The 243,793-nt window shown below is 42.9% G+C and overlaps 11 protein-coding genes across 34 annotated transcripts in view; 8 read left to right on the forward strand and 3 right to left on the reverse strand.

Moving 5' to 3' along the window:
* The window catches only part of LOC127607552 (keratin, type II cytoskeletal 8-like), a 24,279-nt gene extending 16,933 nt beyond the window's left edge, over window positions 1-7,346 (forward strand). Inside the window, exons 2-9 of the mRNA XM_052075978.1 lie at window positions 4,714-4,922; window positions 4,999-5,059; window positions 5,150-5,245; window positions 5,555-5,719; window positions 5,802-5,927; window positions 6,023-6,243; window positions 6,342-6,388; window positions 6,481-7,346. Of these exons, the coding sequence (XP_051931938.1) occupies window positions 4,714-4,922; window positions 4,999-5,059; window positions 5,150-5,245; window positions 5,555-5,719; window positions 5,802-5,927; window positions 6,023-6,243; window positions 6,342-6,388; window positions 6,481-6,632 (1,077 nt within the window). The 3' untranslated portion in view covers window positions 6,633-7,346. The remainder of the gene's footprint in view (window positions 1-4,713; window positions 4,923-4,998; window positions 5,060-5,149; window positions 5,246-5,554; window positions 5,720-5,801; window positions 5,928-6,022; window positions 6,244-6,341; window positions 6,389-6,480) is intronic.
* Window positions 3,754-14,943, forward strand: LOC127607553 (keratin, type II cytoskeletal 8-like). 2 transcript variants are annotated; one of them, XM_052075980.1, is made up of 9 exons: window positions 3,754-4,161; window positions 12,968-13,176; window positions 13,266-13,326; window positions 13,418-13,513; window positions 13,631-13,795; window positions 13,878-14,003; window positions 14,099-14,319; window positions 14,413-14,465; window positions 14,546-14,943. In XM_052075980.1, the coding sequence occupies exons 1-9, from the start codon at window positions 3,763-3,765 to the stop codon at window positions 14,722-14,724; spliced, it is 1,509 nt and encodes a 502-aa protein (XP_051931940.1). In that variant the 5' UTR covers window positions 3,754-3,762; the 3' UTR covers window positions 14,725-14,943. The 2 variants fall into 2 exon arrangements, with proteins under 2 accessions (XP_051931940.1, XP_051931941.1); XM_052075981.1 differs by lacking the exon at window positions 3,754-4,161 and adding an exon at window positions 12,084-12,539.
* Window positions 14,944-23,507: 8,564 nt separating this feature from the next.
* On the forward strand, window positions 23,508-35,038 carry LOC127607559 (V-set and transmembrane domain-containing protein 2-like protein). Its single transcript, XM_052075990.1, has 4 exons — window positions 23,508-23,937; window positions 31,992-32,158; window positions 33,596-33,640; window positions 34,285-35,038. The coding sequence occupies exons 1-4, from the start codon at window positions 23,832-23,834 to the stop codon at window positions 34,528-34,530; spliced, it is 564 nt and encodes a 187-aa protein (XP_051931950.1). The 5' UTR covers window positions 23,508-23,831; the 3' UTR covers window positions 34,531-35,038.
* A 333-nt stretch (window positions 35,039-35,371) lies between these two features.
* tgm2b (transglutaminase 2b) lies at window positions 35,372-45,861 on the reverse strand. Its single transcript, XM_052075971.1, has 13 exons — window positions 45,712-45,861; window positions 43,031-43,210; window positions 41,917-42,135; window positions 41,597-41,715; window positions 41,094-41,222; window positions 40,847-41,024; window positions 40,577-40,709; window positions 39,783-39,889; window positions 39,443-39,682; window positions 39,082-39,360; window positions 38,695-38,855; window positions 38,485-38,621; window positions 35,372-36,048 (listed from the first exon to the last, which is right to left on the reverse strand). Exons 1-13 carry the CDS (start codon window positions 45,719-45,721, stop codon window positions 35,898-35,900), a joined length of 2,043 nt encoding a protein of 680 aa, XP_051931931.1. The 5' UTR covers window positions 45,722-45,861; the 3' UTR covers window positions 35,372-35,897.
* Window positions 45,862-48,348: 2,487 nt separating this feature from the next.
* quo (quattro) lies at window positions 48,349-72,402 on the reverse strand. 4 transcript variants are annotated; one of them, XM_052075942.1, is made up of 25 exons: window positions 71,987-72,402; window positions 63,329-63,526; window positions 61,657-63,157; window positions 60,380-60,577; window positions 60,108-60,228; window positions 59,075-59,168; window positions 58,500-58,586; window positions 58,292-58,408; window positions 57,836-57,934; window positions 57,591-57,739; window positions 57,227-57,365; window positions 57,027-57,143; window positions 56,301-56,498; window positions 56,158-56,199; window positions 55,274-56,061; window positions 54,948-55,197; window positions 54,048-54,137; window positions 53,002-53,226; window positions 51,738-51,908; window positions 51,113-51,290; window positions 50,150-50,266; window positions 49,591-49,845; window positions 49,121-49,344; window positions 48,965-49,010; window positions 48,349-48,863 (listed from the first exon to the last, which is right to left on the reverse strand). In XM_052075942.1, exons 1-24 carry the CDS (start codon window positions 71,987-71,989, stop codon window positions 48,978-48,980), a joined length of 5,394 nt encoding a protein of 1,797 aa, XP_051931902.1. In that variant the 5' UTR covers window positions 71,990-72,402; the 3' UTR covers window positions 48,349-48,863; window positions 48,965-48,977. The 4 variants fall into 4 exon arrangements, with proteins under 4 accessions (XP_051931902.1, XP_051931903.1, XP_051931901.1 ...); XM_052075943.1 differs by having other exon boundaries at window positions 49,702-49,845; window positions 55,274-56,199; window positions 71,987-72,401; XM_052075941.1 differs by having other exon boundaries at window positions 55,274-56,199; window positions 71,987-72,401.
* Window positions 72,403-85,073: 12,671 nt separating this feature from the next.
* On the forward strand, window positions 85,074-155,089 carry dlgap4b (discs, large (Drosophila) homolog-associated protein 4b). Of its 10 annotated transcripts, none has more exons than XM_052075953.1 (15): window positions 85,074-85,365; window positions 104,967-105,020; window positions 123,596-123,644; window positions 132,336-133,580; window positions 133,749-133,963; window positions 136,423-136,524; window positions 137,408-137,558; window positions 138,114-138,366; window positions 138,610-138,762; window positions 145,286-145,707; window positions 146,670-146,758; window positions 147,987-148,477; window positions 149,566-149,657; window positions 150,693-150,863; window positions 152,399-155,089. In XM_052075953.1, the coding sequence occupies exons 4-15, from the start codon at window positions 132,390-132,392 to the stop codon at window positions 152,639-152,641; spliced, it is 3,573 nt and encodes a 1,190-aa protein (XP_051931913.1). In that variant the 5' UTR covers window positions 85,074-85,365; window positions 104,967-105,020; window positions 123,596-123,644; window positions 132,336-132,389; the 3' UTR covers window positions 152,642-155,089. The 10 variants fall into 10 exon arrangements, with proteins under 10 accessions (XP_051931913.1, XP_051931921.1, XP_051931920.1 ...); XM_052075961.1 differs by having other exon boundaries at window positions 150,693-150,900; window positions 152,399-152,578; XM_052075954.1 differs by lacking the exon at window positions 85,074-85,365 and adding an exon at window positions 99,875-100,423.
* On the forward strand, window positions 121,792-192,308 carry LOC127607554 (transmembrane protein adipocyte-associated 1 homolog). 4 transcript variants are annotated; one of them, XM_052075985.1, is made up of 11 exons: window positions 182,762-182,787; window positions 187,131-187,307; window positions 187,385-187,517; window positions 187,683-187,769; window positions 188,550-188,622; window positions 188,764-188,843; window positions 189,100-189,210; window positions 189,321-189,381; window positions 190,034-190,136; window positions 190,767-190,847; window positions 190,940-192,308. In XM_052075985.1, the coding sequence occupies exons 2-11, from the start codon at window positions 187,141-187,143 to the stop codon at window positions 191,208-191,210; spliced, it is 1,167 nt and encodes a 388-aa protein (XP_051931945.1). In that variant the 5' UTR covers window positions 182,762-182,787; window positions 187,131-187,140; the 3' UTR covers window positions 191,211-192,308. The 4 variants fall into 4 exon arrangements, with proteins under 4 accessions (XP_051931942.1, XP_051931945.1, XP_051931943.1 ...); XM_052075984.1 differs by lacking the exon at window positions 182,762-182,787 and adding an exon at window positions 186,292-186,496; XM_052075982.1 differs by lacking the exons at window positions 187,131-187,307; window positions 187,385-187,517; window positions 187,683-187,769; ... (5 more) ...; window positions 190,767-190,847; window positions 190,940-192,308 and adding exons at window positions 121,792-121,795; window positions 183,860-186,502.
* Window positions 156,387-163,513, forward strand: LOC127607551 (uncharacterized). The gene is made up of 3 exons (XM_052075976.1): window positions 156,387-156,767; window positions 158,432-158,673; window positions 160,224-163,513. Exons 1-3 carry the CDS (start codon window positions 156,749-156,751, stop codon window positions 161,622-161,624), a joined length of 1,662 nt encoding a protein of 553 aa, XP_051931936.1. The 5' UTR covers window positions 156,387-156,748; the 3' UTR covers window positions 161,625-163,513.
* Window positions 164,122-169,955, reverse strand: LOC127607560 (myosin regulatory light polypeptide 9). The gene is made up of 4 exons (XM_052075992.1): window positions 169,797-169,955; window positions 165,663-165,865; window positions 165,420-165,581; window positions 164,122-165,146 (listed from the first exon to the last, which is right to left on the reverse strand). Exons 2-4 carry the CDS (start codon window positions 165,844-165,846, stop codon window positions 164,971-164,973), a joined length of 522 nt encoding a protein of 173 aa, XP_051931952.1. The 5' UTR covers window positions 165,847-165,865; window positions 169,797-169,955; the 3' UTR covers window positions 164,122-164,970.
* LOC127607546 (phosphatidate phosphatase LPIN2-like) lies at window positions 171,576-182,620 on the forward strand. 4 transcript variants are annotated; one of them, XM_052075966.1, is made up of 22 exons: window positions 171,576-171,697; window positions 174,403-174,603; window positions 174,699-174,794; window positions 175,016-175,281; window positions 175,829-175,927; window positions 176,000-176,108; window positions 176,192-176,495; window positions 176,604-176,867; window positions 176,971-177,064; window positions 177,914-177,997; window positions 178,260-178,441; window positions 178,530-178,623; window positions 178,710-178,779; window positions 179,290-179,382; window positions 179,476-179,534; window positions 179,843-179,993; window positions 180,195-180,343; window positions 180,474-180,560; window positions 180,641-180,793; window positions 180,955-181,069; window positions 181,348-181,451; window positions 181,529-182,620. In XM_052075966.1, the coding sequence occupies exons 1-22, from the start codon at window positions 171,590-171,592 to the stop codon at window positions 181,671-181,673; spliced, it is 3,027 nt and encodes a 1,008-aa protein (XP_051931926.1). In that variant the 5' UTR covers window positions 171,576-171,589; the 3' UTR covers window positions 181,674-182,620. The 4 variants fall into 4 exon arrangements, with proteins under 4 accessions (XP_051931926.1, XP_051931927.1, XP_051931923.1 ...); XM_052075967.1 differs by having other exon boundaries at window positions 176,628-176,867; XM_052075963.1 differs by having other exon boundaries at window positions 176,192-176,867.
* A 623-nt stretch (window positions 192,309-192,931) lies between the features above and the next one.
* On the forward strand, window positions 192,932-243,420 carry LOC127607461 (MICOS complex subunit mic25-b-like). 5 transcript variants are annotated; one of them, XR_007964081.1, is made up of 11 exons: window positions 192,933-193,178; window positions 194,166-194,259; window positions 194,380-194,434; window positions 194,514-194,670; window positions 203,001-203,021; window positions 204,969-205,052; window positions 211,971-212,041; window positions 218,502-218,637; window positions 239,763-239,821; window positions 242,779-243,167; window positions 243,356-243,420. XR_007964081.1 is itself a non-coding variant. In XM_052075805.1 (10 exons), the coding sequence occupies exons 1-10, from the start codon at window positions 193,095-193,097 to the stop codon at window positions 243,119-243,121; spliced, it is 771 nt and encodes a 256-aa protein (XP_051931765.1). In that variant the 5' UTR covers window positions 192,933-193,094; the 3' UTR covers window positions 243,122-243,136. The 5 variants fall into 5 exon arrangements, 4 of the variants coding, with proteins under 4 accessions (XP_051931763.1, XP_051931765.1, XP_051931764.1 ...); XM_052075805.1 differs by lacking the exon at window positions 243,356-243,420 and having other exon boundaries at window positions 243,112-243,136; XM_052075803.1 differs by lacking the exons at window positions 242,779-243,167; window positions 243,356-243,420 and having other exon boundaries at window positions 192,932-193,178; window positions 239,763-242,449.
* The last annotated feature ends 373 nt before the right edge of the window (window positions 243,421-243,793 follow it).

The following is a 243,793-nucleotide window of genomic DNA, read 5'->3' on the forward strand; positions in this document are numbered from 1 at the left end:
ACGATGGTGGCCGCTCGTGTTTGCTCCACACACCAAATTCCACATGGTTGGGGATAAAGTTATTCATCTTTTCAATTACAATGTACTACTTTTCAATTGTGTTCAGGAATGGTCTGCAACGCCTTTGATATTCAAAAGTGCCATCCGAGTAGCCTCGCACGAGCTAAAAACATGTCTGTTTATCAGCTGTGTTTTGACCCCGTGTAGCAACCGATTTTCTGATTTACAGAAGGCGTTCGCCGCTCTATCATCCTGGTTTCAATTTGCCTTCGGTGCACAATTTCAAACGGCTGTGCAGAGTAAATTTGTGCATACCGGTACATTTTCTCCAACTAGTTGGTGGACAACTGACATTTGAGCTTTGAGGTAACGTTCCACACCATGGTCAAAACGAAAGACAGGTTCAGTTTGGGAAGAATGAGAAAGGAGGAAGACCTCAACGGCACCAAATGTGTAAAGTGAGGAAATAAAGGTGGTAGGTTTTGAGACTGGAACAATTGGGTGTGGTAACATCGAGTGCTAAGTCATGCAGCCAGTGCATCTTAAGTGTCCCCTTGAGGAAGATCGTTTTTGTTTTCCGCGGAACCAGAAAGTTCCAAGAGACAAGACACAATATACCATAAGCCCGAAATACAGTAAATGGGCAACTCCCTGGCACAATTCATTTGCGACTTGCAGCGACACGTTTTTGTGACAATCACTTGCCTGAAGGCTTTTAGTTTAACAGCCATCACAACAGCATGTTTGCCCTCTCTTTTGTATTCTCTCTACCCGGTGATAACACTCTGAGCAGGAAACAGTTCGCACGTCAATTCAAACGCTGCAAGTTCTCTCGGGCGACTTATTGAATTGAATATTATCCGCCTTTTCGTTCGAAGTTGTGAGTTGTGCGCCGTTTCTGGTTGTGTGGGTTATCCCCGGGTTCTTCGGTTTCCTCCCATAGTTCTGAAATATCGATTAAAATCCACTGAACTGTCATTAGGTGTGCATGCGGCTGGTTGTCCTTGTGTTAGTCCTGTGACTGACCGGTGATCTGTAAAGGGTCGTTTAGGAAGAAGGGTAGATTTGTCCTTTGTCCATCCAATCTGATGTGGATTGTATTTTCTCTCGCCCATTCAGTACACTAGCTAGAACCGAACCAAACTGACTAAAAGACATGAGCTCACAGACATATCATGTAAAGTTGACTGTTTAACACTCGTAGTCCACCGCTTGCGATAAATGTAAAATTATGTCTTTGAATCAAAGGCAAAGGCATTCGGAAAAACACGAGAGAGCTGAAACGTATGGCGGGGGGGGTTCTAAAATGGCCTAAATTTCATGATGTCACCGGCTGATAATTCTCAGGCATTGCAGCAATAATAAAAAAGGTTTTGATTCCGTAATATTCACAATTTACATATTTTGCACCATAGAGACCCATTATAATTCATATTTTTGAATACATCGTAAACCTAATGTGTGAACATGCATTTCACGCGATTTTTACGTCAATTGCTTTGTTTTCGCTTGGACAGACGTTTGCATGCCACATTGTTGGGTTGAGGTCATTCCAATTGTGCAACTTTTAGGTGGCACCAGACTATCGCAAATGAGTTTGCCTTTTTGCAGGAGGCTTCAAACCAATGCATTTTACATGAACACGTCCGGTCGGGATTGTTAGTAGGGCTTGGTTGGGACCTCTGGACACATTTTTTTTTTCCTTTTGCAAAAAATAAAGAATAAAAAATCCCAAAATACTAATAAAAACTATATATGTATGGATAGCACAGATGCCTCTGAACATTTTGAGTGTTTGAAAAAAAATGTTTGTATAACACAAAATACATCATTACAAAAATTGTAAAATGCGTAACTTTGTTTTTTTTTCATTTGAAGGACCCAAGAGTTAATCTATGTTGGGTCTCTGGAGTGCCTGCCCACCAGCACTCCAGCACTAACACCAACAACAGTTTTACTGCACCGCCCCACCTTTACGAAAACATTGGATAATTAACATCATTACAGATCATGGAGAGTTTCTCAGACAATGCTAGGCTGAAATTCCAGAGCAAAGCACCATCATGTTCAAGTCAAAAGACGAGCAGAGGAGTAGTATTTGAACAGATTCTCGTTAGCTAACAGCTAACCGTTACGAGCATAAACCTCTGATAATAATGTTGCAAATACGGTCCGTTAACTCATCTGTCACACTTTCACTTTTTCTGATTTTTTTTTTGTGGTGTGACTAATGCGGGTCCCAGTGACACATTTGGGCGACGGAATGAATTGCCCCTCCCCTGTTGTTTAAGAACTTGGCCTCCTTTGTTTGCATTGGCAATTTTCTGGCGCAATTGTGACGTGCTAGCTCGCAATGACTACATCCCGCAAATGCATCTCTCTCATTGTAATCTTCCTGCCTCCTCTCATGGCATTGGGCTGGCGTGTTTGCCAGCATGCGGACAGGGGCTTCGAGTTGGCGTAGCTTCTTTAGAGTACTTTGGTGTCGCGGCGTGGAAAACCACCGCGCATATATTTCCGTAGCTCAAAACGGGAAACTGTGTAGGCATAAACAAAGAAGTATCAATTTTTCCAGGTCTTTGCATGGTGTTTGATTGACACTTGAGCGGTGCATGGTTTCAACACATTGATACGGTGTGCCTATTAATAGAGCAGAGAATGGTTTGAATTTTTATGATTTTGAGGCCAGGACGATTTTTGTGAACATTCAAATTTGGCAGTCTTATCAACACTGGTCATTGTGATGTGCCAGATTTAGATGGCATATTTATTTTCACAATACAGTGACTTGTAAAACGGTTGGGGGACAACACGTGTTCTTCAAGGGCAGCTCGGAACTGTTGATCGATCATCAGACAGTCCAAAAGTGATTAGGATCAGTGTAATTGGCGGGAATTGATCATCTCGTGTCACCTTTTTAAAACGATAATTGATATTGATGCTTGCAATGAGACGTCAGGGACCATTTAAACTGTAATTGTTTGTCTGAGTTATTCAGAGTTGAAAACAGGGCCTGGATCGAGTGCAAACATTCCTGGTATGAGAGTATTCTGATTCTTAGCACAGCCCTAATATGGAAAGCACAAAAGAGATGAACACGTCTATTTGTGAAAAATAAAGTTGATCTGAATTCTGATCAGTGATTGAGTTCCACGTGCTTGATTAGGCCCATTGTTGTTCACCTTGATTCTGAATGATGACCGAGAACAATCCATTATATTTTCTGTGCAGACACTTTTGTGCACATGGCAAAAATTGCATACTTTTGCCATATCCTCTTGTTCAATGCTAACAATGCACGACGTTTAAAGACAAAAATGAAACGTGCACATCTCGGCGCTGGCCCAAGTAAGATTGACGTTGAGGCCTGACGTGAATGTTATATACACTCTCGGAATTAATGTAAAGTTTTTGTTTCCTTACATAACAACCTTCTCCCTTTGCTAACCTCTGACTCGCTTCTCTCTCAGCCTTTCCCAGGTAGGGTGTGTCACAGTTTATCTTCTGACAATCCCTCTCTACCTGTTTTACAGGATTAGCCACTCCTGTCGTTCAGAGCCAGAGGCATGTAGGTTGGGAGGGACAGCAGTTGGCCAGTAAAAGTGAGAGGACAGGTTGGAATGACGAGGATCCTCCCCATCCGCTCAGCTCAGCCATAAAAGCAAGCCGTCCCTTCGATCAGACACTCAGAGGGACTTGACTCTCCTTTGAAGCCTGCACTTCTCCAGTTCTCAGACCAGCCTTGACAACCCCAATACCAACATGATGCTTACCAGGAAGTCCTACTCAATTGCAGGCAGCAGCAGCGGCTCCTCCAGGAGGTCCTTTGCAGGGCCCCAGTCTGGGAGCTACACCGTCAAGAGAACCGGCTACAGTCTTGGTTCCTCCGCTGGTGGTTATGGTGGTGGTGTTGGCCTTTATGGTGGTTCTGTTGGTGGAGGCCTGGGTTATGGCGGTTCCTTTAGCTCTGGCTCAATGCAAGGCGGCGGTGGCTATTATGGAGCCGGAGTTATCCCCAACCAAATCACCGCAGTCACAGTCAACCAGAGTCTGCTGACCCCCATGAATCTGGATATTGACCCCAGCATCCAGGCTGTTCGCACCCAGGAAAAGGAGCAGATCAAGACCCTCAACAACCGCTTCGCTTCCTTCATTGACAAGGTTGGTTCCCTTGACCTGTTTGAGATGATTCTATCAAGTATCAGTTCCCATAGATAAAGCAACTGTACCTATATCTGCAGAACACAACCAAGCAAATGCTGACATGTATTTAAGTGACTAAGCAACAAAGGCCTGCCGCTTATCTGTTTGACGTCATATCCATCAATGAGTAACAGCTTGTAGGATCGGAGACATTTTTAAAATAATCCAAGCCTGATCGTTTGATTTCTGATTCCCAGATATTCCCTTTCCTGGGTTACTGCGAGCATCCAAAAACATCAATGTAAAGCAGAATCAACTTTTGCTTATCTTTGATGATTATGATTGATTATTATTATGATAGAAAGACAGTCGTGTCATAAATGTCAGGCACCACCCTGTTCTGCTGCTTGATCTCACTGATTAGATTGAAAAGAAGAAATTCTTGTCCAGCGATAGTAGCATGCAAAAAGTATTACATTTATCTATGCCAGATTAAAGTCCAGGCAAGTAATTAAAAAAAGAATACAACAAACCATTTGAACAATTTTCGGTGGTGCTGTATCTTTCCAGGTACGCTTCCTGGAGCAGCAGAACAAGATGCTGGAGACCAAATGGAACCTCCTGCAAGAACAGACCACAACCCGCTCCAACATCGATGCCATGTTTGAGGCCTACATTGCGAACTTGCGCAGGCAACTCGATGGGCTGGGCAACGAGAAAGTCAAGCTGGAAGCAGAACTGAAGAACATGCAGCTTCAGGTGGAGGACTTCAAGAGAAAGTGAGTGATTCATCAATCATCGATATTTTATTGAGCAAATGAAGCGCATTGAATGATTTATTCCCTGTGTCCCAAGGTATGAAGATGAAATCAACAAACGCACAGCTGCAGAGAATGAGTTTGTGGTCTTGAAAAAGGTAGGAATTGCATTAATTGATGGACATCGAGTTGGTTTCTGTAAATCACTGTGAATATCTTCTAATGGTTAAAAAAAAAAAAATCTCCAGGACGTTGACGCTGCCTACATGAACAAGGTGGAGCTGGAGGCCAAATGCGATGCTCTTCAGGATGAGATCAACTTCCTCAGAGCCATCTATGAGGCTGTATGTACAATTGATATGTATATCCATCCATTTTCTAATGAGCTTATTCACGAGGGTCGCGGGCATTGAGGCCTATCCCAGCTGTCTTTGGGCATGAGGCCAGGTACTCCCTATACTGGGTGCCAGCCAATCGCAGGGCACACATAGTCGAACAACCATCCACGCTCACACTCATACCTGGGGACAATTTCTAGTGTTCCATTAACCCGCCATGCATTTTTTTTCTTGCCCTTAATATCATTCTGTTTTTGCCATTCTTTCAACCTGGCCCAACACTTGATACCTTTGCAACAATCTGTGGTTCTGCAGGAGCTCCGGGAGCTGCAGTCCCAGATCAAGGACACCTCTGTCATTGTGGAGATGGATAACAGCCGTAACTTGGATATGGATTCCATTGTGGCCGAAGTGCGCGCTCAGTATGAGGACATTGCCAACCGCAGCAAGGCTGATGCAGAGGCCTGGTACAAGCAGAAGGTAAGAGCAATGACCACAATCAAATCCGGCCCTTTTCCCTATACACTACAAACAATATATGATGTTGTATTTTGCACAACAGTATGAGGAGATGCAGAGCTCCGCTGGACAGTACGGTGATGATCTTCGCACAACCAAGGCTGAGATTGCTGAGCTGAACCGCATGATTGCCCGTCTTCAGAATGAGATTGAGGCGGTCAAGGCACAGGTACGGGGTATTTCCCAGAGCGGTTTCAGGTGACTTTTTCATGACGACAACGCAAAATAACTTTTCTTTCTCCATTTGCGATAACCTTCCCGCAGAGGGCCAGCCTCGAGGCTCAGATTGCGGAGGCTGAGGAGCGTGGAGAGTTGGCGGTGAAGGATGCCAAGCTCCGCATCAAGGATCTGGAGGAAGCCCTCCAGAGAGCAAAGCAGGACATGGCCCGCCAGGTGCGTGAATACCAGGAGCTGATGAACGTCAAGATGGCCCTGGACATTGAAATCGCCACCTACAGGAAACTGCTGGAAGGAGAGGAGACCAGGTAGGGTCAACATTCGGTCCTGTTCAATGTCATCTCACTGCTTTGTCAATCGTCTGAATGATGCATTCAATGCTTTATTTAAAATGTGCAACCTTTAGACTGCTCTCTGGACCCACTAGCGCAACCATCCATGTGCAACAAACCGGTAAGTTATCAGTCTTCTATGGTCATCAGCTGTACTTGCACTTCAGAATCCTAACATTGTCGCATTGGCATCTCTACAATGATCCTGTCCAGGCTATTCCAGCGCTCTTAGCGGTTCTGGAATGGGCAGCATGGGATATAGCAGCGGGTCTGGTAACTATGGCGGCAGCACTAGTGGAGGTTATGGTGGTTCTACCATCACCAAGTCCACACTGTCCACAAGCAGCTCCAGAAGATACAATTAAGAAGGAGAGCAGTCCCTCTTCCCCTTCTGAAAATCTTAAATTGACCAAAAACATCTGCTTACCCTTTCACAATGCACATAGAACAACGGTGCAGGCATGATATTCCAAAAGAAAATGCGATTTTGCCAAATTATGTCAGTTTAAAAAAAAAACAGCTACCAGTGGTGTTCCAAGAATCACTGCGTCCATTTATGAATTATACATATGCGGCATTCATCATCATTTAAGAGTTTCTGAAAGTAAACGTGGCTCAAAACATGGGGCCGGTCAGTTGCAATGCAAAACGTTTCATATTTGTGCACTGACTTCCAAGAAATTGGAGAAGAGAAGCAAAAGAGGTACGGGATGTTGGAACTATGCAAGAGAATTATTTGACATTTCTGCATACAATCTGGAAGAACAGATGCTCTGAAAGAGACAAGTAGACTGCTCCTGTTCTCAGCAAAAGTCTCCAATTTTTTTATAATTTGAGTGCCAACACCAGTGAAGAGAACGGGAGATGATCCATAAGTACGGCGTTTACATGTTTACAAATAAGAGACAAGATTTGTTAAAAAGTTAGCACCTAGATCTTTTTTTGGGGCCTCTGTCAGATTATTTTTTTTCTTAGTTTAACACTTCCGTGCCTTGATGCTTCAGTAATGTTGAAACCGGATTTATTTTGGAAAGAGCCTCCTAGCAACATCACATCGCCAATAAATCTGAGTACCAGAATCCTGTCTGTCTCGTTTTTACATGAGAAATATATTGATGAGTCATATTTACAGTTGCAAAAATTTTTTTTTAATCTTAATGATCTCCTGTATTACAACAGCTTGAAATAGTCACAGGACTTTTTTTCCGGGACGGCATTCAGAACAAGCTCGAAATCGCAAGTTACCACAAACAAGTTCCACCCAAACGATTATTTGGTAGGGCGTGTCTTAACACGCTTAGAGGAGACGGAGCTATTTTCTCCATGTCCTATTAAAGGGTTTTTAAACTTCACCTGAGGCTGAGTGTTGGCAGGTATGATTTATGGAATAAAAAACAGGTTGACTTAAAATAACTCCTGTCGAGGCTCATGCCAAATACAACAAATAGTATCTGTAACTTCCTTTTGCTTTGTGTAAGATGATGACACATGACAAATGAGAAAATCTTTCCTCTTGGTTAAACACACTACCTTACATGCCCGAGTATTTTTTTTTATTTTTCATGAATCAATAATAATAAATCAAGCCTGAAAACAAACCAAACATAAAAACTTAAGAGGTAAAAATAAGTTAGAGCACTATAAACATCTGCTCACCACCATTTGGGACTGTAAAAATTGGTCGGTGCTTTCCGTGCATGAAAGAAAACCAAACTATTGCATTAAATTGATAAAAGTCAGTCTTGTGATATAAATGAAGGCGCATTTATCTCGCAGTGGATCAACACACGAATACACAGCGATGCCGTAACAGGGCAGCTAAACCAGGCAATTGCCTCTGACGTCGAGATAAAAGGGGCCCCGGAGAACGACTTGCATTGAGCTACGTCAATGACAAAGCACTGCTTCACACTGCAACGACAACACCGATGACTGCGCCAGCCAATGATATCCAGTTTAGCATTTCGACATAGCGCAAGGAGGAAACTGAAGACAAACAAAAGTCAATCCTCAACACAAGAAAACATGATGACAGAGGTAATGAATGAAGAGTGTGCGGTTTGTAGGTCCCAATCACTTTAAGGGAACTGCTGCATGAGAAAGCATCGTAGGCGGCGACAATAAGGAAAACCTGCCTGCTGGATTGTAGCTAGGACTTATCGCTCTGCCAACACCAAAATAATGGCAGCGGTATCATCGTAATGAACAATAACCGCGTGATCGGAAAGGCGTGGCCACCCTCGCAGACAATATGAAATATGGCTCCATTCAGAAGATCAACTGAAACTTCGGCATCGAAAGGGATGACGTTGACCAATTTTCACCGTTTCAAGACTGTCCTGCACTGGAAGCATATGCCAATGAGGAACTAATACACGGCCAGTGGGATCCCTCATTCTTTTTCCACACAGCACTTGTGCAGCAGCATTCAAGACAAGCCGGAGAACTTGTTTCTCTGCATTGATCGGTGGCAAGGAATTTAAGACTTTTGCATGGTTATGCAACTGACAGAAGGCTGTTCTTGATGTTGTGGTTTGGTACGGCTAGCCTAGGGTTCTCCGAACCGGGCACTATGGATGATAATAAAACTCATGTAGTGCAAAGACTCGGTCGTCGAATTCGTAGTTGCGGTGTGTGTCAAGGGCGGTTGCGCGACAGGGGTGTGGCAAGGCCATCCATTTTGCACCCCCACTCTGATATTTGAATGCATTCCTCGTGGTAAGGCACACCCACGGCAAAGTTACACTGGCAGGGAGATTCTTAAGATGAGCTTTTTAGGCGTTAGGTTAGAGTTAGTCAGTGAAAGGGCACCTGAAGCTCCCCTTGAATAGGCCTCATGACATTGATTAAATACTGTAAATGCTGCATGCAATTTTAGACATCTAACTTGGTCAAATGAGACAATATTGCATGCCGATGGTAGGCCAATGACAGAATGACTGAATTTAGAATTTGAATGAATTAATTTCAGTCATGCTTTCACATTTAAGTCAACATGGGCGCGGCAGAATTAAAAATTCATTTTTTTAGAATCTCTTACCAAAGTGGCCTTTGTTTGGAGCTTTCTGACCTCTCTGCCTCTTGCCTAGGGCGCGGCGCTTCGGATCGACGCTAGAAATACTCTGATCATTAAAAACGAATGATGACGATGACCACGTGATGCCCCGTAAAACACTGTGGCAGGCATTTTTTGCACTATGTGATCCGACCGAAGACAGATGGAGGCACTAGATAACAGATTAGACAAATAGTGTACTGGTCCGGGTTGCAACAAGTGACTGGCATTTCTCAAATCCGGCTGCTCTACTAAGATTAAATCAACGTGCGAGGAGATTTTTATTCCTCCCATGTGGACTGATGTGACTATGATCGAATCTTGATCAACAGCCACGAGAAAAACACATGGCTGACTTGAGTCAAGTCGGATCAACCCCCAGTGACATGGAATGAAATTTCATAGCAGTATCATGAGCCTAAATCGTGCATTACTCCTCCAACGCAACCATCCATTCGCAGCAGTCATCCGTCGGTGGTAAGTTTTCAATCTTCTGCCGTCATATGTAATGTTTACATTTTAAAATCACAAATTGATACAAATATTGTTTCTTCTGCTCCAGGAATCCATACAGCTCCGGCTCAAGCTAGTGGCAACAGCTTGGGCGGTGTGGACAGATGACCAGATCAAACAAGAACTTGACTGTCCCATCACTTTGACATCTGACGTGCAAACCCTGAAGGAATATTGATTAAAAAAGCCATTTTACTGACTTGCAACATTCTCATCTTTATTATCGGACTTGTCGTCTCTATCGAGTTAGCTAACTGCAAAGAAGAAACTAGACGCCATGTCACAAGTGGGTGACTGTTATTCTCAACGCAATTGTACAGATCACGTGTGCATATGGATTTCTCAGCACTCAGCGTCACTGACTCGGTGTCTCTCTTGACTCAAAAATGTAATTCTCTTTGGTGCGGTGATTGTTTAATGTTGTATTTGAGAATTCCATCCGCTTTGGTGATCTTAACTCAAAAGGAAGCCCAAAGTGATATCATGCATCACAATTTGGAAACGGTGATATTTTATTGTCATCAATTATTCATTCATTCATTCATCTTCCGAGCCGCTTGATCCTCACTAGGGTCGCGGGGGGGTGCTGGAGCCTATGCCAGCTGTCTTCGGGCAGTAGGCGGGGGACACCCTGAATCGGTTGCCAGCCAATCGCAGGGCACTCAGAAACGAACAACCATTCGCACTCACACCTAGGGACAATTTAGAGTGTTCAATCAGCCTGCCACGCATGTTTTTTGGAATGTGGGAGGAAACCGGAGCACCCGGAGAAAACCCACGCAGGCCCGGGGAGAACACGCAAACTCCACACAGGGAGGCCGGAGCTGGAATCGAACCCGGTACCTCTGCACTGTGAAGCCGACGTGCTAACCACTGGGCTACCGGGCCGCCCTGTCATCAATTACTTTTTCCAATATCAATCGATAAACGGTATTTTGGTGGAAAAAGTTGGCCAACCAACAGTGGACGCTTCAAAGTTTTAAATCAATGCTGGGGAATTCTGGCAGCACTGAGTGGAAGCGGGGATGGATGCATGTCACACATCTAACTTGGCAAACTGAGCTAGCGTACAGAATTTCACATAGCGATGGCAGGCTGACAGCATAAAACATTGGCGCGCATGTTTCTGAAAAGTCACCTCCTTTGCTCCAACACACAGCACAAACAGTAAGCATCCATTACGGCAACATGTGATGACAAAAGCAATACGTTACCTTGCTGAATGTTGAAGCAGCAAGAAATTTCACAGCCCTCTGTCACAGGTTTTCAAATTCAAATTGTTTCTTGCTGTGTGAACCCGACTATGCACCGAACCAAGTTTGCATTTTCTAGTTCTAAATCAGTACATAGACACCGACTTGCTTCCCTTTATACTGTAAACTGTGCAGCTCATCATCTGGATTTAGTGGAGTCCATAGCTGCCTTAGGTCCCTTTGTAGAATTTGTCAAACGGCACCACTAGTTACAGGCTCACAATTCATTTTTCTCAGATCATACTAAAGCTGAGATGCATTCTGTCAGCTATTTCGTTTTGTTTATTTATTCATGTGGGTGCGCTGACTTCGGCATGTGGTACTTAAACAAACACGATGCGAGTAGGTTTTTATTTCACCCAGGCTAGTAAATCCCAAGATCTGCGCTCACTCAACGAGCCCATCCACCAGACCGCTCCTTGAAAGTGGTCAGGCTTGTCTGCCTGGCTTTCCTCCGGAGTGGCTCGGCCTCTTTGACCCTTGCTGAGCGCGATGCAATGCATCAAAATGAGAAATTTGCACTCATCAATGGAAATGGCTGATATCCCATGAAATAAGACATTCATTGCATTCTGACGTAAATGAAATGTAAATAACTCTGCATGACTTGACCAGATTTGACAAAGTGTGCACACCTCCACATCGCAACAAACGATTGATAACATCTTGGATGCACCTGGTCGAATACGATTGTTATGACCTGAAGGAGGAGTTTTTGCTTTTGCATCGAGACTGAAGTTCCACGTATCGGAAGGCGATAAGCAGCCAACACTTTCTAGGAGGAAGTAGTGTCTGTTTTTATTGAAGAAGCACATTTTACGTGTTCTCGGGACTGGAAAGTCCTGTTGTTCAGAGAGAGAGACACGCAAGGTGGGAGGGAGTCAGCTTGGCCAGTAAAAGTGAGAAGACAGGTTGTAATGGGGAGGGTCCTCACTCCGCCCCCATCAGCTCAGCTTGGCCATAAAAGCAGGCGGACCTTTCAGTCCCACACTCAGAGGGACCAGACTCTCCGTTGAAGCCTGCACATCTTCAGTTCTCTGCTTCCACTTGACCACCTCACCAACTACAAGATGATCCCCAGGAAGTCCTACTCCGTCTCAGGCTCCAGCAGCATGTCCAGGAGATCTTTTGCAGGGCCCCAGGCCGGCTTCAGAACGAGCTACACTCTCGGCTCTTCGGCTGGCGGTTTTGGTGCCGGCAGTTTTGGTGCAGGCAGTTTTGGTGCAGGCGGTTATGGTGCTGTTTCTTCGATGAGCTCCAGCTCCATGGCTGGTGGTAATTTTGGGAGTGGAGCTGGCTTAGTGGCTCCCCATATCACCGCAGTCACAGTCAACCAGAGTCTGCTGACCCCCCTGAGTCTGGATATTGACCCAACCATCCAGGCCGTCCGCACCCAGGAAAAAGATCAGATCAAGACACTCAACAATCGCTTTGCCTCCTTTATCGACAAGGTTGGAAAATTTCATTTCTGAAATACAGTTTTGACTGCAGCCTTCATCGTTGTGGGCTAACAATTATTGTGATCGACTTGGGAACAACAACCACACATAGCACAAATCTGAATGTTTTTTCTTGTACTGTTGTTGGGCCCTTCTGGTTGACGAATGTGACATACATATTCCTTCGACTTCACCGTTCAAAATCCTGAGCAGTGTTCACAAACGGACTGACTGAGTTAAATATTGCCGCAGTTGGGTGTGGCTATTCACACTGGGAGGCTGAATTTGCAGCCATGGTGGTAAAACGAGAAGGATCATGCTTAACCAACCACAAATATATGAATTTTTAAACATTGTTTATTCAAAAGAGCAAGTTAGTTAACAATTTAACTCGATGAACTTTCAATAAAAATACTAACTTCTGTGCTGTATCTTTACAGGTACGTTTCCTGGAGCAGCAGAACAAGATGCTGGAGACCAAGTGGAACCTCCTGCAAGACCAGACCACAACCCGCTCCAACATCGACGCCATGTTTGAAGCTTACATTGCAAACTTGCGCAGGCAACTCGATGGGCTGGGCAACGAGAAAGTCAAGCTGGAGTCAGAACTGAAGAACATGCAGCTCCAGGTGGAGGACTTCAAAACAAAGTGAGTGTTGACAGGATTCGTACCTTTTCAAACACAGTTTAGAAATAATACTGAGATGATGTGGTGTTGAATTTCTTGTGTTCCAATAGGTATGAAAATGAAATCAACAAGCGCACAGCTGCAGAGAATGAATTTGTGCTCTTGAAAAAGGTTAAAAAAAAATAAAAGATGGCATCTACATTTAAAATGCATTCATGGCATTTGACTGTTTTCTGAACTCAATTTGAAATTGTTTTTCCAGGATGTTGACGGCGCTTACATGAATAAGGTGGAGCTGGAGGCCAAAGCCGACGCTCTTCAAGATGAAATCAACTTCCTCAGAGCCGTCTATGAAGCTGTGTGTGGAAATATTTTCTACATATCTATTTTTTTTAAGCTGCTCTTACCACATGCTGTTTTTGCCATTGTTTCAACCCGACCAACGAGTCTTTTGCAACAATCTGTGGTTTTGCAGGAGCTCCGGGAGCTGCAGTCCCAGATCAAGGACACCTCTGTCATTGTGGAGATGGACAACAGCCGTAACTTGGATATGGATTCCATTGTGGCCGAAGTGCGCGCTCAGTATGAGGACATTGCCAACCGCAGCAAGGCTGATGCAGAGGCCTGGTACAAACAGAAGGTAAGAGCAATGACCACAATCAAATCCGGCCCTTTTCCCTATACACTACAAACAATATATGATGTTGTATTTTGCACAACAGTATGAGGAGATGCAGAGCTCCGCTGGACAGTACGGTGATGACCTTCGCACAACCAAGGCTGAGATTGCTGAGCTGAACCGCATGATTGCCCGTCTTCAGAATGAGATTGAGGCGGTCAAGGCACAGGTACGGGGTATTTCCCAGAGCGGCTTCAGGTGACTTTTTCATGACGACAACGCAAAATAACTTTTCTTTCTCCATTTGCGATAACCTTCCCGCAGAGGGCCAGCCTCGAGGCTCAGATTGCGGAGGCTGAGGAGCGTGGAGAGTTGGCGGTGAAGGATGCCAAGCTCCGCATCAAGGATCTGGAGGAAGCCCTCCAGAGAGCCAAGCAGGACATGGCCCGCCAGGTGCGTGAATACCAGGAGCTGATGAACGTCAAGATGGCCCTGGACATTGAAATCGCCACCTACAGGAAACTGCTGGAAGGAGAGGAGAACAGGTAGGGTCAACATTCTGTTCAATGTCATCTCACTGCTGTGTCAATCATCTGAATGATGCATTCAATGCTTTATTTAAAATGTGCAACCTCTAGACTGCTCTCTGGACCCACTAGCGCAACCATCCATGTGCAGCAGACTTCAGGCGGTAAGTTTTTCCTTGTCTAGAGTTCTTGCACTTAAAATTAAAAAAAAAAAACACATACCAACACATTTCTTCTGTTTCAGGATTCTCGGGCTCCAGCTCGGCTGGTGGATTTGGTTTCGGAGGCAGCAGCATGTCTGGTGGTTTCGGTGGCAGCAGCATGACAAGTGGTTACGGCGGCAGCAGCATGTCTGGTGGTACTTACGGTGGTACTGTCACAAAATCCAGTGTGTCCACGACCAGCTCCAGAAGATACATTTAAGAAAGGGAGCAGTTCCCCTTGCCTCCAGTGTGCTATCCAACATCGATGAACAGGCTAAATGGTCCATTTTCTTACATCGTCACCAGATGTGCCTCAGAATGTATTTGTACCATGTCATTCATCATTACTGAAGAGTTCCTAAAACAATTTGGATAGGCCCTTGTAGAAATACCAGATGAGTGATGACTTCCGAAATAGTAATAAATACATCTGAACACACTCCTTTTTGCTTTTCCTTTGTTTAAATAATTGCTAGAAATTTCTAATTTCTCTGCAATCGTGTTTGTTATGCATTCTTGCTTGCTGCTGCTGCAAAAAAAAAAAAATCCTCTTCTCCTCAAATGCGGTCTACGACATTTGCGCCAGGGTAGTGTCTTGCAGGATAGTGTCTTTGATGGATGGTTGATGCAAACGGAGGCAGAGTGTCTTTGCCCAGTGGTCTGACACTGAACCATTCTGCGATTAGGCACTAATCGATGTTCAAGCTAATGATAAACTTTGTAAACTAACTTCATGTTAATAGAAGTGATTGTGGATAACTGGAGAGCAGCTTTGCAGTCTTGATAAGACCTAATCTCACCTTTGTCTCGATGTCCTTGGTGCCCTTTCAATAGTCACGCGTGGTTAATGTTGATACTTGAAGGCTATTTCAAAAATCGTTGGGTCATGGGGCTCCTGATGCCTGCCTTGGATGAAATACCATCGCTGAGTCATTCGTCCAACTTCCACAAATAGCGAAATGCTAAAATGGCAAAATAATGGCCTCGTATTCACCACCAAACCCCCTGCAAGCTTTATTTTGCATCTTGATGTGACACAATCGACCTCAAGAGCATGTTGAACGTTTCAAGCACTCCCATTACAAAAACAAAACAAATGGCTTGCCAATGACAATTAGTGTCGTTGACATTTACAATGTGAAGCTCATCTGTAATAATTGATTCTTCTTCATTGTAACGACCCATGTTACACTGACTCTTGTTTCCAAACACATCTTTGTACTCTTTGGGCGCAACCTGTACATCACTAATATCCGAAACGCAGTTAGGTATTGTTTAATGAACATTTTCAGTATTGTGGTAATGGTGTCGAACCGTATTGTATTACGTTAAGGTATTGAGTGAATGTCATGGTTCCAATTATTCATTTGAGTGTTCAGTCAAGTATTCACCCACAATAGGTAATAGATTTAAATTGCAAGTTTGGGGGGAAAAAAAAACATCATTCAAGTTTTTGGCCGCAGCTTTCACAAACAATTCTGAAATTAAAATGAATTAGCCAGTCATGGTCAAATTGAAGTACATACCAGAGAGCGCGAGAATCCAATCAGAATTTCGGTCAGCTCTGTTGGTGGACTTGCTGCAATGGAAGGAATGGCCGAACAACGCCAATACTCAAGTACCTGATGAAATGAGTGTCTCACGGTGATGGAGGATGTCTTCTGTTATGAGGTTAAGGGCTTGATGATCACAACATAGTGCTGCTTCAGCAGGCCTGGTTTAAATGAGACGAATGAGTCGTGATCCTATCAGGTAATAAATAACTTCCAATGGAAGAATGGATAATTGTTCGGGGTTTGCCCTCGTCACTGCAGAGCGAGCTCCTCGTGTTTGCCACATGCAAGAACTCTCCCGGGCGCGGTTTTGGATTTAGGAGGCAGATTTGTGTCGTTTGTGGTCTGCTGAATTTTCTATTGCGGTAACAAATTACTTGTTGAGCTTCTCCGAACAAAGGGCAGTGAGAGGTTGACAAATTCAGGGTGTATGGAGTCTGTTGCTGCAGGTGGCGAGCAAGTTAAGATGAGCGCGGCTTTTGTACTGCGTGGATGTTTTCGAAATTGGGATTTTTTTTCCCCCTCCTCATCACATAGGATTACAATCTCTGTAAATGCAGTTTACAGTTTGCAGCAACAATCCATGCAGTTTCACTTAAGACGTAAATCAAGGCAGGTTTTTAAGCACCTATTATTTTGTCTTGCTCAGCAGTGAAGGGAATGTTTCAAATAGCTAAAGGGTCACTTGTTATTATGTGCCTTTGCCTCTCCTGATACTTCTTAAAATAAGCACTCCTGTCAGAGTCTCTTGTCGCTGTTCTGACACGCAACAAAAGGAAACCAGTTTGTCTTGTTTGCAAAAGTTTGGCCTGTGTCCCTTATGCACTACTTTAGCAGGTGACACGAGTAACATATAAAGTAACTATGCATCTATTTTCTTTAGAGTTATTATATCTATAGACAGATCGAAGTGGTTACAAAGGAAACCATGTCATGTTGTTCCGGGTTACGTGAGACATGTTGGATGCCGGCTCATGTCTGTTCAAACCGAGTTGTTTTAATGGGAGGGTCAAAATGATCAATCTTGAAAGAAAACGTCAACGGTGCTGTTACAGGAAGTTCAAAGATTTGCTACAGCACCTCCTTTTAAGAACATGTGGGTTTTATCAATCTGTATTGAAACTGCTGGAGGGGAAAATGGTAGCGTGTCACAGGGAGTGAGGCAGTGTGTGTGGATGAGGCAGCAAAGAGTCGCTGACAGGTCGATGAGTTAAGGGTATGCATCAGTTGGAAAGGTGATCCAGCCTCGAGAGCACTCACTGGTTTTTGACACAAACTCGCCCAGCAGTATGTGGGACGTGATAAGGGGTGGCTCACTGCGTCAAACAAATACAGCCCTAAAAAAAAAAAGAAGCTAAACACCAAAGAAACAGTCATTTCACTTTTCTCCACTGTGCTTTGTGAGCAAGTCGTCGTGTATCTCGTAAACTGGTTTGACAAAAGGAACGTCAAGTGAAATGTTAATTCAATGTTTGGTGAACAAACCAGCAATGTTGGAAGTGAGGATCGTAATCACGGTCAGGTGAGAGGACCGACAGGAAATATTTGATGGCTTCTTTTGTATGTTGTGGATTGCTGTTTGTATTTCGCCCAAATCATTCACTTAATTTTCAGCGTCACAGCATGTTGTTCGGGGTTGTTAATTAGTGTTATAGCACCCCCTGCTGTTCAGCGGGTGCTATAACACTATAGCACTGTAACTATAACACTATAACATGGCCGTCCGAGCTGAGCCAAACCTTTTTTTTTGACAGCCACAGTATTTAAAAATTAAAGATTTTTAACGTGACCTCTGAGTTTCCCCAATTCAAGTGTACGTTATAATATTTCTGTTCACACTATTTGGGTGGCAATTTTTATTTGTTCTGTCTGTAAAGTAAGTTTATCAACTGAGATCCATGCTGAAGTTAATGTCAGACATTTTGGCGATGTGTCCTGCAGTGTAGTGTCACGTCCGAAATAATAGGCTTGATATTTATTTTGTAAACCGTTTTATTATTATGGTGATACAATCATCAAATTTAATTACATTGTCCATTTCCGCTGCTTAAGCAAAACAAACAAACAAAAAGTATTATGATGACATTTTTTTTTAACCCTATTGGGACAAACGAAATGTACCACCATCATTCTCACACCTTTTCCCAAGTTGATCAGGACGTTCGCTCTTTACTGTGGCGAGAGTTACAGTTCTAAAGTCAGTGATGGGCTTATTTGTAGACAGTCACAACCCCCATCAGTGACACTGTTTAACACCTGAAGCTGGACAGGAGATGGCGAGGATGGAGAAGTCAAGAGAAAGCCCAAGTGGTCTTGTTGTCACAAAGGTCACGGACATCAAAATCAATCAATCAATCAATCAATCAAAATTGTATCTTACAACATCATTTACTGTACTGGGGATGAAAGCTGAAAGATGAAAACTCTTCAAGGATGTGCGATGAGTGCTGCGCCACTTAAAATGATTGAATTGAATTGAATATAACTTTATTGTCAAATGTGCTGTACGTATGTGCAACAAACACCACAGATGAAAGTGAGCTCAGGTGGTGGAAATGATGCTTTGTTCAAGGGCACCTTGGCAGTATGAAATTGTAAAATGGAAGGTATTAACTTTCCTTAAAGCCCTGAAGAAGCTTTCATGGCTTTTTTTTAATCTCACAAGTGTAGATTAGAGCACGTTTTAGCTGACTGCATGTAATACATTTTTAGCTCTTCTGGGTGAACAGCAGGTGACGTCAATGTTAAGAAGAAGGTTGGTACCGCTCGGTCTGCTTTGACGTTTGATATCAAAACTAGGGTTCATTACTCTTGCAATTAATAGATAGTCTTTAATGCAAAAGATATATTGTTTTAAAATATCACCATTGCCATTGAAATACTGATGTACCCTGAAAACCTATCTACACTGTCTGTTGAATTCACACATTTTATTTCGTCAAGTCGTTGCACATAATAAAATCATCTGCATCCAGATACATTTTTTTGGTAGGTATATGTCTACATAAAAGGCAATAACCAAATACTGCGACGAAACCACTTTTAAAACATCACAGCTTTGTTGACAAAATGCCATTTGTGCTCATGTTGACATGTCAGTGAGTTGCACTGAAGGTTGAGATTGTGTTGTTATTGGCCACATGGGCATCGCAACGTCACAGCTTGGACAAGTTGGCTGCCATGCAGCTTATTCAGGCTTCAAAAGCTTCCCTCATCCCGGAATTTATCCCTTGATGAGCCCCATCAAGGGGGTTTCAACTCGCCTCATTACCTCTCAATTCTAGCATTTCTTTAACCTTCACAAAGCCGCGCGGACGTTTTTTGTGTTTCTCTCACACAGGCCTCTCAGCCTGGACAGCTGTAGGGAGGTTTGTTGTCATGCCGTATTTTGCATCCGGCAGGAATGTTTTAAATGTGGAAGCAAAGTTCCAAGGTTCTGAGCTGCCCATTTCATATCCAGTTTAGCTTTAAATATGAGGCTTAATTTAAATGTTATATTCCCACACAAGCTCTCATGTAAAAACAAATAAAACAACTTTGTTCATCTTTTCTTGGATATGTCCATGCACTTATTCTCTCCATCATTTATCCTTTCAAGGCGTCAATCCCAATCCCAGATATGAACGGACAGCAGACTTAAATTTGCACTTGTTGTACAGGTGTGGACCACGGTGTTTTGCATTTTGCTCTAAGGTTTTAAGTTTTTAAGTAATTTGTTTCTTTTTAACCTTCTTTGAAGTGGATGGAGCGTACCGCCAGTGATTCATTGAGCCATTAGACCAGAGGCCACTACTGGAAGAAGCACGTGTTTTAATCAGGGCACTTTAAAGTCTTCACTTAACAATTTGGGGACCGTAGGAGGAACTGTAAGAGAGACTTGAGGACTATTAAAATCCTGAACCTTAGTGCGACTACCCAGTATTGCAAACCAGCCAGTCACTGTGCTCCTCACACATACACATTAATACATTCATTCATTCATCTTCCGAGCCGCCTGATCCTCACTAGGGTTGCGGGGGGTGCTGGAGCCTATCCCAGCTGTCTTCGGGCAGTAGGCAGGGGACACCCTGAATCGGTTGCCAGCCAATCGCAGGGCACACAGAAACAAACAACCATTCGCACTCACACTCACACCTAGGGTCAATTTAGAGTGTTCAATCAGCCTGCCACGCATGTTTTTTTTGGAATGTGGGAGGAAACCGGAGCACCCGGAGAAAACCCACGCAGGCCCGGGAGAACATGCAAACTCCACACAGGGAGGCCGGAGCTGGAATCGAACCCGGTACCTCTGCACTGTGAAGCCGACGTGCTAACCACTGGACTACCGGGCCGCCACACACACATTAATACAGTATATATCTAAATACATATTGACTATGATAATGTATACCTCTGCAGTATTTCTGCAAAGCATGAGAGGATCTTACAGCCCAATGACGAAAGGCTCATCTTGTCCATGCAATGGATTAGCTCCAGTGACAGGTCATTAAATACCTGGAAGGCAGGCTAATCACAATGTCAACAGAACTGCATGCCTCGGGAAATTATCGCCTCATTTTTAACGTTCAAAGCTCATCTGTACTAATAGTCTTGTCACCGTGTTGGCATTTTTATAGCCACCTACAGCCCATTGCAAATGCAAACACTCTGACAATATAGCCATAATTCAGGACTAGGAAGATCCTCACACTAAAGTGGTGTGAATTCGGCACACAATGACAGGAAATGCAAACCTTTCAAGTTGAAATGTGTTTACTTTTGCATGTAAGAGTTATAGGGCTGTGACTTGTAGCATCATTACCTCCAGCAATTGGGGCATGTTTTAAACAGCGCTCGTTTGTCTTACTGGGTGGGGGGGCTGGAGCCTCATTAGTAAGTTAGTTTGGACGGTGTGTAAAACGTAAATCAAAATGGGATCCAATGATTTGCACATCCTAAATTTCAGAACTAGGGGGCAGATGTGCTCAGGCTTCGTCCCGCGTGCTGACATCTGGCACGAGTACAATTTCATTCTTCAAATCTGTTACTGCTTGGATTTTGCACTTCATCGACCTGTGTGATTGGGAGAAGCTAGCTTTTTACTTCATTTGGATTCTTATGATTTCAATCAACGCTGCCATCTGGGATCCAAGAAGACACTGCAGTTATTTTATTTTATTTTATTTTTTTTAAACAAACCCAGAGTTCATAGTTGACAGTGTGGTGCACTTTCAAACAGCCATCGCTGCATACAAAGTGCTGTACATTGAGCAATTTAACATGCACAATAAACAGTAAGACAAATCGGTAATAAAGGCGGTAGAAAGCACCAAACAGTAAAACCAAAAACAAATATAAGTCATGCTGAGTCGAATGCCACAGAATACAAGTGAGTTTTGAGGAATGTGTGAAGCATCCAACCCATGAAGCTGACCACTTAACATAGAGGCATTAAATGCACATTAGCCCAAAGCTTATCATAATTAATCACCTCTATTCCTTCCATGATTTTGCGATTTTAACATCTGGGCACACCGCAGCAGAGCACTTGTTCATATTTGCCAGAGGGGAGCTGAATGCAATAAATAAAAACTTGTTAAAAGCCAAATAAAAAGGAAGGTCTTAACCGTACTCTTTCAAACATCCAAGGGTCAATCTCTGTCAATGGGAGGCAAATGAATTTAAAGCACCTAAGTCTGCAGTAGCCTACCGATGAAAATTAGGAGAAGATTAAAAATCAGTGGACTGCAATCTGTGCCCACTGTGCGGAAATGCCAAAGGCTGAGGAGAGTGAGAACCTAGCAAGATAATTAAATCTCCTCCTGTGCAAAAAGCTCGCTGTAATAAGCTTGGCATATTCACGCCTTGCTTGACAGCAAGAATACAAACTCCTTGTCTGGCTCCCCATTCACCGACCACCCCGTGGTATATGAGTTCACAAAGCAACTGGTGGCTGAGTCGTTTCATTTAAGAGGAAATCGTCAGGTCAAAATGTGCATTCACTTTTAAATTTATAAATCACCCCCATTTGTTTTGTGTTCCAACAGCATCTCTGCAAGAGATGCACATGACTCAAGCGCTACTTGAGAAATTTGAATCCGGCACCGTTTCATCAAATATAATGCACAAAGCATTCATCAGCACACAAGCTACTCTATCTCTATTCATTGCATGTTTCTGTCAAGCTACATTAGCCTTGGGAGAAAATCAGCCTGTGGAGAGATGCTCAACGTAGCGCAGCTGCCGTAGGCCGGCAGGCTCCTCGACATGCTCGCTTCTCACCAGCTGCCAGTTACAATTGTGGCAGGAATGAACAGTGAAGATTTACTGGAGCGCAAAACCATATCCAGTGAACCAGGAAATGATGCCGCGATTTTTTTGGCCATCAAATAATTCTTCCTAAATGGTCAGCGAGATGACAGTGACAGAGGAGAGCGGCTGGCCAACCATCTGTCTCACCGCAAAGTAATGAATTCTGCGGGGTGTGAAAACACTTTGTTCCACTTGAGAATGAGCATCGTGTCCAGAATTGCTCTTGGGTGGGTGAATGACATTTCATCTGGTGAAAACAATTGATGCCTTTAACGGTTTGCAGTCCGGTGCATTTTTATGGCGCAATTGAGGGACGGTTTATTTTATTCGCCATTGTTAAATTTGTTCAACAGGACTGGACAACCCTGCAGTATTTTAGTTAAGGTACACAATAATGAATAAAGTGTTTGTCTCTAAATAAGCACAAGGTGACAAATAGAAACAGTTCGGCTTTAGCCTTTAGCCATGATGTTCTCATGTTATGTCCAACCGGCAAGGTCACATTTGCTACTATTTCAGTATTCATTTTCTCCTTGAGCTCATCTGGTACCAGCAACAGAGCAGAAAGAGAGAGAGAGAGAGAGAGAGAGAGAGAGAGAGAGAGAGAGAGAGAGAGAGAGAGAGAGAGAGAGAGAGAGAGAGAGAGAGAGAACACTTGATGGAGCATTTAGCTTTTTCCTCCACATACTTCTGGGATGAAAGGGTTTTTTATGTTGGCTCCAATTTAGTTTGTGAATATGAGGCTACAGCCCATGGAAAGCGCAATCTTGATACTTTGAATGTCTCACATGAACCTCAAGCAAACCATTTTCTGGTGGTGACATCACGAGGCGACAGCAGGTGTTTACATTTAATTACTCCCACAGTCTGAGAATGTTCAATAAGATTTCTGCCGATGTGTCTATTAAGTGCACTCCGTTAAAATGTTTCCTTTAGTTAACAAGTATGGTGGCCTTGAATATTCAAAAGCAGTGCGCCATTTTAAAACTTTTTGATTTGTTTTAAAATGGTGCACTTTTTGATGTGTGTAACTCACATTTGTGACATGCTGTGTGACGTACTGTATCGACTATTTGCTTTATTGGGAAACTCAAACGGCCTATTCCACTATTCCCCTTCCCGGGGGAAAACCCCCCTGTAGGGTTTAATTCTCTTTTTGTTAATAAGCAACTTTAAGTATACAGTTGTCGGATTCTGGAGTTTGATAATTGCCGGAATCAACCATTTACAAGGAATGCTTTGAGATTCCTCCGCGTAATTGACCGTCACTGATAGCCGCTTCACTGGTCCGCTACGTGTCTCCTTCCGCCCACTGCCTCATCACGTCGACTGGCTGAGCAGCAGAATAGTGCCGCAGCGTGTGGCTCTCTCCACAACTGTTCAGTTTCATGCCCGTGACGATTGCTGCGCTGCGGAGCATCTCGACCGATGCCCACCACCTGATGTGAAATTTTCTTTGCACTCGGCGACAAATTAGGAAACAATGAGAGGCGTCGTGGGGTTAGTGCACTACGTGGGACTTTACGTTCAACTTAACGCGGCATTCTCGAAAGAACACGGCGAGCTGGATAATCGTTTATCTGGAAATGGTAAGTTTTGTATTCTTTATGAGGTTTGCATGTAAAATATGCACTGTGCACTGGGAGTAACATTGTTTGGCTGTGATGATTTTGATTTTATTCACTTTTTCAGTTATATTTGAAATTCAATCTCGTGATATTTATTCACTATGAATAATAGAAATTATCCAGTTTTCCAACTTGATGAGTGGTGACGCATCTTTGGTCCGCGGGCCTTATAAAACACCAACTGCCTTTGAACTAGTGCGCCACAATTCTACAAATAGAGAAATTACACAAAAGGTGACCATTTGTTGGTTAAAAAGCATTTATCTTTATTTAGTGTGGCTCTTGCGTAACTTTGCAAAATTGAAATGATATTTTGACAGGAAAAAAGTCCCCAAATTAAGATTGAATCTGATGGCAAAGAAACCGACAGAAAGATTGTGTGTGTGATGACTCCGGCTGCAATCCAATGATATCAATTGATGTCAAAAAATAAAAAACACTAAAATGACAAGATGATTGTAACCCAGAGATAAAAGTACTATGAAATCAAAACGATGTTAAATCATTCACTCACGGTGAGGCAGCATCAGGTGCTTACAATTTGATATGAGTTTCCATTGTTTTTTTTTTCTTTTATGTCGGAATAGGCAAAAATGTTATTTCAATAATAATAATAATAATAAATAAATCCATCCCTCTCATTGCCACCAATGTTGGCTCATACATTACGTTCAGGTTAAGGCTTTTATCAACGAAATAATTTTGCCGTGAGAGATGTGCAACAAAAATGTAAAATATTAGGCTTAAACAATTTTAATTGTAAAAATAACTCATTGTGTGTGTTCTACTATTACCTTTTATAACCACTTTCACTTTCCTGCTAATGTTAGCCCAGTCACTATAAATGAATTTCAGAAGCAGTGGCTCCAAACAGATGAACTGTGGTGCAGGTTAGAAAATCAATTAGACACATTTATTCCATTAGGACTTCATCATAATTGCCTATAATCGTTGTGTTCTCACTCATGTGGGCTTTCAAACTGGCCATGAAATGAGAGTGGTGGGGGTGGAGGGGAGTTATGATCACAAGCTGCTCTTTTGGATTCAAATTCCCTTTTTTGAAAAAATAAAATGACTTTAGAGAAGAAAAAAAAAAGATCCAAAAGTCATTTTTATAGTTTCATTTTTTTGCGGGAGGGCGGCATAAATCACCAAAGCAGGAGAGCTTTCATACAGAGACTGAAAGTGCTGCTCTCTGGAGCGCTTGTTAGATGCGGGCCGGACAACATTTGTTTCAGATAAATGCATCTGGCTGAGGACCGTTCAGCTCCCGCAGCCCAGTTTCCACTTGAGTCCAAGTGGAAATCAAATTGCCTCCCAACACGAAACTTATCGGTGCTCTGTGAAGATTAATCAGAGGGACGAGTTGGTCAGTATCAGCAGCAGGCTGTACAAAGAGGAGGACGTGGTGGTTCTGCTCAAACGACAGTCTTGGTCTCAGACTCTGTGTTCCTTGTCGTTTGCTCTCGGAGTGGAGGGCAAAATGCAGAGAGTTGGTTGTCTTTGGCGGCATTCATCCTGTAATCTCACGAGCACGGTGTGGGGGCGTCTGCCGCTTCATTTGTGCCCGCAATCGTCTGTCAGGCTTCACCACAGTGTCATCCGAATTAAGTGCTCTTGCATTTAATGTCACGAACAAATGAGAAATGGAACAAACGGATGCATCAGCAGATCTGCTTTTGGATTGGTCATTTTTAGGTGACATTATCAGTTGAAGAAAGAATGCACATTTGCGAGATAGCCTTTCAAAGCAAAAGAGCCCATATTTGGTAGTTGATCACATTAGATTGGTTGAACTGGACATCTGAGGCATAAATATGAACTTGAGTGACTCGAACCCTCTAATTCGCTGACCACTTGGGAAAACCAAGGTAACGCTAAGCAGACAGTTCTACACGGCAGTCATCGAATCAATCCTGTGTTCTTCCATCACGGTTTGGTTTGGGGCCGCCACAAAAAAGGACAAAATCCGACTTCAACAGATAGTTAGGACGGCAGAAAAAATCGTTGGCACCGCCCTACCCACTCTTGAGGACTTGCACACTGCAAGAATCAAGACAAGGGCACGGAAAATTCTCCTGGATCCCTCGCACCCTGCCCACCACCTTTTTCAGCCACTCCCCTCAGGCAGACGCTACAGATCCATGCGCACCAAATCCAGTAGACACTTAAACAGCTTCTTCCCTCTAGCCATTAACTCCTTAAACAGTCACTGACATAGTCACTCTTCTTGCACCACAAAATGGTACTACAAAACTACTGGTATACTCTAAAATGGTTCAATGATTTTGTTGTTTACGATGATACTAGTGCAGCGTGTTATACCGGAGACAAATTCCTTGTGTGTTCTACATACTTGGCCAATAAAGATGATTCTGATTCTGATGAAAAAGTTGCATTCAGTAAGGAAAACATTTTATTCAGATATGCTGTTCCAAAATATAACCAAACTGGAATTCAAAGCGTTGCCTCTGAAGAGACTAGAGCCTTAAGCTATCGCTTTGGACCGCTCGGCCAAGCTACCTTGATTTCTTGTAATGACCAAAGGGGGCGGGGGGGGGGGGATGTCAATGTTGTTTACATGCAAGCCGGTTGCAACAAAGCCACAGCTAAAGTCAAACTGTCCATATTTGAAGTCAAGGCCGTTCAGTGCTGCACTCCAATCCATAGCGAGCATCTCTTGATGGCCGTGCGCAATCCGCGACAGAGCGTGACGTTACTATTCATCTCTTGGGGGTTCAGCCTGGGTATGAGTTGTCAACAAGGCACGTTAATACATGCTCTCGCACAACATGAGGAAGCCGAAAGAGCCGGCGGTTGTTCTGTCCCCATGGCGATGAAGGATTCATCCCACGGGTCTGAATGATCTGCAGCAACGGGCAGACAGGTGCTCCCCTCCTTAGTCCATCGTTTTTACCTTCCACCCGGAATGGAGGCTGAACTTATTTCCCAGAGGAGCTCGCTGGCTGTTTATCCTGCCGCTGAATCGGAAGCTCATGCAACTTTATTGACTTTGTGGCAAATTCCCGAATGACTTATTTTTTTTTGTTGATCATGGTGGAATGTTGTGTTCGCCCCTCGTGCCACGAGGGGCTGCGGGCAATCTTAGTACAGGATCCTCCTGTCACTATAACAAAGAGTGATGAAAGGTTTTCATAAGAGCCGCACTGTGTGCATCCTGGCAACATCTATACACCTTCCCCCCCCCAAAAATTGATTTTTAGTAGCGTCAGGTGAACATGTTCAAAGGGTTTTAGATTTATTTGCACATGTACAGAATTACAACTTTTTAAAAAAAGACAGATAAATGTCTGTGCTGTGTCTCTTTATTCCACAAGCTTCGTTCAACTTTCACTTCAGCCTGACCTGATTATTAAAACCATTCATCAAATTAGGGAAATAACGACTCCCAGAGGGATTCTGTTCACGGGTTATTTGCACTCACCTTGGTGAAAGTTACAGTGGGAGCTCATGTCCGTGTCTTCGCACAGTCCGTTTAAAAAAAAAATCTTTGACTTCTAGTTCTTCTCCTCTCTGGCCCGCAAGCGTGACAAAAACGGAGCCATTGAGCGAATTATCCTTATTTTACCAGCTGGTGGCACCTTTTGCGCATGACAAATGTTGTCATTTAACGTCAACATGCATTCGTACTATTATTCCCACAAGCAGGTCCTGTTTTCAGACGACTTTTGAAGGCAGACGCCGATGAACGAACTCGGGGTTTCTTTTAAGATGGAGACCAAATTGATGAAGTTCAACCAGCAACATTGATTTGCAGTGCCGTTATTTTAACCTTCCGTGATTTTCGCACGGCAGTGTCTCTGATCATTACAGCTAAGAAATACAGACCAATCACATCTCCGACACTCATAAACCCGGCCAGGCAAGGGTGAGTGAGGCAGGCAAGCCGTCCGGAGAGTCAAAAGACTCAATGTTGTGCTTTCGGAAAAGAAAAACGGGTTCAAGCTACACTGAAAAAAAAAAAACACTGAAAGAACTAAGGGTGGCCCGGTAGTCCAGTGGTTGGCACGTCGGCTTCACAGCGCAGAGGTACCGGGTTCAATTCCAGCTCCGGCCTCCTTGTGTGGAGTTTGCATGTTCTCCCCGGGCCTGCGTGGGTTTTCTCCGGGTGCTCCGGTTTCCTCCCACATTCCAAAAATATGCGTGGCAGGCTGATTGAACACTCTAAATTGTCCCTGGGTGTGAGTGTGAGCGTGGATGGTTGTTCGCCTCTGTGTGCCCTGTGATTGGCTGGCAACCGATTCAGGGTGTCCCCTGCCTACTGCCCGGAGACAGCTGGTATAGGCTCCAACACCCCCCGCGACCCTAGTGAGGATCAAGCGGCTCGGAAGATGAATGAATGAATGAATGAAAGAACTCAAAATAATCTTCAATGAATAATCATGTTTATAATGGAACATGCTCGGTCCAAATGTATTTAAAGCAGGGATTGGCAACTGGTTTGGCCCCCCGCCCCCCCTTTTTTTTTTCAACAAATTTAAGAAAATTCTTTAAAAGGCACAGAGTAGCCCTCGCTCATGCACCGTTGCTTCGTCCTGGGTTGTCATGATAACAAAAGCCCTATTAAGCATTCAACAGAACACCGACCCCCCCATCCCCACCCCCAAATCGAACGATTTCAGCCTGAGTGGGACAAGTGAATATTAGGTTTGCTGTAATCGTTAATCCCGTGTGCAATTTCCGTCTGTCTGGTATAAACAATGTGAAAAAACAGACACACGTAAGAAGACACAAAACACTTCTTGTCCATGCTGATCCATTGCTCTCGAATGAGGTCATGAAAAAGCTGAAATAATTGTTGCCTTGACCCCCCCGACACTGCCACTCACGCTTGATTCATCCAACTCATTTTGCCTCTGACTTGAAGAGAAAAATGTTTGATTTTGAGTTATCCCCCTCAGGCTTCAGTCGTGTGTGTGTGTTCATCTGTGTATACATTTATTCTAGAGCTTTCCTCTCCTTCTTTCATTTTTAATGAGTCTTCGGTGGCCAACAAGCAGCCTCTTCGCGGGTCCTTGCGGTCTCTTCTCTCCCTCTCTATCTCTCTCTCGGAGTTCAATATGCAGTGGAGTGAAAAATGCCACCGAGGAACACTTTAAAAATGCATGTTGTGGACGTGCTTTCATGAAACAAGAAATCCCCGCTTCTGCTAGAAGTGGCTTCTGGCAGCTAAAATACTGCATCTGCTTAAAAGGTCAGTTAAGCAAGCCTCTGTGGCAGCTTTATAGTGGCTGACACTTTTTTTTTTTTACCAGCGACATGCAAGACGGTGTTTAATTTGAATTACTGTGTGTTGTTCCATTGACGATTGATGGTCACGAGCTATGGGTCGTGACCGAAAGATCGAGATCCCGGATACAAGCGGCCGAAATGAGTTTTCTCCGCAGGGTGTCCGGGCTCTCCCTTAGAGATAAGGTGAGAAGCTCAGTCATCCGGGAGGGGCTCAGAGTCGAGCCGCTTCTCCTCCACATCGAGAGGAGCCAGATGAGGTGGCTTGGGCATCTGATTCGGATGCCTCCTGAACGCCTCCCTGGTGAGGTGTTCCGGTCATGTCCCACCGGGAGGAGACCCAGGACACGCTGGAGAGACTATGTCACCCAGCTTGCCTGGGAACGACTCGGGATCCCCCGGAGAGAGCTGGAAGAAGTAGCTAGGGAGAGGGAAGTCTGAGCTTCCCTGCTAAAGCTGTTGCCCCCGCGACCCGGCCCCGGATAAGCGGTAGAAGATGGATGGATGGATGGATGTTCCATTGACTTTAACTTGCTTGTGTGTGATCATCCAGTCATTTTGACAGTTGAACGCAAACAGTTGAACGGTATGACATTTGTCACCAACGTCAAGTAGTGAGCTCTAGCATTGCAAGAATTCACACTGGTCGAAAAGGTTTCGCAGCGGCTGTGTTGTTCATCAAGCTTTGATGTATTCTACCACTTTGGAGGCAGGCATCCGCTCCACTTCGGGAAGCGAAGTGAAAGATTTCATGATGGTGGTAACCGAGGGAAGACGGACAGAGAGACGATTTGATGATTAGATTGCAGCAAGCGCCGACCCGATTGAAACCTAATCACGCTGCAATCATGACGCTCTTGTCTGTCGACGGATTGATTGATTCTACGTGGGACGGAAGGTGTATACCTAATGTGCCTGACACCGTTCCACTGCTTTAAATAGCACATCCAAAGGCAGCTAGGGGACAGTCTAAAATGTTTAACCTATGTGTAACAAAGAAACATACTTATACTGACGGTTACCTTAGACCTCAGGAGCAACGTAGCGAACATAGCAACATTTTTGACGATGATGTTCGTCATATCTTTTTGATTTGCAATTGATTGTCCATTCCAAAATCATAAAACCAATAACATACCATCAGTCACGCCGCAATGTAAAAACTGCGGTTAACAGTGCCTTGCTTACAATGCTAATGCTGGCTTAATATTGCTAGCGCTGCTCGTTTGATAAAGTCGGAAATGCGTTCTCTGCGACTATTCATGAATAATGGATCAATTGGAACAGAGATTGTGAGCTCCAAAAGCTTGTCTTGCACAAGAGCGGAAGCTGTTACAGATGTCAATGTGGGGACTGACGCCTCATTGTCATCCATTTGCACTTCCGATCGGTCTCATGAGAATTCTCACAATAACTAGCTAGTGTCACGTTGCATGGTGGTGGTGGACCCCAAAAAGCAGGCAGGAGAGAGGAGCAGGGTGTATTTGAAGATGTGTATTGATAAAACACAGAAAACTAAATCCTAAACAAACAAAGTAGCAAACAAAAACAGCAACCAGAGCATGACTCAAACAAACATGACAGTAGCAAAAGCAACAATGACCCGACACTGAGTGTGCGGGCAAGAGTCCTTTTATAGGCCTGATTACCTATGGCCAACAGGTGTGCAGCTGCCAGGGGAGCTCTACAGTGCCACCTGTTGGTCCCCAAACCGAATCGTGACAGCTAGCCAGCTAGCTAGCTGGCTTCTCACAATAGCTAGCTAGCCATCTAGCCATCCATCTTGTCTGTCTGTCTGCCTAGTATACACCGTATCATATCAGTCATGATCATTTCAGCACCTTTACCATTTTTGTATAGTTTCTTAAGTTTCAAATCTTTTCTGTTGCTCTGGTAAATGTCTAAGTACCATCACCGTCCTTATAGAGCCTTATAAAGTTGTCTGTAATAGATCATTTGTTGCCATGGCAATGACAGAAAAGCTTTTCTCCTTATTCCAAACCAGCGTACTGTAAAATTGGTTGAGGAAAATCCCCAAAGTGTGTCTTGTCTGTCTACAAACAAATGTGTGCTTCCATACCATGTCGTCTCACGGGCCTAAAAGAGAGAGAGTAATTTCAGTTCATTTCAGTCCACTCAACACCAACAGAGCAACAAACGAGTCTGCAGTTAAGTACTTGCAAAAAGCAATTAAGCCACAGGAGTTAAAGTTATTGTTGACTGTGATTAATGCAGAAAAAGTCACTGAAGGAGCACGAAGCAAAACAGGAATCACTCTTATTTCTGTGTATAGTTGATTGTTTTCCGCGTCACAGTGGGAAGCAGACACGCGGACCAAAATCAGCGCCGTTTGTGTGGGACCTCTTCCAGCTATCTTAACTCTTTGTAACACACTCACGTCAGTTCACCTCGACCGCCTCACCTCTCCTGACGAATGAGTTGCAGTGCATCAAGGACGTGACTCTACAGGGTCGGGTAGTTCAAAATGATACCGAATCCCCTGTCGGGGGCTTTTCCATTCCCGGACTTGCTTTTGGAATTTGTGTGTATCCCCAGGATAAGACAGTCACGATGCTGAATGTCAAGTACAGATACTGTATTCTGAGATTTTTGCACTCAGGAGTTGTACTTGTGCATGTCAAGGGCGCTACAACTTTCATACTGAGGCGGGAAATGCAAAGGCAAAACCGCACTGCTGGGCAGAAAAATCCCTTTTCTCAAACGTATTTTTTTTTTGATGGTCATTCTTTCAATGGCTCTGCCAGCTCTATTCACAGAGGTGCCCCACGACATGACAACACAGAGCGGTGAGGATGTCGAGATGGCGTGCTCCTTCCGCGGCGCAGGTTCACCTTCCTCCCTGGAGATCCAGTGGTGGTACACCAAAGACCACAGAACCGGGCCCAAGACGTCTGCGCAGATCACAAACGATGTAAGCACTGTTTTTTTGTTGTTGGAATCAAACAAATCCAGTAAAATGTTGACACAGTAATAATTAAAACTCTCTCAGTCAATCACAAAAGAGGATCTCGTTTGTAAATAAGCGCAAATGGACTGCGGATAACACACAGCTCATTTTTATGGTGTGTAATGTTGTACCAAGCAGCCAAGACAGATTGTTGTTGCCACACCCACTCATCTATTCCCAATTCAGTGGTCAGCTTAATGGTTCTTATGACCTGAGCGGAGAGCTAGATTTCTAGATCATCCGGGTTTTTTTCAGTGGCAAGTGGACCACGTAATGTGTGTTCATTTTTCAGTGAGGGCCAATCAGTGGTGCACGTTTCCAATTTTAACACTAACAAAGGTACCAAAGTTGTTTTGGGGGGGCAGTAAAAATGAGATAGAAGAACAGAGGGCCATAAAATGATTTCCATCGCCAAAAGAGGACCTCCCGGGTCCACTTCACCAAAGCATAATTAGCTTTGCTTCGTCAGAGAGTTTTGGAGAGAACCGATCCTGATTGAATGTTGGATTTTAAGATCCGTATGTGCATCTAGAGTACGGTAATTATTATTTTTATCTTGTATAGAGACTTTGATTGGGACTAGTGTCTTGGACTAAGTGGAAAGCTTACCGTGTGACAATCCTACATTATCGACCATTAATTCCCCAAACACAGAACGGAGTGGATAATTCCTCATTGGTTGTGGCCAGCATTGGAGGAACAGGTTGACTCCCTCCCAAGACAGAGTAACTTGACACTCTCCTGCGGCGCCTCCTGACATTGTAATTGGCACTGAAAAATAAATAGATTTGGAAAACGTCTATGCCATGCATAATTCATACCGATGCCCGAAAGAAATGGCATCAATTGCACACATTTTGCAGAGCTCAGAAATGGGTGGCTGTTGAAGAAGACCTTGCGCAGTATCGGAATGCATGTGAGAGTAGAAAAAAGTCATACATACAGATCAGCGAGCAGAAAAAAAAGATATAACAATCTGAAGAATAAGGAATTCCGGTTCTTTTTAGCCAACTGGCTCTTTGGTAAAAAGAGCCGCCTTTTTCGGCTCTCAAACGGCTCTTCAGACGATTAAATTAGTTTATGACCAAAAATTATGTCAAATTATGCAAAAAAAAGAAGTGCAATGCTGCTGTGGTTATGATAATATTATTCCTTAATTTATTCACTCTACATAGAGCAAACAAGTATTAAATACAAAAAAAACGGTTTGAACTTTTATTTTAAGCATTGATCTATTTTTCTAAAAAAAACTCAAATTGAGATGTATCCATATTTTATTTCTTTTCACTCATTTTTCCGAACTTTTCCTCACCACTGTGCCTGCATTGTCTTTACGAGTGACAAACCCCACACACATGAATGGCAGAACTGACTAGCATTTTTTTTTTTTTTTTGGTGCAGGTTGCTCCTCTTGAGGAGAAGTTGAAAGATGCCACTAAAATCAGCGTAAGTACAAAGCCGTGTTTCCACCAAGCCTTATCATTCGATCCACGCATTTGGAATAACAATCCCCCGCCCCCCCAATTTTTTTTTTTTTTGCATATTTCATAAAACTTATGAAATCAGTAATGACCTGTGAAATCATAAGCCCTCTCTAGCCCCTTCTTGTACCTCCAATTTGATTTACTGGAAACCACGGCGCCTGAGGAAAAACAACCAGTCAGAGACGGGCATTTTGCCACCATACCCACGCTGTCCTCCGCTGTGCGTGCAGCTTTATTTTCAAGCAAAAAAAAAGGCCAATGGCCATCCGTCAAAAGTGGGTGAAATACTGTGGCAATATCACACTTTGATACATGTATCAAGTAATTTCATAATTCATCGACCTTAATTCTTAACATATCAATAACATATAAAAACATCAATAGGGGTTTTTTCCCACACTGATAGTTTGAGAGCTGTTCAGTTATTTAAAACTGAGATGAGAATTTCCTTAACGGTAAATGTTTTGGCTTCAATGTCAGTGTCACATTGAGCAAAATCATGCTTCCTAAGGGTGTGTCATGATTTTTATGCTACTCTCCATTTCACCTTATTTGCTTCCATTCAGTCATTTAACAAATAAAACCAAAAGTTGGTGTGCCTCTCAGGTGGTGAAAGTGGCCGGCAGCAACATTTCACACAAGCTGCGCCTGTCCAGCGTCAAGCCGTCGGACGAGGGGACCTACGAGTGTCGTGTCATCGACTTCAGCGGCTCTGTGGCCCAGCGCCATCACGTTCGGGCTTACCTGCACGTGGAGCCAAGTCAAGACTCCGACGTCCGGTTCCACGGATCACGGCAGCGGTCTGCCCAGTGGAGCAGCCAGCACAGGAGAGAGGAAGATGTTCATGACTGAGCAGGTGGAAACTGATCATCATCATCATCGATCGCCATCATCACTGCCGTGTGATGCAGTGTTCTCAACTGGTCTCTTTGTACGCCACCGTTTGTTTGTATACTGGATCACAGTGATGCAAGATTCCAGGAAAGACATTTTTATTGGCGTTGCGGGCCATGCATTTGTTGCTTTAAATGCATGAATGTAGTTTTCAGGCGTAGAACCTTTGCAGCCATTTTTTTTGTGAACAAGTGATCATTAACGCCACGTGTTTTTGCAAGCTGGAGTACCCGAGGAAAAAGAAAAAAATTTAGCAATCGCAGGGCAAATATGCAAACTCCACACTGATAAGACGGACATCTGAACTGAAAGAAAACATAAGGCTTTGTTTTGTTGTTGTCGTTTTGGTTTATTTTAAAGGTTAGCTGTTTTGTTCAGTATGATTTTTTTTCCAGTTGCTTTCATCAAGATATCTGTCTCGTAATTCATTTTGTCCAGCGCAAAACAGTAAAACAATTTGTGTCAACCCTCACGCCTATTTTGTTATGCGTGCCTTTCAACAGACGGCCTACACTTAATCATATTGGCGTGTTTTATTTTTTTTAGAAATTAAATCATCTTTACGTATGATACGATCGCTCCCAACGCCGGTGCAGTCTTTCAACACGTTACAAATGATAGTTGCGGGTTGTGGGCAGTAGAGGGCAGTGCTGTCACATAACAATGGAGCTGCCAAAGTAAAAAAAAAGGTTTGGAAAAAAAGCTCTCAAGTCAGTTGGAATTCAAAGTATAACTTCGTTTATGATATCATAACACCTTGTGAAACCATAGAGCCAGAAATGAGTAATGTAACATTGGAAAGAGTCTGTTTGCACATTTAATTACATATACAGTACACAAATGGATTATATGTAGCAAATCCTAATGTAAAATGACATCCCACGCCAAACGACAGCGCTTTGAAAACACCAGTTTGAGCCAGGAATTCATTCACTTTGTTTTGAAATTAGAACGTCAGTCATTTTGAAGCCACAGAATGACTTGTCTTCTTGCACTCTATCATAATTTATTCTTGTTGATTAATTTAAATGTTTGTGCAAAGGGGAAAAAAATACCGAAAGGCAATTTTATCTCGTGCAATGGCAGTTTTAAAAACATGCCAGATCAGTCTTCAAATTAGCATTTTAAAGAAATGTATGTGCCGTTTTTATGTACAAAAATGTTGTGGAATTGAGTGAAACAATTCTTCGGTCACATGACACATTTTCTCTCTGAAAAATAAATGATCGGGCTACATTTTACAAGCAATGCAAAATAAAGGTAGATGGCGAAGGCTTCCTTTTCCTTTTGTCTCCCCAAAAGGAAATGTTGTTAGTACAACGTGATCACTTCCCAATGATGACATTTTTGTAGCCTTTGACGTGACACAACTTGCTGCTGTCAAAATCGACCACCAGCTTCCTCAGTCCACTGTGGGTGGGCGTGAAGTACATTTTCACCTTGGCGTCTTCTCCAGGTCCCACCGTGGAGCGCAGCCTGCGGGCCAAAGTAAATATTAGTGCCAAGCAATCTCACCGGCCTCTGATAAACTAAATATTTACGTGACGAATCACCATTCATAGTCTAATCATGGTAGTTATAGCTTTTTCAACAAGCGAGAGAGGATTAATGTTTGAACTGCTCAGACTTTAAGTCGATAAGAGAAAATGTGGACAATTTAACTTTCATCCTCAGCCAGTAAAGTGTATTTAATAAATTTACTTTTCTGAGCATAACATAAATTTAATGTTTTATTTTATTTTCATAAATATGTCATCAAAAGTATTCTGTGTATTCTTTATGTCATATTATTTCCACTTAGTCGAGTGGCTTTCAATGATAACATTGAAAGCCACTCGATAAATAACTTTTTTATTATGGTAGTTTTTAACCAATAATATTTCAGATAGCTTGTGTTGCCAGGTAAACTAAACTTGCTCGGGCCTTCAGATTAAACAGACCAGGCTCCTGTGCGCTGTCAATGAACGGGCACAGTCAACTTGGAAGAGCCAATCAGATCACGAGTCGGCGTACCAGGGCCAGTTGAGTCCCTGTTGCAACACACCTGATTCAAATGATCAGATTTGAATCAGCTTTGCGCAAGCCTGGCATTGAACATGTTCATTTGAATCAGGTGTGTTGCAACAGGGAGACTTGGAAAACATTCAGGGCAGCGGCCCTCCAGGACCTGAGTTTGACACCTATGGCTTGCGTTGATACTGGACGTGCGCGTTCGGTAATTGGATTAGCGCCTGCTAGAGGGAGCTGTTGACCCATTTTTGACCCAAAATGGCCGAAGGAGAAGACGTTGATCTGGTTGCAGGACTACTTTCCACACAATTTTCAAGACGGACCTTCCACTGGATTTACCAACTTAAGTTGTTTTACCAAGGCAGCAAGGAAACATCAGAGCACGGCCGGGCACTTACAAGCTACGGTGCGTTTAAAAACGTTTGGGGACACTAGCGTAGATCTGCAGCTCAGGGAACAAGGCACTACATTGGTGAGTAAATGAATTTTGTTTTACATTTCTTCTTATTTTATTTCGTTAGTATTAATGGTCACGAAATAAAATGACAAAGATACACAAATGTATCAAATAAATCAGCTCACCTGTAATTTATAATGGCGCATTGTAGTCAGCTTTGTGCACAAAAATTCGTTCAACTCAGCTGCTCAACATTTTCAATTATTTGCTCTTGTATAGCCTGTTCTCAAAATGCAAATGATCTGTTAATTTTATTTTCAAAGAATAGTTTGTTTTGTTATTGTGTGGTTGGTGTCTTATATGAAACTGCAACATTGTGCAATTTATTGGACAGACTAGTTTATGATCACACAGCGTAATTTGGGTGGCATTTTATTTAGTATTTTAAAAATCTTTTTAATTTTGACTATCTGTAAATGTAGTTTCCTGCTCTTAATTGTGAATGCATAATTGATGGTTTTAAATGCTCCTGAAATTAAGTGCTGCCTGACGTGCCTATATTCCTGTATGTGACGTCACTGAAGGCCTAAGGTTGAAATGCATGGCCCGCCACTGGTGGGAAGTAATGAAGTACAAATACGGTGTCGCTGCTCTGAACCGGGGAGCTCGATATTTAAAAAAAAGAAAAAAAAACACCTTCCTCAGGTAGTTTATTGTATATCATTTTACATCTAAGTACAATGTGTGAGTTCTTTTGCCACATTTGCATTTTCTGTAGTCCCTGTCCGAGACCACAGGTGTTAAACCCAAGGCCCAGCGGCCAGATCTGGCCTGCCGCATCATTTTATGCGGCCCGCGAAAACACATAAAAAATGTCAACTTTCATGATGCTTGCTAAGTTCTCATACGTAATAAATAAGATATATTCTAAGCATTTTCTTGTTGCCAAACCCCATCATTACAGTCACTTAAACAATAGTTTAATAAACCATTACTATTGACTTTTGTATGTGGTTTCAGTTTTAACGGTAACTGAAATGTGGCCCAAGACAAAAATGAGTTTGACACCCCTGTCCGAGACTTTAAGAAGTTGTGTTAAAGATGACTATTTGTTTAGAATATTGAATACCGGTAGGTAAGAATTGAGAAAATGTTTGACTCATATAGAATATGCCACTTCAAAAAAAGAATACACCATAGTTAATAGAGGAATCAACATTTTGACGTGCACTTTTGCCACTTTCTTTTTTTTGTTTTATTTTTTTAGATAAAAGATACCCCGTTTATAAATAAAAAGTTCATTTCACAGAAAATGTGATCAAAATGTGGATCATTTTGGTCTTTATATAGGTGCAGTTTGGCCGACTTGGTTTTTAACTCTAGCACAAAGAAATATATTGAAATTAATATGACTTGTCCTGTTATTGGGTGTAAATGGCATCGATGTGTTGGTAAGATTCTGCTCTAAAGCCAGTCAATGACAAAGTGGACATGATCTCTCAGACCTCTCAGAGATGACCCTTCCTCCAGTCAGGTTGGCCCCCTCCATGCTGAAGCAGCAATTCTCCAACGGCTCAGGCAGAGGATTTTTTAGCGTGATCTCAGCTGCCAGTTTGCGATTCTCCTTGGGTTCACCCAGGATCTGGAAAAAGCCACCAGTCAAAGACTGCAGTCCAAACACGCGCTTCGTCGCCACTCCAGATCGGAACACTCACTCGGACTTGAATTTCAGGATTGTCCAGCACAATATTTCTCACTGCCAGCGTTGTTTCCCGGGTGGCGTAGTCGACCAGGAGAGCCGCCAGACGGATCATGTTATCCTCAGTGAGCAGCCCACCGTATTTTGAATAGTTGAGCCTTAGCGCAACCTTCCTGGCTGGAAGAAAATAATGCAGTTAGGGCTAGATTGATAGCTTGATAGAAACAATTCACTGTCTTCATCATACTGTACATTTTTGAGGATATTCTAATGTTTGTATTTTTCTAGGGCCACTATCAGGATCGTCATCACTTTTCTCCCATGGGTTGAGAACCCACACTTTAGATTGTGCAGTTATATTTTCAAAACCTTCCTACGATGACCCACTGTCAGGTTTGCTCACCTCCTCCAGGTGGCAGCTCAACATTGAGCAAATCTTTGAAGCCACAGTTCCCGCCCTGGAAGCCGTTGTAGGACACGGCGCAGGACCCAAAGAGCAGGCGGCACTTCTTGTCGCTCGATGAGTTGTTGGTAACCACAGCAAACACCTCAAAGTCGCAACCCTTCTTCATCTCGGGTGACACTTTGATGCTCACGTTCAGGCCTTCTTCGCTCTCCTTTGTCTGCAGGAGCTTGTTTTGGTGGTTGGCCTTCTTGAAGGCCTCGCGCGCCTCATCAGAGCCTGAGCAGATGGAAAATTTTGATGGATTTCACAATGAACGAACGTGACCCTTTAAGTCGTGACTTGACGCGTTGCCGCTTACCTTCGGGATGCTTGTAGAGATGAGTGATGTCTTCTCTATGGTCACTGCCAATCCCTTTGGTGCTGATCTTTTTTCCCACCATTTGGGTCGAGGTGACTTTGTATGTGGTGCCATCTTTTTTCATCATCGTGGTGATGACGTCAGCGTTGACTTCAGCAAAGACAAAGGGGGCGTCATACTTGTACATGAGTTCACCCTCCTTGATGGCCCGGACAGGGATGGGCCCGCAGCAGAACACCCCTGGAAAAAGCCCAAATGTGTGTGTCGAGACTTGTTCCTCGTCCCTCTTTGGAGATGCAAAACGTTTGACAGATGAAGTAATCAAAAAAGGATCAGTTACCGTCACTTTTTTCTTGAGGAGTGGGGTCGCTGGCTTGCCAGCCGTTGTAATCAGAACCGATTAGGTCGGGTCGGGTCATCCAGCTCTCCACCCAGCAATGGTAGTTCCTGCAGATGCCACCGCGATAAGCACAACTCAATACGCAAGACACACGATTCACTGATATCATTGAGCTCTGAATCTCTGCTGCCAATATTGGTTCTATACTTAAAAAAAACAAATCATGATCATTCTTGACTCACTCTAAACAATACAGACAATTTTAAACATGGATTTTGAACATCATTTTCTTGGAAATTCTAAAAAAAAAAAAAAAAAAAACAGACAAAACATTACTTGTGATAGTATCACATATATTGTTCTGTCTTAGATATTAGTTTTACTTTATCTTAGTTTCACTGCACAGGGGTTAAGTTTCTCTTTATACCTGCGTCATGTTTAGCAGCGGTGATTTCAATCATTGGTGGAACAAGGTTTATGATGGCAACAGATTCAGTTTGAATTCAGTCATTCTATCGGGTTTCATTACATTTGAGTTGGATATTATAAACAGAGAGTGTAAGTTTTTGTTAATATCATTTTATGTTGGAACATTACAGTATTGTCTTTGATGTTAAAGTTACCTAAAATTCGTTATCTTTAATCATTCTTAAACATGTTAATGTTGAGAGTGTCTGATTGGCTGAAGGAAACAGGAAGTGTTTTAGTAGCCGGAAAACCCTAATATGAGCGAAAGCATCATCATTTTAAAAAAGTATTTCAAATGCTTCACTATACTATTTTAAAACGGATACCAGATCATTTCTTTGGATCGAACGAGCTCCCCATTTTCGTTGACGTAGCGCTCAATCACCAGGTTTCTGTTGACGTCATGGGCTGAGTAGTAGTTGGTAACAACTCTGCAGGGGATGCCGAGAGCTCTGGAAACTACGTGACACAATACGGCACCGCGTGAACATAGAAACGTACACTGCATCATCACATCTCAAATACGCTTCCGCATGGTGCCGGTCGAAGGCAAAATGTGTGTTTCCTTCCGATAAATTGACGTCGCCCTATCTTACTTGAGCAGGCAACAGCTGCGAACACCCAGCACTGTCCGAAACGAACAGGCTGACAAGCTTGTGTTTGCCAGTTCTGCAGAATCTCCACACTGCCCTTCCAGAACATGGGGCTCACTCCTCCGTCAAAGTCATTTGTCCAGTTTCCCAGCAAAACTCCTCTGTCATCATTACAATTCACCTGCAAGGCAAAAACCAGGAATGAAAACAAATTTGGATATTAAAACAAACATAAGAAGAGGAACCTCACCATGGCACTGATAACTCTGGCCACATAGATGGGATTTCTCCTGCCCGAACAGTCTTTTCCTGGATTCTGCAGGCATTTGGGATTCAAATCCAGAATCCTCAAACACACATCCAGGATTCCACTTTCAAACTGTGCGTTGAAAAAAAAAACGTTATTGACACCCTTCGTCTGAAGAATAACATATGTTCGATAAATTATTTTGGAAACCATCTAACAGGTGTTGATGAAGCACATAAAGCTTCACTAATCACGTAAGCCATGTGCCGGCGATGCCAAGAGCGGACTGGAAACAATAACACCCCTCTTCTGCCTGCTGTCAGATTCATGAGCATTGATTAAATAATGGTCGTCTCTGCGGTTATGTAACGCAGCACATTCCTCTGGATCTTGCAGGCATTATTCTGAAGTTTTACAAACGTGCGCGATGCCGCAGTTCTTTGAAGAACAATCAAGACGATGCACGTGTGAGTTAAGTCTGGCGACTTGGGTGTTGGTATTAGTACCTGGCCAAAGTTCCACGGAGTTGCTATTGGATGATTGGCATCGCCTTGAAAAATGATCCCATCCTGGGACAAGACATATTCTTCCAAACTCTCCTTACTGTCCAGATATACGGCATCTCCTGTTGCCAAGAGACACCACCAAATAAAATGGTCACAATCAAATAAACAAAACACAACAAATGCATCCATAGCTCTATCTAATGTACTGTATATGTATCTCTGTCTGTCTACCAGACATGGACAATAAATTCATCGTCATTGTCATCAATTATTTGCTTAAATGGCAGGATAAGAAACAGCGGGAGGTTCAGTTTTCCCACCTGAGCACCAGGGGTTAAACAGCAGGATGAACTCAATGCGCGCAGAGCGTCCCATGGTCAGGATGTAACGTCCGATGGGTGCATCGGGGGCGGCGCAGAGGGACAGCGCCACCGTGTCTCCGGGGGGGCTTACGACCGCCGCGCTCCAGCGAGAAGTGTCGATGTTGGCAGACAGGCCGAAGGAGGCCCGGGTGCCATATTGTTCAGATGGTTGAGGACCTGGTGTAGTCATTGCAGTAAGAAGAGTGAAACATTCGAGTCTGACCAACGATCCTCAAGGGAGCTCTTTCAAACCCGACCAAATTTTAAATCTCTTTATGTGCACAAACAGTGAAATAGGACATAATTAGGAGTCCATGGATTTGGAACTCATGTGCCCTTAAATGGTCAATGTTTTTGGATTTGCTGTTCTGGTAAATTACATAAGCCTCAGTCTGGTCATGCTAAATTCCTTCACATCTTTCACTGCCCATGAAACCAAATGTCTCACGGCATCAAGGCTCCTCCTTGAACCTGTGAAAACACGCTTAACTTGAAAATGGGAGATCCCGTTATCAGTTTATACACACATCTCCTGTTGGCAAGCGCCGCTTCCTGATGATTTGCTGGCAAGCGGTGTTATCACCGTCGGCGTGAGACTTTGGCTAAATGTTCGATGACAAGGAGGACTTGATGAATGAAATCCGCATTTGGAGAAAAGTAAAAACGATGCCATAAATAACAGCCAGCTATGGCTTCACTAAATGAGTAGAAAACGGTTTCCTTTTTCTCATCCATCAACATCACATCTCATTTCCTCTTTTCCAAGCGTCAAGTGACAATAGGCAGCGTCAGCACGAAAAGGGTTGGTGGTGCAGTGGGCGTGTCCAGAATTCCATTGACATCCTAACAGGATGCACCCACAATAGGTCACGTTGCACCTTTGAAACCTGGAGCATATTCCAGACAGATGCTTTTTTGTTGTTTGCTTTTGGAGACAAATGTGAAACATTGACTAAATAGTTACCGACTAAGGGAAAAAAAAAACTTCCACAGAGTGGGGCCCGAGCTGAGATTCCAACTTGAGTTTTTACCCGCTGATTCAAATTAAGAAAGGCGTCAAGCGAAGCGTCACCTGTCTCGGCAATGCACTCCAGAGAGCTGAGTCCTGGCTGGTACCTTCCTGATCGAAGATACAAGCTGATGTTGAACGGCTGGCCCCTCCTCACAATGAGGCGGTCCACACCATTGAGGTCAGTGTAATGATCTGTGTTGTTGAAGTCACACTCCAAGTCCCAGCGATCAATGTCCAGAGCTTAACAAGACAGGGAACATTTCCAACACGATTGTCAAAGGCATTGCATTGTCTGACATTCCATGAAATTTAAGACGGATCTGCAGGTCGGTCGACTGGTTATCACGTCCGCCTCACAGTGCGGAGGGGCGATGTTCGATTCCGGGCTTTGGCCTTTGTGTGTGTGGTTTGCATGTTCTCCCCGTGCCGGCGTGATTTTTCTCCGGTTTCCTCCCACATTCCACAAACATGCATGGCAGGTTAATGGAATACTGGAAATCAACGTTATGGAACTCCGGTTCCTCGAGAGCCATTGCACGTACAATGTGGCTTAAGCACTTAAGAAATTTAAATGTCTCATTTTTATATTGCCACATTTTCTCTTGGTCTTTCTTTTTTTTCTTTATCGTGTGACCTTTCGCATTACAAGTACATCTTGTAGTTACGAGTGGAAGGTGTGTGTTAGGTTTGTTTCGGGACTTTCCAAAGCTTCCCATCATTTGTTTTATGATGACAACGGTGCACTGCAGGACTCCTTCACAAATGACGGTGAAGAACATTTGCTTCCATTGCACTCACAGACATGCACACACACTGTAGAGAGCCGCTCCTTCTCTCCAGGGTGAGCCGTGACTCAAATGATCCCACCCTCTGATTTCCTGTTCAAACAATTTGCATTTATTGCTTTGGTTGTTGGTCTCCTGCCAAAACAGGCCACTTCATAACATGTTCAAAGGTTAACACCCCCCCCCCCAACCCCCCATGTCGGTTTTGTCTTAGTGCCTGTACACAAACACGAAGTTGCGATATTATTGTCAGGTGAGAGACCAAAGTAAACACAGACTAAGCCTCGAAGACTACCTGCTTTTTTTATTTGAAGCCCGCAGGGATGCAGCCTGAGCACTGCCCAATTACACGCTGCGGTTTTACTGACTTTGGTTTGTGCCTTCATTGAGCAGATGTCAGTTCAGCGATTGGAGCAAATTCCCCGTAAGATGCCAACATGACGTCGCCGGGGAGAAACGAGGCTCGGTTTTGCCGTTTGGCCTCTGCGCAGCTTTGGCTCGTTTCAATTCAATTGTTGCGTGCAAATATCGTCAGGACGAAAAGTTGCGATATTGTTGCGCTGGCGTTAGTGAATTCAGAACCAATCTGCAAATAGACGTCATGAAGCAATACATCCAACAAATCCCTTTTTATACATTCTTTTGATGAGAGCCACCTTCAATTATACTTACGCATGAGAGGACAATTTTAAGATAATATTAACTGGAGCCAAGTTTAAATATATTTAATCTACTTGTACATGTACAACATACAACAGCGCAAAGGCATAATCTGCTCCCACTCACTGGCTATCATCTACCCACTACACACCAAGTGGAACTTCAATAAGAGCAGCTGAGACCAGGCCAGAGTTTACCTTATAAGGCAAAAAAAAATGTAGCTGCATGTTGCTTTTCAGTGAAAACATGAATTGAAATTTGAGAAATGTACATTGAAAAAAAAAAAGAGTATGAGACATTTTGTTTGAATGCTTTTTGCAGCAATCCCGGAACTGGAAAGCCGATAAAACAGTTCTAAAAAGAGAAGCGCAACATGGAAACATGTTGTTTGAACATGTGACGCGATTGAAAAGCCAGGTGAAATTATTATTATTTTTTTAATTCCTAAAATCCTTTATAAAACTTTGAATATGTAAAAATGGGTGGTTAGGCAGGAATCCTGTAGATCATTTGAGCTGCATACACACTTTTTAAATAATCTGACTTTAGTCTCATCTGTACCATTATGACATTTTTATTCTTATATTACAACCTAATCTCACGACAAACCCCCCCAAAGATCTGATTTTGTTCACAATCTGATTTGTTTTCATACTACCGTATAACTTTATTTATATCTTGTTTTGATTTTAATCGCAATGTTATGACGTATTGCTGGCGTCCAGTTGACAACTCGCTTTCGTTTTAAACAAAAAAAAACTAAATATAGATTGTGGCATGCTAGTAATTGTCCACATTTACAATAAAGGTCATCGGCCAATTTCAGTGATTTCTCCAGGGAGGTGTTGGAATTCTTCCCAGTCGGTGAGGGGCGGGGTGGCGGAGTGGGATGCTTTGCTGGGTAGGGGAAAGGGGCTAAGTCCCAGCTGCTTGGATTCTATTCTAAGTGCTCCAGTTTCGGAAAGTTCAAATAGCTGGGTGATTTATTGTTCTTATTTTTAACGTGTATACTGTACATGCTTTGAGGAATGTTTGCCGTGTGCAGGACATGCAGACAAAGTTGCAGCATCCCAAAAGTTTAAGTAACGAAAGAAATAAAAACAACAGTGATGTTATTGGTCAACATTAACCTATCATCCTTGTCATTAAGTGCTTCAATAATTAGATTGACGTGAATATTAATCAACAGAGGGAAATTTTGCATAAAATGAAAAGACAAGAAGAATAAATGACTTTTCATGATGAATGAATGAAGACCCAAGTGCTAATAAACAAATTGGTCTTGCTATGTCTTACCTTGAGCCATGACTGTGTTTTGGAGAAGGAATGTCTCACGTGGACCACCTTAATGGAAATAAAGTGTGTATTTGCTCTGATCTGCATGTTATTTGTACTCTTCCCCCCTCCCCGTGCCAGTGTGCTATGTGGGCGTGACGCGACCCTCCCCTCAAAAAGACATGAGAGGGGTAGGAAAGCCATTCCCACCGAGTCAATTCACAGTTGGGTTCCAGTGGAACTTCCCTGCACTGAAGCGGTGCGCTTCTATTGCGTTTTGTCGCTGCACAGTGGCCACATAAGGCAGACTTGTTTGGGATGATTCAACGATGACGTCATGACGCCTTTGAAGAAGCACTAACGGGAGGGTAAATTACTGGCAGTCGCGGACGACACAGTGGCTTACTTAATGCTCAAGTGAATGATGGCCTTCTTTCCACCTTTTAACTGCAATGTGAACATTACTCAGCTATTCATTTGCACAGCGCTCCTCGAATGGACACCGTTGAACAGGGATTGCGCTACGCCGAGGTTAGCCCCATCAGAAATCTCCGTAGCCCCAGTCAAGCACCTCCAGTCATTTGTTTGATATTCTTGAATACATTTGGCATTACTGTATTTTCTCAGCTTCATATGTATCAGTCAGGCCAGCCTTCAGCAATGGGATGGACCAGGGGTGTCAAACATACGGCCTGCGAGATGATTATGTAAAGCAGAGGTGTCAAACGTATGACCCGCGGGCCAGAACCGGCCCGCAAGGAGGTTCAATCAGGCCCGCAGGATAATGTAAAAGTGAAAAAAATGCATAAAAGACACATATTTTTAATAGGGTGCAATTCACTGAGTATCCGCTAGGGGGGCACTGTTTTGATCAGAGAAGAAGACAACAGCAGCCTCAGTCCGTCACTGAGACAGACTCATGACAGCAGACGCTATCAATAGCGCTCTCACATTTAATAACGCTCTCCTTAGTTTGTAAGGTGTAAGCAGGGATTACATTTAGATTTTATATGCACGTGTAAATGTTTTAAAACTTCCTTTCTTTATAAATCTTGTTTACTCTTAAAGTGCATTACTATATTTTTCAATACCAATTACTTGTTAAAGTTTGTACAATCAGTGGGATCAGTTGCAATGCATATTTGTGAATGATAAAAGTAAATTGCACATTTGTCACCATCCCTGGGATAGATGCCATTTTGTGCGTACAAGCTGTGTTGGTCCATATGATCACTCTACATACAGGGAGGAAAAATGGAAGAAGCTAAAATGGCTTCAACTCCTCTGAGAAGATTTCTTATGAAAGCGTCATTTCCGCACTTTGCGGAATGGAAGCGTGTTAACTTCCCATCAGCGATAACATCAAATGCTTTAAAAGCTACTCGCAATCAGCTGAAATGACTTCCCGATGGACAATTACTGCTGAAAAAAAGATGGATGGAATCACTGAAATTGAACTTCACGCCCGATTTGCGTCAAAGATTTTGAAAGTTTAATCATCAGGCTGCAAGCTTGAATATCTGATGGCACTCATTCCAGTGAATAGTTTTATGCTGTTCCCTGGGTAAGAAGAAGATTTTGAAATATGTAGGTGGGTGTTCTTCATGCTCACCGAATGCCGATTTGGGTCAAAGGTGTTGAAACTTTTATCATCAGGCTGCAAGCTTGAATATCTGATGACACTCATTCCCGTGAATAGTTTGATGCTCATTTCTGTTTTCTGGGTAAGAAGATTAGGAAATCCGTAGGTGGGTGTTCTTCATGCTCCCCGAATGCCTTATACTAAATCAGGGGTGTCAAACTCATTTTCTCACTTGGAGGGCCGTTATGACTGAAACCACATAAAGAAGGTTGTTTAAGTTACTGTTATGAGGGGTTTGGTCACAAGAAAATGCTTAGAATACAGCATATCTCTTATTTATTACATATGAGAACTTAAAATGTTGGTGGACGTTTTAGAAAGGATCATGGAAGTTGGCAAGTTTGGAGCCGCTTTCATGGGCCACATAAAAGGATGTGGCGAGCCAAATCTGAGTTTGACACCTGAGCCTCTGCACTCACCAGGAACACATAAAAGACCAAAAGTATATGTTTAATCTGAAACGACTGAAAGTAGAGATGTTTTATCAATGAGATAAAAGTAAACCACTGTTGCCGTGCCATATCGTGCTCACACCAAAACACGACTGAACGTTCATGATGCATTTTCATCATGCCTCTTTAGAGACAATGAGATACGTTCGGCTTTTTGCTTTGAGGCACTCTGGGGCAGACTCGTAGTAACACACGAGCGTTACATCACACCAAGAGTGAAGCCAAAGCCAGGCTTGTGTCCAAAACCGCACTGTGGAAATGACTTCAGCTCTTTGCCAAGGAAGCCTTTGGCAAGTGATTTGTACTTTTTTTTCTTCCCCTCAATGAAATACTGACACACGGGAAGATTAATCACAAGGAAGTACAATTTTATCTTTTATCTTGCCATGGCAAAAACACACGCGCAAGTGGGAGCGTGTCAGCACCATTTGTTTTGATTGTGGTTGTTGGTTTAATGTGGAGGTGTATGATACAATAAATTATTCATATTGCAAAACAGGCATGCAAGCGTAGTCCTGCTTGCTCAAGAAGAAAAAAAAAGGAAACCACCAACTCAGCATTAAATGGCTATTCTGGTTGTGTTTTGTAGATTTGATTTATTATTAGAAAAATATGAGGTGCAAATAAAAAAAAAGCTAACAAATCAAACAGAAAGGCGTACGACTCTTAACATCAGTAACATTAGTGTTGAAAATACACATTGTGCTTACATGAAGCGGATACATATGTACAAAAGATCCAATAATACAATGACACGTCTTTGTAACAATCCGTAATTGTACCCTCAAACTGTTATTTAGAGACGCAGACAGTGAGTCATGTCTGTATTATTATTATTCCACTGCATTCTTCAGTGGTTGTTTTATTTTGCGCTAACTGAGAATAAACAAACTCGAATATCGTTTAAGTGGGTTAACTTCCATCGATACAAAGCTGTGCCAAATGCATATTTGATAACTGATCAATGCTAAAAGTGTGATTAGAGGTTTAAAAAAAACAATCTGTACAATATTATACAGAGTGATTGAATGTGTTATCTCTTGCTAAAAATGATCATGGCCCTCTTGGGTACTCTCAATCTGGGTGGGGGGGAAAAAAAAAGAAAATTGAGTGAGCTAATCAGAATAACAAACAGAAAACGTTATCTACACTGATGTCTTAGCGCGCACTTTTACCGTACCTCGTGTGAGAGTTCAAACCTCAGTGGACTTGCCAACATTTGAGTTCTGTGACAAAGAGTTGTTTGGGTTATGGCAAATGTGAGAATATGAAAACGAAGCTTGCTCGCAGACAAAATGAAGAAAGGTTATTGGACGACGTCGTTTCGGTGCTGCACCTTAGCACAGAGCGGATTCTTGGCCTGAAGTGCAACTGCTGCTCGGCTTTGTTCGGAGGATCTGCACGCTCCAGTTGGAATGGATCCCGCCGTATCCCTGACAGTAGTGGCGGGGGTGCAGACTGTAGATGCGTCCTCAGCCTCCCTTTCCGGAACGGAGCGATAACTGCGAGCGCAGCTGCTGAGGCCGCTGACACTTTCTCCTGAAGACTCCGAGCTGTCCACTGCACAGAGACAACACCAAGTCAGGGTAGGATAAAGGGATGAGGTGATCGATATCTGCCACTTCCAAATGGTAAATGACACGTTGATGATGAAATTAACCCTTTCAGGGCCAGCGGTTACTACAGTGGACAGTTACAGGGTGCATGAAGGGGTTCAAGCTGAAACCTTGAACACTCACTGTCCAAATATTTGGACCACGCTGTACATTTTGATTCATCAGTTGGCAGGTTGCAATTGACAATTACACAATAAGTTGTGACTCCCACTCTCAGGGTCGAGGTCGTCCTGCTCTAGAACCCCTGCCGCTGACACGTATCCTTCGAAGCCACTTATTAACGCCTTCTGCTTTGGCCCACCGAAATACGCTGTCAGGGACACGGAGCCCAGTCCTGAGGAAGAGGAGGAGGATGAAGTTCTCCGTGACACCGCAGATTTAGTTTGGGCCCCAGGATGACCGTTGTGTGGCCCATATGGTCCGACATGGGGCAGCACCTTGTTTTCTAAGGAGGGCAGCAAAAAAAACACAAATACGTTTGATCATAACAACATATACACTATTATTTAATCCATCCATCCGTTTTGTAAACTGCTTATCTGTTCACCAGACACACACAAGGGCACATAAAAAGAATTAAAAAGCATTTGCATTCACAATTTCGAGTGTCCAATAAAATCATGGGCAGTTCTTTAGAATGTGTGAGGAAGCCATAGTATCCTCAGCAAATGGAGGCCGGAACCTCAGATCTGTGAGCCAGACATGCTGCTTATATTATCCAATAGCAATGACAGCGAGTATGAGTCTACCTCTTCCCATCAGCCCACAGTCAACAGCTCTGTCACTGATAGCCGCCTCACTTGGTTGGATGTCCATGAAGGGTTTGTTTCCAATTCCCATAAAGACTCTCTCTTGCATACGGATCTCTGACGGACACACACACACACACACACACACACACACACCAAAATAAATACATAAATAAATATAAAGTCTTTGTTTTAGAAACTACAATGTATGTGTGTGTGATATCTGTGTCAATTTAAATATACAGTATATTGATTGATTGAAGGGCAGCCCGGTAGTCCAGTGGTTAGCACGTCTGCTTCACAGTGCAGAGGTACCGGGTTCGATTCCAGCTCTGGCCTCCCTGTGTGGAGTTTGCATGTTCTCCCCGGGCCTGCGTGGGTTTTCTCCGGGTGCTCCGGTTTCCTCCCACATTCCAAAACCATGCATGGCAGGCTGATTGAACACTCTAAATTGTCCCTAGGTGTGAGTGTGAGTGCGTATGGTTGTTCGTTTCTGTGTGCCCTGCGATTGGCTGGCAACCGATTCAGGGTGTGCCCCGCCTACTGCCCGAAGACAGCTGGGATAGGCTCCAGCACCCCCCGCGACCCTCGTGAGGATCAAGTGGCTCGGAAGATGAATTAATGATTGATTGAACATATAAACACAACATGAAAGCCATAAAAAAAAATGTAAGAAAAAATATCGATACATATCTTGGTCCAGTACAGCTTTTATGCAAATTTTTCGTTAATGCCGAATCAATATTAAGAGTCAGTAGACCTTATTTTGTTAGTCTTTTCACAATATTTAATATTTCTTTATCTTTTATAGCATTAAGTTAATATATTTCTTGACTCTGGAATTTATTTTGCTCGTTCGCGACCATCATGAATAAATCTGTTACCGGTATTTTATCAAGAATATTATTTTTTATCCTTTTTTTATTTTAGAATTTAATATTCGCCATGTTTCTTGTGTGTTACCTCGGTTGTGTAGCGCCTGATCCCAGAGGATCCGTTCCAGGTCCTTGGTCCAAGCCTCCTTCACTTCCCGGCTAAATGCTTGAAGTGTGTACGTGTCCTGGGTTTTCCGCTTTCGGAACCAAATCTCAAAGCAAAGGCCTGTGTCGCCAGTGTTCTGGGTCATGCCAACGTCTGACGTCTGTGTACAAACACCAGGATCATTAGTATTAATTATCTGGGGTGGCTGGGCGTCGTCACTAGACTGGACCTGCAGTTTGCCTTTATTGGCTGTATGTCATAATAAAGGTATTACTGCATTCACGGATGGAGCAGCGGTGTGTTTTTTTAGAAGAAAAAAAAATCGCAATTAAAATATGAACGGGTGGTGGCACGGAGTGAACATGGCGTCCTAGGATATTGGTCATGTCTCACCATGTCTCAGTTCAGAAAAAGTTTTGTTATTGCAGCAAGCACATGCAGGCAAACACGCCACATATACCTCTTCAGTCCACTCACTTGTTGCATAAGAGGAAGCGAAGGCAACAGGCAACAAGTATATTGTGCAGCTACGTGTATATTCTGGCATCTGTCAGTAAAATTCCATGACTTCATATTGTGAAAAAAAAAAATCGGTGAACGTGCGTACCTTGAATGACTGCTTGTAGACGTACGTATCATTCCCCACATCTGTCTTCCTGGTCTTGCTAAAGAGGATGAGTTCTTGAAAGAGGAAAATATGACGGGAAAATTTTTTCTTCCTGAATGTTACAGAGAACTCATCCTGGCGAATTAACTGCCCTTGCTCCTTGAGATTAACCTGCAGGAGACAAAAAAAAGAATGATGCCAAACCTCACTCGGGATGGAATTCTCTTATTTATGCATATTCTGTAACCTTTATTCACAAAACAGATGGAATATTTCCGATGAAAAATAACTTCTGATGGGAATTAACATTGACTGCCCAGCCCACAGCACCTTACATTCCACAGAGCAGACGGAAGACGTATTTGCAATCTGAATTTGATGCAGTTTGGCCCATCCCAGAAGAACTAATCATGATTGATGCCGCACTCCTGAGTCAGTCGTTTCCATTATTCATCATCAGCGCTACTCTACAGCATTTCTAAAACTTTGATACAAATTACCGGTACTAATATAACAAACGTGCTCAAATGTTATTGTTAATAACTCAATTTATGCACCCGTATGAACAACACTGGTCATGTTGATTTGTCACAATAATTGTCGGCAATGATTCACCAATGTAGGAAACAGCGACATATGTCACACTTCAGGTCTATACATCTCTGCAAGTGTTTTACATTTTCAAATGATCACTTTTACAATCTTAATCTTAAGTCTTAACTCATTCACTCCCAAAGACGTTTTTAAACGTCTTTACAGACTTGGTCCAGAATTGGTTGGTACTGAATGAGTTAATATCCCATCACGGGTAAGCTGTTTATGGGACAGTCCCGAGTTAGTCGTGTGGTCCTTGATGACTACCTGATGTCTACTGATATTAGCCACCCCCTGCTCTGATTTGTCCACAAGTGTAAAGTGGCTGACAACCGTTCCAGGATGTACACCGTATCTCGCCTAAAGTCAGTTGGAGGACAATAGTAGGATGAACGGGCTGGGGAATCTCGGGGTGCTCTGATCAAAAACAAATTGCAATCCCAAAGTCGACATCTCTGAGGATGTGGCTCAACTTCAGTTGGTGATGACAAATTGCTCATCTTTATATGACAAACTAGTTGGGACTGAACCATCAACACTTGCGTACCTTCATTTGACACAATGACAGAATTCTCCTTCGATCAATGACCGAATATTGCTTTGTAGGTCTTTCCCTGGTACTAACAACAACAAAAAAAGATGATATATTTAACAATTGAGTTGTCCTCACGTCACATTGGTGGATGGCATCCATGGCCAGCAGATTGTTGCCATGCCTGAGCTGGAAGTGAACGACCTCCAAGGCAGCTTTGAGTTCAGCCAGCTCTCTGACTTGTCCGGGCGCACATTCCCTCATCATGTCTTGTAGCAGCAGGCTGTACTTACTGATCCGTTGCACTGGTTTCAGTAAGTAAGACCACAGGTCCATTTTGTCCCTGAGATTCAGCTGTTTTTGCTGGTGGGGGGAGGGACACAGGAGAGAGCTGTCAAAGAAGAGGTTGCTGACAATGTACAGAGGCAACAAATTTATCTCTTGCTGCAGGAAAACATGAGGTGCATTTGTTCAAATTTAGATTGGCACTGTCTGAAACTCAAGGTTATGATTCCGGCTGCTACAATATTGTGCAAATATCTTTCTCTGTGAGTGTCTCAAACTATTATGTAGACACTTTCAATGCAGTGAGTCATACTATTAGAGAATGTGTTTTTGCCTTGACAATTAAGACAATGATATTTAATTTACTGTTCTAGTCGAGCCAAAGTTTGTTTATATACTTTAAATGTTTCTAATTTGGAACTCTGTTTATTTAGCACAAATGGTTGTTGGTCTATGTATGTGATTTAGCTGGCAACCGGTACAGCTCCTACTGCCTGAAGACAGCCGGGTTATGCTCAGGCACACCCGCAACTCTTGTAAGATAAGCGGATCAGAAAATTGATGAATGGACGGTTTCGGGATGCACTTCTGCCTCACTTCCCCGCTGCCCTGCATTTGGATCTGTAACAATGCCAAACTTTAACAGCACCAAATGAAAAATACCTTTGATAATAAACTTCGGGGAAGAGTTTTTTGGGGGGCTGACTAACAATAATAATATTTGAAGAATTGCTGACCACCCATCCTGCTTGAATGATGTTGTGCTTGCATGCTAACCAGGAGCCTATAAGCTGAAACAGGTGCATCATGACCCCTTTAAATAACATTCTTAAAGTAAACCATTTGTATCTTACTCCCCTTATAGAAAGATTGAATTCAGAGAAAAAAATACTATTCACCTTGAAGAAAGCCTTTCCGTGATTGATGAGAAGACTATCAGACTGCGGTTTGTTTTTGCTGTAAAGGGCATACAAAGCAAAGTTTTCTCTCTAAAAGGAGGTGAGAGAAAGAAATGCCGTTAGATAAAAGCATTATCACGCACCCACTGTGTGTCACTCCGACAAGTTACTTTGTGTACTTTAGGACATTGGTCCTCATTGTCATTTGGTGTCGGGTCACAAAGAAGGACGAAATAATTTACATTTCTTCCATTTTATTCATATCGGAATATGAAAGATGTTTTATTTTGAAAAAATACCGGATTCTCTGTTATATCCGTTTACAGTGTTTTGATGCAGGTGAAGGAGGCGCTTCTCGGTCACGTGATAGGTTACCGCTAAAAAAAGAGCTAGCAAAATGAATTAAAAAACAAACGTCTTTGGGAAGGGGGAAAAGGCCCAGCCAGCCTACGACTTCCAAGACAAAGAAGGCTACATTTAATAAGACGATATCAGGAGTCCGACTAAAGATATGGATTTATATCAACAGTAGATTCCCACGCACCAATCCCATTCTGCATAATATGTGCCGATGGTGAGTTGTAGTTTTCATACACTTTTTATTTGCGGTGTATCTTATTTTGAAGGCACGTTTAAATGTTACCGTAGCGACCAGAGAGCATTGCGTATGTTCCTCGGTCATGATTTGGGTTTATTATGTTACGAAAATACCACAGTTGTCATGCAGGTCATATCACATTATACCACAATTTTATAAAAGCAACATATGAGCTGCTAGGTTGTTGTTGTTTTAACTAGAAATATCATGGGGGGGGGGGGGGGGGAAGGTTGAACAATTGCTGTTCCCGACAGCAAATCACTGCAATGGTGTAAATGGAAATGAATTATTCTGTCACCTACGTGTCGTAGGAAGCAGCGTCCCACCCGAAAGGGTTCGTTCACGCAGTTCTGCAGCTCACTCAAGAAATGATGGCGGTGGAAGTCATGCAGTTTTTCCAGGTTACCAAAGACGCTCCCCTTCTGACCCCGGAGGTCCTGTGGGACGTCGCTCCTCTCCAACTCGGGGAAGTAGTGCTCCCGAACATAGCCCAGAGCATTTACGTATTCCCTCTCCGTGGACAAAAGCTCCTCCATGATCTTTCGCAGTTTCCTGAAACAAAGCATGACTGAAGTTTCCTGGACAGGACCTTGCGATGCTTTCAATTGAGGGATGGAGCCTAACTTACAAAACATTGTTTCCATTGTTTTCCGTCGGTGTGAAAAACGACTCATTTGTCTCATCTGAGTTTTGGGTTGAAGCTGGATATTCTTTGGCGGGACCTTCCTCATTACCATCTTTTGATTTGACGATCAGACTCTCAAATTGGGAGGAAGGCCGGTTTTGGAGAGGCTCTGACTTTTGTGTCAGTGGTACCTTATTCCTCTGATAGACGGGTTCTTTTACATTAAAAAGTGAAACATCAATTGCAAACGGTGTAAAAGTGGTTATTCGTGATCCCTCACTCAGGGACCGACCCAAGATTCGGTGCCATGAAATGTCTGCGTCCGCTTCAACCGAGGCTGTTCTGCTCAGGTCAGCCTCACTGTGGTGCCCTCTCGGTTTCCATTTTGTGTCGAAATGAGAGTGAACATTGTGAGGTCCAGTTGGAGTTTCTCCATTTTTTTGTGGTCGAAGCTCCGGAGCTGGAGGTTCTCTTTTTTCATTCCCTTTCAAGAATGCAGCTGTGGTGTGTTCACTTTCAGGGATGTGAGCTACATCCTTTTGAGAGGTTGGTTGTTGGGTCAGGGACCATTCAGCCTCCCTCATTTCAGTCCTCTTCTCCATTCCTCCATCTTCCCCATAAGTGCTTACGGCTGTGCTCTGTTGGTTTCGCTTCTTATCTTTGCACGCCTTCTTCTTCTGCATCTTCTCAAGACGCTGCCTGACTTCTTGGCAGCGCACCCACGCCGCATTCCACACGCTCATCGCCCCGCAGGAACCTGATCTTAAAGAACAGGCCTTAGATTTCAAGGCCTGGAAATGCCGGGTGGAGAATTCATCACCTAATCTCTCTTCATACATCTGCAGTGTGCTGAGAGTGGCCTGAGCCAAGTAACACCCATGCTCTACCTGCTCCAAAAAATGGCTGCATTCCTTGGCCAAAGCTGATGCCTACACAGAGAGAGAGAGAGAGAGAGAGAGAGAAAAACCAATGCAGCCTTTAGGTTAGCTCATGTCAGTCAAACTGGGACAACCAAGCTAGCAAATCGAACCTGATCACAGAAGCGGTGCACTGTGACAAGTGTGTTTCGGTCTTTGTGCATCTGCTCCGCACGTGACATGAAGTCATCTACGTTGCACTTGAAGGTGCCGAGTAGAGTCTGAAAAACATCTGCCGCTGGACTGGACACACTTGTACTCATATTTTTTTCTGCCTCAGTCACGAGAGTCAAGGCATACTGTTGTTTTTCCTGGAAAAAAATGTTTTCCTTTTTTTTTGACATTTCAACAACTAAACAGAAACGGGATGCCCTAGCTCAGTGTTTTTCACACTTTTTTGAGCCAAGGCACACTTTAATTGAAAAAAAATCTCGCGGCACACCACTAGCTGAAAATATGAAGAGAAACCCTGAACTTTTAACGTGTTAATATTGTTACTATAACTGTTTTTAACATTGAAGAATGACATTATAACAGCTTGAATTGGAATCAAATGAACACAAAGAGAGAAGTATTTTATAATCTTTCGTATTGTTTCACCTTCATCCTGCATTCTTGCGTCACAAATTCGCTTGTTTGTCGGCTAAATGCAAGGCAATCGGTTGCTGCTCCCTAGCGGTATGAGAGGGTACTACACGATTACTTTCTGGCCACGATTACTTTTACAGGCATAGAAATTGGATATTTTCCCGCCGCACTCTGGTGTGGCACGAAACAGGGTTTGAAAAACACTGCCCTAGCCGAGTCCATTTGACCATGCTTGTAAAGGACATCTGTACCTTTGCTTGAAGGAGGAACGTGTCAAACTGCTGCATGACGTCTTCAGTGTACAAATGATCTTTTTGGTCAAATTCCTTCAGTCTGCGTTCACCTTCTTGACTGAACCACACAGCCGACTGCAGGGCACGGCACAAAAATCATCGGACTTCAGCAATATCGCTGACGTTTCACCGCATGATGCGAACAGAACTCGCCGTACCTCTTTGATTTTTGCATCCATGTCCCTGAGCGTGAAAAGGAGCTCCAGTTGCTGAAGCGACTCGTTTGATCTCATCACCAGCACGTGGAGCTTCTCCTCCACCTGGTTGTACAGATGTGTCACTGACTCCAGAGCATCTCTGCAACCACAGACATTCATCGTTTGGGTCGACACCAAGAGGGAGACGCATCACGGTACAGTGAAAAGGTAGTTGAAAGAAAACAAGAGCGATGAAAGGAGTAGATGATTAGAACCATTTCAGTCTTGTGAAATAACCGGAGAGCAACAATCCAACCCAAACCAGAAACTTGGCTGGACAGTATCCGTTCATGACAAACGACTCAGTGGACAACATATACTGTACCTGTAGTCTTCAGACTGTGGAAAGCGGAACTCTTCCCTCCTCATCCTGGCGAGCACCGCCCCACCTTCTCGCTGCAGCGTCACCAATCGGGTGTCCTCCAGCACCTCCTTCATCAAGTCCCTCTGTTCCTGAATGCATCCACGTACTTCCTGCAACAGTTAAAAAAAAATAAAAACGCTTGTTTTGGACACAATTGAAAAGGAAACTGCACACATTTTCTTTGTTTAGTTTTTTTTTTTTTTAACCTGGGCTGTGTCCATGACGTTGCCTTCATTGACTTGAGTAATAGCCCTCTGTAACAAACTGTCAGCCTCTTGCAGGTCCGTTATGAAAGAAACCAGTCTCTGAAATGGAATGCAATGAAGCTTTAGGGGAACAGACTGTCGCACAGCAACTGTCTGAAGCAAACGCAGTCAGTAAAATCCAAAATGCTGATTTACACGTCCTTCTGTAATTCCCTTAGAAGAGGAGTCACTAGCAACTTGAATCTGTAAGATATTCGTTTGGTACTGAACACTGATGAAACCAAAGGGCTTACCAGTTATACGCCCCTCTAAAATAACACATTCGCCGCATCCTTCTTTTGTTGCATAATTCATATATATTGTCAAGACGTGCAAGTACAATCTCCCGTTGTGAAGACCAAGTCTAGGTTTTCTAACATCACAGTCTGATAAAATCGTGCAATTTTGAAGTGTTACCTGATGGAACTGCAGCCAATCTGCGTGGCTGTAGGTGAAGGTTCCTCCCAGTTCTGAGGTCAGCTGGGAAACGTCCACTGTTTTGTTGAGGGCCTTCATCGACGTTACCATGTCCATCTAGCAGATGGCAAAAGCATTGTGCAAAAAAACAAAAAACAAAAACGGACACAGGAATCTGTACTCTGCGACGGACTCGAACGTTTCTTACCTGCAGACCAGGCTGCTTTTCAGGGCGTGGACATGTGTCTTTATCCACCAGCATTACTATACTGTGGACGGCGTGAAGTGCTTGCTCCTGTTGTAAACAGAAACGGGTTGTGACTCTGGCGTGCAATTTTTAATCCACTGAGTTTTCAAATGTGCCACAATCTCTCTCTAAAATGGGGATTTCACCCCCTAGCGCATGCCCCGTCAAGACATTCATCCATACATTTTCTTTAGCCGCGATTCCTCAACAATGCGCCATGTGAAACGATCCAGTTTCCCTTGATTGGTCTGGTAATTTCCTACAAATATTGTATCATTTTTTATCTATCCAAGCCTCGATTGACATGAACTAGAATAATTAAACGCACGTCCACAACATGACAGAAGATACAATTAACCCGCGTATCCACTTGTTGCCACTGATACAACAGAATGTCTTTGTGTTTCACGAAACAGATTCCTCACATAGAATGTAAAGTGAATTGAGATGAGATCAGGTCGATACAGTATTTTGTTTTTCATTTTAAACGACATTTTAATCCTCCACTTTATCTCTCCTGTTGTTGTTATTTGAACCTGTGCCATGAGCAGAGCTTTGTAGAGGTGAGGCGGTGGAGCCTTCTTCCTGGCATCGATGACCAAAGTCATTCCCAGTTCTTGAACATCTTTCCTAAGAAAACAATGACTCACTTTAGGGCACATCCAAACACGTCGTCTTCATCACAGGGGTCTTTGTGAGAGAGCGGCTTCTCACCAAATCGGTAATTATCTTTTATCACTTCATCTTTCTCTGTCTCAGACATCCTCACATGTTCATGCTATCACACGCCCATCATAATGGCCTGGACGGTCTTGAGGGACTTCAGCCTATGTCAGACTTGTGTGCTAATTCTAGCAGGGTGTGCATACCAGACAGTTGGCCGCCAGCCTGGCTACAGTAACATACTTTTGAGCTGCGGCTCCACAGAAGAGAAGGATGCTATCACATTAGTTCAATTAGTTCTTGAACTACAAAGACTATGTGAGTGTCACCGTCAACATAAAACACTGCTGAAGTGTTGAAGTCGAGAGTAAGTGGTAAACAGAGGTCAACAAAGGCCACTGTCGCTACCAGTTGGCCCTAATGTAGAGTTTTAAGTGATTGTACTGTGTACAGATCGTTGGGATGCACTGACTGTATATGAAATGGTTGGATTCCTACTGCCCTCTTGTGGCCTTAACGATTATTACACAATCACCCCATTGGCGTTTCCCAATCCTGTACACGACTACAATCCATTACTATTGAATTTACGTGTCACTCTGAATATTAAGCATACAGCAACTGCGTCGATTCACAGAAAGAGATCGTTTATAGGCTGCCATACATTTAAAGTTCTCACTTTTGCGTGCTTACATTTTTGGACCGGTAAAGGTCACTGCACTCCCAACAGGACTGACAACATCCGATCTCTTCCCATGGTAGTTTCTGTTCTACTTTGGCAAGAGAGGAGTAGGAGGCGGCGACTATGCAAATGCCTTTGCTATGCATTCTCAGATTTTGCACTCTAATTGATAGAAATAGTACTCTGATTTCATTTTGTTCAATCTTTGATTCTGCATGAGGCACCTGGGAATGGAGTGAAGGTAGAGCAGTAACTCGCAGAGATTCTGTGCTGATAATGGAGGTGAGGTCCACTCCTTGTCACAGTAAACCTCCACCACTGCCCGACCGGTCTTGTCCCGACTGCCTGCAGGTGAGCAAATAAAAATGTAATAAATGAATAGCAAGGTACCGACATCAACCTTCCAGAAGGTTAATTGGCGAGTTTAATGTTGGCCTTCATAAAATAGCGTCTGCCTTTTATGAGAACCTATTCACTTCTCGGGAAGGAAACGAACCTGGTAAACAAATGATAGACAGTTCAAGCAAACCGCGGATGCTTTGGAGAGTGGACTTCAGACTTGGAGAAGACGGAGGGGGCAAAGAGCTGCCAGATGGGACCTGAGAGGAGTATTTGTCTTCTGTCTTTGAGTTCTGGAGTCTCGGGTGCGGTTCATTTGTAGTGGAGGGAGTTTCACTTCCGCCAGGCTGGGAATCTGTCAGTAAACATAAACGTGTCCATACATTTTTTTTTTGTTCTGGGTCACGGCAAGGTCAGGGGTCAAAACCGGCTAATGGCTCGGCCCTGCAAGGGTTGACAGAACAATTGTGAATGGGTCATATAGTACTACTACTACTACTACTGTTACTACTACGGCTATTACCACTATCCATCCGTCCATCTGTCCCTGTTCTATAGCCCTTGTCCTCATTCTGGTTGTGGGCACGCTGTAATCTATTCCAGCTGACTCGGAAATTATAGGACATATACAGACAAACTTTCATATGCAGACCTATGGACAGTGTAGAGTCTTTTATTAGCCTAACCTCCATGTTTTTGCAATGTGGGAGGAAATCTGGTTTATCCGGAACAAATCCACAAAAGCCCAAGGGAGAACATGTCAACCCCGCACTGGAAGGCCACTACCACTACTCGTAATAGCAAGACTTTTGTCAAGGATAAGGACCTGATTCCACACAAGTGATGACCCTCCCATGAACGAGTACAGCCACCTGCACAGCTGTGTGTTAAGCTTTACAAATGTGCCTTACTGTAACAAATGCAATGGCCCCAGTTACTAAACCAGCCTTTGATTTCAAAAATCTTAATTGGTCTCTCCTCTGAGCCTACAAAGGTTTTTCAGTGCTTTCTGGCTTTTCTGCTTTAATAGCCCGTGACATGCATATCTCCGGTCAAGATCTGGGCATGCATCCTCTCAAGGTGCAAAGGATCATATGCCAGTGAGCGCACAGGACCCAGAATGGCTCTTCTGGCCTGCTTTGATGTCCATCTGCACAACAAATTGCAATGTATCAATTCGTCGCAACCTCCCCATTTAAATGAGAAGCTATTTCCCTTCATCAATTATAGTGATGTAAATGCAAGCAAAATTACCAGAGAAAATGAGACTGGATCTTCTGAGGATCATATTTGAAAATTAAACACTCCATCCGTGACCTACAATATAATGATTCCTTTTGCAAATGTTCTAGGGCCTTTCTAGTGTTCAGAAATGCATCTTGCGAGAAAATGTATGGGGAAAAAAAATACGGAATATTCATTCTGACTTCTTACCTTTCCTGTAGAATTTCAGTTTTTCCAGCTTTGGGATCGTTTCATCTGGCAGGTCAGCTTTCGTGCTCTGCATCATGCTGCTAACTGTCTCGGGGCAAATATCACTATGGCTCCTGTTGTTGTGTTTGTAGAAAAGTGGACTCCCTTGAGGAGTGTCGGATACAGTTGACAGAGACCTAACCTTAGATTTGTGTTTGCCTGACGATTTCATAACATCCACTTTTTGGTGTGGCTTCTTGTCCGGATCGTCACATGATTCTAAAAGTAACCCGGGTCGCTCCACGTGCTCAGACCGAGAAAGAAGTTTGGTTTGAATTTTATGACTGTAACTTAAGCCGGGTGTTGATGTCAAAATAACGGGGGATTCCTTTAGAATGTCCTCTGATTCAGGGCTTGCGGGGAAAATTTGTGTTGTTGTCTCACAGCAGCGTCCGTATTGGCAGAAGTCATGGCCTGACATGGGCGTATCGCAGTGGTTACAAAACTGTCCACGTTCATTGTTTTCTTCCAGATGTTCACAAAGGCCGACCTCCTCCAGTGCCGATAGGTAGTCAACGCTCCCTTTTTCGAAAGGGACGGGGTTTCTCAGCGCCGCTAGGTATGATTCCCGGTACCGACACTTAATGTCTTGCTCCGAGGGGTCCTCCCCCAGCTTCTCCTGGCTGCATGGCATACGAGGCTCCTCTGCGTACTGAAGGGTGCGGCCGCAGAAAACGCTGCTCGGCAGTTGCGTGGATGGCGGCGGCGGCGGTCGGACGGGTTTGATCAAGACTGAATTTGGTGGATTCGAATGGCTGCCATGTTTGGTTACAAACTCCTTCCCTTTTGCGACATCCACCAAGTCCACGTAATCACCTTCGATTTCCAGATGGTTGCGGCTATCCCAGGTGTTCGGGGACACCCACCCCACAGGTTTGTTTTGAGGTTTAGAATAGGATCTGGGGATTCTTTGATAATGGTCCAATCTGACAAGTCTGGTCGAACTATCCACGGGTCTTAGCGATGCTGACATCCGATCTTTTAACGGAACAACCCGAGCCTCCAGCGGCAGAGTGGATGCGCCGTAAGTGCACGGAACGGACATAAGCTTTGGCTCTGGAGGAACTTCCTGGTAAGTGGACATCACCTTTGGCTTGTCCAAAAACTCCGGGACGGCCACTTCCGCCCACGGCAACTTGATTACTCCTTGGTCAGTGCAAAGTAAGCAGCGAGAGAGAGGAGTCCCGTGGCGTCCATCGTTGATGTCCTGCAGCCAATTTTCAGTGAAGATGCACGGGTAGGAAGTCTCGGGGATCGGGGTCTCCTCCACTTCCCGACATCCGGCTTCCAGAAGAGTTTTGAGGACGATACGAGCTGCCTGATCAGCAAAAGGTTCCACCTGGAGATAAAAGTCTCCAGGACGCAGCAGCAAGGGGTTGACGGGTGCTAGCTGGACCACTGTTTTGTCATGGAGGCAGAGAGGCCAGCCTTCACAGCGGAAAACCACATCCGAATATCCGGCCTGAAAAGATACAAGCAGACGTTCATGTACTCCTTTGCTACCGTGATATTCCCGAAGAGCATCTCCATCTCGTGCTTCACGAACATAGAAACTCGGAATCGTGTTTTTAAGTTGCGAAGCTTTTAAGTTTTTGTGGTGGAAACACCCGATCTCGGTATATGCGTTACTTACACATGCGGCCTGCTGTACACTTTCCAGCAGGTGTTTGGAAGGGATAAGGAAATCCAGTAGGCACTGCAAGGCATCGCCGTGGTAACGTTCCTCGATGGTACGGAAGAGCTGGCTGAGGACGATGGGCGCCGTGGCCTCAAAAGGTGGGAAGAGGGCCGAGAGGGCACTCTGGATGGACGAGTCCAGAGATTCTGGGTTCTGCACAACCACAACGAGAAATGATTGAGCTTGATTACCGTCTCCATTTTATGAAGAGGTCACAAATGGAGCTTTGTCCATTTTGCCCGAGTTCCATTGTAGGCGTTGCGGGGTCAGCTCTCGCTCGGTTATGGTGTTCATGTGAGCTTGCAAGGCTTTCTTTCTCTAAATTGGCCCCCGTGATTGACTTGTAACCAGTTCAGGGTGTAGCCTTGCTGGCATCAGTTTCAGTTCGCCGTTACCCCCAAGGGGATATGCTGGGTCGAGTATGTCTGTATAAATCCCACAAAAAAGGACCCGGAAGGGATTTTTCTGTGTACCGCAACATAAGAAACTGGAGCAATCACATCAAACTGACCATATTCTAGTTAAATGCATGTAGGAGCAAAACGAGACGAATCAATAACGGTTTTTACTGTATCTGGAGAAGATTAACTCTGCGCATGTTTGCAACTTGTTTCTGGTCTTATTTCATGGTCTTTCAAAAAAAGAAAAAAAATCTCAACCAGCTGGACATCTGTGCAAGTACCGCAAAACACACTGCGGTCCCTAAAAAAATGCCTGAAATGGTCTTGATGTGGTAAAGATAATCCATTTCATGTGCTTGAAATAAGTGAGCAAAGTTTTTCAAATGAAAAAAATTTGGAAGGGTAGAATTCAAAGCCACGGACATCCATCACCTCCATCGCATCTGACTTTGAAGTGAGACACAAACTCAAAGCTCCGGGTAATTTGCAGTCATCAGTCAGCCTAACAAGCTTCTGGAGCGGAAGTTGGAGAACATAGAGAAAACCCATCGCAAGCACGGTGAGAACGAGCAAATTCCAGACAGGAAGGCTTGAATCAATGTATGAACTCGGAACCTTTTGCCAGGCACGCCGTAGCTGGCGCCAATATTGGGTTTCATTGGTTGCCATGACAACTAGAATCTCATTTACGGTATTTGAGTTTTTTTTAAGTGTTTTAGGTTTCCATATGAACCTTGATATTTATGCTTTTTCTTCAAATCTTTTCAATAAGTATTCAGAATATTTTCTCAGAGATCGCTTCCGGAGAGAGAGAGGGGGGGGGGGGTTCTCAGAAGGGCTCATTCTTTTTTTCAAACATTTTGTGTACAGGATCTTGTTTCCCCCTTTTTTCCGTTTGAATTCCAACATGTTTAGAACACCTTGCAATGCCACCAAAGTAAAAGTTGAGTCTGAAAATCAGACCTCATCCTCTCGGCACCACGCTTGCCTTTAAATTTTATTTATTTATTGTTTCCAGAATACCCTAGTGAGGATCAAGCGGCTCGGAAGATGAATGAATGTTTCCAGAATTGATGACTGGGTTATAATTCAACATATTTCAGGATCTGGAGAGGTCTTAACTGCCTGCATCCATACGATCGGACCACAGTGTCTTGCAAGGAGCCTGTTTACGGCCCTTCCTGACAGCCACACCAGGACCAGGGCCTGACCCAGCGTAAACACAGTGCAGCAGCTTCAAAGACCTCACACTGGTTGTGCTGGGACCGATGCTGGTGCGACCATGTCGCACATTAGTGACACGCCCGGGAACTGAGGTCATGGCTGCTTTTCGGTGAGTGGTTCGGGAAAACATTCGGTTTTGCCTCAATGTGCTCGGTATTGGTCAAATTAACAACATTTGATCTGTGGAGATTCAGTAACTCTTGTAGACGCCGTGCGCTAAGTCGAAAAGAATGTTTCCTTTTTTTGTGCGCACATCTGTAACAATAGATTATCTACAGGAGAACAAAATACCTCCGTGTCTGCCTCTTGAACCGTAATGCATCACAGCTGTTTGAGACTCGACTGTGCACTTTTCAGCCTGATGTCGCAGCTATTAAAACATGGAGCTGGGAAAGTGGCTTAAGAGATTTCATTTCCCATTGTGGAGATTTCAATTCCTTCAAAGTTGCATCCCGTCTTAGCAGAGTAAATTCATGTCAATAATGATTCACACATACATCCAAGTGCAAATGTCATTTCTAGAAGACACTTTTTAGTTGAGGTTGAGCCCAAATATGTTCAGTCTGGAAATGTCAAAACATGTTTGAAAAGTTTCAATGCGGGTCGGGATCGTGTTCAAACAAAGGTGTTTAAAACCTGATATGTTGCAGCCTGGGTGGACCTCTGTGGGTGGTTCGGCGGATGATATTCACACGATTAAGAGAGCATCACTGGAGAGATTTACGGAGCGTTTGCTTTTTTGGAACCAGGTCACACGGCCCAGGCAGCCCGGGGAGTTGCCATGTTTTGTTTGAAATTCACAACAAAGAAAAAGACGAGAACCGACCGTTTCCCTACTGACAGGCAATGTGTGTGGCACAACGTGTTCAAATTGAATCATTGCAACGATAAAATCGGTTGCCCGGTGCTAACTCATTCAAACGCACGTTTTATTTAGTCAATTATTTAAGCAAATTTATGGCGTTCCATTGGTCAGGCTTCCTAGTTTGTTTTTTTTCTACTTATACCGACATTCTCAGTACTATATACTCAACTCGTCTTAAATTTATTTATAGTAGACTTTACACTGATTTGATCAGCTATATCCATCCGCGAAATCCAGCTATATTTATGCTTGGGGGGGCCGCCACAAATGAATGTTGGTCACCATTTGTTGCCATTATATGAACTTTGTTTTGCTACGCAGAGATGCAGCACCGCTCCTTGCATGAGTCTCTTCTTGAAGACCCGTTCCATATATGCTGCGTCAAGTGACTGAAGTCTCAAAAGTATCATTATTAACTTTGAAAAATCAATCTTGGTGGTGTCAGAGGCATCAAAGATTTAATCGATATCAAGCCAAGCCACCATGGCCCTCCAGCAGGCATAATGGCCGCCTCTCTAATGGCCTCACTACCTGTACATAAAATTAGCTATTGCTAATCGCTCCTCCACACCATCTCATTCACATTGTGTTTGATGCATCAAGTTATCCCAGCATTCGGAACGAGACGCACTGTTGTCAAAAGACACTTGAGAAAAACTCTGAACATCGCTCTGAGGCCTTTCCCTTCTTTCGGTTGCGAGACAAAATGCAGCGGCCGCTTCTCACAGTTTCACTCCCACAAACAGCCCCGTCCGTGCGCAGCGTTCCACTGGACTTCTATCCCAGCCTTTATCTTGTTTGCCCTGGAGTGCAAAGGATTGGCGAGTCGATGACCACATTCCACAGCCGCCTCCTTTCTGCCCACTATTGCCGTTGGTGCATGCGATGTAGCTCGGAAAAGGGACTGGGTCTCCAGCAAAGATCACCGTGGATCCTGATTTAACATGCTTTAGTGGACAATTATTTGCAATGAAGGGTCCGGCCGGCTCTCTTTGTCTCGTTTGCCATTTAAGAAAACCCCCTCCACCCGTCCACCCCCCACCCCTGGGGCTATTGCACTCTTTGTTTCTCCAGATTGCCTCTGGCTTTGGGTCAAACAAGCAGATTTGAGCCCCACTATAAACATGTAGTCAAGCGCTTTTGCGGTCCCTTTCTGCCATCAAGCCACAAAGGAGCTAAAAGGTTAACGAAGGCAAACTGGCCTTGCTTTGATTGTAGAGATTAACTCAATGGACTTTCGTGACTCATAATGCATTTGCCGATGTCATCACCACCCCACCCCCGCCCCAGAAAAAAAAAATCTGTCAAGAAAGTGACCTCCAAGCTAATGTTGGCTAACAACACAAACACTGACTGACTGTGTTGTATTCTGCATGTATGAGCAAGCCGTATGAGCTTCCAAAGGTCAGATATGAAAACACAAGCAACTCAGCCATGACGACAGACAACGAGTGTGGCAACAAAGTGCTGATGGGATGTGACACCTGGGCATGTTTTCTAAACAGAAAGACACTTGGTGATGTCCAAAAGGGAGAAAGAAATGCGGTTTTTTTTTGTTTTTTTTTCACGTCCTACCACTTCAAGCAAATTGAAAAGACTATTTTCCAGGGCCTCTGTCAACTCTTTTTAATGGCTCTTTGAATCATTATGATTCAGGCGCAGTAGTTACACGACAACAACCCCAATTGGAAAGTTGTTTTTTTTTTTTTTTTTTTTTTGAATGTGACTTTATCTATAATTGTTTTTTTTTTCGAGGCACTAACTGCTATGTTTCAAGTGATGACCTCGCTTGGTTGGTTTTCCTTTGTGCACATTAAGAATTTCCGGTGGTGTGACTGAAATTGTTTTAATTTATTTATTTTTTTTCTGTATTGTAAATGAAGTGAAAGGTCATGGGAAGGTATCAATTAAAAAAAAACACGTATGAACCCTGAATTCTGTTTTGATGTATTGCACTCCAAATAGAGCCCGAATAATCCTGTGCAATAAATCATGTCACCCGAGCCCGCCCTCATATGTTCATATAAACATGTAACAGGGACCTCCATGCCATTCGGCCTCCTCCACTCCCTCCTCCTCCGAGTGGAAGGGAGTCACAGTTGTCTTTATGTGCGATCCTTTCTTATTAGCATCAGCAGACAGACACTCCATTCACAGATGACATCTTAAATCCTTTTGACTGATAAAAAGCCCATCCAAGACTAAGTGCCTGCATTGCTTCGGTCCCCCAGCTGACAAAAAGGAAGCAAATTCCTTTCCCCGTTTCAGGGATGGTTCCGATTATCATTTGTTTATTTTCTACTCGCGGGGTTGCAATGTGTAACACGAAAAGGCTGCCGAGATGCAAACGCATGCGCCCACGTGGATGAGCTTACGATTCGCAAATGCAGACAGACTCACATTGAAGATTGACAACAGCCGTGCTCTGCACTCTTTTACTGTATTAAAATGTGCATTTTACCATGCCGTGGGACACTGGTGTCAAACACAAGGCCAGGGGGCCCGTTCTGGCCCACCACATCATTTTAGGTGGCCCGCGGAAGCAAATCATGTGTGTCAACTTCCATGATCCTTGCTCAAATCTGGACCGAAATGTGAAATTGTCATGTGTAATCAATAACGTTGAGATTTTACAAAAAAATTTTTTGGGGGGCGGCGGGGACAAGAATTGAACAAACAACAAATATTGTGCAAGTAATAATATGATGTAATGATGAAACATTTATTCGGTTTCACCGTCGTAATGGCCCTCCGAGGGACAACGCAACTCCAAAGTGGCTCGCGACAAAAATTGAGTCACCCACTGCCGTAGGGCAATCCATCATGTTTACATGTATTCTACAAACATGGAAAATAACATTCACACTGGGGAAAATGATGAACTAGAAACGGAGCTGGCAAACTGAGACAAACATTGAAGCTCAATTGGTCTATTCTGGTTAATAATCCCGCACATGTTTGTCATGAACCAGCAACAAAAGGATTACAAAATTCTTTAGCTGGGCCGGTGTACTGTAATCCTATTTGTTTCAAAACAAACTTTAAACATTGAGGGAAGGTGGCTACTCTGAGAACTCCAGTCGTAACATATACGGCAGTGTCTCGGCTATTCACTCAGCAATGGGTGTGTTTTGAAAACACTGCACGGCACTTGACCCACTTTTTGTGAAACCGAGACAATAAACACAGTCGAACGATTGCCCACAGCTCCGAAATGTGTTTGTTTTTCTGACTGAACAAATTAAAAAAAAAAGTCGTCTCCATTCAGTTGTATCAAGTACATTTGCCGGTAATTCCAAGCAGATGGTTTTCATGAATTGGCAGCAGGAATTTGGCAATAATCAAAATGGCCGGGAAGTATGATTTTGCTTCCAGTGGGAGCCAAAATAATTGAAAGTGAAGAAGTGATGACGGGTTATTGGCAAGGAGGCAAGCTACCGATGGCCTTCACTCGGGCGCTCACAAAAATGAACACTGACAAAGACGGCATCGGATTCCAGAAGAAGTGGTTGCATAGTACAAGTGTCATTCATTCATCGCTAGTCCAGGCCAATTTTTTTCTTAGCCTGGGCCAATTTCTGATTCATTTTTGTGTCTTTTTGCCCACTTGCTGATGTTCTTAATAGAAATGGGAAGAAGAAGAAAAGAAAAGTTGTATTAGGGTGTGTGCGGTAATAATTTCTCTTCATATTTTAAACCTTATCCCTATTGTTACCAAACTTTTGGAAAGAACGTTCCATTATGCTGACTTTTAAACGATTCTGACAATTTTTTATTTATTTTTTGCTTTTGTACGGTCACATTTTGTCCAAATGTGAAAGAAATAATGAGAGAAGTTGAACGTTTTCTCTTAACACAAACATATTAAAAGTCTTGTTTCACATGAATGTAGCACCTATCTGCCAATTCTCTGGACCACTTATCCTGTTTAAAAGAGAAGAATACCTTCGACTAAAGACAATACAATACAATAAATACATCCTGATCTATATAGCGCTTTCACAACAGCTGCAGCTGTAACAAAGCTCTTAAGACAAAGTCTTGGATGGCTTTGCCAGGCAATCACAGAGCATTTAAGTGCGTGAGATACTGTCAGAATACGAATCATTTTTAGTTTCATCCTTAGTCAATGCTTGCTCGGTAAATTAACCCTTTCACACACACTGTAACCTGAAAACATGAGAAGCCATCCAGTCGTAACCGCTGTCCCCAAAAGGGTTCAATATCGTCACCGCTTTCCACGAATCAACTGTAGTCTGGATCAAATGTGAAAATGAAATGTGAAAGAAAAATGCAAAACGCTAACAGCCATTATTTACATTTGCTTCGCTTCTACTGTTTGTTTTTTTTTAATTCTTACAACAAACATCTTTTGCATCCGCTTTGCATACCTTTTGACTACTATGACAGACGTTCACATCGGAAATCCAATGCCTGTTTACTGTTAAATCTTAAATGAGGGTCAGTCAGCATCTCAACATAACTAAGCAGCTCCTACAAACAGTCCTGGCTGGTAAAACCGGTGCCTCGGCAACGGTGGAAGGATAAAGTTCCAGTGACGGAAACTATCTACAACCAAACCGACACTTTAAGTTTATCTGTGGGAAAGGAGATCATGGAACCGACACCTGGATATTAATTTGTACAAACACTTTTCTATTTGCTGTAAAATATATATTAATACCCAGTAAAAATCCAAGTTCATTAGTATGGTCTCATGGGACGCAGTGTCTTTACGTATTTGAACGTTTCGTCTACGGCGCAGCCATCGGTCAATCCTAAAGGACGCTGAAAAAGATGCCTCAAAAGTCAAACAAAACTTGGGAGTTCAAACGCACATCGTATGCGACGTCAACAGATCTTCAGCTGACTGACTTTCAAAAAATTAATTTCCCCTGCAAAAAGCACAACTTACAGTTTTTCAGATGCGTTAACGTGAACAATGTCGGTTAACACAGCAAAGCCAGCAAATTGTTCAGGCAAGAGAATTTCCAGTTATTTTAAAGTTGGGGGACGATACAAAGGAACAATTAGTTCCGCAAACAATTTAATATGAAGGTGGCAGTTGCATTATCTCTGTTGTGAGATGCAACAAAGCCAATTTTCACAACTGCAAAACTGAATTGCCCAACTTAAAAAATAAAATAAAATCTAAATTTCCTGCCTTGAAATTTTGAGTTCACTCATTTTCTTTTCCCCAGCACACCCACTCACTTTGCTTTTTCTTTGGCCATGAGGGGCTTTTTGTGATGTCACAATGACAAAAAGAAAAATGATGATGATAACCCTAAAGTCGGTCATGTGACTTGTGACTGGATGTCAAATACGGTCTGGTACATCTCAATGAATAAATGGTGAGCTTTGATTAATTCTCGCAAAAAAAAAACAAAAAAAAAAAGGATGTTCAAAGAGAGTTTTTTTTAAACTTTTTTTTACTTGAACAGAAGAACCCGGAAGTCAACCTTAGATTAGATTTTAAGTTTGGAGGTCCCTCTGTATACTGCAAGCAATCTCCCCTCAAATGAAGCTGCGTCTAAAAACAAAGAGAAACTTTTATTTGTACTTTTCAGCATGTTTTTTTTTTTAACAAGAGGGAGTTGAACTGTTGAACTGCAAAGCTGCAGAAGCGTTTATACACCCAAAACTCCCCCTTCCACTCACGAAAGAATTTGGCCCCGTCCGCATGAATCGAAGTCTTTTAAAAAAAAAAAAAGTGAAGGACTTGAAGAAGCTTAACAACAGAGCCTGTGCGGCACTCTCTGTCAGTGTTCTCACACTCCAGCAGTTTGAGATGCTGCGGGCTGCTGATGGGAACCAGCCCCACCAACTCTACTCAGGGCAACTAAAAACTTTTTTTATGGTCTTTCAAGTGACATCCACTTTTTTGTTTCGCACTGTACCGTGGATGAGCTTCATTTTTGTTGTTGTTTCTGTGTTGAAATCGGGCACAAAATAAAAAAAAAAACAGAACCTGACTTCATTTACAAACACACTTGACAAAGACAAAAGAGGCAAACATGCCCAAACTCGACGCTCACGCGCTGTCCCACTAGGTCAGTGGAGCAGTGGACTTCTTCAAGCGGACTGTAACAATGACCCACAAAGACAAATGCGTGCGTTTACCATCTTCACAGAAGTTTCTCCTCTACCAGGTAGCAACTTTGGTCATAATCCTCCACAGAGACGCTCCCCGGGATCTGCGCTGAGAGACGGGCCATGTTGAGAGGACCGGCGGGCAGGTTGTCATCTGTTTCCGTACATCCCCGCGGCAGTCCTGACGGAAGACCGACAAAAGCCGCCTTGTTTCCTCATTGAATTTTTGTGCTCTTGCGGCGCGAGGACGAGAAGCAAGTTGTCCAGGAAGTCTCCTTGTTCACGGGCTCTGCGGCTTTCTCTTGAGTGCTTCGAGCAAGCTCGGGGGGGTGAACTGGGGAGAGAGAGGGAAGGGAAGGAAAGATTGTTCGAGAGGGGGAGGAGAAAAGCTTTCCCTTTTGGAGGAAATCCCCCTGGAGTCTTTTCAGTTTCTTCTCTCTCTCTATCTCTCTATCTCTCACACACACACACACACACACACACACACACACACACACACACACTACATTCACACAGTCCATGCTGGCTTTATCACACACCCAAACACACCCCGAGACATAATATCACCCAAGAGAAGCAGTCCACTCTGCACAAACACGGCTGGCATGCGTGGCTCTATCCAAAGAACGACAATCGCCGCGCGTTGAAGCACACAACCGCGCAGATGTCTCCACATTTCATTGAGAGCGCAAAAGCACCCCCTTAAATGTGGCCCCTTTCATTCTATTTTCATCGGCCAGAGATTTTTCGACAAACGAGCCCGTGCCTTTCTCCACGCACATGCCGTCCCCTTCGGGCTTTTTCATTTCCTTCCTCGGGTGATTGTCCTCGGGCAACATAGTCCAGCCTTTGACTCCAATCAAAGACACAAGAGGGGCTTCCTCGCCTCGGGCCGTAGGCTAACCGCCTTCACATTTGACCTGAAGAATGTTGTGGTGTGCCCTCCGGACGTCTACTTTTTAAAACATCTGCATTCAGGAGAGGGCCTGGTGTTTGGAAGCGCCATCGCCCCCGCGTCGCATTCTCGAAAGGGACGATTGACAGGGCCCGACGCTCATTCCTCTCGGCTAGCTGCCAGAAAAATGAGCGCAAGTGGTGTCGTTTAGACTAGCCTTGAACGTTCCATGAATGTTTTGGTTATGAAGGGATGGGCGCGTTATGTTTCTTTTAATCCAGCAGGTACGCTCCAGTCTCTTTCATCTTGGTATACTGTAAACAGATGGATGGATTACACGTGTCTTTCTGTATTATATGAGCGTACTACTACGTGCATACAAATACTGCTGTTGTGGGAATGATCAAAATGGGTCAACTTTCGGAAAATCCAACTTAACTGGCACGGACTCGCTACTCCAAGCAGTATCAAGCAAAGAGCTTGACGGTAAAACTGAAATACATTTCAGTCCAATAAAACACCTCGACTACATATATCTTGTCGAGGCTAATTCAATGATTCTCTCCTATCAACGGCAGCCATTTTGTATGCAACACCAAACTTGGACCGCGAGGCTTCAAAACGCCCTTGCTAGCCACACTGAGGAGTTGAAAACAATTGATCCTTTTCTTCATGATCATTGTGTTGATCATGAAGAAAAGAATCAGTCAGCTGTCTTCAAACTGGATGTTAGTCAGATACTAAAACCTGAATTGGACAACAGCTAATCGCATAGCGGACAAACTAGCGTTCGAACACACGATTGAGAGTTTTCATTTAATTCTTTTGGGAATGTGGGAGGAAACTGGAGTACTCGGAGAAAAGCCGCGTGAAGCGCGTGTGAGGACATGAAAACCCCACACAGGAAGGCCGAAGCCTTTCATGTATTTATTTCATTTTTTTTCTCCCTGTTCGGTTCACTTGCGCGCAGAACTCCCAGTGGGCACATTGCTTCAAACTCAATCCATTTCCATTCCTTACAATTGTTTCAGTCAGTTGTATGGCACTTTTGTTCAGCTCAAGATTCTGTGCCGACGGACATTTCTTTTGTTGGAGACTTGGCGCTTCCTTCTGTTAGCGGTGCTGAGGTTACTTACTGTTTCTTTTTGTCATTCTTGTGGTCTCTTGTTATGAGCTCAGCGCTGGTATTGATAAAAAATTTCCCTCTGCCAAGAAAGTTGTCCATTTATTGGCATATGTTTTTTTAAAAAAAATTGGTAAATGGGTTGCTTGAACAATTGGAAAAAACCAAAATAAAACAACAACAAACAAAAAACGAGGCACAACTATTCTTGAAATTTATGTTTGGGCTTGGTAGAAGTCACCAGCGTGTTCTCGTGGTGCGTACTTGGCACACTGCAATGCCATTTTTTAATGTTTCTCTGCCCATAAATAAATTTGAAATGCTACATCGTGATCATATTGGTAACATTTGGTGAAATATCAGTCCGGCTGAAATACTGATTCAACAGCAAAATGTTGTCCTCTTGCAGTTTGTTTAGTTTAGTTTCACTCATTGTCAAGGTCCAGAGCCATCAAGTCTGCTCGTCCACCAGAATTGTGACAACAAAATTTCTGATGGGAACGATGAAAGTAGACCACAGCGGGCCGTCTCGATGTTTTGATCTCTTTCATGGAAACCAGATGGGCTGTCCATCTAAAGCAACAAAGAGTTGCGGGGTGCAGAAAGTGGCAGGGGAGCTGCCCTGTGTCTTGTGACTCAGTCATTTTGGAGATTTGATATGGCTCGCACCTAAAAAAAATAAAATGCAGACATAAACACACGTATGTACACACACTTGCGTGCTCACACACACATGGAGAGAAGCAGAGTAAACCAGACAGGGGAATGTACACACAGATAGAGAGCGAGACTTCCAGACGGAGAGCCAAAGGCAGGAAGTTTGAAGAACACACCCGAGTGGGTTCATTAAGCCGCTGTATAAACATGTTCTGCACTTTCTTAAATAATGCACAGACATAAACACGCACTGTACAACGCACAATAGCAAACAGGCCCTCAGTGGCAGACATTCTTTATCCCCCTCCCACCCGCTCTTCAACTCTCCATCCGAGTGGGAGCAAACAGGACCCCCTTCAGTGATTTCCTTCGCGCGGCACATAACTTCTCGTGCACACTGCCGAGTCTATAAACCGTGAGTCACAGTGAACACGCAGTCTAATCTCATTATTATGGGAGGATGGGAAAGCATCAGCTTGTGTCTGCATGTGGCGCTCCTGGACTCACAGGCCTATATTAGGTATGTTAGAAGTCGTTTTATTATCACACAAAGTGGGCGGGGGGTAAGCTTTGTGACGAATGGCGCTTTCCTTTCCTTCGGAACGTCACAATGGCGTGATTTTAAAATGTACTGCCTCAGTTATGAATATGTGAATAGATGGTCAATCTATGCGGTCGGTGATCCAGTGGTTAGCGCATCGACCTGCGGAGTTTCCAGGTTCGATTCCGGCTCCGTCCTTCGCCGGTGTGGGGTTTGCATGTTCTCCCGGTGGGTTTTCTCCGGGTACTCCGGTTTCCTCCCACATTCCAAAATACATGCATGGCAGGCTGATTGAACACTAAAAATTGTCCCTAGGTGTGAGTGTGAGCGTGGATGGTTTGTTTGGTCTCTGTTTGCCCTGCGATTGGCTGGCAACCAGTTCAGGGTGTCCCTCGCCTAACTGCCCGAAGACAACCGGGATAGGCTTCAGCACTCCCCCTCACCACTCCCCCGCAACCCTTGTGAGAATAAAAGTGGATCAGAAAATGGATGGATGGTCAATCACTCCTGTGACAGGATGAAAGAGATGCCCAAAAGGGCACACGGCTTGTTGCACTTTCTCAGGCTTTATCGGCATGCAGATCTCCTGCTGCCATGACATCATTTCCTGAGCGAGACGGGCTGTCGAGATCGGCTTGGGCTGAGGATATTTGCTTGTATAAACCACCTTAAGCAAACAGAGGCATCTGTCTCCACCACAGATGTTCCCTTTGCGTGAGCGTATACTCTTGACTTTTTTTTTTTTTTAAAGGGAGACTTTTAAGCCTGTTTTGAGCCGCACGTCACCTGAGAAAAATGAGTGCGATCTGAAGAAAGAGGTGTACAATATAAGAGACATTCCAACGGGGTTAAGTGAGACTGTGTGCGTGCTCCAGAATTTCTGGCACACCTTTTTTTTCGCTGTCAGATTAATATTAGCTTTTGTGTTGAGACAAATTGTAGTTACGGTTGCAGCACATGAATGAGGTTACATTTGAGTGTCGTGGTACGGCACATAGCTGTGAGTGATGTCTGCGATTGCGCTTTTCTCTTCCTGTTCATTCCAGCGCAGTAAAAGCGGTTTGCCAACTATGAGTGATGAGTCTTTAAATGTTACCAAATGTTTTGAACTTTCTTGGAAGTTCTAAACCCATCCTTATTCTTTTTTTTCCTCCCCTTCATATCACACTCACGTCACACTGAGAAAGTAAAACTTCATAACGCTTTATGATTATCATCTCACGTGAAAAGGCCTCACATCTGAACACAAAGAGCCTTTTGAATGCCAGGGTAATGTTTGTTTGTTTTTTGTCAGTGTGACTTATTTGGTGGTATTCATTTAGGATGAAAAAGAAAATGACGATACGGAAATCATAGCGATAAACCGGCCTACACAATGCACTCATGTCCTCTGTTGCTACTCGGTGAAGCAGCTCGGTTATTATCTAGGTTATTCCCTTCTCATGTTATTATCTCATAAATTCCCATTGATCGTAAATCCACGACACAATCTTCAATCCCTTTGAGAGCATTCTTCCACTGTACATCTCAGTCAGAAGCAACGCAGTCTATAAGCTCTGCGTTTGTGGTATTGTACGAGGGTGAGAGCTTATCACAATGGATTGGGGAGGGGGAAAAATAAAAAATAAAAGTTGTGCGCGCTGTTGGACGGGATTGATACAATGAGGGCTTGCCAAAGTGGGAAGTTACTCCAGTGGGAAAACTTTGGGTTCCAGGTGGTTTCGCGATTTGACAGAAATCTTCAGCATAGCTAATGACTACGCAGTGCTCATCTGAGACGGCAATTGTTCTCGCAGAGATACGTTTGGATACAAACCTTTTTTTTTTCATGTCAGTGGAACAAGGCAAGCTTTTGGTTCAGACTTAATTGGGAGCCCCCCTCCGATTACATGCAGATGTAAAAACGCAGCGCGACCAAGGCGCTTGAACATTTCCACATGGTCGGTCCCCTTTTTTTTGTCCTGATGCGTTTTCCTGAAAGGCACAACACTTGGAGGTTCGAACCTCAGCTGCTCAAAGGTCAACTCATATGAGGAGCAGGTGTGCAAGTCACCTCGGTTTGACGAGACGGACAGAAATGGCAGCGAGATGAAACATGACACAGTTCTACTGCTCATTAATCATTCCAGTGGTAAGTTGCGATCATTGTTGTTGTTGTGATGGCTATTGTGGTTTTAATGATTTTGTCGCACGTATTCTAGTTGTTGTTGTTTTTTTTTAATGTTTGTTGGGGGACGTTGTTGTTTTTATGGGGTCGTTGTGTGTGTGTGTGTGTGGGGGGGGGTTCTTGTGGTTGGGATGGTTGCTCTCAAGGTGTTATTTTGTTGTGGCTGCTGTCATGACGTTTGCGAGGTTTTCATCTCAATCGCGGTTATTGTGTCCACCTGTTCTCGTCACCTTTTGTCATTCAAACAGTGCCCCCTCGGCCACTTGTCTAGATCAACGTGCGTCTTGTCTTGTGAGTTTGTTTGTATTTTAGTTCCATGATTTATTTCGGTCTTTGTGGGTTTATTGTTTTGTCTAAGTCAAGTGGAGTCTTTTTCCAAGTGTTTGTTTGAGGGTAATTTGGGAAATATGAGTACCATGTTTGTTTTGTTCTTTTGGAAAATAAATACTTAAGCATCCCCCCCCCCCCCCTGCTTAACTTGGGTCCACAACCAAGCCGAACAGTTACAGTACAGGTACTCTAAATCCACTGGGGGTGCTCCCAATGTATTCATTGTTGCAGGATACACGTTTGACCACTAGATGTCGTATTTTATCTATTTTCTTTTTATGGTACGTCCACTTCCATGGTGATTTTCTCTCCAAGACCTAATTGTATGCTCATGTATCTTCTGAATGGACAAGGGGTAGACAAGGAGCATAATAAACGGTTCCTCTCTTATTTACACAGCAGGATAAATTGCCTTGACTTCAGCAGAGCTATATTTTTGAACTCATATCTGCCTTCCAGTGAGTTATTGTCACACAAATATGCCATCTAAAAAGGTGTTGCTGATGAGGCTGTTTCTCGAGCCATTTATTTGAACACGCTCTGTTAATTGTTTTTTTTTTCCTATGGATTTGCGAGAAGATGTGCTCCAATTCTTCCATTGTACACACAAGCCGAAACATGCATAGGGAAGTGATGGAGAGACCATAACAAATCATTTTGATGTGAATTATGACTTTGACATCATTGGCTTTGTGAAAGCTTTATTCGTTAGTCTTGACAGCTATTTGTTTACGTTACCAAAGATTAGGTTTTGGTCTTGTTTTTGTTGGACTACTCCATGGGTGTACCATGCATTTTTTGATCTGTATGTGTATTTACTTTTTTTTAAACCAGAGAGTCGGTCAGTCCTACGGAAACCGGCAATGCCACACAGTTGGCTGTAAGGATGTAATGTTCAAAAACGACCGGCACTGCTGAAACAAGCGCACATCCAGCCAAAAATGTAATTTGAGACAGTTTCTGGCTCACACCTTGCGAGAAGCCAATTTCATCCTTGTTCTTAGGCTTCCTGCCAAACCAATTTGGCATGGTCTCAAAGTTTGCCAAAACGGCCAAGAACATAACCCCGTGGCAAACGTGATTTAAATCCATTTTGTGGATCAAGCCAGGGCCCCTGTTTTGAGTTTGTTCCAGCAGTTTTGAAGGGCACACTATTAAGAGATCTCAGTTTGGCCTTCTCCCCACCCCTGGCGTTCAGTCATTGCCTTTAGGGGTATCAAATGCCTTTGAGCATTCTTGCTGAGCACTGTATAGAGCACTGGTGTCAAACTCGAGGCCTGTGGGGCAGATCCGGCCCGCTACGTCATTTTAGGTGGCCCACGAAAGCAAATCGTGTGTGTCAACTCTTGCTTAAATCTAGACTGAAATTTCAACATGTCATGTGTCATAAATAACGTTGTGATTTTGCAATATATATATATTTTTTACCCTGTTTACACTCACTTAGACAATAATTGAAAAAACAGTTGACTGATTTCAAAACTAGTAATCCATCAATTGGATTTGTTGTGTACAAGTAATAATACGATGTGATGATGAAACATTTATTCGGTTTCACTGTCGTAATGGCCTTCCGAGGGAACACGCAACTTCCAAAGTGGCCCGCAACAAAAATGACTTTGACACCCCTGGTATAGAGGACAACATCTACTCACAGCACTTTTGAACAGCACTACAAAATGGCGACCTCGGTCTACAGCATCATGTAATGTAAACGAAAAAATAATTTTCCGACTAGTGTTCATGGTACAGCCCGAATTTATTCACTGTTGGGTGTGCACCCATTTTTTTTCCCGCAAAATAAAATGGTCAACTATGAGCATTCCCGCAATAGAGTCAACCAAAAAAATTAAACGAGACCTCAGCTCCGGCTATTAGCTGCTCCTTTTTCTATGATGACATCGCGATAAGCTCATCCAAGTTCGAGGGAACTCACTTTGTGCCAATTTTGGGCCTGTGATGCTGCCCACTCATTTGTTTTGTTTTTCAGTTGTCCTTCAAAACCGGTAGAAGCCATAATTGCGTTTCAGTTAATGTGTTATCTCAAACTTTAATGCATTATCACAGTGCGATATTAAATAGAAATGGTATGAAACTTTGACATTATTTCAAATACATTTGATTGATACCTTGCAGGAAAACTTGACACAACTGAGAAAAATCAATGTTTGCATTAATTTTGTCAAATTTGATTATCGGTAAACATTGATTAATGATGAGCAAGCTTTTTTTTTTGTGGGGTGCACCAACTCTGTCGTAATCGTGCAGTTACAACATAAAGACACCTCAATAGTACACATGTGGTGTATTATCGATGCCGCGTTTATAATGAACACGAGTCGACAGGCGGCGCTTGATGGTGAATTTGCACGCCTTTGCGAGCCTGCAGGTCCATATGATGAACTGCACTATTTTAGTACAGTGTGTGTGTGTGTGCTTGTGAGTGAGAATATTTGAGCATGGCTGAGCAGGGCATACATCCAGGCCTATGGACATATACCAACAAGGTCATGTTATGTATGCATGTCATGGTGCCCAGCATGCCATATCACACCTTATTAGAGAGAGCGATGCTTTGCACATTCATTACCCGTTTCACTACTGTCTAGAGCAAAGTTCAATTTCACATCACAATCACACTGTGTTGAATGGGATCAAAACAACATCCTGGCTTAGTTAGCAAACACGATAATCCTTCATCGCTACCTCTACGCCAAAGCTGCTTCTGCTCCCATTTGGCTGATTTCATTTATTGCCCCCCGTCATGTCTAAATGTCCATGCTAGCATTAAGGAACCATCTGTGGCTGTGTTACATTGGCTACTGGCTCAAGGCTGTGTCTTAAATAGAATCAACGGAAGGGTATAACTATCGTTAAGGGTATTAAGGGAATAAGGAATATCAACCTTCACTGGAATTACTGGTAACGCTGAAGCCAACCATACGCTGATTCTATCGTGTAGACTCACTCAACAGCAGATGTTAACCGATCAAGTTTAGTGTCTACTGTAGTGTCCTTGTTTTAAACTTCAGCTCAGTGAGAGACACATGTTCTTCTTTGCTATATTTTGCGTGTCATTTGGGAAGCTGCTTGAAAAGGGCGTTGGCAAAGAGTAAAAGTTAAATCATTTCCCGACCGAGGGAAGCATTTGGCGACTCACGACGAGCAGTGAAATTAATTCAATATCAATGACATACACATTTTAACGACACACAAATAGTGAGCGTATGCTAATTTTGTCTACTAATATGGTACGCTAGACATTAGCAATAACAACTAATTGTTGGTCTAGTTTGATGCTAGTCTGCTTCCTGAAAACGATCAAGGTGCCATTGAGCAAGGCACAAATGCCACGCAGGCTCGAAAGGTGCGGCGTTGTTGGCGCGGCCTTTTCACGCCGACATCGTTCCGTGCTATGTGTGCTCCGGTTCTCTGTGTGGTGTGAAACACAAATATACAGAAGAGTGCGAGTTGAAATGACCTTGAAGGATTATCGTTTGTATGTAGGAATACATTCGAAATTAAAAAGAAAATATCCGACACAGCCACACAATCAGTTTTATTAGCCTGTAAAACTAAACGGAGTTACCCCACATTACTGATGAGACATGAACACGGATCCTGAGCTTGTGTTTTATCATAGGTCAACGTGTTAATGAGAAGAGAAAGAAAACCAAACAAGGTAACGAAGCGTTGAAGGCAGCATGTCAGTAGCTGTGCTAGATTTTCACACAATTAGCGTGACCTCCTTGCGCCTAGCGTAGCGCAATTATCTGTTTTGGTGTGAAAACAATCTTGGCGCCCAACTGATGCAAATGTCAGCAAGGCAAATAAATGCGGCTTGGTTGGAATGAAGTATTCAGAACTGGTAATTAGATTTGTATGGAAGATTGGGTTTCTTATTGGGAGGTGTAACAACAAGACAGCAGTAGCGTCACTTCCACTGAAATTGAAATGTTGCTTATTGTGGATGTGGATGTGGCGCTGCTTGATGAATTGTGCAATATGTGGTGAAAAATAGAACTGGGCAATACAAGTGACACCTCAGCACAAATAAAACCTGTTATCTTAAATATGGTTGGGAGTTTTTGCTCACAGCCCTGCAGTTAGAAGATTGGTTTAGCAACTGCTGTAATCGAATCATTCTTACAAATGATCTGCTGTTTGTTGCCCGTTTGGTGTGATGGAAACTACAAATAGCCTACTTGGTCTGCGCCGTAGAACCTAAAAATGGTTTCTCATAAAGGACAAACGGGACAATTCATAACCCATTACAATTATATAGTGTGTCGTCCATTTCAAATCTGAATATACAGTTTTGGTGCATCTCTGATTTAATGTTGTATTACACTGAACAAAGATGCCAGGTCCTGCTCCAAGCGACAATGCAGTTTGATTGCTGCCCTAATTTTGTTTGAGGTAGTCACCCCTCTCAGCCAACGGTTTTCCTCGAGGGCCCATAAACTCCTTTGTGATCCCATCATCGGCTTCCAGTCGCATTTGCTCACATTGTCTCGGTGGAACGCAAAGAAATCTCGCACAATCCGCATCTACACAGTGCAGCGCGGGGAGGCAAACGGCAGCTTCGAACAGTGTAGCCACACTAGTAATTTTTCAGATACTGAAAGCTACCAGAACTTATTACAGATGACAAAAAAAGACTCTCTTCTCCACAAAACATGATTTGAACAGGTGTTCAATACATCACTTGTAAAAATATTGGAATGATTTGATCACGTTTGAGTCATTGGGATAACGATTGGATTTGATATGGTTCAGTTTGAGAGGGTTTTGATGCAATGGCGTTTCATGATGCGACGATATGTACCCCAATATATTTCGAACTGGAGGAAATGATTTGATTTAGTTAAAAAAATGTGTGTGTTTGTGTATATGTGTGTGTGTGTGTGTGTGTGTGTGTATGCATACATACATACATTCATTCATCTTCCGAACCGCTTGATCCTCACTAGGGTCGCGGGGGGTGCTGGAGCCCATCCCAGCCATCTCCGGGCAGTATGCGGGGGACACCCTGAATCGGCTGCCAGCCAATCGCAGGGCACACAGAGACGAACAACCATCCACACTCACACTCACACCTAGGGACAATTTAGAGTGTTCAATCAGCCTGCCACGCATGTTTTTGGAATGTGGGAGGAAACCGGAGCACCCGGAGAAAACCCACGCAGACCCGGGGAGAACATGCAAACTCCACACAGGGAGGCCGGAGCTGGAATCGAACCCGGTACCTCTGCACTGTGAAGCCAACGTGCTAACCACTGGACTACCGGGCCGCCCACATACATACATATATATAATATATATATATATATATATATATATATATTCCGTATGTGTGTGTGTGTGTGTGTGTGTGTGTCTACGTATGGATCAAATAAGCAGCAACATGGACTGTAGAAAGGCTCTTTGTACCATGTGAGAGGTTTCGAAAAGACGACACGTCGCACAGCAATCACACTTAGCTTGAATCACACATATTGCATAGTGCGACTTTTACCTTGCACATGCTGCAGGGGGGCTCATCATGTGCGCCAACTTGTTAATTAACTGGGTTTTTCTTTTTTCAATTCGGATAAATGCAGAAGGGAAAGATAACAGAATATCGTGTGCTTTATAAGTTTAAGCATATATTGATTCTACAGCTCGGTGTCCCTAAAGCAAATCAAACATGTTTTCATTCCCCAGTATGTCAGCGTGAGTGTGTCCAGGACACTTCCAGGAAATTACCACGTTTAAAATTCAATTACCTGTGAAGAAAACACTTTGCAACCGGCGCAGGCTGACAGGCTGTTCATGTTGTAACATTTAGCAGAGGGCAACGGGTGCGTTGCGCTTGTGAAGTGGCAGTGAACTCTTTCTGTTGAGTTCTTTAAGCATTTAAGCAAAGGCCGTGACGTGATTTGAGGTTTCCCGCTCTGCAGTGACGGAAGCTCTCAAGTTTTGGGAAGGCTCTATTGTTGTCCTGTTGTTTGTGTTCATGGAATTATTTCATCCATCCTTGCATTCTCTACACTGCTTATCCAGTTCAGAGTCGCCGGTGAGCTTTTGACCGTCCCAGCTGTTTGGGGGCAAAAGGCATACAACACCGTGGACTGGTTGGCAGTTAATCACAGGGCATATATTCCCACTTAGATATTTGTGTGTAGGAACTGAAGCCGCGCTGCTTGCAGAGAAGGCAGATGTATTAAAATTGGAAAAAAAAAAAAATTGGAGAACCAGTGATCTGATTCTGAGAAATTGTTTCAGAACTAGCCTGACAATTCATCTCTTCCTGTTTACATAGCAATTCTAATTGAACCCAGGTACGTGTTGTTGATTCACAGAGAACAGCATGTCGAGCAAAAAGTAGTGAAGCCGTGAAGAGTTGTACATGACAATATCAGTAAGTCTTTGAGTAGTCTGTGTGGCATCAAAGTGACCTTTGGAGAAATAAAGCACTTTCCTATTTCCTCCCTGGCCCTCAGCTAGCAATCATGACAGGGCTCAAATCTGACAGTTGGAAAGAGGTCCACAAGAGAGGAATACTTACAAAAATAAAATAAAAATGATGGCAGTGAGAACAGAGGTAGTGGCTGTCCTTGATTGCACCGAGAACTGTCCACGGTTCTGGATCCAGTTTTCTCTGGCTGTGTGCTGTTGGAATGTCAGGAACATTTGGAAGCAGAATAGGGGGGGGGGGCAACAGTTAGAAACAGAGAGACGGCAGCACCTCTCGACATCAGTTCCACCAACAGTGGAAATGAACTTGACATGATTATTTCACTTGCGTTACCTTTTCCGAGTCGCCTCATGATACGTGTATCGCTTCAGTTTCTTGAACAAGTCCAAAACATGTTTCAAGCACGCTGGCATTGGGTAAAATATCTGTCAACACATATCGCTCCCTCTTGAATATATTCAGCTCTCAAAGTGAAATTAATCCACACCAGAGATTTGGATAGAGACGGCGCTTATTCAAATATTGGCCTCTCGAATCCTGCATTCGTGAGCTGCACTTTGAACGCCGTGTACAATTACACTCATGAGTGGGTGAAAACACTGTACAGTCACTTTTATAACACTGTTTGTGTGATTGACTGTGAAATATATCTTTTTTTAATTGATGTAAAATATGTGTTGGTTCTGTTAAGATTGAAATGCTGTTCACCCCGATGCTGCTATTTTATAATTAAATAATGTATAACATAAAACATGAAAGCGGTTGCTTATTTACAGTACGGTTAAAAAAAAGGGCTTAAAATCAGGGCGAATACGATTCTGCACGTTGGTTAAAGGTATGTGTAGCTCTTTCACTCGGTTTCGACTCCCTTCTTATGCAGCAGCATCCTCTGTGACACATAGAGGCACTCTCCTCTCCTCTTCTCTCTTCTCTTCCATCTCCCCTCCTCACTCTCTTCTTCATCCAAGCACGAATTTATCGCCAACTCTCTCCGCCTCCCTGTGCACTCGCTAACGGATGAGTCGGGCGGTTGCGGATCGGCTCTGTTGCTCGCCGCCCTTTCTCCCAAAAACTCATCGTACAAGTCGAAGAGGACAAATGCTGTTTTTTTTTTTTTTTGCCCCAGAGTGGTCGGGTCGCCGTTGGTCTTCGTGTCTTGGGAAGTTATTTGCAGTGCGTGGATAGAAGCTGCTCGAGTGGTCGTCAGCAAAACGGGGGGATAGGCTTCAAGACGAGGTAAAAAAACAAACAAACAAAACTGTTGTTCCATTCAATTCCAAACCATACATAAATGCTGGAGGAAATGTTGCGTTTAGATGCCGACAGATGTGACTCGTCATCGAAGTAAAAGCTGGACTCGATGCTAACCGCGCTTAAGTCATTACGGGCAATTAATTTCCGTCACAAAGTATGAGTGCTTCCATTTGCAAAATGTTCACAATATTTGCCTACTCACACACACACCCCATGACCGACAACTAATCAAATCCAATAGAAGAGATGCTCCCAAAATGATTCTGTTCGTTTTTGAGTGACTACTGCGAGAGAGAATAAGAAACCAAATGATGATCACCAAATGACAGTATTTGAAACAACACGCATGATGCAGTGCAGTTGTTCACCAACAGTGAACAACAACCGCTTATTTAAAAAAAAGGGGTTCAGTAAAGGAGTGACAGCTTAAAAGGAAAGCATTGTCTTTTGCAACATTTTGGTACAGCTCTTCAAATTCATTTTATTAAAATGTACAAGTGTAACCAAATTTGATCTCTCGGTTTCTATCTCTCTCCCATATTGATGTCGGGTAAAATGTTTCTTTACGATGACAGATTAGTTGAACTGCCACACAAGTAAATGATATCTGTTGTCTCCTGGAAGTAAAGTAGCAATAATATTCCTCCAATGTGTTATGCTAATTTTATTATGCTAGCTATTATAACATCATGATAATTCATCATTGAAGATCTTTCAGATTAATAAACTCCCGAAACATCATGATAATTCATCATTGAAGATCTTTCAGATTAAATAAAAAATTATATTTTATTTTACGTGTAAGACATGCATATTAAATAGAAGGTTAAATCTATCGCAAAATCTTCTTGAGCGCCCAATATCCTCCTGTTATGAAGCTGCTGAAGTGAAACAGAAGTGTAAGAGATGATTGGCTGGTTCTTGGCCACCAAAAAGAATTGCTGTATTGATTGTCACTTCTTTAAATAGCCACGGGACCAGCTGGGCTCTCTTCAACCAGATGGGCACGACAATAATGATAAGAACAAGTGACATCTATTACCGTATTTCCTCAAATAGCGGCTGGTAGAAATTCACTTGAATTTATTCAACTGTAGATGGCGGAGAGGTCGTGATTGTATATATATTTTTTTAATAATATGAAACATGTCAAGTGGAAATGGCGTTTAAAACAAAGCAAAAAAGGACTAATTGACTTAAATAATGTGACATAGTCGGAGTCTACTAGAACGGTAATCGTCATTCAAGACCTCGTGCCACAACAGTTACTGCATGCACAGGAGCTTCTTTACAACTTGCAGGTTGTCACCGCGCTGCTTTTTTTTAAACTCTAAGAGCTTGTACTTTGGTACAGCTGTTTTGGTTTGCAACAGAGAGCAAACAGGCTCGGCAGTGATCGTATTTATCAGTCACCAGAATACGAAACGGGGCAAAAGATCCATTAAAAGGGGCAGTCAGTATTTGAAAACAAGACAATTCAGACTTTTTCAAATCCAACCTGGGTCTCTTTCGTGTGTGGATATAAATCGGATATGTATGCGACACACCTTCAGTATGAATGCTCATCCGACATCCTGTACATGTCATCAAAAGCTGCTTTCCGCACGGGCTGGGGAGTGTGCATGGCCACGAGATGACTTACAAACCTCGGTAATTCTGCAAAGTTGTTCAGAGAAACAGTGTTGACTTTATATTTGATTTTAATTCAGGCTCAGCTGGAAGATGAAGCATAAAGTGGACGTTGATCATAATTGTTCATCCACACAATTGGTTCATTTGTTACGTGCGGCAATAGCACAATGTCGACTTTAATAGACGTCTCCATGAAAGGAGGAGCTCGAGTAGTATCTGAGCATATCGCCAAAATATTTCTACCTCCTCCCGCCTTGCTCCTCTGTGGATATGAGATGACAACATGAGCCTCTTCACGCGGGATTTTAAACACTGGACCGTGTGGTCTTTTTTTTTGTGTGTGTGTATGTCACTCCACATCATGATTTGCACGCGTTTGCGTCACACCACGTACGCATTCCGCTCACATTAGAATTCAGGTTTGTTTTGGGAACGTGAGCAAGTACAGGAATTGGGCAACACGCCGTGCGGTGTTGAACGTAGCCTTATATGCATCACAACAGCTGGATCTTTTCAAAGCCGGCATTCTCTGCCGTTCCATCAAAATAACAATGGATTCAGGACTAGCGTACATATTAGCACAGTTTTTGGAGTGACCTGAAAAGCAGACTGTGTTAGTGGCCTCAATTCTAGCCCCCCCACCCCCATCCCCCACTTCTAGGAAGGCAAAAAAATTGTAGGTTATGCTTACTCAGAGCCATTTAAGTCCATCTTCCTCTTTTGCTCTCACTCTCTTATACATTTCTCTCTCTCTCTCTCTCTCTCTCTCTCTCTCTCTCTCTCTCTCTCTCTCTCTCTCTCTCTCTCTCTCTCTCTCTCTCTCTCTCTCTCTCTCTCTCTCTCTCTCTCTCTCTCTCTCTCTCTCTCTCTCTCTCTCTCTCTCTCTCTCTCTCTCTCTCTCTCTCTCTCTCCCTACGTCCTGCCGCTATGCACTCACTCAGACTGTGTCTCTTCACATCTCGTCACTCTAACCAGCACTCTGCCCTCCACTGCTCATCTCCCTCGCACGCACACAAAGACGGACAAAGGCAAAGGCCCGCGGCCACGTCTCCGCCGTGCACATCCACGCTATATGCATGCACAGCTTGCGTCATTGAATGTTAGCTTGTGTCTGATTTCTTGGATTGTTGGCTGATTCTGTGGTGTATGATAAGCTCATCATTGGGTCCCGTGTCGGTGTTGCTGCAGTCCGATGAAAATACCGTATCGCCATTTTATGAGCGCGTTGACTTTACAACGCCGTTGAGTTGTTTTATGTTGTCCCAACGCTTGTCCAGTCAAACAAACAAATGGAGAAAAAGGTCTTCTGTCAGAGGTCCTCGGTTTAGCGATGCGACATCATCATAATTGGTGCATGAGGCAGTTGTTTAGCGATTACTTAGGGTCGGTTTGGCGTTCAGCATTTCACGTCTTGTATTAGACGGAAGGAGAAATGGCCTCATGCTAAAATGGCAGCGCGCAAGTGGGGATTCAAGGGCGACGCGTTCCATTTTCTCTTTTTATTTGCGGCTCGGCTAAGTTAAGAAGGAAGCGAGATATATTCCACTGGGTCATTTTAATAATGTATAGGTCAGCCCTGTATTAAATAGCTGAAGTGGTGGCGGTGTATTGCTCAGTCTCCAGGGGACCGGATTCCTCCAGAGTGCATCACGTGACAGCATAATGTGGACTTTTTTTTTTGTGAACAGTAGCAGTTAAATCACACACACACACCTACTCTCTCTCTCTCTCTCTCTCTCTCAAATTTCTAAGGGATTTAAAAAAATATAGTTATATATATATATGAGTTATTTCACTAAGGCAGGTTTTCGTGGAATGAAAATTCCCCGCCAAAAATAACACTTTCGAGCCACAAAAGTGACAAAAAAAGATCGGATGTCTATATTTAAAACTTCCTGGAAACACACTGATGTTTTTTTTTTCTTCTTCTTCTTCTTTGAGAAGTTTTTATAGAACCAGATCACAGCTTCTCAGTATTCACAAGACAGGTGCAAGTGGCTATGGCTTTAAGAGTGTTTGCAATTTTGATCACACTCGAGTTATTCGCGTTCCAGAGCACTGTGTGTGTAATAATCAGCAACACCTGAATGGAAGAATTCGGGCATAGAAAATATCAGACAATAACCGCTTTTGTTCTGTTGACCAATGAGTAAGTACTTTGCAGTCACAAATGAGTGAGTGGGGATCACAGAGTAGAGTAGACTCGATTATGCTCGGCGAAGAATAAAATAGTCCATTTTCAGTAACGCGGAACTGATTGCTTTTGGAACAAAGAATGACTTTTAAATGAAATGTCACAATTCCTTTAATCATTTTTGAAAATGATCAAGACGTTCTCACTGCTACCTTTCTTTCTCATTAACTCTTTAGATTACTTTTTTTTTTTTTTAATTCTTGCCTGTTACTTTTAAGACGTTCATTCAAACTCGGAGTACAAATACATTTACTGGAGATTTGGTCAAGTAAGACGTCATGACGGTTGTTTAGGCTTCCTGATTTCTTTCTGAAGCACGTCGCACTCATGCTGATTTTTAACATTGTCTCCTTATTGCAAATCATGTACATTGTGAATTGTTGTCATCTGACGTGTATCCCTTCAATTATTTGGACAGACGGAATGTTGTTCTAACGTTCATCTTAAATGTGAAGAAGGTGCAATTCTTTTTTGTGTCCTCATGCAGATTGTGTGTACTGGGGATTTTTTTTATTTTTGGTCACGTGGAGCTTTGCCCTCTCTATCCCCGGAGCCACGCATCGCATTAGCTGGCTCATCCACAGAACCAAGGCTACTCCGCACGGTGCCCCCCCCCCCCCCACATTAAGATGCAGAACACTCTCGTTGACTTTTTTTCCTCATCGATTCCTAATCCTTTGCCCCTCCATAATGAATGATTACCACAAGAGCGAGCAAACCTCTTGTCCCTGGCATTTGGGGGGTGGGGGGGGGGGCATTGCTGAACATCATGGTGAGAGTGCAGCTGGAATGAGAAATGTCTCTTGATGAGGAGAGATCAAGCTGCCGATTCAGTCAATCATAATGTTCTAAGGGAAGGCCAATGGAGAGGCAGAGATGAGGCTAAGTTCAGGCAGAATGATGTCACGCCGGGAAGGTAGAATCAATAGTGATGAAATGTGTGCCGATTCACAAAAATAATTAGCATCAGATGAGGTAGGTGGGACATTTATAATCGGTCAACATCATTCTTTGTGTATTACGTTCAAAGATTTTTGTCAGCATTTTGGCAAGAGCATCCATCCATCCATTTTCAACACCGCTTATCCTGAGCAGGGTCACGTGGGGTTGCCTTGGCAAGAACATTGACTCGATTTTAATGCCACTTTTACAACGCCTTGAAAAAAAAACGGCCCAACCCCGTCAAGTTTGTTACAGATTGGTAAAAAGATTTTGCTTGAGGATATCACCGTATGTAGCATTTGCCATCTTTTCCTTGACTCGGAGCAGTATCGTATATGACTATTGTTGAAAAACATCCCCGCCATATGCCGCCGCCATGTTTCACTTTGGGGCGATGAGATGAGTTTGGTTGTGTGTGTGCACCAGATTCAGACTTTTGGTCTGTGTGAGCATGTAAGCTCGCTGGATGTCCTAATCGGCGCAATACGAGAGCCATCCATTTTTTTTTAATAGCTCTTATGTGGGTAATGGTTGAGCTTGAGCATGCTCCATTATTGTTATTATTATTATTATTATTATTATTATTAGTAGTAGTAGTAGTAGTAGAAGTATTATTAACATGTGACTTGCGCATGTCAATAAATATACTTCTTATGTTGCATATTTTATAGTTGCCTTGTAGAAGTTGGCTCAATTGCAAGCCACTCTCAAGCCCTTGGTCGAAAATACCATTTGGATGTTGTTGAATACGAGTTGGATTGACAGAGATCTAATTGCCTGTACTTAATCATCACAAAATTAGCATTCACAGTGAGTAGATAAAAAGTAAATGAAAAAACTCAGAGGTAGGCCTCCCTCCTAGTGGGCTAATTATGTTGCTTTCTTGCGTGATGTCTCATCATGAGTCACCAGAGAAAAGGATTGCTCCTGTTATTGCACCTTCAGGAAGAGCGACATGATGTCCCAGTCTTTTTTTGGGCTTTTGGGTCATTTTCATTACTCTCTACAAATGGGATTGTTGACATATGATGAATGGAACAAATTTATTTGTCGATGAATTGCACAAAAGTAAAGGCGCCGAAGGATAAAAACCACACACTAGAAGAGCGAGCCCTTCTGAATTGAATTGAAAGTTATGCCGATGGAAGCGTTGATGAAAAGCTAAAAAAAAAAATTTTTAAAAGCAGAACTGTTTTTGTATTTTTTTTTTTTTTAATGATATAACATTTTGTTAACACAATAACTGTGACGAACCGCGGTGAAAAGTTATTCTGCCTGGAGCACACCAATCACATTAGATCGCCCCAAGAACAGCATCCCCACAGTTAAACGTGGCGCTGGCAGCGCCGTGCTGCGGCCATGTTTATTTTTTTTTTTCGAGCAGGCTATGGGAAACTGGACCGAGTCGAGGGAAAGATAGTTGGTGTAAAATACAAAAACCATCCATCCATCCATTTTCTGAACCGCTTTATCCTCACAAGGGTCGCGGGGCGTGCTGGAGCCTATCCCATCTGTCTTTGCGCAGTAGGCGGGGGACACCCTGAACTGGTTGCAAGCCAATCGCAAGGCCAAAATACAAAAACAAATATGATAGTGTATTTTTTAGCAAAACCTGGACCGGTCTGTAAGCGGTTGATGGAGTCGCAGTATTTTTCAAGAGACAAACTTAATTGCTCCCGTGAACCCATTTGTTACCTGAAACGTGCATAAATCGAGGTAACGTTTCCCATTGTAATTAATGGAAATGCAATAGATTCCACTTAGCTTTTTAGTTTGCTTATTTTAACTTTTTTTTTTACCACTGTGTGATTAAAAATATAATGCCATATAGAAATAAATGAAAAGACACAATTAATCAAGAAATATAAAAGAAAAACCATGAGAACTATTTATTGCTCCGTAACTTTAACTAAGAAAGGCAAAAAGGGGAGGAGAACTACAGGCCTTCCATAGCAACATGGGCAAATTCTCATTTGTGATTGGACGATCGAGAATAGGGGAGCTGAACTAACGTCGAGGTGTACAACTTTTTTTCCGCCTTGTGAGAGATTCGTACAACTCGTTTTCCATTTACAGAAATGCGTCACGCTTTGAATTACATGGCCCAAGTTTAACTTATATTACCTTTGCAACTACCGTACATGACATCTTAGCGCCAATTCCTAATCTCCTTTCTTGCTCATTATCACAAGGAGTCGTGACTAACTTGAGCAAACGTTGCTGAGGCTGTCAAGAAGATATGAAGAAATGTTTTCGAGTCTGGAGGAAAAAGTAAACAAATGTCAGATTGCACTTCATTTTTCTGCAGCCCCAAATAGTTCATGTACAAGATACACACGTAATATATTCTAGTTTATCATTTCTAAGACGGTAACCGTATATTTAAACTCTTCTCCGTGCTGTTTTTTGACAAAGGCATTTACTGAGCTGTCACACGTTCCACTGCTTATGACTGTTATTCATACTGCAGAGGAGATTACCGCTGAGTATAATGAACCTTTTAAGTCTATATATATATAATATTCCACTGAAATCGGCTCCATTGATGGTTCAGATGCGAAGAGCAGTTGAAACGGAATGAATAACCCTGACGAAAATGCGGTCATTATTTTTACAATATCCATTACCGCTAATCTCATGTCAGCCGTGCCTTTTATTCTTTGTTGCTGCATTATGCTGTGTAACGTTCATATTTAATGGCATTGACCTGATTTTTCTCCGTTCATGGTTACGGTATGTGTTGGCTTACTGGAAGATCAGTGGCTTGTATATGGCCCCCGCATCACTTTATGACATCACGGGGGAGGATTCAAATGAAATCATGAAAGTTCATATTTATTAATGCTAAGGACCAACGGTTTGTAGGCAAAGTGTTGTCATTCCAATGAATGCCCGCACTTTACCCATCATGCCGCTACAGTCATGTATGTAACGATAATAACCAATTGAATTTCGAAAGAAAATCTCAAATCGGTACGAGCAAAAATAACTCTGTGTCCTATTGTCCTTGCTAGCGAATAGGTGTGTCTCTTTTGGTCAAGCTCCTCGTAATTTCCCTGCGTGTGAAATTGTTTGAGCTTTTCATTTCCCGGGTGCAAATGGTGAACATCCTCACGGCAAAGACTGTTTAGTTTTTGTTTTTTAAATAGCCCATCATCAGTTTGAAGCCAATGTGTGACAATTTATGATTGTGTATCTACAGACAACCTGATTAAGATTTAAAATCTTTTGTTGGCATGCTGCCTCAAAAATGGTGTAAATTCCGTCCTAAACCATTTGATTGGGATGAATTCTCCACTCTTAAAGGGTACATAATATTTTTAAAAAAGTGACATTTTAATTGCTTATATACACTCGTATTTTGACCAAAGCAGGTAAAAGGCATTTTGGAAATGTTTGAATTTGAAATTGGCATATCTCATATATGCTTCAGCGCCTTTACACGTGCCTTCACGTCATGATATGACAGAGCATGGCTGCAATGTTCCCAATTTTTTAAATTTCGGAACTTGGTATTAGTTATTCAATGGCAGGAGGAAAAATCTGACGGACAGGTTGGGTGTTTGTGTGAATGCGCAAAGTAAAAATTCTTCCCACTTTGCTGTGATGACATTTTATATAATGTGTCCCTCAACCGCAGTAAAAATGACCTATAAAAGAAGTTTGCGTTGCGGCGCCATTACAGGGTACGCTAACCCTTCTTCATCTACTCTTTGTATTTTCTGGCTGTCTGGATGCCCTGTCACACCATAAAATACGAACAAAACACGTTGCAATTTATTTATTGTCTCCCGAAAGAAAACACTGCTAACAATAAATGTAATAACGCAGTGAGGTGATATTTTTCAAATCAAGCCACCGATTAAGTGAAATTCTTTCACGTCGTGTTGCCGGAGCAAGGTCATAAACAGCACAGTATATGCGCAGACCCCCGATAATGGAAATACGCGTCGGTTTGTAGAACCATCTGGACAGCCAAAGTGCACATCAAAAACGCTGTGGAAATTTCTTTTGACCTTGTTATCGCGTACTCCGGCTCATTCGTTGGCTGCACAAGATCATGCATATTTCATGTCAACTCTCACTTGACCTTATAAAAGGTACAACGGGAACTCCACCCCCTTTCAGCCAAGTACTTTATTTCCTGCTAGAAGATTTGGGTAAGTCACCTATGTATGATTTAGGGCAGTCCTTGATGTTCTAAAATGACAGAGCAAATCTAGGTCCCGAGTTCCTCATGCTTTAAAAATAGGCCAAATGCCGACCTCATTGCCTGCGCCGCTGTCGGACCAAATGGGAGTGGCGGAGGAGAAGCAGACCTTTGAATGAAAGAAAAGGGGAATGTTTTCTCTTTTAACCCTTTCAGAGACAGCGGTTACTACAGAGGACAGCTTAAAGAAAGAGGGTTAAATAATAATAATAATAATACATTTTATTTATAAGCGCCTTTCAAGACACCCAAGGACACTTTACAATAACAAAACAATACAAGAGAAGAAAAAAAACGGCTGCTTGTTTTGAAAGTAGCTCATTGACTGAAGCCCGTCCAACTTTTAGCCTCTTGTATAAAGATGTGTGGGGGGTTATAGAAGAATACATTTTGAGAACATTGTGGCACGTATTCCATGGGAGCAGCCAATTGGGCGACGCGTTCATTGATTGAGAAACGTATCCGACGACAATGAAAGAGAAACCGATTTGAGTAAAGCAGATTCCATAACAACAGAAGGTGCTCTTAACTTCCCAGTGGGATATCAGCAACAGGATTAGCAAATTGCAGTGACGGGGCTAACATTTGAACCCTAGGCGAGAGCGAGCTAGTGGAGTTAGGCGGCTGGGAGTCGATCATGATGGGGCCCTGACAGAGCTCGTTGCTGTTATGAATGTTTGTGCTGCACCAACAGTTTCCCTGCAAGAGCCCGTGTCACGGTTTTTATGAGGAGGGCAGATTTAAGAGGGATTGGCGCTTAATCCTTCGGGGGTTGCCCATGCTGTGAGATAACAGCTGACTTCAGTTAAAGCACTGATGCCCTTACGCTTGTTGGAGAAATCTCGACAAATGCAGTTTGAATGTTTTCATTCAGTTCTTTGAGGTTTGTTTGTTTGTTAATTCAGTGAGTTTTTAGATCACGTTTGTTAGTTTTTAGTAGTTTTTGTCTTTTGAAAATGCTTCATTTTATGTTTAGTTTTTGTATTGTTATATATTTTTCTATGGAGTATTTCTCAAGTGCAAGTTAAAAGGAAAAATATCACTCACTAGGTATTGCATAATAAGGTGAACTATGAATGTACAGCAATAAAGGACATTATTGCTGTACACCAAAAAAAGGACATTTTAACTATTGTTAGATGTATAAATGTAAGATGTAGTTTGAGTCGGTTTTCTTTTATTTAAGCATTTCATTTTCATTAATGAAAATATTTCAATGTTCATTTTTGCTTTTTTTCCCCCCAATTAGATTTTTTTCTTCGTTTTTGTTAACTCTAATAGGTTTGGCAAGTTAAAAACTGTTAAAAAAAACGTAATTCAGCTCCAGTATAAAGAATATAGGGATGTCGTAAATAGCTACCCCCTCAGAGTCAAGATTCATTTTACAAACTTGTGTTGTTGCATCCACAAAGTTCACAGTTCACAGCTCACAAGTTACTGTGCCAAAATGTAAAGTTTTCCAATCAGTGTTTTTATTATTCTCTGTGCTTGGGTCGATTGGTAAAGGCACCGACATTTTAGATTGTTTTGGACAAATAGTGATGCTGCAAGTTCCGATAAAAGGCCAAAAAGTACCATCCAGACTTTAACAAGGAACCAGATGCTAATTCGGAGTTTGTCTATAGTTTTGCCCTCATTGCTTTTGGAAAATGGAAGCAAATAATTCCAGAAGGCGTTGCAAGTTTTTGTGAAGAAGACTCGATGTTGCTTAGGAAACCATGAATATCGAAAGAAGACTGTAAAATTCAATACGGCATACAAATGGGTGTTCTTCTTTGGACAAACATCACTTATTGTCAACTGACAGTTGTTACTGTGAAAAAGGCAGCCATGCGAAAGCACATAAACGCGTCAAGTGCTTTGCTGCCAGCTAAGGTTTCATTTAAATCAAGTCGCACGTCTGACCTTGACCTTAGAGCGTAGCCGCGGAAAGCTGATAAAATGCAAACTGCGACTGTGGTAACGTTTGATTTTGAAAGCAGCGGTCACGCGTCCTTTGGTCTTTTTTCAACCTATGCGCTAACGTATCGCACCACTTAACTTTGCAGTCATCGAGTGCTATTTACAGTAAACGTTTGCATGAGAAAAAAAAAAATTCTTCTCTTATGGTAAGATTTAAAATGCAGACCGTTGTTAGATTTCAGGAGCATAAAATAGTCCAGGTAGCGCTTGCCTGATGAGCTGGAAATGTTTTTCCCTGGCCTGCACTACTCATGTGGACAAATGTTGCGTACCAGCTGCAGCCCTCGTAGCCACAACAGAGAGGTCAAAGAGAGGTCATGTCAAGTCTTCATGACAAAACTTGTGTTGGTAAGCCAGTGAGTCACCTCCATTCAGCTCATCGGGTCCAATGGCGCTGCGGCGACATATCATGTCAGCGTCAGATCGTGTCACGAGAGTGTACAGAAAGAGATGATTGCCCGTATTAATTGGTAAAAAGTCGCTCGGATGCCACCGGATGATATCATCAAGTTCTCACTCGGGCGGGATAAGCAAAGGTCAAGTCTGAGTTGAACATCTCATTTCTGGTTCATTTGTATTAAATCGAGGCTGAAACGTTAGCATGATTTGTTGAGTTGACACTAAAGCAGAACCATGCACATGAAACTAGAGGATCGTGTTATGTAAAGCAAATATCATTTTTTTAAGGTACACGTAGACGGAAGGTAGAAGTCGGCAAGACGAAGCGGAATTTGCCAGCTTTGTCTGTGTGCCAGCCGTGTCATCCGAGGAGCTTCCTGCGGAGACAAAGCTACTTAGGATTTCTCTGCCTTTTACCCCCATAAGAGCTTAACGATGATCATTTTAGCCGCAGGATCGTACACTGTGACCTGAAGCAAAACTACGGGAATGTTTAGATGGCGTATGGCTCCGACAAATCACCGGTGCGTCAACAATGTTTCTGTAATTTAAAAAAAAGAGGCTTTTTGCCAATATCATTCGATCGCTAGTACGAGCCTGTACGTCGTGAAGTGGAGCCGTCTTTTGGAATCGGATGGAAAAGTCGCGTATTTTGAATATAAAGTGTTTGCATGTAAACCGTCACGGCATAGGTTAGTCTCCGTACCAATGTCTGCTTGCGAATATGAAGCTCGGGCTAATTGAGTGGAGATGATATGCCGTACTGCAGCAGTTAAGATCCGGATGCGCTCTCTCCGCGTTGGCATTTAGAGGACGCGAGCAGATTCGGCTCACCGACAAAGACTTATTTATGCTGGAATGTTACACATTTACATACATTTTGAATCAACGCCCGGAGAAAGTTGCGTGGCCCTAATTTTGACAGGCAGCTGTGATTATCTCCGCCTACGGCTGCGTGAGTGACGCATTGCAGGCCTGATTGCATCTTCCCATCCTCGGCGGCTCAAAGCCAGAAATATTTGCTCGGGAAGAGACATTTCTTTGTCCGTGCATCTGAAAAGTTATCTCCGTGCCACAACGACTACATTCTCTTGTCTCGTCGCGCATCCATAATCAGTGCGTCAACAATAGGTTCTTTCTCCTTTGGTTTATCTGCATAACAAATATGACATGCAGTGAAACCACAATGTTTTTGTTTTGTTTTTTTAATCAAGGGTATTTCGATCATCTGCGCAGATAACATGGAAAAAGTAGATAAATCCCAAGCTCTGTATGCCAAGGCGAGGGTGCGCCTCGGGTATGTATGCATCATGTGAAATGCCAAGAAATTAGCATTAGCGATGGCCATTTTTTTTTCCCCCCCTCTGGGATTTGGAAGTCTAAATATAACTACAGTGTCGTTAATTATGTCTACCACAAGTTGGAAAAGACAAACAAAGACAATAAGCGAGTCATACAGGACCCGCCACTCAATCATTGGTGTTCAAAAGTCGACCGTGACAGCATCTCTTCTAGCTGATGGATACATTTTCAAATGGAGTTACAGTTCAATGACTTGTCGACAAAAGTTGCGTGATTGTATCTTGCAGGCGTGACAAAATTAAACTTTCCCACTGTTGGGTTTTAAATATCAGATTATACGGGGGGCCCTACTGTGTAGCTTGGTTTCACTGTCATTGGTGCATTAGTTGTCGTGACAGCATTCAACCTTTTTTCTTGGATACTTGCAACCATAAAATGCTTTTTTCGAAGTCAGTGAGAGTGTTGCGGTTCTATTCTGGATCACTGCGTGAACGTGAGAGGGAAAGAAAGGTTTGTCTGTCTCAATACGGGTCCTGGAATTAAATGGCGACGAATCTAAGTTGGAGTCCACCTATCGTCTAAAGTCAGCCGGGACGTTCTTGAGCACCTTCCGACCTTGAACAGGATAAGCTGTTTTGAAAATGGCGAGACGGATTAGTTTATGTTTTCAATAGAGTGGCAGTATTCTTGTAGTGCGCCGTTTTGCACCAATTGAATCAAAAAATGTAATCCAATTTTCACACGCTGTCATTGGGTCGCCCCCGTGCTTCTTGAATATGTTTTTGGTTCAAGCATCATCAAAGCTAAGGCAGCGCTAACTGCTGTTACTTTAAAGTCTGCGTGACCGGTAACTTTGTTAATCAGCGCAATGTCATGTGTTTCTTATGATCCGTTTTGAATACAGATTTGTCTTGTGGGAGAGCCTCCCACTGCTCTATAATCCGATGCACCTTATATATGGATCGATATTCAGATTTCTTGCACGCCGTATTTTAAATCTCCTGTAAAGTACTTTGTCACAGCTGTGGCGGTAGAGAAAGCTCGATATAATGAAAGCTGTATTGTAGTCCCGTTAGCGTAGCTCCATCTTGTGGATGCATAATGCAACCACAGCCATTTTTAGGATGGAAAATTTGCATATTCTATAAAGCTGTAGTTTTTTTGGGGGGGGGGGCGCACTAAGACAAATGAATAAAGGCAATGCGTGCAGGCAGTGTGGTGAAATTAAAATTGTACGTGCAATTATTATGATTAAGGTCAGTGCTAATGAACCAGTTTGCTGCAAGAGTAGCAATTACCATTACTTGGAGATCCCTTCGAACACCAAATGTGGATTATTTGCCAGCATGGGATGTCAAAGCGAGCTCATACTTTTGCTATTCATTTGGGTACAGCGCATTCATCTCATTGCTCCGTCTGAAGAAGGACTCATTTCGACGTAATCATTCGCAGAGCAAATTTAACTGATTATTTTAAGCACAAAATGAAGCGAAGACGAGTGGTTCAAGACAAAAACAGTAAAGGGAGGCCGCGCTATAATACCGGTTATCTCAAACTATGGTGTTCAGGAATCAGCAAGGTGTGTGTGTGTGTGTGTGTGTGTGTGTGTGTGTGTGTGTGTGTGTGTGTGTGTGTGTGTGTGTGTGTTCCCTCCCCCATATGCTCTCCTCATGAGCATCACTGAGAAAGATTGCCGTCTCCAAGGCAATTCTTATAGTTCTATTTGGCAAGGTCACTTTCAAAGAGAGATCAAAAGGTCACCCAAAGAAAAACAGCAAAGCCACCTGGAGAAAATTACAAGTTCACTTTGGTCAAATGGTGACAACTTCATGAGAGGAGGAGGAGGTGATGGCGGGGGGGGGGGGGGGGGGATGTTTAGATGCGATGGAAGATGCTGCCAAAAGAGATGAAAGCATAGAGAGTCGAAGAAGGCCAGCGAGGCACGAGGGAGGGCTGGATAATAAACAGCGTTGGCTGCTTCCCGCATCAAGACCAACTCATCAGGCAGTACATGAGAAGCCTCCACACTGCATCATTTCACTCCCGTCTGCCAAGTAAACTACATCCATCCTTCTCACTTAGTTCAAACTCCTTCTGGCAGTGGTCCCGCGTAGCGGCCACCCCCCAACACACACACACCTCCCACTTACCCCCCACGGAGTGTGCTGGCGGTCGCCTTCATCAGGCTTCCATCAATATTTTAGCGCTCTTGCTCCTGTGGGGTACACGGAACACTCGGAGAGCTCAGTGGGAGGTGCTGACGGAGAGGCCTCGCGGGAGGAGGACGAGGGAGGAGAGCCGTGTAGAAACGCTCACGAGGGAGCGGAGGATAGTTTCCGAGATGTGGAAACGGAGAAATAATCAAACGGAAAATGGGACTAGAGGAAACATCGCTATGGGTAAGTGAAAAATGAGTTGATGGAAAGAGACAATTTGCTGTTTAGTATTTATTTTTATTTTTTTTTTGTATTACGAGAAGAAATGTTAGTTCTGCATTAGTGGCGGAGACATTTTGTCCTTTTCGGTCCTCTCATCCTTGCTCTCCTTTTGGAGGAGTTCCGCTCACACTGTTGCTACGACTACGGCCGTTGACACAATTAGGGATTATTAGGGGTTGTCAGCATGACGAGGAGGACGGAGGGAGATCGCAGAAGGCACGCGTCCTCTCCGATGATAGAGTTGTTATTATTCATGACTATATTGATCGAGCGAGGGCTAAGTGTCAAATAAATTTAAAAGGCCTCCTGTCAAAGACAATGAAAGAATGATAGTTGTTGTCTGCAGGAAATGCACATCATGCACTTTGCAGGAATGTACGCGATGTTTATTTACACACCAGACGTAGACCTGGCAGGAATGACATTTCCCAGAGGAACCGACGAATGAAACAAGCGACCTCGCGCTATTTGCGCCACAAAATAAATTAAAAAAAAGAAACGTCCTTGCAGCTAAGCAGCTAATGACTTACAGTAAATATTATAATTCACAGGCAAGAGGGATTCCTGTGCCAAAGAGTGCTCAAGGTTCTTTCAAACAAATTATGTAAGTATTCCATCCACCATTTCTTTTGCCATAACATTTGACATTTGAATTCACGAGCGACCAAGTGTAAATTTAGCTTAACGGCGCACTTAAAAGAAGGTTAAAGAAGTTTCGTGTGCCAGGACTAAAAGTTTGAGGACGCATGAAGTGACCCGGTTTCTTGCAGCTGCCCGAAATGATGACCAAGAAGATATTTCAACGTGATTGGGATGTGCAATCACGCCCTCCAAATACGGACAGACTTTTAGCTTACAACACGCCACGTCAAGGGCGGGTTTTCAACAGTTTTCATCCTGGAACGCGCATTTTCCTATTGTCGTTCTGATTTTACGACTACAGTAACGCGATTGACACTGCCAGACAAAGCGCTCCAGTATTGTTATATTTATTCAATCTTTGCCAATAAGGAAAACTGTGTCGCAAAAGTCATCGTCTACATGCACGCGTACGATCACAGGTTTCGGTTACCGTCTAACAGCTGTTATAATGACTGACAAGTAAACCGTGAGTCACTTCTGGTACGCCGCTTTCGTCACCTCACTTCCCACACGGAGTGGTCATGCGAGTGAATGGTCGTCGGTCTCTCCGCATGCGGCGTGATTGATTTGCGACAAGTTGTAGTTGCTATTTGGGTTCGTTTATGAAACAGAAGTAAAAGGTCAAACGCCGATATTAATGTGATCTTAGCGGTGTTTGGGAACAATAAGGGTGAAAACAGAAGCAATCTTCCTTTGAGTTCCATTCCTTGCTGGGGAAGGCCCCCCCCCCCCTCTTTTCTGGGTTCACATTCAAGCCTTTGTAAAAAGATTGTCGATAAGTGAATTTCAGAACACATCAATGTTATGCGCCCTTTGAAAGATCAATAAACTATTGACAAGACTGAGCCTTGTCTTTTACGCCACAACGACAAGTATGCGAGACGAACTGAAAGTGTTTTGTGTGTGTGTGTGTCTGTTGATCTGTTGATTCCCAATCTTAAAATAGTCAAAGGAAGACTTAAGACCTTTTCACACAGCGGCAAGCAATCTATTTTGAATGTGCTGCTGTGTCGCGGCGCTGTGCCGCAGGTGGGTCGGCGGCCGAATTGAACATACGACAGGACTTTGTGACGACATCTCGGCGCGTCCAATAGGCGAGACGATGGCGGTGTGAGTTCAGAGTGCACATGCGGGAAGACATTTTGGTCGAGTTCTACGCGTGATAATGCCAAGTCCCTGTGTCCTGAAGTGTGGGACATAGGACACATGACATACTGTGATGAAGCACGGGCAGGCCTAAACTGCCCGAGATCCGGCTCGGTCATTCAAATGGGAACCGAATGCACTTCTTTTAGCAGCTGCTCGTGTCTGCTACGGGCTTTCTGTTGAAACGGCGACAAATGCATCTCGCCGAGGTATAACCTACTTGACAGTAGGCTAGTCCCTTCCTTTAAATCATTCAGATTTTCCGAATCCACATTCATAATCGCCTGCTCAAAATGGACCCCGTTGTGTACCGACACAAATGTTAGTGTTCTTGTCAAGACTCAATTCTGGTACCAGGAGGGAACGAGGAGAAGCGTTAGGTTAGTTCTCTGCACGTCACCCGAACTAACACTGTCCGACCTTGCTCACTGTTGAGTCTTAACACTTATCTCTTCCTAACCACGTCCTCGGAAAGATGATTGCGTCCCTAAACTTCCACACAGTGCACTAAGCATTCTTGAGTTTATAATGGATAAAAAGGATTATATATGTGAGTACATTATGATTAATATGCAATGATTAAGAAGCTTAAGCTTCAATTGATGATTGCCGGCATAAGCGTTCTTCTTTGCAAGCGTAATCAATTTATCAATCAATCAATTTAATAACAAACGAATGTATAATAACTAAAAATAATCTATCAGTTCTTTCAACAAACAATCATCAGTATGCGATGAACACCTCAGTAAATGTGACTTTCATTCAGGGGTTCCTATTGCTCTGTAAATTGGGCCCGGTTCTTGCGTCAATCACATTAGAACAAGGCACACGTTCTTCTCAAGGACAGCCTGTTTCATTTGATCTGCGGAAGACATTCTCATATCAAAGAGAATTTTGCAAAGCGAGCCAATCTAATATATGGAAAGGTATTCACAGGTCTTTTCGCACATTCTTACACCAAATGGATCGCATTCATTTCTTCTCAAAATGCTACACGCAACACCCCGATGATGACAAGGTGAAAAACGTCACATTGAAAACCAAGAAATCACCTTAGATGCCTTGAAATGTATTCGCACCACTCGAGCGATTTCACATTTTGCCGCCTTAGGACCATTTCTTGAGACGACATATGATCGACCAACACAAAGTAGCGTGTCGTTGTGAAGTTGAATAGAAATGTCACATCGTTTTCAACATCCCAGGCGAATGCAAGTCTCAAAAGTGCGGCGCGCTTTTGTGTTCATCGATGCTTTTGTCAAGCCACCTTTCTCTGCTGTTAAAACTAAAAGCCTTTTGGCCGATGTTTTTACCAGCTTTGCACATCTCGACAGTGACACAATCTGACTATTGGGCTCCACAGAACCAGATGTCATGTTGGTTGGGGGGGGGGGGCACCGGGAACTGATCATCACCTTGGCAACACCACACCGACAGTTAATCATGATGACAGAATATATCACGCTGTGGGGAACGGATTCCGTGACGGAATATGGCTGCAACCAAAAAACTGAAAGAAGTTGTGAAAACTTTCAAGAGAACCGTGGCTGTTCACATGTGGACCCGATGAACTTACCGTGGCCATCTTTGAATGACCTCACGCTAATGAAAAATGAAAAATGAAAAATCCGAAATGGGGCTTCCACCGGCAGGTCAGGTTTCTCAAATCAAGTGGAGGTCAGATAACGGTCAGTTTGGATCGCTGATCCGCCTTACCGAGTGGCACGCAATCAGATAGCGTCACGGTTGGAAGAAAAAAAAGTCTGCGGTTGGGTTTGATTGCCATCTCAATAAACAAAACGAATCCTTTTAATCAGCGTTTCCCAGGTCAGGTGCTGCAAGGCATTTTATTGATTGTCTCAAGAGACATCGTTTCTTGGCAAACGGCTCGCTCTCGTAAATTAATGCCGGGTGAGTTCTCGTCATGGGAGATGTGGACGTGTTAAGCATTAATTCTACTCGACATCTTTCTACACAACTATTTTTAGCAAATAGAATGTCAACTTTGGTAAATGACAGACTTCTTTTTCTTTTCCGGTTTAAGTGCTCTGTGCTGTTTTTACTGCGAATTAGGAATACCGTGATTCACTTCGCTATGTCGCGGTTTGTCATTCGCGGATTCAGTGCATTGCGGATTGTTTCAAACATATTCATAAAAAAAAAAACAACAACAAAAACACTTTTTCATATAATTGGTCACTACTTTGCGGATTTTCGTTTATCGCGGGTGGTTTTGGTCCCCATTAACCCCAATAAACGGGATTACTGTAGAATCAAATGATTGTCGATATATGTGGACTAAGTATAGACGTAATTTGCCTTTGTGGCATTAACAAAGAAATTGCCCTTTTTTTTTCGATTATGATCCACGCTGCACTATATCCACAAGTCAAGTTTCTCCCATTTACCTTCCCGATTTTTCCCTGGTTCAGGAAGAAACCTGAATCTAATCAGTCTTGTGGAATTAAAATGTGCTTCAGTACAAATGACCTATCTCAAGTCGGGAATTGATCTTTTTAAATTAGATTTCTGATTCCGATTAAGATCACATCATCTGACGTCTTCTGTTAATGCAGTAAGATGTACAAATCTTCATTAAAATAAATAGTGTGCTTATCTGGGTTGTTGTTTTTTCTTCAACCGAAATGGAAAAAGAGATACCCTTTGCTCTCAATGTGTTTAGTTTGATGATTAAAGCTCATTGTTTGTGTTGCAGGATTTAATGCTCTCTGAGTTGGCTCTTCTCTGACCTGGGCAGCAAAGTAATAAGGTAGAGTGTGTTGATGTTCTGTCTAACACTCTTATTGTTTTGTTTTGTTTTTTTTCTCCACTGTGAATGGGACCATGCAAATGAGAGAGTGGGTGGCTCAGTGTTGGAGAATAGGATCTGTGAATCGGCTAGAGGCGGGGTGGGGGGGGGGGGGATTAGCTCATTGGCCACAGGGACCTGGCGCATCTTGACCTTGTCTTGTGCGGATTGAAACAAGCACGGATGCTGAAGCCTCTCAGGCTCATCACCAGACAGAATCCGCGCACAAAGCTAGGCATAACTTGTCCTTTGTTCGGGCTAATAAATCTCTCAGGACTTTTGTTTGTAGAGGCAAAAAAAAAGGGGGGGATCAGAAAGGAAATGTCAGCGTATCTGATGTGAAACATTTGGAATGCAAGACGAGCACAGCACTTGGTGGCGCATGGATGAAAGGGCACTTTTGGTTATGCAGCATAGCGTGCACAGTCTTGCCCGCAGAGAAGCGAGCACTGATGGAACACGGTCGCAGTGCTCGGCGTCACGAGTGTCCTCTGTGTTCTGTCCTGAGGAACATCAGCGGTCATCATATCACACCAGATTAATTTCACTCTGTAAGCGCTCGTCTGCAGCCTGAGCCCATATGACCGCAACTGATAAGTCTCCATGTCTTTTAATACGATATTATTTACAGGTTGGTGAATCTGTAAAATATATATTTTTGATCACCCTGCGTGGAGTTTTGTCATGATACTGCGGCCTCCTCCCATATTCGATAAACATGCATGTCAGTGTCGTTGAAGATTCAAAATCACGGATAGGTAGCTTACGGTAGATGCTGGAGGGCGCCACAACTTGTCATCAGTGCACGCAGGACCACACACTTACCAACCAGATGTATGACAGAAATGCTATTTGAGATTTGGAACAAAAAAACAAAAAAAACAACCAAAAAAAGCATGGCACAAAACTGCTCAACAGCAAACTAACATAAAGGGTCTTCGAAATGTCAAATAAACACAAATCCTTCATTCTGTTGCACTTAAAAGCCAAAGAGCAAACGACAAACCATGACCCTCCGGTTTCAACGTCCGATTGTTGTCACTAATGAGCACTGATTCAGATGGTCCCTCATTACATGGCTACTCGGCTGCATTTCTCTTCCAATCTGCAAGTGAATGTGAGGCCTCGCTGAAGAAAAATTACCCAGTTTGAAGTATCATCAGGGAGTTTCTCCCCCAACAAACGTTGTGTTTGGGCTTCTTGCAGAGCTTGCGATCAAAATTGTTTTTATTCTGTGCATGCAATGAACATGAAATATGGATTCATTAAGGTCCGTCATGTGACCTCGTAAATTCCTTGACTCACCAAGACTTGAATAATAGCATAATGATCTCAAGAGTTAAGACATAAAGTAGATGAGCGATGTGCCAATTACATCTGCTCAATGACAGTCGTCAGCCCGAATGAAGAACTTGTGAGAACCAATAATGGGTCATTTTTCACATGGCTTGTTCCTTTGCCTCGGTTTTGTTCACATGCAGTAACCCTTCTTACTGTGCGCTTGTGTGTGCGCTGCGTCCACTTTGTGTTGCTATTGCATTAACATACTTTAATCCTCGGCGAGGCTTATTGGACACAAATCCACCCCCAACCAAAAGCTTTTAAAGCTCCTGCTGTTTCATTTCTGCCGCTACCTTCGCATTTTAACTAATGCTTAATGACATCAAATTGCGCAAAATCAACACGCTATTTTATTCAGTGTGCGTTACATCCTTCGATGGCAGATTCTCGACACAAGTCAAGATGCTATTATCTCGCTCGTGTAACGCTAATATTCAACCCACTTGCGAGCAAAATGAGTAAAAACTGGTATATTTGCAAAATGTCTTTGCAATGGGGGAAAAGGCCCAGTAATGAGACAATACAACCCAGCGAAGCGACTTGAAATATGGATTTACTCCGACAGGGGATTTTTCTGTACTTTATATTTGTTCTGTGGTACCTTGTTATGTTGGCGCATTTTGGCTAACGTAGTTACATAAAATGTGGCTTCTTATTCATTGTTATATCGACAAAACACCCCAGCATTTGTGTTGCTTGTATCTTTTGCGGATTAGTATTTGTTCTGTGGCGTCTGCTGCATGTTTGTGTTACCATAGTGACCATATCAAAGCGTGGTTGTTAGCTTTGTTATGCCACGGCTAGCAAAGGCTCGTTGTTAGCATTTTATTTACTTACTCAACTGTCAGCAGATATTACAAGTAAGAATCTGTTCACAATTGCCTCACGTGAAGATATAAAGCTTTAAAAAAATATTTATAAAATGCAGATCGAGGAATTCTTTGGAAGCTGAGAGGCAAATCCGTGTGAAATGTTTTCCCATGTAGGCACATTGTGTTGAGCACAAAGACCCACTTCACACGTCTTCGCCCACGGCTGTAAGCAATGCACAATTTGATCCTTTGAACAGAGCAAGGAATTGTGTCCTTTCTCTTTGAGAATATGAGGGAATCTAATTAAATTCTCCCCCACTCGCTTCTCATCATTATTAGAAACGTCTGATTAGCTTGGATATATTTCTCGGACAAAGATGACGGTGAACGTAGCTTCAGTTTGGATACTAAGTCCACCGCTGTTCCTGCAGCTTTTGGCTAACTTATTATAATCGAGTCCCGTAACGTGGCCGAGACAAAAGTTAAAAGCGCGTGGTCACATTCCATACAGAGAAGCACTAATTATGTTTACATTGAGATTGTTTGCAATTACAAGTGGAATATTTACAGTATGTTGCACACTGCCGCTTGAACATTTTTCAGCAGCCTTCTACGGATAGCTGTAATTGATTCCAAATGAGCAGACCAGGGCCAGTAATGTTCCTACCTGGTTTTCTGAGCGAGTAATTACAAAGATGAACATCTTGTGTGAAGCTCATTTTTATTCCTCCAATTATTTATTTATGAGCTGCCTCCTATTCCTCCACTGACTTTTTATGGATATTCCTACAATATGACTGCTCTTCCTGTTATTTTTAGCTTTGCTGAACTTCCGGTCCTGGAAGACGAGTTTTGTTTCACAGTGAGATTGAGCGGAGAGGTGGCCTCGGCATCCAGCTGACAAATGCATTTAGTTCACTGTCCCCCCCCCTCCCCCCATTTTCATTTAGTCTGCATTTGTTGTTGCCATCACTTTGATAACACCAAAACATAATTTATAAGGAAGTGCCAGGACGACGCATCGAAGAGCCGTTCCCTTTCATCATGTCTCGGCATGACGTCTTGTTCTTGCAAATACTTCTCCCTCCAAGTTCTGCACGCTTACCTTCTCTGTGCTCTAAAATCGATGAATCTCCTCAGCTATCTTTTGTTTCTTTTTAGCGGCGTAGAGGTCTGTGCTTTTCGCGCCAGAACCTATAAAGTCATGTGGTGCTCCCCCCTTCGTCTTGAGTCTGTTGTTCAAAGCATTTTTGTCTTCCCACCTGTTGGGCAGAATGAAGAGATGGAGGCTGAGACAGATGGGGAGGGAGGGAATCACAGACGGTGGTCTTATTAACATGACAGGGAAATTCACAACAATAGGCTGCTATGTTGGATCAGATGAAAATGTTAAAAAAAATAAACATTCACCGCACAAGTCCACAGACCGCAGAATCTCTCTGCCTGTTCTCCAGCTCAATTCAGATGAAACAAAAGTGATTTTCTGGCCCCAAAAGTGAAAGGTCCAAGATCATTGACAGCAACAAATGAGGTCAGAAATCTTGAATGACTCAGACCTGAATTTTAGCAATCGCTTAAAAGCCATAACTAAATCTCCCTTTTACCCCCTGAAAAAAATGCAAAAACAACTTAAATGTTTTTTTTTTTTGTCTCAAGATACAGAAAATCTAGTTCATGCTTTTATTTTCAGTAGACGAGATCACTATAATGGTCTCGTTTACGACAAAGTCCTTACAAACACCAGGAAACTGACGGGCGCACCTGTCCTCAAATCACCACAGCGGCTTCCTGTGAGTCAAAAGAATCGATTATAGAATCTTGCCGATGGTCTATAAATATCGAAATGGTCTTGGACAATGTAATATTGCCGGAAGCTGCCTCTCAAAAATCAAAACCGAATGGAACAGAACTTACCATTTGCACGTGTTCCGCACTTTGTTTTATTACGCCGAAATATCCGCTGTGAACGTTCCAGTTAGTTTCTTGTGGCGTAAGACTTGGAAGTGGTCTAGACCAACTCTTCAACACATGATTCAGGACAGTAATGCACCACTGCTAACGACAAGGACAGTAAAAACGATATTGTTGGATTAATATCCCTCTGTCACTGTCAATCAAAACTCAGCATTCTTGCATATAGAGGCAGAATATTCGAGACAGCTCTTGCGTTTTACAAGCCATTAAGGACATACATACATGGAAGCTGGAAACAAAAATGTTGCATTGATGGTGGTCCTTGGCTTTGCGACCTGTAAGCAATGGCATCCCCGAAGAGTTGAGAGTGCTAGGACACAATCGCAAGTCAACTTTCATATTAACATGTTATTTGGTAACTGTACATTGAACGTTTGCGCACCTGGAAAAGACTTTGGGGGAGTGCTCTCGGTATACTGTGGCAGGAAGCAACTGAACCAATTTGCTCAACCGTATTTGATCGCAGCATGTTCTAACCATACTGCCCTTTGCAAATGAACAAGAGTGGCATAAAGGTTGTTGCCAAATGATTGTCGCTCAGTTCTTCATTTTCTTTTTATTGTTTAACGTGCTCTCATGGTAGGCTCAGTGATTGGGCCACCAAGGGACAGTTGTAATTATGAACCGCTTGTGTCACAAGACATGCTGATTTCTCTCTTCTGATAATATGCAAATAAAATGCGGTTCAAATGTCATCGTGTGGAATTCCAACAAGTTTAACCCTTTTTCTTTTTCTCTTTTCCAAGCGAAGTGCATGTAATGAGCTTTGGTCTGAATCTGTCTTCGCTTTCTGCTTACTGAATTTGACTGTAGCTCAACGAGAGAGGCGATCGTATATATCGTGCTGTTTAATGTCCGCCCATAATGTACAGCGAGTCAAGATTTAAAGATGGTGACACTTTGGAATCTGAAATGAGGTTGGGGCCATTTCTTTTTCTGCTCCCTGGTTGCGATTTACAAAGTGCGAGCGCGGTGCTCGCGATTTGCAAAAGGGCTAACGTGTTTAAATGGTAAATAAACCCAAAGGGGCAGATTAAGGCCACGTCATCTGGCCACAAGTTGAGCTTTGGCATCATCGACATGTCAGCGCGGCATGTCAAGCCGTGTGCAAAGCTTTATCAAAGCACTCCAATTTTGGATCTCCTTGCCTTTATGTCACAAAGTTACTCATCCTTGGACTGACAAACCATCAGCACTAGACCACCTGAGGTCATTGGGTCACATCCCAGTTTTACCCCCATGCTTATCCTCTATCCTCCTGCTGTTGCCATCTCATCAAGCTTTGTTCCACTTCCTCCCCGTCTCCTTTTGTTGCCCAGCCCCACATACATGTGTAATCTATCTGTGATTGTCTTTTTGTTTTCTATCGCTTCCTGTTCCATCCCTGCCGTAAAGCGCAATCGCCGTTGAGGAGCCATCGTCATGGTGCACTTTAGCTTTTCCGGATCTGGAATGGCTGACCGTGTCTGGCTCGGGATTTTCAACCACCTGTCGTCTGCTCCATATCCGTGAGTTTAGTGGTTAGAAAGAGTGATGACATGCTGAACGACAATGATGTGGTGGCAGCGTTTTGTTGCCCGCCCGTGATTGCGCCAAGTGCAGCCATGTATTCCAGTGGCCTGTAGCGAGGGAATGGAGAAGCACATCTGGTGTTTGGATGTTTGTGTGTCTGCCTGACGTGATTGTGTGTCAGTAGAGTGTCCCATCTGGCCTTGCAAAGAAGGAATAAAAAAATTAAATTAGCCAGAGCTGCAGGCACAGTTCAGAAACATGGATCTGTGTCTTGTTTTGTGTTTAATTGCAGTCGACACGGGATGCCAACTGGAATCCTGAATCTAGAACATACATGTGAGAAACGTAGTTTTTTTTTTTGAAATTCTGGATTCAGGTTTAGGTTTTTCAAATATCCCTTTCAAGTACAACGGTCACTATAGTGGACAGCTTATCATGATAACAGGTTACGAGGTGCACGAAAGGGTTAAAGGCTATGGCACATCGCTTTTCTTGTGCCAGTTAAAACCAAATAGAAAAATGGTAACTGGCATGTTCAAACCTCCCCCGCCCAAATACCCACTCAATTTATAAATCTTCCATGTGTTATAAAGTGAACCAGAAAGACTCTTATATAAACGTCTTGCTGAACCTTGAGGTAATGTTTTTTGGCAGGGTTTTTCAAACCAGAGACTGCCTCGTGTTTTCTGCATGCATGGAGCTCCACTCACAAATAGTGCAACTGCATTAGTGTGACTGTTACTTTGTGTGCTTCTCAGGTAGTGTATTTGTATATGTGGGGGTGGAGGTGGAGAGCCGGAATAACAGTAGGATGCCGGAAACTGTCTTATCCTAGCACCCACGCTGACAGGGTTCGTGTAACATCATTAGTGGGGGCCATTGAACCAAATCCAAAGATTACAAGTACAGTAGTTCAAAACATTCCCTTATGAATTACTTTGTCAGCATACTGATATTCTGAAGTTAAAGCATCAAAACAAAACAACAACTTCCAACGCTCATTCCAAAGGCCTCACTTTCTTTATAAAGTTTGACATAGAAGTTCCACCATCATGCATGTTTGTGATGTTGGTCGACCTTCGTTTTGGTTGAAATTCAAAACAAATTTCTCATACAGAAATTCCAAGTCACTTTCATAGACCTTTTTTCATTGTCCCCACAATGTACGTTATGAACATTTTTAAAGTGTGTACCCCTGCAGCTCACGTTTTGTTTAAGTGCATGTTTAAAAAAAAATTACATAAAATGTTTACAGATCCTAATACTGACTCCAGCTTAGAGTCCTATCAAACAAATGAACATAACAGGATTATTCTTGTTCCAGCTAAAACCGAGAACTTTTGGGTCGCTGGAGTTTCAGGGTACAGTACATGTCAAATGCTTGCATCTAAGAAAGTAACAAAAGTTCTGATGATATTCTGTTGTTGTGAAGGACTTTGCCTCTGCCTTGGACCTACATTTGGTTCCCGTGTATGACAACGTTAGTCATTAAACAAACTCAAGCTGACAGGTCCATTGTACGCGGTGTACTCTGACAAATATGGACCCTTTGAGTGATTTTTTTTTTCTTTTCTACCATCGTAATCCACTGCCCTGGAAATTTTTGTTTTGACCAAAGCGCTTTTTGAGTGTTATATATTTTTGATCCCCTTTCAGAGCAAATCCATCCACCAAAAGAGATAAATCTAGTCGGTTCATGGAGAGACAAATGCACGTTACTTTAACGGACAAACGCAGCAGAGTTCTTTTCGAAATTGTAACTCACACGGCACATGTAAATTGTTGATGACAGAGAATCAACGCGAATGGATTGAGAGCCACATTTTGCATTCAAGTATTTTGTTTACCCCGTGCATTGCTGCACACAAGTTGAGTAGGTGTCAATAATGCGTGTCGCCTGTCAAACTCTGCAAGACGCCAGTCAATGATTTGTGCTTGTTTATTAAGCCACTTTTCACATTCTCTATGTTGTCAGTCTCTGAATTTGGGAGCCCAAACCCCCATGAGGTGCATTAATCAGTCTGTTGTCACTCTCGAATCTGAAAATGGGTCCTATGTGTAATTGGCACCCGATGAAGCTCAAGAAATAACTCAAAGCCTGGATGTAAGTCTATTTCAATTGCACAAGAATACTTTGCTAAAAATTATACATCAGAAATTAATCAGATACTCGTGAATCAAATGGTCTTTGTATTTTTGCGTAGACTCTGCACCAAAAAAACATTCTAAGGGTCATTTTGTGAACATGATTAAATGAATCATCATAGTGTTATGTCGAACAGCGTGATCCCCATTTGTGGGGTTTCTTTAGGACGCGGTAAGCTCCGCATCGATACTTTTGAACCTCAGACAACGTTGCCTCTAACTTCGCGTTGCCCACTTTGCATAGTGTGTCCTTACCATGATAGGAACGGCGTGTTTAAACCTGACCTTGGAATCACGAATGCACACATGCATTCAAAATGCATTCTAATCAACTCGCTCCCGTTGCCAATTATTTCAGGCAATGATTGTACACAGCCTGGTGACATGCGTGACTGAAGTTGAAAAATGTGCAGCAACGCATCAATTGAGTTTCTTCGTAAATCTCCCGCTGTACCGACGAGCACAATTACCGTATAGTTTAGTTGAAATATTCATAAATGAAGCACTGTGTTTTCCTTTTATGCAGTTCTGAAGGCTCAGGCGTGTTTTTGGTTTTCTTACGCGGTATGTGTGCGTGTGTGTGTGTGTGTGTGTGTGTGTGTGTGTATATATATATAGCATGTTAGCTGCACGCACCACATTGACTCATGAAAGCAAAGATTATGTGAAACACACAGAATTTGTAATCATAGGATTATATAATATTGCCCCTCAGCGACACCCCTCGGTAAAACTAAATATGCACAAAATGAAAACTTCACGCTAGTTCCAAAATACAGCATCATAGCGAGACTTGACCAAGTGATTGTTCGGTCCTGTCAGCACACCAGGACCTTCCCCTCAGTAAAGCCACCGCGGCGAAGGACGTAAGCCTCTCAATTGGCTTGGGATTGGTTTGAGTAAGACATGCTCGTGTAATAATGTTAAAATGTTTAAGCCCCTGGGCGTCTTTAAAGAGCTTTCCGCTGCCACGCAGGGGTGAAAGCGCGGGTTTAGAAACCACATTGCAGAGAGTAGTTTTTTGTATTTTGTTTTTTTTTTTCGGCTTTTGTGGCACAACAATGCAAACAGCAGAGGAGACCTCTCCTTCGGGGTCAAGACTTAGCAAAACCGGCGAGTGCCGAGTTGTTGTAAGTGGAGAAAATGTGAGAGGCAGATTGTGTCATTTACACATGACGAGGCTTTCCTTCCGTGGAGCCAGTTTTCAAAGATCCCCCCTCACCCCCCGCTGCCTCTGTGATTTACTTTAAAGGGGACTAATAGAGTGCGCGGAGTTATGGCTGACATACTCACTTGTGATTAGCAATTTCAACGTGACGCATTAAGTCGTGGTGGGTGGCGAAAGAAAGCGCTCCCGTCGAGCTCGTGGCTGTCAAGCTTGCCTGTTTAGCGGAGGAGTACGTATCAAGCTTGCACAAAGCCCGGACCAGAACAATGCAGCATAGTGAGCTGGCACCGATCTCACCTGTGATTGGCTTCTCCGGAAATGGCCCGCTTGCGTGTGGAAATAGACGGATGCTCGTGGTAATTGCATGTTGCTCACCTGCATGTGAATCACCATCATGAGCTCGCCGCGAGTGCACATTGTTGCTTATTAATCAGCCAGTGAGGTCAAAGGTTTTTTTGCCTTCCAATCAATGAATTCATCCATAACTTTACAATCGCACCCATAGCTTTCCCACTCTGCAGGTGATGCTGGGTTTACTGCGACAGGCTGTCACATCTTTTTTTTTTTTTTTTTTCACATTTTGTCCCGTTTGCTCAGCCTGACTCAGGATGTGAAGTGGAAAATTAAAGGAGAGCCCAGGGCAACAACAGTCCTATTTATTTAAATTGCAGTCCCAGAGTAAAAAATATGTATGCATAAGAAAAACGACTGAAGTTGCCTCAAGTTAGAAAATACTAATTCATCTTTTTAATCCTGTACTTTTCCTCACATTAATTCCCTTTATGGCTTCAGAACTGCATTTCTTATGATGATATTTTTGAAGATCAATCATTTTGCCATTCGACGCAACCTGCCCACCTTTACACAGTGTTGGCAAAAGCAAGTCCTCCAATTGTCAGTGCTCGGACAGCAGATACTGTACACCATGAGAATGTAACTCGTTTCACATTACGTTCTAAAATCACGCTCACAGACTTTCATTGTTAGGTTGAACATTTCAAGTTTAAATAAATGAAGTTTAAATCGAGCTGAAATGGGAACACTCGCCCTCCAGTATTGTCGACAATACCTTTTTTTAGAAAAATGGGATTAAATTCTTAAGATATGTTTATTGGCAATGGAAATGCGATACCATCAAGTTTGTCCTAATGTAATGTAACTTGCTCCCTCACGTAACATCTCAAAAGATGACATTCTAGTGTCACGTTGTGCCCGAAGCGATGGAATTATTGCTTCGTGCACAACAAAATAACTGAAAGGTGAATCCCCGAAATAGCAGACACATATAAATTTTGTACGTTACAGGAATAATGGCGCGTAATAACAGCCACAAAGCTAAGAGGCAACAAATAATCCAAATAGTAATTTGAGCGAGAGAATATTGGCGCGGCGTGGAATTCTCCGGCAGTGAGTAGGCTGCCAGAGCGTTCAAATAAAGGCTGAGCAATTACTGCCAAATGGGTGACAGGTGTGTAAACGGCGGGCAGAAAGCCCGCCCCCTGCTGGCAAACACGGGACGTGACATCTAGTAGCCTTGAGCAGGACACTTGTATTTGTTCATGTTCGCCCCTGTTATTATTATTGATGGCGAAAGGGCTTCAAAAAATGCAATACGCAATGACCCCATTTTTAAGGTTCACAGTTTTTTCAGAAAACGTTTGTCAAATAGATGCCGCAGCGGCGCTTGAAGAACTGTGTGCCCCCCCTTATGTAAGAAGCCATTTCTCAGTTGGATGCAAGTGCGTGCAGCCGACAAATATATACAAACAAATGGTGAGAGTGTAACTTTTCCAGCATGAGCTGATAGGTGTTTGTGTATTCTCGGAGAAACACTTGGCACGGTTGGACACACACACACACACACACACAGTGTTGTTGCCACTCTGCTGTCACAGATGTTTGTGCCGGTGGTTGAAAACGCTCCAGATGTCTGTTTCATGCAGTTCTTTAAAGGCGAGTACTAACACTGCGAGCTAACTGCAGGGCACCCGTGCAGAATTTATAGACTCCCTCTGAGGGGGGGAAAACATATTGAGCTTGCTTTGTGCTGAGCCTAGATTCCTCTCCTTGCCCTTCGATCCCAATTTACTCCTCTATAGTGTTCGACTGACGCCGTGTATTATGTCGACATTATCTCTGAGAAAATGGGGAGATAGACATAATTGGATTGCCGTGTTTATTGAATTACTGTATAGTACTTACACCAGGCGCCCGTTTGCTGGTCAAGTGAGCATGAAAACGCACTCCTGACAAGACTTTTCTCAGGGGAGTTGGAGCTGTTATGCTAATTGCATGTCAGTGTGGTAGATGTCAGATTTAATTATAATAATACATTTATAAGCGCTTTTCAAGACACCCAAGGACACTTTACAATAACAAAAAATAAAACAATATTTAAGTGATAAATATAGTGGTGGTGGTGGGGGGTCTTCAAAATTGTCCTTGATGTGGCACCGTATGACCTCTTGGTCAAGACCTTTTTTTTCTTTTTTTCGACGAAAGAAAATTCACAAAAGACAACTTTTCTTTTGCTGTGGGGCAATTCCATTTTGCCCCAATCAGCAAAAGAAAATGCATGCAAATAAATTGTCTGTCCATTTGTTTGTTTCCTGGTTCGTGCACAATGAGCTGTTTAGAAGAGCCTTATTTATCTGGATTTCATTGTGAGAACAGAGAGCAAAATCTTCGAACAAATGTGGAAGGCAAAAAAAATGACAGATCATCATATTTGGTGTTGTAATTAGCTTATGGAAAATGACATGACACTTTGAGATCAGCGGCGTGTCACTATTTCTCCAATCTTGACAACATAAAACCAATTCCTCAAGAAAGAAAAGTGAAATCGTCCGGCGAAAATGTAGAACAAAATATAATTACTATAAAAAACTATTTTGTGCAAAGCCATGGTTAGCTTACTTCCTGGTTCGTGTATGTTTGCGATGTTTATGATGGGCACCGCCATTTACAATTGCAGTGTGAAAAGAGGAAAAAAAACAATTTGTCTGTGTTTGTCCACCCATTTGTCGGTGAGAAGGCTCCGTTTTAAGATGGCCCAAGATTCCAGCTAGTAAGTTCTTTTCGAGCAAGATAACGTTGAGATGCATAAAACATGACAATCTTTGAAGAGTTCTATGCTGGCCAGATTTGGTTAAGACTGCTGCAACTGTCTCATCTGAGAGCATCCCATGGGTTTTTACAGTAGGCCGCCGTGTTCTTGTTCCACTTTCCTTCTTGTCTGTTAAATGTGACAAGCTCCAAGTAGCTCTCTGACGGAGCTGCGAGCCGCGGCGATGAGACACTTTGGTATGTGGCCATCCGTCTTCTTTAGTTTGATAAAAAATCCAATTCCCTCGTCTCGTGCAAGCATCTCCGGTAACATCCATCCATCTTTTGCGACCCGTTCGCTGGGGCCGTCTGGTCAGGTGCTGCCAACGCGTCATTAGTTACCTTCAGTTTGATCTCCTCAGCCCGCTTTCATTTTGAACGGGCCGGCACAGGCTGCCGTTGTGTTCAAGGCTAACGAAATCACAGCGGCAGGGAGGGAATGAAGTTCGACTTTTTGCCGCCAGCGACTGATCTAACTTGATCAACACAATGCTAAATTGAGAATTAGTGCCATAGCCAGGTTGTTGACAGTACCGTCGGCCATATTCCAGACAGTGGTAATCGCATCATTGTAAATATTGTGGCTCTCAATGGGCCTTTATTGAATGTGACTTCCTCAGCTTTGTCCATATAAACGTTTCTGCCACTGGAGGCCTGCAAAAAGTCTCCTGAGAGTCATCCTGCTAGCGTAATTGCTACTATCGGTTTGCACAAGTGAAAACATTTGATATTTCAAGTCCTTTTTTCTCATAATGGTTTTGACAGAAAAAAACAATTTCAAGTTCAGTACATGCTTAGTTCCAAGCGAGTCAGATTCATCATTGGTTAAACAGATTTGTCAGTCCTCATAATTTCAACAGCACTTTATTGATTGGCTTTTATGTGTATTTAAAAATGATTTAATGTTGATTGTGTCACTTTTGACTTTGTCGTTTCCTTTCATTGCACACCGATTCTTCAGCCATTTTCTACTCTGCTGACGAGAAGCATATCAGCTCGGCTGCTCTTGTAGCATACTAAAATGTGAACGATGTTAACAGTCAAATGGTCTGCAAGAAGACTGTGGCTGAAGTCACTATGTGTTATGCATGCACAGAATAAACTCCCCACTCAGGCAATACATAGACAGCTAGGAATGCCCCCTCCCCCCCACACCCACACACACACACATACTTGTATGCATCATTCCAACACGTGTCCACAAGACATGACAGCGTCAAACATGGCCGAGCCCGGTAGAGCTGGTACAGTGAAGTGGACAAGCACAAGCAGTAATATATACAGTATCAAGTCAAGTCAACAGTATTTATAGAGCACTTTCAAACAGCCATCGCTGCATACAAAGTGCTGTACATGGAGCGATTTTACATACACAATAAACACTGAGACGAATCGGTAATAAAGGCGTAATAATAATAATAATAATAATAATAGTAATAAAGTATATTACTACTTTGTACTTTGTAGTAAAGTATATTTAAAGGGGAAGTCAACCCTCAAAATGTATTTATGATAATATAGTCTATGCACCTCCGCTGGTCTAAAAATGGCATTCTGATCAATACTGTGTTTGTGGAAAACGAGTTAAGGGTCATCCCAGAATGAGCAAAGCATTCCGACATCAACTCATCTTGTTGGGCTCGGCGGGCAGCTGTAACCTGTTGTTGCTCAGCTCATCGCTGACAGCGTTACGTAAGAAGACAATGTTGGCCCAAAGCCACATAGCATCCACACCGACATGTGGGCAGTTTATAATTTAGGCGACCATTAACTATACTCTGCGACATAAAGGAACAATCAACCTCGTTCCCAGTCGTTAATATGAATCTATCATTAAGGCGAGCAGCCATAAGCCAGAAAAGCGGCAGCATCTACAGTGTGTTCTCAAACATAGTTTGCAATTATCTGCCAAGTATTTTTCTTCCTTTTGAATCAATGTGGCCCGTGATATTTTATATCATGAGATCGCGTTTAATTATGTCTGTCATAAACTCTGGACAATCTGCAGAGGCTACACTAGAAAATGAAAACCATCTATTAGGAAGAGGAATATTACAGCTGGGCCGGATTTTGCCAAAAAAAGTACAGACGACCCTCAAAGGTTTATTGACTGAAGAGACAAATATTAATTTTGCACTGAAGTAATGAGAAAGCCAACGCTCATGGATGGGCTCATGGTCCTAAACACTGGGTATAATCACGGCTTGGCGTCTTTGGGGACGGGCTCATTAATCTTCACTGATGTAACACGTGAAGGCAGCACGAAATTACACACATTACGTAAGAGGTTAAATGATTTTGAAAATGTGGAAAGAGAAAAAAAAGATGATAATGTATCGACAGGTCATCATCACAAATAATACAGGGCCTAATATAGTCCACCAACATACAAGTTTTCAAAGTCCCAAGTAAAAATACAGCAGGCCTCATTTGCACACATTCACATGCAGTAGATTTAAATTACATTCTCAACCAAAATGGAGCTATAGGGGAGCTTTTATCTCCATTATTTTCCTCTCACAACCTTCAGCCCCGTCGCGTGGCATAATCCTTTTAGCAGTTCATTCACACAGGCACCACACACCAATTTGAAAGCAGTCGAAAAAAAAAATGTCACATGGTAATTGAGTTGATCACTTCGTCCAGAGAGACCCCTCATTATTGTTTTCCACTTGCATGTGGAGTTTATTCACATTTCCATATCCTCCTAAGAGTGATACCCGTGAATGACAGGTGCCGTCTGCCTGCTCCCCTGCTCGGTGCGTCGATAACTGGCTTTATGGGTAGCCGTCCATGCATGAACACCATGCTTAGCGTGTGCGTGTGTATGTGTGTGTGCGTGTGTGTGTGTGTGTGTGTGTGTGTGTGTGTGTGTGTGTACGTGCTTGTCTCTGGAGCCAGGGTCCTGCAGAGCAAGCGTGCTGTGTTCACTGTCAGCCTATATTTTAGCAGCCTATTTACACCGTCTGCCGCTTGGCTGTCCACATCTGAGAAATTCTCTTGAGCTGCTGAAGGCGGCATGATGCACGCAAGCTGTCTGAGTAGTTAGTGCACCTTGATTTTAAAATGCGATGTATTAATATTCAAACACAAACGGGGGGGGGGGGGGGGGAATCATTGAAAGTGTCAGCGCATTCTTTAAATAAGGCACCTGATGTATTTATTGATTCAACTAAGTGCTGGAAAGTGTTTGTGACAAAGGACCGACGTGGCAAGACTAATGCATCACCGATTATTTCTTGAATTGATTCAAATAATAAATGGATTCCAAGAAACAAACACAAATCTCCTGCGGCAATGACCTCTTTCCTCCATATGCAATAAAACGGAAAAGCAGCTTCATCGATTAGCGAAGTTAGCTGGAGGCTTGGGGAATATGTAAGCTAAATATATATACTGTATATATTTCTTTTTCAATTTCATTTTCTGTGTCCCTGGTAGGACTTTATGGTAAAGCTTGAATTGTGTATTGAAGATTTAGTGACTGGTGGCATGTATTTGGGTCCCATCTGTTTATGCCCGAGCTGCTTGCTAGCTAGCCACCGACTGATTAGCTGCCGTATATGCTTGTGCCGCGTGACCGTTGAGCCAACATATTTTAACTTGGTCGTTGAGATACCGTAGAACACAGCAAAACTGGATTTTGCCGCTGATAAGATGTGCGAAAGTAGCCGTAGCGTCATATTTCTTTAACACGCCACTTCCTGGTTCATGAAGGATGACGTACTAACAGTACCTACACACACACATCCAATTATTGCAGGCAAGCGACAATTAATTAATCCAATGACTGCAGTTGTCACCAAGCGAGTGAGTCATGAGATGTGAACCTAACACTTTGAGAGTTTTGGGAATGAGCATGCAATTCCTTCGGAAAACGTCACGCTGCCTCGTTTTGGGAGATTCACACTTGAGTCGTCTCCCATCTGCTCGTAGCACACCGCAAACTGCTTGAAAGGAAACATTATCGTCTTCATCTTGATGAGATTCTAAGCTTTTTTTTTTGGTCAGCGTTTACATTTTCAGTTTGCTAAAGCATTGAGGGAGCATTTCATAATATCACCTCGACAATGTAACCTCATGGTCTCAGAGTAATTGGATTCCATGATTAAATGCTGACCGCAAGAGATTTTTTTTTAATGTTTTTTTTTGTACTACACCATTTTACAGTTTATCCTCTTTGTATGTGTTTTTATGTGTTATTTATTTGTGATTTAGGATAATGTCGGAAGGAGGGTGGACGCTGGATTGAATATTGTTGGGACAAGTTTAGAAAAATACACCGCAGATCCTCAGATAGACTTTCCTGCAATGTTGTCTGAAAGGACAAAAAAAATAAAAGTAAAAAACTCTCATCATAGCCAGTGAAATGGTCCAATCAGCAGATCCTTCCAGTCTGATGCCTCGGTCTCACTTCTAATTTATCTCACTGTGGCCCAAGCAACCTGTGAAGTGCAGCCTGACATTAGTCCTTCAAATCAGAAGTGTGCAATGAAGCGAGGAGTTGTTCCTTCAAGCCAACTCCAGCTTTCACGTTTCTTCATCTCGAGCATATGAGTAAGTTTCGCAATGCTACAGTTACAGTTCAAAGGGCATGCCGTCGTCATGTTTTTTATTAGAAGTGCCAAAATATACTGTATATATTTCAATAAACCATCAAGATGCACGCCACCTTACGCTACTAAGACGTGTGTAATATATTGTCATCCAATATTTGGTTACCGGTATGTTTATATTTTTTTTCTGTACGTAGATTTTAAAGCTGTTTTGAGTATGACCTTTAGCACTGTTAACACAGCTCAGAGGTGTAGATACTGTATGGGTTTGTTTCTTGACATTTTGTTTTTAAAGGTCACAGCACTCTCAAAAATCAAAGTGAAACACAGTGAGGAGAAAGATGTTTGTACAATGTCTACAATTGGCCGTGCCGTGGCCAACAGAGGCCACTCTCATGTTGCGAAATAATAGCGAGAGGCAGTCAATCAAACAGATTGGTCTGTTTTGTTTTTTGGTGTTTCTTGTTTGTTTTTAAGTGCTGGTTGCTTCACAAAAAAAATGTGTCGCGTCCGCTTATGCAGTCCCAATTTGTCCTTTTCACTTTGGTTTAAACGCAGCCATCGACTTTTATATGCTAAGAAAGAGCACCCAAGGTACAGTCGGAAGTTTGGAAGGTTTAAAAGTGAAATGGTATTGGCAGGTATGTGAATTTGACAAGTATACTCCCAAAAAATCAAATTTTCGAGTCCGCCAACATTGATCGGTTTTCTCCAGCGCTTGTCCGCATTATGATTACTCGTCCGGCATGCTGCCAAGTTCAGCACCATGTGATTGTTTACAAATACATCATTTGGTGGGATTGGTGTTGTCGTTCTTTGTTCGACCATAGGTGCTGACGTTACATTCAAAGGTCACTCCGATTTCAATCGGAATGTATTGGCCATCCGTGTGTTGTTTGTCAACCCCCAAAACAAAGTTTAAAAAATATTTTCAATTAAACGAAATATTTTTGGGGAGATACACTGTGTTAAGACCAAATGTTTAAAATGATATTGCCGGTATTTTGTCTCAAAGACAAAGTACAACATTGTCCTATTGTACTTTATACCAAGGATATACTGTACAGTAGCCGCCACATCGATGCGTTTTGTTTCACTGTATTAGGATCACTGTATTAAAAATTGGTTCCCGTGCGCCATTAGCATGACACGCGTCTGCTGTTTATATGAAGATATTGTTAGCATCATAAAGTGGAGTCTGCGTTCATGCACATGCAGCAAGAAGCAGCAGTATTTGAATTGACAACATCAAGGTTCGATCATTCTGCACGTTTTGCAATGAATGGTGGAAAATAAGAGCGATTTTATGATGTTCCAAATGGTATGCTGCTAGATCACCAAGCTAATGGTACTTTTTATTGAGTAGGTAAAAAAAATGGATTGCGTTTGCTTGGGATGCAATGTACACACATATACGATATGTAGCAGAGGAAGAAATGATTCCATACTCCGATGCATTTTTAAGTGCACACAAATACCAATGCATATGCCCAAATTTGTGCGTTAACCCATCTGCGTGCACGGCGGTGTTATCATACAGGACACGCGGTGAGAGTGTTTGCGGAGGTGCGTCTCCAGGCGAGGTGACGGGAGTCCACATTCAACATTGTCATAGCGTCTGAAACGCTGCAGGTGCTATAAAAGCCAGCGGAATATGAATGAGTGGGAGCCCGCCGCGATTGAAATGTGCTATTGAGACGAGAGGAGGAAAGTAGGTCAAAGAAGTGTAAAAGTAGACTTTTCCTCGCCTGAACCTGAACGCCATTTGGCCTCGAGCACTCGAGCCCACCATCTGATGATTTGAACGCGGTTGGTAATATGCGTGAAAATGCTTTTTCCTCAGATGAGTGCTGTGGCAAGTAAACCGTGACAATGTGATCTAGGTTGACGGCGTCCTGTTTCCTTTTTTTTTTTTTTTTTCAGGAACCCCGCACGCGTTCACATTGAGGCTTCACAGAAATGAGCTCCCAATGTAAGTCTTTCACTTGACCTTATCCGCTCACGTTGTTGTTGTTGGTTTAATGAAGCTCAAACATGAGGGAACGACGCCGGTACATCTTCACCTTCAACCGGGTGCCTATATTTCAGCAGCTAATTGCGATTCCCGGCAAACACACTGACAGGGACTTCAAAGAAGACTCGCTGGAGGAAGAGAACGTCAAATTCACTTTTCAAATACAAAAATCCTTGTCGGTTTCCTGTTTTAGAATATTTCATCCCGAGCGCAAGGAAGGCTTGAGGCGATGTCGATACAAAAAAAGATGTGAGATTCTCCAGTAAGTTTTGCAGAGGGTTCAGTTTATTAACTCTACAATGTTAGGTTTGGATGCCAGTTGTCAATCTCGATGTAGCAACGATGAAATATGAAACCATAGATTGAGATCACTTTTGGATGATCGTTTGCTGAGAATTTTTTTTTTTACTGTACTGTTTGTATATGAGCCTCATTTAACCACATGATGTCCTCCGTAGTTTTCTTTTGTCTGTTATTTCGATTTTCATGGTGAATTATACAAGGGCGGCCCGGTAGTCCAGTGGTTAGCACGTCGGCTTCACAGTGCAGAGGTACCGGGTTCGATTCCAGCTCCAGCCTCCCTGTGTGGAGTTTGCATGTTCTCCCCGGGCCTGCGTGGGTTTTCTCCGGGTGCTCCGGTTTCCTCCCACATTCCAAAAATATGCAGGCTGATTGAACACTCTAAATTGTCCCTAGGTGTGAGTGTGAGCGTGGATGGTTGTTCGTCTATGTGTGCCCTGCGATTGGCTGGCAACCGATTCAGGGTGTCCCCCGCCTACTGCCCGGAGATGGCTGGGATGGGCTCCAGCACCCCCCCGCGACCCTAGTGAGGATCAAGCGGTACGGAAGATGAATGAATGAATTATACATCAGAGCATGACACTGATATCAGTCTTCCGATCGAACGCTTGGATTGCCTTGAGCTTATTCACAAGGTCTTGCTGTGCGCTGTGAGGCTTTTCCGTGACTTTTCTTCTGATCGTTGCCATTGAACTATGGAAAAGCCAGCCGTCAATAATTGCAACTCTTTCAGGAAGGCTTCTTCACCATGTTGCGAGTCTTAAAAGCGGAATCAATGGCACCACTCGACTTACACTTTTAGGATTATGCTTCGTAAAATATCCTCAGCGTAGACAAATAAATCCTTTCATGTCAGGCCACGGTCATTCATTCTTTTGTGCTCAAACTTCCTGAGCCACATGGGATTCTGTCCTTGTCGTGTCTTTGGGGGGGGGGGGGGGGGGGGGAAAGAAAGTCACTTTGCATGAAAATACACTTATTAACAGTCTCACACGCGTACACCGAAGCTCCTCTTGTGTGCATATAGATTTGTAGCTTCCTGTCGAAACGAGGCTCCTGCTGGCTGTGTAGCTGTGTTGAGGTGATAACATAATGCTCCAATCACAGAGATCCAGCGCATCCCTCCAGTGAGGCCTCCGAGGCGACTCTCCCGGGATGCTGGATGAGAGTGAAAGTGGAATCGCACTCCCAATAGGCCTGGTCCTTGAATGGTTCCAGGACACTGGCTTTTTGTCTCCACGCGGTGTAATTAATCGGATGATCAATGAATCACACGACGTTCAACGTGGAGAATTCAGACTTGGCAATTTAAATGTGACAGGCATCATTTGCCAGGGGGGTGATTAGATCAGGGGAAGGCACAAAGTGTAGCAACTCTGCGATCAAAATGGAGCTACCTCTGCATGAGACACAAAAGAGATTGGGGTTGACATTTGGGGTGTTTCATTGCATTATTTTATTGCTACTACTTGCACCCTGGTAGTTCTGCCTTCTGCCACTGAACCCCATAAAGGGTTTTGTTGCCTCAGAAATCTATGCCACATTTGTACTTTAAACACACTTTCAATAAATCTACGACTAAAAACAAGCCCCGTACCTTTCGAGTAAATTGCAGACGGATGTATTGTGTGTTAAGACTGGGGATGACTTTGGGGGATAAGCCTTGTGAGCTGGAGGTTTACAGATTGCATCTCCTAAATGTCACATTAAATGTATCCGTGTGCCATCTTGGCCCGTCCTGCTGACTTTATGGCCGTTGTCATGGCAACGGCTCCCATCCGGTGCATCCGACAGGTTGGCGGGTTGACAGACGGCCATTACAGTATTATTGTGACGTCAGGTCATGTGGGGATTGAAAGGCATGAATATGGAATTTGACCCACTTGGTGCCCTCTATTTCCCGCCACATGGTCGCCCCTCATGCAGCGGGAAATCTCGTTGCGTCACTGCTTCCTCTGTCGGGGTGAAGCCTAGAAGATCTTTTGGACCGAACTGTGGCTTTGGCGTCTCATTCCAAGGGCATTTTGAAGTGGATTAGATTTCAGGATTATGCCGGTGGGCTCGGTCCGAGCAGACTGCGGATGCCTGCTCATGCATATACAAAGCAGCGCAACTTGAGCCCCGGCTTTCGAAAAAGTATCAAACGCTGCTTCGATCTTAGAACGCTTTAAGCAGTCTTGACAAAAAAATAAATAAAAAACTAGAGAGGAGCCCCGCTGTGATGTTCACGATCGAGGTCAAACTGAAGCGTAGAAACAAGTTAGATCTCTATTAAAAGGCAATAATGTTTTCAATATTGTTTGCATATAACCTGAAAGAGATCGGATTTACTCAAGGCAATGCCACGTTTAAAAATCAAAGCGCAAGAGTGGTTGGTTAAGTGCCCTCAGAATGATGGCTCTTTGAGCGCTTTCACTTGCTAGCGGCGGGAGTGTGCGTGAGAGAGAAGTCTCCCAGTGTCTTGGGTGACACATTCGAGCATTGTAATATACGTGCATTCGTAAAAACATGCTGACGTTTGAATTAATGCCTCAGATTTGCACCAGATAAAATGGAAAAAGACGATTCAGTCCTTATAGTATGGTCTCATTCCTGACAAAAGACCCCAAGAGAGTCATTCGTCATATTTTAATGAGTACAAGCTAAAGTATACAGTACAATAGTAGACATACAATATCATGTACATTCACTGTGGATTTCAAGTTCAGAAAAACTGTCAGTACTTTCTGATCATCCGGGCTGGGAATCATGCGGATGTTTCCACTGTATGTGACAGAAAGCACTTTTAGAATGCTCACTTGCACAGCGGAAGTGGTTTTCAGGGGCAATGGAAGCGGAGCTCAGCTGCCAGCGGAGGCAGTGACATTCTGCCACCAGCCTTTCACTGGCTTCCTTTCCGCCTGGCGGTCTTAAGAGATGGACTAAAACCAGTGCGGGTTATCTCGCACAACAGAAGGGAGGGTGATAAATTTTTAGCGATGAAAATAGGCCAGAGCGCAGCACTGATGGAACAGATAAGATGCAATTAGGACAAGGTTAGACTCCTTCCCCCTCTCATCATTTATTTAATGTGTCACATTTGACTTAAGTTCGGATGCGGCTTTGTGTGTTGACTTGATGTTAATCCTTCCTTCCTACCTTCCTACCTTACTTCCTTTCTTGCTACCTTCCTACCCCAACATTACAATTTTCATCACAGGAGCTCTCCATTTGCTTGCCCAACTGTTCATTAGTGAGCTATTAATTTGTATCGAATGGCCGTAAAGTCGCATTTCATACTCATTTTGATATTTTTTTTTTGTTTTGTTTGCAAATGAACCCTTTCATGCAGCCTGTAACCTGGTAACACGATAAGCTGTCCACAATAGTATCCACTGTTCCTGAATGGGTTAATTAAATACATTTTTTTTAAAGTTCCATATGCCCTCTTTTGAACTTTTAGCACCTATGCCTCAGAACACCCCCCCCCACCCCCGCCCCCGATATTTCTGTATCATAAAGTATAAAGCTCAGCGGGGAAAAAAAAACTCATTTTAGTTTGACATGTTTTTAAAGATATGAACTCTCCTGGCTGCGTACCCCCCCCCCCCTTCTTTGTTCCTCCAACTCGTCTCTCATCTTCCTCCGCTGCCATGGAAGCCGCCTCATTCCCGCTGGATCGCTTTCATTTTCGCCGGCGTCAACCTCGCACCGCAGCTTCACGCCGTCGCTTCCTCCTTAACACTCAAAGTTTGGGACCTATAATTGTGAGCTCACACACAGCCGCACCAGATTTGCCCCATGTGTTCCAGGCCAGTACAGCAGATGGAATCACTTCTGACTGACTGAGCCGTGCGCCAACGCTTAGATGAAAGGATGATATCCTTTGCATAAGCTCGCCCACTGACTTGCTGTTATAGAAAACATGATCTGTATCAATAATTCCACCTTTACAAAAAATAATAATAATAATGATATCCCTCAGTTTTTGATTTAAGCACTGTCAAAGAAGAATTAAGTCTGCCTAAATAAGATTTTTTTTGGTCACAATTCCCCTATTGACATGCTTTTCTGCTCGTTCCACTATTCTCTAAGATGCTAAAAATTGATGCGAAAGCCCTGGTTAGTTGTCGTCGTCATATCAAAGAATTATAAGAGGCAGAATTATTCTTTATTTTATTTTATTGCCTTTCTCTACTATTAAGATGCAGGTGACCTCTGACCCCTGACCTCAATCCCTTGAAATGACCCTAATATGCATGTTTTGGGAAACGGGTGAAAGCCTGAGGACCCACAGTGCGGACATTCCACCATGCTGCCTTTCTCTGATTACGTCAATCCGACTTTAGAATTTATTCACCTTTGTAAAGCGGGAAATTTTGGTCCAGCTCTTGCCTATAATCTCATCCGATTGTGTAAGTGGTATTAATAGCCGACATGAGGGTTCAACGAGTTTTTATGCGGCAGAAATTCACTATTGTGGACAAATTAACATCAGCCCAGCACAACTGCAGCCTGAAAATGCGGTATTTACATATTTATGATGGCTCCAGAGGTGATTTCACGGGAGAAAATTAATCTATGAGAACGTATGTGATACTCCTCATCATTAGCATCCCTAATGCCGTCTGTCAGTTAATGGACTGGAAACAAGCTCGTCCTCATAAATAAAACACTTTGGTGTTTGTTTTTTATATTTAGCCTTGACACATGCCAGTAAACATTAGAAATAAGTGAAATGTGACTTTATTTTTTATTTAGTGACATGTTCCTCCTCTGGTCAGTGGTGAGAACTGGCCTAATATGACTGAGGTCATGGATTGGACACTCTGCCAAAATGCCCCTCACCACCCTTGAAGGAACAGATTGCAGCTCCCCAGTGCACTCGGCTGCCACCAGACGCTCCATGCAGGGTGTAATATTACACACACACCATGAACACTCACACTCGCATTGTTGCACGCACTGAACACTAAACATTTGTATTCTAACTAACAACGGAGTGCAGACGCCTGACCTAGATGATTCCTTTTTGATGAATGAATGTCTCTTCTGGGTATCGTAAATAGTCTGGCTGTTTTATTTGAAGTTAAATTGGATGCCATGATTACCAGCATGAATAGGAGCTGCCTAGTTTTGTTCTCTCTCACACACATCCATTCCACATTCAGCAGTGTATGCCGGTACGCCGCAGCGGCCATTGTGGGTCAACTAAAGGCATGGCATAGTTTTTGAAGCGTTGTCGGTGGAGAATGTAAGCACTTTTTTATACAATGGTGCCTTGTAAATTTTCAAGACTTGACTTGTGAGTGCAGTTTGGCAGATACAGTTATTCAAAATAAGAGACTTCAATTTGTTTCTTTCCACTCCCTGTTGACATTTACAGCCAAACTAAACACAGAACAAAGAGATTTATGCCTTGGAATCTATTTTATTGCCAAATCCTAGCCTAGTAGCGCAAGGCACCGTGTAAATCCGCACAGGGGTGTGTTAGACTGCGTTTTGGTATGTCTGCAGATGGGAAGAGCTTGGCACACTTAAAAATGGGCGTTTTGCGCCGTTTTGGGTGTGAACACAACCGACTTGATTCGCCATCAATCGAAGCATCAACTTAAAAAAATACCACTCTGAAATGATGGAAGCAGAAAATAATTTGCTGAAGTCCATGCGGAAGGTTGAAACACGCAAGTTACATTTATGAGGAAGTGGAAGCAGATCTCCACGGGCAAATGATGCAAAGTCGGCCACTGTGATCAGCAATGCCACTGCAGGGAGGGTTGTTTAGAAAATGGAATCACAATTCATTCATTCATTCATCTTCCGAGCCGCTTGATCCTCACTAGGGTCGCGGGGGGTGCTGGAGCCTATCCCAGCTGTCTTCGGGCAGTAGGCGGGGGACACCCTGAATCGGTTGCCAGCCAATCGCAGGGCACACAGAGACGAACAACCATCCACGCTCACACTTACACCTAGGGACAATTCAGAGTGTTCAATCAGCCTGCCACGCAATGTTTTTGGAATGTGGGAGGAAACCGGAGCACCCGGAGAAAACCCACGCAGGCCAGGGGAGAACATGCAAACTCCACACAGGGAGGCCGTAGCTGGAATCGAACCCGGTACCTCTGCACTGTGAAGCCGACGTGCTAACCACTGGACTACCGGGCCGCCCGGAATCACAATTATATGATGAAATTTTTTAAAATAATAATTCATTCGGTTCATCGATCACTACATTGTTTCAGAGGTTTCGATGCACACTGATGTCATATTTCTGAAAGAAATACGATGACAACCACCACACATGCAAATCACAGTATCTGTCTGTTGCACCTCCATCAAATTCACCAAAATCCCACTAGACCACCTAGTGGGAGCGCAAATAGTTAAACGTGGTAGTCTACTTTCAGTTTTAACAATGCAATCCAGGAATCTAGCACATTTTTTTCTATGATGTGCCCTACAATGTCATACGAAAGATAAGAAAAATCTGCATTGAAGTTTGTCAAAACCGTTCCCTCTGTGAAAGCGCACAGCTTTTATGCCTGCCTCCGATGATAATGCACCGGTCACCATACTGGGTGACACATTGAAGATGATGTGTTAAGCTTATCTGAGTGGCGTGCCACTATGAGATCTGAGGCAGTTAGCTAATGTGGTGTGAAAGGATTTAGAGGATTTGACCCTATCAGCAAAGATGGCACTCGGAGAAGTCGCGTTAATGACACTAAATGAGTCTGTGCTTGCAGCATGCTAATAATGGGGGCTTGACAGCAAGGCATATCATTTACAGACTTTTTTTTTAGGAGGGCGGGGGCTGAACAGCTATTTGATATTCATGTGCAGAGGAAACATTGGATTACGAAGGCAAGATGGAGGTCATGCGACACCTGCTACATTTGACTTCACCCGAAGCTTCGTTGGAAAATTAAATTACGTTACATCACCTCGTAGCATCATCTCATGAATGAGCCTCCTTTTATCGAGCAGCTTGCAATTATCTTTTCTTCCTCCGGGTCTTGGTTGAGGCAAAGGTGAGCATGGCAATTAAGGCAGAATTAGTTGCTTTTCCTTGTAAATTGGAATAACCGTTCCACTGGGTACAAAATGTCTTTACTGCATCACTCCATCAGCTTGTGTCTGTTGTTTACTAAGAACGCAGTCAGTCAGTCAGGCATGTCGGCTCCAATCCAGCTTCTGATCCAATCTGCTTTAATAGAACAAATACCAAAGAGAGTACACCATAGTCATTTCAAGTTGCAACTATTTTTTCCCCCTGACTTTTCACAGCAAGGATATCGGGCCTAATTTGGTGGTAAATAATAGCTGCCAACAAGTACAAATTGGACAAAATGCATTTTGTCTGGCGCTATTATTATGCCATTATGATCACATTTGATCTGGAGCCTATCCCGACGGACTGGTTTTCTTGACACCAAGATACGCACAGAATCAGACTTAGAGGTTAAGGATGCTAAAGTATCAAACACACATTTTATCATTTGTCACCCCTTTCCTTGGGAAGTTATAATTTTACTTTTACTTTTTTTTCCCAGACGATACAGTACAGAAATGCTGTCTGTTGCTATTCTCTATTTCAGGTGCAATGACCCCTCCGAGAGGCTCTCGGCTCAAATTATCATTGCCACACGTAATAGCTCGCTGACCAGCTCGCGACGTAATTCAATTTAGGCATCACATATGCGCTTGCTATTCATCAAGATTTTCTAAGCTGCATGCAATGCCTTACTAACGAAATCAAGCAAGAAGTAAAACCACTTGAATTATTCAACGAATGCATATTTGTGGTACTTTATTTTTGCTAAGTACATTGCTCTTTGGCAACATTATTAATATTGCATAGCACAAAACGGCGTCTGAATTTCACGCTTGCTGATCCTATGAGATCCGAATTATTTCCGAGTGACACAAAAGTTTTGCAATCACGGGCACACAAATCCATCGAAATGGACGACAGATGAACTCCGCATTGCTTTCAAACTTTGAATTCATTTCAAAGTTTGAAAGTAAACTTGAAATGAATATTCAATTCAAAATGGGATTGAATATTCATGAGAATATTTAATCCACATAAATTGTGGAGTTGCCTCTTGTGGACTGCCGGTAATTGTGCCCAATGCGACCCACTACCTGAAGATCTTCATTGATGCGTATATTGTTTTTCCTTCCGTTTCTAGCACAATTGTTCTTTGTAGCCGGCAATGTATTGTTGGCACATACAATATTTGTCTCACAGCGCAACACATATCTTATTTGTCGTCTGGTTTGCCTCGCGAGTAGGAGTGTATCTCTGGCAGCGCCTTTGTACGTTTGATTCTAATTCTCCATTTTTTTTCTCCATCTATGGGCTAGGAGTCAACTTTTAGGTTTGGAGGGTCTACTAGAGGGTTGGGCCTCCTCGCCATTATGAAAGGGCTGGGGACCAGCCATAGCAGACACCTGTCTGACTCCTGTGACCCTTCCGCTGGCCACTTAGAGGCTCTCTACCCTCAGAAGACCAGCACCATGCCGCGGAGTCCTTACCTGCTCAGCCCAACAATGGACCAATATGGCACTATGGACCCCCATCTTTACCCATCAGCCAACCCAAGCTCCCTCCCACCAGAATGCCTGCTCCCCCTCAACAACCAGCTGTCAAATAGCAGCACCTTCCCCAGGATTCACTACAACACCTACGATCCATCGGACTTCTCGCCACCTGTGGAGGGCATAGGTGGAATGAGAACTGGAACATTGGGAGCGTCCGTGTCGATGGGCATGGGATCGGGTATGGGCATGGCTGAGCTTACTGGACGAACGTCCATGATTACGAGCGGCTCGGCTACCATATCGCATCACATGACCAAGAACCAGGCACCGCACAGCCTTCTGGAGTTTGATAAGCAGTTAGCTGGCGGTCGGGATGGCTTCAGCACCTTGCAGTTCCATAGAACGTCGGCAGTAACCACAGGCAAACAGCGTACGGACAGTCCTGGTCGCATCCGTTACATGCTGCACTCGGTGCAGAAGCTCTTTGCAAAGTCCCAGTCGCTGGAAAGCCACCACATGAAAGGAAACGTCAACGGGCGCTCAACGGGTAGCGGCGGAGGTTCGTCGGGCACTGACGACGGAGGGAAGCATAACCGCAGAGCCAAAAGTAAAGATCGCGGAACTAAATCGGAAGCGACCGCCAAGCGCCGGCCACGCTCCAACATGTCAGGGTACTGGAGTTCCGATGATCTGGACAGCAATGACATAAGCAGCTTCCACAACACTATGGCGATGATGACCCTAGGACACCCCGCTGGCCAGGAGAGCCACGGGGGCCAGAATAAATACATTCATAGCGGCTATAACACTATCAGCTCATCTAAAAGCAGCAATGACATGAAGTATCAGACACTAGCCGCACCGATAAGTAGAGGAGGAAATGGACTTGAAGGACCAGGGAATGTGCTTATGAATGATAACATGAAAGGAGGATCTTGGTCCGCACTGACTATGGGCCAACCAAAGCAAGTGCTCCAAAAGGGATCAGCCACTCTTGATAGGTCCTTGCTCAAGTCCAGATCATGCCAACCAGAACTGACTTGCAACTACCTGCAGGTTGGCCGAAGGGTAAGTAAGGGCCTAAACACTTTCGCACACTAAACGCTTCGAATGGCAACCACCATTACTATTTGTGACCCGATAGGATGAGCATCACTCACTGTAGTGAAACAGAAGTGGTGTGACAGCGCGGCGTCGCTTTGGAAACAAAATTTAGCCGTTTGTTGCTGCCTGTAGGGGGATTGGAGCAGCTCATTAGGCCGCAGTGGGGGCGCCAATGAAATCCCATGCCGGCGCATGCGCAGCGGAAGCTACGTGAAGGCCATGGCAGATATGGAGGACAGCGAAGACTCGGAGGGGAGCCCCAAACCCTCGCCAAAGACTGCCGCTCGCCGCCAGAGCTACCTCAGGGCCACACAGCATTCTCTGAGTGACCAGCTACCCCCACGCAAGTAAGGCCACCGCTAACTAAGACAGCGCACGTGATATAATTATCTTGTATAACCGTATGCATTCTATTCAGCATGCACTAAATAAAGTGGGAGTGGCCAGTTGTTAGTTCTCAATCAGAAGTTGCGAGAACCTTTGAAAGGAAGGAGAAATTTTGGCCTACTCAATACGAATTGGACGGTGAAAATGCCTGTATGAATCTCAATGTGCATTTTAAGAACAAACATCCAATTAAGCTCTTTAGAGTGCGCCGACAACAGGCAGACACTCGAGGGCACTTAAAAAGCCATTTACATGTAGTTAGTAGTCTGATTAGTTTAATTTATGTTACAAGGTGCAGAGAATTGATAGGCATAACATTTTTTGAAAGGGGCCAAGCACGCTTCCATTTTCTTTGCATAAATGATGCACATTCTATACCAGTCCTGTGAGAAATACAACAACTAAAACACACTCAAACATATAAATGGCTTGATATGCGTGCCCGGCGTAATTTTAGCTCAAAGAGCGGTCTTATTGTATGCATGAGTGGAAATTAGTTTCCTTTGGTAGTTTTGTACAGTTGAAACAGGCGGTTTGCAGCACGGTCTGCCAAATTGCCAAACGCCCCGAAACAAGGCTCGCGCCGGCACGAAGATGAAGCCGTGCCAATTTTTACGCATGAGTGTGTGTGCGCTCGAATGTAGAGCCCAAAGTGTGACAAAGACATGCTGTTCTGTATTGGCTCAAATAAAAAAGTGACATACATACGGGAGATCACTGGTGTCAAAGTCAAGGCCCGGGGGCCAAATCTGGCCCGCCACATCATTTTATGTGGCCCGCAAAAGCAAATCAAGCACATCAAGTTCCTTGATGCTTGCTAAAGTCTGAATCAAAATTTCACATGGTCGTTCTTGACTTCTGATTTTAAAACTGGTCATCCATCAATTTGTTGCGCGCCGTGTATGTTATATGTGGAGGTGATTAAACATTTACATGGTTTCCCAAAATTCATAAAGGCCCTCCAAGGGAAACCGTAACTACAATGTGGCCTGTGACAAAAATGAGTTTGACACCCCTGCTTGTAGATTGTGTCAAGGCAGCAGAAATCTAATCCTCCCCCATACAAGTTTTATCAGTATTTGACCTGCTGATGTTTATTCATAGACTAGTCGCTAGTAGACAAGACATCTCTTGCCTCTTTGTAAAAGGCTTTAGAAAGCAGACATGATGCACTACGTGTGATGAAGGCACGGCAGGGCAACATTTGAGGTAACGTCACATCAAATGTGTGAAGAGAGCACTTTCTTTGTAGCAATGACAATATGGTGAAAATGGAAGCAAGACAGCCCTGCCATGTCTTTTTATGTCAACACCAAATTCAAAACATTTGCCGGGGGACACACACCTACACTCTGAAGTTGACACGGATTTTGCCTGCGGCTACAATTGCTGTGGAGATCAAATAGTCGACTTATTTTTTTATGTAATGGTGATGGTGTGGTTTTATTCCAATGCTAATTTAACATCATTCCTCATATTCTAAGGTGTAACGTTCAATTTATTTAGAATACAGATTTTGTCATTCAAACTTAAGAAGCGGTTTTCACCAGAGCTTTCCTCCAGAGCGTACTGTTATATTGACATATTTGTAGAAAATTACATAAATACTTTAAATATTAACTTTTGAGCGATGTAGTCAGGCTTTTGAGAAAGAAAATGACTTCTGCAGGGGAACCGTGATGTTTTGCTGTTAGAACAAATGTGTTGTGACTGAGACAAATTCGAATAAGAAATAGATTTAGCATTCTGCATTGATACAGATCTCTTTAGGGAATCCAAAAACAAAACCTTGCGGGCCACAACATTTAGTACGCTAATGTAATATATTGATGCAGTAAAAAAATTCCATCCTTGCGGACTGCAGGACTGCAAGGCCCCCTTTTTTTTAAACTGACACTGTCACAGATGCATTCATTTAAAGAGACGATAGTCCTTGTAATTTGCAGAGGGGTACAACTGCGACACATCAGCAGCGCTATTTTTATATGAAAGATTTGTGGGGAACCTTCTTTGGTAGAGCAATGTGGAGCAAAAAACATTATAATTCCTAGTCATCAAACTTTCGAATGGACACACATTTGTATTTAATATTTTATTGAGTGTGAATCGGATTGAGACGCATATTTTTTATATACATATATATACGGTATATTTTCCTTTTTCGTGACACAAAGAGACAGGCAGATTAAAGGGAACGATAGACAAGTATTATTATCATCATTATTAGTATTGTAAAACAATAGTCATATTGTTTACCTGGCATGCTGTTTCCTTGATGTGTTGATAGTTGTCAAGTTGGTCCATGCGGAAGATAACAAGTTGATGCGTGTTCGGTATCACGAATACCACATTGTGTTGGATTGTCAACATGCATGAATGACTAACCCGTGGCTCTCTTGTGGCCTGCTGGCATGAGCAGCAGAACCTTGGATTATTCCTTATTGCAAGGGGAACTGGATGCCCTGTGGTCACCCGTCCACAGTGTGTCCTCCCTCAACCAACTGGGCAGGTCAATGAGCAGGTCAGTGATAGGCCCAAATAAGACACATCCCAGGGGTGTGTTGTTGCTTCGCCGGCAAGCCAGCAATAACTTCCTGGAGGTGACAAAACCATGCCATGCTGCCAATCACAACTGCCCACCAGCAAGCTTGTAAATAGCATCAGCCCGGCGCTTTTCGGGGGAAAACTCCTATTCTGTGATTTGACTCTGGGGAAGAAGTTGTCGACATATCGTGCTCATTGTTATGATCATTGTGCGCCAGCCATGACAACGTTGTCAAAGTTGTCTTTTGGGAAGCATAACCCTTTTCTTTTGCTTGTTTGGCATCATGGCGATTCAGTGAGCCGACCATATGCCACCCAACATCACCAGCTTTGCATGCTCTGACGGTCAAATCCCTTCCAAAAAACCCCCAAATGTCATTACTTAATTATAAACCGAGCCGATCCAAAAATTGATCTTGTCATTTTTTGTTTGTTTTTTCCTTATTGTATTTGTAAATTTGTATCTTTAAAAAATGTAAAACACAATTGTGTAATTTATTTTTATTGTTAATTTTATTTGTATTAGTTATTCGTTGCTTGTGTACTTACATGAAGGAAATTGGAACCGGCACCGAGCTGCACGTCAGTTTGCAAAACGCTTTTTTGTAAGGGATAAATCAAATTTAAAAATGGAGGCCACACAATGAGAAAGTAAAAGCGATGCCTTGAATAATCATCCATTAGTCCTCTTTTTATTTCTCTTTCGATTGCTGCACACCTGGTTTGGAATTTCCTCTCTTGCTGCGTCCCCATCATCAAATATCAACGTTGACTGATCATCCTTCTTTTGCCAAAGTATGTCTTGCTATCGCTTCCTCTTCCAATTTGACCTGAGTACTTTTTTTTTTTTTTTTTTGCAGCTGTCTTCCATCTCTCAGAGAGCTTGCCAATAACCGCAGCCTGGACAACCTTGACTGCATCGGGGGCCCCGGCTCGCCTGTGCCGCACTGGGATGATGATGACTTCGGCCATGCCCGCAGCACATTGGGCAGACGTAGCTGTATAGGGCAGGTCAGTGCTTCAAAATTATAGTTGGCTGTTGGATTTGATGGGCTATTCGTAAGCAAAGTGAGACCCAAAATTGTTTTCCCGGGGCAATTTATTTTTCTCTGCTTTGCTAAGCCGATATTTTTTATTTCTTTATAAAAAAAAAAAGTACCAGATGAATATTTCATGAAGCTATCTCCGAGCAAACTTTCCCACACGAAATGAAGTGATCCATAAGATGCTCAAAGAGCCTATCTTAAATGACACTGAGACTGACATGACACTGCACAGTGCTTAACTTCCTTTTACACTTCCAATATATGGAAGTTAGGACTGTTACAATGGCACTCAAAACATAGACTGAACAGTTAATAAAGATGAAGGCCACAGTTCTATAAATGAATTCACTTTAATTCATACAAAGTCCAAACAGGCTACATCTCACCCGCCCCATCAGTGAGATCAAGCGGTCTAGAAAATGGATGAATGGATAAAATTCAAAACGCGTTCACATCCATGCTTCCAGGGTTAAAATAAATTGAATGTTTCCAGCCATTTCTTCCATCTGCTTCCGCACAGTTCCGGGACCTGGACATGAGTCATCATTACGAGGACCGTAGCTCTGACTCCACATTCCGAGATTCCCGTTCCCATTCTCAGGACAACCCAGATCCTCCAGACTTGCCCATGCCCACTTGCTTCCGCTCCCGCAGCCACAGCTACCTGAGAGCCATCCAGGCGGGCTGCTCTCAAGATGATGACGTGGCTTCCCTAGACTCAGGCTCGCTCCCGCCAACTGACACCACTGTTCGCACCTACGGCACCAGCACTGGTGAGTCACTGACTGGAAAAACATAGACTGTACATGTGTTGACAGGGAATACATGTATTGTAATAACCCTATCAAAAAAAGAAGAAAGAGGAGAAAAACTTTATTTTAACTGATGACACAGTTTGAGATACCCATTAGTGAGAGGGGCACTGATCCAATAAAATACACACACACCCACACACCCGCACACACACACACACATCAGAATTTTAGTTCAAATGCAGCCTCTTTTGCCCATACTAGACGGCCTTTCTACACAATGGAAGACATGGAAAGAACAGTTTGGCTCTTACCTGATAGCCACTGGCTTGGACAAAGCTCCAAAGGAGAAACAACTTGCAATTTTTCTGCAGCGTTTGGGGACAGACAGACCACGCATCATACCCACACACACAGGTAACAATGTCAAGTCAGTTCCTCCACCCATCCTCAAACCAGTTAGCATTTACCCGACTGGGACAGTTGGTTGGTGATTTGCTTGGTGTTCATAACATCAAACTCGTGCTCTTTCTATGGTTCACAGTCAAATTGTTAGTGGCTATTTGGGATTGCCATGCTCTTTTATCCATGTACACATAACATCAAACACTCAGTGTAAGGTATCCATTACTGCATTCATTGTTGTTTTTAACATACAAAATATAATTCAACTGGCGCCATTGGAGAGAGCTCCCTCTGGTGGACCTTGTTGCGGAACTATATTACAGCTCCCACACAAGAATACTAAAACTACATTTTCTTTGTAGATTATCAGCAATAATAAAGAAAAGATGGGATAAAATGCAGTTATATCAACCCCCAGTAGTAATCCACGTGGATCATTCAGTATTTATGCGAATCCTTGGCACAGAAACAAAGCCAGACGTGCATAGTCTAATGCAGACGTGCATAGTCTAACTTTTTGGGACCGAAGGGAAAAATCTTTGCAAGGATCCCCTCTTAATCCTAGCATCATTAAAACATAACTGCCACGTGTACTCCTAAATGTTTGTTTGTTTATTTATTTATTTTATATCACTTCAACCTGAATAGTCACGACCTTGGTAGTAAAAGGAATTTTACGTTGGTATTATTCCACCATTACGATCTAGAAATGCTTGCAGGGATGTCAGCTTTATGTTTAGGCTTTATAGTCTGTAGAATTGATCCTTGACTTGTTAGGTGAAAAAGACAATGGATGGATGGAAATAGGAAAAAGATTTTCAACAGCCCTCTGTAGAAATCGTTGCTCTACACTACTGCAATCTTTTTATATGTCTGCATTTCCAATAGAAATATGTTAGATTTCTTGGATGTGTTGTGAATGAAATCCCGATCCTGAATTTTGTGTCTACCGACGAAATATTTGCCTGGTTCCACGCAATGTAGCTTTGCTGTGGCGGCAGCCTTTGCTGACGTGATTATAAACATCCACATAGTGGCGCTCTCCACCACACGTCCCACGATCAACAAAAGTCCAATTGTTGCTTTCAAAAATTTCGGAATATTTCATACTATATTGAAATTGTTTATAAAAATCATCATTTATACTTATATTTTTGTGAAATACTCGCGTTTACTTTCAGTTCAGTATTTATGTGTATGTTTCTCATGAAAGGATCTTTTAAAAATAGCATTGGGCATAGGCATTATTTTATATGAAATATCGAGATTCCGAGGTTAACTTGAACGCGCCATTCGCAATGCCACCACGCCCCCTCGCAGTTTTTTCGGCTCCAAACAAAAGGAATACAGTACTAATCTACACGTCTTCTGTCATTCTCCTCACACTGACAACTTTTTTTCTCACGACTACCACCCCTTGGCTATTGCGTGTGTCTGACTTAAAGGTAAGAACTTTTCGTGTCAGAAGTTCGTATTGTAGAAGCTCTCTTGAATATGGTTTGATATTAAAACCATTACACCTTGAGATGTTTACCTATCTGACATGGGAAATGTGATATTTTACCTCACCTCTTACCTCATGTTAAAAAGAAAGACAAAATACTACTACAATTTGGTCATTTAAATTGGGCATTTTGGTAAGAACAATAATGTTTCACATTTAACTATAATCAACCTTGCATGTCTGTTGAGTCAAACTGCCTCTAGGCCCAAAACGTGCTTCCTATATCTTATATTTTTAATTATACTTCATTGGTTGTTGATATGTCATTCAAACACGATTGTGGATTATGCTATTATCTAATGAGGTGATCATGGTGACAATGGGGATTGTCTTGCTTTCAGGCTTTTTTTTTGTGGCTGTGATTAGATGAAACAATGCAGAAGTGCAGACACTTTGGCAAGCAATGCTCAACTGTTAAATAGAGCGTCACAATCAACCTTTTGTGTTTCATTGTTCCGGCATCTTGTCTGACATCAACAAACATAAGGACGATGCTATTGTCACACAACAAGCACTGACACGATTTCATGTAAATGGACCAAACTGATTTTTGTTTTGTTTGGGGTTTTTTTTTGTCCCCACTCAGAGTTTATTAGGTCAGGCTGCCACATTTTTGTGTCTCACACAAGTGGAGCAATGATGTTTCAGAGCAACCGTCTGGCTAGCTGCTCAGGTCTTATTGTTGCAACAAATTACAATAGTGGTTAACCTCATTGACAAATGCATTAGGTGAGAGAGTTTCTTTAATTGCTCCTACAAGACTAATAAAGTACAGTGTACATGCTCTGTTTTGGCAGGTAACAAAAGATAATAAATAACCGTATTAAAACACCACCTGTTCAGTCAGTGGGAATGATGACAGGTTGATAGCACTCTGCAGTCATTACATATATCATTTATTTGTCATCACCAATGCTGCCGACAATCTTGTCAATAGGGATGTGATTTATTGTACCTATAGCGTTGTGCTTCTAGTCCTCGATGACAGTGGAACCTCCAAAGTCAAACACAGTCTGTTCTGTGATGCTGGTAAAGTGTCAAGTTGTTGTCCTTTGAAAGTGACCACTCGTTTTTAACTCTCAACCATGTCAACAAAAGTTGAGAAATTGATGACAATCTTCTTTCTGACGATTGTTTTTCAGCCTTGAAAATCACATTTTGAGCAAGACAACAGCACCACTGTCCAGTCAGCTTGACAGCAGTGCTCAGTGGGCACTACAGATTCCACTCGGAACATTTTGGCAACAAAGCATCTGCTTGTTTGGGTGGCTGGATTCCTTTCTGAGGAATCTCACAGATTTGTGCAATTAAGCCAATTTAACCTTGAGGCCGTGTTATCACTTTATTTTCTGTGAATAATAATATAATCCAATATAATAATGGTAATATTTGGTGTTGCTTTGCCAATATTGCAAATGATTGTCAGTGGATAAAAATATGTTTTGTTTGCACAGCTGTTGAGGTTGGAGTTGCAAAGGGATACAAGATGGCGTCTAGATGAAAGCCAACATTTTCAATTTTCACTGGCACGCGCCCCCCAATCTAACCACCCACGCACTCTCACCAATTTGCAACGCCACGGAACTTTAGCTTGCCTCATTCGTTTCTTGGCTGATCTGTGGAGTGAAGAAAGCCCATATAAAAGTCCTCTTTCATCACATACTGTGTAGTGTATGTGATTTTTGTGTTAGTGCCCCAAAATAATGTGATTATGCTTTTTTTCAGGGTGGGGTGGGCAGGTTCTGCGGATTCTAGTTTAAGAGTGTGCAGAATGAAGAGGGCATCATATTGCATATATCGAGCCGTCGGGCAGCTATCCAGATGCATGGACTTTCGGATGCGTGTGCGCACGCACACACACACACATGCACGCACCTAATCCTCCTCAAACGGAGTTAATCTGCTGATATATGTTACACGAGTCCGCATGGTGTACTATACATCCTGACATCAGAACGTGGACATGGCTCAGGCAGCATGATGGTCAGATGCTGGCAAGCCTGTTACGTTGAGAATTTCTACCATGCAAGTTGCCAAGAGTACATTTGTTCTGAGAGATTTTCTGCTTTGGACACTCTCCATCTTTACAGTGAAGCCATTTTAATAGTTTGTCTTTGTCAAAGGAAGATTTATTATCCTTCATCCTTTTGGCTGCCATGAAAATAATTTGGCACGGTGGAACTTGTTTTTTTCTTTTTTTACACGTCTCCCTCACATTCAAAAGTTCTTGGTTAATGTCTTGGCTCAGACTTTGTTTACGCATGGCTCCACCTCCTTGCTCAAACTCAAGCTCCATCTCATCCATTACGCTCAATTCGATTGAAGTGTAGACTATGTGGCAGAAAAATGGATGGATGACGAAGCAATGAAAGGAAATTATTTTCTGCACTGGGTTGTGGCCTGTAGAAGAACAACATGACATCAATCTGTGGAAAATTGGGCTACTCCCACGTTGTGGCACAACTCCCCCGGGCATCATTTATCTGCTCAATATCACATTGGAATGGAAAGAGAATTCCCAAAGAGGTTCTTATGACCATGATTTATTTTTTCAGAATGGGATAATTTTCCTCAATGTTGTTTTCTCAAGGGCTGCAGTGTGTCACCTCGTCATAATCAGATAATCCCAGACATTCCAAACTCTGGTTGTCACATTTGTATTAGTCAGTACCCCTTTTGTTTTGGTGTTTTCACAACAGCTCACGTGTATTCTGAGCCGTTTCAAAAGGTCAATAGGTCTTGATGATTTTTCAAATATTTAACAATTTTCACTCATCCCTTGAACAACCTCAATGAAGCAGATCCATTGTATGGATTAGTTTATCATCCCACAAACTCAAAAGTCTTCTGAGAAAAGTGGAAGAAAAGAAAAGAAAAGAAAAGAAAAGAGGGGACAATGTCACAATGCTTTCCTCCAAAAATGGATCCAAAAAGTCTTCACACTCCTGTTCGAATGACAAAAAAAACAAGACCAATCACTGTGAACCGGTTCCACAATATAATATACCGTGGAACACAGTCATCAAATTGAGAACATTTTGTGCAATAGTGACATCAGAAGGAACTAGAAGGCCCTGCAGAATTGATGAAAAGATGAGAAGAAGTCTGGTCAAGGGAGTCTGCCAGTGACATGCATTCACCGGAGGCAGGTGAGGCTGTGCCTCCCCTGTCATCATGAGAGGAAAAAGAAACGAATAAATATAAGAACACAAGTACTAATATTTGTCCTATTTCTGTGTGGTTCTTAATGTATTTTGACCATTTTTACAGTGAAAATTGCAGAAAATTCTCTATTTCCTGCTTAAATAAATGGAGTCTCTTCCTGATGTCTATTTTTGTTTTCGTTTAAAAAAAGTGACGAAATGAATGTCATTTTTAGTCAATGAAATTAACACTGGATCAAATGTGGTTTTTTTTTAAAATTTGAGATCTCCCCAAAAATCAGCCAACTTGGCCTTATAAACCTTAAGGGTGTTTATTTAAATACCTTCTCATCGTTTGACACTTACAAGGATACGTAAGGCATTCAGAATATCACCTTTTAACATACATGACATTTGAAACATGAACAGGCTTTTCGTATTCTCAAAGAACAAAAGCGGTGTGTGTCAATGACCCCCCCGCCTCCCGTGGGTAAATCCTGCGTGCTGTTTTGATGCTTCCTTGAATTAACTCCCTGGTGTCACATGGAGAATCAGCTCGAAGGCTTGCGTGGCAGCTGTAGCATTCCTAATGTTACTGCAAAATTCCCCCATTTGGCCTGGCGGTTCTATCTGGAAAGCGCAGCACTTCCATCTCAGCATGCGTGAAGCCTGATGGCAATTTCAGTGGAATCTTGAAAGGAGCTACCGGAAAGCGTTTGGGTTGGCCCAATGCTTTAAAATTGTTTGGTTTTTTTCACTGCACAATGTAAGGTGATCTCGTACGAGGTGGCATCTTTTTTTTTTAGGCAGCTTTTACCTGTATGCTGTGTGCAGCGCGTGGAAGCGAGCTCTGCGAATCCGATTTGTAGTATTGACAATGAGGCGCGTGGTTCTTTTTGGCCATTACAGAGTCATGTGTTGTTGGGACTTTAAGGTTCACTGGTCTAGCTCGTTGCCTGTTAATGGATTCTATTTTCTTGTTTTGCTGTACTCCTGTGAAAACAAGAACTTGGTGTGCATGGTCTTTGTGCGTGTGCGCGTGCGTGCGCGTGTGTGTGTGTGTGTGTGTGTGTGTGTGTGTGTGTGTGTGTGTGTGTGTGTGTGTGTGTGTGTGTGTGTGTGTGTGTGTGTGTGTGTGTGTGTGTGTGTGTGTGTGTGTGTGTGTGTGTGTGTGTTGCGTCACCAACTGCAATCCTTTCAAAAATGTGTGAAGCAGGCTGCATTCCAAACTGATTGGAAATAGGAAATATCCCATTTTGAACTTCCAACAGGTCTGAACTTAAAAGTGTACATTGTGAAAGGAAATGGACATACCGGCAACAAATTTACACTTTTTATCTTTTGTGACCATTTTGCCAAATTACTCTGTGTGGTGTCTCCAGTGATAAATGTTTCACATAAAGTACATTTGACAATAAAGTTGTATCCAATCCAATATCCAATTTCGCATGTGTATTGAACAGGATGTGAAGTACCACCTCATAACCGAGAAATCCTCATGCCGTTCTATTTTGTCGTTGACCTTTGAATAGACAGTGGCAGGTGCCATAAATGAGTTTTGTCAGATATATGTCTGAGGACGTGCGGAATTTGTCCTAATTTTGTGAGTTGGAGCATCAAACAGCCCAGTGCACTTTTTCTTCTAGTCACTTTTCTGAATTTAAAGACTTGGCAGTTTTTTAGTATGCAGACTTAATCACGGTGGCAGTCTTTCAAATGTTTTCAATTTGTATATTTATTGCTGAAGCCCCCTTGGAGCTGCTTGTTTATCTCTTCCTTTTTGAATGACTGCATTTGAAAGTTTCGCACGTCCGTCAAATGCGATGTTATGAATTCGTTGATGTGCCTTGTCCTAATGCGATTCGCTTTCGTGTCCCTTATCTCTCAGTTTCATGCATCACCACCTGTAAGAAGGCTGCTCCGCCACCCGTGCCGCCACGCACGACCTCCAAACCTTACATTTCCGTGACGGTGCAGAGCAGCACCGAGTCGGCTCAAGACAATTACCTGGAGCAAAGGTCCGAGGTCAACAGCCAGTCGAGCCACGCGCACAGCAACTCGTCCGACAGCCTCGACAGCACCCGTGCCAACAGCCTAGCCCGGGGATTATCTCGCCCTCCTCACATCATCCCCACTCCCATCGCCATTCCCCGAGAGCCGCTCGTCCCTACCACAGCCAACGCTTCCACGGAAACAAGCGACTCAAGTTTAGTCCTGCATGAGTCGATGAAGTCAGGATTGAGTAACTCTGCTGACGAGGCACTTGTGGTTCCAGTGCCCAGACGGAAACTCTCTTCAATTGGCATCCAGGTAGTTTACATTTTGGTGTTTCGGCATGACAAGCTTCAAGCCATATTAATGCCATATTAATATTTATACCATGTAGTGTGCTGGAATGGCACAAATTGTCCTGTGTTTCTAGTTCGGTAGGCCGCGGTGTGATTCATTATTTGCGAGCTCGGCTACTCGCCAGTTTTTTGTAAAAGCTAACTAGCAACTATAGTATTTCGAGGTTGAGTAGCTAGCTCACAAATAGCAGTGTGATGGAAGATTACAGGTATGACATGGTTTGACAGGCAGGTTTCGAAAGTTGACGCCCAAAAAATTGAGGGTGGTAAACTCCTCAAGAGGATGCAGAGAAAGGTCTGGATCCCTTGTAATGGCGTGAGTTAACCGCTGATAGCTCGTAGCAGCTAGCTCGTAGCAGCTAGCTTCATAAAGTAAGGTACAGTAAAGTGCCAAACTAAAGATGGTCGTTGACGAAACATACCGGTAGTTTGTACAGTATTCTAAAAAAAAGTGTCTACGAATCGCTGAGTCAAAAACATAAAATGTTCAGTAGGAAAGTAGTAATTGTAATTTTGGCATATTGTGAAGTACACGCAAGCATCCTTGTACTCACGCTGGATTTTTCCAAAAACTCACCATAATGTTGTAAAATGAGATTGAAATTATATGAAAGTGTTTTTGGATTATAGTTCTGTAGGTCGATTTAAACTAATAACGGAGGCAACTGTGAATCTGTACTCACAATTTTTGGTGTCAAGGCTTGGTTCATAAGCACTGCTAATCAGGGTTCACTGTACATTATATCCACATTTAGCTTGTTCTCCTCTGAGTGTCCTGAAACAATAATCTCTTCCTCCGTTTTCCAGTGTCGGCACACCGAAAACACGCAACCAGAATAACAATGGAACGTGACATTTGGAAAGAAAAGCAATCATATGAGAGGACTAATGAAATAATGATTTGATGTGATTTTCTATTCTGAGGTTGACTGTATACAAGAAGTTCCACGAGAGGAAAGCCCACCACTGGCCAAGTTTCAGTCCATCGGAGTACAGGTGGAGGACGGGTGGCAGTAAGTCCTCTTCCTGTCCTTGTAACAACGTGAGGAATTTATATTATAGCTGCACACACAAATCTGTCTGTTCTTCAAGCAATATTCCTGGCATACGTATGAATTGTTTGTATTGTTTTGTGTTTTTTGTTATTGTAAAGTGTCCTTGGGTCTCTTGAAAGGCGCTTATAAATAAAATTTATTATTATGTGGGCTCAAAGGTTTGACTTAAAATACAATGACCAACATCGCCTCTCAACACAAGTTTTAACACTATACAGACGCAAGTACGGAGACCCCCAAAGAACATGTGAGAGGTCAATGATTGGGCCTTCATCCGCACCAAAGTCTTCCAAGTGTTCCCGGACCTTGCTTTGAGCACTGGGAGCATGATCAAGGCAAAATGTTTTCCACCAAACTCTTGGTGGAAATGTCAGAATCATGGAATTGTCCAAAATGTCTTGGTAAAATGAAAAGGAACTAAGGGGTCTATTCCCATCCTGTATTGATTACGTAATTGCTGTTATCTCGATACTTGTGTCCATATGGTGTGTTCAACAGGCGAGATTTGACCATTTTGCTGAATGAGTCTAATTGAATGTCAGTATGATGTCATATTTCTGTTTTGCATAGCTGATCAATCATATGCTACAATATTCCCTTCCTCTTGCATGAGATTTCTGGCATTTTGTTCATCCTAACAAGCTGCACAAACTGTTTTAGACTACTACCGGTAATGTGCTTTGTCATCTGTTTTACACTTCTTGCATAATTTGTGTTATGGGTAATAAAAAAAAAATCTTTTTTTTGTGTGAACAATTGGTACAGTGTGACCATTTTCCATCGGCCTCGGCACTTCCCATCCTTGTTCTCAAATCTCATCTTCCCTTATTTTCATCATCTGACTGAATCATCGCTGGAATACGTTTCCTGGTTGATGACATAATTCATGCCCTTCCATCTCACAACTCATCTCATACTGAAAGTGATGACTTAAAGCAAGCATGTCCATCTCCGGGCCTGGAGGGCCGCTATGCTGCCTGTTTTTCATCACTCCCGGCTGCGACACACCTGGTTCAAATGGAAAACGGGCAGCACAACGACCCTTGAGGACTGAGTTTGGACACCCCTGACTTAAAGGCGCATGAGGGACAATTTCTGAAGAAGTTGTCCTATACAGTATGTATAATTTTGGGGCGTAGTGAAATACTTGTTCGATAATCTCCCTTTGTCACGATGTTTGTTTCAGGCCCGATCGTCCTTCTAGCATGGCCTCCAAACAAGACGCAGTCTCAGATAAACAGGACGTCACTGTCGTTCCCCATGTTAGTCAGGCCAAACCCACTGAAAAGAAAGTTATGGTCAGTAGTGCCAGCCAATCGTTGAGCTCCCCTCCCGAACAGGACTCCTTAGACAACGGCGACACTCCTGGTGACGCTTCCTCCCCTCCACCTCCCAGGCAGTTCCTCAACCGCTCCACCACACGAAGTAGCTCTTCCTCTTTCTCAGAAAGCCTCGACCCGGCGCTAGACCCCTCATCTTTACCGCCCCCAGATCCCTGGCTCGAGAGCGGGAGTGGGAGTAGCAGCATTGCCCCGCAGAATGTTAGTGGAGGGGGAACACTATGTCGAAGAGATGGCCACTGGTTCCTGAAGCTACTGCAGGCTGAAACGGGACGCATGGAAGGGTGGTGCCAGCAGATGGATCAGGAGACCAAAGACAACCAACTCTCAGAGGAGGGTAAGGTTGCCTGCCTACACTAGCATGGCCACAATTAAATATTCACAGTCTTACTGTCACAATTTAATTTGTGTCGTTCAACGTCTACCTCATCACAAAGTCCCTTCTCTGAAGACATTTTAAAAACATAAATTACTGTTATGGACATTGTAACTTCTGGAAAAAAAAAACCCCAACTATGCAACAGTTGAGGTATAATGGGGTGCACTCCTCGGTTAACACCACCGGAGGCGCTGTTCATTCGGTCATTCGGTATTTCGCTTGTTTTTGCAAGTGACTTCCACAATGGCAGCTTCCTCTTTTTCTTTCAAATATGCCACTGGTGTTTAAACGGTGTTCCAAAAACATTCAGAGTGAGATTTCCTTTGCCATTAAAAAAATAAAATAAAAGTAATCTTGACACCCACTGAAGGAACCTTGAATCTTTAGCACACATTTCAGTTGCTGCTGACCCTCGTCACGTGGGTCACAGCTCACTTCTCGGGTTCTGCCTTCGACCCGACAATCATGCTATCAGACATCCACAGCATGGAGGGGATGAAGCAGTAATACCTGAGGCTACCGCACACAAGCACGTCTGTAATCCCCAGAATTACACAAATCTACTTGAGAACCGATTCAAAGTCCAGATTAAATTATCGCGTCAGGCTGACAAAAATGTAAAAAAAAAAAAGTGAACATGTACACACATTTAAAATGTAAATTGAGTCCGTTATCATACCTCTGTCATGCAGATGCGATGATCAATTCAGAATCACAATAAATAAACTGTTGCTTGTCCTCATTTTTACACAACACCTGCTCATTTGCCAGTGGCCTGAGTATCTACTCTCTATGGTCTTAGAGTAATTCAAAGAGCATAAACACTGCCCAAATACGATTACATTCTCCCCACTCTGTGCGCCAACAGTGTTCACTTGAACAGTGCATTCATTGCACATAAACACCTCAGTATTTACTTTGTAGAAACCGCTATTATGACCGTTACCGGACTTTTTGTCTCCTGTGTCTACATTGTACTTTTCGTGAGGTATCTAAGATATACACTTACATGTATGTGTTTGTCTTCTATATGTTTGGCCATATAGTCTTGGGTAAAGTCCGCAGCGCAGTGGGAAGTGCCCAACTCTTAATGTCGCAGAAGTTCCAGCAGTTCCGGGGACTGTGTGAACAAAACTTGGTGGGTTTTGCCCTGACGCCAATGCCCACATCAAACTGACACAAATACAGTCTTATCTTACAGTCAGCATTGTTATGACAGGGTGCATCATACACCTCCATAAACAGAAAAACGTCAGAAATTTGTACACCAACGCCAAATAAAAAGAGTTTATAATAAGCCACTTAGCCGTACTTTTCGACTGACGTGTGCTGCATTGTGGAAAATGAAGCATAATGCAACACCCCTTACTAAAACCTAATAGCATCCCACAACAACCATCTAAGGTAAGAACAGATTAAATATTTTCCCATTGCTTGTGTGGGATCACTTCCACAGTCCAAAATATGGAGTGGACTTGATCGTAGGACTGCTGTGCAGTATAGATAATGAATGGATGTGATGTGTAACGCAGCGTGCCAGAAGAACATGATTTGACCAACGTCTTCAACCATAATTACCTTGACCTTGTCATACAAACCCTTAACCCACATCAAGGCACAGCTGTGTGTAAAAATAATTTTTTAAAAAATGCTGGGAGCTGTTTACTACAAGCTAGAGCATGGCTCCCCCTAGTGGCAATTATTTCAGTGGCGTGCCTAATTCTGCGAATTGATGTGGAGTTATAGACGGAGTGCTGTGATTCTCAGGATTATATATATTCGTCTATATTTGCACATGGTATAAATACGTGAATAGTCACTTTTTTTTTACCTTGAATGGGCACAAATAGGGCTAGGACATACTGTGCCATTCGCAATTGTGTGTGTGTGTGTGTTTTTTTTTTACAACAGCACACAAGAAAAAAAAACATGCAGAGTTTTGCAAAGAGTAAATGTAATATTTAACTGATAGCTGAACACAAATAAATAAATTATATATATATATTTACACACACTACACTACCATACTGACTGAAAGTACAAGGTATATAACATGTTCTAGGTCAAATGATCTCTTTATGGTCTGATCTATTAAAATGCAACTACCCCCTCCTCACACCTTTTTTTTTCTTTTTTTTTATTCATTGCGTTTCACTGTCCCTCTCTTGGCCAGAATGTGAACGCCAATCCGCGGCCCACACCGCAGGACCTGGCTGGTTTCTGGGACCTGCTGCAGCTCTCCATCGAGGACATCAGCCTCAAGTTTGATGACCTCTACCATCTCAAGTCCAATGACTGGCAGCCTGTGCCATCTGCGGCTGACCAGTCGCCCCCTGAGCGGAAGGTACTTCCCACCCCTGCTGCCCAGTGCCCTGGCTGGGGTAGGAAAGCCGCCGAAACCGGCCTCTCTCCTCCCACCACCACCGCCATTTCGCCCACGTTCTTTTTACCTTCCTTTGACTCCACATCCCCGTGTGGGATATACGATATTGATCCGACAGAAAGGGACCAGAAAGATCCCTTTCAGCATGCATGGAGCAATTCATCTGAAAGAGGGCAGTCGGTGTGTCTTGAAGCCCTGCTTTGGGCATCCATGCATGTGATGTGCTCGTAGTGGAGCATGGCTAAGACGTACTGAACCAGGTGAAAGGCGTGCGCTCTTGCTCCTTCTGTCAAATGTTTGTGCTTGTGTCAATGTAACCCTTTGGAACTATTTGCTTCATGTGGTGTGTGTTTGTGTAGGAATTAGCATACGGTGTTACACCACTGATTTCACTACTTTGATTGATTGATTGATCAGGTGTTGATTTCAGACAAGCAGTCCGAAAAAAAAAATGTAGTAATGTGAATTATAAATATCATACCATATTGGTGTACTTCCAGCCCCCCAAAAATAGTAGAAGAAAATGTTTTACACCCAAACCTCCAGTGCAAATCAAATGACTTATTTACATAACTATAATACATGCATAATCTTAGCAAATACCCACATAGACTGCATATAAACACTTACAGATATACTTATAGGCACCCCGGACATAATCAATTGTTCTTTCTCTGAATAGAAATGAACACATACGGTATACATACTGTACTTGACGACAAAAGTCATTTAGTTTAGTTTTAGGTTTTTGCCTTTTGTTTTTCCTCTAAACATCTGAACCCACTGTGAAAGTAAAGTGCGCATACAGTATTGTGGCCTCCCCATTGATAGATTCAGTGCCCCAATTAATTGTATGTAGTCCAACATAAATAATTAAGGGACATGTCCCAAATAGATGCACCCCCTCCTCCCCCCGCCGCCTTCCACCCATTAAAGGGAAAAAAAACAGGCGATACCGCTGGGTGGCTACGGTATATGGCCGATACCACCGTGAACGCGCCAATTGTGTTGTCGTCAGTCACGGCATGGCAATAAGCAAGAAACCATAAGCTAGTACTTCTGTCAAACCGAAGTTAACCAGTGACTTTCCTGATTCATAAATTAAGAATAAGTCACAGGAATCGGCACCTGCATTTTAAAAATGTCTTATTTTTTGTGTATTGACGTTCCTTCATGTCGCTATGCAATGTGTATGCGTTGTTCTGTCGTGTACTGTTGTGCTCCAGGTTTGATCTCATGTCCATTTCAGTTCACGTGACCATTTACGTCGAACGATCTTCACGGACTGTTTCTCGTCTTTGTTTGCTAGTTGTCTCGAATGTCTCTTTTTTTCTGTCAGTCACTTAAATCTGTCAGACACCAAAAAATGATCAGTCTTCTCTGTCCAAGTCCTGTTTGTCAAATCTGGTGGAAGCTTCCGAAGACAGTTTTTATTTTGGCCTTTTCTCATTACGCTCCCTCCTTGTCTGTCATGTGTCGTGGCTCCGTCTTTCCAGGGCGAGGAGAAGGCGCCCACTCCGACGTCGAGGAAGGCCGCTAAAGGACGCCCGTCGCTGGGCCGCGAGAAAAGCGCAGACTCCTCTTCCACCTCTTCTTCAGCTTCGGCGGAGAAGCAGAGGCAAGAGGCCCGCAGGCGTCTGCTGGCCGCAAAGAAGGCCGCCTCTTTCCGCCAGAACTCTGCCACCGAGAGCGCAGAAAGCATTGAAATCTACGTTCCAGAAGCACAGACGCGCCTTTGAGGGAGACAGTGAGAGAGAGAGAGAGGAATGTAAGGTCAGATCACAGAACGGATAAGTGTCACTGAAAAATACCTGCAAAGGGGAGCGAGAGAGGACACTTTTTGCAATGCAAATGACAAGAGTGGAATCGAGTGGGGGAGGAGAGGCCAAATGCCCCCTTGGCTGGGGTTGGGAGTGGTGGGGGTCCACTTGGGGTACTTGTTTGTAGGCTGGTCCTGAAGGCATCAGGCACATAAATATTGAACTTTGACATATTTTACGTGTTCTGAAAGTTGCCAATGAAGACCTCTGCAGATTAACTTTGTCATTACTTTTTACTCATGTTTATCATGAAAAGACTTAAATGAATAACCGTATTCCTATCACATCCTCGGTATATTTGAAGATTGTTTAAAATGTAACTCTATATTGGCTATAAGATCTATTTAGAGGACACAGTAGAGCATTTTTTGGCTTTTCTGCTTTCCGTTGCCATGGTCCTTCTCCCCGAACTGGCCCATTTTGTAGCTTTGCACAACACCGCCTTGTGGCCACCACACTCGCTACACAAAACCCCCACTCGCTTACGTCTGTCTTCCTTGTACTGATTTGTTTACGTTTCTTAAGGCTCGACTTACTGTAGATGAGGTTTTTAAATATTTTTGAACTGTCACATGAGGAAAGGGGGATTTGTATAGTTCCTAGCACGTATGTGTCTGTCCAAATTTTTTCGTGTCAAAGAGCAGTGGTAAGACTTTATACAGGATAGTTTCTTAATGGCTTTCATTGAACACATGTTTCCGCGTGATGAGAATCTCGAAACAGTGCTTTCAGGTTTCACCTCTCTGTTCAATGCTTCCCCGTGTATGTTCAGTGCTTTTAAAAGCCAGGGTGGGTGTGCAGGATAATACTCTCTTTTTGGCAACACGTAACTTGTCTTTATCAGGGGGTTTTTTTTTCGTCCACATATCCCCAAACTTTTTTGTTGTTTTGTTTTGCTTCTTAACCCTTACAAAAATCCATCACATTTCTGTCCGCATTAACTGCTCTTTTTATTTGGAAAAGCCTATTTAATTAAAGTATTGAACGCATTAGCAGCTGTGTTTGCATAATTTCTTCAAGTGCTGCACCGCTTCACCCAAATATGATTTCCCCCTCATTCCAATTCATGCCATGCCTATAAATGTCAGCATCAGCACCAGGTAGCTCTTGCCGTGGAAAAAACGGAAGGTGGGAAATGAAACAAGCGTAAGAGTTCATAAAACCAGCCGGCATCATCTCCATAAATAAAAATCATGTGGATAAGACAAATGTAAACATCCTTTTACAAGTTTAAGTGTTCTTTCAAACCAAGTTTAAGCACACTTGCTTTTCACCTGAGTAGAGAGCGTGCAAGATAACGATCTTCACATCAACAAATGCAGATGTTAGACTTCTCTCACCCCAAAATCAACATGTCATGGAACTTGTAACATGTAAGGGAGACATTAGACTTTAGTACAGTGGCCAATCCTCAAGTCAACACACCCACCTATAAACAAACTACAGTTGTTTACATGTCTTCCAAGCCAGTTTTATCTCTGCAGATGGTCAACAAATTTCCCCTGGCTAATGAGTTCAGCCGCAGTGTCACTTCATCACTTTATTTTCTTCATCGTCGACACCTCCAGCCCAAAACTGCGGCCCGAGGCTTTGACTTGGAAATGTTGCAATGAGCGCCTTTCTTTCTCTAACCTGGTGAGAGGTTTCCATTGATGATCGGCCTTTGTTTGCTATTGGGTTTGCCTGCTGGGGATGAGCACGGTGAAGGCTCAGAGGGTGTCAATTGCCTGTTCCTGGGTGAATGTCCCTTCCTTTTCGACTGAGGCGAATGGCATCGTTATCACCTCAAGCTCTTTTGTTTGAGCTGAAATCTCTGTCGTTGACTTGATTTGATTTCTCACAGGTTGGGAACAGTTGTCTGACGGGTTATTTAAATTGTCTTGGAATAAGCAAATTAGACCCTATATACCAGCTGTGTCAGATTTGTCACTTTTTATGTTGTGCTGTGGACTCTATGAGGAAATACATCAGGAAAACAATGAAGTGTGCTAAATGGGCAAGTGGATAAGCAGTGTCGTGTACAATAAGAGTTAAATATCATCCCCGTGTGCATTTTCTGCCAGCTTTATCTAAAAACTATTCGGGTTTGAGGTTTTTTTCCCCCTTTTTTGAACCTCCCAAGCACATGTGTCAGTCAGCCTGAGTTGAAGTCAGATGAGCACATGACATGACATAGAAGGAGATATTGTGGGAAACAAAAAATACAAATCTACATTTCTACAAAGTCTCATTCCAGTACACAATTGGCCAATTGATATTTCCTTAATAATGGCCTCAAAACGGCTTTTTTTGTTGTTGTTGTTGGAAAAGAGAATTTGATTGAGCCTATAAATAAATTCTACAAAGAAATCAAGCCCTAGATGACCCACAAATACTGAAAATACACGATAGCAAACTTTTTTTCATTAATCGTTGTATCATTTATTTGTTGATCAATTCAGTACTGAGGGAAAGTAAAATTAAGCCCCCCCCCCCACCACCACCACCTCCGATTCAATCAGTCATGTACTTTTATTTGTGTTCCTCTATGTGCTTGAGACTTTGAGAATGGTGTCATTATGTTCATTACACTTTTTGTTTTGTAATTACTGTACATGCATGTCATTGCCAATTGTTTTGGGGTGGGGTGGATAGTCCCCAAACACCAATCACTTTAATAGCGCAGGAAAGTACCGTACATCATCTGTATAGTTTACCTCAGTCACACATACAGTATTCCAAAGGCCTACTGACTTGCAAGTTCATTAGCATCTTTAGCTTTGTCCTACTGGAGAATGAATGTGGAGGGGTGAGGGGCCGAACCTCTGCCTCACCACAGAGATGATGTAGCAAAAACTTGTTTCATGAAGCAAGCACTTTTAAGAAAACTGATCTCTTTGGTATAATAATCCGTTGGATGTGTGTGAGGTTTTGTTGTCCTTTAAAACAAACTTTTAACTTTGTCGCCAATGGCAGTGTAAAAGTGTATGTGCGGATGGAAAAATGTATTTGATATTTAAATTATTCTTAACATCCCCTTGCTTCTTCAAGTAAACCTGTGTATATAAGTTAGATAAATTGAAATCATTGTTTACAATGCTGTAGCTCTATTTATACAATTTTAAGGTTCTTCAGATGAAACATGGAAAGGAATAAGGTTCAATAAAATGCTGAATTACTTTCTCAAAAGGTCAATCATTGCCGTTTTCTGTGTGTGTGCGTGGGGGGAGGGGGGCGTAGTGCAAGTCAAAACTTGGACAGAATTGGGGGATTTTCTCTCAATTATCGAAACCATGTCACCTCCAATGGTGCGAAACGACGTATTTTAAATATACATGTAAAGTATATCTTTTTCTTTTTTAATATCATCTTGAACCCAGCATTTAATGTAGATAACATCGTTGATACGTTTAAGTCTACTCCAGCACGGTGTTTAGAATTTCTAGGACAAGTACATGTGCCCCAGTGAGACGTCATGCCGCCACGAAGCACGGACGTGCCTTTGGAAAAGCAACGGTTGAAACTTACAATTTTTAGTAAGACGATAGACTTTATACGATTCGAATAGTCTATTTCAATCTCATGTGTTTTACATTTTGAATGGAATGGTCTTACCGTCAGTTTGGATGACACAGCCTGCCCGTTGTCCAGACGAGCGCCGTGATTGGTTGACTGCTGCCAAAGAGGCAAAACGGAAGGTCGTGATTGGTCCACAACCGTCGTTGAGGCGGGACCATTCTAGTGGCGACTGTCAAGATTGGCAAAGAGCTGCGCTTGCTGCGTGCAGGTAAAGAACAAGCGACGCCGAAAGGAAACATTTATCTTCGCTAGAAAGCGAACAGTGGGATGGGAACTGGCTGTCCGCACAAAGCCCTTCGCGCGAAACGACCGCAAATGCGACGCGTTTAAGTTTGGGGAAGACGGGAGGGAAAAGGAGCGCGTGGGAAGAAAGTGCTGTTGTGTCAACCGTCGTTTGTCTCTCGGGCACGCTTCCTCACAGAAACAACTTGGACAGCTGCGCGCTTTCCAGCCAGCCATCAACAAAGAATGAAAGCCTTCAAACGAAGTAAGTGGGGGGTTGTTTTATTTTTTTTAATAACAATCTCTATGTTTCCGTTCCAAACGGGGACCGGCTGTCTCGCGTGACCCATATGTGGCTTTGCTGTTGGTTTAGTATGGAATGCGTGTTTTGTGTGCGTGCGTCGCCAGCCAATGCGGCGTGTTTGCGTTTAATTGTAGAGGGACAGCTAGCCAGCTAGTTATCTCCGGAGGCAGCCCGCTAGCCCAAAGGCATCGCGTCCATCTGGCCGAGCAACATGCGGCTCCGCGTCTGCCTCCTTTGTATCCCCGAACTACAATTCTGTCCGTTTTTTGAAACGCTATCCGTCAAACGTGGATGTCTTTGAAAAAACGTGCTAGCATGAAAACTTGTTGGGCTCGGCTAAAGAGCTCGTGCGATGCTGAGATTTTTTTTGTCTCTCAATTTAAATGGTACCGACTCAAAACTGTTTCGACATAATAGAGTTTTTATTTAGGACAGAAGAAAGCTTCTAAAAGACAGTCGCACACACGGCTCGCGCTCGAGCTGATTTTAAATCGGCATGCGCTTGTAAACAAAACGACACAAAAAGTTTGGTCTCTTTTTTTGACAACGAGGTGCCACCAATGGCAGACAATGTCGTTGGGGCTGCAGCTGGGAGAAACAAGGAGTCGGCAACACGAGCGAGGCAAATAAAAGACATCAAGTTGGACTTTTTGAAAAAGGTCTCAAATGGGCCAGAGTTGATCCAAATTCTGAAGTTTTTTAAATATTTTTTTTAATTGTCAGAGGGCCGAAACAAAATTTAATGAGAAAATATGATTCAACGCACGAACCTTCAATAATCTGAGCATTTTTAGATTACACCTTGATAGAATTTCCTTCCTAAATTTGATCTGTTTTTAGAATGTCTGACAGGTTGGGTCAAATTCTTGCAAGTCCTGAATGTTGCCCACAGGCTGTAGGCTTCACTCTAAAGTAGTCAGCTTTAGTTGTCCAACGAGAGAGGTTGTGGCAGGCCAAGTGAAATGCTCCTACTCCTGAATATGGCCCACATATGGTATGTTGTTTTTAACAGTTCCATACTATTACCACGAAACACTTAGTGAAGTGGGGGTTCTCCAAATTAGTTGTGGTTGAAATCAGTTTTCCAATGCAGATTTATATAAACAAAATTGTGTTGACTATGGGTTTAGCACACACGCCAATGTTACAAGTTTGTATTGTGGCCGAGTTTGAGCCTAAGTACAAGGCAAAAACGTCTTGCTTCTTCCTCGCATGGTCAATGGACTCCTGGGCCAGCAGCCACTGTGATGTTGATATGCACACAATCTCCTTTGTGAAGACAGGCGCTGCCCTGGGGGTCAGGTTTCACTCGGCCCGCAGAGAGCGAGAGAGAGAGAGAGAAAGACATTTAGTGCATTCTGTGGCCCACCCCATGGGATCAGGCATGTTCCATTTTGAAGTGGAGATTCCCTCCATTTGCCACCCAAAAACCAAAATTCCCAACGACAAACGCAACGGCCTCACTTGGAATGAAGTGGGCTTTTAAGACCTATTGAGGTTTCGCTGCTGGTACCTGATGTTTGAAAGCCATTTCATTAGCATTAATATAATGGGCCATTTTCTTGTTTGTGTATAATGGATGCGGTATCTTTTAACATGGTCCACCACTTGTCACCTTTCCGTAGCTGTAGAAGAAGAGCGTCATGTGGAGCAGGAGCAGTCTTCTGCCATGTCGGACAGTGATGACGGCTCCCCCCTCGACCTGTCAGGAAGGGGACTCTTCGGGAAGCGCCGTCGCCGTGGCAACCTGCCTAAAGAGGCGGTACAAATTCTAAGGAGCTGGCTGTACGAGCACCGCTTCAACGCCTACCCCTCGGAGCAGGAGAAACTTAGTTTGTCCAGCCAGACTAACCTCTCCGTGCTGCAGGTAGGAAGCCCGTTTCAAGTTGATATATTTGAACATGTATTTATTCGACATCATACAATAGCTTTGCTGGGTTGGTCTGTTTCATGCAAATGATTAAATGCTCACCATACAGAAGGGTTGAACAAGGGAGGGATTCTATATGACGCCAATCTTAAAAAAAACATGCACATCGGCAAAAAATGACAACAATACCAATTTCTAATTCACTCATGGAAGCGGAACTTTGTACTTTCACTGTGTGCGTGCAAGAAACACATTTCCTAAGCACAATTACCCCCCCCCCCCCTGCACTACACTACACGAACGAGTTCAACAAACAATGAACTACTGTGTGTCTTGCTTATTAGGAGTTAATACTGTTAGCTAATGCTAATATATGCATCCAAAAAAAAAAAAAAGCTCACCGCAGCTCTGGTTAATAGTTGGCCTGAACATAGTAACTGTTTCAGAGTGTACTCCAGCTGTCACATGAAAGTGGTACATCTTCGCCCGGCCATGCTGTCAACTCCTGGGTGGGGAAGCGCTGTATGGGGACAATCAATGTCGCATTCTCGTCGGGATTCGTTCAGGCTCGCAAATGTTCACCACAAACGGTTCCCAGACGTTCTCCCCAGTACCTTTCTTGGAGCAGGACAAAAAAAACGCTGCAAACTGTTGGCGAGAGTTTAATCAATTCAGCTTTGACAAATGACCACACAGCTAATGTGTCTAATGTGTAAATAAAACTATCAGCACCTTATTGTATTTTTATCAAAACAGTGACATTGTCAATACTCGTACAAAAACAAATAAGGTGTCAACATTTTCTTACTCGAATCAGTTTAAAAAAAAAAAGAAGTCATGTTTGGATTCTTTCTGGTGGGCGGGTTTTGTTGTTTTGGCTCAGATGCAGATGAAGTGATGACGAGGGCCCTTCTTTTGTTGCAGATAGGTCTCCATTAGTCTTTGCTTTGTTCAGTTGTAGAACTTTATATGTGGGAACATCCTTGACTAGCCTTGCAAAGAACACCTTGAATCCTTGAACGCGGCATTTCTAAATCATGATAGCCATCCCTTCGAATTACATAGCGGTAGTTATGCCCAAATACTGGCTTAATCTTCATCGTCACGCTGAAAAAAAATGAACATTTAAAATGCTTCAATGCAATCGAGGCGGAGCTAATGAATTTATTCGCCACCGTTTGACCAGCATTCACAAGTCGGACTGTTCAGCAAGCCCTCAACGTTTCTTTCATTTCCTCTCGTCTCATCACAAAGATGTGCACGAGCCACACGTTTTCCTCGTGTCGTCGCTTCGCTGGAATGTCTTTTGGCTTGCTTTTCCTTGTGGTTCAATATTTTGAGCGCAGGCCTTCATTATTGCCATGTGTCTTAAGGAAGTTGCACCGCGAAAGGGAGCGAGGTCAAGTCTGGTCACGTCAGCCCAAGTTTGTGGTGCTTTACGATCGGGACTCTTCCTCGGTCTTGGCTGCAAAATGATTTAGTGTCACGGTTTTAATTACAATCATGTTCAAGACTACTCATGTCCACCCCCTGTTCCTCTTGTTCAGATCTGTAACTGGTTCATTAACGCCCGCCGCCGTCTCCTGCCCGACCTTCTGCGAAAAGATGGCAAAGACCCCACCAAGTTCACCGTCTCCCGCAAGTTGAGCGGCAAGAGCGATGGCCACTCGTCCACGGGCGGCGGCGGCGCCAGTTCCCCCGAGAGCCCCTCGTCCACCGGCCCCACTCAACAGCGGCCGTCTGTCATCCGCTCGACCCCGACGTTGGACCTCGGCGTCCTGGGCAACACCGCCACCGCTATTCTGACCGGAGCGGGCTATCCTGGGAAGGACGGCTCTGTTCAGGCGCTGATGAGGCTCGACACGCAACGACTGCTGAGGGAGGCCGAGGAGCAAGGAGCTAACACGGCAGCGGCGGCGACAAGCCCGAGCGGTGGCCTCTTCAACACCCCTCCCCCGACGCCGCCTGAGCTCATCCCCACTCAGGATTTTAGTGATCTGAAGCTTCTGGTTGATGCAGCACTGCAGAGGGCAGCGGAGCAGGAGAACCTGAACCAGATCCAGGAGAGCCCCAACATTCTGAAAGAACCTGTAAAGACTGAGAAAGTGGAGTCACAGTGTAGCCCTTGCGCGAGCGACATGGGTCCGACACCTCCCCCCGAAGACAGCCAGCAAGTCTTGGATCCATGCAGGGTCCAGAGTCTGATGGAAAAGGCCATGGCTGTGTCCGTGGCAGCCAGAGCTTCAAATACTCCAGAATCTTCTGCTACACCTGCGGCAGCTTCGGTCCTGGTCTCGGCACCCACGTTGTCCCCCTCGCCTGCGCCCAAAGTCATTTGGAGTCCACTGGAGAAGGACTCCAAGCAGTCGCGGCTCATCCCGGCCCACGTGCCAACCTTGGTGACGGTCTTTGGGCAGCCAAAGTGCGAGAAACATTGTACCGATCCAGCTCCAGCCTCCAATAGTCCCGCGCCTGTGACGAGGCCAGTACCGGTCCCAGCTACGGGTTCTACCTCCATCACCGCCGTAAGCCAGGCCATACCGGCAGCCGTTGCACTCGCTCCGGCCACTCCCAGTCCAACCGTCACCTCGTTCCAGGGCCCGCTTTACCTCCCCTTCCACAAATCCCAGCTATTCCCCTTCGCCGTTCCGTCGTCGGCCTCGCAACCCCTCCTGCCCTTGCCCGTGGCTACCTCCGGCCAGGCTCCATCTCAAGTCCTCAAAGCGTCGAGGTCGACGGTCGCGCCTCTACTGGGCCTCTCCCCGCACCTCACCACGGCCAGCGGCAGCAGCGGCGGCGGGGTCGGCTCGCAGAGGAACTCGCCAGTGGTGCCCAGCATGTGGAGCATGGTCCACGCCGACGCCAGACAGTCCAGCCCACTCCAAGTAGTGAAGGCGCCCATCACCGGCGCAGCCTGGGGCCCCCAACACACGGCCTGCACACAGTGAGTAGAACGCAGGTGCTTGCCTTTTTTCGGGGTCGCAGTGGGCCAGACTGTTGAAAACAGAAAACCGAACGAATTTCATCACCACTTCTCATCGAGTCGACATGTTCCTGCGAGATCCACGACTTTTATTTTAGATGAGTGATTTTTCTTTTATAGAGCTGCTGGTTCAAGCAACTTTCCCCCTTTAAGTCCCCCAAAACATTTATTGACAATATTTTCAGTTTTGCCCCCACATTAATGTTACATATGTGGAGTATGAATTCCTCCCATTTTCATTAATTTCACGGGAGTGGCCACATTCTATCAACTGTAAATGATATGAGAGTGCCGATCGGCTCAAATGGGCCAAATGCCCGCCGCCCCTTGAGCTGGTTAATGCCAGACGGATTTTGCTGTTTAATTCATTTCCGCACATATTATGAGGACCATTTTTGACTTTGCTTCCTCTTTAAAGTGCTTCGGAATCAAGCAATTGCCGTTAGCAACACTCTGAGCATTCCATTCAGTGCACATGAATCGTCGCGTGCGGTTTGCGATACCTTCGGTAGCGATCTTTCTCGAATGTATAAAATCTCTTCAAACATTGGTTTTTTTTTACTCAGTGTTGTGACACTAAGAACAGTCGTCCTTTTTTTTTTTTACAATTCAAATGATCCTCATTGGATGTTTCTCTCTCATGGGGGTCAACTGGAGTAAATTGTGACTTTGTTCAGTGATGCTGGACCACTTCTATCTCGTTCCACAGTCGCCCCGTCTTTATTTTATAGCCAAAGGATTTTCGTGTGTGCCTGTGATGCGTTGTCGTCCATTCCAACAGTATTGTCCTCGTGAGGGGGCTTGCGGAATGAAAGGACGGTCACATTGGGGTCTGTTACTGAAGCCGACGATGGTGTCAAGTGTAGCAGCTTGATGACATCATGCTTATCTTGCAGCTCCGTGACACTTGGCACCTTTTTGTCCGGGGCGATTAACAAATCTCATCTTTTTGTGATCCTTCATGTTTGGCCAAAGTTGACTGTCACAACTGACTGTTTGAGGTATATTGCGTATTTCTCCACCCCTTCCCTTCCATCTGTGCTTTAGAAATGTCCAGTCATTCATGAAATAGTAGTTTCCATGAAACTGTCTTTAGAATACCTGCAATATATTTGTGCGGCTAAATGTCGACAGCATAGAAGATACTGTAGCAGAATTGCGAGGTTCCTGTTTACCAGAATCATCGAACCATGGCCAGTTTGTACCATTACGTACGTTGCATGTGCTAAGAGAGATGGGTGATTTTTATTTTATTTTATTTTTTGTCATCCAGTTCCTCCTTGCTGTTTGTTTGAATCTCATTACTGTCGGCTCTTTTCAGGTTTTGTTCTTGTTGTCAACGGATGTGCATTTATACCTCATTTTACACCGGTCATGCCAGGATTAGGTCTTGTGTAGAGAACTAAGTATTAAAGTACTATTTTTTTATTTTTTACGACTACGTGGCTTGTTATTCTGGAGATGTCTGGTGAAAAGAATTAGACGGACAGGTTTTAGATAGCATGCTTTTTTTGTATGTTTTAGATGCTTGACATTCCATTTGGTGAAAAAAAAATGGTTTTGTATGTAAATATGTTCAAGGTCAAGTCATTTTAGTTTGGTCATGGCATATTTATCTCAAAGATTGTCATTTCTTCACTGCCAAACCCATTCAAAAATCTTCACGATGTTACTGACCGTTAGCAGTATGACGGGCTTCTGTGCCTTAAACCTTTGAGGGATTGATGTCCCCATAGACCTTGTTTTTTTTTTTATTCTATATAATTGAGCTCAATAGTTTGTGCAATATATGCCTTAAACTTTAAGTGTGTTTTGTATTCGCGTTTCGAAGAAATAAAAGCTCAGTTTTTCATACTTTTGGTGTTGTGACATTTTATAGTATTGCAAATAAGCCAGATGACGTTTTGATGGCTGTTTTAGCATTAGAATTTGAAAATACAACATTTGAGACTGTCAGACTTTGTAAGTACAAGTCCATGGCCACTAGGGCTAAAACTATTCCTTAATTAATTTGGGTACCTCGAATCAAAAAAGAAAATGCTCCAGGCCTTATTTCTGCCCCAAGCACCGTCTTCTTTATGTGAACGTTGCCAAGTACTCTTCCATATTCTTTACTCTGCTGGGCAGCAACCTTTTAGCCGCTCGATAGCCAAATACCAGCAGTCATTACCAAGTGTTCCTTTACTTAAAACAAGTGTTTTATTTATTTATTTTTTATGAATCATCATGTGAAATACTGTAGATGCTCCAGACAACAAATCTAGGCGACTACAGGAGTGTCTTCAGAGAATGTGATGGCTTTGATGTCATCAAAGTCCTCCCGCTCAGTCCCTAAATGGAACATTTTCTTTTCTGCCTTACGAAACATACAAATTTGCACTAAAAACCATTTCGAGGTGTTTGTGGATTGTATTTTTTATTTCTTCAAGTGGCTTGGTTCTCAGACATCATGATCCATTTGATTTAATCAACCCAAATGTAAAAAAAAAAAGCTTCCTATGGGCAACGATAAACCTTTTTTTTTTTTTCTTCACCTGAGCAAAACCACCCTGCGGTTTCACAAGTTTACACCACACATGATCCTGACCAAATGCATACAACCAGCTGTTGAAATTGGGAGTTTTGACCACAAACTCTTTCAATCCCACTCCATCAAGTTCACATAACTGCACAGCCCACATTTGATTGTCATACAAAAAAGTGGAGGGACATTTCCTGACGGGCCATTTCAGTTTTTATCTTCCACTAAATCATGCCAAAATATGCTACTCATTTTTACTACATGTCATAGCCTTATGGGTTTCAAATATTACATTTTTTTTGATAACCGCTCCTTTGAGATTTTGCTTCAAATCTTCTTGCAGGCCTGCCTCTATGGCCACAGGTTCCCCACCTTTGTCAGAAAGGAATAAACAATCGACTACATTTAAATGTCACAAACCAACTCGGGAGGAAGCTTATGATTCTTTTTGCACGTGTGCTAGCTAAATGGCAGGAAGAGGTAAATATTTCTGATATTTAGCATCTGACTGTCCAATCAGCTTGCTGCTTGCGTACATGGTGTAAATAGCATCTCAAAGCTACGAGTAGCTAAGATGCAACGCTTCTTCATGACAACCTGGAAGGTAGAATCTTACTATCTTACAAGCAAATGCATCCCTGAACTTTATAAAACTATATAACATGTATTACTTCATAAAAGTAGGACGTAGAAATGGATGAGTGGTGGTGTGTGTGTGTGTGTGCGTGTGTGTGTGTGTGTGGGTGGTCGGGGGGCAGAGGCATGTGGGTGGTCGCACCCCCTTTCTCCTCTACTCGTCGTCTTTGTCTTTGGCGCCATGTTTGAGGATGCGGGTGAACTCGGCGTAGTTGAAATTTCCCTTCTTGTCAATGGGCGCCTCGCGGAAGAGCTCGTCCACGTCTTCATCTGTGAAGCGGTCGCCCATGGTGGTCAGCAGCTCCCTCAGATGATCCTCGTGGATGACACCTTTCGAGGGGAAAATGGAAAATACAAAGATCGGACAAAACAAACCCGAAAATGGGCTAGACACACTTGTCAAGATTGTCACTGCGTGACTAGCACGCCACGTTTGAAAGGGAATGAGAGGCGCTACTTTGATTGGTTGTGATTCAAAGACGACAGCTACCACCCCCACAACAGCGCAGACCCCTCCTCTCTCACAATCACCGAATCTAACCTGCCTCTGCACAGAAATACGACATCCATTTTGATTTCAGTGATCCAAATGTATCGACTCACCAGACCCTTCCTCGTCAAAGCAGGCAAAGGCGTTGCGGATGACGTCCTCTGGGTCGGTGCCGTTGAGCCTCTCTCCGAACATGGTGAGAAACATTGTGAAGTTGATGGGTCCCGGTGCTTCGCTCATCATGCCCTCCAGGTAGTCATCAGATGGGTTTTTGCCTGACGGCAAGAAAATTACGTCAATCCGATTAAACCAACAATGGTGATGTTGAGGCGGTCCAATGGAATTGAAAGGCGTACCCAAAGAGGCCAGCATGTCATGCAGATCCTCCTTGTCGATGAAGCCGTCCCTGTTCTGGTCGATCATGTTGAAGGCTTCTTTGAACTCCTGAATCTGAGACTGGTCAAACATGGCGAACACGTTGGAGGTGGCCCTCTGGGGGCGCTTCTTCGTCGTCTTCCCCTTGGCGCGCTTGCTCGACATGGCGGCAGCTGAGTTTGGCCTGCATGTGCACAAATTCATTTAAAGGAGCCATATTTAGGAAAATTGCCTTACACATCGCTCGCTGGCAAACTAAACAACTCCCACCTTTTATTTGCAGATATATTTAAGAATGCGTCTTGGCTGTTACAAAATAGAAGGCAAATTTAATTTTAGTCATCCTCTCCGAAACCATTTTTTTTGTTTGTTTGTTTGACTCAGCACGAGACTTTATATGCAGCTACGGTTGTTTTTAGAGTTTGTAAATAAAGTACACGAAGCAGAATATCTAAAACAAACATTTAAGTGACAGCAAAGAGCTATAAGTATCATTAAAAGAGTTCCGAGTTATGACCTGACGGGACCAGCTGGTGTGGATCTGAAAATGTGTGGCTCCATCACTCATTTCAACAATGTATATCCAGCATGAATCAGGCAGAGAAGAAAATGTATACATAAAATTGTGTGTATGTATGTATATATATATATATATATATATATATATATATTGCTTGTCTGCATGGACAAATTAATGCAATGATTTTTTTTTAGCTTTCCATTTTATATTTTAATTTCACTCTATAAAATGATGAGATATGTGTAGTTGCTTTGAAATGATTTTTGTTCCCTAATTTATTTATTTTTAAAAATTTTTAGGGTATAGACATGGCAAGCTGTGGCTTCACCCTCCACCTTTTTGTTTCGTTTAATCTTGTACACCCTAAAATGATTGATTGGCTGTAGCTAATCGAATGAAATCTATCAATCAATCTACAAGGTGAACGGAATTGCCAAAATGCACCCTGCTTCAAACACTGCACAGTGCATTAACAGTATGGGTTGTCATGATTGTAGCATCTTCTCGCAGTCTCTCTTCAGTGATGGGTGTGAAAATGACACATCCCCATGGTAGCTTCACTTGACATTCAGCCACAAATAGACCTGTCACTCATATTCGGCTCTGGGATGTCTGTGTTGTGATTGCTGTCAAGGCCAAGAGACAACGTTCAGGTTTCTGCAGGATCGAGCAGGTTCATTTTAATGGATGAGTCACACTGGGGGTGACATCAGACTATTTGTGTCCCTGAGCCCCCACACGCCTGTGTTCCATTTCAACCAGTTGCAGATCGAGAGGACGGCTACTGTCCCTCATCCTGTCCCCAAAGGCATGTTTACCCTTTCTCCAAATGGTGATAGCGATCCACTGCAAATCGTAATATAAATAATATATGCACTGATTTTATGGTGAAGGATGTATCAAGCTTTTATGCTGGTTTGATTCCGGAACAATCGAATTTGCCTCACATTACATCCTCGGGTAAAGCAGGAGGTGCCCTTATGATATTCACGCATTTGAATACTTGATCAAATAAATCCCGTGATGAACAATGTCAATGACAAGCGCTCTCACTTTCCGCCGGCACGCGCGAGATCAAGTCGGTCGTGTTTAACTCACTGAGGCATGTCGCCTCCTGAAAGTGTGTGAGGTTTACTTAACGCACTTGTGACATCGTGGTCTCGTCGTAAGAATGTGTTTTAAAAAAAGAAACAGAATGCAGTGGTCCTACTTTATCGTGTTAATAAATAACCTGATTACTGGCATCAAAGTACATACCAAAAAGTTTAACTCATCAGTTTGGCCCAAGCCAGACCCTTTCCTGTTATGCCCTCGCTTTCCTGCTTCTCTTCCATTATTTCAGACCGCAAACACTAATATAATTTATTACAGCTGAAAAAAATACCCAACAACTCAACTTTCATTCAAACAATCAAGTGTTACTTCTATTTATAGTTTCATTTTATAACACATTTCAATCACTTGACAACATTCAACTTCAAACGTTGTTTTTGTTTTTGTGTAACGAACGCAGGACAACCAGTTCCATTTACTCCCATCAGTTCCTTGTCATTTCTTTTTGTTCATTTGATCTATTCATTGTTTTTCTTTGTTCCACTAAGAAAATATATTGTTGTGTGGAAGCAGCTGGCATTTAAATACAGTATTTTATTTTTGATTCCATACAAATAACAGATAGTGGTCGAGTGGCCGCCTCCCAACACAGAAGTTCTGGGTTCGATCCTCTTGTACCCATGTTGAAGTGTCCTAGACCCCCAGTTGCCCTGTTTCTGCGTCTTCGGTCAGCGAATGAGGAGGCGACCGCGAAGCGCTTTGAGAGCCTCGAAGGTGGCAAAGCGCTTTACAAGTGGAAGCCCATTTACCAGATGAGGTTTAAATCATTGTTTCCAATGCGGACCCATAACAAGCCTTATTAAACTATTATAAAGTCTAAAATATGAGATAGAATACACTAAAACCATTTCTAAACTGTACACAGTTTGGAAAGCAGAAAGTAATCCTCGCTATTGCTATTTTGTTTTGTGACAGTTAACTAAGCATTTACAATGCAGACAGAGCAAATGTAGGTTTCATCAAAATAAAGATGTTTTTGCACGTCTCTAAAGGTCTCTCAGTGCAAGATTACGGTAAACTGGAAATAAACCAGCATCGACTTTCCAAGTTATCCCTTGAGCAACCATGAAATTCCACAATCAGATAACGCCGTCGCTCATCCACTTAGATTTTCATCACCGCGCCGTGTGTGTGTGTGTATGTGTGTTAAAGTTGAAGTAGCACCAATGTAAACAGTCTAATTTGAGGCCCTCTTATTGTGTTAACTCTTTGGCTGTAGTGGAACAAGTAGAGGACTGTTCTCAGGACAGAGTATGATCAATGAGTGCAGTCCGATATGGCGAGGCTCAGCTCTGCACAATCAACAAATAGGACTGCAAATCTTAGAGCGCTAAGCTTGGCTTGGCTTGCCTTCATCACTGCTTTTGAGTGGCGAGACCAGACACATTTTCAATTGATCACATTTTGGGACGCTACACTCTTAAAAAAGGTACTTCGGAGGCTCCAGAATGAACTCTAGTTTGCCAAGTTCCGTTGTACACCAGTGTATAGAATAGAACAGAACTTTGAACTTTATTGCCACCATCACAATTGAAGTGAAATTTGTTAGTTCTGCAGAGTACTCATGGTTAGATATAGCACGATAAAGTTCATGAGATAATATATTAGTTTTAATATCCAATAACTGTTTTGGGTCTCATTCGGTGCTGTATAGGACCACTGGATAATGCTTGGTTCTATGTGGAACCACAAAGGTGTACCCCCGCCCCCCCAAAAAAATATCCATTTGGGTATAATGGACGTAACAAGAGTTCATGTGAAATCACTTGGGATAACTTTTTGAGAATAGTTGACTATTCCAGTAGTACTTACTTTTTAAACCTAACTTTACATGATTTTTTTGAATGAAGGAAGTAGCCGAAGTAGATGACAAAACTCACAGCGAGATTCAAAACTCTGCCATCATCAACAGACGTGGTGACTTAAATAAACCTGTCCATGAAATATCAACATTATGCGCCATCATGTTTCACTTTATCTGCCCGCCAAAAACATATTCGCGACAAACACATACTCTACCGTGCGACTGTGTGCGCGTGAGCCCCAAATTTGTGTGCTGACCCATCAGTTGAGAATGACAGCTCTTGACCTTTATCTTTTTAATCCTAGCGCCACTCCTCTGACACAAACAACACTCACAGTCACTCACACAAGGAAGATGTGACTAAACAGCCTTCCCGTCATCCCTTACTGGTCACCCAACCGTGGAGTTCAAAGGTCAGGAGTTCCAAAAACACTCAAAAGTGTGGAGCGCCAGTAAGGGAGCAAAAGAGATCTAAATGGGTCAGAGGAATTCCACAGTGTAATGGACCAAACACACATACAGTCGAGCGCGCTCCGCTTCATCCAGTATCCAACAACAACGCCATCTGCGTGCCCTGTGTTGCAACCACCACATCTTCACTCGCAAACACATTCCCACAGAATTCACAGCACACTCAACACTTGTGCGATACAGTAGGAAAACGACTTTCATTCTGACCTTGACTTCAGGTAGAACTATGCGGGAGTCCCCTCAAACACACTTTGTCCACTGCTCCAGACACAGCACTATGTGGGAAGGGAAGCAGGCAGTCCCACTGAAAAGTTTGTTCAAAGCATCAGACCCTCCCCTTCCCGTCCCGGCCAATGGCGAGGTCGGCCCGGCCCGTACAAAGACATCTCAGGGCCAGGCCATTTCTCCATACAAGGCAAAAGAATGCACAGGCTGCAGCCTGCGACTGCCACACAGACGCAAGCGAAGATGGTTGTAGGGGGGGAGAGTCGGCAGAAATGACAGGAACTACGATAAGGCTGCCTTATTTAGAGAAGAGGGCCTAAATGTTTAGGAGGAGAAGCTGCGGTACGAGGTTGTGTTGTGAGCAGATGCAGAGACATTATGTGAGGCATCAGTGTTTGAGTTATAAGGACAGCAGTTCCCTTAAATAGGCACTTTGCTTTGCCACCACTGTGACATGAACATGCCTTGATTTATGCCATAGCTGTACACTTACCTTCAATGGTTCGGCCATGCTGCTCTAGCATGTAAAAGAAAGACCCCTATTGCACTTTATGTTGTCCTAATTTCAATATAGCACTACCAAATCATTATACTACTACTACGACTACTATTACTACTACTACTATTACTACTACTACTAATAATAATATTAATTGTAATAGTAATAATACACGTTTGTGGTTTCACCGCATTGCAACAATTCTAAGTTAATAACCTTTGCGAATCAATAATGCTTTGCAATGTTTGGAGTGATTTTAAGTGCATGTTGAATACCTGCAAAACATGTAACAGTGGCTACTTTTTGGTTGGACATTGTGTCTGTGTAGTATGCAAATGATCTGATTGATATTTCTCCTTGCATGCAGTTCTGCTTGTTATCTGGTCCTCTGTGTGGTGTGCAACAGAAAATATCCAACCAGTGTATTTATTTGCCCTGATGGATTTTAATTAGTATATTAATTGGAAAACATTTTACATTTTTACTATTTGTTACTATTAGTATTTGTGTCTCTTTAAAAATGTATGCCCTAAATTCTACATGGTAAAACGGCAATGAACGAGTTTAGGTTGTTCTTCAAAAGCAATGACACCCTCTGCTGGATAAAACAGTTTCACAATTTGAAAATATTACAGCATAATACATTACACTTATTGGTTTAAGAAAAAAAGTAATTTGATAACGATTTAATTGAAGTGATCTGCACACAAAAGTTCGTTAGAACTGTACCTAAATAGAATAACATTTGTTTTTTCGGATGGACAGAAAATATTACAAACGAGATTCATTGCTTTAAGTGTTTTAGTACAAGTGCTAATTCTCAACACATGTCCGATGGAGGCGTATTAATTGGTCATTTAAATTAAATAACACATAAATAATAACAGCATTATTCAAATCAAAATATAAACGTTATAAACGAATAAAGAATCAGTCCATTTTTGTAAGAGGCAACATTTTGAAGAAAGAAAAAAAATAGACACTATGTGTTAACGTCACATAGTTCAGTACAAAGAAGCATGACTTCACTGTCTGGCTCACACAATAAGGTGAGTACACACACTGACGTCGAAATCCTGGCACCACCGCTAAAGAACAAGATGATGTGTTGCTAAAACATATAATACATGTCTGTTAGTAAACTGTTTATGTAGAAATGGTAAAAATGTATTTATCAGGCAGGAAGTGTAATTATTTTTAGTCAAATGCCAATTCGGCAGACCTAACTCCAGCGAAGACGCTGTGTTGACACTCAAAACTCGTGGGCGGGGTCGTAATGCATTCCGGGTTGTTCATTGGCTGCTGCTGTCACGTGCCTGCGTCGTACACACGGAAGCATCGGCTATGGCTGACGCCTTTACAAGCTGAACATCGTTCCCGAAAGGTAAGTTTTCTCACCCTTCTGTCAACTGTTTGAAACACATTTTCTAGATCTTCTTCGACATTTTGATAGTCAAAATATTAGAGATTACGACAATGTTCTGAAATCCTTCACGTTATCTTGGTGCTGTAACAGTGGAAACGACCGTTGATGTGGCCTCGGGCTTTGAAGATGTGATAAGGAGTTATCGCTGAACTTTTGCATTGTTGCTAAAACAGATCTATTGTGTCGTGTACTGTAATCCCATTAGCACTGAATATTGCAGGCCACTTTGTTGGTTTGTTTGAACAAATTTTAGCCGAGGGACTTGTTGGATGATCATGTTTGTAGTGGAACCCCACCTGCAATCAGTGTGTATCTATGTATGTTATGGTGTCTTATTAAAAACAAGTCTCAGAATAAATTGTTTTTAAGTTAGATAGCACTGGAGGGCAAATCCGTATTATCGCCATTGATGTTCATAATGAAATAGTTGAACTGATTCATTCTGTTTCAAACAACAAAGCATGTGATGGAAAAGCGGTTAGAACTGCATGACTGTCCGTGTTGATGTTATGTGTTGTGTTTATTATTTTATTTTATGTTAACTGTTTTGTTAAGCGCTTTGTTACAACTGCCGCTGTTGTGAAAGCGCTATATAAATCCGCATGTATTGCATTGTATTCTTTGTGGTGGCCTTGAAGTGCAAAACACAGCAACAAATAGATAAACAAACACACACGCACACACACACACAACGAAACAACACAAGTAAAACTGCACGCAACAGGCAAGTGGACAATAACACAACACACAAATAACCAAACAAAACTACACACAGCAGCAAATGGGGAAAAAAAATCACGAAAAGACAAGGAACTAAAGCAAACAGACCGACAAATGAAAAACACCAAAACAAATACCGGTACCTAAACAACACAGTAGATCGATATCGTCATTTATGTTGTGTTGTTTACTTATTTAGTGTTATATTGGCCATTAAAAGGCGTCACACTATTTTTGTCCGGGTTGCTGCATATCTGCTTGAATGTGAATGTATTATTTAAAAAAAAAATCTACACTAACTGCTTCTACAATACAGTTTTTTGTCCTTAAGTGCCACAGGAGGTTTGTTCAAATGTATATTTATTCTCATGCGTAGCTATTAATGTTTGTTGACCAGACCCCACTCATGCTTGGTTCTTACTTCTTGAAGTAGCTGCAACGTCTGTTAAGTCCTAAATATTTGCTTGACTTCCTCCCAAATGGACCTAGAATTCCCACGGCCCAACTGATCACTCATCCCTCAGGGGCCGGAGAGCTGTAGTCAAGTCCAGAAACTGATGACTGACTGATGAGTTGTATGTGCTGCTTTTCCACGCTGGCCTGGTTTGAATAGCATGTCGAAGCCTCTCAGAAATTGCTGGTTTGGCTGACATGTGCGGCGGCAGTGAGGATGTATGAACAGGACAGTGGGTGTCTATGGGTGCTGCGTTAAATAGCGCAACATAGAGGAAGCAGGAGTGTTTGGATGATTGTGCTAGGACTCTCTCATAGCAGCCTCATTTTACGCTGAACTCATAGCACAGCGTCATTTACGGGACTGATCAGCGATGTGACAGGAGTGTCGTTGCAATTGGGCAAATTAGAGTTCAAGTTGAGTGGGTGGGATGAACTTTACTGAAGTCTTAATTTGGAATAATTCAGGCAAGCCAAAAGTTACCATTGGGTACTGATGAGTAATATGAAAAATATAGACAAGGGTTACCTTTTCAATCAGGGCTCGTGTGTGGTATATGGTTGAGGGATTTTAATGGTGCTGCAGAATGGCAAAGAGAAGGTCAAGGAATTGCAGCGTGGTTGATAAGGAACATCTGCATCCTTCACTTTGGGTAAGACTTGACTTTTGAATGATATGGAACTATGTGGTCAAGCAGAAAATGTACCCAGAGTGAAATCTGGGCTCGTTTACCTGAAAGCAAAAACGGATATACTAACAGAAATCGGAGAAACGTGGCTTCAGCAGCTCACTCGCTCGATGTCAGTCATGGTTGAAAAGCAAAATAATCTCTCATGACACACTAATGTACTGTGGCACCGTGGTTGGATAACATCGATTTCCTGTGAGTGTGAATCCATATATTTATTTTCAATGATACCTTTCAAAATTTCAAAAAAAAAAGTCATCAGGTCATGAATTGCAATGACAGAAAAGGCTTACACCAGTCGAACAGCGGAAGCGCTGAATTCCAGTATCCTAAATTGACAAAGATGTGGAATAGCTTGTTGAAGCTTGTTGTGGCTTGCTGAGGAGAATGCTGGCTAGATTCTGAATCCTGAGCCGAAAAACTAAGGGTTGCATTGCCTTGACTTTTTATTTTTTGTTTGTTTGTTTTTTTCAAATTGCCCCAAGTGTGGGTTGGTCCTCAAATTTAACACCAAATTAGTTATTTTATGACCCACGTGTTTTTATTGTACTTTATATTCACATTAAACTGAGCAGTTAGGCCAGTTCTTCTATTAGGTAAGTTCTCCTATTACTGGTTCTATGGTTATAATTACACTTTTTGAGATACTATTCTGTTTGGAGGTGCTCAAATTGTTATTTTAAAAAAAAACGACTTCCTACTTTTTGGTCGTTCAAATGACTTTTTACTGTCAATGGACACGCAGTCATTTTGTGTTATTTCTGTTCATACCCGACTCCCGTCTTGTTTTTTGGTATGCAGTCCCAAACCATGAATATTGTGGGCCAGTTGGCAGAGACGGTGTATGTGACGGTCAAGGAGCTGTATTGTGGCCTTAACCCCGCCACTCTCACTGGGGGGATCGATGTCATCGTCGTGCGACAACCCGACGGCTCATTCCAGTGTTCCCCCTTTCATGTCCGCTTTGGCAAACTAGGCGTGCTTCGTTCCAAAGAGAAAATTGTAAGTTCAGTCTCTCTCCAATTTGTTTGGAACTCCTCTGTTACATTTCACCGTGTTTATTTTCTGCTGAAATGATGCCGCTCGCTGTTCTGTAGGTGGACATTGAGATCAATGGAGAATCGGTGGACCTGCACATGAAGCTAGGGGACAACGGAGAAGCTTTTTTTGTTGAACAAAATGAAAACTTTGAGGTGAGATGAATAAATACATAAGGCCGGATATACAACGTGGCTCAAATGGCCAAATAGTTCTCAGATTTTGAGTTAAAATCTCAGTCTGCTTCATTTCTGCCTTTCCAGCAGCTCCTATATTTTGTTGTTCTACTTCTTCCTTTCATAACTTTGCTGCTGTGAATCTGGAATTTCTCCATTGCGAGACTAATAAAGGTTTTCTTATTTCTTATTTCTTACAGTCCGAAGTCCCCGCCCATCTCTGCACTTCCCCGATTCCTTTTGATGGGCCCAATGACACAGAGGACACCAACGACAGCTCTTCTCTCTCTGGTTCTGGCACGCGCAGGAAGAGGCGCCGGCGTAAACGTGTGCGCTCAGATAGTCACCAGAGAGAAGAGTGTGTTTCCTCTTCTGACGAGCAAGAAAAGGACAGGGAGTGGGACAAAGATCACAGCGGACAAGATAGTCCAGATAAAGATAACCATGCCACACTTTTGCAAGTCAGGTCAGTGAACAATGAGTGTGTCAGAATTGTTTTGTCTTTTTAATGACAGTCCTGAACGGCCCAAATCCGATTATTTTTCTAATCCAACTTGAGGCGCTTTCATTTATGGTCCTTGATCAGATACGTATGGAATGTTTTGCAATGTGACCGCAGTCTGACTCTTGCGCTTTGCGGAGGCGGAGCGACAGACTGCTTGGTGGAGGTTGTTTGTGTCGATTGTCTGTGAAATCGAAAACATTTGGAGTAACGGTATTGTATGACTTTATATTTGACTTTTAATTAAATCCAACGTGAAAAACGAATCATAAATTAGACATTTGCGGTGATAGTCGCCATGTAGACCCCCACGTGGCAGTGGTGTGACATCATCATTCGTGACGTCTCCATGAAAAGTGTGCTTTTTGCTTGGAAATGTTACTTGCTCCTCCCCCCCACACCAAAACTCACTTCATATTCGCCGCTTGGCTGAAAACGGCATGGCCCAACCCTACATGGTGTGTTACGTTTGTTTTCACTGTCGTGACTGTGCTCTGTTTGTCCGTTCAAGTAAGTCAGTGTACTATTCGTTGTCTGAGGAGCCCGCTGAGGAGCCGGGGGTCAGAGATACTCATCGACACTCGGATGGAGACCAGTCACCTGTTGAAAAGTGGGAAAATCATCTCATGTGTGGAATTGAGATCGACAGGCTGTTTACACTTCCTCCTCCTTATCCCGACAGCGTTTTTGACAGCCGGCCGTCCTCGCCTAAAAGTGACTCCGAGCTCGTGGTTAAAAACCACGACTCCTCTGGGGTACTGATGCAGTGGAACTGGGGAGGATTCCCCACGGTATGGCAAGACTTCGCACACGACAGTGTGAGCCTTGAGATGCTCTTCGTAAACGTCCATTTTGTCTGCTTTCGCCTCTGCAGCCGCGTCAATCGGAAAGACCATCAGTGGAGCTCCAGAAGTCTGACTCGTCTCATTTTCGCACCATTGAGAGGCAAGACTCCTTTGACACGGGCAACGAGCCTGTGAACAACTGTAGCAGAGTGGGCCAGGTTACTGTGGTCAGACCACAACCCAGGACTCAGTCTCTGGACCTGAGTAACCACGCCTTACAAATGTTGCCCCTGAACTTTGGTGAAGACTTGACCCGATCACCCTTTAGCGAGCCGTCAAAATCTGCGACGGCAAAAGAGAGGGATGACTCGGAAGTCCTTGCCCACGAAGACGGTACGATGCATACTGGCCCAGCTGTCGGCATGAGAGATGCAGCTGAAGGCCAAAATGATAATAACAGTCAGCTAACGAAACACACATTGGTCGAAACAAACATCCCAGACAACGGAATCGTCGCTCGCGCAGAATCCTCCACCATGATGCAGACCGAGAACGGGGAACCAGTCTGTACCGGCAGCACGCCCGTCTGTGAGGGAGACAGCGGGATCGATCCCTGCGTCGAGGGAGGGGAGCAGGATGGAAGACTTGAAATGGCTGCTCCGAAAGATGAAGCCAAAGACGACGGGGTCAGCTGGACAGCTGATGAGGAGTTAGGAAACTGCGCCGACATATTGACCAAACGGGAGCAGCAAGACAAAAAGAAGGGTGAGCGCCAAACTTTTGTGTGGTTTTGCTCATCACAAATACAATCGTTAAGTCGGGATTTTATAACCGTGTGTTCCGCGTTAACATATTCATGCTTTTGTAGGCAGACGTAATCATCATCTCGGACAAACGGGCATTTACCTGGATGATCTGACCTCACTTGACCCCGAGGTTGCAGCACTCTACTTCCCGAAGAAGTAAGAGGAACAAAGATGGATGTTTGTGTACAGTGTCGTGAAAAAGGATTTGCCCACTCCTGATAAAAAAAAAAAAGTATATTTATCACATTTGAGTGTTTCACTCCATCAAGTAATTATAAGATTTAAGATTTAAGATATCCTTTATTTGTCCCACACTGGGGAAATTTACAGCCTCCAGCAGCAAGAATGTAGGTAGAAAGAAGAAAGAAGAAAAAAAAAAACAAATGTTCAATTAAGTGCAATATAAACACAAAATGGATAAATCGCAGTGCTATTTACAATTGTCTTTCACATCATTTAATTATTATTATTATTCTCATACAGACAATCCTTCTTATAAAATGCCATTTCTGATGGTTTCAGTTCTGAAGGGTAAAGATTCAAATGAGGAAATACTTTATCACGACACTGTCAGTATCTTTGAAGGCAGATTACATCATCCCTCAGCACTCATATGGCTGTCTCAAGTCAAGTTTGGCATACCTGCTTGTATTTTTTATTTTTTTTGTGGGCCAACAAGATTTTAGCACACCACCGCTCAGTTCTAAAACTTGACCCAATATGGCAGCAGAAAGAGTAGGGAAAGAGTAGGCTTAGATTTTTCTTAAAACGTTTGCTAAATTGGCTAAACTGTTGGCTAACTTTCTCAATAAAGGCTGATGCAGTTTTTGGATTTGCCTCTGAAGGCATCATAATCATTCGTCACATACAACATGGGATGTTATTGTCCTGGGGGGGGGGGTCGAAATGCTCCCAAACAATACATAACGGCGTATAATATCATTTCATAGCATTCTGAAAATGGGCAATCCCGCAATCTTATTGTTTAGCACGTCTGCCTCACAGTTCTGAGGTTCTGGGTTCGACTCTCGGGTCTGACCTTCCTGTGTGGAGTTTGCATGTTGGAACTGGATCGTCTCCTTGGCAGAGGTAATATGACACGGTTAAGGCTGCCATGGTGAGGGATACGTTAGCAGTGTAGGTGCAGGTACGTTCAGTGTCGGTAATAGATGAGCATTATTATTTGTGTAAAGACAGAATTATAACATTAACAATTGGGTCCTATTCAATTCTTTAAGGGAGTATAATGTTTGGGTTTGAGGCTTAAATCTCCGCTCTGGTCTTCTTGTATGGAGTTTGCATTTTCTCTCTAAATTTTGCGTTTTGTTTTTTTTTCTTCCTCCCCCTGCAGTGAAACGGAGAGTTGCTCCCCTGCTGTCGTCGAGCAAGGCTCCGGCTCAGCAAGTCACTCACCGCAATCCATGGGCGCGTTGGACAGTGGTACAGAATACTTGTCCGATTCTGCCTCCTACGCCGCAGAGGTCAGCATGTCCCTCTGTGGACACGTGGGCGACACCAGCCAAATCACCAAAGGTAAGTGTGATTAGGTGTGAACTGAGCATCACTCTTCGGCTCATGCGCAAAGGAAATGTGTCAAATCGTTGCTTTGTTGTTTGTCCAGAGAAATTTCTGGAGCACTCCGTGTCATACGAGGACTTTGTCCGCAACCCTGGAATCATCGATGACCCGAGCCTCGTGATCTGTATCAACTCCAAGTAAGAGTTCAAGTCTTTTCATCATCAATGAACTGACAACATGTATTTGCTTTCACTGTGTTCAATTTCTTGGCTATGTGTGTCAGCTATTACAACTGGGCGGTGGCGGCTCCAATGGTCTTGTCGATGGCAGCTTTCCAGAAGAATTTACCCAAGGTTGGTTTGTTTTTAAAGTTTGTATTTATTTATTTTTTTGGCTTCAAACCTGACATTGGTCTGTGGCTTTTACACCACAACAAAGGGAGATTGCTGCAACTGTGAGAGCTTTAAATTGCTTTGAACGCAACAGGGTGAGAGACGTGAGTGTTGGACGTCCCTGTCCCACCATTGCGACACATCTCTTGACTCATAAATTGCTCTGCCTGTGAGTCACGGCTCTTCTGCTACCTCCGAGGGCAAGAGTTTTGGACAGGAGAGGGCGACTTGGTTTCCATCATCTTGTTTCTGTCCCATTTCAACAAGTCAGCAGGCAGTACAGTTGTAGGCTTTAGTTAATCAAGCTGAGCTCTTTAACTCATTCAGTACCAGCCAATTCTAGACCAAGTCTGAAAAGACGTTTAAAAAAAAGTATTTGGGAGGGAATTAGTTAATAATGTAACAATACACAATTCACTCAATGTGAATTGATAAGTACTCATGTGTTGGTATTGTGTTCTCTATCCACAGAGTACTGTTCAGAGCCTAGTTAAGGACAAAATGCCCAAAAAGTCTGGAGGCTGGTGGTTCTCCTGGAGGCGACGAGACTTGGACAACAACCAGGTTGCTGTCTTTGGGTTTTAAAAATTGGCCGATCCAATTGGAGGCCACTGCCGGTAGCACATTTTCTGAACGTGTCTCTTCTTGGTGTTTCAGCAAGGGCCCTCGAAGAAAGACGACCAGGAAGTACAGCGTGGGGACCCTAGCGTAGTCACGTATGGTTATTTACATTAAAAAAAAAACATCCATAGCATTTAATTATGAACAATTCCATGACCGCATGAAAGAACTGTTTTACAATGCTTCATTAATGCTCATTCGTCCGAAAAGTAAATGATTGACTTCATCATTCACAGTGCTGTAGATTTGCACACTCAGTTTGTCAAATATTTTAGGCCACCTTATTTTGTTAAAGGACATGAGAAATGTCTTTTAAATATCTCTCAGTATGATCCAATGCAGTTCCACCACGCACCCAACAATTTTGATGCATTCATTTTTTTTTTTTATTTATACACTCAAGAGCCACAATGGATGATGCGGATCAAGATGCGGTGGCAAGGCTTGGTCACAAAGCCGTCCTTACTTCGAGCATGTCAACAGAGACACTTCGCGCAACTCAGTGTCTCACTCAAATGTACCGCAAATCACTTCGTCTGACATCTGAACAGATAGTAAGTCGACATACTCTAAAGGAGACGTGCAATTATTATTTTTTAACTATTCATAATACCCCTTAGTGTTTTCATAACATGTTCCTCTACATGTGGGAACTTTCGAGGCATCTGTATACCCCCCCCCCCCCCCCTTCAATTAAACGTGTTCCTGCCCTGAAGACTTCTGACAACTACATTTGTCACGATACTTTACAACAGGAGAACTTGAATCTGCGCGAAGGAGTCAACAAGGTGATATTTAGTGTGACCACTCAGTACCAGGGCACCTGTCGCTGTGAGGCCGCCATCTATTTGTGGAACTGGGACGATCGCATCATCATATCAGACATAGACGGCACAATCACAAAGTAAATGCAGCTGTCTCTGCTCGCGTTATACTTCAAATTGGTCTTCTGACTCGAGCAACTTCAGACGTAACAATGTTTAAAGAAGCTTGGTTTATTTATTTATTTTTATTTAACCCCCCCCCCCCGACAGGTCTGATGCTCTGGGACACATCCTGCCTCAGTTTGGCAAAGACTGGACGCACAAAGACATTGCCAAACTCTACCACAAAATTCACCAGTAGGTCAACTCTATTTGTGTGCTGTAAGAGACAGATAGACCGTATTTGAGGATCTGTTTAAATGTTTCTGTCATTGCAGAAATGGCTACAAGTTCCTGTATTGTTCTGCGCGGGCTATAGGCATGGCCGCCATCACTAAGAACTACCTGCAGTGGGTCAACGACAAAGGCACCGTCCTTCCCAAAGGCCCAGTACTGCTGGCCCCAAGTAGCCTCTTTTCTGCACTGCACAGGTGCAAACATTCTCTACGCTGAACAGGATAAGCGGGATAGAAAATAAATGGGTAGAATTTCACAAAAAGTGTCATTCTAACACTTGTTTGTCCAGCAAGCAAAACTTGTTGCTCCATCTGAAGTTTAACTGCTTGCGAATTGTCTTTTGTCCATTATGCAGGGAGGTGATTGAGAAGAAGCCCGAGGTCTTTAAAATCGCCTGCCTCAGTGACATCAGGGACTTATTCAACCCCAAGAGACGGCCCTTCTACGCTGCCTTTGGCAACAGGACCAACGTATGCAACACTGCACATTCTCTACAGTTGTCAAAAGTAGAATCCCTTCAAACTTGTCATTTGGTGGGATGAGGCATAGTCAGTTTAAGCGGAGCCGTCTAATGGCACCTCTTATTTGTGTAAGGGGGCAAAGGAGGTGTCTGGGGCATGTAGTTCTTATTTTTAGAAGATGACCGTGGACAATTTGCCCGTTGGTCTGTTCGTCAGAAGGCTGCAATTTAAGAAAGCGTGGTAGACGACTTTAAATGATACTGAATACTTGTGAATTGTTTGTGCAGGATGCTTACGCCTACACACAGGTGGGGGTGCTCAACACCAGGATATTTACTGTCAATCCGAAAGGAGAGCTGATTCAAGAGATGACCAAAGGAAACAAGTCCTCGTAAGTTGTATCCGGCGCATTCGAAGGAAACACTTTGAAGCATCCATCTCTGATCGTGTTCTGATTGTCCGGTGCAGTTACAGCCACCTCGGTGAGCTGGTAGAGCATTTCTTCCCCGAGCTGGACGAGAGCGGCTCTTGTGCTTTTGTGTGTCCTGAATTCAGCAGCGTCACCTATTGGAAGGAGCCGCTGCCAGAACTGGACCTCGACACACTACTGTAGACGCACCATCCTTATTCTCGGCCAAAAATGCGTAAACATTGTCTGCCTTAATATTTACAGCAATGTGTTGCGACACATTTTGTCCCAGCATGCCTAATCCCTGCCTTTGAGTGACCTTACCAGTCAAATCATCCTCAAGATGCAATTTTTCAAGCAATATATTGCCTTTATTTTTATTCATTGCGTTGACATTCATTCCAATTATTTGTGCATGGCAGCTTTAACAGCGTCACACATATCAGCCCAAAGCATGGGGGGAGGGGTGATTCAATGTAAAGTTGTAGCTACTATTGCTTAATTTTGTGACATGGGGCCATGAAGCACAAATCAGTAACATGACATTCCTTTTTAGTCGATAGTTTATAACTACATGCATGGGTATGGAATTGTATTCCTTCTGTTTTGGCATCTACTATTCACTTATTTAATGTTAACTTCTAAGATTTTTTTTGTCTCTATTTTAATTGTTGGGGCTATAGACACTACTTAAGAGTTTAGGTTTAAGACTTCTTTATTGATCCTGCATACAAAATGCATGGTTGTTGAGTTATGCTGGGAATTATTGATTCAATATCATGGAATACAGAATGATTGACTCTGATCGCAAATTGAAAGGAAAAATGCGAACAAACGACACATTTCACTAAAAGGAAGCTTTTAGTTTCTTCTGCACTACTTACTGTACCACCTTTAGAGATGTTTGTACACTGTGAATGAGGGAGATGCTTTTATAGTGACTTACTGCCACCGAACCAAGAACTGAGCTCAACTGCAATGATTTTAATGATTATTTAATGACACTTATATTTATTTTATTTTTTTTCTGTGCATACGTTTCATGATAGAAAGATGGGATTCATTGGAGCTGGTTAAATGTGCTGCTTTGAAAACGAAATGCATGTACAGAAATGGATGCATTTGAAATAAATATATCTGTTTTAATACGAGTTGGTGATCTTATTGATACGACGTTTGAATGAAGTGCAGTTTGCAAGCTTGAACCTAAATAAACGCCAGGTGGCGTGTGTCAAGGGTGTCTTGTCCGGAATGAGTTCCCAACTTTTATTTCTTCGTGGAACACCTGGTGTGACGACTTCACGGCTTCTTTCAATCAGTAAGTTTGGATTATTTCAAAATTTTAGATCCATTTTAACAGGAGTGAGGCTCGGTCCACGTAGAGACGACTTAACGGCTTCTTCCAATCAATGAGTTTGGATTATTTCAAAATTTTAGATCCATTTAACAGTGGTGGGGCTCGTTCCACGTAGAAAGGTTTTAATGGGCAACCGACCCAGGTGTCGCTTCAAAAGGAACTAGATGTAAACAACGACTTTGGGCACCGGAGAATTTAGAAGTGAATCATCTATGCAAAGTGTATGAAATAATGACATCTGGCGTGTGATTACTGTGTTGATTTAATGTAACGCAAGTTTGGATATGTCCGAGGGAATTTTGCGTGGAAACCGAAACCTAACTCAAGATAAAGGAACCTGTGACCCATCAACGGTTACTGAACCGCTTATTCAACACAATATTCGCTTGAATGAAACTGTGGTGTGGTAAACGAGCTTCACATGCCAATATCTTTTGCATTAAATTAGCGTTTTTCCTCTAACGATTAAAATATATAGATTGTTTTTGTATTTTAGTAATTTATATCAAATTAATTTACTGTAAATTAACCAATTTGTATGAACATTTAAGAGTTTAAATTTTATTACATTATTTTTTTTTGTATTTTAGTTATTTATATCAAATTAATTTACAGTAAAATAACCAATTTATAAGAACTTTTAAGAGTTGAAATTTTATTACATTATTATTTTTTTGTATTTTAGTAATTTATATCAAATTAATTTACTGTAAAATAACCAATTTATAAGAACATTTAAGAGTTTAAACTTTATTACATTATTAAATGTATTGTATTGATACAAATTAAATGATTGTTGTTTTCATTATTAAAAACTCATGTGAGTGGTCTGGCCCATCTGTCCGTTTTAAAACTCAAATGTGGCCCTTCACATTCTGCCCAGCCCTGCTTTTATGGCTTTTAACAGGTGTTATAAACAGGCTACCCAGCCAACAGTAAGAGGAACCTGGAAATGGAAACGCAGATAAGCACAGAGTAGGAGGGGCTTTCAGAGGTGAGAGTGAAATCATCCTTTTCCTCATCTATCCAACAGCGTCTGTCAACATGTCTGCTCTGACAAACCCCGCCATTACACATCTTGCTGAGGCCTTAGCTTTAGAACTCCGCTGCCCCATCTGCTTGCAACTCTTCTCGGAGCCTGTGTCGCTGCCCTGCGGTCACATCTACTGCCACGTCTGCATTCAAACTCTGGGAGAAGGGCTGGACCATCACTGCTGTCCTGAGTGTCAGAAAGACTACCAGGAGAGCCAAGTTGTGATGACCTGTTCCAAAATGTGCAATATTGTCGAGTCGTTCAAAGCTGCAGTAGGTGAAGTCCAGCTGCCTGCATGTGTTGCGGTTGAGGATGAAACAAAATGCCACTTGGATGTAACTAAAGAGAGCTCAGGAAGTGAGGGAAAGTACTTGAAATCCAAAGAGTTTCAATTGACTAATTCTGGACTGGCGTCTCAAGTCACAGACCTGGCCGTCCACTTGGAAATGTCAGAGGATGTGCTGAGGAAGGAGAAGGAGCAGCAAGCAAAGCTGATGGCAGCTCACGAGCAGTTGAGAGAAAAGGCATCGGAAGAGCTGCGCCAGCTGAGTGATGTAGTGAAGAAGTACAGCGCTGAGGTGATGCAGCTGCTGGATGAAGAGCTCTCTCCGAGCGAAGCCAGCGCGAGCCACAGGGTTGGTCAGGCCGCAAGCCTCACCAAGCAGCTGAGACAAGTTCTCCTCAGAGCCGAGTCACTCCTGACCAAAGGAGACGAGGCCGCGTTCGTAGAAGACTTTCGAGACCTGCGGCCACGCATTGCCGAGATGACGACAAAAAACATTGAAAAAACTCAGGGCCGCATGGACGGCCCCGTTCGAATCCTTCCCAAGTTGGAGAACATGAACGGTAAGCTTAGGGAAAGCCTCGGCATCATTCAGCGCTCCCTTCGCAATGTCCTCAATCCGTCTGAGCTGACGTTTGACATCAGGACAGCTCATCCTAACCTCGTCCTCTCAGAAGACTTGAAGACTGTGACATTCAGTGCCACCAAGCAGCCATACCCGCCTTCGTCCCAGAGATTCACCAGCTTCTTCCAAGTCCTCAGCTCCCAGAGCTTCTCTGAAGGCAACCATCGCTGGGAGGTGGAGCTCGATGGTGCTCCGTGGATCGTGGGCTTGTGCCAAAGCAGGGAGCTGGAGCGGAGCGGGATTCCCTCGGCGCTGGAAAGCAGCCGGTGCTCCTGGTGCCTGATGTGGTTCGACAACTTGCTGACGGCCTTCGAGCAGGGTCGCGATGTGCCGCTCAAGAGGACCACGGTATCGTGCAGGCTTGAGATCAGGCTCAGCTTCAGATGCCGCACGTTCAGTTTCTACCACATCAGCCCCACCGTTGGCAAGACACTCATGTACACATTTAAAGCAAACTTTACTGAACCTGTGCATCTGGCCTATCGGATGATGTCAGGCCACCCGAAAGCACGTGTCACCATCATTTCATGAGTGCTTTTGGTAGTGGTGGTCATGCATTTGGTACGTGGGACTTTAGTGAGGACTGAGAAGCAACTTACTCCATCTCTTAGTACCATAAATGTCATGTCGCAAGTAAAGAAACCATCAATCAAGTGCAAAAATGCAATATAACAGAAATGCAGCCGTGCCGTGCACTTCATCTGGAGCAGTGAAAATCGACATGTATATTTAGCGACAGTCTAAAAAGCTTAACTTCGGTTAATGTCTACAGTCTGAGCAATTGTCATCAAAATGTCAAATATAATTTGATACAAAACAGTTTGATATGCATTAACTGAATGATATCCAACAATTCAGTAATCCCCTGCTATAATACTGTTCATATTTCACGGCTTTGCTGTTTCACTTTTTTTTCCTGAAAAAAGGTTCCATGTTTGGTTTGATTCAAAACAGTATTGTGCTGTATAGGTAATAATTAAAAAAATAAAGATGGCTACTTGACAGATTTCACTTATCAGGGGTACTTTTTGCAACATACGAGTGATTACTGTAATTTATAGGCAACATTTTGTTTCTATATATCTGTTTGTTTAGAATTTGGAAGAATTTAGAGATATTTATGTCATTGTGCTTTTCAGATGATTTCAATGAATGAACAATGGACTGAAATTTGCAAAATCATTACAAATGCAATATTTAACAGAAAAAAGAACAGTCATGATAACGATCAAGAAATACATGCGATATGACTATAAAAGAGAAGCAAAGAAAAACGTTACATGGGCAAAATATAGAAAAAGGTTAGGCTACAAATTGTTAGCGGCATTAAAAGATTATATATACTGTATATACACCTTTAAATCACTGCAAATCTCTATTGTTTTTAGAGGCTTTTTGTTAGAAAATTTAATAGAACGAATGCCATGTCTAAATCCGATTTATCAGATAATATGCTATCCTATTTTGACTAGTCACATCTTTACATCGGTACCATGACGAAACGATACTGTGACGTCATTGTATCATCTCGCGAGGTTTGTTACGGTGGGTTGCAAAATATTTGACAATCGAGGATATTAATCCAGGGAACTCGCCAGAAAAAAAAACATGTCCAGGTTTATCGACCAGTCGAGTGACGTGTGTCGTTCTTGGGGCAACATGTGAACCGTGTGATAACTCTGCATGATTTTACCAACGCGTTTCCAGCACAACGGAGTTTTCTGAAAAGGTAAAACGGCGTGTATCGTGGGATTAGCGTCGTTGCGTCTATTTTTCATTTTTGTTTCGATACAAACGAAAACGCTAGATAATTCGATACGCAATCCCTCGTGTTTCTTCCTGTTAGATCTGTTTTAAAATTATGTATGCCGTTTAACAAAGTGCACTTATGATGGCTAACAAGCTAGCTGGCAACGTCGACTAACACTGAACGCTGTTTGAAAACCCCTCCACTGCATAATGTGTTAAAAAAAACTGTGCCAACGGTGTGACGATTATGTTACTTTTGGTAGTTTTTGGTCAATTACAACATTATGGGGCGTTCACATCACCAGATCTTTTGAGGAAGTGGTTTGTTACCACATCGTTCTCATACACAAATAATACAAACTAGAACTCAACTAGTGACATTTTTCCTTTTAGGTTGTTCTCGTGAACATTAGAGGTTGTAACAATGTTTTAAAGCAGATTTGAGCAGGCGCCTGTCTGGTACAACACGTAGAAAGTGTCATGCCTCTGTGCGTGAATGGTGAGAATGCATGGTATGTGTGGATTGCTGGGACGTATCAACAAAGGTTTCAATGTGAAAAATACCTGACTTGCTCTCGGTTTCGTTGTGTTTATGTATTGTGTTCTCCCCTCAGGCGAAAAACCATGCTAGCCACTCCTGTGGTTAGGTTTGCGCAATACAATGGCAGCATCACGACGGAACCACCAGGGAATACGTCTACTTTCTCCACATGGCTACCTGATTCCGAAGCTAACATCAGCAAGCCGCACAAATGTCTACAAATTCTGTATGAGGATGTTGGTGACTCCAGGTATCAAGTGTGACCACACAAGAAAAGGCAAATCCAGACGATGATGGCGCTAATGGTCTTTATGGTCTCCATTCTAGGGTACGTTTCTGGGACATCACCCTCCTCATACCGAATGTGGCCTTCTTTGTTTTCCTGATGTGGAAGCTGCCATCAGCAAGGGCAAAGATCCGGATCACGTCCAGCCCCATCTTCATCACCTTTTACCTTCTGGTAGGACTCAAAACATAAAATCTAGCATCGAGGACAATGGCACACCCAAAATAAAATGCGATTCTGGTTGACCTCAAAGCTTTCAAAACTATTCTGAACTCAAAGTTGTTCTTTACTTACTGACAGCAAGTTATTTGGTCTTCTAAGAAGTTGTTTTTGTCTCAGGTATTTGTCGTAGCAGCAGTTGGAATTACCCGGGCCATTGTATCAATGACTGTCAGTGCATCCAGCTCTGCCACCATCATCGACAAAGTAAGAAAATGAAAAGGAAATAGCAGTGCCAGCGCTATACCATTGCAAACTACAACCACAATAAATCGAGCATTATTCAAGTTTAGGTTGCTGTACTTTTAGATTTTATTAGACTGTAAAGCTAATGTAATGACAGGTTTGTGTAGTTTTTACATTGGAAATTGAAGACTGAATGCAAACTATTTCAAATGCATTACTTCAATTTTGCCTTGTTGCGTGGATGTATTTACATGATAAAAAAAACAACTTGGTGTTGCACAAATTACACTTGTCAACATTTTTTTCCCCATCAGAAATACAAGTACAAATTTCAAAGTATTATTATTTTTTTGCGCTTATTCTGAATTCTGAGTGAACACTACCACAATGTTTTTCTGAGATGGCGCCCTCGGTGATGGTGTTGCATTGTGTAATAATTCCAAGCAGCTGTCTCATTATCTCGACATTTGCTTCTTTCGTGCAATGTTGGCCAGTGGGCCTGATCTGACTCTCCGCATGACTTTGCGAGGTTGTTGCATAAATGAGAACATTGATGACATTGCTCGCATGACATTTATCGATAACAGATATCTATCTGCGGTATGTATACTGCTGGACACACCGAAATAGTTTCACTGAACAAACAACAAATGCTTAGGTAATGCTTCAGAATAAGAGCTCAGCTGTTCAGTTACACGGATGTTCTTTGTGCGTTACAACATACTGTACCGGTAGCTTGTTTACCACAATGTATTTTCCTGATCTCGGTTGTCCCCCCCTCTCTCTGTTTTCCCCCCAAAGGTATTATGGGAAATCACCCGCTTCTTCTTACTCGCCATTGAACTCAGTGTTGTCATTCTGGGACTGGCTTTTGGTTGGTTTGCTTTGTAATTTCACTTTGCATTTGACATGTTGTAGTATTCTGGGCACCATTGTGTTTTTAAAATATATACAGTATATAATGCTAAAGTGCAGATTTCATTTTCTTGTTTTGTGACTCATTTTGCATTTCTAGGTCATTTGGAGAGTAAATCTAGTATAAAGCGGGTGCTGGCTATCACGACTGTGCTTGCGTTGGCATTCTCCATCACACAGGTAACTTCCCATGACAAACGACTGACGGTATGATGTCATACATACAGTTTCCAGTGGAACATCTAAAGACCAGCACAGTAAACTTTCTAATTTCATCTACCTGTCTTAACAGTCATCTAAATGTAAAGTGATAAAAGTAATGTCCAAACAAATGAAATTCTCATCCTTTAGAGGTTCCACTGCTATCTGGTATGTAGTGATGGCATTAGTTACCCCAAGATCCTACCAAATACATATAAAAATGCATTCCCTGAAGGGCACTTTAGAGATTTATTACCCGGACAGCCACCTGTCCGCTGAGGACTTCAACATCTACGGACATGGAGGGCGACATTTCTGGTTGGCCAGCTCCTGCTTCTTCTTCTTGGTTAGTAATAATTGGAAAAATCAGGGAAAAAGAAAAACTACATGGGCACGCTGTATATCACTCTTGAGTATCATTCAGGTGAAATACTTGTCTGGCAATGTCTTTCCTAGGTGTACTCTCTGATTGTGATCTTGCCTAAAACTCCAGTGAGGGAGAGGATATCTCTGCCATGTAAGTTGAAATAGAGCGACGTGCGCTGTCCCCCGGAAGCACTTTGAAATGCCACTGATGGGCAAATGAGTATCTAGTTTGCTTCCTGCTCAGTCAGACAACACGAAAGCTTTAACTGCCAGGAAAAAAAGGGAACAAATACAATGTTAGCGATACTGTTTAGTTGCAGGAAAGGGTGGGCGGCTCATTTGAGCGGCCAAATTGTGCTCTTTGTGCACGGTCTGTGTATTCATAATCCTGCTGAGTAATCAGCCGAGGATGAGCCTTAAAAAATAAAAATATATAAATTTTCCAAAAGCAGAACAAACAATTCCATGAACAATGTTGTGTCCAAATGTGCACACAGTCATAAATTCTGGCTCGTGATTATTCGTCATAAAATTCTTGTCAACACACATACTGACAAATAGAAAATTCTGTTGACCTAAGATAAAAAGCACAATTCACATAAATGGGCACAAAGTTCAAAAAGATAAATGTGTCCGGAACTAATGCTGACACAGTAGCACGTAAGCCTCTTTTTTTGTTGTTGTTGTATTCCTGCCGTGAATTAAGTGCTTCTCGGGGCTAGTGCGTGTCGTCCATTGGAATAAAGAAAGAGCAGGATTGCTACTCTGTGTTGACCAACTTTCATTGCGTTTCCTCTCTGCAGCTAAGAAGAGTTTCTATGTGTATGCTGCCACCCTCTCCCTATTGAACTTCATCCAGGGTCTGGGCAGTGCCCTTCTGTGTGCAGGAATTATCGAGGGACTCTGGTCAGTATAAAAACACATACGGTATATAATGCATGGATTTTTAGTACGCCACGGGCACAATTGAATAGTCTCACTCAGCCGTTTGGATTCGGGGCAGCTTTCAAAACTATTGTGAAAATATCCTAAAACATCTCCAAGAGGTGGCGTGTATTGACACACAGGTAAACTTGAGCATCTGCACTTGCATTCTATCGCGCTGCAAATTTGTGCGCACAATCGGAGCATGTCAACAGCTTCTGCGACTTTTGTTAACATAACGGCCTCAGTGCTCCTTCACCTTGTAGGAGGAGAGCCTAAAGTGCGCTGGAAGAAAGTATTGCGTCCAAGTGGATGTACCTCGTCATGCGGGCTATGCGATCATTTCATAGCCAGAGAATTTGGTGTGGGTGTGGTTAATTATGTAAATTAGCCATTCACTTATGCAACATTGGCAGCTCACTTATGGGCATATTTTCCAAAATAAGTAAAAAATAAAAAACTTGGTTGTCACATTTCACACTTGATGGGTAGGCACGCCGCATACCCTACTAGTTGGACAAGCCATGAATGAAATGTTTCATCTCCTATTGCTACTACATGCACAACATGAAGTCCGCACTCTTGATTTTATTTTCTTTTTTTATGATTCAGCTGTGTTGACGTCACCACCTTCCTCTACTTCTCTGCTTTCGCACCACTCATCTACATCACATTCCTCAAAGGATTCTTTGGGTATGTAAGAAGAATCGCTTGTAGCAAAAGGGCTTTGAAAACTAAAAAAAACAAAAATCTCCACACTTTTATCTGTCTTCTCTCCCCCGCAGCTCAGAACCAAAGATCCTGTTCTCCTACAAGTCACAGGTGGACGAGGCAGATGAAAGCGATGTCAACCTTCCACCGACTGTAGCATCAACCCTTGGCCGCCGGGAGTTCACCGATCAAGGCCTGTACTATTCCTCCACCCAGTTTGACGGCTCGGGTCCCAGCAGCGCAGGAGTGGTTGGAGCGCATCTCGACGACGTTGTTTCGGGACCCTATGGATCCAGCAGCATCAACAGCATTGAAGCTGATCATTGGAGGCCAATTAACGTCTAATTCCTCTGTGGGGGTGGTGTCAAGCATTTGAACTCGAGTGTGTGTAAATGAAGAGTCAAAAGCAATGTGTAATTGTGGTGTTTCTATGAGACCAAGGCGGCAATATAAATATGGATGAAGAAGTAAGGAGGTACCCTTTTCTATCCATTTATATTGGGGCTACTGACTAATTGACCGTTTTTTCCCTTTTTTTCCAAACACTGTTGCCAGTGTGCCCCGCTGCTGTAGCTCTTCGCTCAAGCTGACTTTTTCTCAGCAGATCTTCTCATTCCGCTCTTCTTCAGCAATCGCTTTGTCCTCAGTGAGGAAGATTTCTTCATTACATTCTTAACATCATTTGAGACACTATCATTTGTACATTCACATTGAAAAGTTTCCAAAACGTTACGTGCTACAAGGTATCAGTTGCGTGACCTAAACTGCCATTTCTCAACATACATGGCAAAGTTGTGTGCTATTGACAGGTATATTTTACCTTTTGAACTAAGTACTATTCTGTTAAGTGAAAGTGTTGTGTGTTGCTGTGTAAAAAGAAAGTGGATTGCAAATATACTCTGTGGTTCAGTTTACACCATCTTGACTGTCGACTGACACTGAACAAAAAAAATGATCAGCAATGGTCTTAGACTTTTTCACCCCTTTGTACTCTTCATCTGAGCCGGAAATGCCTCATTAACTGCATTTTTTTTGGGGGGGGGGGGTCAAGGACAAAAGCTGCCTTGTTTTTTTTTATCCCACCTATCACTGTTGGTTGTGTGAGTGCTTGGAGATGTGAAAAGATCTCTGTATTAAAACTACATAGTATTCACAGTGGTACCCTACAGTATATGCTGAAAACATACTGCAAGGTTACATTCGAATGTATTTGTTGTGGAGCAGCAACAACAAAAACAAAACATTCTTGACCTGGCCTACGGCGTTTTTTGATTCGAATTAGGCTGAACGATGCTACTAAACTGGAGTAGTTTAGAGTATCTGCTTCTTCATTTTGCAGATTAGCTCTAAAATGCTTCTCCAAATTGCATTCCATAATTTGTAAAATAGCACTTTCCTGTCAAATGAATTCATGCTATATACAGAATAAAAATGAGAGTAATACTTTGTGGTCTCTAATGACTTTTTCAAATGTTTCTTTACCTGGACATTTAAGTTCGTTAAAATGAAACTAATGGCACAAATCTGAATCTGTCATTTCTTTTAATTGCAAAATTAAAAAGCTATAATTTGCAAATGGACTGGGACGAGTGTATACAAATGTTTTGCTTATCTCTACATGCGAAGTGCAATTAATTATAATATTGTGGAAAACTTGATTTATTTCAGTAGTTCAAAAAGTGAAAGTAGATTCGACAGTTAAATTAATCGTGTTTTTTTTCTTCCCTCAAATACGATTTGGATTCTTATATACAACGAACAAACCCCCCATACTATATTTACCATCACCAGATATACTGGACAGTTTTACAAATAAATCAAGTCAAAATTATTTTCGACACACAAATTATGAAATGATTGGCCCTTCTGAAAAGTATTTAACTATCTGTTCCACAAATATGTAAAATGCGTAAACTGTACTTGTTGAATAGAACTAATGAAAAATAGGAACGTTACCTCTTTAATACGGAACCAGACAAGGCCTGCAGCTGTACACTACATTTCCCATCTTCCCCTTCTTCAGGTGACGTCCATGTGATTTCATCCAACCAATTGGCTTTGAGAATAGTGCGGGCACAGTGACCTTGATTGGACCGTTTTGACCAGCTGTAGCGGGCGGCCGAGGGAAGCCGCTATCAAGTAGATGTCGACCAGTCGGGAAATAAAGCTAACTTAAACCAAAAAACAAAACACACACACAGACCAAGTGAGACGGAGAAGTCGTTCGAAATGGGAGGAAATGGAAGCACGGCGAGGAAAGTGTCATTCGAACTGGACGAGGAAGAGAAGGTCACTGTTATTGAAGGAGTGAAGGTAAATGTCTATGTCCTTTAGTTCTGATGTTTTAGGGGACTGTCGTTAATCATTGTTCGCTGAGTGGGGTCTGTGTTTTCACTTGAACCTGCTCATGCGCTCGAACGTCCCTTCATTGCCTACCACTGCTTGCTATTTGACCCCATCGACAAATGACGCGGTCATGCTATGATTCTCATGTAGTGAAAGTAAACAGTCAGTGCGGCTTTGACCTCCATTACGTGGGGCATTGTATTATGATTATTAACACGCTGAACCGGGGACATTTACTTTGTTTACTAAACATGAAAGGTGTTTATGAATAAAGGGCAAATAAAGCTTTCACAGTCATGTACTCTTGCCCTGCAAAAAACAGACAACATACAGACTAGCATCGTTTTGTTGTGTTTTGTTGTCTTACTGGTGTCACTAGCAAGAGCAAGCCGCAAAAGCAAAACTAAACAACCAAGATTTAAACAGCCAAACCTGCGGTCACTGTGCAATTCGCTCCCAACTGAGGAAAAGCCACCCAGTTGTTGCCCTGCTGGTGTTCTCGTGATAGATGGTGACCAGCTTTGGCTCAGTGAGATGGCTCAGACACCAGCAAGACTCCAGCTGAACACCAGCTACCATCAGAACAACAAGAGCATGTGGGTGTTTAATTTAATATCGTATGGTAAATGAAGAGATGAGCAGAACATGCGAGAAAATTACTAATGAGGCTTTCTGTGCATACACATGTTGCAAAGACCATATAAGCAGCAACAATATGCAAGGTGCACTGTGTTGAAATTGTGTTGGTGCCAAAAATGTGCTGATATGCATATAATATCTTGACATTTCAAAGTGTTTGTTAAAATGACATCATTTTATTAGGCTATTTGATTTTTGACTTCAAATGCGAAATAAGATATTAGGTGGCCATTCATTTAAATGTGGATGTGTGAGTGGTTTAGTGGATTCCTGTTTTGCTGCAAATACATTGAAGATGTACTTACTGTTTTCCAGCTGTCAGAGGATGTTCTCAGTCGAATGAGGGATGCTCAGGGGTCTTACAGTACCAACACGATGCCAACTAAGCAAGACAATCACAAAACATCAAGTATGCCGCTCTCATTGATACCCTTTCTATGTTACCTCTGCATGTGTTTTATTTGTTGTTCCTTCTCGGCATTTTGTTGTAATCGGAAGCACCATTGTACTTTTACCTTTCGGTTTCCAGGTTTAAAATCTCCCAGCCCCTCTGCCACAGAACTACAGGAAGAAATTCGTAGAAAGTAAGTATTATCCATCAATTTACCCATCTCACCATCTAGCTGGAGATGATGTAACTTTGGGTTATTTTTCTAAATTCAGCTTTGAGAATCAGCAGGCACTGGTGCAGGAGCAGTTGGCTGCACTTGCCCAGAGGGATAGAGACACTGCAAGATCGGTAGGGTTGGATGGTCTGAGCCCTTCGCTCATTGTTGAGAAAGAGAAGGCCCGGGAAGAACAAGAGAAGGCAAAGCTACTGGTGAGTCACACTGTTTCTCTGGAACATAATTCAGGGTACTTCCTGTGGTCACTTTGTCTTTGACTTTGTTGTATTTAAATGTCGGTGATATTTCAAGAGTGTTTCTCCAACAACATTCCTTGAACACTTAGAAATATGCAGAAAATAAAAGCAATCAATAAAATATGTTTCGGCAGAGCCTCGCCGAAAAAACAAACTCTAAAAATTTCTCTCAGACACACTATAATTGTATATATAATACACATTTTTGTAGTTTTTGCCAAAACCCTTTTTACTGATCAACAGCTCCCTCTTCTGTTTAGATGTTGTATGTGGGTATCCTGAACATCTGCGTTGTCACACACAAACCATCCACAGCATTATAAGAAAATTGAACAGTATGTCCAGTAGTCAATATTTTGCATCAACAAAGATTACACGGGGCAACGCAATTTTTGAGTTCCGTCTGACCACAGTTTAAAAAAAAATTCAGTGCAGAATATAGCACTTGTCTCAGTTTTTCTCTATCAGGTGAAGTTTTTGAGCCACAAGACCCCTGTTTACCTTAACAATACATATAAATGTATGCAAATAAAACACAAAGATGGCATAGTTACAAACTTTAAAAATGAACAAAAACCCTGCATACATTGAAATTAAATTTACAACAGTATGTGCCCATTGATACAAGCTTAAGAGAAAAAACAACCCTAAATCCTCCTGATTCCTACTTTGCTAGCTTTCTGTTTGCAAATATTCTGTTGATAGTTCTGACTTATAGGGAGCTGCACAGACCTCAAACCGCACTGTATCAATTGTCACTACACAAACAAGTTGCAAGTAATTTCATCTGTGCTGTATTTTGCACATAGAGCACATTTGACAATAAAACTGACTTGACTTGACTATGTGTAGATTAATCCAGTCGATATCAGCTCTTCCTACTACGGAATAGTTTTTATCCGGGGGGTCATCTGTGGACGAAAGAGGTCCTTGAAAAAAAAATGCAATTTTGGAGTCAGCCATTTTAATTTTAATCAGCATTAAAAAAAAAAAATCAAAATTGTTCCCCAGTGTAATGGTCAGAACGAAGGAGAATAATGCCAAAGAGCCAGGAAAGCACATTTGTGGAGTCAATACTTGAAATGCTCACTGAGCTTTTTAAATGTCTGGGTCTGCTATGATGCGAGGTGGTCTAGATTTTTGTGCGACTTTCGAGGTGTATTCTTCCCCAATGTTATCGCGCTGATTCGGAACTGTATATGATTTAAAGGTGAATGAATCATTCTGGGGTTAATGCCCACCTTGTACTTTTTACAGCAGATGAAAGTTGCACAATGGCATTTGAACAATGTGGCTGCATCATCATAACAGTAATGTAGTGCAACACAAAAGAAAACGTGAACACGTGTTTTGTTGGCCATTTAAAAAAAAAAATCAATTTACCTTCATTAGCAACAAATACAGCATCATTGCCTTTTCTATTTTATTGCAGCTGTTTAATTTCATTTTGAGTGTTCCCACAGCATGCCTGGACACTTACTGCTGCTCAACTTATGTTTGCAAATAATTTTATTGCCGAGTACACTGGTCAACTATTCTTTTTAATTGTGCTCTTTGAATGCATTTGAGTCCAGTTGAAAGGGAGGCAGTTCCCCCAAACTGTTATCAATGGCAGAGATTCCTCTCCCTTATTTTAATTATGGAAGCATAGCAGACATAAACAACCCCATAAAAGTGTTAACTGTGATCTTTGAAATTCTCTGCATTCTAGCCCAAACCACCTAATATACAGTGGTGCAAAAATAAATCAAAAATGAATTCCACTATTGTTTCCAACATGTATGTACTGTAGGTCCTCTCAGTTGGACCACAAGTGACAGCATTAAATAGGTGACACATTGCAACAACACCCAATTCCTCTCTTCACTTCCATTAACACTTCCGGTATTTGCGGTACTCGTCTCTCCATCTACAAAGTGTCATTCCCGCTGCAAATAAAATGTCAGCTCTAAACTGCAGACAAACAGTAACAAGCATCCGTTTTAAGGTGACTCACATTCAGAAGTTTCCCGCTGCTTATATACGATGCGATAATTACGTGCTGTGATTGAATTGTCTCCCAGGTGTGAGTGTGAGTGCAGGAGCGGATGTTTGTTCAACTATGTGTCCCCTGGCGATTGGCTGGCAACCAGTTCAGGGTGTTCCCCGCCTACTGCCCGAAGTTAGCTGGGATGGGCTCCAAATGCCCCGTGACCCTTGAGGATAAACGGATCAGAAAATGGATGGATGGATGAAGTATTAAAGCCTTTTTGTTTGGTTAGGGAGGTGGCAGGCTTGACTGCATACTAAATTAGAAATTGAACATCATTTTGAAGTGTTGACATTGCCGCGTAAAATTTGGTACAACAGTATGAATGACAAATGCCTTGTGTCTTTTATAATGATTCTATTAGCTTCAACCTAGTGGTTGAGCTGATGCACTGTGATACAGCATTGAAATATTACTGACTTGTTGCAGAGTGCTAACAAAGCAAAAATTCAATACAGCCTTGCATTCGCAACTTGTTACTGAAGTCAAAAGAAAAAAAAAAGGACTGCTCTCTGTTCGAGATGAAGTGTGTGATGAGAGGTGACATGCCCATTTGGTCATGCCGATGTCTCTTCTCGCCCACACGTCCTTTTTCCCTTTAACACCTCAGCCAGACTGTTGTGTGGGCAGTTGACAGGAAATTGGGTACTTCAGTCACACCGTGCGTGCTAAGTCGCTAAATGTCGATTCGGTCAGCGCATATTTTTCAGTGGGTTGGAACAGCTTTGGATAATTTGTGGCATGCAAATTAATTGGCCCTGTAGTCGGACACAACTCATGCTGTTTTTAACCTCAATGTTTTGCTTGAAACTAAATATCAAGGCCTTTGCATGTCTGTTGTTACTCGTGTCAAAGCAAAAGATGTGGTGCCTTAAGTAGCCTCTAGATGGCGTTATTGAAGCGTGTTGTTTTTGCTCAGAAAGGGGCTGAATTCTTTTTCTGCACAGCAACATGTGATGTTCGGCAGCGTTTCTCTCCTCATCTTTTTGTGTGTCCCTTTCCAACCTGTCCTTGTGCCCCTGTCTTTGAGCTATGCCTGAGATCAAAGCGCGTGACACTGTTCACCCGAAAAACGATTAAACACCGAGCGATGACACACATTTGAAAAAGTAAGCGGCTGGACGCTCTGGGCACAAGAAAACAAGACTGGGTGGAGCTGGTGTGTGTTGCACTGAAAATTTCTTCTATTACCAGATATATGTAACGTAATGGTGGCCAGCAAAATGAAATTCTATTCTGTTTGTATTGATCGGCAACACTTGCACATTCAAGCGTCCCCAAACATATACTGCGCACTATGTGGATGAATATGGTGACATTCCGTTTGTCCAAACACGAGTGCACATTAGACAGCAAAGAATACCACAACAACCAGAAGAATTAACTTCAGTAGCATTTTATGTATTTATTTATTTTATCTTTTGGGGACCTAAATGGCCTGTTGATTGGTCATCTGTGCGACAAAAAGAGCTACAGGGGCAGTGGTTTTCGGTGGGGAAAGTATTAAAAGCCATTTGTAGTTGTTTCTGGATAATAGTCGGCATAGATTAGTATTCTGGGTCAGGTTCCTCCTCTTTGTTGAAGTCACCGGAGAGTTATACACTCTGTTGTGTTGGTATGAAGTCACTCTATTTACATAGCTGTCACAGCTATCGCCATCTGGCCCACACACCCCACGGTGGAAAAGAGCCAGTTGAAATTAAGGATGGGCATTTGACAAAGTCCATGTTTACATGTGAATGATTTTTCAAGACGGAGCTTTTGTTTGTTTGCATTTGAGAAAAATCCAGACAGACAATGTTTTATTTATTTTTCTTTTTTATTTCCATGATCTTTGTTCACACAGAGCTATAAAAAAAAAAGAAAACGCCGTAAGACACTCAAATTTGCATATGTGCCTCTGCCACAGCCGCGCATAATTAGCCGATTGTCCTCTCTTTCTTACCAGAGGCATATTTTTAGTACACGGCCCGACGAATATTCAGGGTGATAACATGAATTATGTGAGACTAATGTGTCTCCCCGCTCTCCAGGTACATGTCATTATCTTGAGTGGCACGCACGAAACACCGTTGATGAATGAAAGTGGCAAACCAGCACTGACAAAAGATGCAACCTAAGCCCCAATAAAAAATAAATAAATAAAATCTCCCCCATGCCACTAACACATAAAGCAGGTTCCTGTTCTTTTTTTTTCCAGCCACAAACGTGTTCGCTCAAAATTGAATACTGCCTGTTCTTTTCTTTCCAGCCAACAAACGTGTTCGCTCAAAATTGACAATATCATCTTGGTGGCATTTTGGTTTTGGATGACATACCAACCACAAAGAGAAATGTCGTCCAGCAAAATTGGTCACACAAATCAGCATACCAGGCCTGCTCTATTCCCACATGGATCGTAAATCAATACATTTTGCTTTTATAGAGAGAATATTGGAGCATTAATAGTAAGCCCTGTAAGGTAGCAGCAGTGACTGGAACAAGCAATCACTCGGAAGCATCTGGCAAGAGGGCTCAAATCGAGGCTCCATCGGGGACGGGCTATCGAGCACACTATATAATTTATTCAGATGTCTGAATCCGACAGGCATTCAGCTAGATAGCTCGCATTGCTTGTTAGCAAAGACAGAGGTGGGGGTGGAGGTGAGGGATAGTGTACGCAGAGGGGAAAGACGAAAGCATGCGGAGGGGAAAGGATCTTGCACATTCAAGTACACATTGGGAGCACTGGCGTTCATTGAAATGGTTCAGATTCAACCTGCGAGTCACGCGGCCACAAAATTTTAAGTCATCCAGACACATTCGCACATGGTTAAACCGGGTGTTATCAGCTCCTCTAATCACCGCTGTGACATTTTTTCATCATGTTAATGCAGCTAAGCCCTTTGTACACGCACTCGGTCTATCACACGTGATTTGCTGACGAGGTGAGTCCTCACCGGCGGACAAGATTTCGATCGGTGCGGCGCTGTGACGGAGGCGGGAGCGCCCCGGCACAAATCTTGGCGGCTCAAAGGACAAAACACGTAGGAGTGGAATACATCTCCCATCAGTGAGCTGTGGTGATGTAATAAGACAGCAGGGCAAGACCTGTTGTTCACATGAGGAATGAATCCCCCAATCTTGCTCACAAATTCACATGTAATATTGATTGAGCTGGAACACTTAAAGTGCTGGTTAATCATTGTCGAAAACGAAAAGGACACATTCCCAAAAAGACCTGTGTGCATTATGATCGATGCCCATCATCTTCCTAAATTGTGCGCGTTCAAGTACCGTAAATCCTCGCTGTTTACGTGATCGACCCTGTCGTGAATTGCAAATAATAATCCGTATTTGACACCCCAGAATAATATTTAACTCAAAAAGCTGCCTTTTTTCCTTATAAATTTAGGTGCATGATGATTGAATAAAATATTACACATACGAGTGAGTATTCTTAACTCGGGAGAGGGGGGTGGGGACTTGTGGGAATTTGTGAATTTTTTCCGATGTTGACTTACTATTTTTGTCCCTGAAGCCAACGATTTGATCGTGTTTGTTTTGCAGACGATTCTTATTCAAACCCATCCGGGTACCATATTGTCCACGGGTCTTCATAGAAGATTAAATTAGTAGTTTTGAACAAATGTGCGGGGCTCACTGTAGTAGTTTGATGCACAGTGATAACAACAGACTGCATAGTTGCCGGTGTGCGGCGCATGTCTTGGTGAGGGACTTCTTGTGGCTTTCAGTGGCTTCACCCTGACACATCTCAGTTTGACCATCTGCTCCTGTTTTTTGGGGGAGTCAGCGGGCGCAGTGAGCGCTGCTTGAAATTCTTGAGGGGACTTGGTGAGTTGCGGCAACTTTAATTTTGCAGAGCCATGCGCTATACATTAATGCTAATTAGCCAAGTCTTTGAAAGACAGGAGCCCCTGCGGTTTAGGTTTTGTCATCCGTGCCTTGATGGACTCTCTAATAGGGCTCATCAACATCATGCCCGCAGCCAAGAGCCATCAACAAGGTCCGCAAGAGTAACTTGAGCCCTTTTGGAAGAGTAGTTCACCAGTAATTCAATTGTTATTTCCACGGAAGGATGTAGGAGAACTCACTTGAAAATGTTAGCCCTTGTTGAGATTTAAAGAAATAAAAAATCAAAAGTGTGATTTTCAAAGTTGTGCGTCAAACTGTCAGCCCGTCACATTCAACAGCACCCAAGAAGTCGCTCTCGTTTTCAAAAAGGTTGGCGACCTGCTGTAATTGTTCTTGTTTTGTCTGGTTTCATTTCTGATGTTCCACTTTTTCATATTCAGCTGACGTCTTTCTCTGTCAAGCTGCTGTGTATCTTCCTTCCTGCTGTCTCGTGATAGTCAAGAGTTCCTTCCCTAATGGTACAAAGAACGATTGTGGTAGCTGGAAATTAGAAGTTAGAATGGAAGAAGTCTCCCTTTTACAGCGATAACTGCAGGGTGTGGCGTTCATCACACACACACAACGCCCTTTTGGTCCGACCTTGTTTGATATTTTAAAGTGAGTCCTCAAGTTTAGCTTTCTGACCACAAGCAATGCATACAAAATGGATAAAACCTTGCATACGCGGTTCATATTAGGTCGAAGAAGGACAACGTCCCTTCAAAAGTTTATTTTGAAAAGCCTGGAAATGGCCTAAACTCCCAAAAACTGCCGACTTCAAAGTACCCAAACGGCATACTTATTGTCTTTTTGTCAGTAATGTATACTCATCTCAACGCAGCTTCGTTCATAGCTTTTAAACAAGTGCCGCACATAAGATCAAACAAAACTCATGATGGACATGCTTTCCAAATTGTGTGATGACATAAAAGAATCCTAACTTTATTAACATTGCTTCTTTCCAAACAAAAATTACAAGGTGCTTTACAATAATAACAAAAAATACACTCCAACAAAGTAAAGCAGAAGTTTGACATCATAAACATGCATCTGCCTGTGACATTCTACTGGCTCATCGTTATTCTGACCATTCAGCATCAGCTCTCCTCTACTGACTGTAAATGTAACATTTGCATGATTTCCTACTTAGCTAATAGAATTGTCATAATGTTAAGTGGTGCTGGGGAGAAAACCCTCCCAAAACATGCCACTCTGACATGCACACACACACACACACGCACACACACATTTTCTGAACCGATTTATCCTCACAAGTGTCGCGGGAGGGGTACTGGAGACTATCCTAGCCATCATCGGTCAGTAGGCGGGGGACACCCTGAACCAGTAGCCAGCCAATCGCAGGGCACATATAGACAAACAACCATCCGCGCTCACACCTTGGAGACAATTCAGAGTGTTCCATTAACCTGCAAGCCATTTTGATGTTATGACATCGGCATTTTGTGGCTGTCTTCTGAAAAACACGTATGTCCATTTTGTCCGCGTTTCCTACATCCCATTCATGTAAAAAAAAAAAAGTATTTAATGGTCAACCTTGTGTTTCACAGGATAACAACGATATGCTAAGATGCACTGCTTAACAATGCCTGAAAAATCATTTTCAGGCCTGTGCTTTTACCAAATGAAGGGTACAAGGTACATATGCGCAGTCCCGTACAATCAAGCCGATGCATAACGTGGACTTCAACTGTCTTCGGGTTTATTAGCTGTGTATGCACATAGCAAGTAATAGCTCAGCTTTTCTTTTTATTGTTGGCTGGATTGGCCTTTTACTTATATGGTTGAGCCATAAAATAATTCAATAGCCAACATTGACTTTATTGGCCCCTGTTCAAAGGGGGTCTTACATATTGAGTATCAAGTACCTACTTGCATCTTGTCGACTTTATATTAGCAAATGTTTATATCTCTGGAGTATGCGGAGGTGGGTTTCGTTCAAAGCGGATTAGCTAAGACAGAAGGTTAAATACGGCGGGGGCGTAGGTGGATGACACGCAGCCATGCCGGGTGCACACGGTTGGACGCACTTGTGATTAAATCAGACAGATGATGGTGTTCTTTTATTAACATCTCATGATATGGATGCATTCACAAAATCAGCCATCTAAGTGAAGCACAATTGAGGAAATTCGACACATTTCTTTCAGTGGACTTATTAGTGATGATCTTCATCATCCCCACCATTACTAACTTCAGTTTAGTGTAACCTTTTCCTTTTTTTTTTTTAATGATACCTTTCTTTCCATGCATTTCCCAACTGTCATTTTTCTACCCTAACCATTTCTCTCATCCCATTGACGTCCTTCTACTTTTGTACTCAACCCTGAATCTTTTTCTCTCCTAGCCTGCCGATTTAGATGCCTGGGTAAGAAACACTGCTATTGTCGGTGCCTTTCACCTTTTCTTGTTCTTTCCCTACATCTATCTCTTTCATTTTATTTCTCGGTCTCTCTCTCTCTCTCGCTCTCTCTCTGACACACACACAGACACACACACGCTCACTCTATTCAAATGTCAGGTTTTCATTGTGCATTAAAGCGAGGCTGTGAGTGTGTTTCCAGCACCATTCCACACAACAACACTTTGGGAGGTATTCAACCAGAAAATTACACATCATCTGTGCTGCTGGCAGAGGTGATTTTACACACACACACACACACACACACACACACACACACACACACGCACGGGCCCTTGAGCATCAAACAGCCGCTGCGGTAAGAAAAAAAAGTGCAGTGAGCAGCACAGTATGAGGATTTGCAGATGTGCTCTTTAGGGATGCAGATGCCTGTTAAGTTGGGATAAGACTGGATTACAATAAGTGTAATGTCAATCTCTGTGTGAGCATGTTATCAGTAGAGAGCACAGAAAGCTGTGCAAGCACTTCCCTTTTGTGGATCATTACCTGCACACAGCACACTGTCCTGTCACGACATAATTTCTTATGATTAAATATTCAAAGTAAGGCATTTTACTAAATTTTGCAGGTCGGTCATTCGTCATCCGTCAGCAGCCGGGGTATCCGTCCGTCATACGGTCGTGTCTTCAGTTAGACCTGCGTCTTGCGTTGCACAGAGAGCCTCAATGACATTTACCCTCTATCTTGCTTTGCTTGCATGTTGCCATGGCCCAAAAACAACGTCTCTTTCTTCAGCCTTCTTGCCACCTGTAAAAAGCTGGACTCGCTGGTCATGTTAAAGCATTTCATCTCATCTTAAAGCCACCATCAGCCTTGCCAGCGCTCGCTGCCAGCGCTCGCTGCCAGCGCTCGCTGCCACTGCTGCGTGCACCGCGAGTCGTTTTGTAAGTTATGTTGCAAGCTGTAGATGCACACATTCGAACTTCCAAGCATTTTCGTGGCATTTTGGAAAAACGTATTTCTTTTAGTGCTCAAAAGAAAAACACAATTATACAGTTTGTTGTCTTGTCTTTTTGTCATCATGGGTCTCGGTCCATAATTAGAATTACAATATTGAATCAGAATCATCTTTATTGGCCAAGTATGTAGAACACACAAGGAATTTGTCTCCGGTATAACACGCTGCACTAGTATCATCGTAAACAACAAAATCATTGAACCATTGTACAATGAATAGGAAAAAAGTATTTATTGTGTTTTTGTGTTTTGTGTCAAAACATAAGTATTGGGACACTTTAAGGCTGTAACGATTCTGGTCAAAATGATTATCACAATTATTCTGATCAATATTGTAATCACAATTGTTAATCATGTTAAGGTAAAACATTTGGATATTTACTGCACTGCTTTCCAACAAACTATGTGTAAACAATTTTCAGGGCAAAACTTTCAAATTAATGGATTATCATTTCAAAATAAACATTGATTTAAAAATATATATATATCCAATGATTAAATTTTGCAAGAGTTAACTTCTAGTTCCATGCATATTATTTGGGCAACCAAATGAAGCCAAATCCATCCAATCTTGCCTTTCTGGACAGTTGGACGGATTTATTAATTGGATTGGATGTTTGCCCCGATATTTTGTTCAACAAGTACTTTGCACCAACAAACTTGATAATGATTTGTGATGATCATGCTGGAAGTGATCAGTAAGTATTTTTCAATGTAAAGGCCGTTTAATATTGTTTGCCCAAGGACACATTGTTATTCAAATATTGACATTTCAAATGATGTTAAATGCGACATCCGATATTTTGGATCTTGTTTTAGCTTCCTTAGTATTTAGAGTGGCACCCTGTCTTCCATTGTCTTTCACCCTGAAGGTTGCAGGTTTCATCTATTTTCCAATTTTCCTTCAGGTTCCTATCCTTTATTTTTGTTCTACAGGCCAGACAGTTGGAGAGGAAGGAACAAGAGTTGGCCAGCATTTCCAGCTTCTATAAAGATCAAATTGAGATACTGGAGAAGAAAGTAAGAGCAAAATTGCCATTTTCCAGATGTACGGTATTCCTTCTTTTGATGTCGCCACTTTAACTTACGCCATGTTTCACTGAATCGGCACTAAATCGTTATTTTCACGTGCGATCAGCTCACATCTCACATTTTTATACTTTGTAATTTTAGCAAAGTAATGCGATTTTGAGTCAATTCACAATTTCCTTCTTCAGTACAATATGCACCATATACAGAAACATTTACCAACCTGACAGATAATGACATCATACACCTTGTTTTTCTTCTCTTTTTTTCCATCTTGTCTGGTTCATGTAATTTTTCAGTTTTTCTGTCGTGGCCCGCATCAAAAGGGAGAAGCCGTAGTGCAGCGTTCAGAGTTGCGCGTTTCTCGTGGTGCTATTACATATAAAGTCAATGCATTACTCAAATTCGTGCCGGGCGGCACAGGTGTGACGTGTTTGATGCAATGCGAGTCGGGGCGAGCACAGTCAGTTTCACTTATTCGCACATTGGCTCGTTTGAAAATTTGACCTCAAAGCTGCATCGTGTTATGATAGCCCCCTCCTCCAAGACTTATAAAACCCATCCAACTTCCAATAGCGGCCAGGGCCAATTCAAAGAGGACCTGGCTTGGAAAATGTTGAGCGAGGAAATAGGCATATCTTCTGAATTTATTGACTTGTTTACAGCTGTTGAACTGTGAACCAACATCGTATTTAGCATTGGCCGAAGTATTAGCATAACTGCTGGCCACCTGATTGGCTTGTGATGTTCAAAGTTCTTGGGGACTGATTATTTCGGAAGGTTATCAGTGTTATAGACATTCAGAAATAGGACATTTTCTCAAATTACCTTTTATATGTTTTTAGTCATAATTCATTATGAAAAAATCGAGCATCATGACTCTTTTGTTAAAAAAAAAAAGTTATTTCCCATCATTGCAAGTGTCCTTCACTGATAAACGTCTTACATGCAAAATATGTGTAAGGAATACATTTACGCAGTAGCAGTCTGGACTTTTCTGCAATACTTTCAACTAAACTGTGCCCGATTTATGAAGAAAGACAGACCACTGCTCTCTGAAATGTTGACGTGTATTGTCCCCCTAATGAGACAAAAATGGTGCAGGCATTCACAGGGATGTCGTCATGCCTTGAGAGTATCACAATAATTCTCACTCCCCGCAGAGTAAAATCTCACCCAGAGACACAAGACACTGTTCCCTCTCGCAGGATTGTCAAGCCCTCATCGCAAAGTCAAAATGTAAATGAACTGCAAGTTTCAGCGGGCAGATGAGAGTGTGAGAGTCAGAGCTCAGTGCCGATAAACCAGCACTCAAGAGACGTTTCACTGGGAGAGCCGCGGGTGCCTAATCAAATGTACTGCTTTGCTCTGTACCTTAGGTAGCGACCCTGAAATCTTTCTTCGAAAATGGGGCGCAAAGAATAAAAGACATACTGTATTTTGTTGGGTGCTTTTAAAAAATTATGACATGTTTCTTTTCCACTTCAACACTATTACGTTCATATTTTGCACCCTGTAAAAGCCACAAGCACAGTGGTTATATAAATGCGACTTCCATTTTACCAAGTACATTTGTTAAATGGCTGTGAGGTTCGGGGGTTGAGACTGGTGTATGATTTCATGCTCTTAGTAATGGATGCACAACACAGTAAGATGCAAGAGGCTTAAATCAGCACACGGGAACGAAAAAAGGCGACATGAGAGCACAGAGAAGCACTCTAAAAATGGTGGTCTTTAGAAGGAGGTGTCAAGGCAAAATGTGGTGTTCCTTTTTTTTAATGTATGAAAGACTGAAAGTAAATAGCATGTTGGTTGTTGCTAATGTCAACTTATACATTTAAGAGTTGACTGCTGGGGGAAAACTTTTGTCAAATCGGCCACAAAAATGGGTTGATCAAATTATTTTGCAATAATGGTATGCACTTTTGATCTTCTATTCCGGCTACGCATATCAGAAATTTGAAATTTGGTGCACATTGAAACTAACGTTCTTTGCCTTTTATTTTATGACTGAAAATTGAACATAGAAACTGTATACACACGTTGGATGGGGATTTGAGCACAGTGAGTTCACGCTGCTGAAATTTGCTGCTGATACTTAAATACGTTCGCATATTTGGATTAGTCAGCATGAATTGTAATGAACCAAGATATTACACTTGTTCCATTGGTACCATGGGATATGTTGCCACTCCTCTGGCTCATCCTATGTCCTTACTTCCACTCTCAACAATTTTTTGGGAGTTTTTCACTTGAGACCATCTGTCGCACCTTCCGGCACGGCCCCATCTCAGGCAGGGTGGACCTTATCTGGTTCCTGGCACGAGCTTTCTTTAACCCACTGAGGGAAAAAAAACCCCCGTCTCCATAGTTAAGTCAGATGGCGTGGCTCCCTGCATGCGAGCAGCACACCGAGCAATGCTTGACGGAGGAGAATGATTGGCAGAAGAGTGGAGGATGCTCTATCTTTCTGCATTTGCTGCCACAGTCCCCTTTCCTAGACATTTTCCACCCTTGCTTGCTCGCAGCTGACCTGCATGTGGATGGGGGACTGAAAGCAAGAGATAAAGAAGCTATATAGACTATGAATTAAGCAGACAGTCTCTCCTGAGCAGGCATCTATCGCCCTCCTTCTCTTCTCTTCTCTTCCATTTTCAATCTAGCACTTAATTCATCCAGGTCTCCTTTGCTGCCCTCTCCACCTTTCTCTGCCTATCTTCACTCTCCCATACCTGTAAAAAAAATTCCCTTAAAATGAAATTAATGGCCTCTTAAAAATTCAATTGTGATCTACTGTCTTGGGTCACACTCATAAATGCTGAAAAAGAGCTAAGCATCAAGTTTTCTCCTGTCCTAAACTAATATCCGTGCTCATAGTATCCATTTTTCAGCTAAGATGGGTTTCAACTATCCCTCACCATCAGTATTTTTGCCAGAGATAGTGATGAATAATACACAACCTCCACATATTTACTGTCATTTCCAGACTATTGAGCCCATCTGAATATAAATTGCGTCCACTAAATTAAAAAGAAAAAAAGAAAAATAATAATGAATTCATTCTATAAGCCACACTTATACTTCTATTTATTTGCATGTGTTTTGCAGATGTTCCGATAAAGATTTTTGAAAAATTACTTCTGTCATTTCTTGAGATTAACACGCATGTGTTTATATTACCCTATCCCAAATCGCCCTTCAAACACATGTTTTTCTTCTCTGTATTTATATATTATGCGCTTCCTCGTATCGCTGATATCCACGCTCAAAAAGTGTTACCTGCAAATTGTGATAGATTGTCATCTATTGTCCTTAGTTGCATGTTTCTGGTGTAAAGAGAATTTCTCTTACCTTGCTAACAGTTTTGGCTTGCCAGGAATCATGAATTGTTGATTGACTTTTACATCAGTGCCGTGTGTCGCTAGCTAGCGGGTTGTATCTCCAAACTCTCACTGAGACAAAGCCCTCAGAAAATTGGGACACCCCTTCATTCTTGTGAACGCACACTACAGAGGGCTAATGGGTAGAATTGGTATTGGCCTTAAATGAATTGGCAGCATGAGGATCGTTAGCCTGTAAAAATCCGTAAATGAGCCGCATCATTAACGCCGCAGGGTTTAAAGCAGTTGGGAGGAAAAAAGTAGCCGTTAATAATCGGGAATTTACGGTACATATTCACCCATATGCGTATACGGGCAAATGTGTCAAAAGGTAAGAGCAACGAGATTATTTGCGGACTTCCTCACTAATTGCTGTGTGATCTTTCACTGAATCAACATTTTACATTTCCGTGCACGTGTGTGTTTGTGTGTGAGTAGATGGATACAAACAGTGTGGTTTGAGTTTACCAAAGGGATGAACGATAACGCAGATTACCGTGCTTGCTCAAAGGCTACAGATGGATTTTGGGTCCACATGGGGACAAATGAGTGTGTGCAAGTGTTTATTTGTTTTTACTGTTGCAGGTTTGACTGTCACTGCCGAAGTAATTGTGATGTATCAATCCCTTTCCGCCCTCTTCATAGAGGCTAGCTTGCGAATAGATACCCCAGGACCGGAACGACCCCAAAACGTAACGAGACAATCCCTGACACGACGGCACTCTTGTGTATTCATGAAGGACTTCCTAATCTGTTCAGGTTCAGCATGTCTTCCTGTGACAACAGAGCCTGTGACTCTGTAAACAAGTGTCGGTTTAAAATTCACCTCTTTTAATCCCCTTTGCCCTGCTTTGTTGGCGCCTTCCTCCGTTTAAAAAAAAAAAATCTGTCTTCGTCCGAGTAGGGAACGTGAAAAAAAACCCCACTCCCTCCACACTCTGACATCATCCCATCTCAATGCAAAGCTGCTGGAGTGTCGTCTGAAGATGCATGCAAGTATCATGGGAACAACCGTTCACGCACATACAGATTTAGTCAGACACCTGCATGTATGCAAGATTACACCCACACACTCATCTCCCATGCACCCACACTAATCCCCTCCGTGAGCCTTTCCTACACCCCCAACGCCCCCCCACCCCAAAAAAAAAAAATAAAAAACATAGCCTCCTCCTGTTGAGGGTTATCATTCCCCTTGATGGTCTCTCTCTTGGGCTTTTGTCCCCAAATGTGCAAATGACCGTGGAGAGCTTGGTTTTTGTGCGAGCTACTGATAGCGTTGACATTCCTCTGATGTCAACGACCTGAGTATGGGTTGTTAGTCTGTTCTTACGCTCGACGACAAAAAATAAATCATAATATTAATGCAAAATGTAGCTTCATGCAAACATCCCCCACTTACTCCCAATTGAGGAGCCACTGTATACCTCCCAGTCAACACGATCACACAGCCCTTCCCGAAATTTCACTTTCAACAGAAAGTGAAGGTTATAAACTAGTGGGGGAAAAACATACTTGTCCCTTTGCATGTGTGGGTTTTCTCTAGATACTCCGGCTTGCTCCCAAAACATGCTTGACAAGGTAATGGACAAGTTGTAATTTTTTCTGAGTTGTGAATGTGAACGTGAATGGTTCTTTGTCTTTGTGCTCGACAGTTGACTGGTAAGCAGTCCAGGGTGTGCCGCTCCTCCCGGCCAATGTCGGCTACCAAAGGTTCCAGCTAACCTATGGCCTTACTGAAGACAAGTGCAAAATAAATGAATGGACCGAGAACACACATCATTTGCTACACTCTTAAAAAAAGGGTTATTCAATTTTGACCAACATTGAATAACAAAATTGGTTCAAAACATTACAAAAAATTGGGATATTCCATCTTGACCCAAATTTTAAGGTTAAATGAAAATAGAATTTCTATTATATTATCATTCCCCTACTTGTTCTGTTTAAAATAAACCAATGTTAAAGGGTTTTCATCTCCTTTAAGCCGTGAGAAATTAAAGTTGTTAAATAGCCATTTTCAAATCAGCAAAAATCTGCCAATTTTACATCCGATTTTTGCATGTTGACATTACAAAATAAAGGCCTACTTAATCCTTTGTAAAAAAAAAATAATCAAATTTACATTTTTTAAATTTTAAATAAGTCATTGATCAATCGGATATGCAAACATCCGATTTTTTTTTTCTCATAGCTTTTTTTTCTGACAATTTTCTCGGGAAATGGGTCTTGGAGGATGATCAATGTTAAAAAAAAATAGAATAGAATGCATGGGCATGTCAGTTTATACGTGAATTTTTACTATTTGTGGAGCCTTTCCCCTGCGAAAAGTGAGGTTGCACTATACAGTTTCAAGTTGTAATATCAGCATTCACCATATTGCTGGCTTTTCATGAAGATCCGCAAAGTATCGAGGGCAGACTATTACACCGCAGTTCATACTTGCCGATAGGATTAAGGAAACTGTATCTGTGAAATGTCTGAAGTCTTTTCCAACACCAGACGTTGGGATCTGTGGATCAGTGTGAAATAAAGAGATATGAGAATGACCAGGGGGAATTGGGAGAACGGAAGACAGGAGGATAGCATAAGGGCGTTTTGTTGATCCCATTTCTTTGCCTGCTCACTTATTTCAATTATCTTCCTCCGCTATCACCGAGTCAATTGGAATGTTGGGAACAATTAAGTAAAAGCACCTGGGCTGCAGTTATTTGTTTAAAGATGCGAATGCTTCCTTAAGATTGTGTGTGGCACGATGACAAGAGGGATGACCCAAAACGTGTTGCAATGGCACTATGATGACACCGTTTTGGAATATTTTAAAAATATTGATCAGCGCCATTTCAATTTTAACTATTTGTAACTGATGATGAATTTGATTTTTTTTTTTTGAGGGGGCATAGTTTTCCTGAATATTTTGACAGAATTGTACAGCACATTACATCTTTTGGATATTGACTGTGATGGTTGGTTACGTTGTACAAGATGGAAAGTGACTTTGAATTTTTCCTTGTAATTGCATTCTCTTGTGAGTGTTTAAGGTTTGAATGTAGTACACTAAAAGCTGTCACCGCTGATTACTCCCGTCAAGAAGGCCTGCGTATGACCTTGCCCGCATGGCATAAGCTCTTTCTGTGCAGTAATTGTGGTTTAAATGCCACTCTCCCAACATGAAACAGAGCATTGTGGCCCATCAGCTGGCCATCGGCATTTCCGTTAGCTGCTTTTGCTGTGGATTCAAAGGTCTCCAATTCCGGGAGCATTTGACATTTTTCCGGATGCGTTAGCATTTCGCTTATGTTGTTACCTTATTAGTGCTCAAATATTAAAATCTGTCCTAAACCAATTGTCATTTCATTCATTTTAATTTAAACACGTACGGTAATAATCTCTTATGTGCAATAGAAGTTGCATTATTAAAAGCTGCGTACGCAACAGTGATTTCAGAAGCAGAATATCAACAGTAATTTAATATTCCCGGGTGTAATCTTTTTCTCACACCTCTTTATGTCTGTGTCTTTACCTCCAGAACCTTGAAGCTTACAAGCAGACGGCTGAAGAGTACAACCAGGCAGCCACCAAAGCAGAGGCTCACATCAGGTAACTGCTCTGACTTAGGTTCTCTGCCTTTTACGGTAGGGCCAAATTTAGTGATTTTTCTATATTAGATGGCTCAGTAGATAGATTTCGGTTAGGTAAGTACATTTCTTGAATGCCCCACCTTATTCTTTGGCTTGTTATTCAATTACCTTTGCTGGTGAAGAATATTATTTCTTTGCTCTGGAGAGAAACTGACATGATACCCCAATCTGTGAACCAGAATGTACATAGACATGTTGAACTCTTTCAAATTTTCAGCATTGAATGATTCATGTCATTTGTGTCTTTTGCTAAAAGCATTTAAAATATCAACAGAGTTGGTCTTTTCAATGGTTGAGTCAGTGCGAAGCTGCAATCCGCTGATGGAAAACACAAACGGCATGATGTCCCTAAAAGAACATGTTTTCCCGTGGGATAGCAGAGCTCAAAGCTCACCTGCTTTTAAAAAAAAAAAAGCAAGTCTGTTTCATCCACTGCTGAAGTGCTGCCAAATTGGCAATGCCCATCTGCAGGCAATGCCAGTTTTCACCCTGTTGCCTTGTCTAGCCATTTCTGGGAAAGAAGAGAGAGGCCAATCCAGTTCATGTTCCCTGTTTCTTTGTATGTGCCAATGATGGTCATGTAGCAGCTAATAAGCAGAAATCTATTTGTCCATAATCCTCCTCCGATGCAATGTATGCCTGAAAAAAACCAGGAAATCCACTTTAACATTTTTGCATTTCATTGGCATGCACGACTATTCACTCAACTTGCCCCATTGCTCGCACAATTCAAGCCCAAAATTCGGTCCACACTATTATGTTAGGTGGGTTTTGTTGGGGAACTGTTCATTGAAAAAAAAAAGGTTACAAGATCAGTTGAGTGCAATTTTACTGGTAGTTTGTGTCGCCACAATCTTCAGTTTATTATTTATTATTTTGCAGTGCCAACGTTGACAATCTCGCATAAGGGCACGCTCTGTATTCAGGCGGCTGTGTGCTTGTCATGTTCTGTCTGCATTTGGTCAGCATTTCATTGTGCTGTGGTCACTGTCATTTCACACTGCACTGACCATCCAGTAATTATTCTATTTACTCGCCGCAGAAGGATGGGTGAAGTTTTGAAAGGCAGCGCTATTCTCCCTATTTTCTTCTGGCATTGTGTTGGCCTCTATTTCCAAGTTGTGCTCTAAATTCATCTTTTATAATGTCATTTTCACTTGTCAACATTTTCTTTCTCTCTGCTGCTCCCGTTTCTTCTTGGCAACTGTTTTTTTTCCACTCATGCTGTTTTTTTTAAAGGGTCTATTTTAAAATAATGACCAAAAAATTAATGTGACAGGCGACTCATCATGCCAAAAGAATTTTCAGTAATTATAAACTCTCTTCTCGCCATTGACTTTTCCATTGGGAAACGCGCATATGACCAAGTTAACTGGTGTTCAAAGCACGCCAAGCCAATACCACTCATTGCCACATTTCTGAAACATTTGATGAGACACGGCTAGAAATGAGAAAAAAGCCCCACCTGCTGCTGTATTCTAACTCTGGTTGCTGCAATGTTTGATGCAGCGCGCAGTTTTCTTGCTGCCTCCCTCCCACCCCCTGTGAAAAATTTCCCTTCACTGTGACCAACGGTCACATGCAGAGAAATAATACAAGAGATGCTTGTCCTCTTCCATTGATGTTTGTTATTAGCGTGCGTTTTTATATAACTGATGCATTCAATAAGGCTTTGTTTTCATCGAGTTCCTCGCTTTAATTTAAAAGTGGAAAATCAAAGTGAGAGTATTAACAAATCATTTGTTCAACTATGTTGTCATTTTGGATGAAACTTGGCCAGGAAGATGAAATACTCCAGAATAATGCACTTTTTTTTGCCCCGAAAAAATAAACAGACCATTATTTTTCAGTGCATGCAGCAATTGAACATTTTAGTATTCGTATATCTATCCATCCATTTTCTGACTCACTCTACCCTCACAAGGGTTGCGGGGGTTGCTGGAGCCCATATCAGCTGTCTTCGGTCAGTAGGCTGGGGACACCATGAACCGGTAGCCAGCCAATCGCAGGGCACACAGAGACAAACCACCATCCACACTCACACCTCAAGTGTTCAATCAGCCTGCCATGCATGTTTTACCGGAGTACCCGGAGAAAACCCACGCAGGAACGAGGAGAACAGGCAAAAGCCACACAGGAAGGCTGGAGCCGGGATCGAACCCATGACCTCTGCACTGTGAGGTCGACGCACTAACCGCTCGGCCGCCCCCTCATTTTTCTCTTGTGAATTCAAAATAGTTTTTTAACCCTGCAAAAATATTTTCATTGATTGGCTTTTATTCTGCAGTTCGGCTTCGCAGTGCATTGGAGGCGTGTTACCGTCATGCGTCCGATGAACAATTCTTGCGGCTGGCATGCTTTATGTATCTCAGCAACTTTTCGAAGGCACTGTTCCAAGAGTAGATGCTTAAAATCCAGCGTCAACCCGTGGAATCGAAATGCTTGACAATAAAAAGGCAAGTGATGCCAGATAGTCTCGCTCGCGTCAGCCACAATTTGAGTGAGTCGTTCGACCACTGAAGTTCTGCTGATTGAAATGTTATCAGCAAATAGATGTTACACGCAAACAGGCGGGCACATGTGCACCTTATCTTGTTCCTGAATGTCACCTGTTTTAATGAAACCCTCCTCTTATCCGCTTCCATCATCGCACTTCCCTACAGTCCCTCAAAGTGAGTTTGGTGGGGATCAATCAGCGCAGCTAACGGTGCAAATTGTCCTCCTACATTGCTATCTCCTTTTCGCACTCCTACAGTCCATGAGACATCCATATTGTCGCTTTTAAATGCCTTAAGGGTTAGGTTAGACCCCCATTGGACATTTAAATACAAAATGTGTTAAACCCAAAATATACGGCAACACAAATGTAATCAGGAAACATATTTAACTGTGACATCTGCAGTTCCGCTGAAAATGCAGCCACAATAGCAAAACCAAATGACCATAGTTGAAATTAGACATCTCCGACTCTAACAATTCAACTTTATCAAACTCGATAAAATACAGCATTACCAAACAACAAAAGAAGAATAGGCTGAAAATCTGCTGAAAAGATTTCATATTAAAATGTGCCGCTGCTTGTGCAAAGTTGCAGGCTTGTTTTTTTTTTTTTTTTTTTTAAACATGCAGCGCACTTCTCAGCAAAACTGCATTGCTAATCAATCTGGCCACTCATTCACAATGTTTGCTGGCTTCAACGTTTTAGAACCACGGCAGAGCATTTCTATTACCTGCTCAAATCCTGCATTGGCAGTCTCACGTAAGACTTGTTGGAGACTGACATTTAGCAAGTGCATCACTTGGCAAGAGTGGGAGTAATCAGGGATATTTCAGTTGGACTCCCTAAAATAAGTCAGTCGCAAGCACCCTAACGTACTTTGTGTCAGTCCTCGGATGGCTTTAGGAACTAAGTATTAGCCACTGATGCGCTGTGGCGTTTGCGAGTGTGAGTTTTAATAACTGGCACGTATTGTTGCCAATGTTATCCTTGCGACACTATCGTCTAACTTCCATTCAAAGCATTGTACAATAAAAGATGCGTGCACCCTAATTCCTTTTAATCTCGCCCGAGCCCTGACATCTTTGATCCTCTCCTTTCTTCCCCTTCACTCAGCGTAATATTAAAAATGGAAGATAGAAAGCCACGGCTTCTGCTTTAAAGGAGCGCAAATCCTTGTCATCTTACGTTAATAACCGTTCCCACACAAACAGCACCGACTTAGACAAAGAAGGAATAATAAAATGTTACGCCTTAACAGTCTTTGCCTTTCCCTCTTATTGCTTTATTCCCCAATGTCACGCTTTGTGGCAATTTAGAACCTAAGCTCTCTTTGCATCAACCACACGCTGCCAAGGTGAGACAAATAAGAATGGGGAAACTTTAATGATTGGAGCCTAATCTTTCTTCCCCCAACTCTGCACATATTTATGCAAAACATCACAGGCAGACAGCCACCGGAGTGTTGTTTTGCTTCTTTTTGGTGCAAAATTGTCGCTGTCAAACAAGCCCAAGCGGCTAATAGTTTTCTAATAAGAGCTCACCTTTAATTTCAGTCAAACGAGGCAGTTGCTGCAGATTAGCGGAGACAATTTTCTGCTTCAGATTCCATTATTAGAACACTCCTGCTGTCATAAAGTTTCTCTTCATGAATAGAGAAAAGAATTAGTCCCCTCCGGCCCCCTCCCGGTCCCCCACTTGAGCTCGGATTATTACCTTGGGGCTATTGTAGCTGTTATCGCTTCCTTTTAGTGATTCATTCAGAATCCTGAACAACTGTCAGAATCTAAAGTCAGACATCAAGCCCTGGTGTAATCATCCTCGTGCTATATAAACTCTTCCAAAAGGTTTTCAGACCACTAAAGACAAAAACTCCCATCAATCAACATCATCGCTGTATTGTTAGTATTAGTGTTCCCTAATATCAGGGCTCATCCTCTGTCCCCTCCAGACCCAGATCAGATCCTCAACAACAATTACGGCGCTCATCTGCCCGTGCGTTTGCAGGCATTCCTGATATTTCCGCAACTGCGTGCGCTTTCGCACAATCTCGCAATGATTTCGATCATTTCTGTAGATGCTGATGTCGGTGCAATCATCAACGTGGGAGAATTGTCTTGTCTCGCTCTTTCCTTTCATAGAGTCCTCATCTTACGTACTGACGAAAATTGTGATGTTTCAATTGTTCAATTCACTTGTTTATATATTTTATATATTTTTTTCTGTATAATATTAAACTCTGCGTGCACCAAGCAGCAGATTCCAGTGTAAAGGATCCCAAAATATCCTACCCGCGTCTCACTTTTCAATACCTTTTTGTTGGAGTGTTGTTTGCGGCAGGCAGCACAATATGGTTTGCTTGCGTCGTGCTCTTTTGATTACGACTGCAAAGAATTATCACTTCTGTGCTACATAAAAAAAAGTGAAGTGGAAACGGAAAGAAACAGTGCATGGCATAACTCTTGGAAAGGTTTCCCATGAATGCTAATGTCAAAATAATCTAGTCCTGCACAGACGAGTATTTGGAAGACATGTTATTAAGCCTTTGCCGGATAATGCAATACTACAGTACCGATACACGTAGTTCTAACTCAAAGTGTTATGAGTGCAAACACCACAACACATGGTTTTGTAGAGTGATGTGTTTAGCATTGAGATGTTCGACTATTTACACAGCTGACACAGCTGCATCTTAAACTCACCGCGGAAGAAACCTGAGCAAGATTTTGTCAATATGGGATGTGCTGAGGCGAAACAAAATGGACTGTGAGATATGTGTGAATGCATTCTCTCTCTCTTTGCATTTCATCATTTGGCAATTTAACACAACAATACCATCTCACACGTCAGTGCTTCCACGAGTACAGTATTCCAATTCCATTTCAGATCTGGAGACTGAGGGTCAAGGGCATATGGCTGCCGTAGCTTTTGAGCATACAGCACCTCCATTAAAAACCCATTTAGTGGACTGTGTTACATCGTCATTATCAGGGACGTTCTAAAGAACGTCTTTTTTACATGCAGCCAATACTTCGCAAACCTACATATATACTGTTATTTTCAACACAATTTGTATAGGGTAGCTCCTGGACAACGCCCTTGTTAAATGACCCTGTCAGATGAGGCCAAGAAGTGCATGAAAGAATGTAGCAGATGTGAAGTGCAATTTTTTTTCCCTATGGGCTGTGCAATGCTGAAAGGGTTTGTCGTTTAATACGTCACTGCCACATTTACCTCCACTCCTCCACCCCTCGCTCTCTTTCTCACCTCCGCTCAGGTTGCACTCACTTCTCTTTTCATGAATATTCTCTCCTCCAATGATTAATTTAATCCTGTTTCTCTACCCTCCGCTGCACACACGCACACACCCGCAGACACACACGAACGCGCAATGCACATGCCGCCGCAGAGCAATTTCTTACCCCTTTCAGTGTGTACACTTTATCTGCCGCACAGACATAATTCACGGGCGCATGCTAACAAATTAATTGTGTGTATTTGTCAGTGAATGCAGGGAGACCGCAGAACGGATTCTATGCGGCTTTTTTCTCTATTTACGCTATCGCGTCACGAATCCTAATGGTGCCATATGTGGTAAAATGTCTGAATTGTGGCACTTTAAGCACCATGTGTAAATCCAACAAGTGTTTGATCCATGTTTTACTAATTCTCTCACAAGCACACTTGAAAGACAATGAGCAACCAAGTAGGTGCGTATTTCACTCGCATGTACTGAGGGGGGGAAAAAAAAGTATGAGCATTATATTGTCTTCTTACAAAAGTGAGCCAACAAATTGTGACTTAGACAACTTGTGAACTCATTTAGGGACTCACTTTGAAAGGTAGCACACACACGCCATTTTTCTTTCTTGGAATACTCTCCACATGCTGTTGACGTGCGCGTGTGGATGTGTGTGCACAGGCCCCGGCAGACCGCGTCAGTGTGCACTGAGCTGCAGGCCAAGGTGCTTCAGTGTTACAAAGAAAATCCCCAGCAAACCCTGCACTGCTCCAGTTTGGCCAAACAGTACATGACCTGTGTCCAGCAAGCCAGGAAGGTAGGCGAAAAGCTTCCTGTGTGGGTGGTGGCCTGTGAGAGAAGCGTAACTAAGTTTTTAGTTTTAGTTTGATGTGCTGTAGTTCATCTGTGATGGACTTCCACATAATTTGGATCTAGGACATACTGTAATAAATATCCATTCCAGCATCAAATTGTTGATGATTAAACCTCAAACCTTCATAGATAATTGCGATGTATGTTTGACAAATGCAGACGCGGCGTCGTTCCGTCGATATGCTCCGGTGACATAGCGCTTTTGCATTCGCAGTGGCATCCAGCAGACAAGAACGAGGTTAGCCAAAAGCTCATGAAATGAGGCTAAACCTGGCCGCCGCTAGCCTTAAAGGGGAAGTCAAAACCAACATTTTCTTACCAACAATATATTCAATGCACCTTCACTAGTCTAAAGAAGATCTTCTGATTAATATAACATTTGTGGAATAGGTGTTAAGCAACAAAATTCACCCATTTTAATCCATCTCAGAAGGAAGCCATCTTGACACTTTCTGTCGACTGAAAATGACATCATGGTTGCTCGGGGCTCAGGTAATGACCAATAACAGCGCACCTGTTTTCTCAAGATGAGCCATAATTGATCATTACCGGATCCCTGATCAACTGTGATGTCATTTTCAGTCAACGTCAAGTGGCAAAATAGCCGCTCCCTCAGATGGACAAAAATAGGTGGCTTTTACTATTGAACTCATAGTCCACAAATGCAATATGAATCAGAGTTCCGTGTTTAGGCTCGTGTGTAGGCTAGAAGTGTAGAAAATGGCGAGTGATATTTCCACTTATGTGAGAATAAGGGTGAAAATCCTTTCAATATTTGCCACACATCTTTTGCAGTCCAAGAGTCTTTTATCTGTGGTTCGTTGCAAGGAGAATTGCTCATTTGATAGTTTTTAAATCTCCAGCCGCCCTTTGTGTTTGGACTTTTTTGATAGAAAGATTACACCCTTATTTGTCTATTGAAATCAATTTTGCCCATTCAGACCTTGAGAGATGCATTCGGCTCCCTCTTGACACTTTCATTATTAGTCTTCGTACTCGCAGCTTATCTCCAAAGTGCTTATTTTTCACCCATTTTTCCATCAAACAAACAATACCAAAAGACAAAACCCAACGATATGGAGGAGATAAAAGGCACAAAGCAATGGCTGGGGAATTTGGCTGTTTAAATGGTACACAAAATCACGGCAAACACTCACGATAAACACATTGTCTTTTCAAGCGTTTCAAAGAATCCCACTTGCATGGTGTTCTTTGTGATAAAGCGCTCTATGTATGTTTATAAACACAGCTATTTTTTTGGGAGGGAGGGGGGGTATTCAAATTAAGACTTGATAACAGCTGCCTCTTGTATCTAGCTACATTTCCAGCAAGCAATGCAATGCTTTTGTGTTTACAGTGCACGCCATTGTGGGTTTATTTTTCCCCTTTCTCTTTCTTCGATGCACCACTAAAGTAAACAACGTGGTAAGGATGAAACACATTAACCTCAAACAAACAATACTTGACATCCTTGCACTATCCAAAACTTTTTTTCTCCCTTTCTTTATCCAACTGCATCCCATTGCCAGTACTACATAGTTCTCAGTTTTTGGAATGCTTTTTTCCCCCCCAAACATGTCTTTTGAAATAAATATATGATTTCCCTTTACAGTGATTTTTGAGAACGGAAGGGGAAAAAGGTACACCGAACTGTATTGCTTGGTAGAAACAGAACTGAATAGTAGGGGTGTTCCAATCAGGTTCCAACATCAATCATCGATGAATAAGCTTAGCCAATACTGGTTCTGATACCCATTACATGGACTAGCTGCACATTTTTAATGTTAAAGCTGCTCACTAACGATTTTAAAAAATGTATTATTCTGTCAATTATTTTCTCAATTTGACGAATCAGAATCAGCACCCCCGCGACCCTAGTGAGGATTGAGCGGTTTGGAAGATGAATGAATGTTTCAGACAACACAGAAAATGCATAGACATATCGAATGATTCAGTTCCCGGTTTGGTCTCTAACGTTCAGTGTTAAGGAAACTGCGACTTTTAGTTGCAATTAATTCTTTAGCCGTACATGAGACAGCAGCCGTGTAATCGATGTGTGTCAGGACATGTTTTACGAGGTTAGACAATTTTTCATGGTTGTCCTTCATGCTGTTATTGTCCATGCATGGCACGGATGATAAATCATTTAAGTTTCCTTAAAATTCCAAAGGACTGGAAGGTCAGAATCGTTTCATTCTTGGCAACTTTTCAACCTTTCTATAGGAGGATAAGCCATGAGATGATATCACCGTTTTCCAGACTGACTCGCACTAATCTTTTGAACAGTTGGACTTTCAAGTTGACCTTTACGCTTCTAAAGAGTGCTCTATCCTCGGCTCAAACTTAAAAAGATGTGGTAAATGCGGTTCGATTGAAGATATCGCGGAGCCAATGTAAAATGTTGACTGTTTCAAGGCTTTGTTAAACCACAACCGACTTTGGCTCATGTCCATTCTGCAGCCCATCGAATATTCCTGCTGCCGTCACTGTTTGTTTTTTTTTCCTCTCACTTCCCATCCTCCGCACATCCATCTAGCCTTATTAAGACCTCTTTCCCCCGCCTGTCAATTCACACTTTGTCACATTAGCCAGTGCATTAGTTCTGATCTGCACTGCCGGCCATGGAGCTCTGTCACGTCTTTGCAAGGTTTGCTTAACATGACAGGTGCTACCCGCCCCTACATGCTCACACACACACACACACACATACACACACACACACACACACACACACACACACACACGTAAGTATGTATGCGTATGTGTGTCCGGTCTGCCTTTCTATTAATACTTTTGACTGAGCCAGCTGCTTGACACTTTAACAGCACTTACAAACATATAAAAGTTTCAGTATTGCTCCACATGTGGTCAAGATGAAGCACTAAAGCTCAACTAGCGCCAGATCCTCTGGCTCGATTATGAACTAAAAAGTGCCCTCTTCCATTAATAAAGTTAATTGCCCTTTATTAACACATAGTCCGGTTTTATCTATGGGCTCTAAACATTTGATTAATTGAACTTATTATTGCGTGACAGTGACAGTTGAGGTGATAACTTCATCCGGTAGTTTTTTTTTTAATCCTGCAGCACTAAACAGACTTAGAAAAAATACCTGGCATGTTATTGAGATGATTATATAATATACAGTGTATGTAAATGACACGTTTTTATTTCTCAGCTATGATTTGAATATTAAGCCGATACAAAAGCTTATTGCTTTGCGAAAGCCTCCTGACAGTTTAAAGGCACTGTTCTTGTGTATGCGCTGAAGGGCTTTTCTAAAGCAGCCAGGTTCTTCTTTGCTCCTTAACGCTTTGTAATGAAGAGCAAAATTAAATTATACGTTGTGAAATAATTCTCAGGTTAAACGACACGTTGGAACTTTTGGGATGACGAACCGAGAGCAATGTTTTAAGGAGAATTTCAGGATTATTTACATACAGCTATAAGAAGTCGAATATTGATCAGTGGAAAATCATGAAGCAGTTGAGTTTTAATGACAAATGAAGAGAGGTAATGAATGTCCTCTCACTGATCCTATACATCTCATAAAATGATCTGAACCACAAATGCAATTTACAACTCTACCTTTTGGTCATGAGCGTCCAGCATTTTGCAATTTACCCAGTCAGTGACCAGCTGATTAGTGGCTCAAGAATCTCCTGTGTTGGTCAACATCTTCATCAGGTCCATTTCATTTTATTTTTGTTTCTCTCTCTCTCTCTCCTGTGCATATATGTTCTGACTTTCTCTCAACCACTTTACATTTGTCAAAGAATCTGCCAGTCAAACCAGCATTCTGCTTTCTACTATCTTATGTCATTGTCTGATCCAAGCACGAGTTTATCTCACTTTTTCTGTTCTTTTGCCAATTCACTATCTACAGCAGCCAAGCTTATATTATACTGTATGTCACTCAAAGGTTCTTTTATGTTTTATGATTGATGCATACACACACACACACAGGCCTGAAACCTGGTCTCTGCTATCACCCCCATCCATGCTTCTCTCATCGGTTCAGGTCCCGGATTGAGCCATTGTCATGCATATGGGACCTCAGGTATGTGTGTGGTGTGCTTAATGATGCGGTGTGAATGTCAGTTTACTAAAGCCATGGTTATCAGTAGATTGCGAGCGTTTTAACTCTTGCACACCGTATGAGTTGTTCGTATACTGTTAAATATTAAAGTTAATTGTCCGTCACAATTATGTTTTCTGGATAGCCTTACTTTCAAACCATGAGTTGAAAGGCGTTTCCTGTCCTCATCTATTCTCTTTCAACATCGAACAAAAACCCCCATTGTCAAAGTCACATTGAAGAACAAATGTTTCTCAGACCACCACTTACTGCAAGTGTCATCGCCCTCCTCCACAACACTCAATGAGGCTCCACTGCCAACCATTTGCGGGATGCAAATGCTATTGCTATCCACAGGGGCCCACAGCATCTGAGAGACACTTGCCTTTTTATTCCACACTCTTAACCCACTTAAACCCATCAGTCTCCTGGAGGAAGCATTTTGTCCACCCCGATGTGTGAGCGTGCGCTGGCCTCAGAGATGCGCGATTAAGTGCCACTCCAGTTTTACAGTGATTATGGAATATTTTGCGGCAACAAGTGCGTGGAACATGTGCATTTCTAAATGCATATGTGATGAGAAGTCAAAATTGAATTTCTGATTAGTGACATTCACTGTTATTCATATACAGAGGAACAATGTACGGCTTGTCTCTAACTTTGGGTGCTAGAATAGCACATAGTAGAAGGCGAATGTAAGCCGAAAAAAAAAGTTTGACCCCATCATGGCAAACACTCTTTTCTGCAAATTGTTTTTGTGCGCTGTGACAAGAAAGAAGCAGTTAGTTTACATAAAATGGTCTTTATTGTGAAGCCGGACAAGCATAACATTTGATTTGCGTGCACACACCAGACTCAATAACACAACACATAACTGGTTATACACTGTATATTTTTGACTCCAATGCTTTCATTGTGAGTCACATGGTAAATGGAAAAAAAAAAAAGTATGTGCGGATGTTTTGAGAGGCTGCCTCATCCTCGTTTACCAACTGTACCCGGTGCCACGTGCATCACTTTTGTTGACAGACTGCTAAGCTTCGCCGTTACATCCACAGGTACATATGAAATTGTAAATACAGTTGAATATTGTTAACAATACAATACATGTATAATGTACATGCTGACTGACTGGTCCTCGATAGCTTAAAACCTGGAAATGTATTTTTTTGTGTGTGTGAGAGCGCATGCGCATTTTGATTGGCTGTTTGTTAGGCTGCTGTAGCTGTAACGGCGCTGCGTCAAGCTTGTTATTTATTGAATTTCCTCCAAGATGCCTGCGCTTGGTGACACACTTGAAAGTAGAAAATTGACCTAGGCAAGCATGTGTGAATATCAATATTTGTGTCTCTATCTCTCTGTATTCCATCCCACCTCTCTGTCATCCATCATCACCAAGGCGACCATCCCGCGAAGGCACAGACCACATCAAGATTAGCCGTTTACTGCCCCCCCCCCCACCCCACCCCTATCCTCCGCAGCCTTGGCTGAAAGCTATATCATACAGCCAGCTAAACCTCTCGCCTTTTGCCTCTGCTCTCCACTTCAATGTATCGTGTGATCAATTTCCCACCGCCACGTTTCAGCTGTCATGTGATTTTCTTCATTTCATGCCGGGCACACTTTATTGGAGAATTGTGACTCGGCGACCAAAGATTTACTCATCACGACAGATCGAATTAGTGATATTCACTGTCATTAACATAGTGGTTGCCCAAGCATGCTTGCACGTGGTTATAAGTTTTTCTTTTTTGTGCGAGAAATGACAATCAATGCGATAATTAGCTCTGGCACCTAAACACTGAACACTTTGTCACTTCATTTACACTCGATATTGTAAAGTTCAACAAAATGAATTGACCAATTTAAGTCTGGGCACCAATTTGGACTAGTAGTTGTATGTCTTCCTTATGGTATCTCATCATTGGAATTTCTCTATGGAGTTTGTGTGTTTTCCCTGTGCTGGTGAGTGTTTTTTGCAGATACTACGGTTTATTCCCATATCCCCAAAACATGTTTCTTCGGTTAATCAAACATTGTAAATTCCCCATTGGTGTGAATAGTTATGTGTTTTGTGATTGACCGGTGACAAGTCCTGGGTGTGCCCTGCCTCTGACTTGACGTCATCTGATTTGCAACCACAATTTGGTCAAGTGGTATAGAAAATGGATGAATGGACGAGTGTAGTCATTTTCACGGTGGCAAAATTACAAAAAGACTAGAGTAATAACTCAGTTGTTACTTTAGAAAAACAGTCTCCCAATGTTTTCCAAAGCGGTTTTCATATTCCATACTTGACTACTTCTCATCTGATTACATTCGGATCCTTTCTCCCCAAGTGAAAGCGAAATCAATTAAGTCAGTCAATAAAACCGATGCATGCGTCAAACATACATCCAAAATGATTGAATAACCGTCGGTGCTGTTGCATCTAAAGGACAAAACCAATTAACTCACGAGATGGCCTAACAGTGAGTCTAATCAGTGACCTTGTTTGTGTTTTGTTAAAAAAATAAAAAAACAGGGAGAAAAAAAACTCACACACAACCATAGCTCCACGATAAGTGTCTGATTGACAGTGTTTGCCTGGCAACTGTCTCTTGGCCTCCCAAGAGAAAAGGCAAGCTGAGTGCCTTTTGCGCCGAGCAGAGAAGACAGTTATTGATTTTCTAGTTGTCTATTATTTTTGTTTTTCACAGAGAAAGTTTCGAGTGAGTGAGCATTTATTTATTTATTTATTTATTTATTTATTTGCCCCCTGCCCCCCCCCCCCCCCACCCCCCCTTCACCTGTGTCTCTTTATATGTTGCCAAGTGTGCGTTCAGGTGTGCTTGCGCTGTCTCTGTTGCTTGTTAGCTGATGACAGCGGAAGTGTTAACACAGCCTGCACGTGAATCATGTTGCTTTGACACCACCGCCGTTTGAATTAGATTTCCAGTCAACCAACACAACAATTCTCAGACACCTCACACCGCTCACTAATTGGATGGAAACTAGCAGGAGGAAGAATTGCCTCTTTGGCATGTGTAGTTTGTGTGTGGGTGGGGGTGAGGAAAAAAAAGAGGGTCTTCTGTTTACATCGAACATGAACAACCTTTTTCATCTCAAAGTGCTATCAAAGTGAAGTTGGGTTTTTTTTCTCAACTTTTTAGTTTAATCCCGAATACATCTAAAAGTGAGGCTCTTCATTTGGAAATATGTATAATACTTTATATAATACGATTCATTTCATGCTCTGCAATTTGGACCCCAAGTTCCATGACATCCTAAACCTCTCAACACAATAATATCTTGTGACCTAAGCATTAACAATAAGATAATGAGTATAAGCGTACATATCAATCTATAACTCTCCAACACCCCCACAGAGCAATGTGTTGTTTTCTCTCTTTCATAGCAAGTACGTGACCATTATTTACAAATTGTGCATAAAATGAATGCCCTTAAAACAGTTTAAATCTAACTCCCCCCCTCCCCACAATAGACTCTCACAGTTTTGTTCAAGTGTCTCAGTATGTGGCGTTTACATAGCAGAGCAGTGTAGACTTTAATCTAGGGCACACCTTGAGCTGCCCTCCCCCTTGCTCGAGATGTCGGGCAGAAAAAAAACTTCCTCTGTCATTAAATTATCCAAGTGTGGATGGCGATGGGCCAATTGTGCTCAAGAGGAATCATATTGAGCTGTGTGTGCTGCGGGAGGTGCTTGGGGTCACTTGAAAATCCTGGAATGACTTCATACACTATGCATGAGACATAATGTCCCATCAAATCGTGGAGTATCCGGGTGAGAATGGTGACTCGCGCTCACCCTCGAATAGAACTGCCTTCACACAAATAGTGCCTTTGCTAGCACGTTACCAAACAAACACGGTTTGCCTTTTATGTTTCCGAACGCGAGTGGAACAGTAAAGCTTAAGTCCCCTTGTCACATTTGCCGCTCGTCTCCCAATTCGATGGCACAGGCTGCGATGCCCTCGGATGTACTTGGCAAGTAAGCAACTAACCTGCCCGCCAGCATATCTGCTTGCCAGGCGAGCATCGAGGTAGTTTGCATGCCAACTTGCCTCCCCAGCAGCCACAAGCTAATGCTTCACTAACCTTGTCACCCTGCGTCTTCTCCTGTGATTGTGTGCTCGCGTGTGTATTGACACAGGCTGTGTCTAGTCGCACCCTGCAGCAACTGGCTCAGCATTGAGCAGCTCCTTCTCTGCACCAACTAGCATAATTCTTAATGGTTATATCTCTTCCCCCACCCCCCACCCCGACGGCTACAGTGGCATTTTTAAGGTTGCAGGCAACCCGGTTTGGAACTTTTTGTGCCAGAGCAAGTCATGAAAAAGTGTAATATATAAAATACACTTTTATTACATGTAAAGAGTTGACTGCTGTAAAAATATCAAGTGCAGCAGTGGTTCAAACCAATTAAATTCACCCATACCCCTTTTCACACTGCACTTGGCAGGATACGCACTCCCGTAACTCTTAAAACGGATGCACTAATGACCATTTAATGTGTTTTTTTTTTCCAAGACAATATTTCTTCCGATTATGTCTTTGCTAGCTAGCGCAAGCATATTATTGACTGCACAGACAGTGGATCAAAATTTAAACGAAGCAACACTTCACAGTTGGCTATTTTCAGCCTCGTGCTGCTGTGGTTGCTGCAAGTCGGCCTTCTTCATGAGTAGGCCGTCACATCAGTGTGTAGCCATGGACGAACCGTTCAAATAAACAAGTTAAGATAGCCAGAAGCTCTAGACTTTATGGTTGATTTGGTAAGCAGCTGAAAAGCATACTGTGGTCTTTTCGAGCTTGTTTGACTGACCCCGTTTTAGGACCTCCTTTGTATAACCGCATTGAGCACTCGACTACGTGAGTTCTTACGCTGGAATCATGTCAAGTTTTGAAACGCGCCACTCTGTTCTTGTGTTCTTCCGTCTCTGTCTTGCAGATCTCACCGACCAATCACGGATGAGAAGCCCCAAGCAAGAAAAGCATGACGAGCAGACGTGAAGAAGCGGGAGTGTGTCAAATGCATCCAATTCTTGCTTCCCTCGATGCTTTCTGTTAGACATCCATCCATTTATTTATTTAGCCGCCACCACTGAAGAGTTTCCCTCTTCCTCCTTCACTTACCATCCTTTACTTTTTTTTCTTCTTCATTTTTGAATGTATTATCTTGATTTGTCTCTCCGGAGTATATGAAGCCTTGATTTATTGTCAAGTTGCGCAGGCACACCCGTGCCTTCTCAGAAATAAATCCAGGTGATCCAGCAGTGATGAGACGACAGGTTGTGTGCCTTTGTGTTGTTTGTGAATGTGTGCCATGGCTGTCTCGTCACAGCATGCTAATAACAACTGGAAATGGGAAATGTGCACCCGTCTTACAAGGCCCAGAGGCTTGATTGTGTGCCGTGCTTGTGATTTCATTAAGAGAGAGAAGTGGAGGACCGATGAATGCTGAAGTGAGCGTGTATTAATGCGCGTGTGTGTGTGTGTCTGTGTGTGTGTGTGTGTGTGTTTGTGTGTTAATCATGTCTTTCCCCTATAGTAAACCTTTGTGCATTTATGTGGTCACGAGATGGTGCATGTGCGGATGCGCGTGAGGCAAAAGGCGGACAGGCCACATATTGTCCCTGCTGCTGTTGCCATGGTGACTGTTGGTTTGCACGAGCAGCAAGGTGTGGAAGAAGCTTCCAGATAACCCCCGAGGTCAGCACGCAGAGGTACACCCCGCAGCACCGCCGATAGGCGCGCACTTAACCCTTCCGCCCTGCGTGTGTGTGTGTGTGCGTGAGCGTTTATGTGTGACTTTGTTTATGACTTAAAGATGCATTTCCATTTACGGCGATGGAGGAGAATGATCGTATTTACTTGGCATACAGCCTACGGTCGGCGATGACAAAGTGGAAACGATGTAAGATGGCGTTTGTATGCCAACATTTGTAGGTCTAACGTATGCTGATGTTTGTCATTGTTCCACCCATGATTTATTCTTTTGAACTAATCGCCGTAATTAGTCATGACCTATTTAGAAGAAAGGACTGTAACCAACCAAAACTAGCTAGCTAGCTAGCTAGCTAGCTAGTGATCTTGAAATGATCGATTTTATTCTTTTGATTCACTGCTATTAGTCATGACCTATTTAGAAGAAAGGACTATAACCAACCAAAACTAGCTAGCTAGCTAGCGATCTTGAAATGATGACCGCTTGCTGTCAGATTTCTGCGATGATTTTTGTCAAAATCACATCGCTGCGAGGAGTCCAGAGCGGTGGCAACTGCTACAGATCGTCCAGTCAGAACGAAATAATCACGTGGTTCATGTCCACCAAACAGGTTTTCGTGAGGGTTGCAGCATGACATTTCTTTGTTGTTCCCGTACTCATTTTGTTTCAGCTCCGGATTAACTGGATTAGCACTCAAGAGAGCACCGACCTCTGCCACGATAGAATAATTGAGAAAATCATGACATGCAAGACCATAAGGTTCCACCCCAGCCCTGTTGGTACAGCTCCATCTGCTGGATCCGAGTGACCCACTTGGCCCTGATGCACGTGGACTGTACTCATAATAGCCAATGGTGAATGACAGCAAAGTTTCATGAAAATTGGTCAAGTAGTTTGCAGTAATGACCTAAGTCAACTGTTCTCAGTTTACAATTTTCAGCTCTCAAATGTTGGACTTTTTCCACAAGGCAAAAGCAGACGCTTCACCTAATTGGTCTTCCTAAGCATCCCAACCAAGTGCTCTGTTGTCGACAGCCGCAAATAGACGGATACATTTCCATTTCATCTGAGGATAGCTACGTTATAATTTGATTACTGTAGCAAGCTGTCCACTTCCTAATTAATTTCTTGAACCTTTTACCTCTGCAATAGCGAGTCCAAGATCACACATGCATCTTCCAACTGACCGTACGTAATATGATGGCTTCGTAACCTTCACAAAGGTTAGCATGCTCATTTTGAGTGACACTTATTGAACAATGTTAATTATTTTTGGTGTAGAACTGCACTGCATCTGATAGGCTGTTTCCTATGGACCTGATATCGCAGTAGATTATTTGAAATCGAGTCTCACATGTCACGTTCATTGTAAGTTGCGATGGTTGTGGAACTGTTAATGAAAGTGGCAAGGAGTATTTTGACCCTATGATCAGTAGATCAGCTGCATTGATGACAGTTTGGTCTTGTCAATGCATCGAATGGTACGTAAAAAAGCCCAAATGATGTCATGATAAAGACGATGATGGATTCAGGCGTATGGCATCTTGTCACTCCGTTGTTTCGTGTGTGTTTGAGACTCAAGTCAATACCGGTACCCGCCTTCTCTAAGCGCCACTTCCTCACCAAGGATTAGTCTGCTCTGACCCATCAGCCATGATGCACATATTGCCTATATTGAACCGCGCGCCGTGTCTGAGTTTTCCGCCGGTGACTCTCATATCTCTTCTCTCTCCTTGACATTTCTTTACAAATACCAGCCTCAATTCACTCTGTTATTGCTTTCTCCTATTCAGTCATCCTCCGACGACGCAAGCTCTGAAAAGCTCCAGCCACCGCCGTGTGTCATTTGGTTTTTATTAGAAACACGTGGACTTTAATTAAAATGACCGATTTTGAGAAATGCGATGGATATTTCGGCGATATATATCAGATAGGGGAGCACAATGGGTGAAAAGAAAATCGAGGACTGGCCCTTATTGAAAGTGGTAGGGCGGGGGGTGAGGGGGGGGGGTGAAATTAGATGAACACCGGCCTCATCCAGGTCTGATGTTTGCTTTCTCGGGGAAGCTTAGCTTTCAGTCAATTAGGATCTCTTCGTGCACATCACATGCCTGTCTTTTTAGTCCCCCCCGCCCGCTCTCTGTGAGGACTTAAGATTTTGTTGTCCCTGCCAGATTCTTTCTCAACCATGCACCTTCGCTTCGGTGCCGCGAAAGACCTGGGACTCTGGTTGCCGTGGTAACCGGCACCGCTTTGATTGGAGGAATCGGCTGCATAATGGAGCTTGCGAGGCATGCTTCTCGATGCGGCAGTATTGATTTCCAGTCTCGGACCATTTGTGGGGCCCACTTGACAGCAATAGGTCACGTAATTGTTGGGAGGAGGGAGGTAGATTTGGCATACTGTACCGGTAATTAGCACGTCTTTTTTACACTTAAGTGCAGCCATGTGACAGGTGATTGTTTGAGTTGATGCGTGTGTTTGAACCTTTTTGTCATGTCGTTTAACGTTCTCTATGCTTCAGCAGCTCGCCTCCGCACTCCTTAGTGCCTGCTCCCCCAATCAGCTGAGGAGGTGTCAGCCAGCGAGAGGTGGTGTCAGACTTTGACAAACCGCTGCCCTTTAGAAAGCCTTAATGGGGATCAATTCACGTGAAGTAAGACACATGCAGTCACATAAAAGTTCCGAGACGTTTCCACACATCAACCTGCTCCTTGACTTCATCCGCTCCTCCATTTCTCTCTCAGTCCCCCCCCCCCCCCCCCCACCCCCTCCTCTTCCCTCACTTTCCCTTTCACCTCCTCCAGCCAACTTGGCTTTTTGGATGTGAGATTTTGCCAGCGATCCTAATTGGACTGTGTGACTTCATTAATGACTGTCACTATTCGCTTGCACACACTTCCAGGGAGTGCTCTTCCTGATTGAATTGGCTCTTATTAAACACGCTAAGGCGCTGTGGTGACCGAGTGTTGAGCACATCTGTTTTGCGCTGCTGACTTTGCTTGCATGTTCACCCTATGCTAATGTGGGTAATTGTTCGGGTACTCCTGCTTCCTCCCACATTCCTAAAGCATGCTTCTCAGTTTAACGGAACCCCTTTTGTACTCCGTTGTCGGGCTGCAACAAATGATTATTTTAATCACGGTTAACGTGCTGCTTATTATCTCGATTAATCGATGAATCAGATGAAAAACAAATCAGTTCTTTAATTGCCATCCATTCATGCAAAAATAGGAAAATCATTTTAATTGACAGTACCAGAAAATGAGCAAAGAAATGAATTATGATTCCATTGCTGGTTTGGTCCGTAACAACACGATAGGTCTGCTCTCACGAGGTACTGCAGAAATTGGAGAATATTTAATATTGACAAGCTGAGAATTGAGAAACCGAATTGGTTACATGATTATCAAAAATAATGATCGATTCATTTGATAATTGATTGGTTGCTGATTAATTGTTGCACCTCTACTTAGGTATGAATGCGCGTGTGAATCTAATATCAAATACGATCCCAAAACATGAGCTGTATCACTTATTTTTTTCCCTTGGAAATTTAATCGTTTTCAATTTTCATTGGCACTGTCAGACATATTCATTTTGACTCCCGCTGTGTTATAAACATTACAAACAAATGACTCTCATTTCTCTTACTTTATCGGATCTCATCACCCTGTTTTTAGAACTTACTTGTGTCCGTCAAGGATGCATCACCTGATTTGATGATGCTACTGTAGCTCCATATGGCTTGTGTGCAATCGGATTCTATTTCAATCAGCGTACGGAAAGTGTCTCTTCACGCCCGTACTGTAATGCAATATCAATGTAAGCCACACCTCAGGCAGTGCCGTTACCATTCATGTTGTCCATTGCAAAACTGTCAAAATGCAGGGCGCGGGGACTGTTGCGTAACCGCTCTTATCAGTCAAGAGCAAATCCCGCTTGTGTTGGATTAGAGGCTACAGGAGACTCTCAAAATAGAAATAATCTTAATGTTATAATAAACCTGTAAAGCGACTCTGAAATGCAACATTTGAAATGCCTTGAAAATGCCATTGGAATGAATTAAATGTCCTTGTGCCAAATATGACTCGTGAAAGTGGCGTACGAAGAAAAACAACCAACGTACAGATCTGCAGTAACAGACATACGTAATAATAATAACAATCAAAAGTGTTCAGTTCAATTTTGCGCTTACTTTTCTGTACTCCCTCAGAAATTCTTCCGATCCCTCGTACCACATTCCGAAAACTGTTTTGTGCATTGAAGCCTGATTAGGTCTTATTACGAGTGCTTGTCTGAATCTGTGTCAGTCAGATTGACTGGTGATTAGTCCGGCGTGGACTCCCAAGTCAGACTTGAAGTCAGCTCTGACAGCCTCCGGCAAGGCCATTCGTTTCATTAAAATAGTAAAGAATAGCATGTAGAGAATAGAATAGCATTTTTTAAATTACAAGATGTTTATTCTTCTCTTCTTATTATTCCCCCCCCCCATAAAAAAACAAGCAGGATATCTTGTTTAATGTAAAATGAATGAATAAATACAGCCTGAACACGGAACATAAACCTCACATACATTGTACTGCACAAGTACACAAAATAAAGTGCAACAATTTTTCACTTAATCGTACCGTGGCCATTAAAAAAAAGTTTGCAGAACCTCAATCATTTTGTCAGTGATATGGGCCTAATGTTCGCTATGACTTGGGGAGGCCCCGTTCACCTCAGGCCCTTCGGAATTTGCCTTCCTTGTTGCAGCATCTCTGCCTTTGATTTTCTTGTGACTTCCTGCACTGACGACACCATCTGGAAAGCGTGTCCCTCAATAAGAATCGTCGCTTGTTTCTTTAGCCAGCATTCACAGACCGCAGACAGAGAGTGGACATCCAAAGGGTGCTCCGTCTTTGCAGAGTGTAGCGATAACAGCAGGAGACCTGACCTCAGTGTCTGGACTGCATCTCTGCCTGTCACTGCGACGAGAGCCCAAGGTTGGCCCGTGCCGCCACCTGACAATGTCACGGCTGACATCAGAGGAGCCAAAGCCCTCTGCACAATAGCGATCAAAAGTGAAGCCAGTGGGCCGAAAAATATCAGTGCTTGATGAAGTCAGCTCTTAAAGGGGTGGGGCGGTGCAGCATGAGGCGGGGCCAGGTAATGTGACGATCGAAACAGGAAGCTTGAAGGCAGCGGCTCCTCACTTTCTAATTTATGTTTTTGTAGTGGCTGAAAAAAAAAAAATCCGACAGCCTGTACATTTTTTACATTCAAGTAAGAGCGTGTCTGGGGGCAACACGTGAACCTCACTCAGCTCTCCCCTGGATACCACTCGAAGGGTGATTGTATGATGATGATGACATGCGCACAGGCAGCAAAGAGGCACATGATTTAATCCTGCCCCACTCACCAAGATAAGCCAAGAGTGTGATCATCCCTTCTTCCCTCATGTGTCCTTTGGCTCTTTCTTTCCTTGAGAAACTATTGAGCCATTGTCCCTTGCTCCTATTTATAACGACACTTCTCAGCCCCGCTTTTTAATGCCTTATTCTCTATTTCGGCTCTGGAATCTTCAATTCCACTAGCAGAAGAGGCGAACGCAGATTCTGCCTCTTTATTGCAGGCCTGCGCTCTGGATTTGAGAATCTCCTTCCGAGGGGATTTCAGTGCCTTCCACCGCTATCAGCTCGTCGCAAGGCTCTATGTTCCGATATCATGGCAGTAAGTGTCACGAAGGCTGCCTCGGTGGGAAGAGGGACACATGTGAGCCTACTTGAGCTTGTAAAAGAACAGGCCCGGTAGATTGCGAAGGCCGTGAACTGCATACCGAGATGGTTTTCCAATTATTTCTCATGAAGGGTTCATAACTCATGTTTCACACCAGTCGGTTCAGTTGACTTAAGTCTGGGAAGGTTAGCATTTTGTGCTGTTTCCGTTGTGGTCAAATCATCACAAACAGTTTGTTGAAGTGGTCCGCATCAGTATGCTTTCTGTCTGGCGGAGCCGCAGAGAACTATTTCTGTTCATTAGGTTCATTTCTTAAGGTAAAGCATGTTTTGCTGCATCGGTTGTAATGTAGACTGAAATAATCTGACCAGAAGCATTTCACTTTTCATCACCTTTTTTTGATTGGAAAGATGAGACTGTACCGCCGCAATGATGTTGGCCAATTTGTTCCAACTGCGGTGTAACCACTGCACCGTGAGAGATCATCACATATGCCATAGGAAATCATCCATTCGTTTTTCCCAAAGTTCATTTTGTTGTTGTTTTATCTTCCTATGTGACTGCGACTGATGGTGACGGAAAGAAAAATGAAATGCTCTTACACTAGATGACAGACGGACAGATAATTAAGCTGTGCATTATTTTGATGCCATTTTGACAGCAGAATAAACAGAAAGAGGGAAAAAATGGCACGCATACAACTTAACTTGAGCCAAAAGTTGATTTCAAGATTTTCATGATTTCAGATTTCATGATTTGGGCGGCCCGGTCGGTGATCGACTGGTTAGCGTGTTGACCTCACAGTGCAGAGGTTGTGGGTTCGATCCTGGCTCCGGCCTTACTGTTTGGAGTTTGCATGTTCTCCCTGTGCCTGTGTGGGTTTTCTCCGGGTACTCCGGTTTCCTCCCACATTCCAAAAACATGGCAGGCTGGCTGATTGAACACTCAAAATTGTCCCTAAGTGTGAGTGGGAGCGTGGATGTTTGTTCATCTCTGTGTGCCCAGTTCAGGCTGTCCACCACCGAATGCCTGAAGACAGCTGGGATAGGCTCCAGCACCCTCCGCAACCCTTGTGAGTATAAAGCAGATTGGAAAATGGATGGATGGCCGATGTTTTTTTTTTAAATGTAATTTTCATAAAAGGACTTGGATTGAAATGCAGACGATGGACTGCACGCTTGTTTTACACTTGTTTGTACAGAGGGAAAGAGGGACATGGCAAACTGACAACAGGCACTCCATTACCCCTCTGCGTATTCTTTTGCCTCTTTGTCACTCACACACTGACACAAACGCAGTGTCAATAATGGCAGGATGCCGTTTGTATAATGATGCTATCTCGCCAGAAAGACGGCGCGCTATCGGCTTTGTCTGTCACACAAAGAGACGAAAGGCAGCGGGAGTATGAGTGGATCACCCCGAACGCACAAATACACACCGAAGCTCCATCGTGGCGCTCTCTGATAGACTTCCTGTGTCAACAGTGGATTTCATTAACCATGTATGGGCCCCGGCCTTTATTTCACGGGCACAAAAGCAGAGTTAGCTTGTGATTTGTAGTCCAAATGGACCACGCACCGAAAAGCCAGCGTCGACATAAGCGCTGGAAATGTGATATTTGATCATCATACCATATATCAGATAATGCTCAAATTTCCTTTGCGTTTCCACTACCTGTGATTGATACTCTACTGCTGACTTCATTTGCAAATCATTAAGAGAGCATAAATTAAGCACGGCCAATTTCCTGTCTGATTTCACCTTAAACATCCAATTAGCTGCTTTCACTCAAGTCCTTTGCCTGCCGTGGCTTGTGCAACCTTTATGAACCGCTCCATGTTATTTTACATACCACCAACCAAAAATGTCATTAAAAAAAAAATCTTGCCTCAATTTACTCGCGAATTGGCTGGCCGCGTGTGTAATTTGGACCCGTTTAGTTGAACTGAAGTCATTACATGAATGGTAAGTTGCCAGAGTGGATGCACAGGTTAATTGGGCCTTCTGCCGTCAAGTGGAAGAGCGTTTCATTGTTCTGTCAATACACTGCATGCTACTGACATTTACAAAGATACATTATTTCTGATAAATAATCGTTTAGGAACCGTGGGATCATTTTCCTCATGTTTGCTTATGGCACACTAAACTGCTACGGCACAGTGGTTTGGAATCACCGTTGTGATACATTTGGCGCTGCCCTCATATGACAGACAATTCTTATATGGCTCCCTGTAACATGAAACAGAATCTCTCTTGGAGGCTGTTTTTCTTCTATGTGTGTAGGTGGTGTGTGCCAGGGTGGCGGGGGCCCTGTGAATGATGCCTCCCGCCTTTTTACCTGCTGCCAGGTGAGCCGGCCGCTGGCATCAGGGCAGCGCAATGCCAATCAGTTCTGGCCTGCGGGTCACGTACGGTCAACTTGTGTTAGATGAGGACACTTTGAGGTGGCAATGTGGTCTGAAATCTTAATGAGCAACATATTGAGGCCGTTAGGCTTACAGTACAATGAGACTGGGCGTGGGGTGAGGTGGGTGGTGAAAATTGAGCCCCCTTTTGCCTATAGATGGCAGCAATACACTCACTCTGAGTCTGAATCATTCTCTATGTCGCCAAGCGCTTTCTCTGTCACAGAAAAGTAGGTGAACCCCCCCGCCCCAGTGCTCCAAAACAGCACATTTGTCTTATCTCGATGTCATGAATTAGTGATTTGCACTAAAGGTTGCAGGACTTGATCAACTGGCATGCACGACATGGTAAACCAGACCAAGCGTTCTCATGCCACGGCTATTTTTGTGTCTTGCTCCTGCTCTACAAAAATCGCTCCACGTCAACAACATTCACATTCTAGTCTGCTCTTTTCTGTTCTACTCCGCTAGAAAAGTTCAATCGATCAACCGCATGATGCGAAAAGCGATAGATAGGTGGTGCCGCGGTCTGTTAGAAAAGAGACTCGGGAGTCGGGGGGGGGCCAATTCCACATTCATGACCTGAGTTTTGATAATTGCGACTTGAAATTAATTTGTGGTATATCATGAAAATTGGGTGGCACGGTGGTCACCTGGGTTAGCACGTGGACCTCACAGTGCAGAGTTGCAGGGTTTGATTCCGGCGCTGGTGTTCCTGTGTTGTACACGCATTTTCTTCTCATGCCTGCGTGGGTTTTCTCCGGGTACTCTGGTTTCCTCCCACATTCCAAGAACATACATGGCAAGTTGATCCAAATTTGCGACTCTTTTGCTTGAATGTGGTTCTTGACTCGATTTTCTTAATTCTAGCTCTGCGTGGATGAGCCTCGAGTTTGAATTTAATTCATTTGTGTAATATGAGCCCAAAAATGTTGTACGGGTAAAGCTCCGTGGATTAAACATCTCTTAAAGAAATGCTCAGCCGCTATTTGGGGAAATCTGGCCACAGTATGTAAACAGCCACACAGTAAAACCGACGCATCCATTCCTGTGCAAAATAGTGAATGTAGTGGTCATGGCACTGACGCTTCTCCGCACCGCTGACCATCATGAGCCATGAAATTGGTTCTTTTCTTATTTAGGATGTGAACATTTGCTCAGCTTGAAACAACAAATGTTTTTTTTTGTTTGGGTCCATGCTCTCACCGTACACAACCAGGCGCCTACACCATATCTACAATTTGTGTGTGTTTGTGTGTCTGTCTGTCAGTGTGTGTGTGACACAGTCATTTCATGCTTCATTTGTTGCCTCATGAGCATCGTTAATAAACAAGAGCCTTTGTTGCTTGCGTCTCAGTGGGATTAGGTGTGGCACCCTGCTCGTCAGCGTCATGTCTCTGTCGTCACACACATTCTTTTCAATCACCGTTGCCACATTCATGTCACCAGGACAGAAGCGCTGCTGTTCATATCCTACATTTGCTCAACTATGTTTCTTTGGGATAGTCGTTTTCTCCCCAATAAGCTATTTGAAAAGCTTGCATTAAGAGTGAATTCTCTCAAGGGAGGCTTATTTCCCCCACCATCTGAACCATTAACACAGAAATCTTATTCCTTGAAACCTCCTCTGAACATTTCCGCAAGGCCCCCGTTGAAACTACCTTGTGCGATTATTCTTAGGTGACTCATCCTCCGAAGGCGTATGGATGTAACACTTTGTGAATCATGTGCAGATGCAACCGGGTGATTTATGAAGGTGGACGAGAGCGGCTGAATTTCTGATTGCCAAGGAGTGACTTCTGATCGTTGCCCGTGGTCCTGCTATGAAATTCAATGGAATGCAGTCATTGACTTCTGCGGTCATTCGACACATTCATGTTTGAAGCATATTTTTTTTCATTTGTACACATGTTTTTCGGAGGAATATTGAAGAAAATCCCGTGATTGGTTGGCGATCAGTGCAGAATACACAGCTGGTGTAGACTCCAGTTCGACCGCACCCTTAATGAGGATAAGCTGTACAGAAAATGCATCAAATGATGTCAAGGCAGACTGCGCAGAACTAATACGTTTCGGAGCACACACAACATAATCACCCCCCCCCTCAACAAATAAATAAATAATTGTACAATGAATATATAGCTTGCCCTTGATGAACATTTATGAACTATCTGGTTTTCTTAGCAGTTCTTAGCAATGGTGGCCCCCGAGAAGGGAGAACATAAAGACATTTAGTTTTTTATCATGCATCCATTTTCCAATCCACTTATCTTCACGAGGGTTGCAGGCATGCACGAGCCTATCCCAAGCTGTCCAGTAGGTACATTGGTTCCCAGTCAATCCCGGGGCACACAGAGACCAACAACCATCCACTCTCCCACTCACACCACCAAGGGACGATTTAGAGAGCTCCATTAACCTGCCATTTTTGGAATGTGGGAGAAAACCAGAGTACCCGGAGAAAACCCACTCAGGCCTGGGGAGAACATGCAAACTCCACAAAGGAAGGCCGGACCCGGAATGGAACCCTGCACTTCTGCACTGTGAGGCGGATGTGCTAGCCAGTCAAACACCGTCCCGCCCTATTTTTTTTTTTAACTACTTCAATAGATGGAACTAAATGACGGTCGATGAAGACGGTATTTACTTTTGACATTAACAATTTTAAGAGCTTAAGTTTTTTTCCCTTTCAAGGCGGTTTTGCATCGCAAAGTCATTGGCAACATGCATTAAGTGTCTGAGAGACTGTTGACGTGCTTTGGTATCGATTCAACGCAGGTCTCCGAATCTTCATCATCCATCAGCAATGTTATAAACGCAATTTTTTTGCACAGAAGCATCGGGTGTGATGGGGTGTTTGAGGGCATTGCTTCAAAATCTGGTGTGTGTGTGTGTTAGCCATGGGCTGCAAGGGAAACATGTTATTTGATCTAAGGCATAATCTCACATTGTCATCTAGCGGAGGTCATAAACCCTAATGTGTGAACATGGCTGGTCCTGGAAGGGGTATGGCGCTATGTGGCAGACCACTATGAGAACACATCAGACAGCTGTTTCGTTTGGGCGACACATTTGTATCAACAGAGGGAGATGAGCATACTTTTTTGACTTTTTTGTTGTTGTTTGTTTCTTTCCAGGACAGAAAACAAAACCTCAAAGAGATCAGCACTGGGGCGTCATGGAGGTGTATCACAAGGTTTGGTTCTTCATTATTGCATTTTCTATATTAAACACACTAATACAAGAGATAATGACAAATATTCTTCATTGAAGATACTATGTGACCAAACACACGTGATGTCCAATAGCTTGATTTTGGGCAAACACAACACACTTGCGTTCATTTGTCTCGTTGTTAATTGAGCTTGCCACTTTAGGCGGCTTGCACACATACCGTTGCGTCGGGGTGGATGAAGGCAGAGTGTTCTGATAGATGACAGAAAGCACGGTTAAACTGTCTTTTTTTTTTTTTTTTAGTAAATTGAGAAAAGATCTTCAGTTTAAATACGTAGTAATATTTGTTTGGTTGTGTCCCGTGCGATACTTCTATTAAAATATTTACTTTGGCTTGATAAAGGTTGGGAAACTGGTTTATTCGACTTCTCCGTGAAACTTTTAGCTAGTTCAGTTTTGCGTTGTGGTTACAAAGCTAAAGTCTGCAGTTGTAAACCTTTAAAAGCTTAAAAATGGGCGGAAGCAAATTTGAAAAACATGACGCTGGAGCAGTGTTTATAGTCATTGACTCGTACGTTTTGCTACATCATAAAGAAACCAATCTATGGATTCCACGACATACACACAAGGTGGATGGTGTCACTCGGGTAAGGTGGCGAGTGGTCGGCGTGACCAGGTCTTGAGTGTCTCATAGTTCTGAGGGAATTTTGGCCTGCAGCCTGCACGCCTTCACTCGTTCTCGGCTCCCTCGGGTGTCTTCTCTCCCACACTGCAGGGAGATTGAACTGTGAGTAAAGCACCCATTTTGGAGAATGGTTGTTTATCGAAATGCTTCAGAGGAGGCCAGACGATTTTAGTCCTACTCACAGTGAAAAACACACATACACACCAGACCCAATCAGAGATGTTCCTTCTACGCCATGTTAAGAGTTAAGGTGTCAAGGAAACTTCACGCACCAGAAAGAATCTATTTGTTTTGTTGTGGAGTCAATATTGTTTTCTGCCCACACCGCTTTGTTCTCTGAGTCAACAGCGCAACTTTCTGAAGGTGCCATGTGATCCACTCCGGTGACTATTCTACATGCAGGAACTGTCAACACCTGTTCAAGTACTGTGTGTTATTCCACCTGGGATGAAAGCGTATTATAGCAGAACCTCAATTATGGGATACAGATTGGTGAGGTTTGAGTGGAAAAAATGCTTTACATTTTTTGGGCATGTCAGGCCACTCAGTATGACTTTTTGTTATTCTTCATCTAATGTTAAAGGGGAAGTCATTTCATCTTTTTGTCTTTTTTTTTGTATTCACTGCACACCCACTTGTTCTGAATATTGTGCTTTTGGAATATGAATTAAACAGGAAAAAAATCCACACCATTTTTACCCATCTCGGGGGGGGCGGCCATTTTGCCTTCTCTAGCCACTTGCTGTCAACTGAAAATGACATCATAGTGCCTAAAGGCTCAGAAAATGACCTTTTCCGGGTTTGGTCAGATATTTTAGGTTCACAAGCCACGACCTTAGGCCCCGTGATGTCATTTTTAGGCGCCAATTCATAGAGGTCCAACTGTCCATCTGTTTTTCGCATTTAAGGCTTGCAATAACAATGCGAAGAGTCGAAACGTATTACTTGCACTTGTAAGCATGCAGACAACCTCAAAGGAAGTTTTTATACAGTACATTTGTAAGCCTTTGGGGGCAGCGCCATTGCTAGCGGTGAGCATGACCGCCTCCACTCTGAGATTTGCCATTCGAATCTCAAGGCCAATCTCAGACGCAACATTTACAGGCTGATCTGCAAGACAAACCTGAAATGCGTTTTGGCGAGGCCGTTCTTTGAAAGGCTCGCTAATGCTCCCCGTGCAAGCCAGTGGCCCGGCTGATCTGATGATCTGCGACATGACCTTCACGTCTTGCCCCGCACCGCGCCAAGCCCCCGGGGTGACCCGCCCCTCCCCCTCTCTACATCGCCGTTTCTCACCTCCCCCCCTGCCATCATCGTCAACCCAACCTTCCATTCCGTTTGGCACCTCTCTCCGTCTCAACACGGTGTTCAGATCACGTGATGATTATTCGCGTTACGTATTTTGTCATTCCAGTGCGGGTGGGTTGTAGTTGGGCCCCGCTTTACTGTCTTGCATGTGCGTTTTGAATCTTAGCGGGGTTATCATCAAGCACCAAGACGACTTGTCCCAACATGAACTGGCCACTTCACCATCCTGAGGACAAGCTCACACTGACAGCTCACATTATAATTCATGAGTCCTCCACCACCCCTGTCCAAGACACACTCACACGCACACACTCCATATTTAACCTTTGGTTCTTGTCAACACAGCAGAGGAATTGTAATGTCTTCGTCTCCAAGTATACCGTCACAGTATTAAAGGCAGCCCTGCAGCACTTTTGTATCTCTGCACTTTGTTTTCATTAACTAGTGAGTAACCAATTGCTTGACTCGATATCAATAGCAGACATTCATGCTTCTGTTTATTGTTTGCACTGCGCAACTATTTTTTAAACTTTGGATTCTATCTGCTTCACATGACTGGGAGGGGGAAATAAACCCCTCTTTGTCAAAAGCGAACAGTGTATATCTTTATTATAAGCAATCAGAAGTCAGATGGTCAAGAGTTATTGTTTCTGTCACCCCCCCCCAAAAAAAAAAAAAACTTAATTGGACCAGAGGCGCTGGCAGTCAAAGCTTGTATCAGCACGTGAGACCATAAACTGAACTGGCCTCAGTCCTCAGGCACCACACTGCACCACAAAGAAAATGTTCGTTTTTCATGGAAACAAGCATGTGTCCTGGACTCTACATCATGCGAGCTAAATTTAAAGTGAACCCACCGACCCCATCTTGAAATCAAATAAGCTTCAGCTGAGCTGACACCATCATCTTTAGAAAACTGGATCTTAGGTTTTTATGATCACAACCTTTTATTTATGTATTTATTTATTTATTTTTGCACTCCCAAGGCCATCGTGACCTCAAGACAACCACTAGTGGCTATGGTGTCGCAGTCGAGCTCGTCAGAGAGACCTGTGGCCTCGGGAGATAAGTCTTCATTCCCTGTTTGCATCTCGGAGACGAGACACACATTCTCAGTTTTCTCGCAACCAGACGTTTATTGTTGCAGTACTGTATATCCGTGACAAGTGTTCCCATTTGTAATTCGGTACTGCCATATATATTCATTCGGGTTTTTTAAAAATTATTATTAAAATGCAACAATATTGCACTAAAGCCCCGACTAATAGAAAAGTAGTAAATGGTGTAAACAGTTTTGAAGTGGATCTGTTTTTGTCTAGGAGGAGCTAAGTTTGGCCTGGGTTGTTAGTGGAAGTTAACAGTGAGTCTTCGCCAGGTAAGCGCACTTTTATTTATGTATTTTTTTTTTCAAAATCACATGTGAATGCTTGTTTGTGGTGAGTTTACACTTTAGTCCGATTAATACCGGCTATCTGAAACGTTTTTATGGAGGGCCATGATTGGTGGATTTTGCTATTCTTAGCAAGCGTATTCATTTAACGCCTTCATTTTTTTTTTCATCAGGTCAAAAAAAGAAAGCACATCTGTGCCACACACTGTAAGTTTATTTTACATTTTGCTATTTGTCATGAAAAACGGCATTCCACACGGCACTGTCTGTCAGATACCCACACAGAAGGTGATGAGAACATTTCCAACACATGATAATCATCACGCTTACATTTAGATTTTACGTTCTTTGGACCCATCAGATTTTGCATTTGCGTTCAAGTGTACCGAACCTCACCAGTCATCACTTGCAAGCGGACCCACAAAACAGAGTTCCTATTCGTCAAACCAAACCCGACAAGTGTGAAGTTAGCGTTTAGCCAAACACTTGTTGGAGCCTGTAGCATGACACCACAACCAAGCTAAATGCTTTGCGTCAAAACTTAAACATCAAGTTACAAATGTGACTCTTAATAGGCACTGATAGCGTAGTGATGGACTTGCCTGATTCCC

Source organism: Hippocampus zosterae, chromosome 9 (genome assembly GCF_025434085.1).
Source record: "Hippocampus zosterae strain Florida chromosome 9, ASM2543408v3, whole genome shotgun sequence".
Classification (NCBI taxonomy): Eukaryota; Metazoa; Chordata; class Actinopteri; order Syngnathiformes; family Syngnathidae; genus Hippocampus; species Hippocampus zosterae.

Coding starts and splice junctions, on each gene's coding strand:
- tgm2b (XM_052075971.1), bottom strand. Junction 41,223..41,596: donor CTCCGTGGAACTTTGGCCAG/GTACTAATACCA, acceptor TTCAACGCACAG/TTTGAAAGTGGAATCCTGGA. Junction 41,025..41,093: donor CCAGAGTTATCAGTGCCATG/GTGAGGTTCCTC, acceptor TTTGCCTTGCAG/GTGAATTGTAATGATGACAG.
- LOC127607551 (XM_052075976.1), top strand. Junction 158,674..160,223: donor CTAACCTCTCCGTGCTGCAG/GTAGGAAGCCCG, acceptor CCTCTTGTTCAG/ATCTGTAACTGGTTCATTAA.
- LOC127607461 (XM_052075803.1), top strand. CDS start 193,095: ATGGGAGGAAATGGAAGCACGGCGAGGAAAGTGTCATTCGAACTGGAC. Junction 194,260..194,379: donor AGACAATCACAAAACATCAA/GTATGCCGCTCT, acceptor TTCGGTTTCCAG/GTTTAAAATCTCCCAGCCCC. Junction 203,022..204,968: donor CTGCCGATTTAGATGCCTGG/GTAAGAAACACT, acceptor TTTGTTCTACAG/GCCAGACAGTTGGAGAGGAA.
- LOC127607559 (XM_052075990.1), top strand. CDS start 23,832: ATGAGAGGCGTCGTGGGGTTAGTGCACTACGTGGGACTTTACGTTCAA. Junction 23,938..31,991: donor TAATCGTTTATCTGGAAATG/GTAAGTTTTGTA, acceptor TGGCTCTGCCAG/CTCTATTCACAGAGGTGCCC. Junction 32,159..33,595: donor CTGCGCAGATCACAAACGAT/GTAAGCACTGTT, acceptor TTTTTGGTGCAG/GTTGCTCCTCTTGAGGAGAA.
- LOC127607560 (XM_052075992.1), bottom strand. CDS start 165,846: ATGTCGAGCAAGCGCGCCAAGGGGAAGACGACGAAGAAGCGCCCCCAG. Junction 165,582..165,662: donor TGACATGCTGGCCTCTTTGG/GTACGCCTTTCA, acceptor TCTTGCCGTCAG/GCAAAAACCCATCTGATGAC. Junction 165,147..165,419: donor CTTTGACGAGGAAGGGTCTG/GTGAGTCGATAC, acceptor TCCCCTCGAAAG/GTGTCATCCACGAGGATCAT.
- LOC127607554 (XM_052075982.1), top strand. CDS start 183,871: ATGTCTGCTCTGACAAACCCCGCCATTACACATCTTGCTGAGGCCTTA.
- quo (XM_052075941.1), bottom strand. Junction 57,366..57,590: donor CCACAGTCTGAAGACTACAG/GTACAGTATATG, acceptor CTGTGGTTGCAG/AGATGCTCTGGAGTCAGTGA. Junction 51,291..51,737: donor TCTACAAGCAGTCATTCAAG/GTACGCACGTTC, acceptor GTTTGTACACAG/ACGTCAGACGTTGGCATGAC.
- LOC127607546 (XM_052075963.1), top strand. CDS start 171,590: ATGCATTCCGGGTTGTTCATTGGCTGCTGCTGTCACGTGCCTGCGTCG. Junction 177,065..177,913: donor GCACTCTACTTCCCGAAGAA/GTAAGAGGAACA, acceptor TCTGCCTCACAG/TTCTGAGGTTCTGGGTTCGA. Junction 178,442..178,529: donor CACCAGCCAAATCACCAAAG/GTAAGTGTGATT, acceptor TTGTTTGTCCAG/AGAAATTTCTGGAGCACTCC.
- dlgap4b (XM_052075953.1), top strand. CDS start 132,390: ATGAAAGGGCTGGGGACCAGCCATAGCAGACACCTGTCTGACTCCTGT. Junction 138,367..138,609: donor CACCTACGGCACCAGCACTG/GTGAGTCACTGA, acceptor TGCCCATACTAG/ACGGCCTTTCTACACAATGG. Junction 150,864..152,398: donor AGTCGCCCCCTGAGCGGAAG/GTACTTCCCACC, acceptor CCGTCTTTCCAG/GGCGAGGAGAAGGCGCCCAC.
- LOC127607553 (XM_052075980.1), top strand. CDS start 3,763: ATGATGCTTACCAGGAAGTCCTACTCAATTGCAGGCAGCAGCAGCGGC. Junction 13,514..13,630: donor TCAGAGCCGTCTATGAAGCT/GTGTGTGGAAAT, acceptor GTGGTTTTGCAG/GAGCTCCGGGAGCTGCAGTC. Junction 14,320..14,412: donor CTGGAAGGAGAGGAGAACAG/GTAGGGTCAACA, acceptor TGCAACCTCTAG/ACTGCTCTCTGGACCCACTA.